Consider the following 269,214-nt stretch of genomic DNA (forward strand, 5'->3'; position numbering starts at 1 on the left):
AGTAAATATACGCCGGTACGGTAATATTCCGGGTATCTTCGTTAATAGATATCCGGGCGTATCCTCTCTTCTCCTTTCTTCTCTTCCCTTCTTCTTCGTACCGTACCCTAGGTTACCCGTCGCGTTATAGATTTCGAATAGGCGTCGCTTTTCGTATTTACGGCTAAGCCGTAATTTAAGAGAGGGGTTCGAGTTCGAGAGGGAGAGTCTTAGTTTCTCTTTATCGTAGCGAAGGTACTTACGTCGCCTACCGCGTAAAGGCGCTCTCTATAGGACAATAATTACCTCCGGTTAATAGTAGCGCGCTCTTTAGTAGCTAGGTCTCTACGTAGGATAATATTTATAGCCGTAACGTATATTAGTCTTTCGAGTACTCGCTCGACTTAAAGTAGATTGTACGGTAATAGAGCGATAAAGAGTTTTACGAGATTCTCGAAGGCCTTCGGTACTATAAGATTTTTAACGAATAGTACTAACGCCTTCTTACTCGTAATTAGTTCTATATAAATATACCGTAGTCCTATCCCTCGATATTTAATAAGGCTACTATTAGATAGGTATAGTATATATATAGAAGTTAGGATAGGTAATAGGAAACGAGAAAGGACTAATATAGTATTCGACGGTATATAGTAGAATAGCTTTTAGTTATAAAGGTATCTTATTCCCTAGGATTAGAGACGTAGTCTCTTATACCTATATAGGGGGAATCTAGATCTCTAGCCCCTACTCCTTTCCCGACGCCTTAGCGGTTTTACCTACGTTTTACTATACGACGACGATCTCTATAGTAGTCTCGTACTAACGCTATACTAGTGTCTCGACTAATATAATATACCTACCGACCTATATTCGTAATAGCTACCCGTATATACGGTCGTAAGGATAAAGTTAAGCTTTATAACTATAGACGTATACGAGATACCGGTAAGGCGATTAAGCTTCTATAGGCTAAGTATACCGGCCCTAGCGCTAAGTTAGCTACTTTTAAGTAAGGTAGAAACCTCTACGTAGTAATCCCTATATCTCTCGGTTACCGTATTATACTAGTTACTAATATCTAGGTGTTACGGGGCTATAGTAGGCGAGTATAGTAGTGGTTTATTAATAAAGTCGATAGCTAAAGAGAGAAGGTAGTTCTAAGAGAGAGAGGGCTTCTTAAGGAAAGCCGAGGTCGCGCTCGGGCCGAGCTTAGTCATCAATGTCACGTGATCACGAGTCACGTAACCCGATCCGAATCCTCTACTTACGGAGCTGCCGTGACACTAGGTTAAACGCGGCCTCGTAAACGGAGCTACGGGCTACCTCTACGATATTATATAAGAAGGGTTGGTAGAGAGCTCCACTCCGCTACGCTTACCTTTGGAGGTTCACAACCGCCAACAGCACATTTTGTTTGACGGGACCGACATTATCGTCTCTCTGGTACGCCGGGCTCAGTCTCTGTGGAAATGAGTTCGTCTCAATTCCTCAAAGCACGACGTGGACGAGGGGTCAGATCGTTACAGTCACATGCGTAGTCGATTTGCAGAGCTACGGATGAGAGTTGTGGCAGCAGGACTGTCCAGCAGCAGACCAAGGGAAATATCTGGCAAGGCTGTTGATTATACCTCTCGACTTCACGTTGATGCGCTTGCTGAACATATTCAAGGCAGAACTTCTTCGAACGCGGCTGCCCCATCAGGCTTCCAGTGGGTGACCCAGATATACTAAGCTAACCTGGACGTCTCATCTTGGTCCTTCTTTTGGATAAACGCCAACCATTAGCCAAGTTGTACGTCGGCTATCTTTGAGGTCAACGAGACCTCGACTCAAGCTGAAGTAACTACAGTCACCCTGACAGACAGTAGCGGGAACAGCACGGGGGTAGCGGCCAGCACAGCCGCAGCAACTGACACAACTGGAACCGCCCTCCCGATCGCGGTACCCGACAACGAAGACAAGTCTGCAGCTTTGGAGATTGGTCTCGGACTTGGCCTGGGGCCAGGCATTGGCATATCTTTGATCGTTATCGCGGCATGGGCAGCTCGGAACAGGTCTCAAAAACGCAAGAACTCTAACTCCACACACAGTTCGGAACCTCTAACGTCGACGCACAACCCAAGTCCATTCCTCAGTGATAAGAAGTCGCCTGCATACACCCAAGCGAGTGATGGCCCAGAGATTTTCGAGATGAACCACCGCAACCAAGCTGTTGAGCTGGAGACTGATCGCCGAATTGGTGTGAGTCGATCCGATCTGCATCGATGCTTGTATGCTAGTATGTATATGTAGGACACCATAATTCGTAAACCCTTTCGACGACTCTCGCATGTCTCATCGCGCTTGTGCTCAGTTTCTTTCATCCAGCAAGTCCTGGACATAACCCAGCCTATCCCGATCATCATCCACAATGCGAGCATATTCCAACAGCAGACGATGCACATAGATCAGCATGTCCTCCTTCCTCAGTACTTTCTCCGCCCACTCCCTTCCCTCCCTCGCAATTCTCTCACCTTCTCTATCATGTGCACACTGACCAGGATATCCCAAAAAGTACTTCATGATCTCATAAATGTTGCCGTAAGACATCTCGAGGGGTATATAATGCTTCCAAGGCATCAGTCGAGCGTCATGCCACTCTGTGAAGATGGTCGCTTTCATGACCGCACTGTTGCTACGCATAAAAGCCCGAAATCGGCCTGACAGAGTGTTGCCGTCGATGTCTGGCAGGTACTTCCATTTGTACTGGGAACTCATCTTCATAGACTTCGCGACGCTGAAGTGTTCTGCAACCGAGGTGATCTTATCGCAGAATAGCCGGGTGAAGGATGCGTTAGCATGACCAGGAAGCCATGATGTGAAGGTCGTATCCGAGTCGTAATGATTATCGATGGATGTCGCATTGAGACGAGCCACGAATCGATGCCGATGATATTTGGAGTACTCATTGATGCAATTTGCGCCTCCAGTCCCAGCTCCTCTCCAGATGAGGCCGTGGACTTTGTCCTGCCACGCGAAGCTGTTACTCCAGTCGCCCCAGAAGTCTTTGCCGGAGTGTGCTTTATTTTCGTAGTAAGCAGGATCTGGGAGCAGGATGTCATTGTTAACCCTGGTCTTGGCAGTGCTGAAGATTGGGATGGGGGAGGTAGTGAAGTTGATAGAGTCCGGACTTAAGAGGTAGCCATGACTCGTCATCAACTCTGGTTGCTCACAGAGGTCCCTCTGTGAAGTGATATTCCCTGGAAGTCCTATCGGCATGTTGCTGTGATGATCAAGCCCGGTACCGTTCTTCCTCAATGTCGACTCAGGAGGACACGCTCCCCGGATGGCCTCATGGAATTTGTCCCGCTTCGAGTTCCACCTAGCTCGTGGTTTCGGTTTGTGTCCAGGAACAGACTGCGGATTGGTTCGACTAGCTGCGAAGGTCTGCGAAAATTCCGCCAACGGTATGGCCTCCATTCGTTTGGCTTGAATCGAAGCATGATACATTGCGTTGTCCACGGTCTTCCATGAGGCTATCACGATCGGTTCGTCCAGGCCGTTCAGTGCTAGGTCCATATCTGGCAGATCTCGAGCTATGCTAGCCACCAGACCCGCCCATGATCTCGATCTTGCTCGACCTCCGGAGATTTCTGAGGCCTTGCCATTGCGAATCTGGAAGAATGGCGACCATTTGGCAATTGAGGCTCGCATGTCCGAAGCCCGAATGCCCCAGAACAGCTCGAGATCATGGTAGATCTGGTCGAAGAAATCTTCTACGAGGACGGCCCCAGCCCGGGCGGCGCGTTCGTGCCATACATCGAAGCCAGGAGGTGGATGGCGACCCCGCCGTCTTCGATATTCGGCGGCGGCTTGTGCTAGAGTTGTGGTTCGGTGCTCCAATGTTTCGTCCCAGGTTGCCGTGGCATTCGTGATAGCTTCGCTGATCTCATGGAGCTCGTTATTATGACATTCCGGTAGATCTAGTCGGCTCACTGCTGATGCTGATAGATTGTACAGGCGAGCGTGCAAGAACCAGCCGATGGTGATGATGCATGCTACAAGACCAGCAAGCCGTAGGGAAGCTCTCATGCTGCGAATGGAAAAAACATGCACACATCAGTGACCAGACTAGAATCCTGTGGTCGTTCTCAGCCTTCTGTCAGAAGCATTGTGTAGAGTCTGCTTTCAGGACGCATTGACAAAGAACAGCCATGATCAAAGACTGGAAAGCGCTAAGCGCCATGACAACAAGATGTACTTGCTCCCCGCCACTGTCGATCTGGTACACACGTGGTACAGTGGCACAGTAGTGGCTCCATTAGCCTTTTGGGAGGATCTGGTGTGGGCCTGTGCCAAGGCTGCTAACAGTCTGCTGTCATGCGAGTCAAACACTACATGTACATATTGTCGGCTGGGAAGAGGTCAATGTTGAGGGAAGTGAGATACGCAACGAAAGCGTTCAACATTGTTCTCCCTAGTGCAGACATCATGCGTCCAGACATGTCTGAACGAAGAGATTCACATGTCTGACATCATCCGCAAAGGGAATACAAATCCACAGGTCGCGAGGATTGTGCTCGATATTGCCCAGACCCGGGCAAGTTGGTTGGCCGCATTCCATCGTTCCTCGGAGGTGGTTGCGGTCGCAGTCTGAAAGCTCAGAGACCCGTGTCAGGGCGACTGACTACTGCGGGATCACACAGACTCGCGCTTCCTGAGGGACCATGAGTGACTTCTGGAGAGCCGGAGTAGCCATGCTTGAGGAGGGAACTTACGTGGTATTGGAGACGATATCAAAGGAAAGTGTATTGGAAACGTTGGCGGAGGGAAGTCGTCGGCTGGAGGTAGACTAGAGGCCGGCCGGCTTGGCAATCAACAGCCCCTGTCTACTTCTAGCGCAATCTACATACTGGCCAGTGAAAGCGAAGCACTTCTCTTACTGTACGAACAATGTTGTACTTGCAATTCTCCAACGACCTTGGCCTCGACTGCTGATATTCCACCCCATGACTTCACCTATAAGGCTGCTATGCCGATGATCACGGTTCTGATGAGCCTGATCAATGTACCGCGGCAAGTCTGGGAGTAAGTTTGAGCTCAGATACAACTCCGTCTGATCGACATACTCCTTCGTTGCTTCTTCGAAGAGCACGCCATACCCTTATACTTCTCTTCCTCCTGTCATCCAATTGCCATAATGGCTGCTATCACGATAGGAGAAGCACGAGCAAAGCTCAACACACCTAGCCCAGGGTTTTCGGAGGTACAGCTTGATCGCAGTGTTGTGGTTATCAACAGGCTCAAATCATACAGGCACTGCGGGCACGACCTTTCCCTGATCTTACTGGCGGTGATCCGAACGCCAGACGTGGCGTAGAGATTCGCCAGAATCGTAAAGATCATCTCCAACGTATCCGACACCTCTACACAATACCGGGACCCATTCCCGATCATGTCCGGGAATACGAACACCACATCACTGCGCGAGATGGCCATCGGTTACGTCTGTTGATATATGTGCCTGTCCAAAAGCCAGATGCTGGTTCTCCTCTGTTTGTGGCAAGTACACCTTCGGCCGTGCCGTAGCAGCCGTATTCAGCTGGCTCGCTAACGAACATGACGAAGACTTTCCACGAAGGTGGCTGGTCGCTCGGTGATGTATCTGATTGCAATCAGGAGTGCAGGATGTTTGCTCGTGATCTAGGCTGTGTCTGTGTGAATGTCGACTACCGGCTTGCGCCAGAGTACGCATTTCCAACAGGTGTGCTGGATGCTTGGGATGCTGTCTGTGTCAAAGGACGCAGCATGGTGACCGCGCTTACGGTAACAGGTCAAATGGGCGGCAGCAACAGCATCGCCATCGTCTGAGGTACTGCCGGCGGACCCGAAGCTTGGCTTTGTAGTCGGTGGCTCATCTGCAGGGGCCAACTTCTCGGTGCGTCTGTCCCGAGGGTTTGTAGAGATTCACTGACCCAATTATCCTTCAGGCTGTCATCGCCCTGCTATCTCGAGACGAGAATCTGAGTCCGTCCATTACTGGCCAATGGCTCTCCGTGCCAGCTCTCCTCTGGCATACAGCCACTCCAGACAAGTGGAAAGACATTCTTCAAAGCCGCTACGAAGCAAAGTCCGATCCAATTCTGAACGTGCTTGCGCAAGCGTCTGCCATCATGGAATGTCTCAAGCCAGATCTCGGCAGTCCACTGTTCAGTCCCATGCTCAACCCGAGCTTCAAGGAGCTAGCACCAGCTTACATACAAGTCGCTGGTCTCGATCCGGTGTTGGACGAAGGAATACTATACGAGCAAGAATTGAGAAAGTGGGGAGTCACGACGAAGCTAGGTTACTACGGAGGCGTTCCTCATATGTTCCACTGCAATTGGCCGGAGATGCTAGTGGCTCGGAAGTATGTGCAAGATACTCTAGAAGGCGTCCGATGGTTACTCGAAGTCGGCAGGAAACGATAGACTTAACATGTCTTGAGTCAAGCGGCCGGTCGTAAGCTGCACGCATTGCCTTGGATACATTTCAGCAGCGTGTCATAGTTTCGAGAAACGGCGCGTTTCACTGATGGCAAACAATTCAGCACAAAGGAGCACTCAGTATATATTGACGGCATCATGCTCGTCGCAGGTCTGACCATTCAAAAAAGTATTGTTCTGCACGATGTCAGCCAGTACCGCACCTGTCCAGCACCGAGCTTTGCTCATCACCTTCGAGAACTCGTACCTCACCGATGCCAAGAACCAGCTGCACAAAATCATATAGGGTCTCAATTGGAAGATCAAGGATCTTCCTCTGAGCTCAAGCGACTCTACTCAAGCCCAGCAAGACCTGGATACGGCAGTCGACAGGCTTGTCCAAGAAGTGGCAGGCAGGCCTAACGACAAGATCATCATCTACTATGGAGGCTATGCTCATAAGAAGACTGATGCCTTCAACTCTTGGACATGGCACTCGTAAGTGGAGTGCCCTTGTGGTATCTGAAGAAGGATTCTCACTAAAGCATGCTACCAGGCTACCAAACAACGAGATCATCAAGCGTGGCGACGGCACTAGGCTCGTCAAGGCTTGCAGAGAGCACATCAAGTACTCAATCGTCAGACCAGAGAAAGCGATGCTTCACCTGTTTCAAGCATGCCAAAACGACATCTTCTTCCTGTTCCACTGTCCATGGGACGCAACCGTGCTCAAGGAAGAGGATGCCATCAGCAAACTCATGAAAACTGAGAAGAAGGACAGAAGCATTCAGGCGTTGTCTCGCACAGGCAGCAAGTTCTCTGAGACCATAGAGTACACGGACGGAACTTGTGCTGAGTGTGAGCGCAATGACCTTCTGTTGATGGAGCACGACAGCGATCCAATCCGCACCTTGGAGCTCGCAGATGCTATGACAAGCGTTGGACTGATTGATTGATTGATTGTTCCATTAACGTGCTGTATGAGTCCTAGACTATGTAACACGGGGGATTGCTCCACCAATTTCGAGAGAGAGGAAAAGCCCTACGGCGGTAAAAACCTCTCCAAGTACTACTGTGACAGTTCGTTCTTCGAGATATTGCCGAGGCCTTCCCGCCTCACGAGCGCTGGCTAAAGCTCGTACTCCTTTATAGCCGTGAAGATCGGACGAACGTTATATCCGGTTGTCGTTCTTGTCTTGTTTGGTTTTGACACACTACCCCGGACGTAGTGTTCTCGCCCTAGCCGTGCGCCTTACGGTGGACTCGTTGTCTTGTTTGGTTTTCGGTATTCCGCCCTTGAATTTCCGCCAAGCTTCTAGGATCACGTGACCCACAAACACAAAAAAAAACTGCTATTCCCTTGCTCTTCCCCTACTCGTATCCCCTCCGGACAGTTAGGTACGTAGGTGCTTGTCTCTACGTGCCCCGAAACACGTAGAGGTGCCCCTATCGTCCTCTAGCCGAGATACCGAGGCTACCACGTCTCTTCTCTCGACGGGGTGCTCTAGAAACGGGTCACTACTCCGTTCTATCGCGAGTCGGGAGCCGGTTCGAGGGAGTATATAGGGAAGGGTAGTATCGCGTAGTTGTAGCTGTCGTATTGTGTTTCGTGTCTCGTAGATCTCGTAGGTCTCGTAGGTCGTTCGTAGGAGGCGCGCGCGTCTTGTCTTTATACGGCTTTCTTCCTAGCCGCCGTATAGGCTTCGTAGGGAGAGACTTAGTTTCCCTTCGCAACGAAGGTACTTACGTCGTCCGCCGCGTGAAGGCGCTCTCCATGGACGACAGCGTTGGACTGAAGGGATCAGCTACATCGGCGGAGTTCGCGTCTGAAGTTCCAAATGCCGGTGGTACTGGGGACTGGAATTTTCGCGCTGGGGTGGCGGAATTGCTAGGTACCTGGGGAACCTTCATAATCGAGAAGTTGCCACAAGATACTTCTTAAAGACCGATAACGAGGGAGAAGTTGCTAAGATGGTGTTCATAATTGTTATTCTGCCAGATCCTGGGCTCTATCTCTTGATTTTGGGAGATAAGCATTGCTGTCAGCCTTACCGACTGCTTCTCTCGTGTTCTAGGGCTGAAATGTGGTAAAGAATCGGCTTGCTCTTCAAAGGCATAGAAGATGACCGGACCGTGGGAGTGGGTTGAATGTGCTTGATGGGTTGACAAGCAAACATCTACCATAGCTCATTTTATCTTCTACGCCGTGGAGCGTCCCTCACTTCAATCCAAGCCAAGCTTCAGTATCCAAGATGACCATAGCCAGAAAGCCCATCCGGCATCGCGCCATTCTTGTGACTTTCGGCCCTTCTGAGCCTCGTAGATGTACATCGTACCTCAGAGACGTCCTCAGAGCCCTGACTGCACATGGAAGTCTAGTGGAGGGTGATGGCGAACAGGCGTCGGCAGACCGTGTCCATCACTGTATACTTAGCACTAAGAGTGCTGAAGAAGCTTCCGCACAGTCCAGCAAAACACTGCATGGCCTTACCGAGGAGATCAAAGATGCTGAGGAGAAGATCACTATTTACTACGGTGGACATGCACTGCAGCACCGCCGGTCAGGTTGGTCGTGGCATGCGTAAGTAGAGACTTGCACACGCTGTCGTTGTCCTAATGCTGACTTTGAACCTGCAGGGACGCCAAGCAACAAGCTTGTGAAGGCCACTTCCCGTCTTTCGATCCAGCCCCAGCACTACAGGAGTTCCTGAGGGAAGTCTACAACGATGTTCTCCTCATCTTCCACTGCCCCATCAACATCTATCGCCACTTACAATTCGACCTGTCGCCGTCTGTTCACTTTCCTGACAGGAGTGTCCAGCTTGTTCACCTCAATATGCCATGGTCTGCGAATACCAATACCAACACCGGCTGTGAAGTCTCTCACCGTAAGAGCGAGGCCCACCGTTGCTTCGGCGGAGTGGTCGTAAACATCCCTGAGTTCTCCGAGAGTCCGACCAGACAGTTGGCCAATCAGCTGCGCACCTACGTTCCCGGAGCAGCCACAGTTCACAACCTACTGGATGATCTCACTCACGCAGCCGGAGCCGGTCTACAAGCTCCGTATTGGAGACCCATTCTTGGCAAGCCAGAGGACTTCTTCTTGAGCAACGATGTCACCGTCGATAGCTATCAGTCGGCTCTGGAATCCGCAAGGACGACTCAGCTGAAACGAGACTTTCGTCTGCATAAAATGTGCTGTTGGCGGTTGTGAACCTCCAAAGGTAAGCGTAGCGGAGTGGAGCTCTCTACCAACCCTTCTAGACTGCAAAGTAGCGTGCGATCCACGCTACCGCTACCCGACGTACAGTGCTTATTATACGACGACATAGGCGTTAGCGACGAGTATATGTTTGCGAGTTCGCCAACAGGCACAGTGCGGTAGGTCACGTGACCCTAAAACTTGAAAGTTGACCAATCAGAGCGGGCGCCAAGGCTAGTTGAGGGCTGGTATAGAGCTTCACTCCCTCGCTGACGCCTCACCTACGTACTCGCAAGCTCGTACTCCGGTGTGGCTAGCGCTCGGTCGCTACGCTGAACAAGACCGAGAGCGTACAAAGCAGGCCAAAGCCCCTCAAGCTCGACGATCATTGCGCGAAGTGCTGAGTTTGCAGGCATGATAGGAGGTTCGAGTGAAGTAGACGGAAGCAGTGGAGCTGAGAACGCCGACAACGAGAGCGATCGGAATTATTGTGGTAGTCAGTCCTCGTCTTCGTCTTCTTCAGAAAGTGATGAAAGTGGACCTTTTGCAGATAGCGATTAAAAGTGGCTTGACCTTGTAGCATCGAGCTGGAGCGATACTTGCTGTTACTAAGAAGAGGGGCCTGAAGGTGACTTTCCCATCGACGCCACTGATCAAAAAATGGTCGATGACATGAAATATCATCGACCTTGGCACAAATTCATCCTTGGGGGATCAAGAGACTTCATTGTGAAGGAGAGAATGAAGATCAAGAGTGCGCCAGCGTCGCCGTCTGGTGGCAAGATGGCAGGAGGTGCAGGATTCGACGGCTCTCCAAGTACTCGTGCCCATGGCAGATAGCCAACACAGCTCCAGGTCATCGACGAGCGCCTTGAGCGGACCAGAAGTGCTTCGCCAACGCCGGAAACGTCGGCAGTCAACGTGGAAGACACGGTACCACAGCAGTTGATCGTTCGAGGCACTGTCTCAGAGGGTCCCGGTTACGAGTAGAGTGAGCCAACCTTGCCGACATGTGAGAGCGATTCAAGCCAGACCGGCCGTCGCTACAGCAACGCCAGTGCAATGGTGTCCAAAAAGCCGTCAGTCCTGAGCAAGCTCAATCACTTCCGCAAATCGACAAAGTCTAAGCAGCAGAAGTGAAGCAAGAGGATGGACGCTTGGCTCTGAGTCGACTACATAGAACACAGATCAAATAGCAAAGCAAGGTAACGTTCGAAAATACCTTCCTCTTACACATATCTGTGCCACTGCTGCTCGGCTTATGCCAAGTATGCCAAAGTCACCGTTTCATCGTCCAGAGAAGCAGATTCGTTCATAAGTCTCCAGAATGTGCGTGTACCCAGATGATTCCGGCGACTTGAACCCGAAGAGGAACCATAAAGAGGTCCATGGCTTTCGGCGTGTCGATCAATCCTATAGCAAACATCGTAGTCTCTTTGTGCAGCAGGTATACATACCTGAGCAGACGTGGAATCCTTTGCATCACAGCATCATCTTCGCTCTAGGATCATGTCATCAAAAGAGAACCCCATCAAGCTCCGCGCGCTCCTCCTGGCCTTGGACCAGCTACCTCAACTCTCCCGGCTATTGGATGGAGTGAATGAACTACAGCGAGCTGTTTGGGAACTCGACGGAAGAGTCTCAAAGTACAGATTGAGCGAGAAACACTCCGATCAGGCCGAGCAGGGTCTGAAGGATGCCCTGCAGGACCTGAAGAAGTCCATCCAAAACCCGCGGGAGAAGGTGATCATCTACTACGGCGGCCATGCCTGTCTCATGGGATCGTCACATCAACATCAATGGCGGTGGCTTGCATAAGTTCCTTTGTAGCTCTGGTGTCCGGTCTTCGTTGTATCTGACTTATGTTCGTAGCCCAAAAGAGACCTGCGTAGACCATGTCGTCTGGTTTGACCCGGTGCCAGTACTCTAAGGCTTCGTCAACGGCTGCGAGAACGACATTCTTTTCCTCTTCCACTGCCCACTCAACATTCACCGCTACTTCCGCATCCAGGCGTCAGCATCAGATCATCGGTCGGAGCGGAATGTCCAGCTGGTATGCTTTGCGGAAGACACTGCCAAGATCCATCACTGTGAAGAAGCCAGCGTGCGACCCGACGGCTGCAGTGTTCGTGGTTTGTTCAAGTTGCCTATCTTTTCGACACAGCCAACGTTCGATCTGGCGAACCAGCTCCTTGAATACAGCGGCCAAGGTGCAACGGTCTTCAATCTTCTGGATGACCTTGCGCAATCTGCGCGGAAGGAACGGCCAGCTCCACAGTTCAGACAGATCCTTGGCGATCCAAACGACTTCGTGCTGAGCGAGGTGAGGCCAGAGCCAAAACAAGAGCCAGATTCAGATCCCGAGGCTGAGTCCGAGCCAGAACCTGAGCCTTTGCCCAGTGGTGAGAACGAGGACGAGGGTGAGGGCGACCGAGATCATCCTCGCTTGAGCGATTCCGTTGACTCCACTCCACGCGCTCGACCTGTGTTGACCAGCCGTGATACCGACAGCGATGCACGGTCGTTTGCGTCTTGTGAAACACATCTCCAAACAGACGATACTAAGTAGCAGATCGATCCAGAGTTAGATGTGGTGATATGTGCGGAAGACACTAGAAAGAACATAGATCAGTAGCAAAGTAGAGTGGATATTGCGGCAGTACCCTCCGCTCAAACGCTTCGCCAGACCGCAACACATCAAGATGCCCCCTCCATCGCTAGCTCGCTAGCTCAATCGATGTCTCCTTGGGAGTCCAGTTGTTCCGAGCCCATAACAAAAGAATATCCCTGATTCCTCAACTGAACACAACCGCTTTCCGATCCAACGGCCTCCCATCAGCCCCGATGCCCTCCCTCCTAAACCTCTCCTCTATCCACATTCTCCTCGCCTCATCAAACACCACACCCCGTCTCTTCATGATGACATAAATCTCTCTCTTGGCTGCCTCATCCAAGCCCTGCCTACTATCGCCTGCTTCGATGTTCTCGGCGAGGTTGAAGTTCGAGGAATGGAGTCCTGCCTGCGCGTCCATATCGTTAGCACAGACCAGCCACAAGCTTGTAAGGATCGTATCCTCGCCTCCACATACCTCAGCGTCTTCCTGAAAGTTAGTCGGTACACGGGAGTACCTCCACGAATCAATGTAGTTCTGGATCCTCTCGGAGATGTCGTAGAGTGGTTCGGGGATTGTGCCGGGGGCGGTGATGTAGGGGATCGGAGGGGCGTAGGGTTTCCAGGTGTTTCGCGTGATATAGAGGGCGGTCGCTATTATGATCATGGCGAAGCTGATTGTGTAGAAGAGGAAGGCCATGGTTGCGATCGGCTCGTAGCGGGTTGGTCTGATCGATTATGGTATTGTAGTGTCGAAGTCGGGTTATGAGAAGTGAAAGGGTATTGTGAGGGCTATGGCGCCCTATGCGACCTATGGAGGCATACGTTGGCGGTGTCTTTGTGAGGAAGACGACGGCTTGTGAGGTGGTCGTCAGCAGCGTGCTCGGTCTCGGAACAGGCGGAGTCAAGTCCGCTTGAGTTTCGCGATGCAGCTTCACATTTCTTCTGGTTCACATGCGACAACTCATATCTCTCTCCCGCACCACCACTCCTCCCTCACAACTCCACGAAAATGTCTGGCGCACGGCATTGGGAACAAGACAAAGACAGCACACTCTACGTTGGCAACCTCGACGAACGCTGCACCGATGCTCTGGTCTGGGAATTGATGCTTCAAGCTGGACCTGTGATCAACGTGCACTTACCCAAAGATCGCGTGACACAATCGCACCAAGGATATGGCTTCGTGGAGTTTGGAAGTGAAGATGACGCAGATTATGCCTGCAAGATCATGAATCAGATCAGGTTATGGGGAAAACCGATTCGAGTCAACAAGGCCAGTGCAGACAAGAGGAGTGGAGAGAATGGCGGGCTGGGAGGAGGTGCGGGTGTTGGCGCGGAACTCTTCGTTGGCAATTTGGACACACTGGTGGACGAGAAAGTGCTGTACGAGACTTTCAGCCGGTTTGGTCCTCTGGTCGCTGCTCCAAAGGTCGCGAGAGACGAGAGCAACCTCAGCAAAGGATATGGTTTCGTCAGCTACGCAACCTTCGAGAGCTCAGACCAAGCCATCGAACATATGCATGGCCAGTATTTGATGAACAAGGAGATCACAGTGCAATATGCATACAAGAAGGACGGCAAGGGCGAGAGACACGGAGACGCAGCAGAACGAGCACTCGCAGCACAAGCACGGAAACATGGTGTCGAAGTCGCCATACCTGCACTCCCCGCAGCACTCGTCATGCCAAACAACACGCCCTCCGCACCAGCTGCTATGAATGGCTACCCTGTAGGAGGACCAGTCGGCGGTCTCCCTCCACCGAACGGCATGCCACCACGACCAATCTCAACACCACAAGCACCGCCTTCATATGGCGGCTACGGACATCAAGCATACGGCGCACCGCCTACACCGACAGGTTTTGGCAATCTTCCACAACCAACCATGACTGGCACAATACCAAACGGAGCCGCTCTACCAAGCAGACAACAATACAATCAATCACCACTACAAGCCCCGCCACCTGCTGCTGGCTTGCCTGCACGACCACCACCCGGCAATGGAGGTTACGGAGGACCGCAGGCGGCTCCTGGCATGCAGGCTGGATTCCAGGGCATGCACCCACCGCCTATGGGGTTCCCACCTGCGAACCTGCCTCCACCACCGGCTGGGTTTCCACCACAGCAGTTTAGACAAGCGCCACCACCGTCTGGATTTCCACCGCCACGACAGTAAGTACTTGGGGAAGTGGGAGAGATGTATTGTACGAAGTTGGGATATTACAGCATAGCGAGGCGTTCTGGCGCGCTTGGCAAAAGTCACTAAAGTCACTCGAGCTTGTGTGTTGTAGCTCGCAGAACCATGATACCCATGAGGTACAAGCATGAATACAGGCTCACAGAAAGCCTTTCAAATCATCATGAAAAACATGGTCTTGAACTGTCTTAGTCTCATCGCAGCAGCACGGCGAGCTTTTCGAAAGTGGTGTTACAGTCCTGGGCATAGTTTTTACAACCCCTGTATTTACGCTAACCCCTTCCGGCTATCCATGTCCATCTCAGAAGGTGTTGCTACCTTCAATCTCATTATCCACACACTCACACACGCGCTATCTATCGCCACTATGCCGAAGGGACGCGTCTTTACCGAATTCGAGAAGGGCGAGATGTGGTCTCTTCACAAACACGCCCACTGGCCGCTGCAGCAGATTGCAGACGCCCTTCACACTAACAAAGGCTCTGTCTCTTCAGTAATCTCATAGCTTGAAAGAGTGCCACCTTCCACACCGAAGAAGAGAGGCCTACCACCTGTAATCAACACCTCCAAGCGTTAGCGACTTGTCTATCGAGCCACCACTGATACTAACAGCCGCCGCCTACGATACGAACAGATTGCCGCGATAGAGGGCATCTTCAGCGACGTCCGGACAGTAAGAGCTGCGTTTGAGAAGGAGGGCTTCTCACGATATGTCGCAACACGCAAGCCGTTGTTAACTGAGAAATACAAGGAGGCACGGCTTCGATGGGCAAGGGCTCATATTAAATGGACAGTGGAACAGTGGGCTCAGGTCCTTTGGACAGATGAAGCTTCATTCAGGTGTGGAATATTCGGACAGGTCTATGTGACACGCAGGGCAGATGAGGCTTATCACGAACACTGTCTTACAGCACGCTTCCGCAAGTTCTCAGCCTGTATGATATGGGGCTGTATCTCTGCAGATGGACCTATGGAAGTCCATATATTCGAGAAGGGCTCTGTCGACGGTGAGGTGTATCGCAGCCAGATTGTCACTCTTATCCACACGGCAATTGAGAAGCAGCGAGTGTCAACAGGCTCGCAGGACTGCATTGTTATGCAAGACAACGCCTCAATCCACAAGGCGAAGGCAACGGTGAGTCTATTTAAGGAGAAGGGCCTACACCTTATGGAATGGCCAGCCAATTCACCAGATCTCGACCCTATTGAGAATCTATGGGCTCTTCTTAAGCATAGGGTAGGTGCTCATTTTCCTACAACACGAGATGAGGTAATAGCTGCTATCAAGATTGAATGGGCCAAGCTCACACCTGAGGACATACAACGTATATGCAAGAGTATGCGAGAGCGCTGCGAGGCAGTAATAGCCAACAATGGAGGACACACCAGGTGGTGAGCTACGCCAAGCAGTGGATACATCCTTCCTAATGAGGAAAGGTGTAAGAACAGGGGTTGTAAAAACTATGCCCAGGACTGTAATATGACCGCAGCAGCCCGGCACAAGGTGCTTGACCCGGTCTTCGAGGTCTTCGGCGTCTGCTTGGCCGCACACTGAAACAGCGCATCGATCTCAACCCTTCCGATCACTTGTCGTTGATAGTGAAGACCCTTCGTTTCCTTTTGTACACCAGCGCCTCCTTTACGCCCTGCTATGCCGTGCCTCTTCCCATCCCAGCCTCTCCTGGCTCGTTGGGTATCGCATCATCTATTGTACATCTTTACAGGTTCGCACGCGTTTCGATGGTTTGGATATCGTCTATTGCGCGAGTGGAGAGAAAAGTCTGCTGTTGATCAGTATCCTGTTCCGTTTCCCAATCCTCAACTTCGCCTACCTGATCAACGACGGCCGTGGGTTGCTTCGAGTGTATCCGAGATAGATGATGAGAGGGAGGTAGCCGCTGCGACTTCGTCAGTATGATAGAGATCGTAGTGCAATGTCGTTGTGCTCGTACTAGTGGATGGCGACTCGTGAGATGTCGATGACACGCGCGATGCGCTCCTGTATCATTGTCAGCTGCGCATCATCTCAAGTGAATATCATACACACCTTGCTCTCCTCTGACAATTGCATCCAGGCCATGTTGATATATTTCGTCGTCGTTGGTGTTTGGTCAAATGTTCCTTAAGTCATCTCAAACTTCCCATCGAAGTCCAAGCTCCTGCCAGATCGGCCGCGCCTGCCAACGGAGCCAATCCCGCTCCTGCCCGCCAAGCATCTCCCACATAATTCCAGAACGACAACGACAAGAACAACTCGACATCTCCACCCAAGACAACAGCAAAAATGGCAATCGGCGGCGAGAACATCAGCAACGACCTGATCTGGGAGATCACCCGTACGTTTTTACCTCCAACGAGTTCCGAATAGCAGAGAAGGAGGGAACGAATTGGAGTGTGAAGTGGGATAGGCATTGGGATATTGTGCTGATGGGTTATCTTCATACAGGCGGCAACAATGCCTTCCTCGTGAAGCGCAAGCAAGCCGGCGGCGTCCAGTTCTCGCGCGACCCTCTCAACTTGGTCAACAAGCACTCCCGCAAGTACGAGGGTTACGTTAACGCACAGGTACAGTCCACCTCCCACAACCCCCTCCTACATCACCTCCTAACATGATCATTACCAGGCCATCGGCATCCAACCCGACAGCAACACCATAACCCTCACAACCAAGACCTCATCCGCCAACAAGCCCGCAAAGCTCTACCAAACTTCCTCCTTCAACGCCTCAACCCCAACCCGCAAGCTCTACAAGTCCGTCGTCAACTCCACCGCCAAGAAGGGCTACCGCTCGGATCTGCGCGCCGAGGCTGTCGCTCGCGCATCCGCTGTGAGGAGCTCACAGAGGGAGAAGAAGCAGCGTTCTACTGAGACCAAGTTGAGGGGCGCTAAGGCGAGGAAGGCCGAGGAGTCGTCGTAGATTCACAACACTTGGGGAGAACGTCTTTGAGTGTGGATTATGACATGTGCCTAAGCCGAAGGAAGCGAGCATGATGTGGATATGCCGGAGACTGGCGTTGGGAAGGCTATGGCAGATGACAGATGTCAAGAGCTGGATGCTAGAGTCGGATCGCATACATAGCGAGCTGGAATGAACAAATGTGAAAGATCAAGTTGGAAAATGTCGAGGGAACTAGTGTACAAAATGCTGCGCTGAAGCTGGTACTAACGCAAACTCGAAGTCTGGACAGGGTACTCACATCTTGAAGCAGCGAGACGCACGACCGCAAACCCCGTTCGATCATGGATTGGAATTCGCAGGCGAGAAGGTGAACCCAAACTCGAAAGTAATGATTGCATGTATGGCTCTAATCAACGACCGCTTGATCTAACCACGAATCTCCAGCCAGTACCAAAACGACCGCTTCTCACCAGCTGAAAGCCTCTGATACTACTCACTACCCATCTATGCACCCTTGGTAATATCATCAATCGCTCCATCTCTATCCTTGGGCCGCCCTCTCTCCGCCCTCGCCCTCTTCGCCCTCGCAGCAATCTGCCTTGGGCTCTGGGCTCTGCTCTGTCGGCGTCTCAGAAGGCGGTGGTAGACTCGGCTTTCTGGAGGGAGTCGTGGGCGTCCGTGAAGGCTGCGGCAATCTCGCACCCTTCGACGGAATCTGGGGAGTTGACCTCTAACCACCAGCAGAGTTCCTCAACGGATGCCCACCCTTTCCTCTCACCTCTCCAGCAGCAGGACTAGCCTGCCTAGAGCCTCTCCCACCTGCAAGTTTCATAGGACTACCCAAGCGTGGACTGCGTGGCACAGAAGATTGTCGTGTCCCCATGCGGCCGCGTGTAGACTCCTTCAGGCGTGTGATTTCCTCATCGCGAAACTTGATTCCCGCCTCTCTGTCTTTGAGCCTAGATCTGAGTTGTCGGTTCTCCCGGTCAAGAGTCTTCCAGTGCATGTCTTGTGAGATCTGTTGGGCTCGGGCCATTTCGCCTGAAGCTTGCTTTTCCGCGATGGCCAAACGAGCTTGAAGGTCGTTGTTCTCTGCTTGCAACTCGCGAGCTTTGTTGGAGGAGTCTTGGTACATCGATCGAAACCACTCCATCTCGTTCTGCGCTTTCTCGACACTCTTGTCGGCTTTTGCCTTGGCAACGTGGGCTGCCTCAGCCTCGAGACGAAGTCGCTCGAAGTCTACACGTTCAGGTACTGAGTGGTCGAGGAGCTTCGCGTTAGCTGCGTCGAGCTGCTTCTGGAGCTCCGTGCGTTCTGCTTTCAGGGTGCTGTTGTTGTTCTCGGCCACATTCATGCGTTCGATCGCATTACGGACGCGAGATACCGCACCATCCCGCTCGCGTGACTTGTGGGAAAGATCAGCGCGCTGCTCTTCGTTCCGGTATTGAACCTTTTCCAGGTCCCTTACGTGGTCCTCAAGTCGCCCTTGCACGCGGTCCAGTTCTGCTTCAAGCTGCTGCTCCCGCACACTCGGTCCGGTTGGGGTGGCAAAGATCGCATTCAAACTAGGTTGCGTCGTCTTGCTGCCCAGCGAATCGCTCACGTGAGTGATCTCCATGTCCTGTGGGTTGATCGTGGTCGGCAGCTGCTGTATCTCGTCGCCCGAAAGTCGAGGTCGCTTGCTAGGATGGCCATTGGAGTCGTGGTCTGTTGATACGTCCGCATGAGAGACCTCAAGCTCTGTCTGAGTCTGGCTATCGAGATCCTGTATCGGGCTGAGCGAACCCAGTGGCCATTCAGTCGCCTCCGGGTCGTCAAGATACTCTACCAGTTTTCTTGCTGCTTCCTTGGCGTAATCTTGTCCATCGTGCTCTTTCCTACAAGCCTCGTGTTGGAGCTTTCTGGCCGTTGCAAGGAGTACCCTTGCGCGCACAGCTCGAGGCAGATCAGACGCGAGACATCGTTCGATGTGCTCTACAGTCTTGGGTACAACAAGAGTGAGTAGCATGGCCCAACTGTTAGTCCCGGTCATGCCCTTACCCTTCGTATGCCGCCTCGCAGCACGGATGATTCGATGTCGGTAGTCGGTCGTGCCGTCCATCGAGATCACAATATCAGCATCTTGTGGCATTTCAGTCTCCTTGTCGAGGTCGAGAATCGTGATGCGAACTTTGTCCTTTCCAGGCTGGCTACTGGGATGGTCTTGCCCCGATCTGCTATAAGTGTAAAACCAGCCACTGCAGAAGGTCTCGAGCATGTCGGGCACTCTATGCCCTCGTGCAGCTACTGCGACATGTGTTGTCTGGCTCAATTCTTGCAATGCGTCGAATAGCTTCTGGAGGAAGCAGAACTTGCCACTGCTGTCGACGTCCCACTGAGCCTGTCGATCTGGCTCAGAAGCCTGCGAAAGAGTCTCGTGATTCGTGAGATCCGGATGTGTTGCGAGATCGCGCAATCTCTGCAGTAGCTTCTCCGCCTCCTCAAGAAGTAGCTCTGCAGGATGTCGTTCAGCCAGTATGCGCTCAATCGCGGCGTTGTGATGATAGATGTTGTTCGAGTAAGAGTCGCGCTGAGGCCCATTGAACGGGATGGGCACAAGGTGCATATTAGCAACCTCTGGGTCTTCGTTGGGATCCTCAGGCGCCGCCATTGTCACTTCGTTGGAATTTGTCAAAGGCCTCGTTTGAGGCTCCTGGTAGTCTAAGCCGTTGCTCTGTGCTTGAGGAAGAAGAGTTTCATACCTCTCGGACGTGTTCATCTCCTCTCTTATCACTGGAGACTCGGGCTCGACCGCCGGTACGGCTGATGGTGACCGCCCGCTGTCTGGTGCAGACAGTCCGGGAGAGGCCATACGAGCCGCTGCAACTTCAGCATTCATGCTGGGAGGTAGTGAAGAGATCGGCTGTGCATTGTTGATGACCGTGGCAGGTGTCTGAGAGCGTCTTGTTTGCCTGCGGCTCTCTCGTATCGCTTTGAGCTGGCTAGAAAGCGAGGGTGTCGCTGGCTGCGACGCCGCTGAGGGGTCCATTCTTTCCGGAGATGTATTCGAGATCGATGGAGTTGGTGTCGGTAGTTTTGGCGGTGCACTTTCGCCGAGCGTCTGCAAGGGTTGTGAAGGTATAGGTGGAAAAGAAGAGGTGTCGACAGATGTGCCCAAGGTAACGCTGGGTGGTCTCGAAGCCGTGCGCTTGGGAAAAGGCGCGAAGATTGCTCGTCTCTTCGTTGCCGAACCTGGTGCTTTGGACTCGGTTTTGGGAGCGCTTGACGGTTTGGGAAGCTGAGTCGCGAACGGGAATGATGATTGAGTTGCGGTCGCTTGCTGCGAATGACCGTTGGTCTCACTCTGGGACGCTGGCGCTGTACCTGGCGGAAGTTCGACAGGTTGAGAGTTATCCTCAACACTACCTTGGAGAGCAGAGGATGATGGCGGGCGTTGTCCGCCAGGAGGTGGGCTGAATTTAGCCTGAGATAGAAATTGCGCCGAGTCGTTGGAACGGTCGTTGGACGAGTTCTGCCCGTGCTCGTTCTCAGAGCTGATGACAATGTAGTCGCGACTCTGTTCCGATGTCGAAGGCGCACCTGACTGAGTCTGTGGTGGATCTTGACGTTGCTGTGAGCGCGGCTGCTCTTCTTCTAATGAGGCCCCAGAAGCTTGGATTGTAGGCTGTTCTTCGACCACAGAAGTAATGTGGAGATCCTCGTCCGCAGCGCCTCCTTCAGATTGTTCCTCTACTGTCTGCCGAGTTGGCTCGTCCGTGGTCGTTATGTCGTGACCTGCGGCTACAGATTGGTCTGATGCCTGTACGTGCGATGCAGTAACAGCAAGCTCCTGCTCTGAATCTGATCTGATCGCTGGAGACTCGTCACTCGTGTTGGTTTTGTCCGCCAAAGGTTGGTCTGGCTTCGATACCGGTTCTTGAGAGCCGTTCGGAGCTTGCACTTCTCCTGCTATTCTCGTGGCAGGATTCTCGTCGCTTGCGCTAGTCTCGTACGCGGCAGGTTGCTCTGGCTTCGATACAGCTTCCTGGGGTTCACCTGGAGCTTGCACCTCCTCTGCTTCCTTCGTCGCAAAATTCTCCCCACTTGCACCAGCCTCGTCAGCGATAGGTGATCGTGGCTGAGGTGCGACCTCTTGCGATACAGAGTCGCCACGCACTGGCTCAACGACCGCAAGTGGAAAATTCCTCGACTGTGCTTCACCTTCCTGAGTCTCTTCAGGTTCCGGTTCCGGCTCTGCTGCTTGCGTAGGCTGCACTTGCGAAGTCGCAGGGTCCTGTGTTGACACAGCAGTCTCTAGCTCTGGCACAGGAGAGAAGACTTTGAAGCTCGAAGTCTCGTGAAAATGCTGCTGACTCTGCGAATCCGGTACCACTAGGCTGGTATTCTGATCACCGGTAGCTTGGGTCGACGATGGCTGTGGCTGTGCCTGACTAGGCACTGGCTCGTCCGCAGTGCTTCGTAACACCTCAGTAGTAATAGGTAGTGAAGTAGAAGACTTGAGCGACGAGTCGTGTCGAGAACTTGGTCTAGAACTTGGTCGAGAAGAGTCGCCGTGCTCTGAGATCCTCTGGTAAGCACCTGCACGGAATCTAGATGGTGGATCGCTCAGCTGTACTGCGAGTGGAATTCCGTTGGACAAGGGATTGTCTGCGGGCACAGATGGGAGGCTCTCGTTGTCGTTTTCGGGCTCACTCTCATCGATTTCGAGTTCTGGCTCGGTCTCCACGGGTCCGCTGTCAGATGGAGGAGGAACAACGTCGTCGTCTTCAGACTTCACAGTCTCAGCATGCGGACCAGGCGAACTGTCGATAGGCGAACTGTCGATGACCCTCCTTGATCTGCCAGGCTTCCTCGCTGGCGCAGACAAGCGCTCGGCTGCCTTCTTAGGTTTTCGACCTCGCTCCTTCGGCTGAGGAGTAGCAGATGTGCCTGCTGCGACTCTGGCCCCTTGATCTCACTGTCAGTAGGTAGTACACTTCCAGCACTTGCGAGACTTACTCTTCGTAGCCTCCCAGTCCTCAATAGCAAGCTCGTTGGCGTTCGCTTTCAGCTCCCAGGTCGGCTCGTACTTTTCGCCAGTCTCTGAGTCGTCTTCCCAGTCGATCAGGTACTTTCCGCCCTTCTCGTTAATGATAGCTCTAAGCTTGTAGTCCTTCTCGTAGTCGATAGTTCCGTGTGGATGTGGCGAAGCAGATGGTCCCGGTGCTGTGATGTGTCAACAAACGTATCACGAGACCTCACAACGGGTAGATGGGGGTGGCATTGCACGACACAATGCCAACGAGTCGTGGTGTATGACTGCGATATGATATCAGAGTAAGTGACATACCGTCAGTGGTAGGAGCGCGCTTCACCCGCTTGGACGAGGTAGATGCTTTCGAAGTTGATGTAGCGATACCGCGCTTACGTTTCGGCATTATGCCGAGTTGCACTGTGTAGAAACTGCCATCATTCAAATCAGTCGTTATCGTGTAATGATGTCGTGTTGTCTCGCAAACAAGCGCTAGATGGTCGCGAATGGGTAGGAGGTCAACTCACAACTTGGAGGATGGAGTCGCGCTGGTCTGGAGTCGCGCTGGTCTGGAGTCTTGGCGAGTCTCGCAACCCGATACCGAGAGGGCTGATGGATGTTGGCTGATGTTGATCTCGAAAGGGATACTGATGGCTGCAGCAAGAATACTTGTTTGTCAGTGTTGGGTCAAGTCGTGTGACTGTGTTGGAAACAACCAAAAGTGTCGAGCGAAGTGAGAATAAATGCGACTTGGAAGGAACAATGGTCAATTGTCATGCATGCAAGAACACGCGCATAGACAGGGTTCACGCGGCGACGTGTAGCACACACCACATTTTCAATTCACTTGCTACATTTGCGAGTGAGCACGATTTTCTGCGTGCGCGCGACGAACTCTTCGCGTCTTCATCGCTCGATGGGAACTCGACTTCTTCCCTTCCGCCAGTGCTGTTTCTGGCTCTCTCGGAAACGAACACCACAACGCCTCGCTTCTGCCAACAACATCTCTCATGCAATGCGATTGTCTAGTTACCCTCCTTGTGGGTACCCTTCTCGAACGAGCTGCGGTTCTTCTGCTCGTCGACACGGCGGCGCTCGAGGTCACGAACCATGTCTGGCGGGCTATCCTCGATGAGGTGAGAGTCCTCGCCCTCATTCAGGCCAGTCCACTTTGGCAGGCCGTCTGGAATGTCCATGACACGCTGGCTGTAGAACATGTGCATTCTGTTGTTATGTCAGTGAGCTGGGTCATCTCGAAGACAGTAAGGACAATCTCACCTTGGCTTGAAGTTCTCCTTATCCTTGTCAGACTTGAAGTGGATCAGACTTGGAAACAGCAGAATCATGTTGCGGCCCTCATCCATGATCGGGCTGTGGCAGAAGCTGCAGCGAACCTTGCAAGGCAATTGATGCTCGACAGACTTAGTCGATGGATCGTACCACTCGAGGTTGTGGTGGCCGTTCTTGAAGTTGATGTCATCCTTCTTGAAGATAGCAGCCCACTGGAATGGTGCAGCGTGCTGGGTCTGACAGGTAGTGCAGTGGCACAACTTGCTATCCAACGGCTCCTCTCTGCTCAGCTCGTACTCGACCTTGCCGCAATGGCAGCTGGCTTCATAGCGGTGCTTGAAGTGCTCGTTGCTGTCGTGGATTCTGTATGGTGCTCTCTTCTTCCACTCCTCCACACCCTCGCTGTCTCTCTCGGGTTCTGGTGCCATCTTGGTGGCTGAGAAGTTTCTTATCGTAGTGAAGGCAGGCGTGAAGTGACGATCGATCAACTGCGTGCGGGCGGTGGCTCGTGAAAGGGTTCGTGTTGCAAGGCTGGTATAGGCCGGCCTGAGAGTCTTCAAGCTCATCAATGAGGTGGAAAAATTGGGAGTGTTACGGTGGTCGTTTGAGAGTGGGATGCATTAACGGTGCAAACAAAGGGGAAAGATGCATCATACTTATCCTGCCTGCGTTCCACATATGCGCTCGCGTGCTTCAATGACCTGGTAATGACGCATGGAAACGAAACGAGGAGAGGAAGGCGCGACTGGAAAGAAGGCACGGATCACTGCACGACGCGGGGCGAAACTCAATCTTGCAGATCGTTAGACTTCGAAGATTAGGTTGTGCACCATCATCACGCGCTAGACATCAAGGACGACTTCATGATTGCTGTGATACATGTAGTAGGCTACGATACTGTGCCCTGTAGTGCTGTAGCGGCTTCTTTAGGAGACATGCCCAGGATATTGGTGAGGTATTCGAGTCTGTCAAGCATGTTAGCACTGATCATCGCATCTCCAGACCATCGACACTTACTGTGCAGCGCGAGCAATGCGCTGGCTCACGCCTTCAAACTCCTTCCCACACTTCTCCCACACAACGTCCCTCTTGTCCTGATCAACAGTCTTGATGCGCAGTCGTAGCCTTCCACTCACAGGACGATGATCGGATATCCTCAACTGATCCCACCTCTGGTAGTCCTCGAGCTTGACCTTACCAAGCCCGCGATAGAGTATCCGATCACACCATGCCGGCGCCCTTTTCTTCTCCGATGTGTCATAATCGTCAGTATGTACGTTGTATTTGTAGGTCGGCGCGAACGTGATCTGAGACTCCTGGAACGCTCGTAAGCGGAATCCGGGATTCTTCTTTCTGCTCAGTAGCAGCTGGTCACGCTCGAGCAGTTTCGCAAGGTTACCTTGTTGGACCTGCTTGATCACCGCGTCTCTCCCCATCGTATCGATCCGGTAATTAAGATCACCGTTCAAAACACATATCTCATGATCCATTATCATGCTGCCATCGCCACCGCCAGCGAAGACATCGCCATGGTCTGCTTCGCTTTGGTCGAGTGGATACGGCGGCAGCGCGTTAGCTTCCAGTATTTCCGCGATGTCGTTGTTACGATGCATTGTGTGGGTCTGTCCTGCAGCAAGATGGCAGTTGATGAAGCACAGACTGCTGTCATCCATGACCATGCGCAAGATCAGAGCTCCCTTGTTGCCGTGGTGGCCACCCATGCCTCGCTTGACCTCCGAGGTGTGCACATGTCGTATACGTGGACGGATGGAAGCTCTGACGAAGATGCAGGTGAACAGTCCTACCATACTCGCAGTGTGTAACAGGGTGTACGTCTCGCTGTTTGGCATGTGGTCGTCGAGACTCTTCGCAAGATGGTCTCGCCATGCTCGGTATTGGCGCGACATATGCTCCTGGTCAGCAGGATCTTTCTTCTTGCTCTTGAACAGCGATTTGGCGGTGACCTTCTTGTCTTCAAGGTCGACGAGCTCTTGGAACCCGAATACGAAGATGTCGGGTGCCTCGCGATACGTCATGAACTCGCGGAGGAACTCATTGTCGTCATGACTGTGGCCGAGATGCGAGGGCTTCGAAGCTCCAGCATTCCATGTCAGTACCGCCGCAGTCATCTCCCTGAAGGTGCAGAATTCTGAATCGCGACTGTGCATCTGGCTTTCAACCCAGTCGTCCTGCAGCATACCGTCCCAGATCCTCAGAAGCTGATCAGTCCCCAATGTGACAACATTGAGACGGCCCATCTTCCACATGGCCGAGGGATCCGCCTGAATTCCAAGAATAGGCTTCTCGTGGGCCTTCCAGTCCTTCTTCACAGTCCATGGACTTGTAGAAGTGTCGTATACATAGGCCATTCCCGTGCTATAGCCTGCCCAGAGGTAGTCACCGACACCTGTAAGAGAACTTATCTTATACAGGCTGACGTTGACAACTGCTTGGCATGTGTAGTTCTTGCGATTGTACACGCTCACCTTCCCGTCAGAATGGCCGAAGTAGATGAGCTCCTGTTTGCCATCCAAGGTGGCACCGCAGGTTATTTCACCGGCGGATGGCTGATTGAGAGGACTCTTTAGCACTTGAAAGTCCGTATCTGACTGGACACTAGGGTAGTACACCCTGATGTCCCTGCCTTGTGCTATCCAAAGCTGCCTGCCGGTGGCAATCGCATAGCTTTGGTTCTTTGGGACGCGCCAATTGTGGGTCTGTGAGTCCAGACTCGGCATACCCTTATGATCTGGCCGCCATACGTACAGGTCGCCTCCATCGTCCATAGTCCAGAGTTCGGAAGCATAGCGGAACATGCAAATCACTTCTCGTCTTGGGTGCGCATTGGTCTTTGTCTTCACGATACGCTCAGACGGTATGTCGACTTCGTGTATGTCACCAGAATTGGTTCCGAGCCACATCCGTTTGCCTTCGTCTTCTATTTCAGGTGAGGGCTTGAAAACGATGGAAGTGACTTTGACATTCTCCTTTTGGTTCTCCAGTTGCAGAAGCTGCGCGCCAGTCCGTATATTCCAGGCTTTCGTGATGTATCCACTCGTGCATAGATACTCGCCGCAGATCGCGAATAGCCTCGTGTCATATTCGGTTGGGATCTGCCAAGGCCTGACTTTGAACTTCGGTGCTCGTCGATTTGCTTGCGTCGCATCCGGGAAGTCTTGTGGACCTGCCACTTGATCACTATTCAAGCCGTACGGGGCAATATCCTCTTGGTCGTCACGCGAATGTCCAGCTCCATCATGCGTGGTAATCGCGGAAGCTGTAGCCGTGGGCGGTGGCGGCGGAGGACGTCGAGAGTCCATGGATCTACGTGGTGCAGGTATCGCCGGAGCTGTGGATGGAGGCTTCGCTCTTTGTAAATCTTGTGTCAACATTGACCTGGGCGCAGCTTGTACCGCGGGCGCAGAAGAAGGTATTGCTACGCCGCCAAAGCCTTGCGATAGAGCCGATTTGTGCGCAGTCTTTATGGCTGGGATCCGGGGCACACTCTCTGCCTCGGCGGCAGCAAATGGTCGCCGTAGCCCATCAGACGACTTCCTCGTTGCCAGCACATTGGAGAGCTTGCTTGGACTGGCCCTGCCCGAGCGAGCTTTGGGAGGGCTGTGACGACGAGTCTGCAATTCAGGTCTCACTGGCAGCCTCGGCCTATCTTCTTGTAGGTCTTCAGTGCTTGGAGCTTGTCGACCCTGGATTGATCGATACCGCGCAGGCATTGTTGGCGATCGCGTGAAGCCATTAGCGCGCGGATCTTTGTTCGCTGCGACTGCAGGATGAGTCGGCGCTGAGGTCCAGCTGTCCGGTAGTGAAGACGACTCCACAAATGATGCATCGGATTCACCACGCGCACGGCTAGCAAAGGACGCATCAGAATCGCCACGAAGTCGTTGTGCCCAAGAGGCATCAGAATCGTTACGAGGTCTCTGCGTCACAGGAGCAGCAGTCGTCGACTTTTGAGGAGGCTGCTTCGGTATTGGTAGACCCTTCCTGCCATCGGGCGAGCTGCCCTCGCTACTGGGTGGCGTACTAAAAGGTGAAATGCTCCGATCAGACAAGTGTGCCTCAGCCTCCGGGGCAGCGAGGTTGCTGGGCTTTTTGGCCAAGACAAGTGGTTTTGTAGGGACTCTCGGCTTCGCAGCTCGATTGATCGACGGCGCTTCTTTCTTAGGCTCCTGCTTTAAATTGAAATTCGGTGCCGGGAGTTGAGGCGCATCTTTGGCGACAGGTGAATCTGCAGATTGCAAGAACGCAGCTGCTCGAGCTTCCAGCGCGGGAGTAGCAGCCCTACTGATATTCCGCGAGTGAGACTTGGGCGATTCTGACGTTCGTTGTGGTGTTAGAGGTTGGACCGGAGTGCTGCCAAGGGATGTGGACGAGCGCATATCGATCGAGAATGTCTTCTGCGGTGATCGAGGGGAGTCCACTGTGACCAAAGGCGGAGAGTGCGGGTGTGGTGTATTGAACATGATAGAAGAGGGTCGTGGTGGAGGCGGGCCTGGCTTCAACTTTCGTGCTGTCGGTGCGATCGGTGTCGTCGGTACCACAGGAGCCCCAGCGGTACTCGATCCCGTCCCGACTGCACTGCTTTCTCCTCCAGCAGTCTTCGGTCTCGCTCCTGTATTTTGTGCGCTGAGCCATGCTGGCTTCTGCCCGACGGGCGACGGAGGTGCGGCATCGTCCTTCCCTAGGCTCTCGAACTGCGATCGCAGTGCCGAAAGTGGTCTCAAAGATGTGGTATCCGGCCCATCTCGATTCTGTGCCATATTGATGTTACTCCTCTATTGCAGCATCGGAGGTGTGTATTGGTAACAATATAGGCAGCCGTAAAGTTCGTGTCCTCAAGGCCCAGACATTGCTCTTCCCAGTCCCTCTCCATTCACTGCTGTCCATGCGCGCGTCGTGTTATTGCTATGGCAGTCGATGTAGAGAAAGTTGGACATTCATGCCGACAGGCCTCAAACCTACGAGGCCGTCATTCCGCACAGTCCCTGGCGTTCGTTGCAGCGGTTGTGGAAGTCGTGGGGAAAGGGCGATCGGCTGGCAGTTGCGACGGGCTGTGTGCTGCAGTGATTTGTAGGTGGGACTCCTTTTGCCTCTCTCGTATTCACTGGTCGTGTAGGGGTTGTTGTTGTGTGCCTGAGAACGGAGGCTTAGACTTTCATACGAGAGCGAAAGCCACGCCGCGTCACGTTGTGTGAAGAGCGCCTTCCGGATCAACGTTTCACAGCACTCGGCCGTCGGCAACTGGACCCTTGCATGTTTCCCCCCCGGAAGGCGCGTCTTAATTTCGGCGGCAAGCACGAGCGTGAAGACACAAACAACATCTGGGACTGTCGATACCATAGCGCAGCAGCCACTCTTGTAAAGACATAGCCAAGATGTGGTATGTATCGTTCGGCAGTTGTGACTACTGCACATTGTACTAACCTCTCAAAGTAAACACGTTCTCAACGCCCAAGTCTCGATCCGATCTCCCTGCTGCAAACAGTGGTTCGACTGCGCCGAGTGCCATGCCGAGACGCAAGACCATGGTCTGAAGCAGGCTATGGAGATGGTCTTCGCGTGTAAGAAGTGCAAGAAGTGCTTCAGGAAGGACATGACCGAGTACGATGAGCAAGACGAGTTCTGCCCACACTGCGACAACCACTACGTGATCGAGGCGAAGGAGCCAAAGGCACGACTCGCGGTTGAGGGAGAGGATGTCAGAAAAGATGCGCGTATGCTCAAAGATGAGCGGGTCAAGCCGAAGCTGCTACCAGAGGATCTGTCCATATTTGATGATGAGCTGGAGGCTGCCAGGCTGGGCTGAAGGAGGACGACTTTGACGGCAAACGCCACAACGAACAAGAGCACGAAGGACATCAATTTTGCAGGGAGGATGCCAGGACATGGAATGAGTCTGCCAGCGTTGCTCCGCCATACCTAAGGACATTTCCCACGCTCTGGCGATCACCTTCTTGCGCACAAAAAGACTCGGTCCCGCTACGAATCGAACGTAAGTCTTCTGTTCGCAGGAGCTTTTTCGTTGAGGCACCGAACCGTCCACGCCCAAGCGATATAAACGTGTGGCACATTGGCCTCAACTCACAATTGCCAGATGTGCTTGCCGCTGCACCACAGGACCCGAGAACTATAGGAGCTCATATTTGAGGCTGCATATGAATGCTATCAGGCTGGACGTACCTTTTCGATGTTGCAAACATCGTAGGAATGCCACTTAGCTGGAAGTAACCAGCAATCGCGACCGAGACTTGTGCGCTATGGCTTGAAGAGAGCACGAAGCGAGACTTGACATGCAATGTCACGACGAGCACAATCAGTCACTCATGAATGCCTGCAGACATCTTCATCGCCAAGAGAAATTTTCATACAAATAAGCACGACAAGCATACCCCAGCAAGCATCTATACCTTGGCTCTAGTGCTTTATCATGGTATGCGAACCACACGATGCGACTTCATCCGCCATACCCCACTTCAATGTGACGATCCTCCACCGCCAGTGTCGCTACATGCTTCTTCGGTCTTAGCTTGTGGCCTATCTCGTCTTTCCAGTGCAACATTACGACACCGAAGGAAGCGTTATCGAATGGCTGGTCGGATCGTGTGCGGCTGCCTGCCCAGGTTGAACCATGTAGAGAATCGAACTCAACTTCACTTCGCAACTCTCAACGATCATCTCTGTATGTATTCACATTGTAGACTGACGCCGGCCATGCAAAAGTCACAGCTAGCAGCAGCTCTGCTGCACATTGCTGGTGCTTATGGCACATCCGACAGCACACCTTCTCGGCTTGAATCACGACAGGCAAGACCCAGCACATATGCAGCTCACACAATCGACCAACCAGTAAGATACTTCCACAGCTGCAGTAACACAAGACAAGCGCATTCTAACGCCATACAGATTGATCATGCCCAATTTCACAACGACTGCAAGTACGAACCACACACCAACGCAACCTTCAAGCAACGCTACTTCTTCGACGACACCTACTACCAGGCAGGAGGGCCAGTCTTCCTCTACATCGGAGGCGAGACCAGTGGCGAGAGCCGCTTCTCGAACTTGGAAACCGGCATCATCCAGATCCGGATGAATGCCACCAACGGCCTCGGCATCATCCTTGAGAATCGCTACTATGGCGAGAGTTACCCGTACAACTCATCTACCACGGATGAGCTGCGTTTCTTGACTACCGATCAAACGATTGCGGACAATGAGTACTTCGCCAAACATGCCGTCTTCCCTGGCGTCAATGGCAGCTTAAGCCCAGCGGATACACCCTGGATTCTGTACGGTGGCAGTTTGGCCGGTGCTCAGACCGCGTTCTCTCTGAAGACGTACCCAGGAACTCTATGGGGTGGCATCGCATCAAGTGGCACTTCATTAGCAACTTTGGGTGCCGAGACCTGGTTTGACCCATACCAAAAGTTCGGTCCTCAAGATTGCATTGGCAGCCTCAACGCCATCGTCGACAAGATTGACGAAGTCTTCGAAAGTGGTAACGTAGCTCACATTGCACACATGAAGTCCATCTTCGGCCTCCAAGACCTCACCAATCTCGACTTCGCCCAAGCAATCGCCTATCCTCTGGGCAATCCTGGTAACTATCCCACGTCAACCTGGCAAGAACTAAACTGGCACCCAGCTTACAGCTCGGACGATATCTTCCTGTTCTGCACCAACATCACAAACGCCAACGCACCCGAAAACATCACTTCAACCGACTACACCCTCGCGCCATACACCCGCAACGAAACCTGGACGAACCTAGGCAACTACGCAAACTACATCAAATCCTACCTCACGCCCGCCACCTGCGAAGCCAACCAAACAATCATCGACTGCTACGCCATAACCCCCAACACAACCTCCTACATCGGCAGTAGCGCCAACAACGCAGGCCGCTCATATCTCTACAGCACATGTACCGAGCAAGGAGCCTATCTCGCTGCACGCCAGAACAGCACCCAGCCCTCCCTCCTATCCCGTATCGTAACACCAGCGTACCAGCAACAATGGTGCACATGGGCGTTCCCAGCAGGCACACACAACAAGATCCCATCCACCCCCGATTTGGACGCATACAACAAATTCGGTGGCAACAGCGTGATCGCAGATCGCCTGGCGCATATTGATGGAGAGCAGGATGTGTGGTTGCCGTTGTGTTATCATGCGGACAGTGCGCCGAAAAGGTTCACGAGGAATGCGACGGATGCGTATTTGCATCCGCAGCTGCTGATCACGGGTGGAGGACACCACTGGGATAGTTATGGGATTCTGGACGTCGAAGCGGAACCTTCGTTTATCAGGGAAGCTCACCACTGGGAGATCAGGGTTGTGAAGAAGTGGATTGAAATGTTCGACGATCAGAAGAAGGGGACGTAGTGAAGTGGCGCACAGGGCCAGACTGGTGCAGAAGTCGTGCTGCAGATTCAAGAGATCATGAAAGCACTGCGTGAATCTTGTAACGAGCTTCACATGACCCGAGCCACTCTAACGTCTGACCATTTTCACATGCTTGTCTATCCCAAGCCTCAACCCTTCCAGCTTTTACTTATCCTCACGCTTGCCCTCCTCTGCAATCGAGGCGCTACGCCTTTTGGTAGCCATCTGGCTGACGAGCGCTGCGCCGATCCCGTAGAGTGCTGCGAAGCGCTGTTGGCTTGTGGCTCTTGCATGAAGTGTGTCAATATCGCTTACAGATCACTGCGAGACCGAAGCTCACAAGTGGCATTGGACGGTACGTCGCGTGCTTGGTCGCGGGGCGTCAAAAGTCCATCCTCTCGAGTCGTCTATAGTCGAAGGTGGTATGCGCATGTAGTGGTGTGGAAAAGAGTAGCTTGCTGACTGTATCTTATGTGTTGTCGGGGCGATCCCCAAGTAAATTTCAGATAACAAAGTTCTTTACATCATATGCCAGTATCTGTTCACTCAGGTTGAACATTCACTCCCCCCTCCGAAAAATCTTCTCCTGACACTCCCTAACCCCACTCGCCGTCAACACGCCCCTCGAAAACCTATCCGCCGCAGCCTTCTGACTCAACGCCGCGAGCAAACTCTCAACTCTCCCCGCCTCGTCCCCCTGTAACGCAAAGGAAAGTTTCACCGACTCCATCATCCTCTCACACTGCTCGACCTCCTCCCAATAGCCAGCACGCTCAAAGTAAGCCCGTGCGAACTCGAGGTGAAATGTCCCGACGTAGGGACTTTGGGCCACTTCAGGTTGGCAGCACCAGTAGGAGGCGCGGTAGAGGTTGAGGGCGGTTGTGTAGGCTTCTGTGGAGAGGGTGGCGGAGGTGTGGGGGGATGGGAAGGAAGGGTATCGGTCCAGGAGGCGGAGGATCGAGGAGTCGAGTGTGAGGGACAGCATCCAATACGTCGTGCATTGGGAGGCGTGGCTGACGGATTTGAAGTGGTAGTATGTATCGAAAGGATCCGAAGTAGTGGTGCTGAGGTTGCTGTCGCGAGGTAGAAGTCGTGTCTCATATCCCTTCCCAAACGTCTCCATCCAATCCTGAAAATCACCCCTCAGCTGCAATTGATCCCGATAAAGACCCCCCAACAACCCCCTCACCTCCCCCTCCCCCAGCGTCGTACTCTCCATCACCGCATCAGCCCTGGCCAACAGCCTCGGCACCCGCGCCCTCAAATCGTAAAGCGCCACCCCAGGATCAATCTTCGCCCTCACCCTCGTCAGCGCCCTCCATTCCGGGCGTTCAAACATACTCGCCCGCCTTCTCGCAATATCCAAATACAACGAGCAGAACCTCACAGTCTGAAACAGCTTCCAATCATACTCCGTCTTCAACAAATCTTCAGGTCCGCAAGCTTTCATATACTGCTGCACCGCGTGGAGATGCAAATGCCAGCCGCGATCATTCTTGGTGCTGTGGGCGAGCGTATCAAATAACTCGCGGAGTCGGAGGATCATCATAGACGACACAGCAGCTCTGAACCTCGTCTTCTTGGGCGCAACGTTGAGTTCAAGGCTGAGGAGCTTGATGGCGGAGCTGTAGCGGATGCGGGCTTCGGAGAGGAGGTTGCGGTCTTGGTAGGCTGTGCCGAGACCAACGTAGCAGAGGGTGTCGAGGGCCGCCTGCACTGCGGGCGAGGAGATTTCGATGTTGGGCATGTCGCTCAGACCCGAGTTGTGGAAGAGGGCTATGCTGTCACCTTTGGAGTGCATGTGTAGCAGGTGCATGAGGAACTGTTGGCGATATAGATCTCGGGGTGAGACTGGCGTGTAGAGGGACATGTTGTCGCTGTCGCAGCCGTTGTTGGGCCAGGTGATGTCGGGTACATGTTGTTCTTGGACTTCGTAGGTCGCCTGGGAGTTTGGGCTGGTATCACGCTCTGTGGTATGCTGAACAGTTTCCAGGGCAGATCTTTCTTCTGTGTATGTCGTCTTCCGTGTGACGACAGAGTTTGGCGGTGAAGGACGATAGCTGGGCTCGTAGGCGAAGAAGATAGTTTTGGTAGGCTTCTGGTATCGAGGACACGGTTGGCCATACCGCACGCAGCGTCGACACCCAGGTCTACTCTTGTCGCACTGAACAAAGATCAGTAAACATCGTTGCATGCCCGAGTCGATAGTACAGTCCTGGGTATAGTTTTTACAACCCCTGTATTTACGCTAACCCCTTCCGGCTGTCCATGTCCATCTCAGAAGGTGTTGCTACCTTCAATCTCACTATCAAGAATGGGCCAAGCTCACACCTGAGGATATACAACGTATATGCAAGAGTATGCGAGAGCGCTGCGAGGCAGTAATAGCCAACAATGGAGGACACACCAGGTGGTGAGCTACGCCAAGCAGTGGATACATCCTTCCTAATGAGGAAAGGTGGAAGAACAGGGATTGTAAAATCTATGCCCAGGACTGTATCCTACCTTGACCTTTCTGTGGTGGCACAGTCTGCAGGCAGCAAGCTCGGTGACACCCATGTTGTCAGTATCGGTGGAAAAGGGAATAGATGATGTTGAGAGGTCGTATACGCCGAGTCTTATCTACTGTAAGCTCTTGGAACATTGCTTGGTATGATGCTCAAAGTGCTATACCTCAGCATGTGAGCTCGCGCTTGCCAAGAGTAGACAGATCTGTGCTACATCGCTTATGCTAGCTGGAGCAGCGTCGTGGTCGTATGCAGGCCGTGATTGGGCGGCGCATGCGCAAATAGCAGCTGAACAGCGGCCGGTCGCCGCATGCCTCTAAGGGTGTTGGTAATTCACGAGGTCGAAAATGGTCCTGCGGCAGCCTACAACATCCTTTTCCGCTGTTGGTATCTAGGTTCTCTTTGGATTGGTCAGGCTGAAGTAGTGAGTCGCAGCCAGTGGAAGTGCTTGTAGTGTCGGACAGAAGTCAGCATCAAATGCTCATTTGAAGTGTGTTGGCTGCATGGAGCGCTCAGCGAACGTGGACGAAGACGTCTATTGCTCCTTCCGCCCTATAAGGCGAATGAGTCCCATCAAACGTCGTTGTCTGACACGAGAATGCACACGGTGGCTCTTCCGGCGAATTTGTCGGGCAATGGTCCGGCATTCCGTGGGTTGCACAATTGCGTGGTAGGTACTCTTTGCATGCTGATTCATCGAGCACTCGTACAGGCCACGAGGCCCATAGTGAACGACGTGACTTCCATTTCTGGGACGGAGCCCTGTCGAAGCTGATTAAGTTGAGCTTTTGTGGACGCCGCAAGACGCACAGCTTGTGGTCGTCTTCGGCTCCGAACTTACCGAGGACGCGCAGTAATCGATACACCGCTAATGTCTCAAGTCGCAAAGACGTCGCCCTTAGAGGTATGCAAGGACGAGCTGGTGATGATAGTGGCTGATATATGTCCCGTGCGATAACAAATGTTGACGCCGGTACTTGAGCTGAGTTCGATCTGCAGGTGACACAACGCCTTATGCTAGATAATCTGTCATCGGAAGGAAAGGGGTATCATCTGTTGCAATCATCAATGAAACATACTAGGGCGCTCAAAATTGCCCACCGCTCTTCACGTCACCAGGACCCAACGCGCCTGCTCCCCAGACACCTGCCAAACCCCAAAAGCCGACTCGCCAGCCTCGGACGAGACCTGCAGCGCCTTGACCTCTTCGTGTCCGAAGCATTCCGTTGGCGGCTGTCGTTGTCGTCTCCCCTTCGAGGTACATGATACCGTATACTGTGGCCCAGACACCGGTGTAAGGCGCAGGATCGATGACAAGCGGTACATCTGACTGTGCCTTCTTTATTGCGTTGACTTGTGCTCTTCGCACCACGGTCTCCAGTGGTAGTCGGATGAACAGCTCGCTGAGCGAGGTCGTGAATGCCGCAAGCGACCAAAGACCCGGTGTCGTTTCTGGAGCTAGTCGCATCTGTCGCCTCAGGAAGAGTGGAGAAGCAGCCGAGAAGATGTTGGGTATTGAGTGGAACAGAGCCGTTGGCAGCCATAGGTCTGATGATGCCACCAAGGAAGGTAGGCACTTGAGGTTCGATAGCAGACCTCTTGGTGGATGAGATACCGGTGTTACTATCAGCCTCGTTCGGACCAGATCCAACGGCGCCAAAAGCAGACCGGTAATACAGCTGGCGAGGCCGACCACTATCAACGACCCTATCGCGTTGGGGCTGTCACTAAGGTCGATACCACTGAAGCCAGCGCCTCGCGAGCTCAATCCAGGTGCTAGACCGCCGTGGTCTGGACCGGGCAGATCTGGAAGTCCGAGTATGGCCAGCAATAAGCTTCTTACGAACGAGTCTGTAGTTCGCAGAAGTGTTGAGTACAGAAAAGTGGTGTTGCTGGCTCGCCATAGCCCGACGGCGCCAGACGTGTTGTATAAGGCCGATATGGCATTCATGATACTGGCTGGCTTTTTGTTTATGATCTTGTAATCATTCACATCATCCTGCTCTCTCCTGTTCCGTGGCCGAGGTGTCGGTGAAGGTGATGCATTCTGGCTTGGCGGTGTTCGTCTCCGTTTCCTTGGTGATCGACTCCGTGGTGCAGTAGAAGTGAAGTAGTCTGGGATATCGTCGCTGCGGTCGCTGTCGTAGCTGTCGTCTGATTCATCGTCGTAATGTTGGTCCTTGCCTCGCCCTCTGACGCTGCCTCCCTGTCTGCTAGACGCACGACTCCTCTTCTTCTGCGGTGTTGCTGCCGTCGCGGAAGAAGGTGGCAAGGCGACCTGCAGTATCGTTTTGGACACATCAAAGGGCTGTGCCAACAGGACTGAAGTATACCGCCATGCCAGGGTGTCGAACAAGCTCCGTGTGTGCTGCCATGCTTCGCTCGTCGTGGATTTGATGTCAATGTCGATTTCGAACAAGTCACGAGCACTGCTCCCTATCGATGCGCCTGATCTGGGAGGGCTGACTTTCGCGACATGCGGTGTTTGTGATGCTGAAGCCGAAGCAGATGTGCCAATCGAGGGCGGGATGTAGTATGGTCGCAGCGGATTCGGCTCGCGCGAGGGCGTCATGGGGAAGCGGTCTCTGTCCATCGTGTCGACTGCCTGCCGAGACCAGTATTGATGTGGAAGACGAGCAGGATGTCGGTAAAGTGCTGTGTCATTCATTACCTGATGCTGCCCGCATGCGGCTCCATCGTCACCCCCGAGATAGCGCGAATCGAGGATGTGCCCATGAATATTCCAGCTAAAATTGATTACCTCACCAAAGACATCACTTTTCTCGCCCCACAGACATACATGTAGCTTGGACAACCACATCATTTGCACATCTCGTACATACGGCAGCGATGGTCCAAATACAGTGCACAGCAGTCTCGCGGACGATGTCATCCTGCCTACGAACCGCATCGCGAGAAACACGGACTCAATGGCGGCCCATACATCACCAGAGACATCTCACCACCCAATCATCACCACAACCTCAACAACTCCTACGGACGAGGACATCGCAGCCGCACCCATCACGTATGACTCGATTGCCTCTATCGCGAACGCATGACATATCACGACCCTTCACAACAACGCCCACACGGCAACATGGCGACCTCACGCCTCCCAAGCCTGGTGAGGAAAGAAAAGTAACCTTCATCGACAAGGAGGGCCACGAACACACCTTTGTTGTATCAGACGGAGACAATCTGCTGGATATCGCTCAAGCAAACGATCTAGAGATGGAGGGCGCATGTGGAGGGAGTTGTGCGTGCAGTACATGTCATGTCATGGTAGCTGGGGATGAGATGTATGATAAGATGGTAGGTTGACCAACATACAGGCGGAATCACATTGGATCTGGGTAACATGAGCTAACGCGACTACAGGAAGAACCCTCAGACGACGAAAACGACATGCTGGACCTAGCCTTCGGTCTGACAGAAACGAGTCGACTGGGCTGTCAAGTAGAAATGCGGAAAGAGCTGGATGGGTTGGTAGTAAAGCTACCATCCATGACGAGGAATTTGCAGGCGAGTGATTTCGAGTCCAAGTAATGAGAGGGAACTACAGCACCATGCAGGAGCAGGGAGATTCATACCTCTCCGCGCAACGAAATGTACAGCATGAAAAAGCGGGAATTGCATAGCGTGGCGATTTTCATGGTACAGTAGTAGAAGCCCGTGAACGAGATGCCCATATCGGCTGGCCATAATGTATACGACTCTTCTCTTCCAGCCACCCATTCACCATGGCCCGAGCCATCATTTCACGACGATTGATCGCTGCTTGGCTACGACCGATAGAGGGTGCTCGCAGACTTGACCAACTCCTTCGTTAGCGTTCGGCGAGGAAGTATCAAAAGCGCCTCTGAGATCTTGTACCGGAACTTGGACGCAGTAGCCAGAGACACCAGCTAGATGAGCTTTTAAGGAGAACGATACGAGGGTTCGGAACACGCCAGATGTAGCAGGTGGCCCGATTGCATACTGATGCCGGGAAGGTCGTATCACTGAGCCGAGTCCAGCTGGAACAATCGCTGGTGGTGGCATGGTTTGCTCGTTTGCTCACTGGTGCCTCAGGCAGCTAGTGTTGAGGTAGTGTGCGAGCTAAACGTGTGGGACGCCAGTAACATGCTCCCTGTCAGATCTCTGCTCTTGGTTCTCGCTGACGGGTGTTTGAAGACTACATTGACAACGTCTACGAAGTTTTGAGATGATGCGATGGAGCTTGCCGTCGCCATTACGGTTTACATCTCTACGTGCAGGCCAAACCCCTTTTTTCTCGAATGTGGTCAACGAATGATACGCAAAGTGCTCTGCGTCCACCGTCTGATACACACCGTGGGATGGAGCAGTAGAAGAGCAGTCACCATATTCTCCCTCCAACCACAAATGCTTCGTCTCCTGCGATAGGCGCATGTACTGCCTTGCTGGTAAAGCAGCACCGTCCATCCCTATCTTGATCTTCCACCTCAACCTGGCCCCACAGCTCACAGCCATATATGCTGGACCCGCGTCACTACGTGGTCTACGACACGCAGCAGCGATTACAAGAGAGCAAATTGCTGCCAACGGCGTACCGCCTGGAAATCTTCCTAACCCAAACCCAATCAACATGCCATGCATCAGCGAACCGACCAAGACGAGGAGAAGCACGGGTAACACAGTGAAGCCTAGCCGTTGGCACAAGTTTCCGGTACGCGGCACCGTTATAGTACGGCTGTATACGTACCACGAAGATTGCTTGCGACGCCAGCCAGTGGAGGAATGTGCTGGCAGAGAGCAGGGGCACGCCGTACCTGTAGGGTAAAGAGGGGAAGTAGGAGGATCTCTGCGACTCGAGAGACTCCGTCGCTCGTAGTGGCTTCTTGCGTAGGTAGTACCGAGTCCACGATTGTTCATTTTGGGTCAACAGGACTGGGTCACTAGGAAAGGCGACCTGTTGTTCAAGGATTGCATGTACTTTCTGCCTATGGATGTCAACAACAATGCCGCCTGTATCCCCCCACCCTTGCTCTTCCGCCTGCCACCCAAGGGACAACTCATCAGCGCCAAGGCTCGGGGAGGCCATGCAACATGATCTAGGATAGACCGCATGTGCCTCCCGATCTGCCTCCAACATCCAGCGCCTACAGCATCAACATAGCCCTGCACGCCACTTTTGCATGTCAGGATCGCGCTGGACACAGGGATGATCCTAGAGCATCGAGAAATGGCTGAATCGCTGCTCGCCGAAGTATTGCTTACGAAGCATGCCGTTGCCAGGCTTTCAGAGGCACGTCACCCAATCAGAAGGGGACGGCCCACCGTCCCAAGTGGAAAATCAGCGGAGGGACTTTATCCGGTGTAAGGCTGATATCTCCAGATCCTGGCCTTCATGTCGCCGGAACCAGTGGCGAAGAGGTGACCCATCGGCGATGGCGCAACTGAGATAACTGCAAATTCGTTAGTGAGAGTCAAGACCATAATGCTTGAATGAGACTTACCAGAGTTCTTGTGTCCTTGCAACATAAGCTGAGCGTGGCCCGTCTCGGGATCCCAAAATTGCACTCCTCGGTCCTTAGAACCAGACATGACCCAGTGACCATCTGGTGTTAGAGCGACACTAAGCACGAAGTCTTTGTGACCATCAAAAGTGCGGATGCACTCGCCCTGCTTGGGTTGTGGTGGTGGGCCGCCAGGAATGGCGTATGTCTGTCGAGGGTTGAGTCGCCACATGCGAATCGTCTTATCCAGCGATCCAGAAACGAGGTGCTCGCCTGTTGGGCTGAAAGCAACGGAGTAGACACTGTCCTTATGACCTTGTTCGCCCTCAGTGCGCTCGACGAGCACACCAGTCTGGGTGTCCCAGATGCGCACGCTCTTGTCCAAGCTTCCGGCAGCCACAAAGCGACCGTTTGGTGACATGGCGACAGTGGTGACGCCATCCTCAATCTGGAGTGTGAGCACACACTGGCTGTCATGGAGATCCCAAAGACGGATGGTCCTGTCGCCGGAACCGGAGGCGATGTATCGCCCATCTGACGCGAAGTCAAGTGAGTAGATGTCTTGATCGTGGCCAGAGAATTGGTGTCGGATGACCTTCTGTTGGATGTCCCAGACTCGAATAATCTTGTCTTCTGCGCCAGTGGCGAGAGAGCGGCCGTCTGGGCTGAAGCAGACGCTGCGGATGTAGAGGTCGCCCTCGGAACTGGTGCTGTTGTCTTGGAGGTGGCAGACCTGCTTGCCGGAGTTGACATCGAAGATCTGAGCGGATCGGTTGCATCCGGTTGCAACGAAACGTCCATCCTGGCTGAACCTCACACAGCAGACCACGCTCTGATGCGCCAAGTTGTGCACCAAGTCGACGTCCAATCTACGTCGGACAGTAGGGTTGAAAACAGCGTGCCAGTCGTCGCCTGTACGCTTGAGGTGTGGTGGGAGCTTGTCTGGATCGTACTCAGACAGTTGATTGCCAATGTTCTCTAGCTGTGCTGGAGTGTATTGGAAGTCGGACGCGATCTGTGCGTTTGGATTTGGTGGTGGAGTAGGTCGTGCTACTTGGGGACTACCCGGGTAGGCATTCGCTGGAATTTGCTGTGGAGTGGCTGGACCACGGAGACCAGGAGGGCCACCAAGGCGAGGCTTGTTACCGCCGGGACTAGCGGTCGGCTGAGGTGGCTGCTGTGGGCCGTAGCCATTGAGGCTTGGTCCTGCCTGTGGTTGGCCATATGCGAATGGGTTGTGTGGTTGACCTGGAGGTTGATTGAGGCCCGGTGGACCTTGGCCTTGCATATGACCAGGCATACCCGGCTGACCTTGTTGCTCTTGTGGTGGAGGTGCGAGTCCAGGACCGCCTTGCCCACCTGCCATGATTCCTTGGAACAAGTTCGCTGGCCCATGACCAATGGCTGGTGGTTGTGGTGGTTGAGCAGCGGAGTGTCCGCTTCCAGATGGGCCACCTCGCTGCTCCAGTTCGTGGCGAAGTCGGGCGATCTCCTCTTCGTACCTGTCGGGTATAAGCTTGTGCCTATTTCATCACCTAAAGTCGCAATACATACTTGCTCTTCATGGCAATCTGCGTGGTTTCCAGCTGGTAGATCTTGGTCCGCACAAGCTCCATTTCCTGAATCTGAGCATGCACTATATACCACAGTCGTTCGTTAGCGCTCTGTTCCTCAGCATCTGATAGTTCGACATGATGATGGGGCCAGGGCAGGGCAGAGTGGAGATGGCTGTGGCAGATAGGTTCTCTTCTCTCACGCTCTGATATCTGCATGCAGCGCAAACACGGCTTTCGCTCGTTTGGTGTCTCATCTCGGCTGGCTGACCCCGGCTGTCGTTGGTGCAACTCACATTGGTGCTCATGCTCGGTGGACCGACCAGCTTGCGCCTCGAACTCGGCGCGCACCTGGTCCAGCAGCTCCGCCAGACGGCTGCCGGGCTGCTGCGGCCCTGGGGGCATGCCGCGATGCGCGTTGTACATGATGCTGATGTTGACGCGCCCAACCGATCCTGCTCTTTAGGCTGTATCGCAATCGCACATCAGACGGATCCGATGTTTCCTGTGGGTGATGCTGTGTTTGTGTCGATGGCGGTGGACGACGTCCGGCGGCAACGGCGGTCAGCTGAAACCACCCGTGGCGAGCTCTTCCCCAGCGAAGCTTTGTGCCCAGTCGCGATGATGCTGGCTGGCTCCGCGGCGGTGGTGCTGGCTGATGGAGGGGTGGAGAGCGGATGGGGATGGGAGGGGGGTGAGGGCAGTCGCAGTGCAGTCGTCGATGGTATGGTATGCAGAGTGCTGGTGGTGCTGGTGGTGCTGGTGCGGCGATAGGCGAAGGAGCACGACGGCGAAAAAGAGCAGCGGAGGTAGCGAGGGCGAAGCAGTGCCCAGCTTCCAGCGCTTCTAATCCGAATCCGCAGTAACGGCTGGGTAACAGCGCAAAAACACCCTGTAGGCTGTCGCAGCCGTGTGGAGCTAGTATCCACCATAAAGCATGCCAGCTACATATGTAGACTTAGTGCTCCCGCAAACTTTACCACACGACGAAGCTTGAGTCTCGGTCCTGCCAACCGTGCACCGCACCCGGCCAAGAGCCCGTATGGATTCGGCGACGTGCTGCCGCGCAAAGATCCACCACACAGTACACATAGCACAGGCGCTTGTTCGACTCTCCGATCATAGCGCTGTCATACCACATCAAAAGTCTTGTTGTTCATGTCTGAGGCTTCGTTCGCTTCAGGCAGCCCTTGCCTCCAAACCGAACCAAACCTACGCAATGGGTACACTCCACCGCACCAAAGACTGCATTAGCTTCCGAGCTATAAGATCGCACGCATCTTCTGCCGGCTCTGGGCGTGACCACTCATCGTGCAGCGCTGTCGATATACGTTGCGCCGTGGACACATCGGAAGCATCGCGTTGCCTGCGTTAGGCTTAAATAGCCGGCTTACCTCCTCTACTCTGCGACAGGCCTGCCATTCCTCCGGGACGAGCCTTCTGATCACAAGTTCCAGGTCGTTACGATGATGACGAGATGTGTATTCCTGATCATTCATGGTCTGACATTTGACAGCGTCTGTTGGGAAAAGATGGCTAGCACGACAGACACAAGTTACGCCATGGCGGCAAGTCGTGCTACTATGCGTACTATGCATCGACATGGGGCTGCGAATGTAGAGACCATGTATGTATATATCACAATGCGAGCAGGCTGCAAGTCATTGCACTTCATCACTTTCTCGCCAAGCGATCCCAGCAGCCTCAGATTCTTTGAAGCCGACAGAACAAAAGCCCTCAAACCTTCTCGGAGAACACCACAAGGATCACTCAAGCGCGCGCCCTCTTGGCGTGGCGGTACACGGCGGTATGATAGCTCGTCCTCGTCGTGAAACTCAATCTACACAACTCCGCGATGCCGCGCCAGGGTACTTCCATGTATCGAAACCTACAAATGCTGTCCATCTCACACCACTGCAGCAACGCCTGTGGGATAAAGCGTGGAGGCGCTGCATATGCATGCATCACACATGCAGCATGCAGAACTGTCTCCATCACTCACTGGCTACTGCGGATACTGGCATAATATGCTGCGAGGCATATGCATAGTCGTCGAAGCGAACCTGACACTTGCCGTGAGGTACCCTGTGACTGCTGTGCATGATGCGATGGGGGATGAGGGTGAGTTGTGTGCTGGCATATGTTTCAGGCACCGAGGTTTTGGCCCCATGTCGTAGAAGTGTAGACGACAAGGCCTTGCGTGCGAAGTGGCGTTGTTGGTAGAGACATGCGTTTCGGATCCAGCATCTGGCATTTGCAGTATTTGCGTTGTGAAGGAGGAGAGAAAAGTGTCTGCAACGCATGACTTGGGAGACTTCTCAATCGAACAAAGCCAGTGGAGCCAGGGAGTTCCGTACACTTCAAGCTAACTCCATCCGACAGCACGGAAAGTGATGTCTCAGCATAATAACTTCTGGCTTTCCGGTACCGCGATAGGCCTCATCCAATTCTCGTAGCGAAGCTTGATATATCGGTACATACGTACGAACCAGACTCTTTGACTTCATCGCCACCATCTTTGACTTCAGCAAGAACCAACACGATCAAGAACGGTTGCAACCGTTTTGCACGGGCTGAAACCAACGCCATTCGAATTAGTGCTTTCGGCGAGCGAACCGGACCGGCCTTCGTTTCTGCACAACACTGCGAGCCGAGCTTCTGGGTGGCGCCACTGCTGTGCGTGAAGGATATGGGAGCACCGCATGGGTTGGTGGGGTGCATTGTGATACAGTTCAGACGTGAACATGAGTTGTGATGTTGGGCAGATGGCAGCATGATGGGGATAGACCAAATAGAGTCGCATTCTGTGATGAAAGGTTCCACATCTGGAGGCGGACCTCTCTCCGAGTGGTTTTGGTACCTGAGTAATGCGAGTTCCCAATGTCTCATATCCATGTCGGTCTTCTTGCCGGCGAATTGTTCGAGATCTTGGAGTGATCGAGTGAGATGAGGCGGACAGCATGAGACGAGCATGTCCATGGCGTTGACTTTGAACGCCTCTCGTAGGGTGCAGCAGGCTCACTACTGGCTAGCATGTGGTTGTAGTTCAGCACAAGGTTGTAGTCATATGGTTGTAGTCGTTCAGAGTCTTCATTCGCATGACTTGTCGCCAATGTATCACGACAGAGGAGGCTGAAGTCGATCAACAGGCTCATACAGCCAGCGCTCATTGTCCAGTTTTCGCATCACTTCGTCCTTGAGGTAGAACATCATGTCTCCCACATCGCGTTCAAAGTCTGTGATCGTGAGCGCGTGCTTCAATAAATCCACAGCCTGAACAGCTTACCTGGCTCACTCTGTCTGCCCGTCCTCATTCCCAGATGCGCGCCTGACGCGAAGTACTTCCGTGCGACATTGGCATAGTATGCGTCCATGTGCTCTGTCAAACCTGTCAGTCTTCGGTGTGCTGTTGCCCAAGCTGACTGCGCATACTCATGTTGTTCGCTTCATGCTCTTCCGCCGTCTCCTCCCACTCCGGCGTCTTGCTGCCGTGCGGCGCCTTCATAAGAAAGTTGCCAGTAGCATCTCTATTCACAATATCCGCCTCTTCTACCTGTTGTTTCGGCCGCGCTCTTGCGAGTCTACCCTCCGGCGATCTATGTCTGACCCTCCGCAAAGCCTGTCGCGGTCTGTGTACTATCGGCTCCCTCTCTTGATTCTCCTCATCTGAGTCTGCTAGCACTTCATCGGCTACTCGAGGTGTCGTGCGACTCGTTGGTCGTCTCGATAGTGCGGGTGCAAAGAGCTCGCGTTGTTGTCGGGTGCGCGTGGAAGCGGCACTTGCGTTCGAGGACAGGCTTTGTTGTGAGGGTTGTGCGCGCAGAGATCTGCTTGCAGGGTGGCTTGCTGCGTTTGAGCTTGTCGTGAAAGGATCAGGTCTCGCGGAAGGCATGACGGCAAGTGAGCTGTATGCCTCGATACTATGTACGTGTGTAGGTGGTATCTAGGGAAGCGTGTATCGAGGTCGTTAAATTGGCATGATCTCGAAGTATGTACATACCCATGGTCTGTGGCCACAACTATCAACAACTCTTTCCTTCTCTACAGGCCGGCATCATCAGCACCTTCCGCAGGTCTGCACTTGATGTCTCAAGTAGAGTATGTCACCGTCGCCCACCAACGTTCTCGCTTCCGCCATCTCAATCAATCTCCTCAACAGCTTCTTCTCCAGGTCTGCGCACATGGCGCAGAATTGATGAAAAAGTGTCGCGTCACCTAGAGGCAGTGCAATACCAGGGACACTGTGCCACCGAGACATGAGCAAGCTCAGCGGCCTCGGGGCTAGTGCCAAAAATAAGAATAATCTTGAATGAGTCCATAGACTCGTTTCAGAGACTAAACTGAAAAGAACAGATACTACACCTGCAAAGTCGTTAGTTGGAGGTAGTCGAGCATAATGATGGGTATACTGACTTGATCTAAGCCAAAAGGCACTGGAGAGAATTAGCAAGTTGTCTCCAAAAGGTAGGGCGAGGGTAGAAACTCACAAGAGGAGCTGGGAAGAAGGGGAGAAGGTCGCGCATGGCAAAGTTGGACGGTTTTGTGCTTGCGGTCCTGGCCTGTGCGGGCTGCTGACCAGCATAATGACAAGCAAAGGTCGTGAGTATGGTGACAGAGTGTGCAAAATATTGATGGAGGGACGGAGCAAAGTGAATGAAATTAGTGGTCGATCCTGCTGAACTTGGTGGGGATTCCAGCTGTGCGACAAAAGTCTTAGGACGCCAGAAGCTCAGTGAGGGCAGTTCTTCGGCTGTTGCCGGCGATGGAGTGAAGACCTTGACCCTTGGAACGAGGGCTGGTGACAAAGTTGAATGCCTAGCGAGGTCCGACTGATGCATTCGAGGGTACAGCGCGGCTATGTAGGTATGCGTTCGTTCAGAAGCCGTCTAGAAGTCATGTCGACAAATACAGCGGCGGCAACATACTTTGCTTGGAGGCTGGTCAGCGGGAGTCATCTTCATGTTCCGTTACCTTCATTACTTCAACAATCCACAGCAAGAAACCGCGATATGCCAAAACAACAGATCCAGGGCGGCTTTGAGACATGCCGAGCTCGAGTACAACTCAACACAATGCCTTGCACAATCAGTGCTTTGGTATGAGAATGATGTGTGGTTGAAAATAAACATACGCTAGCCCAAACAAGCGAGATTGCCTCAGGCGACAACAATCTTCTCCACTCTTCGCGTCCATCATCCACCACCAATCCGCATGCACACACACACACACACACACACACACACACACACACACACAAAACGAAACCCGCTCATCTCTGTGCTATACAAAGAACACATGCAAGCCGGATCTAATGGATGCTCTCGCCGAACCGCACCTTATCTCAACCTCCTCCACATCCATCCAGCGCTATCATACGCGTGTGCGATAATGTCATCCCTCCGGAGGCTGTCTCCGGAGTTCCATCCACTGGATTGCTATGTGCTGGACGTGGAGAGGAATCAGCTGTTGAGGATATCCTGGACGCCATTCGCTTGAGACGTCGCGGGATGTCCATCGGCGTCCTGCGATGGTGTGCGACCGACCATCACCGAAGCCTCACTTGTTCGTCCGCGAGCCCACCAATAGCGCACTCATCGTGGTGAAGATGAAGTGGTCACTTCATATGTGCTTTCGGCAAACTTGACCCACCCACCTGGTCGCGGACAGCCCGATGCATGGACATACTGACAATCGCGGGACACTACCACACAGCCGGCGCATCGTATTATTATCGAGCCTTGGGATCCTGCTGAAGACGCCTTCTCAGCTGCATGTTTCTCCGGTTCCTGTGGGCGTCCGGAACAAGACGGCATCTTGCGATGTGGCGCCGCAGAGCGTGGCAGCCCTGAGAGCTTCGGTAGAACAGCCGCTTACTACTGTGTGGCACGCGCACGAGCTGTGTCAGGACGCTGCGGTACGCTGCTAGCAAACGCCTTGCCATGCGAGCTGTTGTCGCTCTCGGGTCAACTTAGGCGACACGATGCTGATTCGCTGTGCGCTCCACAACGGGCTCGCTTCAAAGAGATGCCGTCCAAGCAATCTTTAGCACCCCTCCTTGTGTCGGACCGCTTTGAGATCGAGAGATGGAAGGATGCGTACGCCGGAGGGGCATGACGGTGGGTGTGAAGATGAGCATGATCATCTGCTAGCATGCAATTATTGCGATAGCTCATGCTGCCCTTCCGGGCACAAATCCTCAATCTTCACGGCCAGTCACAAGAGAACCTGGGGAAGAACTGACGAGCGTGCAGCTGGTGCCAAACTCTGTTTAAGCTATCAGTATCCAATCGCACGATCGGCATTGACTCAATTTACAAGTCAAGACACTGACCGAACACAGAGCAGCAGAGGGCGTTCAGCCTCGCACATCCCGCTCGCTGCCGCTTCGGTCTGAGCTCGAAGTGGATGCGCGAGAACGGCGTCTGCAGCACATCACAACAAGAAGCTGAGTGGCAGACTACGGCCGCCTTTGTGGCTGGCAGCTACCGACCATTCGGGAATAGATCGAAGCATCGCTTCACACCTCGACAGTGCTGCGCACCAGCCCGCGAAGCCACGACCTCAAGCCGCGACTTGATCCCACATGCGAATCTCGATCTGATGTACCAGCGTACCTACCTTTGACCTCGCCGTCCCGCAGACCTCACCCTAGCTTACCTTTCTGGAGTCGAAGACCTGCATGTCGGGCTGTAGTGGGATAGAGCAGTCCCCACTGAGTTTTCGTCATCCCAGCATAGCATAGCGGACGAGCATCTCGCATTTATATCATGTTGGTAGCCGGTAGGTGCCCATGCGCTTGGTACGTACAACGAACAGGAGCTCACTCCTTACCCATATACCGTCTTGTATTCCCACTGAGTTGAGCGCCGATCCCGAAGACGTCCATAACCTCATCCAGGACCATTAGCCTTGTACAAAGCATCCTACATCAAGAAACAGCTTGAGCCAGCTACGTACCGGAGCGACTGACGATACCACAACGGGGGACGTTAAGACGCCGAACAAGCCGAGTCAGCTACTACAACGTCGACTCAGTCAAGCACAGTGCAGCCAGATGGACGTGGCAGGCGTCATGTCTTCATTCAACATGGCTTTCAGGCCGGATACATCAGTCATGCTTTCATACATGCAGTCACAAGAGCAAGAGGGAACTACAATGCACGCACCGTCGATAGCACCAAGCGAACTGTTGAACACTCAGATGAATGCAGATCTGAGTGTTGGTCTAGGAATGGATCCATCTTATGCCAACGTATATGCCATGAACCCTGGCTACAACAATGCCACCTTTGGTAACCTTGTCGCGTGGCCTGCTCCAATCAACACCAACTTCAACGCAATGCCGAGACCAGCTATGATGCAGACCGACAGTTACAGTAGCCTCGACAGCAATGAGACATACATCAAGATCGAAGACGATTCGCCAGCCCACCCATCGCAAGTTTTCTACAATGCCAATGCGTATGCATCCAGCCCAGCGTCGCGCACAGGAACAGATGAGCCTGAAGAGACGAAGCCCACTGTATTTGCAACCGACATTGATACGTTGATGCGTGCTATCCAGACAAAAACGGGCTCTGCTACAGAACAACGACAGAAGGATCAGCCACAAGTTACCATTACCGAAATCAGTCCACCGAAGCCGAAGAAGCGATACGAATGCGATGTGTCTGACTGTGGAAAGGCATTCTATCAGAAGACGCATCTCGAGATTCACACACGAGCACACACAGGCATCAAGCCATTTCTGTGCAGAGAACCGTCATGCGGACAACGATTCAGTCAGCTGGGCAACCTCAAAACACACGAACGAAGACATACCGGAGAGCGACCATACCACTGCGACATCTGCGGCAAGACGTTCGCACAGCACGGCAATGTTCGAGCGCACAAGATCGTGCACACAGCCGCCAAGCCCTTCACGTGTAAGCTGGACAGCTGCAACAAACAGTTCACGCAACTCGGAAACCTCAAATCGCACCAGAACAAGTTTCACGTGGAGACGATACGTCGTTTAAAATCACGATTTGAGAGCTTCAAGGAGGGCGATGTTGTCGACACTTGGGAGAAGGAAATGTGGGAGTATTTCGCTAGCCTCTACAATAACTGCAACCAGGGCATCAAAGGCCGCGGTAAAGATCGCAGGATCAGCAATACTGCGGCTCAAAGGAGGGACAGCATCGTTAGTATTGCTGGATCGTCAAGCGGCAGCCTGAGCGCGGGGCACAGCATGCCTCAACGATTATTCTGAACGGCGGTGCGACCTGGAGGCACCTTCTAACGAGCGACGTTTTCTGGATGTATTGCGGCGGGGTTCTGGACTTCTGCTTGTAACACTGAGCGGATTGCAAGGGGCGTTTGTCGTGATTCTGTACGAGTGATACCCCAACAGCTGATAGCTTCTGCAAATCGATTGCGGCAAAGACACGGCGACGATGCCCGTCACCGCCAGTAAAGACTACGGCTCCGCTTCCCTTCAGCACGACTGACAGCTCCATCCTTTCAATGCGCTAAAGGACGTGCGGTCTGGCAGTCATGTGCATTTCTGCCGTCTTCGCCTCGCAAACTCTCAAAGCTTTGCCCCTCACTTCCCAGAACTCTACAGGCGGGAGGCTCTGCGGCCACTGGCCGCGCCGAAGGAAAACAGGTGTTGAAGCATATTATTTGAATCAGCTTCATCCTCCTCACCAGCTTTGTGCCTTGTCCCAGCGTGAGGAGAGAGCTTCATCACCAGAGCTACAATCGCGATCAATGCGCAGCACTCACATCTGTCGGATGCCTTGTACTGTACCTATTGGCACACGAAAGCCTTACGCCGCCTTTGCCGCGGTGCAAACCTCGGTGCACGCAGATCTGCTCACTATGCACGCAATTAAATAACCACTGCAGCAGCAGGTCTGTGAGTGGTGTTGATGATGATGCAGGCGATGCACAGCGCGTAAGCACACAATCGACAGCATCGCGCAATGATCACGATAAGATCTGCAGGCACGGACTGTACCCAGTGGCGTGGACGAGTCAGACCCAAGCAACGGCCGCTATGCAAAGTTTCCTCCGCACGCACTGAGATGTCATCTGTCGATAGAGATTCTGTTGACACAAGAGGAGCATGACAGTCTAGACAGAGTGGTCTGGTCAATCAAGATTCTGAGGCCGGGAGCTGCGTTGCATACAGCTTTTTTCGAGATAAGTGCGTGGCCGTCGCCCTGATCGTTCTCAATTAGTATACGGCGTCCCTGATGGGGACGTCGACTCAGTGACATGCGTTGACAACCACAGAGACGGAGGGTTGATGCACGCTGCCAAACGCAGAAAGCCTGCACGTCAGCCATTAGAATCATATGTACATGTCGACTCTGAACACTCTATCTCTATACCATCGTTGTAAAATGCGACTCAACCATGAACCTCTCTCAAAGCTATCCACAACGCCTCGCTGATGCTCAACAAGCTCCCCTGCCGATGATCACCTGTCCACGCTACTGCACAGCACGAACGCACCTGTCGACCATCGCGATCGGCTGCTGGTTCTTGGGCTCGGCATCCTTATTGCCATAGTAGGCCTTATGCTGGCGGCCTATTGTAGCTTTTACCGCAAGCAGCTCTGGTCTCGCCTGATGTGGCTGTGAGCGTCCTTCGTCAGCAGCCGCATGTGGTATTTGTGCAGCTGTAGTAGTGTGCGGCAGCATGGAGGTATCTCGGCCGAAGAAGTGTAATACGAGAGTCGTCAACGTCGTTCAATCATCGTCGCCATCCTTGGGAAGTGCTGTCATCCTGGGTATTGTCCAGAGTGTCAATCTGACTGCCGGATGGTTGTCGTCTTCAGTCGCTCAAAGTCCAGAATCAATCTCCTTCACAACATTCTGACCCGTCCAAGTACTCCAATCCCGACACGTCTGCGCCATAACACCAGGAATTGCCATGTCTTTCTGGATATCATCCGGCCTCTCCAGGATGTTTAGATACAATCCACCTGAAACATGCCACGCAATGTGACAATGAAATGGCCAAACACCAGGGTTGTCGGCATCGAACTGCACCACAATGTACGCCGGATTATCTGGTGACTTCGAGTTCGGCAGGACCTGAACATCTCTTCGCTGTGGGTTGTTCGGGTTCACGACGGTCCCGTCCCAGGAGCCATAGCCTTCGGCGAGGATGTACATGTTGTGTCCGTGCATGTGCATAGGGTGTGCGCCTGTGGGTGCATGGTTGAAGACGATCATGCGGATGCTCTTGCTTTGGCCGAAGTTGTAGACATTGTATGAAGCTGGATAATCCGAATGGCCGAGTTTGGCTTTGAGAAGGACAGGATCGTTGAAGTTCACGCGGAAAGTGGAGTTGTTCATGTAGAAGAGCTTGTTGGTGCCGTTGCTTTGGAATGTGATATCGACATTCTGGACCGTTTCGGGATTGGCTGGTGGTGTTAAGCTGTAGTATGGGACAGTCGAGCTAAGGGGATCGTTCTGACAGGAGGTCAAGGCTGACTCTGGGACGGTCGAGTTGGTAGTCGGGGCGGCTGTCGTGTCGGCATCCTCGTAGTAGATCGCAGCGACACCGAGCGGCGACACGCCGTCGTGGATGGAGCAACCACCCTTGAAGAAGCTTGGGCCCATATCCGCGCGCATCCAGACTGCATCAGTTGGCTTCCCGGTAGCCTTGACCAGAATATCGGACCGCTGGCCGACTGCCAGTGTCAGGACGTCCGTAGTGTAGGGCACGATCGGCACGAAGTCATTCTCAATGACTGACATTTCATGCCCATCAATGCTGAACTTCATCATGGCCTCGGCGCCAGAGTTGATCACGCGCAAGCGATAGGTCTTTCCAGATTCAAAGTTGAACTTCGACACACCGGCGTTTGGCGTACACTTGTAGCCAGTTGCATTCGAGCAAGGATAATTCATCTTGCCGTTGATGAGGACGTTGTTGGAAGGCGGCGGAGGCAGCTTCTCGGTTTCCGGTGCCATGACTTGCTCGACCAGACTGAACCAGTCTTTGTGGAACCAGTCGTGGATGAGGACAGGGCCCAAGTCCTCATCATACTCGGCATTGTCGTGGGGTCCATAGATGACCAGTGGACCGAAAGCACCACCTGCATATTGAGCCGAGTAGTGGCTGTGGTACCAGGTGCTGCCGTACAAGTCTGCTCGGAAGCGATAGGTGAATGTCGAGCCTGGGGCGATTGGACATTGCTGGACTCCTGGTACACCGTCCATCCATGGCGTATCCTTCTGCAGAAGACCATGCCAGTGAATCGCAGTACCTTCCTCAAGGTGGTTGTGTACAACGACTTCGACCCAGTCTAGGAATGGTCAGCGACATGTCGACATACTAAGGTACAGCTACTGTTTGATGGTACTCACCTCCCCAGTTTGCTTCGATAGTCGGGCCAGGGAACTGGCCGTTGATGACCACAGCGTTCTTCTCCACACCATCTGGCGCGATTACCATATTGCTGACGGTGAAGTCGTAATGCCTGGTCATGCCGGTGTTTGGCGTATCGTCCAATTGGTTGGTGTCTTTGCAAGTCCTGTCACCCCAAGGCTTCCCTCCAGGCATAGGACCGCTGTGCACAAAATCTGGCAGTTTCGATGCATTCAAAGTTCCGAGCTCACAGCCGCCATTGGTCTGCGATTGCGATAGACTTGGATGCAAGCCATGTCCCGATGATATCCAAGCTGGTCCATGGTATGCTGATCCACCACTGCCACCGTAAGGGACAACAGGCACTGACAGTAGTTGAGCCTGTTCGCTGCTTGCTGGTTCGTTTCCTGTTGTGTTGACGATCGCGCTATGACTGGATGGAGGTCCTCCGTGTTGCCATTGTCCTTCTGATGAAGAGACTCCTCCAGATGAAGACGAGTTTGTGCGAGCTACGAGCCAGGGCGATGCAGAGACGGTGTTTAGCAACAACACGCTCGCCGCCAACCGAAGCATTGGAAGCATCGTAGAAGGAAACTATTACCACAGGTCAATGTACGAGATGCCCCGGAGCATCGACAGGGGGAGAGGTGACTATAAGAAGGAGATGAACCTTTCAGCTTCATACGTTAGCCCCCAATTTGGGTCAATGCTGACGTTCGACCGTGTTGTAGGATCGTTCGCCAATGATCAGGTCACTGACTGTCACCGTCAACCGTTACGAGCCTTGGCATCATGAGGCAGCCTCGTGGCTGTAGTGATACTAGTGCACGGCTCCGTTGGCGTCCCAAAGAGTCCGCGAATGAGCGGTTCACCTTGTGTCATCTGTGTCATCCTTCTTCAGTCATCGCCGGCTCGAGTGTGGTATGATGCAGTACGGCTGTGCAGCCCTAACGCCCGCAAAGGCAATACATCATGAGTCTTCAGCTTAAATTGGATAAGCTGCTGTCAGACCTGCCAATGAGCTTGAAGGTGGCAATGTGGGACCTGCATGTTGTATACTGCACGATGAGTCCAATATCCGAAGTCCGCAAAGGTTGTTCGCCCGGCGTACAAGACAACAGCATAAAGATTAGTCGTACTCCCCAGCGACCGCTTTTTCCGTGGAATTGGAAGCAGACGGCATGCTCTGCTCATTCTCATGCTGCTCTGCTGCGTTTGCGATCCTGCCGTTGTGTCCAGCGCCGCAGTAAGCGAGGGCCGTTACGGACGATCATTGTCATCTTCATGAGCTGGACCGCTCGATGGACCCAGCATGCTTGGCGCTTGAAAGGGTACAAGCTCGTTCGACGTGCTGGCAGTGCATTCATCCTTCTGCTGACTGCACAGGAGCGGATTCCCATCCCCAAGCGCGATGGAAGAATAGGCTTGCGAGGCTCGCGGCGAGAGTCGCAGTTCCCGTGGCCCAGAGGCGTTAGTGGCGTTAGTGGCGTTCCCATGTTTGGTTGTTCGCAACGTGTGATAACCACATCCGAGGCTTGCTATTTACCACTCGTCGCTGCCCAAAGTTCGAGTACTGAGCGGTGTCCAACTGTCGACGCAACAGCCCATCGGAGTCGCGGGCATTGTTTGTCGGGCATCTGCATGCATTGGGGGCCTTTACGAAAAGCATCTTCCTCGGCGGTGAGCCGACATGTAGGTTCGATAGCGTGGCCGTCCTGCCGATCCTCGCAATCACACAACGTGAGATCCGATACAACCTTCTTCAGGTGACGGCGAATTCTCTTGCGATTCGTTGTATACAGCTTCGTCGCTGTGAATGGTCAATCGAGGTGCAGTCCCCGATGTCGTGAGTAGTACCGTCGATATTAGACCGGGAATATACGACCTCTCCACTGCTCGACATGTCAGACACGATGATGGGTTGCGTCGCTTCAGCAAGAATACATCAGCCGACCACTTCACAGTGTCCGCCAGCGCATCTCGCATTGATCGTGATCCTCCACCACCCTTTGGCCTGATGCAGATGTTGCTGGTCAGAGAACACGAGGGCTGCTCGTACCACACCACTCGGGGAGGATGCTGTCAACATTCTCTTCGTGGTAATAGACAAGCTCTCAAGACCAGTCCTGTTCGCGTGTTCAGCTTCCATGGAAGTTCGCATTAAGCAGCGTAGCCCTATTCCGAGCTATTCCGAGAACATTAAACACGGGGTGTTTACGAGCGACAATGGTAGTAGGATGTTGAATCAGGTGGCTGTCTGGACTCATTGGAGGATCGAGCATTCCGTAAGCACAGCGCTGGAAGAGTTCGAGAAGGGCAGGCTTGCGATAGTGGTCGTGAAGGGCTGAAGGGCTGAGGATGACTTGGCTTGGAGACTGTGAATCCCACAACTGGATGGGCCAATATTCCTGCTCGTACACCGGTAGTTGAAGGTGGTCGATGTGCTATTCCTATACCCTAGATCTGTTTCATATGACACCTGCCAATGGAAGTAATGCCGTCCGTGCCTGACGAGTGCAAGCCAACCAGGAAAGTCATGTCGGTGATGTGCGGAACATGTCGTTCGAATTCGAGGAAGAAGATGTGAGATCAAATGCGGCATGCTGTGCTGTTATTATTGCCAACATTTGCGGTTGATTGAGCAAATATACACCATGAGCACAAGACGCTATGGCACTGGACTGACTGCAGGATCCTCTTTTTGTGATGGCTGACTGGACATGCCTGGTCGAGAACTCGCGAGATGCTGCCAACGCTGTATCTTGCTCGCTACTGCGTAAGAGATTCTGTCTTGTAGCAACTTGAAGATAGGATGGAAGTCCCACGTGTGAGAGTAGCTTCACAAATCACAATGCTTGGCCGATGATTGGGAGAGAGAGCGGCTTGGCCAATTTTAAGCTTCCCCTGCAGGTCGCGTCGGCAGTGTCAAGTCGCGTTTCTGCTTGAAACATCACCATCGCATACCATCAACACATCCCGCTTCACCACCCATTGCCGACCATATCCATCACAGTCGCCAGAATGCAGTCCTTCCGATTCCAAATGCCACGCGCAGTGCGCGCCTTCTCCACCACCGCTCCCCGCCCACTCGCCAGAATGCAGATTATCGGCCGTTTGGCTGACACCCCAGAGGTGTTCGCGACATCGAACGGAAAGGAGATTGTGAGATATGCGCTTGGTGTGCAGCAGGGGCCAAGAGATGCGGAGGGCAACAGGACGACGAGCTGGTTCAGAGTTGCGAGCTTTCAGGAGGGGCCTCAGAGGGACTTGCTGTGCAGTCTGCCAAAGGGGTAGGTGCTATCAGTCGTGCCCATCAGACATGATGGAGATCGCGCATGCACATAGCATGATCGCGGAAACAGGAAATGCTAACGACTACTCCAGCACCCAACTCTACGTGGACGCAGATGCTCGCATGGACACATACGAGGTCGACGATGGCCAGAAGAGAACAGCTCTCAACCTTTTGCAGCGTAAGTCGTTTGCACTGCGACTCATCTAGTACAGATGGCTTACATGATTACAGGCAGCTTCGAGACCCTCAGCCGACCAAAGAACCAGCAAGACGGCGCCAGCGAAGCCGCACAAGCAGCAGCAGGCCCAGAGGCCTAGTCAACTACGCTGCGATGGCGTGTCAATGAATGATAATGTATACCTGTCCAGTTGCTGTACAATACCCGAGGGAGTCGCAATGGTTTTGGCGAAAGGGTTCGAGCCAGGCGTTGTAGAGCAGGAGGCTATTATGACTGTGATCGCAGAGGCGTTGGCAGCAAGACACCACTGCGATGCCCTTTCCTATGTATGCTTGATCGAGAACGAAGAATCTCAACTCAGGACAGCCAACTCATCCCAAGTCCTCTTACATCTGATATTCTTCGGCCGACAATCGGCTACACAAGAGAAGGCAGCATCATTAAGCTCCATCCCTTTGATATTTGGTGGACAAAACTCAGCTTCTGAGTTCAGCCTCACTACACCTGTTCGAGTTCGAGGTGTAAGTTCAAGCTTATTCGAGTCCGTGCAATGCCCGTGTCACTATCAGCGCTGCGAAATGGGCCCTGCTCAAGCCCTGTCGACGCTGAAACTTTGGACAGGGTACCTTGGACTTTGCACCGAGAGTCTAGAGAAGGTGCAAGCCGTGCGCCGCGAAGGATGAACTGCTCTCCAGAGCGCAGAGCGACGTGGTCTTTGCAAAGCTCACGGAGCTTGTTGACGTGCCGGCAGCAACGACCACAGCAGTTCCAACAAGCATTTCAAGTGCAAGCTTGGCAGCGTGGATCGCGTTTCCCGGCGTGGATCTGACCAGCTCGTCACACAGTCATCTTGTATGCGCGATTTATTTCTCGCAGCCAGGCACTGCACTACAAGTACTGACGACTGATTGATGCACGGCAGCTTTACCAAATCGAATTGCGTGGCTGATGATGGTAAGCGGTGTACGGGAAAGCTGAAGCTGAAGCTGAAGCTGATCTCACACGCGCAGTCTGCGCCCAGTCGGTACTTGTAATTTAAGGTGTTGGAGTGACAGGTGAGACAGGTGGGGACGCCGAAGCTGATGGGGTTGGGCCTGTCTCGCGCGGAGTCGGACTTGGAGGTTATGTACGGGGTACTGAACGAGATTGTCTTGCCGTGAACACAGTGTTGCAGCTTGGTAGCTCAGCTACAATGCTGTACAGTGGGATACATGTCGCAGCAGCAATGCTGCGATATCCAAGGCTGTCGGTGGCAAGGAGGAGGTGAGGTCACACCTGGCGGTCTGCAAGTCTGCACCAGCGCGCGCACAAAGCAAGGGTGGCATGAAGCTGTCGCGTGCACAATTATTAAGAATGAATCGCCATGCGGCGGCCCACGGGCGTCCAACAATAAATAGCCTGCGAGGCGGAATGTACGCATCTCACACGTGCGCGTGCTGCTGAATGCCAATTTCCTCGGCCTGTGCATCAACAGAGGCCCCTCGAAACCAGCAGCAGCGCTGCAGCAGATGCATACAATAATTCCGGAAGCACATTTTAACCAGTACCGACTTTTCTCTCTCGTCTCGCACTGAACGAAGATACATAGCTCTCCCGAGTCCCTACACTTTCTCGTAATTAATCCCTCACCAAAAAGCTGCACGCCCAGTTTCGCCATTCCATTTCTGCATTACTACACACCCAGCAGCGTCCTCGTCGTCCCCTCGCGCAGCTCTGCGTCCTTCTCGCCCGGGCAGTGTGCTGCTTTGTACACTGTACACCCGACCAGCGTCATCTCCGGCCAGCCCCCATCTCCGCCGCTCTCACTGATTATTACAGTCCGATCGCCTGCTGCAACCATGCATCTGCCATAGCTAGCCGCCGGCCAGCCAGCAGTCCAAACGAGCACCTCGCTGCTAGCTTGTGCTTCGCGTCGCTTTGCGTTGCTTTGCCCTCGGCTGACATACTCCCATTCACGAGCGGGCTGCACAAGTGTGTACAAGAGCACTGCGCAGTGCCTCTCCATCCTACTTCGCTCGCCAAACGAGACCTGCCCCGTGCCAAGGGTGATCTTCCTCTCCCCAGGCCGGGTCCGCGCGTGTGCCTTTGCAAAGCTTTGGGGACTACCTCATCGCGGAATACCCGCACGCAGGAAACGCAGCAGGAACCTGAGTCGCCGTCGAGTCCGAACGAGAGCTCTGCGATAGATCGACCTGTCGCTGCAGTCGCCGCCGCCTCCGTGACTGGACACAGCCCACCACCAACGCGCACTGTCACCGTCTGAGTCTGACTGGATTCCGCTTGCTTCAAGTTGTGCTCCCGCAACATCCCTGTCGCTTGACTGACGTATTCCTGCTGCACCACCACCGGACTCTCAAGCAACACAACAAAGTATATCGACGGCCGCCATGGCCGCTGCGGCAGCTGCGTCGCCGCCGCCGGGTGAGCATATATCGCGACCGCAGATATCGCCGGCTCCGACTGCATCAACGTCGACCGCCTCGTTCACATCCAGCAAGCACGGCGACCCAGTTCTGCCACCCTCTTCGTCATCGTTCCCACCTGACGATACACCCGCATCCACAACGACAACACTCGTCAACGGCGACAAGCCTGAACGCCCCGCTGGTCCACAGAAGAAGCCGACCTTCACCTCACGGCTAAGTCGGATGTTCTCGCAAAGGGACGCCAACGCAACCGGCAGAGAGACACTGAAGCAGGAAGTTGCGGACAAGGTACCAGAGACAGCTGTGGAAGAGGACGACGGCACGTCAGTGTCCTCGAAGCCACGTCCTGACAAGCCGTCACGACAAGCATCGAAGAACGAGAAGATGGGCGCAGTCACGCGGAGCGGATCTGACTCTAAGAAGGAGAAAAGCGACGCGGCCGCTCACAACAAGCGCTTCTGGGTAGAGGAGAGTGGGGAGCATTTCCACGTGCTCAAGGGCGCAAAACGACAAGACAAGCTCTCGGTTATGTTCAAGGACCTCATGGGCAAGCGGAAAGAGCACAATGAAGACCAGCCACTATCGCTTGTATCGAACTGGGTGGAGACGTTGAAGAGTGAAAAGGACAGGATGGCTACTGAGAAGAAGAATGGACCGAACGCCACTGCAACTCTGGTGCAAAAGTACGGGAAGTGCAGCGAGGTTGTGGGACGAGGTGCATTCGGTATCGTGCGCATCGCACACAAGACGGATCCGAACGACTCGAAACACGAACAACTATACGCCGTGAAGGAGTTCCGACGGAGACCACAAGAAGACGCCAAGAAATACAGCAAGCGTCTCAACTCAGAGTTCTGCATCTCCTCGTCATTACGGCACCCGAATGTAATCCATACCTTGGACTTACTGGAAGATGCCAAGGGCGATTACTGCGAGGTCATGGAGTTTTGTGCTGGTGGCGATCTGTACTCGCTCGTGTTGGCGAACGGCAAGCTCGAAGTTGCCGAGGCAGACTGCTACTTTGCACAGCTTATGCGCGGTGTCGAGTACATCCACGAGATGGGTGTTGCGCATCGTGATCTGAAGCCGGAGAACCTCCTCCTCACCACTCACGGAGCCTTGAAGATTACTGATTTTGGCAATGGAGAGTGCTTCCGAATGGCGTGGGAAACAGAACCACACATGACTGCTGGACTTTGCGGAAGTGCTCCTTACATTGCACCAGAAGAGTATATTGACAAAGAATTCGACCCTCGTGCTGTCGACGTGTGGGCCTGTGGTGTCATCTACATGGCCATGCGAACTGGGCGGCATTTGTGGCGCGTGGCAAAGAAAGATGAAGACGAGTTTTACGATAACTACATCCGTGGGCGGAAAAGTGAGGAAGGCTATGCTCCGATTGAGACATTGCACAGGGTAAGCACGCGTCTGAAGATTATTTTAGAATCGATGCTGACTTTTAGAAAGGCACGCTGCCGCAACGTCATTTATAGCATCCTCGACCCCAACGCTAGCCGCCGGATAAGCGCCCACCAAGTCCTCAACTCAGAATGGGGCAAGGGCATAAAACTATGCAAAGCCGGCGAACAGGGCCTATGACACCAGCTATTGGGCACAGAGCGCACTGCGTCGCTTCGGCCCTAGAACGTTCACTTCCAAAACAGAACCACGACCACGACTTCAATTCACATTCTTCACGTCCCTTTCGACGGCAATTTTCCTGGCTTCACGAGCGACGAGCGAGCAAGTCTCCTTTTTAACGGTACGCCTTTGAGCTTGGAGCGGTTAGCGATTGAGCGAGATGAGATGAGAACGAAAAGAGAGCATATCCCTAACCACGGAGCAAATCCTGGGTAACGAACGAACAATTCTTTCGAAAAAATTGGGATCAGCGGCATTTTTTCTTTTTCTGATGAGCGGATGCTGATGATGAGCATTGCACTTTCGCTTTGGGGGCGAGCTACTTTTCTTCGATCATGGTCTGTTTCGTCGCATGAGATCACGGCACCTTTTGGATGACTGGGATGATCCGTGGATGAGCTATGGCACAGGGCTTGGACGTGTTTGGGTCTTTGCTCCAAGGTACGGCTGGGGCGGACTTTTCACGACGTGATGTATATAGACGGCCGGCACCAGGGTGGACAATGAGATGAATGAAGTCGCCATTCCTTTTGGTGATCTTCTTTAGCTGTTTCCAGGAGTATGCCAAGCTGAACAGCAGAGCTGATGTCGCACAGGATTCGATGCTGCCAGACTTAGCTCAACAAGGAAACTCTCGAGGTCGACTTTCAGCTCAACACGCCAGCGAACTTTGAACACAGAAACGTCATGGTATGTCGCTCCAGCTCCAGCCTCAACTCAATTAGTCAGCACACAATTCGAGGCGAACAAGATCCTTCGAGTCGAATATCTTCAATCGAAACTGCCACAGCATCGTGGCACGCCATGCTCTCCCGTCCCAACGACACGGTCAACGATGCGAAAGTCCAAGCTACACGGCGACCTTACAGTCAAAAGTCGCCTTGAATCCCGAACTATCGAGATCATCACCCACCTCAACAACCGCGACCTCGCAATGCCCTCCAATACATACGCCTCCAATGATTTTATCTTCAAATTCACACTTCCTGATGGTACGACGTTCAAGGCGAATGGTGCTTCTTTCGTGGGCCTGTTTCCGAGATGTAAGGTTCTTCAGGCTCCTTCAATGCGTATGCGAGCTTTGAATACGACGGTCGATGTCGATGAGATGGGATATGTAAGCGTGTGGGTGACGTGCGTGGTTTGATGATGAAGTGGGTGAAGTGGGGAAGGAGAGTCTTTTGGTGTACTCGTGGAGGAGGCGGGACGGGCATGATAGGGAGGAGTGGGTCTGGTGGAAGGTAGAGGTGATGATGAGTTCGGTGCCGTTTTGGAGGAGTATTTGAGGTGCTGCAAGAGTCGTAGGGTGTCGAGGTGCTGGGTATTGTTGTTTGAGTCTATGTCAGCCACTGCTCCGAATTTGGAATCGTCTGATTCACCACGACATGGAAATGGTTACAGGGCTTTAAGCTGGATTACGTTCAAAAAATTGCCTGTGCAAGCCATGCAGCGACAGACCGGACCAGTCAGACTCTGTCGTTGTCAAGCAATGTTCAAAACTTAGACAGGGCCTCCGCACTGACTTTGACCGACAAGAGTCGCAAAGGGATCGGCTGTGAATGCTTCCGGGAACCACGGAGGAACAAGCGGCCTCTTAATCCAGTCAGCACTCTAATGCCAAGTCGGCCGCGACAAAGGAGCAACGACAACATCTCATGCAAGGCCACGGCCATAGTGGACTTGATTGGTTATGCGACTTCAGTCTACGCTATGGCTCCAGGTTTCCACGATGTGGCTGGCTGATTTGGAGTGGACGGGCCAAGACGGTCACTTCTCGTCAGTGACAAGGTATGGAAGGTGCAATGGTATAAGTAGGAAAAAATCGACGGCATAGTCACAGCAATATCGAGCAACAACTTCAAGGCCACGCCATCAATCGACACATGGACAAGACAATCATCACACCATGTCTCGGTACGCAGAAGCACACAAGAAAACCGCCGGTCCTGGCGATGCTCGACCAACAGCTCTACAGATCGTTGAGGATGAAGGACTGGTTGGGAAGTTGACTGACAAAGTCTTCGTCGTTACTGGTGTATCAAGCGGCATTGGTATCGAGACGATGAGGGCTCTTTATGCTACTGGTGGCCATGTCTTTGGTACTGTGAGAGATGCTGCGAAAGGTATGTTGTCTAAGGAACGGAGTTCTTGAAGATGAGAGTGACTGATCGTTTTCAGGTCAGAAAGTCGTCGATGAGATCAAGGCCAACACCAAAGGTGGCAAGATCACACTCGTGAACATGGAGATAGACAGCTTGGCGTCGATCAAGAAGGGAGCCGAGGATATTCTGTCTCAGACGAAGACTATCAATGTTCTGATCGACAATGCTGGTGTTATGGCGACTCCAGAGGGCCGGACGAAGGATGGCTTTGAGACTCAATTTGGCACGAATCAGTAAGTGCCAAGCGCAGAAGCACTGTCTCTTAAAGACATCACGTTCGAATTCAGCTAACACTCTCCTCTCTTCCAGCATCGTCCACTTCTACCTCTTCCAACTCCTCAAAGACACCCTCCTCTCCTCCGCCACACCCTCCTTTCCCTCCCGCGTCGTCTCAGTCTCCAGCTTCGGCCACCGCAACAGCGAAGTCCGCTTCGACGACTACAACTTCGACCAACCCAACTCCTACAACCCCTGGCTCTCCTACGGCCAAGCCAAGACCGCCAACATCTACTTCTCCAACGAGATCGAGCGCCGCTACGGCGGCAAGAACCTCCACAGCACGAGTCTCCACCCCGGCGGCATTTCGACGGGATTACAGGTGCATGTCGATGCAGAAGCCGCGGCTGGCTGGAATACACCGGAGGTTCAGGCGTATATGAAGAGTCCGGAGCAGGGGGCGGCGACGAGTGTGTATGCGGCGCTGGGTGAGGAGTGGAAGAGTAAGGGTGGGAGGTATTTGAATAATTGTGTGGAGGAGAAGCCGTTTGCTCATCCCGGGAATCCGATGTTTGTGAGTGATGATGGGTATGAGACGTGGGCCTATGATGAGGCGAAGGCGGGGAGGTTGTGGAAGGATTCGTTGAGGTTGGTGGGGCTGGGGGATGATCAGTAGGCAGCCAGGCTCTTTGAGCTTGCTGTCAGTGAAGTGTCAACTATGCTCTGTTCACAATGATGTTCTGGTAAACGCTGACAGGACAAGATAGACAAACACTATCTGATCGACTTCTCGACGACCTGACTGGCATCAAGCGGCCCGTAGTACACAATCACCATAACTGTCATGACTTTGTAGATCGTCCTACAGCAAGGTCCAGCATTTATGTTTACACTGCGCGCCCATATCGAAGCTCTTATCATTACTTGATCGCAACTTCACAAAAAATGTCTCAACCACCCCATGGATCACTATACCAACTCACGGAAAGAGAACTCCTGAACAGGTGGTCAGTACTCGCGAACCTAGGAGCAAGAGACCGTCGCCCACAAAGATGGAATCAACCTCCTTTCGGGCAGCAAAGCCTACTGGTCGACCCTCACCGCCCCATCGCAGCCCCGCAGTTGTTGATTGACAATCCACTTGAGCGGCAGGAGGACTCGTGTGGCTGTCCGCAGAACTGTTCCTGCCGTAAATTCGGGACCGATGCTCAGCGAGAGTTGGCAAGGCGAATCGATGCAGCCTTGACAGATTTGCGGAATGATCTCTCCACAAGGACAGCAACATCCCTTCGAGCGACGGATTTCGAGAGGCAAACTCTGAGTACTGTGCTAGGACGCCTTGATACCATCGTAAATGCGTCGAGGGAGCTGGCTAGGGAGTTTGGTAATTGGATGTAGGCATGGCCATCTCGTGTGATATCGTTACGTAGCTTCTACTACCTCCTACGTGACTCAGAGATTGTTTGCGGGGATCGGTTGAAGTTGCTTGGGTTCCGGGTTGATCGGTGGATGGTGATTGTGGTGTTGTTCTTGCTGTGAGGCCGCACATAGCATGCAAACAAGAGATCTCTGAGATGCTGACGAGTCGGGCATGTCTGTCGTACACCCACAAGTATGAAGAGTACTCTACAGGACCAGCTGGCATGCGGGCACTACTAGCAGACTCTAAACTGGCGAGAAGCAATCTAAGTACTCACAGGGGACAGATCTCCATCACCATTCCGAGATCAGTTTTTGACAGCCTCTGTCAGATAAAATCGAAGCAGGTCGCACCTCCTCTGCCTCCACTTGCTTTTCCTCTGCAGCCAGCTTACCTCATAGCCAGAAAATGGAGGTTAGACCTCTCAAATCCGACCTAGGCTTGTCTGCACGCGATCCCAGTCCTATTCGCCTCGATTCAAACTGTTCATGCAAATACTACTGCGGTTGCCGTCAAGTTGGCACAGCAAGGCAGCGAAACATTGCTCGCGCTATCAAGAAGTGTGCCAATAGCTTGCACAACGATGTGCGAGATTGGGTCAGCAAAGTGATAGCTGCAGGCGGCATTGCAGATGGAGAAGCATTCAACTTCGTGCTCGACGTTCAGACCCGGTTGGCGGTTTTGAATACTTGGGTAAACGACCTGGCGAATGAGTTTAGTGACGATCCGGAGAATTGGCAGCCTATGCCTGATCAGTGGGGGAAGGCAGAGTAGGATCGGTATGGAGTAGTAGAGTGACGGCAGACATGTAGCGTGCTGGGACAAAGCTGTGGAGGAGTTGCCAACATTGCAAGTCCCGATCAACACCATAGACCTAAGCCTCCAGAACCCCCTTATCCATAACCACCTCCGCCCTCACCACCGGCATCTTCCCAATCCCCTCCCTCATCTGCTCAAAATGCACAGCTCCATACCTCAACAACTCCGCAAACGTCCCCACCTCACAATCATCCTCATCATGCATATCCCACAGCACTCCCAGATGAACATCCTTCGTCAAATGCTTCCCATGCGTAACCTTCTGCATGGAAGACTTCGTCAACATACGCCAAACCAGATTGTAGCTCTTCTGCCACGTCTCGTCTTTCGGACCGTCGACTTTGATCTGAAGAGCATGGTACGTGTCTTCGCCCCTGAAGCCGACAGTAGCTTCAGCAGGCCAGTCTTCCTGCAATGCGTCGAAGCAGAGGACATGGCGCTGCCAGTACTCGCTTCCATCGAAGGGATCAGCATCACTTCCCGAGATGCTGCAGAGACGTAGCCAGGCCAGGACTTGGGAGATGTACTCAAACACCTCTTGCGGTTCAATCTTGAAGTCCCAGTGGAAATCACTCGCTCTCGAACTCGAGAAGTCCAAGTTCGTCGCGAACGCCAACAACGGATTCTGTATAATCCCAACATGACTAGTTCTTTCCTGCCAGAGGTGGATGAAGAGGTCATGCCATTGTTTGATGAACTCGTCCCCTTTGCGCGCCATGACGAAGTGGTTCGCGATGACTTGGCCGTACATTAGAGGCACTGCGATGGTGTAGGGGTTGCTATCGTCTTCGAGTTCGTTCCAGCCGACCCTATCGAGATGTCGCAAGAGCAAGTTCCCTACATCCATGAAGACGCCTCCGTATGCGTACAGTAACGCTCCTCGCAGGAAATCAGCGGAGTGTGGACCAATATACGGGCCCTCCATTGTGCCGTCGACGAAGCTGGCAGGGAGGAGGGAAGGCTCTACCCACTTGAGGGCGTAGTTTGGGGACTCTGGATCCGCATCTGAGATTCGGACCGTCCAGGGATTTGAACCTGTGCCGCAGATTCGAACCCAGTCGCAGATGTCTCGCTGGGTCCAGCCGTGCATAATCTGAACGCCTTTGTCCCAGAAGGCCCAGATATTCTTCTCGGATGTGATTGGGGCATAGTGCGTGAGGGATTCTAGGATATCGGAGTTGGTGCGGGTATCTTCCACTTCCTTGTGACGGAGCTGAGACTGAAATTCGGACGGGATCGAGAATTTGGTGGCAGACATAATGATAGCCGGAGAAGTGATGGTTATTCGACTTGCTTGAGGACTTTGGTTCGCTGCAAGTATCAAGAGGGCTGCCAGATTGCAGTAGTCCATCTAGTTAATATCTGACGCGGCCATGAGCTGGAAGGATTCCCGCCGAGCGTAGGTCTCTCAGCAGCATCATTCAGCTGCCCCACGTCGGGCCTTGTGGTTGGTAAGACTCGCTTCCTTTGCTGTTGCGACTGATAGTCACAGGGCGGCTGCGTTAAGTCGTGCTGCTGCACAACATGAGCGAGCCGAATCCGGATGTGTCTCGCAGCTAAAGCTGTGCTTGCCCTAATATGTGTTCAGCCATCTGCAGAAGAGGCAGAATCGTGTTCCGCCACTCTTACAACTCAAAAGGCTACCCAACATGTCGAGGAAGTCGAGACTCAAATATGGCGCTTCTGCCTGAAGGTGCCAGATGCAAGAACACTTGACACATTAATCAATGCATTAGTCGAAGAAGAAACGCTTTTATGCTTGGGGTATCATCGTTGCTGTCACCATGCAGAGCTCGCAAAACAGGCATCCCAATGCTCGCTCATGACTTGTAGAAAGCCATCCTCTTCTTCATCTTCTTCTCCTTCCGCGCCTGGTTGAAGGCCTTGACTTCTTCCTTGGATAGCTTCTTGGATTGTCTCTCCTCCTTCAGCGATCGCCCCTCGTGAGCGTTGGCGGCAGCGTCGACATCGAAGAAAGCGTTCATCTGTCGGCCGCTTTTCGCAGCGTCGCTGTGCCGCTCGGGATTGAGCTCCTGATTCTGTACCGAGCCACTGAAGCGATTCAATGCCATCGTGGACTCATACGCTGCTGTACCCGGCGGTGGGGCGAACGGGTCTACTATCGCTGCTTGCTCCTCAGCTCGCTTCTGGTTGTGTACCTGAGCGTATGCTGCGTTCGGATCATAATTGCCATGCACTTTGGGGTTGTAACCCATCCAGTCCTCCCACTCCTCTGGTGGTACCGGTCCTGATTTCTTCTCACTAGTGGCTGGTGATCAAGTTAGCTGTGCGAAAGGGGCAACACATCTCATTCTGCGGCCTACGCTTCGTGGTGGTAGCGGGGATCTGTAGTCCGGCCGTGCCGTCTGCCTCGCCGGTCTCTACGCTGTAGATCCAGTACGGCTCTTCTGGCTCTATCCACCGGGACTCTTGGGTGTCGGCATGGACGTAGTAATATTGATCCGCTCCATAGGTCGTTGGATCAGCTGGGCACTTGAACCACCTATGCTTTGCCTTCTTGATGGGCTGTCAGTATGTGGTGACAGGTACGTAGTTCATCTAGGAGATAGCGGATGATGATGCCATGTAGGTAGCGGCCGTTGACAAGGCTGATATGAGCGCGAGATGATGCAACGTGATGGTGCCAGGGCTGTATGGTTTAGATGATGGGTCGAAATCGGAGCCTGATCATATCAGGCACGCGTGGGCCGTCTTTGGCAACAGTGTGTGGGCTTGCTTCTCACGAGCTACGACACACCCAAAGCTGCGTCGCGAAGGCAGAAGCTGCCACTGAACAGAGTCGAGCAAGTCTCGCGGGTGCGGTGCTTGTGTTGGATGTCAAGGTTGGCTGAGGAAAGAAAACAATGGCAAAGGAAATGCGCGAGCGAGATACTGGTTGCAGTACTTGCTTGCACTCACCAACTCCTCATCCGTGGGCGACTGCTTCTTAGGTTCACCAGCTTTCTGATCGTCCTTGCTCTGTTCCTAATCTACGTTAGCAAGGCCAGAGGGAGAACGCATTGACATGCCCATGGAAGGTGGCGGTCCTGGAAGAGGTGCTACAGATGGCGTGAGAGCGCGTGAAAAGGTGGTATTTTGCGCGAGAATGGACGGAATCCTCAGACGGATGTCTCTGCGTGTACTGCACATCATCGTCCAGTGTATGGACTCACCTCTTCAGCCTCTGTTGACTTCACCGAAGATTCAGCGGCGGTGTCTGCAGGCTGGTCCTCGACAGGGTTGGCAGGCGCGTCATCCACTGTTGGCTCTTCAGCTTCCTGAGCAGCGCCTTTGATGTTGATCTCGTCGTCGTGAGCCATGGTGATGTTGTGTGTCCTCGCTCGACAAGAATGTTGTGTTGTTGCAAGGGAGACGATGCGCGCGACAACCTGGAAGAAAGTAAGAGATGCGCGCCAAGAACGAACAGATTGTGAGGCAAAAGTGTTGGCCACCGTACCGTAGCACTCGATCTAGGACCGAAACACAAGGCGAACATAGCAATGCTGTGATTCACATGGTGGCAATTGTATGTGTGATTGCAATGCACACAATGCATTCTGCAGTGTGACTGCCAGCGCAACAGACGATCTCACATGCATCGCCGCTGCGTGAAAGGATGACCACATCTTTCTCACGCAACACTCAACCTTGAACCTCAGCACCTCCGCTTTCAGCTGCCCACGAGCGCCTCCGAACACAGAGATCCTGCCATGCCGCCATGGCGCAGCAGCCTGTCCTGGTAAGGGCATATACTGATAGCAGGCCTAGCACTGCACTGGCACCTGTCCCTAGAACTGCTGCTCGCACGCAAGCGCTTCCGCCCATCTCCTCCTTCGCCTTCGACGACATCTTCCGAAGCGTCGACAGCCCCGAGCTACAGAACGCGATCCAAGGCATTGCTGAGATATGCGCCAAGAACCGCATGAGTCTGGCCGATGAGTACGCCTCGCACCTTCCTCCGCTAGGCGAGATCACCGCAACGAACTCGAGGAATATGCGCTCGCATGTTATACGACCAAGCGGTGGCATTCGTCGAGCGCTCACGAGCGTGCCGGAAGGGAGCTCTGGCAGTAGCGAGGGAAGTCGCAAGAGCAAGAAAAAGGCCAGTCTGTTCAGCTTCGGGAAGCAGCAGCCTCAAGAGAGCAAGCCAATGCGCCGGATCAGGATTGGTAGCATGGGCAGGATGGTGCCTGTTGGGACCACGACCGCTATGGCTGCACATCTCGATTTGTCGCAACAGGACCATACGAGAAAGTCTTCGCAGACAACCATCACCCCAGAGACAGCTGCCCGCCCAGCTTCCCGTCCAAGATCATTGAGCGCTGCGCAGACCAGCCTCCAACGCCTGCTTGGGATTGAGCGAAACGTGCAGAATGGTTGAAGAAGATGCATTGATCGGAGACATCCATTCGTCTCCATACCCTTCACACCAAAGACATGCTACCCGCCAGCAATCGCCGTTGCTGAATAGCATCGTCCATGCCACGCAACGACCTGTCCGCCGTGCTAGCCTCAGCATTATCCATGGTCGTGTCCAATCCATATACCAAGAAGAAGATAAGGAACTTGGCACTTCGATACCGGTCCTGGTCCTCCGTCGACATGGCATCGATCTTGTCAAAGTGCTCAGCATCATGCGCGCCATTGAGCGTAAACCGCACGACGTTTCCAACATCCCTCCCAAACTGAGCTTCGCGAAGCTCATCCATGATATGCAGTTGGTGATAGAAGCCCTGAAAGACGACCTCGTCATCAATCTCCTCGTCCTGGGCTGGATCAATGTGTGGCACTTTGCGGCCTAGGGAGGGCATTTCGCAGCGGATCGTAAGGCTTCGAATCAGAGGCAAATATGAAGCCTTCGTCTTGAGCCATTGGCAGCAGAGTCCATGACTTTCGTTGTCTTCATGCTCGATCCCGAAGAAGTCGTTCACAGCATAGAACATCTGCTCCGCTTCAGCCCTGATCTGCTTGCATGTTCGCAAGATGCCGGGCTCTGTCCAGATTTCGACACCTGATGAGGAGCGGAGTGTAAATTCGTAGATGAGGTTTCGGAGCTCTGCTGGGAGGTTTCCAAGGCGTGAGTTCTCCATGGCCGATAGAGGTGTATGTATGAATGTCGATCAATCGTATGCAAGGTGGGTGGGTGCAGGTGGTCCTATGACTATAGCATTGTTTACCGATGACTTGGTAGATAGCGGGCCATAGCATTCCTGGACAGTTCGCGTCTCTCTTCTGCAAGCGTTCGAACTGAAGAACCCAGGTCACTGGTAGCCTGTCTCTGGAGCCTTTCGGAAGCTCCTGGGTAACCGACGTCAAGAATATGCCAAGAGACCGGCGGACAGGCAGTTATTAGGTTAGCAAGGTCATGTTCATCGCTCGCTCGCTCTCCGGGTGGAGGATGCGTGGTCAAGTACGAGAGGCAATGTTTACGTGAGATGCCGCGTTTCTTTGTTACAGTGGTTCGTCGTATGGTGTCCCACTTCCACCCACTCTACCAGACCAAGGGAACGTGGTGATGACGACTGCGGCTGTGCTGTGCCGCCGGCATAAAGAGGCATTTCATGATCCAACCGTTCGAGCTGAGTATGCTTGCACCGAAGAGCTCCGAACTGAGATCAAACGTCATGTATACCGGCTTTTGGAGTTTGAGGAGCTGGTTGAAGCCGGAACTTTAGGTATGCGCCCAGCCATCTGTCGGATGTAGATGGTGTTGTGCCGACGATAGGGCACGGACTGTGGTGGGTGTGTTGTTCTGTTAGCCCACGACACTTGCCTTCTCGACATCAACAATGGCCAGTCGTCCATATCTATACCGATGCATACTACGTCGCCCAGAAAGGGCAACAGACCCAGAGCTCTGCGAGAATGGAAGGTCATCGCGGTTCAGCCCACCTTCGGTTCCACCACCCCTATCATTGTTAAGCATTCCCCTCACGGTGGGTGCCCTTCAGTCGGCCTGTCAAGCCGAGTGTACAGGTCATGTATACATAACACCACAGCTATGGCTGCGAGAGAAGTATAGGTGAGGTAGATGCATTTCTTACGTTCGGCTCATCAACACCACTACAGCATAGCTCGAAACATACCATCACGATCCCCAAACAGCTCATCAGCCTCAAGATGCCCGAAGTCCAAGTCAATCCATACCACCTCAAACCCACCTCCCTAATCCCCAACTCCCCCTACCCCCTCCTCCACTACAAAGGCCTCATGTCCTCCCACATCCCCTCCAACTCCGGCAAACTCAGCTCCATCCACAACCTCTACACCTCCAATTCCTGGGTCACGCACTGGATCTTCCGCTACGGCCCCACCCAACTCTCGCACTACCACTCCCACGCGCACGAATGCATGACCGTCCTCAGCGGAACAGCGACAATCCGCTTCGGCGTCGCCGATACTTCCGAAGATATGGATGAGAATACATACAAAGGACAATGGGAAGAAGGCGGAATCGAAGTCACAGCCCACGCGGGCGATGTGTTCATCATACCAGTGGGCGTGGCGCATAAGACGTATAACCCTTCTCCCACGAGTCCGGAGGTGAAGCTGTTGACGCCGGGGACGGGGAAGGGGGTGGAAGCGGCAGATCCGGCGAAGGCACTGGATGCTATTGAGTTGGAGGGGTTTACGATGATGGGGTGTTATCCCGAGGGGCAGACGTGGGATTTTGCGGTGGGGATGGAGCCGAGAGAGTTCAAGGAGGTGTGGAGTGTGCCGAAGCCTAGGAGGGATCCGGTGCTAGGGGACGGGGAGGAGGGGTTAGTTGGGCTGTGGAGGGAGAGGGAGAGGGCGAAGTTGTGATGAAGAGGGTGTTGGGGTGGGAAAGAGATGCGATCGGTTTCGGCTTGCAGTTTTGGGGTGGTGGTAGTGGATTTGAGGCATGGTTTTTGGTGTGATCAGGGGGCAAGGAACCCGACTGACGATCGGGGGCATCAGATCGCGGGGAGCAGATGTGCATGAGTATTGCTACGACTTGATGATACCCATGAATGATAATATTTCTTCTTCGAAGCACCCGGTGTGCATGGGTCGCTTCAACTCGATCCTCCTTGTGCTCCATTGATGGCTTCATGGGTAATCGACTACCAGGCGCCCCAGGACGACGCCTTCACGGGATGGCCCGGAGCTCGGGATAGGTCATTGCACATGTTGGCCGTCGTACGAAGGCTGAAACCCCGACCGACACACCGGTGACATGCCCTCGTCGTACATGATCACATGCTGTGCGCCAGCAGACACCTCTGCGGCGACTGGCCCGATAGTGATTGGTGATTGCCTAGCGAGAGGACTGCACAGCTGCATAGCTCCGGATTTGATCCTCAACTCATGAGAAGGCCCCAGCAGGAATTTTTCTATGGCGTCGCGCCTGGACGAAGATGGTTGTCTTGCCCCCTTTAAACGTATGACTTGCCCAGCATGCCAGACTGACTTGGACTGCCACCAATGTCACGATCTACGGCCATGTATCGATGAATATGCCCGGCCATATATACCTCATTGCGACTGGGTACTTTCCCTGCGAACGAATTCGTGCCAATGCTGCCGGATCATCCTGAATGCTGTTGAGAGGATCCAACCTTCGGTGCTGGAAGACTCCGAGACGTTTCGTAGTAGAGAAATCAGGATTGAAGTGCAGCCCTATGGGCTCGTCTACATTTGCCATCGCTTCAGAAGGGCAGATAAGTGGCGGGCCCAACTGATCGCTGAGTTGCAGCTCTACTCGCCCGAAGGTAGGTGCAATCGTTGCAACACCTCCATTCTGCGCTAATGCAACAGGATTGCAGCACCAAGGATCGGTGATGCCAATGCTTTCCGAGACATTGCACGGGAACCAGGCGACCTCTCGATGTGGCAGTTTCTGCAGCAGTGCCTGTCGTGTTGTCTAGATACTCACAGTAAATGCCAGGCGAATCAGAGCTTGCAATAGGCGCCCAAACGACTGATGCTCGTTACGAGAGGCCAGACTGGACTTCAGGAAGTGCGACTGATCGAAACACGAGATCATACTGGCTTAGGGCGATACATAGCCCTGAGCTACTGCTGGGGTAACAGTCCGTCGTTGCTGGCGACAAATTCCAGCCTCACCAAGCTTCGGGATGGTGTCTGCACCTCTGAGTTGCCGGCAGTGATGAGGGACTGTACAACAGTGGCGAGCAGAGTCGGTGTCGACCTGATATGGATAGATTCGCTTTGTATCACGACTCCAAATTCATATCTGGGCGCTTGCCTGCTGATCAAGAAGAAAGGGCCGATGAAGTTTCCAAGACAATAGCCAATCAGCAACATCGCCGCGCTTGTGGCCTTCGTGGTATGGCCCGCGGTGTTTGCGGTGACGACCGATATCGACAACGACCAAGACGCCGTATAGCTGAAGGTGATCCATAGGCAGACGATTCTGTCGTAAGCATTGGTCTGAGGCAAAAGCCACATGCCCAGAACGCCGGCCAGCATTGGCACCAAGCATACTAACATGACGGTAAAGCGAGCATTCTCGTAGCTGGACGCAACGAAACAGGCAGATACACACATCACGAACTGAACGCCACCCGATGGCATTTGAATCAGCGTTGTGCGTAAGGTTGAGAATCCAGGTCCACGGATAATGAGGCCCTGGAATGTCGTGAGACCACCGTTCGGGGCATTTGCAGCCACGGCGAATAGGAACATCAGCCAATTCTTCGCATCCATCAATGCCTCCGGAATTGCAAAGGCTTCCAGTTCTTGTTCTCGACACCAGTCTCGTTCTCTTTGATGCGTTGCAGAACACACTCCTTTTCGAAGCCTGTGAGGAATTTGGCCAAAGCTGGACTGTCGGGCAACAGAATGAGGACCACGACTCCCCAGGCAATCGTGACTGTACCCTATACGATGAAGATATAGCGCCAATTGGGCAAGAGGGCATTGATGTGTCCTATTCCGAAGCTTGCGATACCGGCGATGATGTACCCAAGGCTGGCGCAGCCGATCCAGATGCCGATGCGAAGTGGTTGCTCGATGCGTTTATACCACATCGTGAAGATGACCATCGTGACTGGTTGGATAGCAGCCTCGACCACTCCCAGAAGGAACCTACAAACACAAGGTTGTTAGCCATACTCGACAAGTACGCGGCAGTGTCTTAGACTGTAGTGCAAATGGTAGAGAGAGCGCGTCGTGCAGCGCATGTCTCGCACGCTCCACTATGGTCTAAGCCACTGCCCGATGCCTGGTACCCTTCAGTAACGTACCGGGCGGCGGCATGGCAGGTGAGTACAACTCCCCAAATGATCACCTGGCAGGATCAGTAAGTGTTGGTCGACGATGTCGATTCAGTTCCCGTACCGATGATCCTAAGAACTTGCCGAGAGGAATTTTCTGGAGCAGTACTGATGTTGGCCATTCCCAGACCATGTATCCCAGATAGAAGATCGCTCCTAACCATGAGAATTCCGAACCAGCGAGGTTAGTGTCTTGCTTGAGGCCGAAGACCGCGGCATATGACAGAGTCGTCTTGTCGATTGACTGTAATGCGTATGTGAAACATCTAGTGACTGTTACATTATCTTTGTCCGGAAAGTCTTATGCTGACTACCTACAGCAACGGCATCAACCAGCAGTCGATCTTGAACTTCAGCTTCTTGTCGTTAACGTCAATCACCTCTCCAATCTGGCTCTGACTGGTCGTCAATGCCTCCGCCAACTTCTCGTCGTCGTGCCTGTCGGTTAGATGATGTTTTTTGGACATCATGGTAATCAATGGTTGCCTACAGTAGTCACAGCAGAAGACAAATTTCGCAGGCCAACTTCTGGCTGTTTATATTTCTTATACTCGCTTCAACTGATATCGTGCAGTGGTAGCCCTGCTCCTGATGGCCACCTTCCAGCTTCTGGCCGAGGCAATGCCAGCTTGAAGACCTACAAAGCACGGAATATCAAAGCATTGCGAGGAAATTAGGGGTGCGAAGGCCTCTACAAAGCCCTGTTTGCCTTGGCCGTAGCTTCTTCCGAGATAGGTAATTCTCGTGGGCGGCTCAGGTATCGCTAGTCTAGGCGAAGCGATGTGTAGGGCCTTTCCCGAAAGATAGGGAAGTTGGCCGAATTCCAGAAGTTCCCGAAGCTCTTAGAGACTGTGAATTGAAGTCGTGTAGATCAGTATCCAGATTAGAACGTCGTTCAGTAAGTCCAGCTCATTACAATCATCCTCTGCCCGCTGAACGACATATGTAGGCGATCCCACGACACGCCTAGCCCAACGAGAGTATACCTGCAAACGTGAGCTTGACTCGCCATGGCACAATCGCGTCAACGCCTCGACATCGACGAGCGAGTGAAGAGAGTCCTGCTCCACACTCCTCTTGTCGATGGCCACAACGACCTACCTCAACAACCCCGTTGCTGCTTCCAAGGCCAGATTCACAACAACCACAAATTCGACCTTAAGCAAGGCTTCGAAAGAGGCATGACGGATCTTCCCCGACTGCGAAAAGGAGCCGTCGGGCTACAGTCCTTTTCGATATGCGTGGCTCGGAAGACTTCAACCTACCCAACTACAACGACATGTGTCGCGATGCCCTTGAACAGATCGATCTCTCAGTTAGGATGATTAAGTCGTATCCGAAAGATTTCCAGTTTATCTTTGGCCCTGAGGAAGTTAGGAGCACGTATCAGTCGGACAAGATTGCGTGTTCCATTGGCTTGAAAGGGCTTCATCAAGCTGGGAACTCTATCAGCGTTATCAGGGCGTACCACCAACTCGGCGTCAGATATGTAGGTAGTCTAGCGTACGCCCAAAGTACGTAGAAAGTTGACTGATCGCATAGTGTACCATGACACACGTCGAAAACAACGCCTTCGCGGACGCATCGACGTCGAAGGTGGGACCAATACACGGAGGTTTGTCGAAAGTCGGCAGAGCCGCAGTGCAGGAAATGAACAGACTTGATATGTGCCGGTCAGCACTGGTAGAGGTCATAGTCTGTCGAAATTTCTGACCCCGAGACAGGCATGATGGTAGATCTTTCCCATGTCTCGGAAGACGCTGCTAAGCAAGCATTGAGCTGCACAGTAGCGCCAGTCATCTTCTCTCACAGCAACGCCCGGGCGCTTTTCGACTGTCCACGGAACGTGCCAGATACCGTGCTTGACCTTGTCCCTGGAAATGGAGGTATATTGATGGTCACGTTTGTGCCAGAGCACTTGTGTACCAGGCGATCTGAAGCTACGATGGATATGCTCATAGACCATCTCTTCTGCATTGCTGACCGCATTGGCTGGGAGCATGTCGGCTTGGGCTCTGACTTTGATGGTATTTATCATGACACTCAAATCGAGTTCGATTCATCTGACCATGTAGCAGGTATCGCTTCCGTGATTCCTGGACTGGAAGACTGTTCGACTTTCCCAAATTTATTGAAGGCCATATTGGACCGTGGAGCAACAGAGGCACAGCTAGCTCAAGTAGCTGGAGAGAACATCTTGCGTGTGTGGCAGGGCGTTGCTGATACCACCGCGCGGTTACAGACTGAGGGCATGGCACCTGTGGAAGAGACGTGGGACCAGAGGAAATGTTGGAGATATGACGGCTTCTAGCAAATCCCCGATCCAGACCCAGAAGACAAAGCTGGCCTAGACTGGTATGGCTGCAAGGCACCAGAGGAAGGCTGTACCATCCGAAGGAGAATCTGTAGCTCTTCCCTGGTCTGGGGTCGGTCATGTCCGAAGTGCATTCACGCTATTCACGACAGAACGTGTGACGCGCCTTTTGCGGGTCTGCATTCGTCTTCCATTCGTGCCAGCTTACGCCGTGGGATATCTCTAGAGCTATAGACAGCGCAAATCGCTTCATGAACGTACCGAAAACATGGAAGGTCAGCGCTCCTTAAACCGAGCGAGCCACGCAGTCCGCCCGCGGTGGTGACCTTGCGGGTCCTTCTAAAACTCAAATGGGTCCTCCTTTCTCCCTGCAACCAGATGGTTCTCTTTCTCCTGAGAGTCCGGTATTACCGGCTCCAACTGCTGTGATGGCTGCTCCTCGTCATCGTCTTCATCAAGATTGATGATGGTCTTTTCTTCAGCCTCCTGCTGATGATCCGATGGTGGAGCGTACGCCAAGATTCCATCAAGCAAACTGCTAGCCTGGCTCGTCTCTGGAGGTGCTGCGGATACTGTAGCTGCTGCCGGTGCAACAGGCAAATCTTGAGTAAAGACGTTCGTGGAAGGACGTTCAGAAGGAGAAGGGAATCGGAAATTCCCGGGCACCACCTCCTCGCGGTCGTCGAGCATCTCTTCGTCTTCGTCATCGAAAGGCTCGCGATCGCCCGAAGGTAGCGGATCAGACGGCTCATCACTGTCAGCTTTCGCGCCTAATGCGCGTGGTGGCGAATAGGGAAGTTCATCCTCACCTGCAGCGGTCGCGCTGGACATCTCCTGCTGCATCTGCGCAGCCACGGTTCCATCCTTCGGCATAAGCTTGTCAGAGTCGCCCATCAGAGGAGGTGGGCTTGACTTGGGAACTGGTGACTTCGCTGGTGCTGGACTCGATTTCGGAGCTGGTGACTTCGCCGCTGCAGCTTCAATCTTTCCGACGTCAGCCACCTTAGCGACCTGCGGCGCTACCCCATGCTTCGCTGCAAATTTGGCCTTCTTCCGCGCACTGCGTTCACGTTCTTGCTCTTCATGCAGCTGCAGTAACCTCTCGCGCATGTCATCCCGCTTCTTGACGGGATTGAAGTCGGCGAACAGATCCTCCTGTTCCATTTCCCTCAGTATGGCTTTGGTAATGAACGTTTGAGGATCCTTGGCGAATTCATGGATATAGCCCGCGAGATAGACGCCACAGTCCGAGAAGTTGCGCTGTACCGGAAGACCACGCGCATTCATGCCTTGCAGCTTCTGCAAATCTACCTCCATACCGCGCTTTTCTTTGGCTTCAGCGGCAATCCATTGTTTGACGACCTTCATCTCCGGCGTTCGCCCATTACCGAATGAGTCTAGAGCAATCAAAATCGGCTGTTCGGGATCAAACTTTCTCGGTCCTGGGCCTTTCTTCTTTGACTTCTTGCTGGTGGCGGTACTTGGGCGGCTGCTTTGTCTGTCTTCCTCAGGTGCTGTGAGCTGCTGCGTGTCCGTGACCTTGCCATCGTCGTCAAAAGTAAAAGTCTCTCCAGCTGGTCCATCAGTATTCTCATCTGCTGCTATAGCTTCGGCGATAGCCTGGCCATCCTCCTGACCATCCTGCGCTACAGCTGGTGGAGGGCTGACAGCCTGAACAGCTGCCGTCTCGGGAGACTGCCGAGACTGCGGATGATTGTTCTCCGACAGCGGTGAACCATTCTTCACGGCAGCAGCGTCGGAATCTACGACTTCGTCCGACGCAAAATCCTCCATCGTCACTTCCTCCTCAACGGCGGCGAACTTTCGTGGCAGGTTGTGGAGATTGCATATAACGATAACGAACCAATGTAGGTTCTCGCTAATAGGCACGACCACGTAAGGCTTGGTGAAGATGTCGATATTCTTTGTCCATCGCTTGACCGCATCGTAGTTGAAACCCCTCTTCGAACCATTCGTGGACACCGAAGTGAAGAAGAACGTATTGAAGAAGTGCACCAATTGGCGATGCTTAGGGTCCATCTGATTCTCGATGTGCTTCAGCTCGTAGTTGATGAGATTGTCGTTGAGCCATTCCTCTTCATCCAATCGCCCAAGATCGTGGAACTCGACCGTCACACGCTTCGCACCTTCTGGTGGATACAGCACAGGATGGGCCCATGGCTCGGGTTTGTGAATCTTTGTCCACTTCTCGACCATCGGAGACGGTGCACGCTCTTCGTACTGTATAGGCTTGGCTTGTCGTGTGGACCGCCTGGTTCCACTGGTGCCGCCATTTTCGAAGAATCGAGAAGTCTTGTCATTCTGATGGTCTTGCCGTACGTTGTGATACCCGTCGTTATCGAGTGCTTGCGCCAGCGTCTCAGCTTCATCAATTTGCATGCGCTCACGAGCTCCGGCAGGTCTGGAGAATTGTTTCGGAGGAGGTGCACTGGGCTCGTACACAATCTGTTCATCATCGTCCTGACGTGGTCGAGCCTGAGCCTTTCGACCCAAGTTTTGATTAGGAATGACTGGTGCTGATCGCCCCAGAGACTTTTCTCTTTCGTTCGCGATCACTTGCTCGTTGTGTTGCTTTTTGAACAACTTTTCCATAATCGTTTGAGACAGTGTTCTGACCGATAGGGCGTCGCTGTGAAGCGTGTTGAAGCAATCATGAAGTCCGTCGAGATCCTTGAAGTCCAAAACGATCGAACCAGTACTGAACGGGGTTGCTGAGCCCTTGAGATAGACTGCGGTGTCATCACGAGTATGGTTCCACTGCGAGAGCTCGCGCTGACTGATTGTGATCGGTTGATTGTCGCGCGGTGCCCGCTGTCGCTGCTTACCTGCGAGAACAAAGAACGCATTCTCGCTGTCGTCCCAAACGAGCTCGAGGCCTTTTACGTCCGAACATATCGCTTTACAGAAGATGCCCTTGATAGGAATGCGCACTCCATCGTCTGCGCCGTCTTGTAAGGACTCCACATCTGATGTCTGTGGCTGGGAGAACGCTGGAAGTGGCAGACCATTCACGTTGGATCCCTTGAAGTTCGTAGGTTTGATGTTGCTCGGCGAAAATTGCCCGGAGGAAGATTGCCCATTGGTATGCGACTGAGCCGGCGAAGGCTTCACCGGCGAAACCTGGCGTGATGCCGACCCTCGGACAGTCGGAGGGCATTCAAGCTCATCAACACTATCTTCGTGCGGAGTTTGATCAGTCCGCTTCGGTGAGGTCTGACTGCTTGTCTGCATCCTCTGAGTTGCAGTCTGTCGTTTCGACGTAGGTGCGTTCGAGTCATCGCGGATGAACTTCTTCTGCAACGACGTCGAGTCCGGAGGTCCCTGCCGCGAAGCTGGTCGGCTGTAGTGATTGGAGGACCCATCGTTCGTGTCGTGACTCTGCTCACGCGATCGTCGCGCAGTTGGCCTAGGCTGATTGTTCTTCACCGACTTCGACTTATTGCTCATTGCTGCGCTCATGATGTCGTTTACACCCTTGATGTCTGCGTCTGTACGTGGTCGAGGTGGCTGCTTGATAGGTTGCTGCTGTGGCTTCCGCAGCGCTTGCTGTCTACGATGTACCGCCGCATCAACCTCCCCAAAGCCCGCTGTCAGATCGATCGACAGTTTCTTCCGGGGATTTACCTCATTAGGTCCAGAATGTGTGCTGTCGACAGCATTACCATTGGTTTGGGCAGAATCCTCGTCGTCGATAGTGATTGCACTGCCCTCGTTGGCCTTAAGCTGAGACGAAGCCGCTTGCTGCATCTCCGACGGAGAGCGCAAGTTGGTGGCAGTCAAGGCGTTCTTCACTTCACCCGGTTTGACCTTCACGAACGAATCCACGGCCTGACGCTCGGTCGGAGCCCAAGGCGTTCGGTTCTTCGACTTCTTCGAGACGTTGGACACTTGACTCCCTCCAGACCCTCGTCTATCATATTTCTGCCGACCCAATGGGGTTGGTGTAGCATCATCGTCGTCCGTAAGATCCACAGTAGTATGTGCCTTCCCGCCCGCAATCTTTCTCTTCTTACGCGCTGACTGCTGAGACGCCGTGTCGTCCTCGATAGGGTCCTCTGCATCCTCCACCGCTGAAGATCTAGGTGCAATGCCATTCCTCGCAGATCCTGGCTGTGTCCTCGTGGTTGCCTGCTGTGGTCGTCCTGTACGCGGGTGATTTGCGGCATATTGTCCGAATATGCCCGGGTGCTTCGCTGCTTGCGGTGCACTGTCGCCCAGCGTGTTCATGTATCGCAGTCCACGACCACCTCTCACAGGTGGCATCTTCGCCGAAGCCTGACTCGCACCAGGCTTCCCACCCCAATCCGTATCCACAGGAAGTTGCCCGCCACCCGGTATTGCAATCGACCTCGCCTCCGGATGTCTCGTATAGTTCGCAGTCAAGTTATCGTCCTCCTCGCTGCCACTCTGCTTCACCTTCTTACCGCCTCTTGCCTCGCCGTCTGCTTCACGTGCTCGCTTTCCACCTAATGCCGCCTCCGCTGCCATAAATGCATCCACCGCTCGCCCTCGTGCCGCCGCCGCATTTGTGGTAGACTGGGGTGCAAAAGATGTTAGCCACATACCTCTTTGTGTCCAGGCACGTTTGTTGTCAACTTGGACGACTCGCATCTTTGCAAGGAAATTGCTCAAGTGTTACGTCGGACATGCACCAACCTGTTCAGTGTCCTTTGCGTCCGGCCAGAAGGATTCTTTGAAGTCCTTGTACCAGCCCATGAAGTGAGGTGAGCTTTCAGCGACGGTTGAGCTCACTTCTCCCTCACATCCGAAACACGCAAAACGCCGGGGGACATTATGCACATAAAGGACAAAGGCAGGAGGAAGTAAGAAGAGAGGTGTGCACGAAATCAAGGGTGCGGTGGTGCACAAGGACAAGGTATAGGGAAGTTCAAGCTTCTGGAAGTACTGTAGAACCCGTTCGCGCCTCGACCCCACCGCACGACCTGAAAGCAGGGTTCATGGCGCAGATGTGGCTTCAACAATGGACGTCTGTATACACGACATATCCGCACTTATTGGCGGAACTGCAGTCTGCTCGCGCATCAACATGCACATCGACGAGGATCACCTCAAGACCCGCGGAAAGTGAAAGCATTGACCCATATCGGGAGATCAGTTGACTTTGATCGTGCTAAGCTGCCTTCAACAGCACAGATTGAGCATTCACTATCCGCCCATGCAACAGCCTCAGCTCACCCAAGACCGTACAGTAGTGTACATTTTCGCTCTCAACAATGAATGATAGAGCGACATGTTCGAATGCCGACACAAAAACACGACACCCAATCAGTGGACCTTCAGACGTGGTTCGCCTCTCGCTCCGTACAATGCATAACGAATGCTCCCGACAACGCCCGTCGCATCACTCTGACCCGTCATGTCGGTCGAGTGCGAGATTCATCCTCTCCCACCGCTTGCGAGATTTCTGCAGAGCTGGCGACGCCACTCGCGTACAAGGAGGGCCGTCCTACTCCTCATCCTTCTTCTTGTCGCCAACAAGCGTGTTACGCCTGTTCTTGTCCTGATTCGCTTTCTCCTGGCGCGCCTTGTCGACTTCGATCCGCTGCGTGATGCTTTCGTCGTGGCTGCGCCATTGCAAGTTGGTATCCGGAGGTAATGACAGGACTCTCTTAATCGTCTCTCGTATCTTGATATTCCTGCCGCCGTCGTTCTTCGTCCAGATGGAGAACACGTCCTCCTGAATCCTGACACTGACGACCGCACCGCAGACCTCCTCACCAGCTTCTGCAAATTGGTCGCCGACCATCGCCATGAGTAAGTCCTCCCAGTACCGGTCTGCCACGCCCTTCTTCAAGCGCATTGTCCACTTGCCACCCTTCTTGTTCTCTTCATCTTCCCAAACAGGCCGTATTCCCTCCTTGAAGAAGTGGTAGTCACTCACAGTCGGCAGACCGCTGGGCCTGGTGAGGTGTACGTATACCTTCCAGAAATCCTCCACCGTACCTATCCTGCACATGGGCGTGATTGATTTCTCGTAGTCGCTGTTCTTGCTCGTCGGCTTGCGGTAGTATATTATCCAGTTGTCCTTGAGCGGGTGCAAAACTGCAGTCTCTTTCGAAGAAGACGCAGGAGGCTCGGCAGCGCCTTTTTCGATGCCAAAGTTCGATAACGACTTTCGCGCGGGCGGCCTTCTGCTGTCCTTTGCGTTGTCCTCGGATGAGTCCCTCTTGTCGAGGCTCTTTGTCAAGTCGAATGAGCCTCCTGGCGTTTTGGGGGTCTTACCCGTAGCACCGAAGCTCGCGAATGCTCCACTACCTAAGCCAAAGGCAGATGAAGCTCCAGTGCCCGTGGGTGATGCGACTGACGACGTCGATATGGGACCGATCGAGTTGAAGGGATTGTTCTTTCCGTGGCTGCTTGAACTCCCGAATCTCTTCGTCGAAGGAGTATCGTGGCTATCGCGGGTATCGTTTCGATCGTTCTTGTTGACCGAGAGTGAGAGCTTGCTGCTGCTGTTGCTCGCGTGCTCGGTTAGTGGTGTGCTAATGCGACTATTAGCGTTGGAAAGGACATACTTTGATCGCCGGGTCCACAGGTTGCTTGGGCTGTTGTCGTTGTTCGAACCCATTGGCACCTGCTAGAGGATTGTGCAGCACGGTAGGTCGCCTGTTTGGCTGTCTCGACAGTGCGTGGGAGGCGAGGATCGGGAAGCGTTACGGACTCCCGAGCACACAATGCGGCGGGACGTTGCAGTGGCTCGATTGGTGTGGAGGAAGCTCGGGATGGATGATACGATGGGTATTGGTGACGGTGGATCAGGCAGTGAGAGCGTAGTAGTGGCAAGGATAGTACAGTCGTAGCAATTGGGGATGGCGAGGTGTATGTCTGCTCTAGACGTCTTCTCTTCCTGCCCATCTAACAAGCCTCTTAGCTTGCCGAGCTTCTGCCCTGGCGGAACGTGCGCGCGCTAATCGAAGCTGGAGATCAAATTCTCCAGCCCGCCGTGCTCTCTTCCTTCCTTCAACCACGACCATGATACTCAAATCAGTGCTCCTTGCCGACTCTTGCAGTCACATTCGCATGGTGTTGGGCACTTCCGAACTTGGCCGAGACCAACGCGACTTTTAAAACCATCAACAGGAGGGTAGTCCTTCGGGATGGCGCCCATGATCCGTTGATGACCTACAAGCATCCGACAACCACAAACAATGCCTATCATGAGGCATCGAGTAGTATGGCAAAGATCCGTTCGCCTATAGCGCAAGGTAGGTGAGCACTCTCGAGCACCTTCCTTTCCGCGATGATGATCTTTGAGCATCTGGTAAACCAAATCTGCGCCAGCCGCTTTACTTACACCTGCTTCGGCAGTATGCTGGTTGGCCTTGAGGATATAAAGGCAAAGTCTGAGAGTACCTAGGTACTTCGATGATACAAATGACAGCACCAAATCTTGTTGGCGTCAGTCGCTGACATTGCCGTAGGTCAAGGAGTCCACTTCCCAATGTCTTCACAAGTCTTGCACATCCTGCCGCCGTCCTTCTCCACGATCTTTACGCGCCCGTCCGCCGGTTGCACGCAGTATGGGAATTCTGGCTGAACTTTTACCGCGATGGCTGCCTCGACGACTGCGTAGATGTGCGCGCACGCACGCGCCATGATTGAAGTCTAGTGACGCCGGCCCCCGGTCCACTCTTGCAGCGTTCCATCCGTCGAATTACCATAGTCTACCTGTGTACGACTAGGCGGCTGCGTTTGCTCTGCGCCTCAAGACGCCGACAAGGAAGTGTGTGTGTCGTTGGTGGCTGTTCGTGCCTTCCCACGATATAGACTTTCGGCTACACCCGATGAACCCTTGCTTCGTTGCCATCGTGCATCACGACAAGCCGAGCACGCCATTAGGGAGCCATGCATAAATAACGACACACTTGTCTCTGCTTCCTCAATACTTCTATGCTCTATGTTGTACAGTCTCCCATATCCATACACGCCAAAGATCATCACTCTTCCTCGTCAATCTCTGGTAACAGACGCGTCCTCTCACTCGGGACACCCGTCTTCTCCTCCTGCTTGTGGATCTTATGGTCCTGAATCCACACGAATGCCGTCAATGCCACACCAATCGCCAAGCCCAGCGAGGTCAGAACCACGTTGATTGGGATTGGGTTGTCATGGAAGACTTCGTGGTTTGCCGCATCGATGAGTGGCTGGCTCAGGTTGATCAAGCCTGAGAAGCAAACAATAGTGCCGTACACACGTCCAAAATTGGCGAAGCCGAAGACTTTGGCGGCATAGTCACTTCAAATGGTCAGTGAATTCAAGGAAAGGACGCGGAGGATAACTCACGACATGGCCGAGTAGTACAATGGGCGCAGCAGCACGAACAGCACCACGTTTGCGTACGCCGCCCAGAAGAATGGCAGTGAACCGAGGACACCGACCGCCGTGATGAGCACGACCAGTACGGTCAACATCATTGCCGTACTCACATTATCCAGCAAAAGTCCGATGAAGGGCGTTGCAGCAACACCTCCGATCTGCGAGCTGTCAGTAAAGGACCAGTCTATCGCACTGAGCCATAACTTACTGGAAGTGCCACGTCAAAGAAAGCATTGACAGCACGGCCGGCATCGATGGACCCAAGCATATACTCATACTGGCTTCTTATTGTCGCGATGAAGAAGTTCATACGCAGCATTTGCAGGACCGTGAGGAGCGTGATCAGGATGAACCACGGTGAAAGCATCTGCTCTTTTGGAGACTTGCCGTGAAGAGCGCCCCAAACATGACTTGCCGCGTGGTGCTCTCGAGTTCTTTTCTCGCGCGCTTCTCGCTCTTCAGCATCTCCAAGCAGTTCGTCGAGCTTTGCAAGGTTGCTCTCTCGGTGCTCTCGCCTGCGTTCGCGTTGTCGACGGACCTCGCCATCGCTCAAGTCGTCATCCGAATCGTGTACCTGGAAAGAGTCAGCTGGCTTGTCTCAATCACGGACTGGTCCCTGACTCACATCTCTTGTCGCATCTTCCATCTTCTCGAGCTTCTGCTCAAGCTGCGGGACGGTCTTGTATCCGTCTTTGTTCATGATTGTCACTTGAGCAATGGTGATCACTGCGGGAACAATCAGGTAGCCGTAGAAGAATTTCTCGGGGCCAAAAGCACCGCCAGTCGACTCATAAGCCAATCTGAAGAAGAGGAACACAGCAGCCTTCGAAACCAGTCAGTATTCACTTTGCTGCAATTGGGGTCTAATGTACTCACCGAAGCATCAAATGCGCCTGTCACGAGAGCGACAATGGTACCCGCATAACGAGGAAACGCATTTGCAACCTGGAACGACTGGACAAAAAGGAAGGAACCACCAAGAGACAAGAAAATGTTTCCTGCAATGTATCCATCGAACTCTGGAATGGCGAAAGCGCTAGCCATCAAGACTGCACCAATGGCAAGACACACTGCGCCAATGATGGCTGCGAAACGTGGACCATATCTGTCGAGCAATGTTCCTACTGGTAATGCAGATACATTGCTGGTCGTGGAGGCAATCGCGAAAATCAAGTTCAGCCTGGCCTCTTGTCAGCTGAAGTCAGCAACATTCTCGTGAAGTGGACATACCTGAGATCTTGCTCGTAGCATATCTCGACACCAGCATTGAGCTCATCGGCAGTACATAGGTCCCGATAAACGCCGTTGTCAACAAGCACTGGCTTCAACGCTGCAAACCCGAAAACAATGCCCGACGCGAACCAACATGATATAACGGTAACCACTATCTGCGCTACTCAAGGTCAGCATATCGTCAAATACTGACACTCGGGGTCATTGTGTGGGATTGTAGTCGTTCGGTGTAGTCTGGTCGGTCGTGGCCGAGCGAGGGCAATGTGAGGCAGACGATCGACATAATGCTGCAGCAACAGACCACGTCGAATCCTTCGGTCGAAGACAATCCGAACCTGTCCATAAACTTGTTCGCCACATCGAAACGCGGAGTCACCGCTTCCAGGATTTCGCTATTTCGACTGCCATGTCTTCAACCTGCACCTGCCACCACGGGATTACTTACCAAGTCGTTGAGCAGTCGGAACTTTGTATGGAGTCACACCACCCGTTGGCGCCGTCGCTTGAGAGTCCTCCGCAGGCTTGGGAATCGCATCGTAACTGATAACCCTGCGGAGGGACTTTGCGGTTCCGTATCCTAGCTGTTTCGCATCGACCTCTGGCGGGCGGCGGTCTTCTCCGTCGATCGAAGTAACTCGTTGAAGAAGAGACATGAAGGACCGGTCAACTCAGCCTGGCTTGACGACAAACAGAACAACCTGTTGAAGGGCTTTGTTTCAGTCGATGGAGGAGCAGGAGAGAAACAGAGGAGCCACACCGAGGAAATGATAGGAAAATCGGGCTGGTGGAGCGCGTGCGGGCTGGTGGAGCGCGTGGGGCAGGCGTGGAAGCTTCGCGCTACGCTTTCTGGGATGTGACACGAGATTGTCGTGCAAGAGCTGATCGCGACCGCGGAGGACGATTTTGGCCAGGATCGGGAGGCGGTCATCGATCACTACATTGTTGAGCTTATTCTACGACATCTTTCCATGCTTTCCCTCAGCCATTGCGACGCGAACGACTTATCGCTGAAGCAATGCTGTGGTCTGGACTATCGGCTTCGAAGCGCCGAGCGTCGCGACCTGCAGAAAGTTTAGAGCTCTAGCGCCCGGCTGTCCTAACCGATGCGGATACCAGGTCTTGCCTTCCTATTCTGGTCAGAATCAACGGAAACCAACGCCATCAGCAGGCCAAAAAGCGATCACATGCTCCACGGTCGGAACCTGCCTTCAGTGTCTGGACTGCCAATTATGCGACGTACCTGCGTGCCTGCCGTGTACAGACACTGCATGACCGTCGGTAGCATTGCAGCATAAGATAAGAGGACTTCGCACAGCTTGGATAGCGCCAGTCGCTTCTCGGCGTAGCTACACATCTGCTGGAAGTCAGCATCCTGTGCATCTTGGAATATCAGTTCCATCCCCGTAGGAACAGCCGTCACTGAGGGACCAACGATCGGCTCCCTACTGCCCACCTCATGCTGACACGGGAGCTTTTCACGATATTCGTCGAAGTAAGAGCTCGACCTTTGGTTCCAAGACAGTGGTGAGCAATAGCCATTCCATATGTAACCGCATAGCCGTCACAGCGGGAGCTCTATCTCGCCACCACACGGCATACGGGTAGAGGCAGCGGTCCGAGACGGAGAACAGCTTTGCGCTAAGGCAGCCTGCCGTGAGGATACCGCCTCACGTTGAGTCGACAGTCCGATGCTACAACATGACCAGGGAGAACACGAATCTTGGTAACCTGCAGTCAGACGGTAACCGCGATGGTGATACTGTTCGTTGCCGTGCGTTGAAGATAGGCGGTGAGTGGTCTTTTCGAGAAATTCGGCTTTCTTACTCCTTCACGGACGCATCCCAATAAAAGGCGCTGATGCCTGGACCAACAGAAAGACACGTTCCAGCCAATTCTTGTTCTCCTTGCTTCCTGTTTGCAAGATCTGCTTCCCGTCGAAACTCACCCTCCACCAGCCTAGAATACACAAACCAAGAGAAGCAGTCAGCTGAGCACAAGAAAAGCAACATAACCTTGGGACGGCAAATGATTCAGCTATATATATTCGGCCACGAAATGAAGCATGACGCGGAAGCTCCCATTGCCGTAACTCTAGCGGCACCATCACCACCTACCCCTGTCATCCCGAACACCCAACTACCGACAGCCGGCTTCCCCAAACATGGGTCCCACCCATCCACTCGCGCGAGCAGTGGAGCACATCTCAGGCTGCCACTGTCCACATCAAACGCATCATCCCGTTAGGATCACGCTGCCTGGGCTAAGATGATGTATGTATAGGCAGTCTTCCGTGTCTGGCAAAGGGACATCAGCGGGATCCTAGACTAGCTTGGGTGTTCCTTCATGGAATAGGTAATCGCCATGTCCTACTGCGACGCCAGACTGGGCGAACCGCGAGTTCCGAACATATAATATCCTTGCCATGTCTTTGGACCGGAATCCGGCCGGATTGGCCTGGTTGTCGGCGAGTGAGACCTCACGCTCATGACAGTGCGGAGTGTGCGGTGTGTGCGTGTAGTCCTCCTGTCGTCCTCTGCTGGCGGTCATTCGCCTTTAACATCCAATCCATCGACACGGCTCGCAGAATATACCACGACCGCGATGGCGATATCCAGCCCCGTCACCGCCCTCCCCAAAATACACCAACAACCACAACAACCTCACCTCGAGCCCCCACCCCTAATCCACACTCTCTACGAGGAACTCACATGCACATGGCAATACGTCGTAGCCGACCCTCTTACCCGCCACGCCGTAATCATCGACCCTCACCTCGACAACTCCCCGGCATCGACCTCAATCTCCACAATAGCAGCCGACCGCGTGCTTGCTATAGTGCGCCGAAATCGCTACTACGTCGATCGCATCTTGCACACCCATGAACCGCAGCATCACCCTTCCTCAGCATGGTATTTACGGACCCAAATATTACAGACGGAAGGCTATGCCCCGGAGGTGAACATCGGGCGCAAGATGGCGGCGGTGCAGAGAGTCTTCAAGAGGAAGTACTCGATGAACGATGGGAGCCAGTGGAAGACTGCGTTTGAGGGGACATTTTCGGACGGGGAGGTGTTTCGGATCGGGTCGATTAGTGCGCATGTGCTGCACCTGTCAGGCGGTAATCTCGCATTTGTTATCGGCCAGCACATCTTCGCCGGAACGAGCATTTTCGATTTGCAAGTGCGGAATCGACATGATGAGTTGTTGGGCGATTTGAAGAATTATCGGGTGTATACTTGTCGGGACAGTCCGCCGGCGAGGACTGCGAAGCTTGTGTCGGTGGATGAAAAGACGAGTGGTGGGAAGAAGGCTGGGAGGAAGTTGGTCATTCGGTATGAAGCGGAGTGATGGAGGTGGTGATGCCTCGTCTGGTACGGCCTTTCGGTGTCATGCGTTGCTTGAAGATACCCGGGATGTTTTGTTGGGATAGTGTTGGCAGAAGTGCGTTTGATCCACACTCTGGCGCACAATGTTAGCTTTCGAGACGCAGGATTTCCTTTGGTAACCATGCACATGTATTAGCTGCTCCGACAGCATGTTTGTAATAGGATTGAGCTCTTTAGTTGCATTTCGAAAGACCTTCAGATGCTCGTCATTTCGCCTTCAGGTAGTAGCTGATTTTGCATTCCCTCGCTGTAGAAGATGTCAAGCCACGACAGATCAGCCGGGAAAGTCGCAAAGTCGCTCGCAGACGGTCCAGGAGAGCTTGTTGGTATCGAAGCGACGGCACGGGGCTTGAAGATCTCGTTGGCAGCTCTCTTTAGCTGCTGTGTAACATGCTGTGCAATGGGCCACTGCCGGCTCAACGATTTCAGCGCGCCAATGATGAGTGCAACCCGATCTCGATTTTGTTGGGTGTCACTATGAGAGTAGGCACAGCATGCTGACAGCTGAACGATACATGCGAAGACCAGGCCACAGATGAAGAGTGGTGATTGATCGTGAGCTGGTAGCGTGGCGAGGTTGGCAAGTTCCTTAGATGCCGAGAGGGCCTTCACGGCATGCTGGGTCGATGTTGGCGAGACCTGTTCCATATGTTGCTGGGCACAAGCGACGTCTGCTGCCGGCGGCATCGTGATGGGTAACTCGGACCTTGGGAAGTGCAGGAAAATGCTGGCGCATCGAATAAATGTGAAGGCTTGGAACATGAGGTGGTCCATCTCGCCCCCATGACTGACAAGGCGGGCTTTCTCGTTGGGTAGATGTAGCTGCCATGAGGCAATAGCGTTGTCGATAGCTTGGATAGTGTCTGCTTTTGCTGCATTGTTTGTCGATACCGCAATCACTCTCGCCAAGATCCGAACAGCATCGATACGATAGCAATACGATGAGAATCGCCATTCCTCGTCCGAGAATAGTCTGTCTTCGAACATTTCGAGCGTGCTTGGGGTTATCGTAATGCGTCCTTCCGCGTATGCAGACTCTTCGCAAGGCAACAGCGTCGTAGAGGCGACTGTATTACTTCGGAAGCTTGTGTTGCGATGAAGTGCCGCGAGGTAGCCGTCGGTGATGTACAACTCCCACCAAGTCCGACGCAATGATTCTTCATACAGAGCGTCCCCTTGTGCTTGGTTCGCCGCGAACTCTGCCGTATGCATGCCCAAGCTGATCGCCATCTCTACTGCACGAGACATGCACGCCGTGGCTTCCATAGGCTCATACCGGGAGTGCAGAAGTAGGACGTAGAGTAGGAGCGTTTGGACCATCTCAGGTGATCTTGCATCACTTGCTCGGAGTGTCTCTGTCAGGATCGTCTGCAAAGGATCGCTTGCAATACCTGGGGCATAGTAGCTACCAATCAACTTGACAGTTGCTCTCAGATAGGGTGGATAGGTCTTATCAGAGCATCGACTTCGCGGCAGCAGTATCGGATGGCCTGGATGGAAGTTTGAGTAGTACAGGTTCGTTAAATGTTCATCCTCAGAGCGCAGCGATGACGTCGTAGATGATGAGCCTGGAGTCGAAGCCTCCTGCGGCCGTTGACTAAGACTTGACGCATCGCTGGTAGGAGCCGTGCCACTGTAGGGCATTGGAGGAGGTCGATGCTGCCCTCCATGTGGGAGATAGTCGGTTGGCTCAGATCCCGGCGTTGGTGGAAGAGTCGGACGAGGTGACTGTAGCCTTCGAGACCTGGCGCCACAGCCACGCCGCGAAGGAGTATAGCTGCAGGCAAGGCCTTTGTATGTACACCGAGAGCAGATCGGTACTGCTGCGTCGCACTGTCCCGCAGAAGTCGTCAGTGATGATGTAGGGGGATGTGGCAGCCACGCATTCATGCACAGCGCAGCTCTCCAGGCCACTAGACGGTCTCGGGGCTTGCGCAGTGCGTACAAGGACTTTCACGCTCACCTTGAGATGCTTCTTCCGACACTCAGTACAAGCCAGTGGCGAGGGTCTCGCAGCGGCTTTCGCGGAGTCTGTGCCGGGAGATGTCATGGCGACAACAAAGCAGCATCAACATCAGGAGGAGAAGTGGAAGCAAGACCAAGGCAGGGGCACGACGGTCGGACGCGCCATGTCTTTAGCTGCGTCAAGAACGACCTGGTGCAGGTGGTGGCTCAATACTGCTCAGCGGCATGATGTGGACGCCGGGTCGCCGACTTGGAAGACGCCGAGATCTGCTCGACCCCTGCGGGCCGAGACAGACGAACACGTTGCTCTTCCTGGTCCTCCTTCTGATCAACACCAATCAGCGACCAACAGCATGAGACCACGGCGCCGGACAGGAACACATCTCTGACTGATCACGGCCCGCGTCTTCCGACTGCGAGACCAGAGCACGGCCGTAGAGACAGCGAGCGTCGTCCTGGCCGGCGATGAGACACATCGTGAGCCCAATACTGACGCCCCTGCAACCAGCGCTCCTGTATACCGAAATACCGAAGGCAATCAACAGCTGGAAGCTGCCAGAGGGAAGTCTACCCCTTGCCGACGCCACTCGGCTTCAGAGGTGTCCCCGAGAATGGACATCTTGCCTTTCAATGGTCTCTTGCCCGGACTCAGGAACTGCATGTGCAGCCTGACAAACGCGTGAATCCCTTCTGACACCACGTGGTAGACACCATAGGTCTTCATGCCCTTGCTCCTGCACCTCCCAAGGTAGCGCCATTGGCCCACGAAGCTGTGCCTGAAGATTGGCTGCATGCCTTGAAGTCGAAGTGGCCTGTCGCGCGTGACCTTGCTGGATCAAATCTACCTTGTCGCTTAGAAGGAGAAGTCGAGGACTTGGTGAGACCTGAGCAAGATAAAATCGCGATCGATGCTAACAGTTGGAGCAGCTGGTCCTTGGCGAGATTCCCAGAGAGATTGATGGCTGCTTCTACCGCGTCATGGTCGATCCGTTCGTACCACCCACTGAAGGAAATGTGCCAATCGATGGAGACGGTATCATATTTGTATTCCAGTTCCACGATGGTAAAGTTGATCTGAAGACGAGGTACATCGACACAGAAAGGCTTAAGCTAGAGCGAAGGGCGAACAACGCAATGTTTGGCTTGTACAGGATCCTTTCACTCACCATCCTTGCGTTCGGTAAGATCACCCTTCCATATTAGCTCATATTAATGAGGGGCTCGAATACACGCATTAGTGCTGCCGTGGACAGTACCGCGAACACAAACCTGGTTCATGGGGGGGGGGCATTTACTGGCACTGAAAGAAGTCGCGCGGGTGAGTTGATATTTAGAAGCTTTGGGAAGAGACAGATTTCTGACCAGCGACGAAAGCCCTACCCAGTCGACCCGCTCACACTGGAGACGAGGTGCTACGACCCATTTGGCCAAGTGAAAGCCAAGACATTCAGCGCGCATCCAAAGTATGACCCTTACAACGATGAGCTGGTTGTGTTTGGGTACGAAGCTAAAGGCGGTCTCTGGACCATCCTCCCCAGGCCTTTCACATCGTCCTTTTTGGCTTCCTAGACACACTCATCAGCTCAGAGCCACAAGCATTGTGCTACTTAGCAGGCTTCTTGCTCGTGTATGTCGCCTCCAGGCACGGCCAATGCACGACAGTGCCCGTTCTGCCACAAAGGCTTCTCGAGACAGTGAGCAAGATGCCCTGCCGTTCCTCATGCTGAGCGTAATCGAGCTAACAGTGTGGGTCCAGAGATGCCGTGAAGAGGCACAGTGTTACATGTGATCAACGACGTAGCCGACCATTGTCACAGGTGGATGCTCCGAAAGGCAGAAGGCGTCATGCATGTCAGCGGGTAACGAGTCCACTGCGTGGTTCACTCCGGCTTAGACCAACGAACATGACAGTGCACTCAAAAGAAGCGCTTCTGCGATGGTATGAGGCCTTGCACAGCTTGTACCACAAAAGGCACCCTGTGCGAATATGGCAACAGCAAGGCCGCCAAGAGAGGCGCTCTGTCAGGCCCTCAAGACCACGCAGCAAGCCTGCGTAGACCGCGGTCCACATCCTTCTTGCTCCAAGATGACGACGAGAAGATATTCTGCCGTTTCGACTTTCCCAGACCGGTACAGGACAAGTCCAGCCAGCACATTCACGATGGCGCCGCAGTACCAGCTGACGAGTGGCATTATTGTACTGGACAATCAGGCGACCTTACATGGCCCACCATATTCGATCCAACTTTGATGATAACTTTGGGATACATCCGCTGTCAACCAACGAGAGCGACTGGGCCTTGACTACGTCAGTGGAGCAAGATACATTCGGCGCATATGCCGATGCTAGCAGATTGCATCGTCTACCTCACGATCGTCGACTCGCGAGACGTGAAGATCGGCTGGCAGACCAAGCGAGCTCACGCACTACTGACATTGCAAGAATTGTTCGAGCCTGTGCAGGTGGACAAGGCTTTACACAGCTATTTCAGAAGTTGGCATCGCATTTGCCGGATCACTCACAGACCTTCATTCAGTGTTTCCTCGATGCCACATCTCGCGTTGGTCGCGATGATCATGTTGGGCACAATGTACGCGCCGTGTGAAGAGAACCGAAAGAAGGCCACCACCGTGCTCGATTACGCAGAAGACTACATCTTCGCGCATGAACCATCGCCCCCACATCCTTCCCAGGACGATGCGAACCGCGTAGATACCGTCAAGTCCTGCTTCCTGGAGGCTTCATTCCTCATGATCGTCACCCAGTACTGGACGGGTGATTCGGAATCAAAGCGACGAGTATCGACACTGCGATTTGATCGGACAGCAGAGGTAAAGCCTGACTCACAATGCCGTCAGATTCGTCAGCTCACTGAATTGTGACGTTAGATATCTCGCGAACAGAATCTACTGCAAGCGGTCCACACAGCAGACGATCGCGCAAGCCAACAATTGTGGCTTGTGAAAGAAAGCTGGATCAGGTAAGTCATTTGCATCTGAAGTGGAGCATCTCGTCCCAGCTGGGAAAGAGAAATCCTTTGCTCATGAGCAGCACAGGTTGCGACACGCCACAATCGGAGGGGATCTCGAGCATATTGCCGTCCCAGTTGATCGCCCCGCGAAGACGTTCATCCTGCTCGGCTGCGAGCACGGCTGCAATGCCACCTAAAGAGTGTCCCGCCATGGCGACGCGGTCAGTCGGTAAAGGTCTGGGTCCACGATGGGGCAGCAACTCGGCAACCGAGGTGACGTTGCTCAGCTGGTCCAGCAGGAAGGATACATCATCGATACGTGGGTGTAGCCTTGCCAGGATATTCTCGGGACCCTGTACGGTGTCGTTGCTGATGCTTGTGTCGCCGTTGGGATAGGTGATGAAGTTTGAGTCGCCTGGGTGGTCGGTTGTGATCACCATGAAGCCTTCACTGGCGATTGCAGAGGCCATGAAGTTGTAGTAGAGACGCGGGATGCTGTAGCCAGGGGAGAAGAGGACAATGGGAAAGTCATCCGCGTTTCTGCAGCTGCTGTTACGGATTGGACAAACTGGCAGGCGAGCTTCCTTGAACAGAGGCGTTACGTTGAGAGTCGTGTTGAGGATCTGTTGGAGGAATGGTCCTTGGAAGTCGGCAGTCTTGTTGGGCAAGTACTCCACGGGCACCGTGGCCGCGCATGCCGCAGGTTCGAAGATGGAGAGCATCAATGTGCGAGGGCCTGCATTTGCAGGATTATTTTCCTTGCGAGTATGGTCGGTAAGAGGACCCGTGGTCAGAGAGACGTTGTATTTTCCGGTTGGGTGGGGGACCAGGTACGCTTCTGCTGCGCTGGCGAGCAATAGCACACCTGCTGAAGATGGTATCCACATGGCTACGTTTTGGCCAAGTTCGAGGTGTGAGAGCTGCTGAAGGCGGAAGAAATGAGTTCTCTCAGAACTGACAGACGCTGAGAGAGTTGAGTGTTCAGTGAAGCTTTGTAGAGAAGTCGAAAGACATGGTTAGCTATATACCTCCCGGCTCGTGGCCTTCACCTGGGCGTCTGGGACATGTGCTCGAGGGGATTGTTCAGCGCGAATCGTCGTGCCGCTCTATCTGCAGTGTAGCGTAGCTCGGGAATAGCAAGCCACGCTGAAGAGTACTGTACGCAGCATCTTGGCACGTTGGAACGTTGTATTGCTAGCACACAGCCGTCATGCTAGTTCAAGGCTTCCAGATAATAGTCCCGCGCTCAATCCAGCTAGCGCAGTCGAAGGACCAATCAGGGCATCGGCGAGGAGTGACTTGGCCTCTCTGAAGACATTGGAATCACCATAGGTAGCTAGACTGGCCGTGTGCTCTGAGAGAACGCACCGCGAGCATACATGTACATGTCAGAGCCAGGTGTGACGTCGACAAATAACGGGAGAGATGTCGGGAAAGAGTTTGCCAAGAGCTTTCAACCGGCCAATCACAGGCAACGCCAGAAATGGTATAGCTCCACTCCTGCCGATGACATAGCGGCTCCTTCGACATTCAACACATGCAGGAATGCCTGGCCTACATCGATCCTCATCATGCTTATGCACTGCACCCAATGTGGATGCCCCCAGCCTCTTTGGGCTCCCACGCCACAACGGCAAGACATGACTGAGCGGGCATGACTAAAGCTCTGCAACACCACACTTTGAGGTACCTGTCTGTCACTCCACGTCCAGTCACACAAGCTGGACGTCCGTATGTTCTCCACCCTCTCACTATCGAATCCCACGTCACAGACAGACGGTGACCGAGCAAGGAACAAGTACTCACGCCTCATCTGTCTTGGTTGTCAGGGAAGGCGCATCCGATGCGAACTGCCTACCAATATTGAGCCCCCGGCATCTGGACAGCTTCAGGAGGCTCAGGCCCCTTGCTATCGGTGCAGGAGACTAGGCATCCCGTGTGTCATCCGGCAACCCATTCTCGGCCGGCCAAGCGTGAGAAGTAGTGCGGCATCGGCTGCACATGTCCAGCGCAGAACAACTTACAATGACAAAGCTTTCATCTGGATCGACACTGCAAAATTACCAGCACAGTCAGCTTCTGCACAGCTTGAGCCCGCCTTCGCCCATGACCCAATCGATTCGCCACCAGGACCGCACAATCTCAATGACTTATCGCTCAATGGTCACGCCAGATACACCAACAATGGCACACTGCTACTTCACAAGCCTCAGTCGTCCGAGACATTTGTCATCATCAGCGCGATAGACACGATCTGCTGCGAGAGGGTAGAAGAAGAGTGGTTTCGCCATCTGCCAGTTCACTACGGGCACACGCAAGCTCTGGATCTGGCTGTCAAAGCTCTGGTGCAAGCATGTGCATACGCCCGTGGAGTGAATCGGCTGACATCACGAGACTGCTTCCAAGCCCTGGCGCCTGTGCTGACTGCTGTGCGAGCAAACATCAAGCAATCACAGGGGCAGTCAAGCGAAGATATGCTTGCGGCAACCGCACTACTTGCTCCCTTCGAGGGAACGGTCAAGGAAGACGGCGTTCCCTCATGGCTGCACGTGAAAGGGCTCGCTGCCATTATGGTAGCAAGGTCTGAGATGCACACTGCTACTCAGCTAGGGAGAGATATTTTCGACTGGTATGCTGCCGAAAGCTCAATCATGGCGTGCATCAAGGGTATACCTTCACCCTTCGAGAAGGTCCCTCGAGCTTATTTCGTAAGCGATACTCCGGGATGCGGCGACAGCGATCGAGTGCGTATCAAAGCTCTTGGGAACGAGCTCTTCATTGGAACTCCACGTCTTGTGATGCTGGTGCGGAAACTACGAGCTCAGTCGTTTCCGCAGCATGAGCTGCTTGTGTCCGCGCAGAGACTGTTGCAGTCGATGCTTGAGCTACAAGATCCCGATGTGGAGAGGCGACTGATGCAAGACAGCACGATTCCCTCATCGAACGACTCTGACACCATCACCGACCTCGCACTTAACAGCCTGCGCTTCGCTTCCCGCAAGGACTTCGAAGCGCTGACATGCTACTGGCAGAGCCGTTTATCTCTACTGAGGCTAGAGCGCTGCCTTTATAAGCTTGCTGTACATACAGCGGGTTCAGATGTGCCATCCTCACTTCTTGCACCAAGCTTTGGACCACATACAGACGAGATGCGCCTCCTAGCAAGAAAGATCCTGATGTCAGTTGTGCATGTTCCTGTCTTACCACTCTTCAGACAACAACACCTGCTCGCTCACGCGATGATCGTGGTTTGGGGCGCTATGAAGGATACCAGTCTGACACAAGGCACTGAATTGACGGGTTCCTTGTCTGACCTGTTGTTGCGGAGAGTCAACCGTGCACTGAATGCGAAGCCGGCATTCTGCCCCGAGGACATGGATCAGGCGGCGGAGATCTTCGTAGGAGGAGAACGAACGGGTAGACTGGCAAGCCTTTACGGCATGTAGACGTTTCGTGGACATCGTGGTTCCGGAAGAGAGGACGCGGGACGTCGAGCGTGGTCCTTCACAACAGTATTCCACCAAAGCTGCCCCCAGATGAACACCCGCCCTTGGCGAGGTACCTGTTTGTGTCGTTCAATCCTTTTCTGGCTCCACTACCTCATCCGCGACTTTCAGGCTTGCGAAATCATGCTTTACTGTTATAAAAAGCTGCGAAGTACGATGCCATGGTAGTCAGCAGCTCGCAAGGACGACCGATCTCGACGACTCGTCCATCTTCTAGAACCACGATGCGGTCAAAATCGAAGATGCTATCCAGATCGTGAGCAATAGCGATGATGGTCCGTTCTGAAAAATTTCTCGGATCATACTCGAGATGAGTCTGGAGGTTTCTCGATCGGCGCTGGATCAAGTGTCAGCATACACGCGCCAGCCTTGATGATATGTCTTACCTGCTGGTCACTTCGTCCATTAAGACGACCTTCCCAGGGTGTAAGAGGGGGCGCGCAAGACAGACCAAATGGTTTTGTCCTTGGGGTAGCCTCTCTTCTTTGAGAGCTGCATCGAGACCGCTGCTCTCAAATACCGCGTCCCACAAGCTCAAGGAACGGAGAATGTCGACAAGCTTGTCGTCTGCAGTCTGCTGAAATGGGTCGACATTCATACGCACTGAGCTTGGTATCAAAACGGGAGCTGGACACAGTGTGTTGACCTTCTGTCGTACACGAGTCTGCGGAATCCTGCTGAGGTCGACATCCCCGATGCTTAACGAGCCGGAGTCGACTTCGAGCAAGCGAAGCAGCACGTATAATACTGTTGACTTACCACTGGTCGAGCAACACGCACGGTCAGCAATCAGGATCTCTGCTTCTAGGTCGTGCCACACACCCGCCGGTACGACCGCGAAGCGCGATCTTCTCTCCAGGTCGAATCGAGAGGCTCACGTCCTTGACGCCGCCATGACCCTCATAAGATGCACAGACTTCCTTCGACTCGATGGCTCCATGCCGCGGCCATTCGCTTTTCGTGGGAAGCTCAGCTTCAGTCGCAGCTTCGGTACCGGTTTTTCGCGCGAAAGTCCGGATTCTATCCACCGCCCCAACGGCGGTTTCCATTTGCGTCCACTGCGTGATCAGATTCTCCAGTGTTATGCTGAAGGAAACAATACTGAACAGCGCTACACCCAGCAACCCTGTTCCACCCAATGGAATATAGGTTGCATCACCAACGAGGAGCACCGCGCTAGCAGCAACGAAAAGGTCTAGCACCAGGGTCAACCATCGCTGCAAACACCACATGAGGTAATATGGCCTTTGTGCGACGCTCAAATGGCTGCGCAGCTTTTCGGCATATGCTTCCGCGAGTCCATATGCGCTGATGCTTGGCAAGTTGCTGCTAGCATCAACAAATATCAACATGAGAGGTGCCCGTGCCTCGATGTCAAGCAGTCGCATCTGTCTTGAGGTGCGAAGGTAGAACATCTGAATCAACCCAACGACCAGGAAACCCAAAGGCAATACTGCTACAACGAAGCGAGAGCCCACAAAGACCAGCACCGCTGAAAACAACATGTCTAGAAACGCGAGTATAGTTGCATCAAGTGCATCTGGCAGATCATTGTCGATCAATTCGAGATCTTGACTAAATCTGTGCATCGCGATCAGCTCTTCAGCTCTTCTGGCATCGGTACGGTCCGGAGACAACTGTACCTGTTCAACAATTCTCCTACGCCGGTCAAGGAGGGTAATTGAAGATTTGCCCTGGATTTATCAGCCTTGAAAGCGCACCACCAGAGGCTACGACTCACCGCCCAACTGTTTCCAGCAAAATCGTGTGGAATCTATTTGACGTTGTTGGCACCAAGACTATGTCAGACGCAATGCCGGCAACAACGGCGATCACAGAAATGCCGGCGTATACACCGAGCCAGTATCCCAGGTCCTCATTTGGGCGGCTTTCGTTTGCTCTCACCCACCACTGTAGCCAGAGGACTGCCAATCGAATTAATGGTCGGTCGTTTCAGGGAAGTTCGCAATGTGACCTACCTGAAAAGCCAATGCCACACATGAAAGCAATACAAAGCAAGAGGTACGCGGTCGACAGGGCCCAGCCAGCCAGTTGCGCGAAGTATGCGTATGTGCGGAGGTCGCCGGTTGCGCGATATTTCTGGTCGTCCTTAGCTACCGTGCCCTCTGCTGGAGTCCTGACAGTAGTGGCCCGCACTTGGAGCCCTGCAGAGTTAGTGATTGGTTTGTGAAGTTCGTCCCCGACAGCAACGTCCTCTCTGCACACGAGAGAGCCGTCTCCCGGCAACCGCAGAAGGCGGTCTGCGAACCGCAAGTTCGTGTCTGCTTTACAATCAGCGCAGGCCATTCCTCTCACCCAACACACATACCTGAGCTTGTGGCCCAAACGACCGTAGCTTTGCTCCTTCTGATCAAGCCATCGGGGCCGAACACTTTGCGCGCGACATGATTTTCCGTCCGCATATCAAGACCACGAAGCACATCGTCCAGGACCAAGACCGGGATTTTTGAGTATAGTGCCCTTGCAAGCGCCTGGAAAGAATGGTGAGTAGACGAAGGCATCGAGCTGCAATGCACTCACCACACGTGCCTGCTGGCCACCACTCAATCTTGATCCACGAGCACCAACGTGGGTGGCGTCACCATTAGCGAGAGTCTGAATATCTGCTCCGAGTGCACGAGCGTCCACTACCGTCTGATACCAGGCCTCGTTCCACTGTGTGATGCCTAGTATGTTCTCTCTGAGCGTTGCTTCCTGTAACCATGGGCTGTGGGAACAGTGGGCAATTTGCCCGGAAGCCACGGAGAGCGATCCACCTTGGTTTTCAACCTCACCAAGGAGCAACTCTAAGAAGGCACTCTTTCCGGATCCAACAGGGCCGGCGATGATGGTGCACTGCCCACGAATGATGTCGAAATCGATTCCGCTAAAGATGTACTGGTCTTTGCCCAAGCGCCGGACAAAGAGCTGCCGGCATCGAAACACGAGGTCTTCCATAATCGACTGCGACTTCTCAATAGGTCCAATTGAATGGCAATGGCTTGTTTCTCATCCGTCGGATGTATCAAGAGGCGTTGATCGACCCAATCGTCCGTTTGGAGGTATTGCTGGACACGACGAAACGACTTGAAGACTGTGCTAAGGTCCTTGATCCCTCTCAGGAAATCCAGTATGGATGCTTCTTGGATCGAGAAGATGCTTAGTGCCGCAAATGCGGTAGGCTCGGCCAGTGTACTCCCTCGGCCACGCGCAATGAGCGCATAGGCTACGAACGCAACCACAGGCGCCATGACCGATGATGAGTACGCTATGGCAAGATGCCCTATCAGTCAAAGATCTTTTCATTTGAGAAGGTCACATCTTACAGCACACATTGATCAGCGTCTCGAGGATACGATATTTTCGAGACGCTCTGACCTCCGCCAGTCGTAGTGATGTGATTGCATTGCTCACGATATCGAGCAGACCTGTCATCTTGACGAGCTTCAAGTCCGTCAATGCCCTGCTCGTTGCATCAAGGCGTGTGCTTATAGCTTCGAGCCACGGCACTTGGGCGTTACCAGCTGCCGTGGCGAGTGGCGTACTTATGGCAAGGCATACTATTTCGACAGCCTAGCCAATGTTCTCTCAAGGACTTTCACACAGATAGACATACCCAAGGTCAAAGTCGTCGATGCTGCAATGGCTACTCCATGATAGCGATATAGCAGCCACCAGCTGATGGCGACCTCAAGGATGCTACTGTACACATCATGCATGAGCACCATGGTTAGACAGATTCGATCGGTATCGGCGCTCATCAATGTTATCGCATCCCGTTTGGCGTTGTCGGTCGCACGCAGCGAAAGAGTGTTGTCGAACACCAGCGCAATGAGGCTACCTCGGAAAAGTGTAAGCGCCCGATAGGTCTTGTGGGTGTACATGACTTTCGAGATCTGGATCGAAACCAGTCAGCGGAAATCACCAGAGCCTCGACAGATAGAAAGGGAACACTCGACCTACGGCCAGACGAACGTAGACCAAAGCGTAGGCGCCAGTGAGGCCATACGAAATAGCGCTTCGGCGCGATGACGAGGCATTCGATGTATAGTCAAGTGCTCTGTTGATGAGAAAAGGCTGGGCAAAGGTAAACCCCATGTAAGCGAGCTGAGGTAGGACTCCGGCCAGAAGGTCCCATTTGTATTCAGCTAGGAACATGCGAAGAAGCGCAACGTTGAGAGGTACTGATGGACGTACAAGCGATGCCGAGGGGCAGCAACACAAGTACGATATCTTCGAAAAGCAGCGTGAAGTCTGCGCCATTCCTGCATCGAGATGCTACCAGAGGGCCGAAGGAATCATCGCAGCTAGTATCATTGCCGCGGGATAGCATCATCTGAGATCGCTTGCTTGATGAGCAAACACAATCGGATCACCGAGAAGAAACGATCAAGAGCGGGACTGAAGGGTATCCTCGATACAAGACTACAGCAGCCACAGCGCTATGGCACCATGACTCTGTTATTGAGCGATCATCGAGCCGCCGACCAACTTTTCAATGGCGTTACGCCGTCGCTAGTGCCGATCGGTAGCTTGCACGATCGCAGCGCGGCTTTAAAGATTATATTACTCTGTGTGTTCCCCGTTGTTGCGGTCTGAATACTAAGAGTTTAGGCTTCGTATACGCATCGATCTAAGCCCATATCGGAAAATGCAGAAGATATGCAGCAAAATAACGTTGAGTCTAAGCTGTGTAAGCATTGTCGATCAGCACACGCTGCTAGCTTGACCTGTAGACGACTGTTACGAGTTCTGAGCATTTCCCCGTGCTGAATTCACTGCTTGCTTGCTGATTGTTACACATCATCACTCGACGACAAGTTGCGATAACCGCTCCTCTCATCAAGCTGTCAAACGGACTTGCGGAGCGAATCAACGCATGCGTTGCATTCCGAACATGGCAAGCGAGAAGGACCTGGACCAGATCTGGACTTGGAACGAGACAGTTCCCGTGGCTTCAGAGCGCTGCGTCCACGACATCGTCAGCGAGGTATGCAGGAAGCAGCCGTCTGCTATAGCGGTGTCGGCATGGGACGGCGACTGGTCGTATCAGCAGTTGGATCTCTACTCCTCTCGACTGGCACACAGCATACAGCGAACTGGGATTCTGCTCGAACCTAATGATGTGGTAGCCCTATGCTTTGAGAAATCAAAATGGGTTCCAATTATAGCTCTGGCAGTGATGAAGTCTGGCGCTGCATCAATTCTTCTCGACTGCAAAGTCCCACCACCATTCCTGCAAAAGATTACACAGAAGGCTAGTCCGGTCCTGCTGATTTCCTCGACCAAACATTCTCAGCTGGCGGAGCGCCTCGCAGCAGGGCGACCTACAATACAACTCAAGTCGGACTTGATTGCAGGACTAGAGAACAGTGATTTCGATCACAAGAACCTTCCTTTGGTCCATTGCCGCGATGCTCTATACGTGGTCTCCACCTCAGGAACCACAGGCATGCCGAAAGCGGTTGTCATTTCCCACACGAACTTCAGCTCCGCGATACATCATCAACAGCAGATGCATAACTTTACATCGCGGTCTCGCATCTATGATTTCTCGTCATATGGATTTGATGCATCATGGTCCAACTGTCTCCATGCCTTCACAAGCGGGGCTTGTCTATGTATACCTTCGGACTTCGAACGGGAAAACGACCTATCGGGGTCCATTCTAAAGTACAGCACCACCATCGTTGATCTGACCCCGAGCGTGGCAAGGCTTCTATCGGTAGAGGCTATCTGTAGCCTGGAAACACTGATCGTTGCTGGTGAAGCTGTGCTAGAAGCCGACGTCCTTCGTTGGCAGGCCCAAGTCAAATTGATCAACGTCTACGGTCCGTGTGAGTGCACACCGACTGCTACAATAGTTGCATTGGATCAGACACAGCGATTCGAGGGCGCTATTGGTCCTGGATATGGCGTCAACTGCTGGGTTGTGCAGCCCGATGACACGGACGTGCTCGTGCCTGTAGGTGGGACCGGCGAGCTACTTCTTGAAGGGCCTCTACTCGGACAGGGATATCTTGGAGAACCTGAGCTCACCAACTCAAGTTTTATAAAGGGTCCATCGTGGCTTTCAGATGGACACAACGGCTGCGTCGGACGTCAGACACGGCTGTACAAGACTGGCGACCTCGTACGACAAAAGGCTGACGGCAGCCTCGACTTCATCGGCCGCAAAGACACTCAAATCAAGCTCAATGGCATACGGACAGAGCTCGGCGAGATAGAACATCACATTCGACATGCGGCTCCCGAAAGCACGGGTGTAGTCGTACAAGCGGCCAAACATCAGGACGGCGACAAAGCCATCTTAACAGCGTTTGTTGAACTTGATACTATCACGATTCCCGGTCTGGAGACGTTGCTGGCACCCGCCCATGCCAGACTCATGCATCCGTCGCTGGTAAGCAAATTGCGCACAGAGCTGAACGAAAGCTTGCCGCGACACATGGTGCCGACTCGATTCGTCATGTTTCGCGCCTTCCCTCTGACGCCATCTGGCAAGATCGACAGGAAAAGGATGCTTGAGCAGTTCAAGGCTATCACGAAGCACGAATTTGTGGATCCGATGTCTCGTGGAGAGCTCTCGCAGCAGCATTGGAGCGACACAGAGCGGTCACTTCGAAACATCTGGTCCGGCATCCTGGGTGTGGCTAAATCGAGAATTTCAAAGACAGACAACTTTTTCGAACTTGGAGGCGACTCTTTGATGGCCATGGCTGTCATCAAGGCGGCGCAAGACGTCGGTCTCTACCTCGATATTACCATGATCTTCACATTTCCCGTACTGGAGAACCTAGCGAGTGAATCCACCGCCAACACGCAGCGTACCAGGAAAAGTGAAACGGAGCGCCCTACAGACAATGTTCTGGATGATAATAGAGTAAAGGAGCAAGTGGCATCGATATGCGCTACTCGACCCGAGATCATCACTGCTGTGTACCCATGCACGCCTCTTCAAGAAGGGCTACTTGCTCTGACTGGACAAGACCCAGAAGCCTACATTAATCGCGTAGCTCTACGTCTGGGCCCTGAGGTCGACAGTGAACTTGTGCAAAGAAGCTGGAACGAAGTCGTGGCAGCCACTCCTATTCTCCAGACACGCATTGTACAGCTTCCCAAATACGGATTGCTGCAGGCTGTCATCCGTGAAGAGATCCAATGGCACTTCGCCTCTAATCTCGAGGATTACTTTCAAGATGACAAGCTGAGATATATGGGACTCGGAACACCACTGCTTCATGCAGGGCTAGTGACAGTGTCCGACTCCTGCATCTACTTTGTGTACACCATGCATCACGCTCTTTACGATGGATGGTCAATTGGGCTGATCTACGAGCGTTTAACACGCGCCCTGCGTGGCAACAGTCTGGCACTGCCGCCGCCTTTCCAACTCTTCGTTGAGAACACAGTCAGTGCCACGAAGGTGGCAGCACCCGCATTCTGGGCGGGTCGCATGAAAGGCTTCGCGGGTGAGGTCTTCCCTCCTCTTCCAGGGCCAAACCATCGGGCTGCAGCAAAGCAATGCTTGCGCCAGACGGTTGAGGATCTTGGGTGGCGTAATCAGCAGTTTACCCCCACAACATACATCCGAGCTGGCTGGGCCCTGACAGTCTCAAGATACACGTGCGAGGACGACGTGGTCTTCGGGGTCATTACAAATGGTCGAAGTGCCACGGTTGAAGGAATTCGCGAGATCATAGGGCCGACCATTGCGACGATCCCCTTTCGCGTCAACACCTACAAGGGTACGAGCTCAATCCAGCAATTGCTGCAATGTATACAGGACGATGGCACGGCAATGATACGTCACGAGCAGTTTGGCTTACAGCGCATCCGACGTGTCAACAAAGACACGGAAAAGGCATGTCAGTTTCAGACCCTACTCGTGGTAGAAACATCCTCTGGTCTTCCAGAAGAAATGTTTGAGCCGAGCCTTCTACAAACTTTGGATGGAGATGAAGTCGCAGAGGAAGGAGAGACACAAGCTTTTGATACATATGGCCTGTGTCTGACTTGTACAGTTACAGGCAGCACCGTCCACCTCAGCCTCGAGTTCGACGAGGCTATGCTCGATCTGGACCAGGCAAGGCGTATGCTCGAACAGCTCGAACACGCCCTACGTCAGCTGTGTGACCAAGAAAGAAAGAGACTCCATATTCGAGACCTGCCGGTGCTGAGTGATGCCGACAAGAAATTACTCGTTGCCTGGAACTCGCAAGTACTCGGGACCTCCACAATTTGTGCGCACGATCTTGTTACGAAGACAGCATGCCTCTACCCAGACCAAACAGCTGTTTCCGCATGGGATGGCGAATGGACTTACAGTGAAATCGATCAGCTATCGACCGGTCTTGCTCGATACCTGATGCGGTGTGGAGTAGTCTACAAGTCAAAAGTCGCTTTGATGCTCGAGAAGTCGAAATGGACGCCCATTGCACAACTTGCTGTAATGAAAGCGGGAGCCGCATCACTATCGCTAGATATTGGCGCAGAGCAGAGTGCACGTACATCTGCGATACTGTCGAAGGTGCAACCCACGGCTCTGCTGACATTCGCGGCCAACCAGCTCCCGGCCCTGGATCTACCACCATCTTGCCAACACATTCCCCTTTCAGCTGCTCAGATACTTAATCCAGTGCAAACGCCAGACATTGAGCTTCCAACAGTAGGGGCCGAAGATACACTCTATATCATCTTCACATCAGGAAGCACTGGCACGCCAAAAGGTGTCGTTGTGACACATGCTAATTTCACTAGTGCCATTAAGTATCAGCAGGCCGCCCACGGCTTTCGACCTCTATGTCGTGTATTGGACTTCGCTGCGTATGCTTTTGACGTAGCATGGTCGAATCTGCTCCATACCTTCACTGTCGGCGGCTGCTTGTGCATTCCTTCCGAGACCGAGAGACGAGAGCGGCTCGAAGAATGCTTTGCTCGGTACAATATCTCTCACGCAGACCTGACACCCTCTGTTGCTAGATTGCTACCATTGTCGACTATTGCCACCCTGGACACACTTGTTCTGGGAGGTGAAGAACTGCGACCTGAAGATGCAGCACGATGGGCACCCTTGACAACCTTGATTAATCCATACGGGCCCAGCGAATGTACACCTACAGCGACAATTGCCTGTTTTGATCAGCAGATCGAGACGGACCACCAGGTCCACATCGGTAAAGGCTACGGAGTCAACACATGGTACGTTTCTGAAGGGTACCAGGCATCGAGCAGTGTCAGAGACTATGGTGTGAAAGGAGCGCGTCGTGCAGCACGCATCTCACGCGGTCCACCACTGTCTAAGATACTGCCACGTGGTTCTCGAGTATGGCTAATACCCTTCTGTTTGTAGGATCGTGAACCCTGATGATACGGCTTGTCTGATGCCAATCGGAAGTGTTGGAGAGCTCTTGCTTCAGGGGCCCATTGTTGGTGCAGGATATTTGAATGACGAGGAATTGACAAACAAAGCATGGATTCCAGCACCCTCGTGGCTTACCGAGATCTGCGCCCATCCAACAGCTGCAGCAGCTGGGAGGTCCAGGATCTACAGAACTGGGGATCTCGTTCGATACGATCCAACGAATGGCAATGTGTTATTTGTCGGGCGAAAAGACAGTCAAGCTAAGATTCATGGCCAAAGAGTTGACTTGGGCGAGATCGAAAATGCCTTGTCTAAGCAACCCTCCGTAGAACAGGTGGTGTGCGTGCTGGTTGACCAAGGCCTGTTGAGGGGCAAACTCGTGGCTATCGTCACGTTAGAAGACGTGTTTGACCATCGTCAGGCAAGCTTTCAGCTATTGGACGAAAGACATTATGAAATCGCCCGATGTCGACTTAGAGCCATGCAAGAGACAGCTAGGAATACACTGCCATTACACATGGTTCCCTCGTACTGGATTCCGCTCTACACTTTCCCCACGAACACATCCGGCAAGACTGATCGTAAAGCTCTGGCGACCTGGATCCGGGGGCTGGATAAGGCTTCGAGTACCAAGATTTTGGCCTTGATGAGAGATCATAATGTCCGCAAGCCTGTGGGGGCCAGAGAGGATTTGCTTCGAGAAGCATGTGGCCAAATATTGAACGTCTCTTCCGATGAGATTGATCTCGAAGCTTCCTTCATGGCCAATGGTGGCGACTCTATCACGGCAATGCAGCTCGTGTCGCATTGTCGGAACGTGAACATCTCGATAAAAGCACCGGACATTATGAAGTGCGAGCGCCTTTCTGATCTCAGTTTTGCTGAGCCTAGTTCAAAAAGCCAGTATCATTTGACTGTGCAAGCGACTTCCTTTGATACTTGGTATGAGCTCTCTCCCATCCAGAGATGGTACTTTGAACTTCTACCGCCAGGTAGCGTGGACCTAGCGGAGCATCACTATCATCAAGGCTTTCAGGTTACCTTGGGGCGGTCCATAAGCAATGAGTCTGTTTCTGCTGCCACAAAGCATATCGTGAAGCAGCATGAGATGTTGCGAGCGCGATTCCAGCACGTTCAAGGACAGTGGAAGCAAAAGATCCTGTCGCCAGATGAGTCAAAAGCTTATGAGTTCAAAATCTGTAAGGCTTCATCCGAGGACGACCTCCGAAAACTGAATCGAGACCAGCATCAGACACTTAGCCCGATCAACGGACCAGTGTTTTCCGTGGTTCTTGTCCTGATGCCGGAACAGAAAAGCCACATCCTCTTCCATGCACATCATCTTGTGATCGACCTAGTCTCTTGGCGAATCATACTAGCCGATCTGGAAGGCTTGCTTATGGGCTGTCATTCTTCACCGCCACCGCTGTCGTTTCTGGCTTGGAACCAGCTCCAGATTGAGAAATCGTTCACCTCTGAGCTCCATCCGAGTAGGGTGCTTCCGCCGGAACAGCACACTGCAAATTATTTGAGCTTCTGGAAGTTCGATGAGGCGAGTATGCCAAATCGAGAGGCCGACCACGAGCATCTCGAAACACACCTCAACGACAAAACTACTGCGTGGTTGTTCAATGATGCAAATGCCGCACTCAATACAGTACCTGTCGAGATTATGTTCTCTGCAATATGGCATGCATTTTTCCGCACTTTTCCGGAACGACAGGATCTCACAATCTTCAAAGAGGCTCATGGGCGTGAGACATGGAGAGCCGATATGGACCTTTCTCGGACGGTAGGGTGGTTCACCACTATGAGTCCTCTCTCTGTGTCAAGAGACAGTACTGGTAACGTCACTGCCCTCGTACGCACTGTTAAAGATAGATATCGACAACTTGCTGCAGGCGGGTGGGCTTACTGGGCGTCCCGACACCTGAACCCCGATGGCATCGAGCAATTTGGGGTTCACGGTCCGGTTCATGAAGTTGAGGTCAACTACAACGGTCGATTCCAACAGCTAGAACGTGAAGATGGCCTTTTCCAGCCGCTGGACCTCCCTCTCGGAGCGGAGACGGGCGAGAAGCTGCCAGCAGGAGCTCTGTTCCGTATCGAGATCAAGGTCGAGGGCGGAACAGCCACCTTTGAGTTTGGATGGAACCGACATCTCGCGTATCAGGACAGGATTCGCGACTGGGCGGCGAACATCGCATCGTCTATGGCTCAAATATGCTCGGAATTGGTCGAAATCGAAAAGCCATGCCTCAGTCTATGCGACTTTCCGTATCTCGGTATGAACTATGGTTCGCTGGACAGATTGTGTTCGAATCTGTTACCTGCCTTGGAACATGCCAACGACGCGGAGATCGAAGATGTGCTGCCGTGCTCTCCTTTGGTGGACGGGATCCTGATCCATCAGCTGAGATCGCCGGCAACCTACATGACTTCGGACACCTATCTCATCAGTCCTGCGCAGTCTGCCCCGAAACCGGTCAGTTTGAAACGACTCGCTGAAGCCTGGCAGCAAGTGATTGTTGCTCAACCGTCGTTGCGAAGTGTGTTCATCAATAGCGTCGACATATCTTGTGCTTTCAACCAAGTCGTCCTCAAATCCTGCAACGCCGACATCATCGTACGGTCTGCCGAAAGTCGTGCTTTAGCAGATCGCACCCTTGCTAGTATGCCAGAGCTGGTCTCTAACGGGTGCACTCCACCGCACAGACTGACGCTGTGTAGAGTCAAGGACAGCCCGGATGTCTTGTGTCGGATAGATATGAGCCATGCTATCACGGACGGTGGCTCTAGCGGCATACTCCTGGACCACTGGTCATCGACGTACAATCGTTTGGATGACCCCAAGCACGATATTGCGAAGACTTGTCCGAACTTCGCTAGCCATCTCATCCGCGTAAGAGACTCCGAGGCCAAGACCAGCTACTGGCAGGACAAGCTGCAAGGGCTACAACCTTGTCTTTTCCCGCAGCTTGAGAGCTTACAACCTCATGATGTGCAGAGATACAACACCGAGTTTGAAGCCGATCATGCTTCTGCAGTACACGATTTCTGTACAAGGCATGGCACTACCGCCGCCGGCCTCTTTCAAACTGCTTGGGCCTGCGTCTTGTCCTCGTATACCAAGTCTCACGATGTTTGCTTCGGTTATCTTGCTTCTGGTCGAGATCTGGACATTCCAGGCTTACAAGATGCCGTTGGTGCGTATACAAATATGTTAGTCTGTCGAGTTGACACCTCGGGCGCCAGAGATGCAGTCTTCGTCCGCAGCGTACATCAGCAAATGCTCAAGGACCTGGACTTTCAACATGTCTCTCTAGCTGAGGTTCAGCATTTGACCTCAGCAGGCCCCGGGCGACCTCTGTTCAACAGTATCGTCAGCTTTCAGCATGCCGCAAATGTGAGCCAGATAGTGGATCATCGATCTGCGGACTTTGAGGCGCCGGTCGAGCACGGTGCTTTAGCATTCAAGCTTCTTACTGTCAAAGATCCATCCGAGGTAAGCGTTTGTGAGAGCTGATGTTGACGGCAGCTAACATGATTCTCTCAGTTTGACCTTTGCGTGGGGATCTCCTACTCGCGGACACATGTCGGTGTTTGTCTAGAGTACCGATCGGACTGCATCTCAGAAGATGCAGCGCGTAAAGTGATAGTAGATCTGGAAGACACCGTGGTCGCGATCATGGGCGCTGTTCGTAAGTGAATTGTTGGAGCCAGCGGCCCGCCTATCTCTCCTTTAGACCGCTGCTATCGCTCGATGTTGGTATTGAAGTGAAGCCACCAAGCCGAGCTTGCGAGAGGTGCGTCGCAATCGCATTATAGGCCTCTTGTGCTAGCTAGTCAATAAGCCCGAACATGATCAAAGCTGTTCTTTGAGACGAGCTGGACCCCAGGCCCGACATCGACAGATAGTTTGATCTCCATCATGAAGGTGAAGTTGTTGAAGCACCGTGCGCTCAGATATGCGAGATGCGAGTGCTGTGAAGCTGCTGTTCTCTACGGCCAACGGACCAGTCAAAGTGTAGCGGTCTGCAATGCGATCCCTCAGCTCTGGCGAGGCAGTAGTCTGCAACTGATACCGTTAGACCATTGCGTGATGAATCGCATCGAGAGCCAGAAGGAAGATGATGTTGGGATCTTGAGGAAGCCGTGCCAAGCACGCTAAGCCAGAAGCGCTTTCGGCTAATTAGCGCCACTTCTCCTCCACAGCAAATTCGCGAAGTTTGGAAGGCACGACACTCTCTTTCCGATCTTCAGTTGCAGGAAGCAATACAGCCACGACGACAATCACAATGGCACCAAAGGACGCAGCAAAGTCCGGCAAGGGCAGTAAGTCACGGCACACGAACGCGACGCAGTTTCTCGAAGGCCTGCGACCGCACACGAGCATCTCCGATTTCCCATCTCCTCGATGCAATCGCTAACCACAGTCGCAGAGGGCGCCAGCGCAAAGAAGCCATCCGCAAAGGCATCTGCTGCTGCTAAGGCCACTCTCAAGGGTGTAAGCCACTATCCATCTTGAGGCGTGTCAGAGGAACATGATTCTGACGGCCTGTTTCTCATAACAGGTCAACTCGCACAAGACACACAAGGTCCGCAAGTCGACCACCTTCCACCTGCCAAAGACCCTCACTCTTTCGCGCGCACCGAGATACCCACGCCGATCGATCCCACGTGAGCCTCGTCTCGATGCCGGCAAGGTCATCGTCCACCCACTCAACACTGAGAGCGCGATGAAGAAGATTGAGGAGAACAACACCCTCGTCTTCATTGTCAACGTCAAGGCCAACAAGAGACAAATCAAAGAGGCTCTTAAGACCCTCTACGACGTTGACACCGTCAAGATCAACACCCTCATCCGGTATGCAATGTAGCGAAAGAGATTATGCGGCAGGACACTAATAGACGTACAGACCAGATGGCACCAAGAAGGCTTTCGCCCGCCTGACCCCGGATGTCGACGCTCTCGACATTGCCGCCACCAAGCTTGCCATCGTCTAAGCTGGAGGTCTCAAAAGTGTTTGACTCTGCATTGGCATTGGCGTTTGAGCGCGGCATCCGGCAGATGACCTGGGTCGAGGAACAGGAGTTCAGTACTGCCGCTGGTGCACGCAGGCTACGATTCGTCGCCCAAATTGGGCACGCTCTAGTATGCAGAGCGTATTCAAATGCTATACCAGCAAGTCTACACGCCTCATGACACATTTTCCATCGTTTCAGTTGTCGCCTCTATCGTCATGTTACTTTCTGGAGCCATCAACGTGCCGATTAGTGTAAAGCGTGTATTTGTCGTCGATACAAAGTAGCATGACCGTTATGTCAGCCACCGTGACTTCTCAAAGCTGCTTTGACACGTGACAGCAGTGCAGTGATGAAGCACTTGGAGTGCTACGAGTCTCATGTCCTGTCCTCTGCATCTGTCAGAGTAGTGTACATCTATCCTTTACAAGCGGAGGTTTCATCCCTCCATGCTCATCTATCGTCAAGATCTTTCATGGATGCAATCAATGCAATCAGCCACAGCGTGATCCACATGCTATTCCGCCATACTGTACAATCATTGTGCACTCCTCACGCCATGCAATACCTCCATTGTTTCCCCATCCTAAAAATGCTCAATGATCCCCATCCTGTCAACCCTGCCCCTCCTATAATTCTACAACGCCCTCATCTGCTCCAAGTGCCTGATGACAGTCATGTTTGCATCCATGAATCGATCCACGCAGTTGCGCATGCAGGGTTCTTCGCTACGGTCGAGAGTGCCGGCGGAGATTTTCGAGGTGATACATTTGCGGAAGCAGACGTCTGTTAGGCTGTGGATTGCTGAGATGGCTGTTAGTGGACGTTCGCATACAGTGTGTGATAATATGATTCACTCTGCTGGATTTGAGCTTTCTGCGACTCGTTGATGACGAACTGGTTCAATTGCTGTTTGTCTTGGGCGCTGAGGTTCTGGAGGCCTTGGGCGGTTTCGGGGGAGATGTTGAGTTGGTCCATTGTTGATGGTGGAGTTGTGGCTTGGTTGGATGGTATGCAGGATGCAGTGCTGTATGCAGTGTTGATGAGAGATAGGCGTGGATGCTTGACGTGCCTGCCAAACGTCTGTTGCAGCGCAATGCGGCACGGCGATTGGCTGAGCAGGGATTATATTAGCGCGACAGGGTCTGCCTCTTGTCGCCGTGGGCATTTTCTCTGCCCATCAACACTTGAGCTCTTCCCAACATCCTCCGAGTAGCAGCCACCACCTGCAGCACCCGAACCCCAACACCACAATACGCCCAGCTCCGTCGATCGCTACGACACTTCAACCACCGGACAGCGCCATGTCCCAAAACATCCCTCAAAAGGGCAATGCGCCCGCACCGTCAGTACCATCCCGCCGCGCTTGACCAACACCTCACCTACCTTACCTCCATCCACCCTCCCTCTCCTCCTCCACACGCTTGGCATATCACAAGCACCCACATACTGACACCATGGACACCAGAACCCCACAGAACACCCCCGCCAACAATGCACCCATCTCATCGCACGCCCAGGCACCGGGTATCAGCAGCATCAAAGAGGGTAGGTGGCAAGCAGAGTCTGCAGGAGGTGATGTTTGCTGACGGGATACTCCCAACAGAGGACCTAGACCGTGCAGCAGCAGCTAGCATCTTTGCGCAAAACCCACGCCTCGTCTCCATGATGCAGAACAAGCTGTCGAGTCTCGTCGGCAAGTCGTCGGGATATGTTGAGTCGCTACCGGCCCCAGTACGGAAGCGAGTCGCCGGCCTGAAGGGTGTGCAGAAGGAGCACTCCAAGCTCGAGGCCGAGTTCCAGGAGGCCGTCCTCGAGCTTGAGAAGAAGTTCTTCGCCAAATTCACCCCACTGTACGAGAAGCGCGCTAAGATTGTCAACGGCGAGGCCGAGCCCACCGAGGAGGAGGTCCAGGCTGGTGAGGAAGATGAGGAAGAAGACGAGGAGGCCGAGGCCGAGAAGGCTGAGGCGGACAAGAATGCTGAGGGCAAGGAGATGAAGGGTATCCCGGAGTTCTGGCTCAGCGCCATGAAGAACTCTTCGCTCGCCGAGACTATCACCGACCGTGACGAGGAGGCCCTCAAATTCCTGACCGACATCCGCATGGAGTACCTCGACAGACCCGGCTTCCGTCTCATCTTCGAGTTCACTGAGAACCCATTCTTCACCAACAAGACCATCTCGAAGACCTACTTCTACCAAGAAGAGAATGGCTATGGCGGCGACTTCATCTACGACCATGCAGAAGGTGACAAGATTGACTGGAAGGCTGGCCAGGATCTAACTGTTAAGGTTGAGAGCAAGAAGCAGAGGAACAAGAGTACGTTGAGCGCACAAGCATTGCACCATGCAACGCCTTGTGTTTCGGTTGAGTCGTGCTGAGCTGACATGTTACACAGACACCAAGCAGACCCGCATAGTCAAGAAGACTATCCCAACACCATCATTCTTCGACTTCTTCAACCCAGCTACACCGCCAGAGAATGACGATGATGAGATTGACGAGGACATCGAGGCCAAGCTTGAGCTCGACTACCAATTGGGCGAGGACATCAAGGAGAAACTGATCCCACGTGCCATTGACTGGTTCACTGGCGAGGCGCTGCAGTTCGAGCAGGGCATGGATGACTTCGACGAGGACGACTTTGAGGACGAGGATGATGAGGACGAGGACGATGACGACCGGGATGACGACGAAGAGGAGGAGGACGACGATGAGGTGAGCTCGAGATAACGATCTCACACAATTGTCTCGAGCTAACGTGCTGCAGGAGGACGGCAACCCAAAGTCGAAGCAGGAGGCTGCTGAGTGCAAGCAGAGCTAAGCGCCACTCGCCCAAGCTCATATGTGCTCAACAAAGCACATCACCACGTCCCAACCCATGCGCACCGCACCTCAAATGCACCGAAGTGCTCCTTTCGACATCTGATATCATCGAAAGTTGGGCGAGAGCGAGATAGAACTGGCATCGCTTGAGGCGAGGCGGCTTGTACATTGAACTTACTACCGCTGATGACGAGCTCTCACGTTCCTTACGACACTACACCACCCCTGCATGAAATCGGCGTTCTGTTTGTTTTACTATCATAATTATGCGAGCGCGCAGTGGCCTGACCAGCACGAGGAAGGACGGCGCACTGCACGACTGGGCGGGACCTTGAGGGCGGAGGTCTTTCGAAGCGATGGGAGGCTATATGCTCAATTGCAACATTGTTGGGAGAGGCGTGGTAGATAGGCTCAAGAAAATGGATGTTTCTGTGTATTGTGCATCTTCCGGCTTCTGTCGAGATCTGCTGAATACTCAACCTCGCCTCCCCTTCCACCTGAGTATCAAAAGGACAGAGTCTTGTCAATGGTCTAGTGATTTTGCCTTGGACCTGACTGATCGTTGTGGTTGTCGATCGAGAAGCAACCTAATCGAAGCAGAATTATCGTCCAATGTCCATCTCGCTACAACGTTCTGGAATGAGATACGCCACGACGGCGTGCAAAGAAGAACTCTCTACATCTACTGTCCCCCATGACACTCGTGCATTTCACTGTCCTCCTGCATCACCGTCGTCGCCACCACTCCCAAAAAGCCTTGGCATCCATCCCACACCAAAAAGTTCAACTTCTCAACAACATACCACAACAACACCTTCACGATGACGACGACGGCAAAAGAAATGTCGCTTCTGTGGATCGAACTAGACGCCTTGTTAGACACTATACGGCAGTGCATGTGATTATGTTGACTTACCACAGTACCTCCAGATACCGCACAGTTGCGTTGACTTGAAGTGGACTTCAGTCTGGCCTGGGATGTCGTTAGGACGGCGAAGGAAGTTGGTGTTGAGATGCAACATACGCTCTCCCAAGTGAGCTAGCAGGACGTTAGTCATGACTGGGCTGCGTTGACTGCAGTGGTGCTCACCTAAAGCGACGCTTTGTGGTCATGTGAAATGTCGGTGGTCCAATCTTGGATGTTTATAATGGTAATGTGGCGGCTCAGCCGAGAGTGCCGGAGAGATCCACTTGGTGCCTCGGGGTGGTCGAAAGCTCTCTTCGAAATCAGTGGGATGGAGGCCGACGTCATGTAGTAGTAATAGATAGTCCGGGGCTGTCATGAGTTCGGTCTTTGCAGTACTACGTGGAAGTTGTTCATGGTCCGTCCATCTCGAATCTTGGTCTTGGCAAAGTTCTGCTTCCCTGAGATCGGTATCTTTCCAAGATGCCAGAGATAGTACACCAGCTTCGCGGTCTCTTTACGGTGTAGAAGACTGTATCCGAGGCTCTCCATGATGTATCGAAGTTGATGGTCGTCGAAGTACCGCGAGTTTGTGACGCAGGGCGCCGGCAACACCAAGAATAAGGACGGCATGACCTTCGCAACTTCTGATGAAGAGAAGATACGATTCTGCAGGAAGGATGTAGTCCGTCTGAGCATCTCACCTCTACCTTTGGCTTCCGGTACAAAGTTCAAGACCAGCGAGAGTGAGATAATGTCGAACTTGTCATCTGCAGTTGCTGGAAGAGGACGAGCCATAAAGTCTTGCTGCTCAATCCCAGGTGCTTGCGAGTTCAAGTCGATATGAGTGACGTCGAAGAGTCCAGATCTTGAGCAAGCATTCTTTGTACTAAGCGCACCAACTTCGAGCATCTTCAGCTTTGGAGACTCCTTCGACGTTGCATCGCGCATGGGGTCCATCCATTTGAGCAGCACGGTCGAGGAGTCGCCACCACGATCCACGGACTGTCCTTGGATACTGGCTTGTTGATACGCCTTGATGCCTCCTAGGTTGTCGATCTGTTGCTGAATTCGTTTCGCTTGCACTTCATCTCCGTTGGACTTCGCCTTCTCCAGATCTCGGTTCAGTTGATGGAAGGTCACGATCGTCTTTTGTGTAGCTTTCGAGGAGATGCTGGCCATGGTCTTCTGCGCAGCTGGAGGTCGTCCGGACTTCAGCGACTGCTTCTTCGACGCGCGATGATTTGATCCCATTGCGAAAGATGTGCCTCTGGTGGATATGTCAACAATTTTCGAGACGATCTTCAAGGTTCTTTTCGTGTCGCGTCCGGCAGTGCATTTGATGACTGCATTCGTCGTTGCATAGTGATCAACCCAGTCAGATATGCTGGATCATGATGTCCAGCAGATGTTGTTGGCATGTCGTTAACACGAAGGCGAAAGTGGGAGTTGCGAAGAAAGATCATGAAGCCGCGGTATCATTGGCTGGCAAGAACCGGAGCCAACGGATGGCCTCCGGGCCCGCAGTTTTGGTAAGGACGTTGCGCAGTGTTGAACTTCGCCCGCTCATAGAAGTGGTGACATCTACTATATACTGCCGTAGCATCGACCTGCGATATCATTCTCAGCATGATGCGATATCCAGCTCGAACGATCTCAACATCTTCTTACTGATATCCAAGCATCAGCAGTATTGCACAGCAGCATCTCTGAGTACGAGATAGCAGCGTTGTTTGCATCGCGCATCGCAATCACAGAAGGCTATGAACCGTCTTGCTTCTCTGAGTATATGTATCGCCTGTGGTGGGATTATCAATGGATGCAGACGCCATGCATTGAGTAGCCACGCTGGGGGTGATAGTGATCTCTGGCGTGTTTATCTATGTGATCGAAATCACCACGTACAAACAAGATTCAGAATGCCTTCCTGTTCAACAAGCTCGACTGTCTTACACAGCACAATGATGAAAGATGACAAGCTAACCACAACCTTTCCCTCTTCATTCCCTGCCACGCCTGCTAGCACGGAAGCCTGCTAATGCTCGTGAGGATGTACTCGCGATCACCAAGTCCCTCCAACAGGTAACAACCAGTGCAAGCGTTCTGTGGGATCCATAGTTCGCCAGGCCTGCCGTCTGAGCCACCATCATGACGAGTGTATACCTGTCAAGCTACGTCCACAAATCTGTAAAGAGACCACGGGAGCATGATGTTAGTGCCGCACCTTGACCAATGCCAACATCGCCTGCAAAGACCAGATCTGTGGTGCTAACATCACGTACAATCCCAATTGCAAGAATCGAACTGGCGAGCTCCAGAGGCGCAGACCTTGACCTGTCCGACGACCAAATGCAGTACAACCTCCCCGTTCCACGGTTCCTGAGAGCTGTGCCAGGACTGCCATCCATCGGAGCACCCCTCCACTTCCAGCCAAAAGACCGACATAACGACGCCAGGATCGATGTCGTCGGCAAGTGCAAACACAAGTCATCTCGATCATGCAAAGAGTCTAGAAGACACTCTCCCCGCAGTGCCCGCTCACAATCAAGTTCCAATGCCAGCATTTCAGCACCGGTATCGTGCATCCACCACAATTTTGCGAACTTATCCGCAAACTCAAGCGAAATATAGTAGTAACATGGATCGTACCTCGCGAGGTTGGGTTGGGTGGCGGAAGCTGACACGACGACAGGCACTGCAGGCTTGGACGACGCGTGTTTCAGCCACGAAGTCAATGAGCTAGAGCTGCAGGCCAATGCATGAAAGAAGCACGCAAGGAGCTGGAGAGCTCGATTGCGGCATCTCTGGTCAACTTTGCTTCAGGAGCTCAATTGGACGTGAGATACGGAAGACCCATTGGCAGAAATGTTTTGGTGGTATAGTATGGCATTCTGTACGGGCAGCACTGCGAGACCAAAAGGCAAGGAAGCCGTCAACAGCACTCCTCCCAATAATCCGCAAGCGCATCGTAGTCTGCCAACAACAAAACTCTCACAACTCACAAAACTCCTAACCTTCGCCTCGCTGTGATACAATGCCTTGCCTAGCCATCCATGAAAGCGACACCTAGTCACCTTGTCCTTTGGATACCGCCTGCAATTGGACTGGAAATGCTTTCTTCATCATACAAGTCGTCATGTGGCGCTCTGCTGCTGCGCAGTGCTTGTGCAGTCTCGTCGCCTGTCGAATGGGAATGGTACTAAAAGCCGTGCGATGCAAATGTCTAACTCTGTTGTGTCGAAGTGAAGCCGGGCAACTACTGTCATGTCGTTGGTCAGTTGTAGTCGCCAGCAGTAACCATCTGGTGCGGAGCGCCCATCTCAGCAGCGTTCAGGCTGCGCAAGTCGACGTGAGTTGGCATGCCAGAGAGCTCTGTGCCAGTAGTCATGGCGATGGCAGCCTGGAAAGTCGCATCGTCGAGCTCCGGACCTTCCTCTGCCTCAGCCATGGCATCGCGTTCCTCCTCCATTTCCTCTTCCGAGGGAGCAGAGCCATCGGCACTTGTCTCGTGAGTGCGGCGATGTTGAGCCAGGTTGTCAGACCTTGAGAAAGCCTTGTTGCACAGCGTGCAAAGGTAAGGGCGCTCTTGAGTGTGGGTGCGGACATGACGCTTGAGGTGTTCTAAGCGTTTGAACAGCCGGCCGCACATCGGGATAGGACAGGAGTGGCTTTTCTGTGCATACGGGCTCATCTCACTCACGGTGGCGCTGCGAGCTCTGCGAAAGACACCATTTGCTGTGCGCTGAACGGCCTGATGCTGCAGCGATGGGTGGCGATAGTCCTGGCCAGGACTGGAGTTGTACCGTGAGAAGTCCTCCTGGTTAGTTTGTCCCATGTGCATGTGCTGGGCATGCGCGTGGTGCTGTTGGCCATCATCATATGCACCTTCCACAGCATGGGAAGGTGTGCTGTGGCGGGACAGGCTCATGAGCTCTCTGTGGTCGCCCATCATGTTTCCAGATTGGTGAGCGGCGTGCATGCTGGCTGGAGACCCGTTGTAAGATACCTCTTGTCCCTCTGGAATAGCCTGTGGGGCAACAGAACTGGACATTGAGCGTCGAAGATCGCTAGGCCTGTGCGCAGCATGTGCGTGCGTGTGAGGATGAGCGTGGGCATGTGTGACTTGACCACCTGTCGAAGTGACTGCCACGCCGATTGGTCCATTGGTCAGTGACGACCGACGTCTTCGCTGCTTGTATGTGGGAGAACCTTCAAGCACTGAGTAGACCTGCTGCGGCTGGTAGTTGCGTTGCATGTTTGACGGGTAGTGGGCGCCAGAGAGATTGGGCGGTACGGACATGAGTGGGTTGAAAGGCTGCTGCAGATGAACATCGGGCATCGCGGCGTAAAGTCCAGTTTCCTCGTTGGCGATGTATGTCGGCTCCGAAGGCATTCCAACAGAGTGCTGAGGTGGCGTCAGAGGCTCGAACGAAATGCCCCGCTGACTGTAATCTTCGCCAAGATGGGACGAAACAAAGGACGGCGCAGGGGAGTACTCCATGTATGCTGGCATTGAGCTGTGCCTGTTGGCAACTTGCGAGAGCGGCACGCCATTACGGTCAAACACTGGTCCGATCGACTGTTCGCGCGTTTTCTGTATCTGAGAAGGCATTGGCGGCATAGCCATCTGGGAGTAGGTTGGTACGTGCGACATCTGTTCGGCGTGCATGTCTGGAGGCATACTGTGTTGTGTCATTTGCTGTGGCATTGAAGTTGGTGGCATCTGTTGTTGCGGGATCATCGGAGGTGGTGGCATGGAATCTGTAGCGCGCAGTACTGGCGAGGTCGAATGTGAAGGTGGCATCGAGGGTGGCTGGGCGTTGAAGGTCGACTGGTTGTTCTGCTGCGCCTTGGTGAGCTGCTCAAACAGCGACTGCGAGGAGTCGAATTCGAATGAGAGCGCTGGCTCGCTGACTGCCACGGTTGTCGCTTCCTGGCCCATCTTTTCGCGCTTGAGATCGCGCTCCAACGCGTCCAAGAAAAGGCGGTCATGTGGCACGCTGTACCAGTAGAACACCTTTTGCTTCTTCTGCGTTCGGATGCAGTTGTTCTTGTAGAGAAAGTCGAGAAAGGGGCTCTTTGGCTCTTCTAGTGATGCATCTGTACCAGACTTGAGGTTGCGAAGGTCGGAGAAGATGCCCTCCTCGAACTTCTTCGTGTTCTTGACGGGCCTGCCGAAGGCCTGGAAGCGGAAGGATAGACATCGCACGATATCAGTACCAGAGATGTGGAAGAGATTGCTCCTGTATACTGGTCAGCGGGGACGCGCGGCATACTGCATGGTTCACACGAACCATAACACGCAAGACACATATTCGCCAGTTGGCAGGAGAAATCGTCGGATATACTGGTCTTGACTCCAGTCCACGGGGGCTGATATGAGAAAGTATTTCACTATGGTATGGTCAGTCAATGGCTGCGCGTAGGGTAGCCTCGCGGCGGGCTGCTGGCTGACATACGATTATCTACTTGCTGCAGGGCGACGACCGAGTCCTGAGGCAAGCTCTGCTGAGCGTCTTGGTCGAGCAGAAAGGTCTCCGGTGCCACTGATCGTTGCTGTGGAGGCGGCATAGGCGGATGCTGGTGCGATGGATACATGGTTGATGATGAGGCCTGCGGAGGGCGACGGACGTTCCAGGCTGGTGGTGAGAGAGTTGCGCAATACCAGGAGACAGGCGAGGTGCACCTCTATCTCAAACGCAAGAGGAATAGCCGAGCGGGTTGATGGTCGACGAGGCGGGAGGAAGTCGCGAGCGGCCTGCAACGACACCAGTTCGTATGCGCGACCGGACGTGTGTCAAGGTGGAGCGACGAACACGCTTTGCTGGGGGGGGCCTTGGGGTAAAACGAATGAAAACGACAGCTAGGTCGTCGGGTATGTAGAGGACCGGCCTCTGTTGCGCACGCAAATGGGTGGGAATGTGTGGTGGAAGTGAATTGTGAAGCGGTGGATAGGTCGAGCTCTAGCAAAAAGACGAAACGGAGGAGGGAGCTACTTGATGAAACATGGAGCGGACCTGCGAGTCTGCGACAAGCAGATTTCCAAGAGCGCTAGTGCCAGAAGCGAGCACGGACACTTGCCAGTGATTGCTCGGGAGAACCCTTGTAGCTTTTTAAGCGCTGGCTGCTGGGAAGGAGGGAAGGAGGGAAGGAGCGAGGGAGCTCTCACCCTTCTTCGTTCCTGCTTTTGCCTGCTTTTGCAGTTGTGACAGCCACCTCGCCGACCGGCATTTATCAGCCTATAGTGCAGCGACGCGCCCGTCCCGCTCTCTGGCAGGCCGCCATGCACTTCTTCACAGCCTGCCGCTGCTGGTGCTGCACCTCCACACCCACCGCGCACGCAGCCAAAGCACTGTGATAGCTGCGCGCGAAACGGACACGCCTGTCCGGCGTCCGCTCCCAGCGCCGTCGGCAAGAGTCAGGCCAGGGCAGGGCAGGCCCGGGAAGCCGATGATGCGCGGAATCGGAAAGGTTTGTGCTCGGCGATTGCACAGGGATCTGCCTGCACTCATGTCCAATATGATATTGATCTCAGGCCTAATGGCCGAGACCCAGATGCCATCCTGTTCGCTGCGCACACGACTACGAGTCACCCACAGCCTGCCGCCATCACACACAGCGCATGGCGCATTGTCAACCAGGTCTCTGTGCGACTTCGGCGGATGTCTGTAAGATTGCGCGCCCACATCCACGCGCATGTCTCGCGCATTGTGGGTGCTTGCGCCTGCCCACCCATACTGTATACAGGGCACCGGGCGCCTCCACCCAGGAAGCGGAAGCGAGGCTGCTCGTGGTGTGCTTACTGTAGTCTTGCAGCCGATCAGACATGGCGCATCTGCAGGTACAAAGCGACTCCGTGGAGTCGTCGTTTCAAGCTGCACTTCTGGAAGAACACTGCCACCACGCCATCTGCCGTCGACGGGCATCAATGCAGCATGCTACTCACCCGCTTCCAAGTCTTGAACATCTTCACTGATCTCCCACCAAGGCACTGTTTGTTGGTACTAACATGACCTCACGTGCGGTGCCGGGCCTGCCGCGCTGCCGCTCCGTTGTGGCTTTCTGCCGGGTGACGTTTATGGACGATGTTACAAGTCATGAACATCGATCCGCTTCACGAATCAGTGCTATAGTGCATGCCGCCTACTAATCAACACGCTCGACTTCTTCATCGAGGGTGCTGCGTCGACGGCAATTGCCTCATAGCCGCACGAGTCAGTTTGGGTTGATCACCTTGTCTTGCATCCGCCAGCAAACGCATTGCCTTGGCTAGACATGTCGTCAGGATCACCATTATACGAGAGCATCCCGCGTTGGGTCTGGAATGATCTGATCGAACTTGATCGAAGCACTGATCCTTCTGTCAGTCCTCAGCGCCCTGCAGCTTCGATCGACGCATGTCTATCCAGATGGAGCAACGCCACGCCATCGCCACCGAGAGATGTGTGTAACCATGAAACGCATGTCGGAGGATACTTGAAACACAGCATTGCGGCAGATAGACCTGGCCGCCCATCTTACGCCAGATGGGTTGGTCTGAGGATGCTGCTATAGCAATCATTGCCTAGGCAGAGGTCAATGGTCTGCTTGACTCTACTACCACAACAGCTCAAGTCATGTGTTACGCAGGAACACCCCCTCTGTCCTCCGTAGCTGACTCGTAAATGCCAGGCGGAGCATTCGGAGCGAAGCACATCTGCTGGCATCTCGTTGAAAATGAATGCCAACAAATATCTCGTAGATGGCCAAGCATGCGTTCAACACGCAGCTCGCCTCCACGAACCCGATCCGCTGGCCAGGCTCAAGGACAGCACCTCCTTACAAGGCACCGCGTTTCGAATCAACGACACTGTGCAAGGCTGGCTTGCGCGCAGCACATTGACCATGACACGGATCCAAACGCCATATCCTCGGGTTCCCTCTCCGCGAGTCCGCGAGGGCCTTGTTGGTCCAAGTCGTAGAAGTTCCAAGATCTGCACCGCGGAAGTATGTGTGGTGCAATCCGTACAGTGCAAATAGCAACCACTACGCTCACACTCGTGGGCCCGCTGCAGGTAAAGGTACAGGGCCACGAGTGACATGAAACACAGTTCCCTCATCTAGTAGTCAGCTTAGGGACCCTCGACTTGATCACTTTGTCTTGCGATCTGCGTCCGTGAGGTATGCTTCGGGACCACCTGGACACGATCGAAAAGAAGTCGTCGGACGAAAATATCTATTTTATCGATCCTACTGCGCTTCAGACGCGGTTCACGATGTGGATGTTGACAGCATCCATCTACTGAAAGGACAGCGCACAAATTACCCTCCACACCCACGAAAACTACACCGAGCATCATCACACTACCATCACCTGATGAGCTCCACTCGATGCGCTTCTCGACTCATCCACGGACAAGTTAAGTTGTGGTTGAGATCAAGATTCACGCCAAGTTTGCACTGGGATTGACACTCCGAGTGGCTGACTGCTCTAGGATGATGCTGTAACAACGCGGCTCGCGAATGGTCTATGCGAGGTGAATGGAGCTTACCGCCTGCACGGACCAGACCGAGCTTCTCCCAAATGCTATGGTGGCTGTGCACGATTTCTCGTCCCCACTTCATAGGTGCGGTAGCGTTCGGTTAGCTGGATCTCTACAATAATGCCTTGGACGCTGTGAGCGTAAGCAGGAATGGCGCACGATGTGTACCCACAAATCATCAGGGATTTATGAAGGGAGAGCAGGACGATTACCTTATTTCGGAGGTCTGTGATGGTCAGGCCTTACGGAGTTTGACGCACTCCGGAGTATCTGAATCATGCTCACCAGCAAGACGCGAGCAACACTGCCCACAGCCCTGAGGCCTCATTCCCAACAATCTTGTTCTGAGGGTACGGTATAAACAGTCCTTCACCTAACTGTTGAATCTACCTGTCAATGTGCCCTCTTTGGGCATTCAACAGCTGACGATACTACAGCGTCACCAACGACAAGATGAGACTATCTCAGAAGCGACAGTTCTAAGACCTCTCTTCCAGGGCCTTCCAGGGCCGAACTCGTAGAGATCGTTCACGTGAGAGAGTAATACGGCCCAGGTCTTGCAGAACCTCGCAGGACACTTCACAATCGGCAGTGGTCACAGTAGCAGAACACTTCATCATCGGCAGCAGTCACACTACCACCACAAAGCCGACGCGCTGGAACCAGGCACCGCCAGGCACAGCCGAGCTGTCAAAGTCGTGCAATCCCGTACCACGGCATGCCGGTGCCCGCCAGATCGTCCGACAACGTGAAACACATCTTCAACCAGCACCCCAGAAGACTCCGCAACTTCATCTCAAGGCCTTCTGTAAGGATTCAAGGACTCCCCACCATGTTCATTCGAGGCTCTCCTAGCAGAGGGCGTGAACTCATTCGGCACCGGGTGGTTGCTGACAAGCCGAGCAAGCTTCGCGAGTAATGCGCACTGGTCAACAGTTCCAGAGAGATTGTGTACTCCACATGGGGTGTTGGGGATGGTTGTGAGGGTTGGGGATCTGGAGTGGATTGACGGTTGAGTAGTGGTCTAGTGGTTTCATGAGGCCGAGCCAGAAGTTAGGGGCAATTTGATGGCAGATGAGGGCCTTGAGGCAGTATGCTGGGAAGGTAAGAAGCCAGACTGCGTGCTCTGTGATAACACATACCAATGAAGCCAACACCGGCCTAGATAGCTGAGCATCGACACAGGCACACAGCCTCTTCAGGACCTCGCGGGAATTTTCCCTGAATCCATGGTCTTGTAGACACAGCATGTGTTAGGCAATCGTGCCGACCAAAACCGAAAAGAATATCGAACAGTATGGCTATGAAACTTGGGTCGTTCCATCTACTTGTCGCCCCCTAGCAGCGCGATATGCACAATTCATCCGTCGACCATGGTGAGATTCCGTCAGAACCTCAACGACCACATGACCGGCTAACGTTGTCACGCTGCGCCCAAGGCCTGGCTTTGCACGTTGAGAAAGCCCGTCTCTCATTGTTGTTGTCGTTACTGCTGATGCTCCTGCGTTGCATTCATGCACCTAGCACATGCCACCATCATGAGGTGTGACCAAGATCCCGCACGGATTTCAGCACCCTACCTTCTATTGTCGAATTTGGGGATATGGTACGCGGGATCTGCGATGATGATTTGCGTGTGCTATGCTGTGCATGTAATCGTGGTTGGGTTGCGATGTTGTCGTGGGGCGAGGTCATGGGCTGGGAGTTAGAACGCTAGCATAAACACCTGGTGCACTCGGCTTTCCCGGTCCGCTGAATCGCGAGTTTTCTAAAAAAATCAGAAAATAAGATATAACTTCGTAGTATAGCTAGATACGAGAATACAAATTTCTAGAAATATAGAACTAATATAGATCTATCGATAGTTAGAGTTTCGTAATATTAAATACACTATAATTTAGTAGGAGTTATAACTTAGCTATATATACAAAAGTTTGTCGTAAATTATCGACGTTAATAAGCGCTGAGACTTTGCTATTATTTACTCTCGGGAAAATAGACTCTTAGTATATAGCATTTTAAGGTACGTATTTGATAACGTATATATAGGCGAGATATATAATACGTACATAACTATAGCGGAATCATCGATCTCTACGCCAAAATACGACACATTCGAAAGCTCTTATCAAGGCCATTCTAACGATATAAAAAGCAGGCCACTGCCCCTAGGACTGAGGGAGTTCTACCTTATTTAATCTAGACAGCTTGAAGCTCTCTTCACCCTATTTCTTCAGCTCTAAACGCCGCGGAGGTGCCTAGCTACATTAGGCAACTCCTAGGCAATAGTAGCCTAGGCTACGGTACTAACGGCGCCTACGGCCCTATAGGCGAAGCCCCCTTAAGACAACTGGCAGCAACTTATAGAGGACGTAAAAAGTATAGAAACTAACGATTAGCTCCCTTACCGGTCTCTATAGGTAATGATTACTTAGCTACGTACGGCGCTTATACTGTCGTATTACCGAGGGCAATAAGAAATGAGGACGACGTCCTAGGCGATTAGCAAGGCCACCCGGAATCAACACCCCTATAGCTAGGTATCGGTCGCGGTATCGATACTAGGCCCCCGCCTAACGTACGATACAGTTACGATCCGCATTGTAGTAAAGGAAGACTAGGCCGAAGTTACGAAGCTATCGAACAAGGAGCTCGCCTAACGAATCAACTAACTAGGGGTGGTCGTAGTGAACTAACAGTCTAACGGCACTCTATAGATCTATACTAGCTCTACTACTACTAGGAGGTACCTAGAGGCATAGCTATAGTAGGCATCTAAGGTTGCGGTATTAGCGAAGGTCTTAACGAAACAATTCACGATCCTAGTCTACGACATGCCTAAGGAGTTTGACCTAACTAACTAGGGTCACCTACGCGCTCTCTAAGAGGACAACCCGGTCACTCTTAACTCTCTAATCTAGAAGGCGACTTGGCTCTATAGGAAATGGCTAGAAGGCAAGAAGGCCTCGGCGCTAATAGTATAGCTATAAGACGCGAAAGCGGCGGATCTAGCGATAGAACAAGGCCTAGTCTAGTAATATAGCCTCAAGATAGTAGAAAAGCACTCCTTATCCTTTCGTGTCCTCTAATACTTCAAATGCTAACAGTATAGACACCAAACCTACACGTGTACAAACAAGTAGGCCTACTCGAACTGTATAGGAGACTATATGTCTAGGGACTATACATCGACTACGAGACGGTACGCGAACTGTCCGGGGCACTACCTATCGTATAGTACGGAATGCCTATAGCGGAAACTAGCGAAAAACAAGGCAATCACAAACAGAACCGTCGCCCTAAGATTCTACGGCGACCGTAAGGCTAGCCTATACCGGAACTAACTAGCGGCGGTCGGGTATAAGCGCCCTAGGGCCGAGAACGATATAAAGGATGCGTAGCCTAGGGCGTACGGGAGGCCACGTGCTCTGCTAGCTACGGCGAGGGAATCTAACTAGGCCCGGCTCCCCTTTAGTACACAGCCGATAGGCGTAGACTAGGACGTATAGGGTAGTAGGACATAGGACGATATAGAGGAAATGATTGTCGATGCCGATAACTAGCCTCGACACGCTTAGTATTATCTAGTATAACGTCAACTATAGCAAGGATATAGTCTAGAACCATTTCCTATACGAGGCGGACCCGCGCGTCTACTACGTCCTTACAATCTAGGAGCTATAGATTAACCCGCACTATAAGAGACTAACGACCTACAAGTTACTAGGCTATACGACATGCCTACGAGGCGACGGCAGACCCCGTACGTGCTTCTATATTAGTAAGGACATACTAGAATCCGACTAGGAGGTAGTGTACTACGTAGACGAAGAAGGCGGGGGCGATATTACCTCCCTCTACGTAGGTAGCACCTAGATACACAACCTATATATACAACCGCTAGCCTCGAGGTCTAGCCGCGACCTAGGGGTCTGTAGACACCTAGACAGTGCGCTTAAGAGACAAGGGTGCTACATCGTAGTAGGAGACTTCAACATATACTACCCTTCCTAGGAAAGCCTTATATAGCCGCACCCTATAGCCGACGAAGTACTCGACTTGATAGCGAGCAACGTAATTGCCCTTAATACCCCGAAGGACCTAGGCACCTAGAAGAGAGGGGGACTCTAAGGCACGATCGACCTCTCCTAGATCTTAGATAGCTACTACTACACGGTAACCTACTATAGGATCGAATATGAACTCGAGGCATCGTTAGACTACATACTAGTCAGGACCTCTATTACGATATAGATATAACGTACACTAGCGAGAACCCCTAAGCTAAACTAGGGAAAGGCCTACTAGGCCAACATCTAGGCGTACCTCGATGACTCTAAGAGGCTAGTCCAGATCGCGTAGTAGTAATACAACAGTAAAGACGAGATAGACGAAGCAGTCTAGGGGTTGACAGACGAAATAAGAAAAGCGACCTTACTTTACGTTCCGCTTACCTAACTAACGATATAGTCTAAACTATACTAGACGCCGGAGTGCACTACGGTAGTAAGAGAAGTAAGGAGAGCCCGCCGGGTGTAGACGAGCAGCTATAGCGAGGAGGCCTAGAACGTATATAGGGAGGTATACCAATAGAAGAAAGCTATAATACGGAGGGAGAAAGCAGTCGGCTAGAGGGCTATAGTAGAAGAAATCGCCGGCAAGCTAGAGAGGATGTAGAAGCTAGCGAAATAGGCCCGACAGGACCCTATACAGGGCCCCTCCTTCTCTATCCTAGCGCTACAATCGCCTAGTGGCCCGGTTAGCGACCCCGAGGCCAAGGCGCGTCTACTAGCTAGCAAGTTCTTCCCACCCCTAGTCGAGGCTAATCTAAGCGACATAAACAGCTCTACTCCCCTAGCCCCTAGCATCGCGGTCTAATAGGAGGTGTCCGAGGGAGAAGTTACCGCTATACTAAGGAAGTTGCCGGCGAAGAAAGCCCCGGGGCCGGATAGGATCCCAAACGAGCTACTAAAGAAGTGTAGAGATCAACTAGCCCTAGCAGTTATAGCGATCTTTAACGCCTGCCTATAGACCGGATACTACCCGATAGCTTTTAAACAATCGACGACAGTGGTCCTACGTAAGCCGTAGAAGGAAGACTATACGCAGGTGAAGTCGTACCGCCCAATTGCGCTCCTTAACACTCTTAGGAAGGCGCTTAAGAAGCTAGTTATAACGAGACTCTCCGAGGCGGTAGAGGAACACTCCCTACTCCCGGACACCTAGATAGGTACGCGCCTATAGCAATCGACGCTATCCGCGATAGAACTTATCACCTCTTAGGTAAAGGCCATCTAGTATAAGAATAGGGACAAGGTGGCTTCCTTACTTAGCCTAGACATATCGGGAGCCTTCGACTACGTGTTATACCCGCGGCTTCTCTATATCCTAAGGTCGAAAGGACTCCCTAAGTGGCTTATCAACTTCGTACGGTCCTACCTCCAAAACCGTAGTACGTCGATCCTAGTCGGCTAGTATAGAAGCCTATTTTAAGTAGTCTATACTAGAATCCCGTAAGGCTTAACGCTAGTACCTATTCTGTTCCTCTTCTTTATAGCGACGCTGCTCCTAGCCCTAGAATCCCAGAACACCGCTACGAGCGGCTTCGTAGACGACATAAACATCCTAGCGTAGTCTTCCTCGACTAAGGAGAACTATAGGCTACTAGAAGAGAAGCACAAGATCTACGAGGACTAGGCTAGGAGGCACGGGGCTCGGTTTGCCCTAGAAAAGTACAATCTGATATACTTTACGCGCCGGCTACGGTTCTATAATATACAAGCTTCTATCTAGATATAGGGGCACACGACTAACCCGGCAAATCAGCTTAGGATCCTCGGACTATAGGTGGACCCGGCGCTACGGTAGAGGAAGTACGTATAGGCAATATTACGGAAAGCTGAACAGAATATAGCATTATACTAGAGGCTCACTACGTCTATATAGGGGGCGGACTTCCGGTAGTCACGACTTCTATATACGGCTATTATACGGCTAGTCCTTACCTATAGCAGCTAAGTATAGTCCTTAGGCGAGAGGGCCTGCCTATCGAAGGGACTCGTCGCGCCGCTAGCGAAGATCTAAAACCAATGCCTAAGGAAGGTCACCGGGGTATATAAGTCGATACTAACGAGGATGCTTAAGTACGAGACCGCTATACCGCCGATCGACCTATACATCTAGGGACTACGGACCTCCTACTTAGGCAAGTCGGCATAGTACCTAGTATAGAAGGTCATTGCTAGTATAGTCGCAAGGGCCCGCGAATTAGTACTAGCGTATAAGGGCATTCGACCCGGAAACGAGCCGAACTACCGGGCAAGGGACGAATAGCTAGCAATATAATAGGAAGGTAAGAAATCGTTTGTAGAGCAACTATAGAAAGAGAGGTAGAACAACTAGGTTGTAGGGCATAGTAGACGCCCTTAGCTAGCGGGACAACCTAAGGAATAGTTAGCTACAAAATCCGCGGTTAAGCACCCCCCGAAGCTTATCTACTACCGCCTTACGAGGGTATAGAGTAGCATAGCAACCTAACTACGAAGCGAACACATCGGCCTCTAGGGGTACCTATTATAGAGGAAGGTTCTAGGATACACGAATACTAGCTGCCCCTACGGCTATCGCTCCTAGAACGTACGGCACGCACTCCTCGTCTATCCGAGGTGGTCGCTAGGAAGGGGGGAGTAGATAGTAAAGGCGAGGAACCGGACGATTAGGGCACTTCTTAATAACGCTAAAGACCTACGGCGTATTACGAACTAGATACTAGAGAAGGGCTGGCTAGAACAGTACCGCCTAGTAGGAGCAGTACAGGAAGAGAGGACACGACGTAGCGCGACGAGACCGGCTAGGAGCGGGGGCTAACGGGGTAGTGACATAGACTACGTACGTTTAGAGGGAAAGCTAATCTAGATAAGGAGTAGTCGGGGGCGGGAAGGGTTTTCACCTATTCGGGTTTCCCTTTGTACATAACAATAGATATATACCTATATAGGCCGGATAGGGTCCTAGAACAGGGGAATAACAAATCTATCTATCTATATATAGGCGAGCATTTTAGAATATATATTAAGTTACTATATATAAGCGCTAGTTAACGACGAGAATCACCTATACGTAGTGTCGGCTACGAACCTCTCGTCTTGCTACGAGAGAGCTAAGTATTCTTACGCTAGAGCGTCGTAGGCGCGACGGGCGCGTAACGTAGACGAAGCCGCGGCGAATAGAGGACTACTAGTAAAACGGGTATAAAAACTATCCGACGAGCGTGTACTCGTATCGGGAGCGAGTCCCTCTTCTTTCTACGTATAAGAAGGGCGCGGAACCGTGGCCTATACGCTCGATAGGACACCTCTAGTATAAGTATAGAATTTTTACCTCCGGAGACCGTAAGCCGAGCGGGCTAAGCGACGAACATTAGACGAGCGGACTATAGAATAATAACTAAGCGGACTATACGACGGCGTCGAGCAGACTACGAAACAATCTAGTGTTTACTAGCGGGCAATACGGTAGGTAGGTAGATACGCGGCGAAGCCTATAAGGGCCTATTAAATACCCGGTATAGGAACGAGGGTTTTGCCTAAGGTACTACCTATCCCGCTACATAACGTACCTAGTCTAATATAGTAGATTGCGACGAGGAAAAGACGATAGCCTAAGTAAGGAAAAGACGGCTATTAGGACGGGGAAAAGACGTATAATATAGGTAGATTAGTTCTATAATCGGGGAGGATCGAGGGTAGGGTAATAAGGAACTTTATATTAGTTAGTAGGTAGAAACGTAAGGAGTACGCTGCCCGGCGTAGTGTGTACCCCGAGCAAACCTACGAGGTATAGACGGCCGCTTTCTAGAGATAGGCTACGGTAACGCGAAGGGCGTTAAAACCTAGGGCGTAGTGTATACTAGTAGCGACGGCTAACACTATCTATATAGCCCGAGAGGACGGATACGCGTGTCGGTCAATAGAGAGCACTAAAGGGCTTAGGCCTATAGAGGTGGATATTGGCTTAAGGAGCAAACAGGGAGGGAGGGCGTAGAGGGAAGCTTTTGCTCCGGGCTAACCTCTCGAAACGAGGCTACACGGTGGTGCTAGATGAGTAGGAAAGCGCGGTTAAGACTTGTCACCTTATCTCGTAGCTAGCTTGCTAAATACGATTCCTTCCTTGTCACTGGACATATCAGGAGCCTTTGACAATGTCTTACACCAGAGGCTGATCCACATCCTGAAACAGAAGGCTATCCCTAACTGGACAGTCCAGTTCATCCAGTCCTTCCTTAGAGGCAGAACCACAAGACTAAGACTGGGCAGATACAAATCTGACAGCATGCCTACAGAGACAGGAATCCCACAGGGATCAACAATGTCTCCAATCCTGTTTCTCCTCTTTATGGCAGACCTGCCAGCAAAGCTAAACTCCAGAAACACATCAGCCTCAGGGTTTGTGGATGACACAAACATCCTAGCCTGGTTAGACAGCACAGAAGAGAACTGCAGAATCTTGCAGAAGAAACACAAGGAATGTGAGGAATGGGCCAGGAAACATGGAGCCAGATTTGCCCTAGAGAAGTATCAACTTATCCACTTTAGTAGAGCCAGAAACAGACACAATACAGTCCTGGGCATAGTTTTTACAACCCCTGTATCTACGCTAACCCCTTCCGGCTATCCATGTCCATCTCAGGAGGTGTTACTACCTTCAATCTCACTATCAAGAATGGGCCAAGCTCACACCTGAGGACATACAACGTATATGCAAGAGCATGCGAGAACGCTGCGAGGCAGTAATAGCCAACGATGGAGGACACACCAGGTGGTGAGCTACGCCAAGCAGTGGATACATCCTTCCTAATGAGGAAAGGTGGAAGAACAGGGGCTGGAAAAACTATGCCCAAGACTGTATGCAAGCCCCAATCACCATTCAGGGACACACAACAGAACCCTCAAGTGAATTAAGGGTGCTAGGAATATGGCTGGATCCAAAGCTTAGCTAGGGACCACAGGTCAAGAAAGCACAGGCAAGAGCAGACAACAACAGGCAATCAATTGACAGGCTTACAGCCTCCACATAGGGAGCCATATTTGCGAAAGCAAAGGTTATGTACAAGGCCATTGTGAAGCCAGCCATGCTATATAGAGCCCAGATCTGGTCAGCCCAAGACAAGATCCTAAAGAGAATTGTAGATCCCATCAGCAGAGCCCAAGCCTCCTGTCTGAAAAAGGTGCTTAGAGCATACAAGTCAACTCCAACAAGGGTGGTCGAAATGGAGTCTGGCTCCCCACCAGCCAAGCTCTACCTTCAAGGGTTGAGATACCAGTATGCAGGAAAGACGTCTGCATACCCAGCCCAGCTAGTAATCCAGAAGGCAGTCAACAAAATCAGGAGCCAGTGCACAAGAAGGCACAGACAAGCAAGACCCAATCCAGCCCCACAGAAGCAGCAGGACCTGCAGAAGTTCAAAGAACTAACAGAACAGCTGCACCTAGCCCAGCAGGAACAGGACAGAAGGGCTCAAGGGAGAGGATCAGCAGCCAGCCAAGGGAAGAAGCAACAGTCTCTAGCTGAAAGGATGGCAGGACTCCTCTGGAAGACTGAATAGACAAGAACCCCATAGAGGCCAGGAACCCCAAAGGCACTCCAACAGTTTAGTAGCCACAACTACCTACTGTACTCAGACCTGACCAGGTCAGAAGCAAGCATAGCAATACAAATCCGCTCTGAACACATCGGAGTCAGGGCATACCTACATCAGAGAAAAGTCCCAGGTATCGAAGACAAGAGTTGCCTATATGGCTACCTGTCCTAGAATGTCGAACATAGACTTCTAGGTTGTAAAGAATTAGTATAAGTAGGAGACTACCCGTTAAACTAGGAGTAAAAGGACCTTTATTAGGTCGCTTAGGCTAACTAGGAGCCGTATAACTCCTCTACTAGATGACTTTACCTACCTACGCAAGTTTTTAGCCGGCCTAAAGCCCGATATACTAGCTAAACTAGACAATCGTAACTTCCGAGCGACTAATACAAATATCCGCGTCTACTTCTAGTAGGCTATTATAGCCGACTAGCGACTCTATCTTAGCCGCGGAAGAGACTAGAAGCTAGCTATAATAATATTAGCCGTCGAGAAGTTCATAGACGGAGATACTAAAGCCTTTATAGCTCTCCGGAGCGACTTAGGTAGCTCGGCGCGCGGTAGAGGACGCGGTAGAGGCCGCGGCGGACGTAGACGCGGGCGAGGCAATCGTAGAGGCCCCTCCGGGCGCTTAGACAAATACTATAACTATAGTAAGATAGGCCACTTTGCGCGCGACTACTCTAAGCTAAAAAAATAGAGCCTAAGACGTCTTAATCGAGGTAGACATACTTAGGATCATTAGACGCCTCTATACCTCTACCTAGAGAATTATACTAGAATAGGACGACTCTAGCTACTAAGGGTAAGGCTTAGTAGATATAAGTAGAAGAGGATAGAGTATTGTCTTTATCTAAAGAACCCGAGTCGGAGACTAAAGAGAAGGTCGACTATACGATAGAGAGGCTAATAGCGATAGGCGGAGGGCTCTTTACTATCGATACCCGCCTAGGACCTAATTAGGTTCGGGCTAAGGTTACCCTAGACTACGTAGCCTCTAAAGTATACCTCTTAGCCCGAAAATTGAAGCAACTCTCTCGATCGCTTTTTAGGGACTTACCGCTAGTAAGGATCGTCCTCCTAAACGGTAAGGAGATCATTTCTACTTAGAGTGTCCTTCTACTATATTAGATTAGTACCTAGTAGGATATAGTCCCCGCTAGAGTTATTAATATAGAAGGATTTTGTTAAGAACATATAGGCCGTAGGTCAAGTATATAGGTATAGGTGTATTATATAACTAGATTACGTAACTAGGGTTTACTAGCCTATAGGCTAGTAAACATCCGGACACCTAGTATCTACCTATACTAATACTAGCGATACTATATATAGATACACGCTATCCTATTAGGTCCTTCTTTATCTTTCGTATAATCCGCCGTCTTCTACTACTACGTAACTCGTACCTATTTAATAGGTTATAAGCCCGGGTTAGTAACTCGGTATTTTACCCTCGATAAAGTCGTATTAGAGTTATTCCTCTTTAGAACAAAAGGAAGGTAGACTAGAGGCCGTAACCGCCTTATATAGGAAGCTATAGTCGTGCTATAGGCATATATAAGGCGTAAAAGAGCCTAGTAAGGTACTATTAGACTCTAAGTTAGGGAGTCTATACTAATACCTTAGATAAGTAGGCGAGCTTACTAAGAAGAGTCGCTCTCTAGACATCGCGTTCGTATCGACTAACTGTTTATTCTAAGAGAGCCGTAGTGTCTTAGAAACCCCCTCTACTAAGAGAGCCGTAGTGTCTTAGAAACCCCCTCTACTAAGAGAGTTATGCTATAGTGTCTTAGTACTAATACGATCCTTACCGACCGACTTTCCTTCTCTTCCCGGCGGATAGCTATCCTCTCCGCTATTAACCTCGCGTTCGGTTCATCCTATTTCGATACGATCGCGTACGACCGAATATATCCTTTTACCTAAGGGTAGCTAACCTGTCCCTTAACTTATAAGAAATAGAGAACGAGACTAGGTTCTTAAGAAAGAGAGTAGCACCTATTCTAATAAGAGAGAACTACGAAACAAAGTTCAAGCTAATAAGAATATACCTAGTATTAAAGTAGGTGAACTAGGTCCTCGAAGACATTATTACGGACATTCCCGCTATAACCCTATCTATAGTAACACCCTCTACATTATCGGAGTCATCCCTTCCTTTAGATTAAGCGATAAGGAAGGCATCGTATAGACGGTATAATATAACGGCCCTATATAAGATATATATCTATCTGTCGATAGATAACTAAGAGATAATATACGAGATCCGGTATACGAAGGAGTTATAGGAATAGGCTAAAGCTAAATATAAGAGAAGACTTCTCGCTACTAGAAGAAGTTTGCTTTAGCAATATACTAATTTCGTGATGACAGAGGACTAGTCAATAGATAACGCCTAGTAGGAGCTTAGCTTAATTATAAGGAGGGCTGTTTCAATCTCGCCTTAGTTCTAAGACATTTAGACTAAGGACAGAAAGATCTAGTAACTCTTAGTAGCTCTACTAGACTCATTTAGCTCAATTCGCTATGTAATTAATGCCTAGGTGAATCTCTTACTATAAGACATTCTTATAATTCTTAGGAAGAAGCAAGAATTTATAATTTATTAAGGGATAGCTATATTCGCTAAGAAGGGTTTCTAGGGTAAGCTTACGTACTATCCTACGATAGTAACTATTTTATAAGTAAGTGCCTATACCTTTCTATAGCTTAGTAGGCTATTAGGAACAAGGACAAACTAGCTAGGGTTACCTACTCTACTAAGAGACAATTGTTACTACCTCGTAGGAGGTTATTATTACTAAACCTTCGTGATGTCCTTAAGGTAATAACGGACCTTATAAAGTAGATAAAGGAGAGCCGTAAGCCAAAGGCCTCCTCTAGTAAGAAGCCTATAAGGGCCTATACGACCTAGGAAGACGTATTAGACTCTAAGATACTATTAGAAGATAATGATGTTGATAAGGTTACCTATTCTACTATAGAAGCTAAAGGTAAGTACCCCTCGTCCGAGTAGTTACTTAACTCTTGTGCTTCATTATATATACCTGACCAAGATTTACTATTCAGGACACTAAAGCCTCTTTAAAAGAGGAAGTAGATCAAGGTTAGGGATAGCTATCTATAAGCTATATATATAGGAAGTGTAGTAATAGGTAGTCCTTCTAGAAAGCAAATTGTCTTAGAAAATGTCTCGTTTGTTCCTAGCCTTAGAGTTAGTCTTGTTTCGTAGAATCAGTTTAGCTAATAGTTTACTATCTAACTACCTAGTTTCACCCTAAAATTCTTATCTAGTAAACCCGTTGTCTAGACTAAACTTTGAGGAGGAGTACCGTTTATCTACTCGATCTCGGAAATTCTTAAGCTATAGTATACTAGTATACTCTCTAAAGAACGTAACGGCACCGCTATAGCTAATAATAAGTCCGAAGATCAGTAGGAGCTATAGTATAGAAGTTATATACACCTTAGTAAGGGACTACTAAGAAACCTTTATAGAGTTACTAATAAGAAAGATCCTATCTCTATTCCTTCTAAATACCTAAGTTATAAGGTATACTCCCTTACTAATATAAGGAAGTTTAAGGGACCTACTATAGAGAGAAAAGGAGAAAGGCTAGCCCTTGTCTCTACTAATATCTATAGGCCTTTTTAGTACGTAGTCTCTAGGCTAGGATACAAATATTAGCTTAAGATTATAGACAACTTCTCTAGGAAGAAGTGGGCAATCCCTTTAAAGGCTAGGAGCAACGCTCCTATAGCCCTACGGGATTAGAAGGTCTAGGCAGAACAGTAGTTAAGGTGCTTTCTGTCTACGATCCGTAGTAATAGTATAAGGGTAATTCTCGCCTTACTAAAAGAGTAGGAGAAGGATTTTAGCACTTAGATAGACATAACTAATGCCTATAACTCTCTTTAAAATAGACCTATAGAAAGGTCAATTCAAGCCTCTAAGAATATAGTCCGGGCTATACTTAAAGACTCTAGTATACTAGTTAAGTTCTAGCTAGAAGCTTTATTAGTATAGACTATAATTAGAAACAGACTGCCTAATAGTCCGATCATTAATAGTATTACTCTTTTACTAGAAGAAGCCTTTACTAGCTAAGTACTGTTAGTCGACTATTTCCGCGTCTAGAGATATAAAGCTATAGTCTATATAGACCTAAGAGCCTAACCTTAAGGCTTAAGGAGAGACAAGTTAATAAACCGAGGGAAAGAAGCCGTATTTATAGGCTACTTAGAAAACACTACAAAACGATAGCTGTTCTAGGATCCCGACATAAAAGCTATAAAAGCGTATAGTTACGTCGACTAGTTTAAGAATAAGAAGGGGGGAGATATAGATCTTGGTATCACCTCTACTAACTAGCCGAGTCGAGCGCTATAGCGTAATCCTGTTAGGAGGAAGCCCTTTAGGGCGAAATTTTCCGATAGGGGATTATTAGAGACACCGTTACGAAGGCTAGGAGAAAATATTAAGGCGGTTTTAATACTATCGAAGGCCGATAGCGGTAGATCTATATAGAACCTACCTAAGTCATTAACACTATAATAACCGCTATTTATATAACTTCCCCCTCCCCTAAAGGACATTAGGGAATACTAGAAGTTTAGAGATTAGGGTACTCTAATAAAAGAAAAAGAAGATGTCGTTTAGTTCGACCTATCCGAATACCTAGCGCCACCTTAGGTTATAGGTAACAAGAGGTTAAGGGGGGACGGAGATAATAACTCTAAAGAGTATAAGGCTAAACACTATAAGGCTCTTATCGCCTAGATGTTCTATCTAGACCCTATAATAAGCTAGGTAGAGGAGATTCTTAACGACGTAGAAGAATATATATTTGCTACTATTAGGTAGGCGATAGCCTATTAGTAGGAAGTACTAATCCCAAATTCCTATAAGGTAGCCGTAGGAGACCCTAAATAGGGATATATATAGAAAGAGGTAATCGAGAACGAACTTATTACCTTAGTAAGTAATAACACCTAGGAAGTAGTTGTACCGCCAAAGGGTACGAATCTAATTACTTCTAGGTAGGTCTTTGATATAAAAAGAATAATTAGTAGAGCTATTAAGAAGTTTAAGGCAAGACTAGTTATAAGAGGGGTTTTATAGAAATATAGAGTTGACTTTGAAGAGACTTTTATACCTACTATTAGATATAATACTCTTAGAGTATTTATAGTAGTAGTATATAAGAGAGATCTCGAGATGTATCTAGTAGATATAAATAATACTTTTACCTAAAGTAGCCTTCTTAAAGACATCTATATAATCCTACCTCTAGGAGTTAAAGCACCTCTAAACATAGTGTTTAAGGTCCTACGAAGCCTTTATAGGCTTAAGCAAGTAGCTAGAGACTAGAACAAGCTCTATATTACAAAGCTAGAGAAGATTAGATTTACCTAGTCCTAGGTAGATCTATACCTATCTATCTATACGGATAGAGACCTTATAGTCCTTACCTATATAGATGACATACCTATTATAGCTCCGAAGCTATTAGATGTTTAGTAGTTTAAGGCTAAGCTTAGAAAAGTGTTTAAGATTAAAGATCTTAGTGAACCTATAAAGATCCTTAGAATAAGGATTATAAGAGACAGGTCCTAAGGCACTTTAAAGCTTAATTAAGGACACTATGTCTACGCTAACTTAGCTAAGATAAATATAGCTAGAGAGAAGGCTACGCTAACCTACTCACCTATAGAGAGCTACGAGCATTTAGTGCCTACGGCTCCTATAGATAAGAGGTATAACAAACAGGATTACTAGAGCTATAATAGCACCTAGATATAGCTAATATAATAATAAGGCTAGACTTAGTATTCCCCCTTAGAAGAATTAGCTTATATGTTACGAATCCCTCGTAGTAGTATATAAAGGCTTTAAAGAAGCTCTCTCGATACCTACGGCCGTACCTAGACCTAGGTCTTATATATAGAAAGGGAGGGGGCAATCTCTAGGGATACTCGGACTCTAACTACGCTATAGACAAAGTGGATAGAGTCTCAATTCTAGGATACGTATAGTTCCTTTATAGATCACCTATATCCTAGATAAGTAGGAAGTAGAAGTCTATTATAACATTAATAATAGAAGCTAAGTTTATAGCTATAAACGTAGCCGTAAAGCAGTTACAATTTCTTGCTACTGTCCTTAGGGAAATGGGGTGCCTAGAACTAGTAGGAAAGAGCTCTTTCTAGCCGAGTATAAGGGTAAGCAAGGGCACTATTAACGAGCTAAGGCTAGTCAAGATTATAGGTAACAACTAAGCCGCTTTAATACTTATTAACAATGCCTATATACATAAAAGGTCAAAGTATATTAATGTTATATATAACTATATTAGACATCTCTAGTAGTAGAAGAAGATTATAGTAGACTACTACTATATAAAGGACATAGCTACTAATAGGTTAATAAAGCCCCTTAATAGCTAGTAGTTCTACAACTTTGTAAGGCAGCTCTAGCTTACGTAAAGGGATTATAGGAGACTATATAGCCTAAGTAGGAGTGTTAAGAACATATAGGCCGTAGGTCAAGTATATAGGTATAGGTGTGTTATATAACTAGATTACGTAACTAGGGTTTACTAGCCTATAGGCTAGTAAACATCCGGACACCTAGTATCTACCTATACTAATACTAGCGATACTATATAGATAGATAGATTTGTTATTCCCCTGTTCTAGGACCCTATCCGGCCTATATAGGTATATATCTATTGTTATATACAAAGGGAAACCCGAATAGGTGAAAACCCTTCCCGCCCCCGACTACTCCTTATCTAGTTTAGCTTTCCCTCTAAACGTACGTAGTCTATGTCACTACCCCGTTAGCCCCCGCTCCTAGCCGGTCTCGTCGCGCTACGTCGTGTCCTCTCTTCCTACACTACTCCTACTAGGCGGTACTATTCTAGCTAGCCCTTCTCTAGTATCTAGTTCGTAATACGCCGTAGGTCCTTAGCGTTGTTAAGAAGTACCCTAATCGTCCGGTTCCTCGCCTTTGCTATCTACTCCCCCCTTCCTAGCGACTACCTCGGATAGACGAGGAGTACGTACCGTACGCTCTAGGAGCGATAGCCGTAGGGGCAGCTAGTATTCGTATATCCTAGAACCTTCCTCTATAATAGGTACCCCTAGAGGCCGATATGTTCGCTTCGTAGTTAGGTTACTATGCTACTCTATACCCTCGTAAGGCGGTAGTAGATAAGCTTCGGGGGGTGCTTAACCGCGGATTTTGTAGCTAACTATTCCTTAGGTTGTCCCGCTAGCTAAGGGCGTCTACTATACCCTACAACCTAGTTATTCCACCTCTCTTTCTATAGTTGCTCTATAAACGATTTCTTACCTTCCTATTATATTGCTAGCTATTCGTCCCTTGCCCGGTAGTTCGGCTCGTTTCCGGGTCGAATGCCCCTATACGCTAGTACTGATTCGCGGGCCCTTACGACTATACTAGCGATGACCTTCTATACTAGGTACTGTACCGACTTGCCTAAGTAGGAGGTCCGTAGTCCCTAGATATATAGGTCGATCGGCGGTATAGCGGTCTCGTGCTTAAGTATCCTCGTTAGTATCGACTTATATACCCCGGTGACCTTCCTTAGGCATTAGTTTTAGATCTTCGCTAGCGGCGCGACGAGTCCCTTCGATAGGTAGGCCCTCTCGCCTAAGGACTACACTTAGATACTATAGGTAAGGACTGGCCGTATAATAGCCGTATATAGAAGTCGTGACTACCGGAAGTCCGCCCCCTATATAGACGTAGTGAGCCTCTAGTATAATGCTATATTCTGTTTAGCTTTCCGTAATATTACCTATACGTACTTCCTCTACCGTAGCGCCGGGTCCACCTATAGTCCGAGGATCCTAAGCTAATTTACCGGGTTAGTCGTGTGCCCCTATATCTAGATAGAAGCTTATATATTGTAGAACCGTAGCCGGCGCGTAAAGTGTATTAGATTGTACTTTTCTAGGGCAAACCGAGCCCCGTGCCTCCTAGCCTAGTCCTCGTAGATCTTGTGCTTCTCTTCTAGTAGCCTACAGTTCTCCTTAGTCGAGGAAGACTACGCTAGGATGTTTGTGTCGTCTACGAAGCCGCTCGCAGCGGTGTTCTGGGATTCTAGGGCTAGGAGCAGCGTCGCTATAAAGAAGAGGAACAGAATAGGTACTAGCGTTAAGCCTTACGGGATTCTAGTATAGACTGCTTAAAATAGGCTTCTATACTAGCCGACTAGGATCGACGTACTACGGTTTTGGAGGTAGGACCGTACGAAGTTGACAAGCTACTTAGGGAGTCCTTTCGACCTTAGGATATAGAGTAGCCGCGGGTATAATACGTAGTCGAAGGCTCCCGATATATCTAGGCTAAGTAAGGAAGCTACCTTGTCCCTATTCTTATACTAGATAGCCTTTACCTAAGAGGTGATAAGTTCTATTACGGATAGCGTCGATCGCTATAGGCGCGTACCTATCTAGGTATCCGGGAGTAGGGAGTGTTCCTCTACCGCCTCGGAGAGTCTCGTTATAACTAGCTTCTTAAGCGCCTTCCTAAGAGTATTAAGGAGCGCAATTAGGCGGTACGACTTTACCTACGTATAGTCTTCCTTCTACGGCTTACGTAGGACTACTGTCGTCGATTATTTAAAAGCTATCGGGTGGTACCCGGTCTATAGGTAGGCGTTGAAGATCGCTATAACTACTGTCATGGTCTCCCCACAGAGTGTACAGAAGGTGGGGACAGAAGAGCCTCAGAGCGCTCAGAAGTCGTCAAGAAGTGACAGTCCAGCTTGGTGTGTGAGCGCCAAGAATCACATGCCCCGCAACATTCACTACGGGACCCAGCCCTCCAAATTCACCCCTCTACCAAACTTTGAAGCACGTGGAAGACTCGGAACGTAGGGCAGGTTGGAATAAGGTTTTGAGCAAAGCTGCTGAGCGCGGCTTCGCACGGGTTAGCCCTGTTGATGCGGGGACACGCACTCGCGAGGGTCGCGTATAAATATCTGGCCTTCCCCAGGCCTCTCTTGCTTTCTTCGTCTTTTGTTTTGTGTAGCAATCATACTATACCCTTTTGCATCTGCACTTCGCACCTGCATTCTCGCTTTCACCCTTGCATCTCACAGGCCAGGCTCTCGCCCTGACATCACAAAAGACCAACAAACCGTCAACCACTCGAGTCATCCTCATGGGTGACCACGCCACCGATAGAGGTGTCAACCTCGACAACCAAGACACTCCATTCCACTTCAGTGAGTGGACTGACATCCCCTTCTCGAACGCCGCTGCCTTCGGTGCCTAGGCAAACGCCAACCCCGACACCGCCTACGCTCTCATCAACCGCACCGTCTCCTCTTTCCGCGAGACCGCCCAGCAGGTCGAGCAAGCAAACAACCAAGCAACATACCTTCAAGGTATTGTGAACACCTTCTAGAACCTCGCCCCGCACGCCGACGACAACCGCCGCTAGCACTTCTCCAAGAAGGTCAACGACCCAGACGAGTTCGACGGCAACAAGAGCAAGTTTGAGGCATTTGAGACACAGCTCACCATCAAGCTGTTGGCTAATGCCGACCACTTTCCGCAAGAGAAGGACAAAGTCACGTACGTCTTCTCCCTCCTTCGGGGAGACGCCGCGGCTCAGGTACAACACTACATCGACAACGCTACGCAGACTATCGGCTGCCCGGACGTCCTCACCTTGATGCAGGACCTCCGTGCTGCCTTTGGTGATCCAGACCGTAGAGCCACCGCCCAGAACGCCATCCATAACCTCCTCCAGAAGAACAAGAGCTTCGCCGAGTACCTCGCGGCCTTCAACCGCGACATCGGGTTCACCGGCTACAACGAAGAGACCAAGAAGAGCACTCTCCGCCGTGGTTTGTCAGCAGAGCTTCTTCGAGCCCTCGAGGACAAGGACGTCGGTGCTATGAGCTTCCGTGAGCTCGTCGAGACCTGCCAGCGCCTCGACTCCAACATGAAACACACCGCCTCTCTCCTCGCTTCCCGTTCTCAAGGTCGTCAGCCTCGTGGTCCCGGAAGCCACTTCGCTGCTCCACTAGGCGCCGCCGCTCCTACGGCTCTCCCTCCCGTCTCTATAGGTGACGCTATAGATCTCAGCGCTGGTGCCGCCGTCCCTCGAGTCCAGGGCCTCGTCAACGGTAAGCTCACTCCCGAAGAGAAGCTTCGCCGTCGCCAGGCCGGACTCTGCACCTACTGCGGCGGTCCAGGCCACATCGCAGCTAACTGTCCGTAGCTCGCTGCCCGTAACGCCCGCAACCCGGTTCGCGGCGCTGTCGGCGCTATCGAGCCTGCTCCTGCTGCTCCCGCTGAGCAGGAAAAAGCCTAGGTCTTCCTCATCGACGCGATGAAGACCAAGAACAACGTTTACCGAAAGTGAAGAGAGGAAAGAAGTTGAGGATCAATACAGCACAGCTAGACCTGTACGACGAGACGGGCAAGGACCACGCTTGCAAACCGTTCGTCACGAATGTAAATATCGGCTCAAAGAAACTCTCTTCTTCCAATCTCACTCTCATGGACACTGGCGCACTAGGCGAGTCTTTTATGGACTATAAACTCGCGACCTCTCTCAACCTCGAACCCCAGGAACTGAAGTACCCTCGCACCCTTGAACTCTTTGACGGCACGGAGACTACCACTGGTAAGATTACTCATGTTGTACACACGTCAATCACCCTCGGAGGCAAGCGTATGTCGATCACCAGCTTCCTTACGTCCCTACCGCATCAGAAGTTTATCCTCGGCCTCCCCTGGTTCAGACGACACCGACCTATCATCGACTGGACTTCCCTTACTGTCAGCTTCCCTCCAGAAGTTCCTCCGGCACCTCCGCCTTCTCCGCCGCCTCAGCGCGGTCCTGAGTATACCAAGATCTTCCAGGTGAACGCCGCTGCCTTCACCACTGCTGCTAAGCAGCCCAAAGCTCAAGTCTTCGCCGCCTCTCTCCGCGATATCGACATCGCCCTCGAGAAGCTCGACAAGAAGCGTACACCTACCGACCCTGCTACGAAGGTCCCTCCTTGGGCACACCACATCCTCCACGTATTCGATGCTAAAGCCGCAGACGAGCTGCCTCCTCATCGCCCTCACGACCACAAGATTGAGCTAGAAGAAGGTGCAGAGACACCGTTCGGACCGTTATATTCCATGTCCCGAGAAGAGCTTATCGTCCTCAAGAGATACCTCGAAGAGAACCTAAAGAAGGGGTTCATTCGAGCGAGCCGTTCCAGCGCTAGCAGTCCCGTCATGTTCGTCAAGAAGCCCGGCGGTGGTCTACGCTTCTGCGTAGACTACCGAGGCTTGAACGCTGTTACAAAGAAGAACCGCTACCCAATACCGTTGATTCAGGAGACGCTCGAGCGCCTCTCTAAGGCCAAGTACTTCACCAAGCTCGATGTCATCGCTGCGTTCAACAAGTTACGAATGGCAGAAGGACACGAGTATCTCACAGCCTTCCGTACTCGCTACGGGCTGTTCGAGTCGCTCGTTATGCCCTTCGGCGTTTGTAACGGGCCTAGTACCTTCCAGAACTTCATTAACGACATCCTTTAGGAGTTCCTCGATCAGTTCTGCACTGCCTACATCGACGACATCCTAGTCTATAGCGAGACCAAGGAGGAGCACCGCGAGCACGTCTGTAAGGTCCTTCAGAAGCTCGCAGACGCCGGCTTGCAGCTCGACATCGACAAGTGCGAGTTTGAGAAGACCGAAGTCAAGTTCCTTGGTTTGATCATTACCGCAGACGGCATCAAGATGGACCAAGAGAAGATCGACGCTATCGTCGAATGGGATGCTCCTACGAACGTCAAAGAGGTCCAGGGTTTCCTAGGCTTTGCCAACTTCTACCGCCGCTTCATCCACGCATTTTCGGGCGTGGTACGCCCTTTGACGAAGCTCACGCGCAAGGGTGAGAAGTTCGCCTAGACCGACGAATGCCAGGAGGCTTTTGACTTGCTCAAAGCGAAGTTTGTTAAGAACCCGCTTCTACGGCACTTCGATTTCGAACTGGAGACCCGTGTAGAGACCGACGCATCCGACGGCGTAGTGGGCGGTGTCCTGCTACAACGCCGCTCGCCTGAATCCCCCTGGTTACCTGTCGCCTTCCTCTCTAAGAAGATGACCGCTACGGAGTGTAACTACGAGATCTACGACAAGGAGCTTCTCGCCATCGTCAAAGCTTTCGAAGAGTGGCGCCCCGAGCTCGAAGGCTCTGCTATGCCCGTCCAAGTAAGCTCCGACCATAAGAACCTCGTCTACTTTATGAAGAGCAAGCTGCTCAATCGTCGCCAGGCCCGCTGGAGCGAGTTCCTCTCCCGGTTCAACTTCGTGATCTCGTACACGCCCGGTAAGGCCAACTCGATGGCCGACGCCCTTACCCGCCGCCCTGGTGACTCTCCAGTTGATCGAAGAGGGGGCCGGCAAATCGCAGGGCAACAAGTCATCAAAGAGCACAACCTCTCTTCCGAGCTTCGAGAGTACCTATCGAACGGCCAGCCTACGCTCGCCGCTTCCTTTGCTACTCTCGTGCTCGCTCCTGCCTACCTTGACGAGAGTGACGATGAATCCGAGCCTGAAGAATACGCCTCGGACGCTGAGGACTTGAACGACGATGAAGAGGGCTCAGTAACGACCGACGGCTCATCCGAATCAGACTTTGAGGGGTTTGATAATGAGGAGCAGCCCGAAGGCATTATGGCACGAGTACGAACAGCGTACGATGCCGACATAGACGCCTAAGAGTTAGTTCAGGCCCTTAGATCTGGCGCGAGGACATTCCCGGGCTTCTCGCTGTCCGAGTGCGAGCTCTAGGAAGGTGTCGTCTACTTCCGTAAGAAGCTTTACGTACCGCAGCCCGAAGGCTCTAATATCCGAGCTGAGATTCTTCAAATCATCCACGACTCCGCCTCTAGGGGTCACCTAGGCGTAGCCAAGACCCACAAGCTCCTCGCTAGGTGTTACTGGTGGCCGCATTCCTGGAAGGACGTCCGCCGCTACGTGCTGAACTGCGCTACTTGCCGAAGAGCCAAAGCTAACCGCCACCGTCCCCACGGTCTCTTGCACCCTCTCCCGGCTCCTGATCGTCCGTGGAAGCACATCACTATGGACTTTATCACCGATCTTCCTCACGGCAAGACCTTTAGCGGCGTGAAAGCAAAGGCCCTTCTAGTGATCGTGGACCGTCACTCCAAGGACCGGTACATGATCCCGTGCTGGAGTATGACCGCAAAGGAGACTGCTCGCTTGTTCTACGAATTCGTCTGGCGCTTTCAAGGCCTCCCGGATAGCATCACCTCTGACAGAGGCACCCAGTTCATCTCGCACTTCTGGAAGCGTCTGTGTGCTATCCTAGGCATCAAGCATAACCTCTCGACCAGTTTTCAGCCACAGACCGACGGCCAGACCGAAATTACGAACGCTATCCTCGAGCAGGTCCTTCGTTGCTTCGTCGACTACCACCAGAAGGATTGGCCTCAGCATATCCCTGCGGTGGAGTTCGCTACTCGTAACTGGGACTCGGAGACTACTGGCTACTCTCCCTTCTATACTACGAGAGGTTACCACCCTCGTACAGGCATGGAACCAGAAGAACCTCTCCCGCCTACCGAAGACGCAAACGAGCAAGCAGCAGACGCGTTCGCTACTATGCTCTCACAGATCTATGAAGAAGTTCACGACGAGATGGTGTACGCACAAGCAATCTACGAGGATCAAGCCAATCGTCGTCGCCAGCCAGCTCCCGACTACCAAGTAGGCGATATGGTCTACCTCAACTCTAAGAACATCAAGACGGACCGCCCCTCCAAGAAGCTGAACTGGAAGAACCTAGGTCCTTTTGAGATCACCGAGCGTATCAGTTCACACGCCTACCGTCTAGCTCTTCCTGCGAACATGAAGATCCACGACGTCTTCCATCCCGTACGCCTTCGGCCGTCGGCTGAGGACCCATTCCCGAACCAAAACCAAGACATGCTAGGTCCTCCCGATGAAGTAGAAGTCGACGAGCCTATTAACCTACCTTCTGACGACTATGCCGTCCGCAAGATCCGGGGAATCCGCGCAGAGCCTAACGACGTTGAAGGACTACCGCCGATCAAGTATGAAGTCGAATGGCAAGGTTGCCCTGAGTGGGATACCTCATGGGAACCTATCCAACATATCATCTTCAATCGTCAAGCAATCGAAGAATACCACGCCCGCGCAGACGGCCCAGAAGTCAACATCGGCAGGCTCTTCGAATCTGAGCTCTTCGACGGGGCTTACCAATGGTGTATCGACCATGACATCAGGCCTAGGCCTGGTACTGAAGCTGAACATCCTCGATATGTGGAACTACTACGGCTTCGTAGGAACTCAGCTTTGTTCGGGGGGGCTACTGTCATGGTCTCCCCACAGAGTGTACAGAAGGTGGGGACAGAAGAGCCTCAGAGCGCTCAGAAGTCGTCAAGAAGTGACAGTCCAGCTTGGTGTGTGAGCGCCAAGAATCACATGCCCCGCAACATTCACTACGGGACCCAGCCCTCCAAATTCACCCCTCTACCAAACTTTGAAGCACGTGGAAGACTCGGAACGTAGGGCAGGTTGGAATAAGGTTTTGAGCAAAGCTGCTGAGCGCGGCTTCGCACGGGTTAGCCCTGTTGATGCGGGGACACGCACTCGCGAGGGTCGCGTATAGATATCTGGCCTTCCCCAGGCCTCTCTTGCTTTCTTCGTCTTTTGTTTTGTGTAGCAATCATACCATACCCTTTTGCATCTGCACTTCGCACCTACATTCTCGCTTTCACCCTTACATCTCACAGGCTAGGCTCTCGCCCTGACAACTACTAGGGCTAGTTGATCTCTACACTTCTTTAGTAGCTCGTTTAGGATCCTATCCGGCCCCGGGGCTTTCTTCGCCGGCAACTTCCTTAGTATAGCGGCAACTTCTCCCTCGGACACCTCCTATTAGACCGCGATACTAGGGGCTAGGGGAGTAGAGCTGTTTATATTGCTTAGATTAGCCTCGACTAGGGGCGGGAAGAACTTGCTAGCTAGTAGACGCGCCTTAGCCTCGGGGTCGCTAACCGGGCCACTAGGCGATTATAGCGCTAGGATAGAGAAGGAGGGGCCCTATATAGGGTCCTATCGGGCCCATTTCGCTAGCTTCTACATCCTCTCTAGCTTGCCGGCGATTTCTTCTACTATAGCCCTCTAGCCGACTACTTTCTCCCTTCGTATTATAGCTTTCTTCTGTTAGTATGCCTCCCTATATACGTTCTAGGCCTCCTCGCTATAGCTGCTCGTCCACACCCGGCGGGCTCTCCTTACTTCTCTTACTACCGTAGTGCACTCCGGCGTCTAGTATAGTTTAGACTATGTCGTTAGTTAGGTAAGCGGAAGGTAAAGTAAGGTCGCTTTTCTTATTTCGTCTATTAACCCCTAGACTGCTTTGTCTATCTCGTCTTTACTATTGTATTGCTACTACGCGATCTAGACTAGCCTCTTAGAGTTATCGAGGTACGCCTAGATATTAGCCTAGTAGGCCTTTCCCTAGTTTGGCTTAGGGGTTCTCGCTAGTATACGTTATATCTATATCGTAATAGAGGTCCTAACTAGTATATAGTCTAACGACGCCTCGAGTTTATATTCGATCCTATAGTAGGTTACCGTATAGTAGTAGCTATCTAAGATCTAGGAGAGGTCGATCGTGCCTTAGAGTCCCCCTCTCTTCTAGGTGCCTAGGTCCTTCGGGGTATTAAGGGCAATTACGTTGCTCGCTATTAAGTCGAGTACTTCGTCGGCTATAGGGTGCGGCTACATAAGGCTTTCCTAGGAAGGGTAGTATATATTGAAGTCTCCTACTACGATGTAGCACCCTTGTCTCTTAAGCGTACTGTCTAGGTATCTATAGACCCCTAGGTCGCGGCTAGACCTCGAGGCTAGCGGTTGTATATATAGGTTGTGTATCTAGGTGCTACCTACGTAGAGGGAGGTAATATCGCCCCCGCCTTCTTCGTCTACGTAGTACACTACCTCCTAGTCGGATTCTAGTATGTCCTTACTGATATAGAAGTACGTACGGGGTCTGCCGTCGCCTCGTAGGCATGTCGTGTAGCCTAGTAACTTATAGGTCGTTAGTCTCTTATAGTACGGGTTAATCTATAGCTCCTCGATTATAAGGACGTAGTAGACGCGCGGGTCCGCCTCGTATAGGAAATGGTTCTAGACTATATCCTTGCTATAGTTAACGTTATACTAGATGATACTAAGCGTGTCGAGGCTAGTTATCGGTATCGATAATCATTTCCTCTATATCGTCCTATGTCCTACTACCCTATACGTCCTAGTCTACGCCTATCGGCTATATACTAAAGGGGAGCCGGGCCTAGTTAGATTCCCTCGCCGTAGCTAGCAGAGTACGTGGCCTCCCGTACGCCCTAGGTTACGTATCCTTTACATCGTTCTCGGCCCTAGGGCGCTTATACCCGACCGCCGCTAGTTAGTTCCGGTATAGGCTAGCCTTACGGTCGCCGTAGAATCTTAGGGCGACGGTTCTGTTTGTGATTGCCTTATTTTTCGCTAGTTTCCGCTATAGGCATTCCGTACTATACGATAGGTAGTGCCCCGGACAGTTCGCGTACCGTCTCGTAGTCGATATATAGTCCCTAGATATATAGTCTCCTATATAGTTCGAGCAGGCCTACTTGTTTGTATACGTATAGGTTTAGTATCTATACTATTAGCATTTGAAGCATTAGAGGACACGAAAGGATAAGGAGTGCTTTTCTACTATCTTAAGGCTATATTACTAGACTAGGCCTTGTTCTATCGCTAGATCCGCCGCTTTCGCGTCTTATAGCTATACTATTAGCGCCGAGGCCTTCTTGCCTTCTAGCCATTTCCTATAGAGCCAAGTCGCCTTCTAGATTAGAGAGTTAAGAGTGACCGGGTTGTCCTCTTAGAGAGCGCGTAGGTGACCCTAGTTAGTTAGGTTAAACTCCTTAGGTATGTCGTAGACTAGGATCGTAAATTGTTTCGTTAAGACCTTCGCTAATGCCGTAACCTTAGATACCTACTATAGCTATGCCTCTAGGTGCCTCCTAGTAGTAGTAGAGCTAGTATAGATCTATAGAGTGCCGTTAGACTGTTAGTTCACTACGACTACCCCTAGTTAGTTGATTCGTTAGGCGAGCTCCTTATTCGATAGCTTCGTAACTTAGGCCTAGTCTTCCTTTGCTATAATGCGGATCGTAACTACATCGTACGTTAGGCGGGGGCCTAGTATCGATACCGCGACCGATACCTAGCTATAGGGGTGTTGATTCCGGGTGGCCTTACTAATCGCCTAGGACGTCGTCCTCATTTCTTATTACCCTCGGTAATACGATAGTATAAGCGCCGTACGTAGCTAAGTGATTATTACCTATAGAGACCGGTAAGGGAGCTAATCGTTAGTTTCTGTTAAGATGTAGCATCTCAAAGGGAGTCAACAATCAGGAAGTGATCTGGCAGCCTGAGGCATCCACAATGACTCAGCTTGTAGGGAGATACCTTCTCTCCCCTTTAGCTTAGATAGACATCTAACACAATCAACATATTGGTTCCTGATATATTGCTGCATGCTCGTGCTATTAGTCAGTTGAAGATTGATCTCTTACTCCACTCCGCTGCCATCCACCCGTACCTGTTTTAACAGGTTATGAGCCCGGGTTTGTGCAGGAATAAGAGCAACCTATATCAGTACAGGTTACTTGTATCCCTTGCTATCGTAGCAGAAAACATCTGGGAATCAGAAGTCTACCCCGTCTATCCTATCAAGGAGCTTAGTTCGATACTAAGTGATAGGTAACCCAGACAAGGACTCTGTGCGGCTTACTCAAAGCCAATACCTTGAAGATACTCTGTAGGCAGAACTGCATCGAGATACTATCAAGAAGGACTTCAAGTAAGTCATTTGAAGCTCTGCTAGGAGAGACAGACCTGTGTCCTAGCCCCGAGACCTCACACCGCTCCTTCTTTACTTTACCAAGCAGGCCTTGGTATCCACACCTACGAACTTTCCCATTCTACACCAGAAGCCTCAGCAGGATCTGAGCCACCACCTTGGAACATACACACCTTGTTTCATTACATCCAATTTATTATGGATTCATACCAAGAGAAGACAGAGGAGAAGGGAGGCAAAATCCCAATTCTTGGGAGGGACAATTGGAAGAGATGGTTCAACCTTCAGAGATACAAGATGGAGAGCCAATCAGCATTCTTTGCAATTGATGACCTAATGGAAGTGTCTTTTGACAACATCAAGGGCAAGACTCTGAAACTCCAAGAAGAGGCTACAACCAAAGAGATCCTCAATACGCCAACATGGACAAGACACAATGCAGTATGCAACTTCAGTATCCTTAGTAGGATCACAGAAGAAGATGAATTTGAGCTTGAGGGCTCATGTGAATCTGGAAGAGCTGCTGAGAAGTGGGTGTATCTCTGGAACAAGTATAGCCAGGTGCTACCAACCCATGCACATGAGCTCACAAAGCAATTTGTGACCTTTGAGATGAGTGAAGAGTTCACCATCAGATCTGCATGGACACACCTGGTTTCTCTTGGAAAAAGGATTGCTGATGTTGACCCAGAGGGTCAGCATTACAGGAAAGCTGATGTGAGGATGACCCAGCTCTTAAGCTCACTGCCACCTGACTACCATGTAGCCAGGGATACTATCATGGCTCAGCCAAAGATGGATCATGAAAGGACCTTAAAGATCCTTGAAGCTCAAGAAGCCAGGTTGGATCCCTCTAAGGCTGAGTATGGCATGGCAGCCACCTGGGTCAAGCCCTCAGGTCTAGCAAGACCACTCTCCTGCCTTCTCTGTGAGAAGGATCATCTGATCAAGGACTGCCCTAGTTTGCCTGAGGCAAGAAAGGTCCTTAGATCTCATTCCCAACCACCATCTTCCCAGAATACAACACATGTCAAGAAGAAGAGAACTCCACCACCCACTTCAAGGAGGACACCAAGAGAGAAGTCCTCTATGGAAGAACTTAAGAAAATGGTGAAGAAACTCAGCTCTGACATGCTGTCACTCCAGAAGAACCAGGCCCAGTCTTATACCTCTAAAGCAAAGAAGACTGGAAAAGGTTTCTCCGCCCAAGAGTCACCATGCAGCTCATCCCCAGAGACAATGTCTGATGATGATGAGTATGATGGAGTGGCTCACTCAACTGCAGAAGTCCAAGGCAAGTTCCCCTCGTCAGAGTGGTTACTTGACTCCTGTGCTTCATCCCATATGACTGACCAAAGCTGCCTCTTTAGATCTATGACTCCCTTGACAAGGAAGAAATGGATCAAAGTGGGAGGTGGGTTTTTATTGGCCACTCATATTGGGAATGCAGAGATGAGTGGGAGAGCTGGCAGAAAAGTTGTTTTGGAAGATGTCCTGCTTGTACCCAAGCTAGGAGTGAACCTGGTTTCATGGAACCAGTTTAGCAAGCAGTTTGGTGTGCAACCTCCATCATTTTCTCTTGTTTCCCCCTCTGGTGAGACTGTTGTCCAGACAAAGCTCCTTGGGGGGGTTCCATTCATTGATGAGATTTCTCCTCTCCTACAAGAACGGGCACATTACTCATCATGTGCACCACCAATGGAGAATGCCTTTGTGACTGCTCAATCAGAGACCGACCTGAAGCAGTGGGAGCTTTGGCATAGAAGATTTGCACACTTTGGGAAGAATTTGCTCCAGAATCTTCACAAGGTAACAGACTTGAAAGAACCCATTCCTATCCCTAAGGATGGCTTTCACCAGTGCAGAGTATGCTCAATAGCAAAGATGAAGAAGTACAAAGGCAAAGTTACAGAGAGAAGACCTGAAAGACTTGCCCTTGTATCTATTGACATATGTGGCCCACTACCAATCTCAAGACTAGGATTCAAATACTGGCTTGAGATTGTTGACAACTTCTCTAGGAAGAAGTGGACCTTTCCTCTTAGGAAAAGAGAAGATGCTCCAGTTGCTCTCCAGAACTGGAAGATCAAAGCAGAGAGGAAATCATCAGCGCAGCTGAAAGCAGTAAGACTTGACAATGCAAAAGAACTTATTGCATTAGTGAAGCAGTGGGAGAAGGATTTGGGGATTGGGCTCGAGCCGACTGAGGCATACAACTCTCTACAGAATGGACCAGTTGAGAGGTCAATACAAACCTCAGAGGACTCTATAAGGGCAATGCTTGAAGAGGCTAAAATGCCGGTTGAATTTTGGCCTGAAGCACTAGAGGCCCAAACTTATATGAGGAACAAACTGCCAAATGGCCCAGATTACGATGGGTTCAAGGTTTCACCAGATGAGGCTTTTGATGGTATCAAACCGACCATCAACCATTTGAAAGTTTGGGGATGCAAAGCTGTTGTCTATATGGACACAAGATCCCAACCTCAATGGGCAAGAAGTGACAAGCTAATGAATAGGGGTAAAGAAGCAGTGTTTATTGGGTATGTTGAAAACACAGCTAAAGCCTGGCTCTTTTGGGAACCAGACATGAGAGCTGTTAAACAACACACACATGCAGACTTCTTTGAGGACCAGCCTGGAGGTGATATGGGTCTCAATGTTCCAACATTGAATCTACCAAGCAGTGCACCAGCTAGGAAGCCCTTAGGAAGGCCGAGGAAGAACGTATCCTTAGGACAATCTACCCACCATTCAGGCGTCTATCAGAGCCCCCCCGAAATAGATCAGCCAATTGAGAGCCCTAAAGTCGCTCAGCCGAGAAAGCTGTTTGTGCAACTTCCCCAGCCTCCGGAGAACGTAGGGGAATTTCAGAAAATCGATCAGCCAATTGAGAGAAGCTCCCTAGATCCCCAGGAAATAGACGTTACTAGGTCACAAGTGACGGTCCCTAAATCATCCCTTGGAAAGAGAAAGGCTGACTATGATGTTGAGGGCTATGACATGAAACAGAAAGCCCCAAGATCCATGGTCCCTAAGCCCGAACTAACCACTGAAGTGGGAGAAGCAATGGACCTCTCAGAGAACCTTGCTGCTTTTCACCAAGCTTTCTTTGCAGCCATGCAATCAGTGGACAGTTCAATACCATGGGATAGCGAATTCCTGGAAGAAGTTGAGGAAATGGCCTTTGCAGCAACTGTAGAAGCCATTGCATACAAGCAAGAGGTCCCAATTCCAAAATCCTACAAGGATGCTGTGAATGACAAGAAATGGGGACATCTTTGGAAGGAAGCAATCCAAAAGGAACTAGATGCTCTACAGAGTAACAACACCTGGGAAAATTCTGTTCCACCAAAAGGAGCAAATCTGGTTACATCAAGATGGGTCTTTGATATTAAGAGAAGCATTAGTGGAGCTATTGAAAAGTTCAAGGCTAGACTAGTTGCAAGGGGCTTCTCACAGAAGTTTGGTGTTGACTTTATGGAGACATTTGCACCTACAGTAAGACAGGACACCCTTAGGGTGTTTATGGCTATTGTGTGTAAGAAGGATCTTCATCTTCACCAAGTGGATGTGAACAATGCATTCACAGAAAGCACCCTCCATGAAGACATCTTCATGTTACCACCACCAGGAGTTGAGCTTCCACCAAACATGGTGTTCAAAATCCTCAAAAGCTTGTATGGACTTAAGCAAGCAGCTAGAGATTGGAATCAACTCTGTGTGTCAAAGCTCAGAGAGATTGGATTCACACAGTCAGAAGTGGATCCATGCCTACTTATCCATAAGAAGAGGGAGATCATAATCCTTATACATGTGGATGACATTCCAATTGCTGCACCAAAGTTGACAGATGTTCTCTGGTTCAAAAGAGAACTTGGCAAGATCTTCAAGATCAAAGATCTAGGTGAACCTGAAAAGATCCTTGGCATGAGAGTCACAAGGGACAGGAAGAGAGGAATCCTGAAACTTGACCAAGGACACTTTGTTAGGGACAGCCTAGCCAAGATGGGAATGAACCATGAGAAGGCAGCACCTACACACTCACCCATGGACAGCTATGAGGCCCTCAAACCTTCAAGCCACATGGATGAGAGGTGTGACAAGGCAGAGTACCAGAGTATTAATGGTACTTGGATGTGGCCAGCAACAATCACAAGGCCAGACATTGCTTTTGCCCTAGGAAGGATGAGCTCATTTGTGAGTGACCCATCCACCTACCACATGAAGGCTTTGAAGAAGATCACTAGGTACCTAAGATCATACCCTGATCTAGGACTTCAGTTCTCAAAGTCTGGAAAAGGACACCTTATTGGATACTGTGATTCTGATTATGCAATGGACAAAGCAGACAGAGTCTCAATCCTTGGGTATGTCTTCTTCCTCTGTGGGGCACCAGTTTCTTGGATGAGCAAGAAGCAAAAGTCTGTAGCAACATCCACAATGGAGGCTGAATACATGGCTATGAATGCATGTGCGAAGCAGTCCCAATTCCTAGCTTCACTGCTGAGGGAAATGGATTGTCCAGAGTTAGTGGGAGACTGTTCCCATCAACCAAGAATCACTGGAAACCAGGAGACTGTATCAAATTTGAGACCAGTCCAATTAAGAGGTGACAATCAAGCTGCCCTCACCCTAGTGAAAGATGCACATGTTCATGACAAGTCGAAGCACATTGACATTGCCTATAACGCTGTTAGGAAACTTTGGTGGAGGAGGCTTATTGCTGTTGAGTACACCCCAACCTCTGAGATGGTTGCAGACGGGTTTACAAAACCAAAGACTGGTCCACACTTCCAGAGGTTTGTAAGCCAGCTGAACCTGTCATAAAAAGGTCCAAGTACTATTGACAGGAAGTGAGCAGACTGTAACCTCCCATACGAGATGAGTGGGAGTGTTAAGATGTAGCATCTCAAAGGGAGTCAACAATCAGGAAGTGATCTGGCAGCCTGAGGCATCCACAATGACTCAGCTTGTAGGGAGATACCTTCTCTCCCCTTTAGCTTAGATAGACATCTAACACAATCAACATATTGGTTCCTGATATATTGCTGCATGCTCGTGCTATTAGTCAGTTGAAGATTGATCTCTTACTCCACTCCGCTGCCATCCACCCGTACCTGTTTTAACAGTTTCTATACTTTTTACGTCCTCTATAAGTTGCTACTAGTTGTCTTAGGGGGGCTTCGCCTATAGAGCCGTAGGCGCCGTTAGTGCCGTAGCCTAGGCTACTATTACCTAGGAGTTGCCTAATGTAGCTAGGCACCTCCGCGGCGTTTAGAGCTAAAGAAATAGGGTGAAGAGGGCTTTAAGCTATCTAGATTGAATGAGGTAGAACTCCCTTAGTCCTAGGGGTAGTGGCTTGCTTTATATATCGTTAGAATGGCCTTAATAAGAGCTTTCGAATGTGTCTTGTTTTGGCGTAGAGATCGATAAGCGTTAGCAAGATATATAATAGTACTTAATAGTTTTAGCGATACTATATATAGATATACGCTATCCTATTAGGTCCTTCTTCGTCTTTCGTATAATCCGCCGTCTTCTACTACTACGTAACTCGTACCTATTTAATAGATAGATAGATAGATATTTTATTAAGCTGTTATAGTACCCTTTGGCCTATATAGCTATACTATCTTATTTTCGTATATATAGAGGGGAAACCGTGTTAGTAAAAACCCCTCCTCCTTCCCGCCTATCTTTTCCCCCTCGTTATCGTCTTAGATTTCCCTTATTAAGGGTACGCTAGTATTATAGGCCTGCCCTAATAACTACCCTATCTACAACCCCCCTAGCTTCCGCCTCTTGTCTATCTACTCCTCCGTCTCGCTAGTAAGGCTAAACTACTAGAGGTATCCCTACTATAGTATCTACCGAGAGATTTGGCGAATATTACCTTTGTCCCTAATAATTGACTTATAGTCTCTCCTTCCCGCTTAGTGCCTCCAATTTCCCCTACCTCTCGCCTACTACGGGCATCGTAGTAGTATATATTCTAGGTTTTACGATAGGTAGCTATACTAGTAGGCTAGGCTTTAGATATCTAGTACGCGTCTCCTAAATAGGTAGGCCCTTAATCTTATATATTCGGACCTAATTTAGATCGCTATACTTACTTCGGCCCTTATTAGGTCCCTATATAGCTAGTAATTATGTCTCTAGAAGGCTCGGAGTACTATCGGGCCTATTGTCTTAGGGGGCTTCCTTTTCTAGTCCTACTCCTATAGGTAGCTCGCTATCTATTCCGCTAGACTTTAGGTCTTAGCCTTGCTCCCGCCGGCCTAGCGAGTCCTACGCTCCTCCTCTTTTCGTACTAGCTATTCGGTGCTTGTCTATACGGCCGTAAAGGTAGTAAGGTCATCCTCTTTTTAGCTTGTCCTATATCCGGCCCCTCTCCGGTAGCGGCTTTCTATCTTATTTTTTACCTCCTAGATCGTAGTTTATACTAGGTAATCTGTCGTCTTTACCGCGTATTAAATTCTTATTCCCCGGATATATTAGCCGATTAGTAGTGTTCCCGTCTCTATTTCTACCGTACTTATTAACGTTATCTTATATACGCCTAGTATCCTACGTAGGTTACCTACCTATATCCTATTTAGGGGTTACTCTATCCGTTTTAGGATCGGCTTACCTACGCCTCCTATTTCCTAAATCTATACCCCGTATAGTATAGCTAGTCTAACAATCGCCTTATATATTACTCTTACCTTATCGAATAATACTTCCTATATAGACGCCGTAAGCCTCTTTATCGAGGCTCCGTTAACTTACGCTCGACTCTAGGCTTTCTTAATCTATACATTCTAGCTTAGCTTCGGGTCGAGCTAGATCCCTAGTACTAGTAGCTCCGCTAATAGCTTAGTCTCGTAGCCTTAGATTCTTACCGCCGCCTTTATATTATAGTATATTCTCGCTTTACTAAAGTGTATAAGTTAGTACTTTTTAGGGGCGAACCGGGCACTATACTTCTTTACCTACTCCTCGTATTTCTTATACCTATCTTTAAGGAGGCGATAGTTCTCCTCTATCGATGTTAGGGCAAGAGCCTAGCCTATAAGATATAAGAGTAAAAGCGAGAATATAAGTACGAAGTATAGATGTAAAGGGTATAGTATAATTGCTATATAAAACGAAAGAGGAAGAAAGTAAGAGAGGCCTAGGAAAGGCCGGATACTTATACGCGACCCTCGCGAGTACGTGTCCCCGTATTAATAGGGCTAGACCCTCGCGAGTACGTGTCCCCGTATTAATAGGGCTAACCTATACGAAGCCGCGCTTAGTAGCTTTGCTCAAAACCTTATTCTAACCTACCCTACGTTCCGAGTCTTCTACGTACTTCTTCTAGGGTCTAGCGTAGTCGCGGGTACTTGCGGGAGTGCCGTAAGTTATATAGCTACGAGCCGAAGTAAATCTGTTAAGGTTTAGTAGAGTAGTAAATTTAGAGGGCTAGGTCCCGTAGTGAATATTACGGGGTATATAATTCTTAGCGCTTATATACTAAGCTAGACTTTCACTTCTTAACAACTTCTAAGCACTCTAAGGCTCTTCTATCACTACCTTCTATATACTCTATAGGGAGACTATAATAGTAGTCCCCCCGAACAAAGCTAAGTTCCTACGAAGCCGTAGTAGTTCTATATATCGAGGATGTTTAGCTTTAGTACTAGGCTTAGGCCTAATATTATAGTCGATATACTATTAGTAAGCCCCGTCGAAGAGCTTAGATTCGAAAAGCCTACCGATATTAACCTCTAGGCCGTCTACGCGGGCGTAGTATTCTTCGATTACTTAACGATTAAAGATAATATATTAGATAGGTTCCTATAAGGTATCCTACTTAGGGTAGCCTTACTATTCGACTTTATACTTAATCGGCGGTAGCCCTTTAATATCGTTAGGCTCTACGCGGATTCCCCGGATCTTACGGACGGTATAGTCGTTAGAAGGTAGGTTAACCGGCTCGTCGACTTCTACTTTATCGGGAGGACCTAGTACGTCTTAGTTTTAGTTTAGGAATAGGTCCTTAGCCGACGGCTAAAGGCGTACGGGATAGAAGACGTCGTAGATCTTTATGTTCGTAGGAAGAGCTAGACGGTAGGCGTATAAACTAATACGCTCGGTAATCTTAAAAGGACCTAGGTTCTTCTAGCTTAGCTTCTTAGAGGGGCGGTCCGTCTTAATATTCTTAGAGTTAAGGTATACTATATCGCCTACTTAGGCTTATCGATCTCTACGCCAAAACAAGACATATTCGAAAGCTCTTATTAAGGCTATTCTAACGATATATAAAGCAGGCCACTGCCCCTAGGACTAAGGGAGTTCTACCTTATTTAATCTGGACAGCTTGAAGCTCTCTTCACCCTATTTCTTCAGCTCTAAACGCCGCGGAGGTGCCTAGCTACATTAGGCAACTCCTAGGCAATAGTAGCCTAGGCTACGGTACTAACGGCGCCTACGGCCCTATAGGCGAAGCCCCCTTAAGACAACTAGCAGCAACTTATAGAGGACGTAAAAAGCATAGAAACTAACGATTAGCTCCCTTACCGGTCTCTATAGGTAATGATTACTTAGCTACGTACGGCGCTTATACTGTCGTATTACCGAGGGTAATAAGAAATAAGGACGACGTCCTAGGCGATTAGCAAGGCCACCCGGAATTAACACCCCTATAGCTAGGTATCGGTCGCGGTATCGATACTAGGCCCCCGCCTAACGCACGATATAGTTACGATCCGTATTATAGCAAAGGAAGACTAGGCCGAAGTTACGAAGCTATCGAATAAGGAGCTCGCCTAACGAATCAACTAACTAGGGGTAGTCGTAGTGAACTAACAGTCTAACGGCACTCTATAGATCTATACTAGCTCTACTACTACTAGGAGGCACCTAGAGGCATAGCTATAGTAGGCATCTAAGGTTGCGGCATTAGCGAAGGTCTTAACGAAACAATTCACGATCCTAGTCTACGATATGCCTAAGGAGTTTGACCTAACTAACTAGGGTTACCTACGCGCTCTCTAAGAGGACAACCCGGTCACTCTTAACTCTCTAATCTAGAAGGCGACTTGGCTCTATAGGAAATGGCTAGAAGGCAAGAAGGCCTCGGCGCTAATAGTATAGCTATAAGACGCGAAAGCGGCGGATCTAGCGATAGAACAAGGCCTAGTCTAGTAATATAGCCTTAAGATAGTAGAAAAGCACTCCTTATCCTTTCGTGTCCTCTAATGCTTCAAATGCTAATAGTATAGATACTAAACCTATACGTGTACAAACAAGTAGGCCTGCTCGAACTATATAGGAGACTATATGTCTAGGGACTATATATCGACTACGAGACGGTACGCGAACTGTCCGGGGCACTACCTATCGTATAGTACGGAATGCCTATAGCGGAAACTAGCGAAAAATAAGGCAATCACAAACAGAACCGTCGCCCTAAGATTCTACGGCGACCGTAAGGCTAGCCTATACCGGAACTAACTAGCGGCGGTCGGGTATAAGCGCCCTAGGGCCGAGAACGATGTAAAGGATACGTAACCTAGGGCGTACGGGAGGCCACGTACTCTACTAGCTACGGCGAGGGAATCTAACTAGGCCCGGCTCCCCTTTAGTATATAGCCGATAGGCGTAGACTAGGACGTATAGGGTAGTAGGACATAGGACGATATAGAGGAAATGATTATCGATACCGATAACTAGCCTCGACACGCTTAGTATCATCTAGTATAACGTTAACTATAGCAAGGATATAGTCTAGAACCATTTCCTATACGAGGCGGACCCGCGCGTCTACTACGTCCTTATAATCGAGGAGCTATAGATTAACCCGTACTATAAGAGACTAACGACCTATAAGTTACTAGGCTATACGACATGCCTACGAGGCGACGGCAGACCCCGTACGTGCTTCTATATTAGTAAGGACATACTAGAATCCGACTAGGAGGTAGTGTACTACGTAGACGAAGAAGGTGGGGGCGATATTACCTCCCTCTACGTAGGTAGCACCTAGATACACAACCTATATATATAACCGCTAGCCTCGAGGTCTAGCCGCGACCTAGGGGTCTATAGATACCTAGACAGTACGCTTAAGAGATAAGGGTGCTACATCGTAGTAGGAGACTTCAATATATACTACCCTTCCTAGGAAAGCCTTATGTAGCCGCACCCTATAGCCGACGAAGTACTCGACTTAATAGCGAGCAACGTAATTGCCCTTAATACCCCGAAGGACCTAGGCACCTAGAAGAGAGGGGGACTCTAAGGCACGATCGACCTCTCCTAGATCTTAGATAGCTACTACTATACGGTAACCTACTATAGGATCGAATATAAACTCGAGGCGTCGTTAGACTATATACTAGTTAGGACCTCTATTACGATATAGATATAACGTATACTAGCGAGAACCCCTAAGCCAAACTAGGGAAAGGCCTACTAGGCTAATATCTAGGCGTACCTCGATAACTCTAAGAGGCTAGTCTAGATCGCGTAGCAGCAATACAATAGTAAAGACGAGATAGACAAAGCAGTCTAGGGGTTAATAGACGAAATAAGAAAAGCGACCTTACTTTACCTTCCGCTTACCTAACTAACGACATAGTCTAAACTATACTAGACGCCGGAGTGTACTACGGTAGTAAGAGAAGTAAGGAGAGCCCGCCGGGTGTAGACGAGCAGCTATAGCGAGGAGGCCTAGAACGTATATAGGGAGGCATACTAACAGAAGAAAGCTATAATACGAAGGGAGAAAGTAGTCGGCTAGAGGGCTATAGTAGAAGAAATCGCCGGTAAGCTAGAGAGGATGTAGAAGCTAGCGAAATGGGCCCGATAGGACCCTATATAGGGCCCCTCCTTCTCTATCCTAGCGCTATAATCGCCTAGTGGCCCGGTTAGCGACCCCGAGGCTAAGGCGCGTCTACTAGCTAGCAAGTTCTTCCCGCCCCTAGTCGAGGCTAATCTAAGCGATATAAACAGCTCTACTCCCCTAGCCCCTAGTATCGCGGTCTAATAGGAGGTGTCCGAGGGAGAAGTTGCCGCTATACTAAGGAAGTTGCCGGCGAAGAAAGCCCCGGGGCCGGATAGGATCCTAAACGAGCTACTAAAGAAGTGTAGAGATTGACTAGCCCTAGTAGTTATAGCGATCTTTAACGCCTACCTATAGACCGGGTACCACCCGATAGCTTTTAAACAATCGACGACAGTAGTCCTACGTAAGCCGTAGAAGGAAGACTATACGTAGGTGAAGTCGTACCGCCTAATTGCGCTCCTTAACACTCTTAGGAAGGCGCTTAAGAAGCTAGTTATAACGAGACTCTCCGAGGCGGTAGAGGAACACTCCCTACTCCCGGATACCTAGATAGGTACGCGCCTATAGCGATCGACGCTATCCGTAATAGAACTTATTACCTCTTAGGTAAAGGCTATCTAGTATAAGAATAGGGACAAGGTAGCTTCCTTACTTAGCCTAGATATATTAGGAGCCTTCGACTACGTATTATACCCGCGGCTACTCTATATCCTAAGGTCGAAAGGACTCCCTAAGTGGCTTATTAACTTCGTACGGTCCTACCTCTAAAACCGTAGTACGTCGATCCTAGTCGGCTAGTATAGAAGCCTATTTTAAGTAGTCTATACTAGAATCCCGTAAGGCTTAACGCTAGTACCTATTCTATTCCTCTTCTTTATAGCGACGCTGCTCCTAGCCCTAGAATCCTAGAACACCGCTACGAGCGGCTTCGTAGACGACATAAACATCCTAGCGTAGTCTTCCTCGACTAAGGAGAACTGTAGGCTACTAGAAGAGAAGCACAAGATCTACGAGGACTAGGCTAGGAGGTACGGGGCTCGGTTTGCCCTAGAAAAGTACAATCTGATACACTTTACGCGCCGGCCACGGTTCTATAATATACAAGCTTCTATCTAGATATAGGGGCACACGACTAACCCGGCAAATCAGCTTAGGATCCTCGGACTATAGGTGGACCCGGCGCTACGGTAGAGGAAGTACGTATAGGCAATATTACGGAAAGCTGAACAGAATATAGCATTATGCTAGAGGCTCACTACGTCTATATAGGGGGCGGACTTCCGGTAGTCACGACTTCTATATACGGCTATTATACGGCCAGTCCTTACCTATAGTAGCTAAGTATAGTCCTTAGGCGAGAGGGCCTACCTATCGAAGGGACTCGTCGCGCCGCTAGCGAAGATCTAAAACTAATGCCTAAGGAAGGTCACCGGGGTATATAAGTCGATACTAACGAGGATACTTAAGCACGAGACCGCTATACCGCCGATCGACCTATATATCTAGGGACTACGGACCTCCTACTTAGGCAAGTCGGCACAGTACCTAGTATAGAAGGTCATCGCTAGTATAGTCGTAAGGGCCCGCGAATCAGTACTAGCGTATAGGGGCATTCGACCCGGAAACGAGCCGAACTACCGGGCAAGGGACGAATAGCTAGTAATATAATAGGAAGGTAAGAAATCGTTTATAGAGCAACTATAGAAAGAGAGGTAGAACAACCAGGTTGTAGGGTATAGTGGACGCCCTTAGCTAGCGGGATAACCTAAGGAATAGTCAGCTATAAAATCCGCGGTTAAGTACCCCCCGAAGCTTATCTACTACCGCCTTACGAGGGCATAGAGTAGTATAGTAACCTAACTACGAAGCGAACATATCGGCCTCTAGGGGTACCTATTATAGAGGAAGGTTCTAGGATACACGAATACTAGCTACCCCTACGGCTATCGCTCCTAGAACGTACGGTACGTACTCCTCGTCTATCCGAGGTAGTCGCTAGGAAGGGGGGAGTAGATAGCAAAGGCGAGGAACCGGACGATTAGGGCACTTCTTAATAACGCTAAGGACCTACGGCGCATTACGAACTAGATACTAGAGAAGGGCTGGCTAGAATAGTACCGCCTAGTAGGAATAGTATAGGAAGAGAGGACACGACGTAGCGCGACGAGACCGGCTAGGAGCGGGGGCTAACGGGGTAGTAACATAGACTACGTACGTTTAGAGGGAAAGCTAAACTAGATAAGGAGTAGTCGGAGGCGGGAAGGGTTTTCACCTATTCGGGTTTCCCTTTGTATATAACAATAGATATATACCTATATAGGCCGGATAGGGTCCTAGAACAGGGGAATAACAAATCTATCTATCTATATCGCCTACTTAGTAGTCGGGAGCTAGCTAGCGACGACGATTAGCTTAATCCTCGTAGATTACTTATACGTATACTATCTCGTTATAGACTTCTTTATAGATCTATAAGAGTATAGTAGCGAACTCGTCTACTACTTACTCGTTTACGTCTTCGGTAGGCGGGAGAGGCTCTCCTAGTTCTATACCTATACGAGGGTAGTAACCTCTCGTAGTATAGAAGGGAGAGTAGCTAGTAGTCTCCGAGTCCTAGTTACGAGTAGCGAACTCTACCGTAGGGATATACTAAGGCCTATCCTTCTAGTAGTAGTCGACGAAGTAACGAAGGACCTATTCGAGGATAGCGTTCGTAATTTCGGTCTAGCCGTCGGTCTATAGCTAAAAACTAGTCGAGAGGTTATGCTTAATACCTAGGATAGTATATAGACGCTTCTAGAAGTACGAGATGAACTAGGAGCCTCTATTAGAGGTAATGCTATCCGGGAGGCCTTAAAAGCGCTAGACGAATTCGTAGAATAAGCGAGTAGTCTCCTTCACGGTTATACTCTAGTACGGGATTATATACCGGTCCTTAGAGTAACGGTCTACGATCACTAGAAGGGCCTTTGCCTTTACGCCGCTAAAGGTCTTACCGTAAGGAAGATCGGTAATAAAGTCTATAGTAATGTGCTTCTACGGACGATTAGGAGCCGGGAGAGGGTATAAGAGACCGTAGGGGCGGTAGCGGTTAGCTTTAGCTCTTCGATAAGTAGCGTAGTTTAGTACGTAGCGGCGGACGTCCTTCTAGGAATACGGCTACTAGTAATACCTTACGAGGAGCTTATAGGTCTTAGCTACGCCTAGGTGACCCCTAGAGGCGGAGTCGTAGACGATTTAAAGAATCTTAGCCCGGATATTAGAGCCTTCGGGCTACGGTACGTAAAGCTTTTTACGGAAGTAGACGACACCTTCCTAGAGCTCGTACTTAGATAGCGAGAAGCCCGGGAATGTCCTCGCGCTAGATTTAAGGGCCTAAACTAACTCTTAGGCGTCTAGGTCGGTATCGTACGCTATTCGTACTCGTACTATAATGCCCTTAGGTTACTCCTTATTATTAAACCCCTTAAAGTCTAATCCGGATAAGCCGTCGGTTATTATTAAGCCCTCTTTATTGTCGTTCAAGTCCTTAGCGTCCGAGGCGTATTCTTTAGGCTCGGATTCATTGTCACTCTTATTAAGGTAGGTAGGAGCGAGTACGAGAGTAGTAAAGGAAGCGGCGAGCGTAGGCTAGCCGTTCGATAGGTACTCTCGAAGCTCGGAAGAGAGGTTGTACTCTTTAATGACTTATTGCTCTACGATTTGCTAGCCCCCTCTTTGATTAACTAGAGAGTCGCTAGGGCGGCGGGTAAGGGCGTCGGCTATCGAGTTGGCCTTACCGGGCGTATACGAGATTATAAAGTTAAACCGGGAGAGGAACTCGCTCTAGCGGGCCTAGCGACGATTAAGTAGCTTGCTCTTTATAAAGTAGACGAGGTTCTTATAGTCGGAGCTTACTTAGACGGGTATAGTAGAGCCTTCGAGCTCGGGGCGCTACTCTTTAAAAGCTTTAACGATAGCGAGAAGCTCCTTATTATAGATCTCGTAGTTATACTCCGTAGCGGTTATCTTCTTAGAGAGGAAGGCGACAGGTAGCTAGGGAGATTTAGGCGAGCGGCGTTATAGTAGGATACCGCCTACTACGCCGTCGGATACGTTAGTCTCTATACGGGTCTCTAGTTCGAAATCGAAGTACTATAGAAGCGGGTTCTTAATAAACTTCGCTTTAAGTAAGTCAAAAGCTTCCTAGTAGTCGTTAGTCTAGGCAAACTTCTTACCCTTACGCGTAAGCTTTGTTAAAGGGCGTACTACGCCCGAGAATACGTAGATAAAGCGGCGGTAGAAGTTAGTAAAGCCTAGAAAACCCTAGACCTCCTTAACGTTCGTAGGAGTATCCTATTCGACGATAGCGTCGATCTTCTCTTAGTCTATCTTAATGCCGTCTACAGTAATAATTAAACTAAGGAACTTGACTTCGGTCTTCTTAAACTCGTACTTATCGATATCGAGCTATAAGCCGGCGTCTACGAGCTTCTAAAGGACCTTATAGACGTACTCGCGGTGCTCCTCTTTAGTCTCGCTATAGACTAGGATGTCGTCGATGTAGGTAGTGTAGAACTGATCGAGGAACTCCTAAAGAATGTTATTAATAAAGTTCTAGAAGGTACTAGGCCCGTTATAAACGCCGAAGGGTATAACGAGCGACTCGAATAGCCCGTAGCAAGTACGGAAGGCTATAAGATACTCGTATCCTTCTACTATTCGTAACTTGTTAAACGTAGCGATGACATCGAGCTTAGTAAAGTACTTGGCCTTAGAGAGGCGTTCGAGCGTCTCCTAAATTAACGGTATTAGGTAGCGGTTCTTCTTTATAATAGCGTTTAAGCCTCGGTAGTCTACGTAGAAGCGTAGGCTACCGCCGGGCTTCTTAACGAATATAACGGGACTACTAGCGCTAGAACGGCTCGCTCGAATAAACCCCTTCTTTAGGTTTTCTTCGAGGTATCTCTTAAGGACGATAAGCTCTTCTCGGGACATAGAATATAGCGGTCCTAACGGTGCCTCTACACCTTCTTCTAGCTTAATCTTATAGTCGTAAGGGCGATAAGGAGGCAGCTCGTCTACGGCTTTAGTATCGAATACGTAGAGGATGTAGTGTGCCTAAGGAGGGACCTTCGTAGTAGGGTCGGTAGGTATACGCTTCTTATCGAGCTTCTCGAGGGCGATGTCGATATCGCGGAGGGAGGCGGCGAAGACTTAAGCTTTAGGCTACTTAGTAGTAGTAGTAAAGGTAGCGGCGTTTACCTAGAAGATCTTAGTATACTTAGGACCGCGCTAAGGCGGCGGAGAAGGCGGAGGCGCCGGAGGAGCTTCTAGAGGGAAACTAATAGTAAGGGAAGTCTAGTCAATAATAGGCTAGTATCGTCTAAACTAGGGGAGGCCGAGGATAAACTTCTAATACGGTAGGGACGTAAGGAAGCTAGTAATCGATATACGCTTTCCTCCGAGAGTAATTAATATGTATATAATATAAGTAATCTTACTAGTAGTAGTCTCCGTGCCGTTAAAGAGTTTAAGGGTACGAGGGTACTTTAGTTCCTAGGGTTCGAGGTTAAGAGAGGTCGCGAGTTTATAGTCTATAAAAGACTCGCCTAGTACGCTAGTGTCTATAAGAGTAAGATTAGAAGAAGAGAGTTTCTTTAAGCCGATATTTATATTCGTGACGAACGGTTTATAAGCGTAGTCCTTGCCCGTCTCGTCGTATAGGTCTAGCTATACTATATTAATCCTTAACTTCTTTCCTCTCTTTACTTTCGGTAAACGTTATTCTTAGTCTTTACCGCGTCGATAAGGAAGACCTAGGCTTTTCCCTACTTAGCGGGAGTAGTAGGAGTAGGCTCGATAGCGCCGATAGCGCCGCGAACCGGGTTACGGGCGTTACGGGTAGCGAGCTACGGATAGTTAACTACGATATAGCCTAGACCGCCGTAGTAGGTATAGAGTCCGGCCTAGCGACGGCGAAGCTTCTCTTTAGGAGTAAGCTTACCGTTAACGAGGCCCTAGACTCGAGGGACGGCGGCACTAGCGCTAAGATCTATAGCATTACCTATAGAGACGGGAGGGAGGGCCGTAGGAGCGGCGGCGCCTAGTAGAGTAGTAAAGTAGCTTCCGGGACTACGAGGCTAACGACCTTAAGAACGGGAAGCGAGGAGAGAGGCGGTGTGTTTTATATTAGAGTCGAGGCGCTAGTAGGTCTCGACGAGCTTACGGAAGCTTATAGTACCGACGTCCTTATCCTCGAGGGCTCGAAGAAGCTCTACTAATAAGCTACGGCGGAGAGTACTCTTCTTAGTCTCTTCGTTATAGCCGGTAAACCCGGTATCGCGGTTAAAGGCCGCGAGGTACTCGGCGAAGCTCTTGTTCTTCTAGAGGAGGTTATAGATAGCGTTCTAGGCGGTAGCTCTACGGTCTAGATCACTAAAGGCAGTACGGAGGTCCTATATTAAGGTAAGGACGTCCCGGTAGCCGATAGTCTACGTAGCGTTATCGATATAGTACTATACCTAAGCCGCGGCGTCTTATCGAAGGAGGGAGAAGACGTACGTAACCTTGTCCTTCTCTTACGGAAAGTGGTCGGCATTAGCTAATAGCTTGATAGTAAGCTATATCTTAAATGCCTCGAACTTACTCTTATTACCGTCGAACTCGTCTAGGTTATTAACCTTCTTAGAGGAGTACTAGCGGCGGTTGTCGTCGGCGTACGGTACGAGGTTCTAGAAGGTGTTTATAATACCTTAAAGGTATATTACTTAGTTGTTTACTTACTCGACCTACTAGGCGGTCTCGCGGAAAGAGGAGACGGTACGGTTAATAAGAGCGTAGGCGGTATCGGGGTTAGCGTTTACCTAGATACCGAAGGTAGCGGCGTTCGAGAAGGGGATATTAGCCTACTTACTAAAGTGGAATAGGGTGTCTTAGTTATCGAGGTTAATACCTTTATCGGTAGCGTAGTTACCTATAAGGATAACTCGAGTAGTTAATAGTTTGTTAGTCTTTCGTAATGTTAGGGCGAGAGCCTAGCCTATAAGATATAAGAATAAAAGTAAGAATATAGGTACGAAGTGTAGATACAAAGGGTATAGTATAATTGCTATATAAAACGAAAGACGAAGAAAGTAAGAGAGGCCTAGGGAAGGCCGGATACTTATACGCGACCCTCGCGAGTACGTGTCCCCGTATTAATAGGGCTAGACCCTCGCGAGTACGTGTCCCCGTATTAATAGGGCTAACCTATACAAAGCCGCGCTTAGTAGCTTTGCTCAAAACCTTATTCTAACCTACCCTACGTTCCGAGTCTTCTACGTACTTCTTCTAGGGTCTAGCGTAGTCGCGGGTACTCGCGGGAGTGCCGTAAGTTATATAGCTACGAGCCGAAGTAAATCTGTTAAGGTTTAGTAGAGTAGTAAATTTGGAGGGCTAGGTCCCGTAGTAAATATTACGGGGTATATAATTCTTAGCGCTTATATAGATAGATAGATAGATGATTCATTTACCCGTTGTGGTGCCCTCCGGCCCATACGGGTTTATGTCTATATATGTTACTGCATAAGGTAGGAAACCTATTCCTAGGTAAAAACCTCCTCTCCTTCTCTAATAGCTTCCTTGCCATGAGTTCTCAGTTTTCCTTCCATTAGGGTGCACTAGTGTCATGGTGGTTAGCCTCTGACTACCTTGTCTGCAACCCTAGAGTTGTCCCCCTCTTCCTGCTCTCCTCCTCCTTCTTTCTCTCCTCAATCCATCTCTCTGTTTCCCTAGTAAGAGAGAACTGCTCCAAAAATCCTTGGTGGATGATCCACCTTGTAATTCTCTGGAGGTCTCCCTTATTGCTGATCATGGCTTGGAAGTTTCTGTTCCTTGCCCTTGCCCTCCATTCACCTCTCCCTGTACTCCATTCTTTGCAAACCAGAAGTCTATGTTCGACATTCTGGGACAGGTAGCCGCATGGGCAACTCTTGTCTTCGATACCTGGGACTTTTCTCTGATGCAGGTATGCCCTGACTCCGATGTGTTCAGAGCGGATTTGTATTGCTATGCTTGCTTCTGACCTGGTCAGGTCTGAGTACAGTAGGTAGTTGTGGCTACCAAACTGTTGGAGTGCCTTTGGGGTTCCTGGCCTCTGTGGGGTTCTTGTCCATTCAGTCTTCCAGAGGAGTCCTGCCATCCTTTCAGCTAGAGACTGTTGCTTCTTCCCTAGGCTGGCTGCTGATCCTCTCCCTTGAGCCCTTCTGTCCTGTTCCTGCTGGGCTAGGTGCAGCTGTTCTGTTAGTTCTTTGAACTTCTGCAGGTCCTGCTGCTTCTGTGGGGCTGGATTGGGTCTTGCTTGTCTGTGCCTTCTTGTGCACTGGCTCCTGATTTTGTTGACTGCCTTCTGGATTACTAGCTGGGCTGGGTATGCAGACGTCTTTCCTGCATACTGGTATCTCAACCCTTGAAGGTAGAGCTTGGCTGGTGGGGAGCCAGACTCCATTTCGACCACCCTTGTTGGAGTTGACTTGTATGCTCCAAGCACCTTTTTCAGACAGGAGGCTTGGGCTCTGCTGATGGGATCTGCAATTCTCTTTGGGATCTTGTCTTGGGCTGACCAGATCTGGGCTCCATATAGCATGGCTGGCTTCACAATGGCCTTGTACATAACCTTTGCTTTCGCAAATGTGGCTCCCCATGTGGAGGCTGTAAGCCTGTCAATTGATTGCCTGTTGTTGTCTGCTCTTGCCTGTGCTTTCTTGACCTGTGGTCCCCAGCTGAGCTTTGGATCCATCCATATTCCTAGCACCCTTAATTCACTTGAGGGTTCTGTTGTGTGTCCCTGAATAGTGATTGGGGCTTGCATATTGTGTCTGTTTCTGGCTCTACTGAAGTGGATGAGTTGATACTTCTCTGGGGCAAATCTGGCTCCATGTTTCCTGGCCCATTCCTCACATTCCTTGTGTTTCTTCTGCAAGATTCTGCAGTTCTCTTCTGTGCTGTCTGACCAGGCTAGGATGTTTGTGTCATCTACAAACCCTGAGGCTGATGTGTTTCTGGAGTTTAGCTTTGCTGGCAGGTCTGCCATAAAGAGGAGAAACAGGATTGGAGACATTGTTGATCCCTGTGGGATTCCTGTCTCTGTAGGCATGCTGTCAGATTTGTATCTGGCCAGTCTTAGTCTTGTGGTTCTGCCTCTGAGGAAGGACTGGATAAACTGGACTGTCCAGTTAGGGATAGCCTTCTGTTTCAGGATGTGGATCAGCCTCTGGTGTGAGACATTGTCAAAGGCTCCTGATATGTCTAGTGAGAGGAGTGTGGCTGCTTTGTTGTTCCCAAAGTGCCATAGGGTCTTGATCTGCTCTGTGATAAGTTCCACAGCTGTTAGTGTTGATCTTTGTTTCCTGCCTCCCATCTGTTCTTCAGGAAGGATTCCATGTTCTTCAGCTAGGTTTGTCAGCCTTTCTGCTATGATCTTTTCCAGGAGTTTGCCTAGTGTGTTGAGCAAGGCAATAGGTCTGTATGCCTTTAGCTTTGTGTAGTCCTCTTTCTGTGGTTTTCTCAAGACCACAGTCAGTGACTCCTTGAAGTGTTTAGGGCAGTGTCCTTGGGCCATGCACTGTGAAAAGATGTTTGACAGTGCAGGGGAGATCTGGTCCTTGCATGTCTTAATGAACAAGTTTGGAATCCCATCTGGTCCTGGGGCCTTGTTTCCTGAGAGTGTCTTAATGATGCTCTTGATCTCTCCCTCTCCCACTGTGCAGGATTGCTCTAGTGGTGTTGGATACACACTGCCCTCCAGATCCTGCAGGTCAGCTTCTACCTGTGTGCCAAAGAAATGTTTCCCCAATGCCTGTGACTTTCCTGGGAGAGTGTGTTGGATTACTCCTTCCTGGTCTTCAATGTTTGGAAACTGGGGCAGCATGTTTCTGTCCTGTGTGGGTTGTCTTGCCCACTTTGCTAGTTTCCACATCTTCTCAGGATTCTGGGTAATGGATCCAACTGTTGACCTCCACTCCAGCATCTTGTCCCTCTTGATCTGGGCCTTCTTGTCTCTGGTTGCCTGGTTGTATCTGTCCCATGCTTCCTGGGAGTGGCTCTGGGTAAGGGCTCTCCTGGCCTGCCTGGCTGCCTTGACCTTCTCTGAGCATTCCTTTGTCCAGAATGGCTTCTGGTACAGTGACTGTTTCTTTTCTCTGGTGTGGGCTGCCGCAGTTTCCTGCATTGTTCTAGCCAGTTCTGCCACTGCTTGGTCTATGTCTAAGGCTGTTTCCAGTCTCCTGGTCTCTAGTCCAGCTAGCTTCTGTTCCAGGTCTTGTCTGATCTGTTCCCAGTTGGCTGCCTTCCAGGCCAGCTGAGGTTCTAGGTCTCCTTCCTGCTGTGTCTGTGTTTCAAACTCCACCTGAATTGGGAGGTGATCTGATGAGGACTCCAAGTCCTGGTTAACCCAGCATCTGGTGACCTTCTGCTGCAGGTCATGTGATGCAAAGCACAGGTCAATGGTGCTTGAGCTTGCTCTCTGTGACCAGGTAGTTAGGCCCTTTGGGGTAACTAGGTGCATGTTGTTGCTTTGGGTAGTGGAGAGGAGTCTGTTAGCTAGGAAGTGATGGGCAGGTGCAAAGTCTGATCCCCATGTAGGATGGTGCAAGTTGAAGTCTCCCAGCACGATGTGTTGGGAGTCACTCTGCAGGATGTCTGGCAGCTGTTGTAGTGTGCCCAGCTGGGTGCTGCTTCTGGAGCTGGGGGGTGGGTTGTATACACTGTGGATGTGGATGCTGCCTTGGTTGGTGTTGAGTCTGACTGAGGTGATGTCTCCCCCTTCCTGTTGGATTTGTTCCCAGCTGTCTGTTGCCATCTCTTTGCTGATGTACATGCATGTTCTAGGGGTGCCTTGTTTGGCTAGGAGTGTGTGATACCTTGGGTCGTTAGCAGTAGATGGTCTGTTAGATTTGCTGTTGATCCAAGGTTCCTAGACTGCAATAACTAGGTGTTTCTTTGGGTCCAGTGCTTGGAGAAAGCTTCTCTGGACCTTGTGCTGGCTTTTGTTGACGTTGTACTGGATAGTGGTAAGATTAGGTGTCTCAATCATGACTCATCCATGCTGGTCTCCTGCTGGTCTTCTCGTGCTTCCTGCTGCTGGCTGCTATTTGGGATTGTGGTAAGGTTGAGCCTGCTTTGTGACGGGTCTCTTCCTGCAACCACAATTGATTTTGGTCTACCCATAGCAGGGTGGCCTTGGGCCTGTGTGGTCTCTTCTGTTCTGCCTCTTTTCAGAGGGTTGTAGACAGTCCTTAGGGGTTCTTGGGTGATTGTCCCTGTCTGGAATCTGATAGGGGTGTTGATCCTGGCTTCTCTTGCCCTCCTCTTTGCCTCAATCCTAGCTGTGCAGTCTTGGGACCAGGAAGGGTGTTTCTTTCCACAGCATGCACATCTGGCTTCACTCTTTGGGGCTGTGCAATTCTGTACTTTGTGGCTACCAGCACAGTGGGAACAAGTGTCCTTTTGGCTTGGGCATCTAGTAGAGATATGACCATACTGTTGGCACTTGAAGCATTGCAGTAGTCTGTGGGTGCTTCTATGGATTTCTGTGTCCATTCTTTCACATTCCCAGAAGATGCCCTTGTCAAGCACGGTGTTTGCCTGTTCTGCAGTGCCTATCCAGAGCACTAGAGAAGACTCTCTCTTTGTGTCCTTTGTCTTTCTGTTGACCCATGCTGCTTTTGTGATCTGTAGCCCTGGGCATACAGCCTGGTTCTGGTCCTGCAGCCTCTTAAGGTCTCCTTCAATGTCAAACTTTGTGGTCATTCCATGGGCAATAACCATATTTTGTTGGTGTGAGACCTTAGCCGTCTTGCCTAGTTTGACTGTCCACTCCTTCTGTGTCTCTAGCCTCTTCCTGTCTTGCTCCTGTGCTGTGAACAGCTTAAGGACACCTCCCTTCTCTTTCCTGGCTCCAATGATGCCTTGTATCCCAATCTTCTGTATGATCTCCTTGCCTGACAGGCCCTCAATCTCTTTCTGCTCTTGCTGGTCGGAAATGTAGACCTTGATAGCTGTTTTCTGGGGGGGAGGGTTTTGGGATGCAACTGCTGCCCAGGTTGGTTGGCTTAGTTTCTGGCCTTCCTGTGTCCTCTTCTTTGCTGCTGCTGCTACTGTCCTGTTAATGATCTGTCCTGTTTGGCTCCTTAGTGCCTTTAGCCCTCCAAGGAGCTCCAAAATCATCCCCTTAAGTGCTCTTTCTGGGTGCTTGCCATCTCCTGCCATTGCCATTGTTTCTGCCTTCCTGCAGACCTCCTTCCACTCGTTACTCTCCTGCTCCTGGTCGTTTCCTGCGATCGCTATCATCGTGTCACTTATAACGTATCCTCCTAGTAATATCGGTTGTATATATAGGTTATGTATCTAGGTGCTCAACACCCGGTATAGGAACGAGGGTTTTGCCTAAGGCACTGCCTATCCCGCTACACTTAGCGCTTATATACTAAGCTAGACTTTCACTTCTTAACGACTTCTAAGTACTCTAAGGCTCTTCTATCCCTACCTTCTGTACACTCTACAGGGAGACTATGACATAGATGTTCTATCTAAGGGAGGCGCGGAGGGCGCGAGAGTTATATACGGGCGCCAAGCCGCTAGTCGGATTAGTCAGCGGACGCGAGGTCTAGGCACGTGCCCGCGGGTTCAAGTGAATGTACGCCGGTACGGTGACAATATGTCGGCTTTGTTACTCACGGCGTCGATCTCGATAGTCGGCGCGAACAGATCTTTAGTATATAGTACGGTTACAAGCACACTGCCAGTTTCAACTTGCTACGAGTCTATATTGTGGTGTAGTGAGGTCGTGAAGTTGATGCTTAGAGGTTGAGATAGACGCGTCGGAATTGAGGAAAACTAAAGCGAGAAAGCACGTGACCGTCGTTACGTGATCCGATTGGCTTGGAGATAGGTCCGCACTTCCTAGAATTCCACCTTCTTAGATCGACATGACCTTGAATATCATTAACAACACCTTGTAAAACGACACAGACATGCTCACAAGGCTTGTAAACGAAGGAGAAAACACCGCTTGATTGTTTGAAAATACTGACTAAGCTATAGGCTTCCAACTTGCTTGCTTGTGACAAGGCTTGATTGCAAACCTTGGAGAATGACTTGCTTGTTGATCAGACTGCACAGTGTCCTCCTCGCGTACAGACGCCATATCTTTCACCACGTCATGCCATATATCGGACAGTTCGGCGTTCGCGGCGACGATCCTAGCTGGGCCATATTCATTGCCCCAACCGAATTGAGCGGTCAAAGCGTACATATGACTCTGTGCTACCAAATGGTCTGAGCGGCTGCGCGGGCTTCGAGAAAAGCATAGGCCAAAGGCCGACGCTGGAAATGCACTTGGTGATTTTGTCGTCCCCATCAATAAACTTTCGAGCATAAGCAACGTCCAGACGATCTCGAGTCGGCGATGTAGCAAGACATCATCAAACTTCTTCTCAAAATCAGCCGGTAGAAGATCTGTGAGCTGAGTGAGGCGCAGCCCAAGAGTTAGCTGCGCCTGTGCACGATGAACGTTGCCATCTGGACTTTTGTGTCGGCTTGTCCGGGACCATCACCGAAACCGGACATCCATACCGGCGAAGTCCAGCTGGACCATCAGACAAAGACCTTGAAAGTAAGCCTCGTCGAAGCTGAAGCTGGAATAGGCCTCGACCAGGTGATACCAAGCACTCTCGGACAGGAGCTGCTTGGTCTCACGATCAACCGAAGGTACAAGATCTTTCATGATCCGGAAGCTCAAAGCGAGCATCGGATAGAGCACGATGTCAGGAGGGCGCTCGCTACTGGCCCAAGGTTGTAGGTCTGGCCGGGAGAAGAGCGTGTATGGCTGATGACTGAAGTGCTCATAGTAGCAGTTCACGCCGGCGTCAACGAGTCCTGTAGAGAGGCGAATCTCAGATCTAGTCACTGTTCTCAGCTTGTTCGTCATGAAATCAGGTTCGACATGACACTCACCCCTGATGGCTACGTAAATCGGACTGTCGTCTGCCGGGGCTATTGTAGTCTTGGTATGCTGCGTTGCAGCTGTAGCCAAACCGTGGGGCCCGACTCACCGCGGGACTCGGGACTACTGGAGACTCATCATAAGCACCATCTTGAGGCCGCTCCGGTGTAAGTCGGGATCTCGTGGAAGACCTGTTCCATGTCAATAAGATTGATTCATGCCAGTGATAGAAACTCGCTCACTCGAGCCGCGAAAGTCGTTCCTCGATTGTGTGTAGACGAGAACTCTTCAACAACTGTCAGCCGCATTGACACTGATCTCATCATTCTTAGTTGTTCACACTTCGCCAGTTCCAGACAGGACAAGATCAGGCATTGATGGAAAGCTCGGCCCCTGTACGTTCGGTGGGGCTTGCACGTGACTCGAAGCTTCGCCTAGCGGGAAGTTGAAGGTGTCGGTAGCTCCTCCGTGTACCAACTGGAGGCCGTAGAGCACGCGCGCGACAACGAACAATTCACTTCTTCTCTGGTCGCTCGCACTACTCTTGTCATTGCCTTGCACACGCCTTTCGCTACACACCCACCGCTTTTGCCGCATCTGAACCGAACCCCTCCTGAGGCCACATCCCAGCTCCTTCCTACCACATCGGCCACCGCTCCTGACTCGAGGAAACATTGTTTCAATGCGGACATACACCAGAACGACGTTATCGTGACCATAGAACAAGACCCACAGGCCGGCGATGGCTTTCCAGCAGCAGGCCGGCCTGGGCAACGGCGCTGGCGGGGGAAACGGAGAACACCATGGTCCGCAGGGGACAGAGTATACGCTGCAAGGTACGATCGATGCTGAATGAACATATGGCCGAAATACCGCGCTGTATGTGATCATCAGCGAGTGTTATGCTGACACATCGAGACAGGTGTGATGCGCTTCCTGCAAATCGAATGGCACAACCACGAACGAGCGCGAAATGCTTGGGACATAGAACGAGCCGAGATGAGGGCCAAGATCGCAAAGCAAGAGGGCGAGAACAAGCAGGGCAAGCGCATCAACGAGCAGCTTGAGCGCCAAGTACGCATGCTGGAGATGGCGCTGAAGAATGAGCGGGCTAAGAGCAAGGGCGCCAATGGTGTCGCATCTACGACTGAGCAGAAAGCTGGCGGTGCGGAGGCACAGCACGACGTCAAGAGCAAGCAGGGCGCAGACGAGGCCAAGAATGGTGAGAACAAGGCAAAGCGTGCGCAAGCATCTGGTGCGGCGTGGGACATCGGGGATGTGCTAATCCGCGATGCAGCTCCCTACGTACCGCACAACTCTTTCTTGGACACTGCCGAGCAGGAAACGAGCGACAGGGAGCGCGAGCAATACCTGAATAACACTACAAAATACCTAAAGAACTGCATGAAGGAGATACAGTACCTGCTGACACCTCCGCAACATCCACCTCCACCGCAAATGCTCCCCAATGGCAATTACTCTGGACTTCCGGAACCTCCACTGGTTGAAGATATCTATGCTAGACAACAGCCACGGAGCCAACGTCACCAGGGTTTGCCGCAACAACAGGCCATGCCAAACCATCAGCCTCCACCCGTGCCGAATAGTCTTCCACAAGTGCAAGATGGTGGCCAGCGTGATTTGCGATATGCAGAGTACCAGAACTCTCAGCAACAGCCGACGGAGATCCTGCAATCATCTGGCCAGCATATCCCTGCTCCATACGAGGAGCAAGTCGAGAACGTGACGCACACTTTTGATAACAGAGGCAGACCAGTGTTGGAGCAGGAACAGGAACAGGTTCGTCCGGTTCGGCAGCAGGCTGATACCGATGGCTGGACTTTTGACGAAGAAACGCCAATGCATCCCGACAACCCTCCTCCGGATGCACCGCCGCCACGAAGACCTGACACAGATCTGTTTCCTTCTGCCGCAAGCGTTACTGCACTACCTGCCAAATCTCCACCTAGGACGGCAGCGAACCCGCGTAGACGGAAAAGCTCGGGCGCGAAGAGCATGGAGCGCCGGAAGAGTTCGCAAGGAAGAAATGAGGGTCATGAAAGTATCGCCAATGCGATGAGCGAAGATCCTACACAGTTCAAAGTCAAGTTTGCGCTGCGGGGTCACCTAGATGTCGTACGGAGCGTGATCTTCAGTGGCGGAGGCAGTCCCAGCGAACCAGAAGTCTGCACTGCTGGCGATGATGGTACGATCAAGCGGTGGATTGTGCCTGCGACTTACCAGAACTTCACACCTGGTAACAACAGCTCGGATCTGGACATTTCTGCATACTTCACACATCGTGGCCATGATGGAACAGTGACCTCATTAGCTGCACCTCCAGCAAGCACGGGCTTCAGCACTGGCGGCCGGAACAATGGTGAAGGCTGGATCTTCTCTGGAGGCCAAGACCACAATATATGTGTGTGGGAGCGCGGACGGGTGGATCCGAAGGCCGTTATCGAGGGCCACACTGATGCAGTTTGGGCAGTCTGTGTCCTACCTGCATCGGTAGGTGTCGTCTTTGGTCCCCATAGCGGCAACTTTGGCGGACCTGATAGACTCCTGCTCGTCTCTGGCTCATCAGATGGAACTGTCAAGGTCTGGGCTGTAAGCTCGCCACCTCAGAGCTCATCGCCAGCGACCGGAAGCAGACGTGGAGTCGGCGGTAGTCGAAGACACAGTGTCACAAGTGGCAGCAACTATCCGACAAGCCCGCAGCCCAGTGTGGCAAGCCCAACCCCTTTCAGCTACACTTTGGTGCACTCCATCGAACGACCTGGAGACAACAAGGTCAGCCCGACGAGCATATGTCCATTATCAGCCTCGGGTGAGAACTTCGTGGTCAGCTATGCGGATTCCACAGCACTCATATACGACACACGAACCGGTGAAGAAGTTATCGGTATGGCCAGCAACGAAACGTATGACGGAACGATGAACACGAGTATAAACGCTGTCGTCGCAGCGAGTACAGCCATGGAAAGCAACGACGCCACCCGAGGCATGGAAGCAGAAGAGGTCGGTGGCGGCGCTACTGGTAGTCGAGAGGGCATCGAGGGTGTTGTCATAACAGGGCACGAAGATCGCTTCATCCGCTTCTTCGATGCCAACAGTGGTAAGTCTTGCAGCCACTTGGGATCACTTCACAAGCTAACCTTTGCCAGGTCAATGCACATACAATATGGTCGCCCACTCAGGCGCTATCTCAGCCCTCTCATTGTCGAAAGACGGCAGGGAAGCTGTCTCGGCTGGCCACGACGCTAGTATCCGCTTCTGGTCTCTCGAAAAGCGAATCTGCACACAAGACATCATCTCGCACCGAGCCATGCGCGGCGAAGGTGTTTGCGACATCTGCTGGAGTTCGGATGGTAGACTTGTCGTCAGCGCTGGCGGCGATGGCGTTGTCAAGGTCTTTGCGAGGTGACATCAGATCGAGGAGCTGCATCGCTTTGTCGGTGAGCTCTTCTTATGATGGAAAGGGGGGTTGCAGTTTGGACCGATTGCACAGTCTGCATTGGTGCCACAGGCTTGTTTGTATATGTATATATGACACAGTGGTCTTGGTCTGAGCACTGAGTAGATGGGCTATGGATATGGACGGATGAGCGCGAGGGCAAGCGAAGCATAGGAGGCATTGCGAGCATTTGCGGGTGTTGTTACTCGAACTTCTACAGATTCTATTCAATGCTTCTTTATTTGTCGGTCGCCTCTCTGGCATCTTCATGACTACTTCGAGGGTTGTCACCGTCGTCAATTAAGTCTTCAAGTCTTAGCGATCGCCGCGAGAGACCACGAACATCATCTGACTGCTCCACATGGCGGAAGGAGTCACGAACCCATCAGGCAGAAGCGAAATCTCGCCGTTAGAAGCCCCGTGAGCAGCCGGCTGTTCGAATTGAGGTGCTATTGGGAGCAGAATCTGCAGATTTGCTGCCATTGTCGCTCACTTCTGATGGTCAACTTCACAAGATGCGAAAATAGCCTTTTTCACCTGAGAGACGCCTATTTTTACAGTTCTTCTGCACTACTCCTTCCTCTCTCCTTCCCGAATCCATACCAGCAACCACGGCATCTCGACAACCACAACACTCACAATTTTCCACACTACCAACCAACCCACCCACCCACCACACCCAACCACAATGGCCTACAACTACACCATCGCCAAAGAGGCCCTCAACGACAACGACAAGAACCGCCTCATGTGCCTCTACCTCAACTGCGAGACTACCGCCGTACATCTCCCTCCTCCCTTCCCGTACCTTCTATCTCCGTGCTCCCTCCACGTGCTAATCTTGCCAACAGGTCAACCAACTCATTGACTGGGAGAAAGCCGCCAAGGACTTTGGCTGTGCTTCCGTCGATAGCGTGAAAGTCATGACTCGCACCGCGCTCAAGAAGGTTGCGGATAAGGGTGGCAAGGAGGGTGTGGAGGCTAAGACTAAGGCTGCCCCGAAGGAGAAGGGTGCGACTAAGAAGCGTGAGGCTAAGGGTGAGGGTGAGGAGGTGCCGAAGAAGAGGGGTCGGATGGCGAAGAAGGTGGAGAGTCCTGTGGTTGATGGTGAGTGACAGATGAGATGTGGCGAAGGGGAGGTTGGGGTTTGCTAATCAGTTTGATAGATGAGGAGGGAGAGCAGAGTGAGGAGGTCGTGAAGGAGGAGCTGGCGGAGGAGGGTGATGAGCTTTGACCTGAGATCGCTCGAATGTGATGGTGAAGCTGCAGAGCCTCAAAGTGCGTCCAGTAGCTTAGAGCAGGTCGGTGAAATGGTGTCACTCAAATGCATGAAGCGCAAATGCATGAAGCGAAGAATTTTCACCCGGGGCGCTTCAGGCACCCCAGGACAAGACGCTTTCATTCAGTAGAGAGGCAGTCTCGCCGCATGGCATAGCCGCTATCGTATGAGTACATCAAGCATTGCGCGAAGCGCTCAAACCAACTCCTCCTCCGCCTCCTCCTCCTCCTCCTCCTCGGTCTTCTCCTCCACTTTCACATCGGCCTCCTTCTTGGCCTTGCGGCCACGCTTCTCGCGGACTGGCTTCTCCGCATCTGGAGGGGGCGTTAGTAAAGCTCTGATCGTATGCATAACGTGGGGATGGGTGAAGCGCTTACCCTCACCAGCAGCCTTCTTCGGGGCAGCCTTCTTCTTGGACGGGCCGGCCTTGCTAACACCACCGGCTGAGGCGGCGTTGTTGATCTTGGTGCGTGCGATGGTATTCCAGCGGGCGCGTGCTGTCTTGCCGTTCTTTAGGCCGAGTTGAGCGGCCACGGCATCGTAGTCGAACTGAGAGGGTTGTCAGGAGGCATGTTGCTTGGGGGATGGATGGAGGGGAAGCGATGGAAGACTTACCTTGAGAGTTCCACCCTCGGCATGCTGGAGAGCGGCGAGGACGAACTTGACCTCAGCGGCGGTGAAGTGAGAATTGCCAGCGTCGGCGGAGGTGTTGGAGGTGTCGTTCTCAGAAGACATGGTGGTTATTGTGGGTGGAGATAGAGGTATAGTGGTGTGGTATGCTTGCGCGTGATGGAGAGTGGAGTCTTGTCGGTCTCGGATGTTGATGTTATGGTTTGGATGAAGAAGAAGAAAGAAGAAGGAAACGGAGGCGAACTTAAGAAAACTGTGGCGAGTGAGCTGCGTGAGCAAGCCGCGTTTCGGATTGTTCCACACAGTTCGCGTGCACCAATCAGAGGACAGCTCGAGCTCAATGAATGCATGCAGTGCAGCTATTGTTCTGTTGAGCACAGGAGCATTGGTTGCCTTAGGTTTGTGGACAAAACGTGAGGGAGCATGGTCTGACTTCAGGAATACTACAAGTCATAGCTCGGAGGAGAGACATATGATACTATACATCAAGAACGCATTATCGAAGATTGTCTAGGAGCAGATATCCGGTAGAGGGTCGGGTTTCAGCGATACTGTACCGTCCCGTAATGCATGCACGATTTCTCGTCCGGCGCTGCGGAGCGGTGTCTGGGACTCCCGTTCTGCCGCCGGGAGCTCGAGAGCGCTCTTTGGGATCATAGAAATTGTATGTGTATCCTTACTGCGCGCGTACTTCACTTTCTTTGTGTTGACCGCCTCAGATGCGAAAATCGGCGGCTGCCAAGACTTCACGTGTTTGTTGTGATCGACCCCTTTTTGGAAGCTCGAATTCGCGCTTCCGCTCCCGAACAAAACCGAAACACACGAAATACCACACCACCAATAACCACTCTAGCTCTTCCAACCAAAATCCTTCGACTGATATCATGGCTCCAGTCACCAACGAGCTGTTCCTCCTCTCCTGCATCAACCACGCCACCAATGGCAAAATCGACTTCAAGGCCGTCGCTGTAGAGTGCGGCATGAACACCCAGGGTGCCGCGTAAGTTCTGTCCCTATTTTTATGACAATGTTTATTCCACTGACAGTCCCTCCAGCGCCATGCGCTTCCGCCGCTTCAAGGAGAAGCACGACACCTCCCTCCTCAACTCCGCCTCGTCTCTCACTGCCGCAAAGAATGGCGAGGGTGACGATGGAGACTCTGAGGTTCCAGCCAAGAAGACTTCTCCAAAGAAGAAGCCGACTCCCAAGAAGCGCAAGATCGACGAGGTGGCCGTCAAGGACGAGCCAGAGGACGATGAAGATCTGGTAAGAATCTCTACCGCGCGCCATCCCCCAAGCCCATTACTGACGCTCGATAGGTCTAAAGCATGAAAGCATGGCTTGGATGGTGTGAGATGATTGGAGGCATAAGGCGCGATTGATACTACAAGCTAGATAGTATCACCCGAATGGATCTGTGCCTGCCTCCTGAACGTGAAAGCGCCTTCCCCGATATGGTATCCCTGTCCGTGACCTTCCCCCACGTCCCAAACTCCCTATTGCGTCTTTTTCTATCTGTTTCTGCTGCTCTTATCATCGTCGTTGCCGTCTGGAAGTGCTGCTTGATGCCATGGTATGTGTCTGGGTAGGGGATCATCGTTGCGCTGCGACGCTCTGCGTCAGTACGTACTTATCCCTGTTCTCCTGTGTATGTTCTGACCTACCTCCTAGGCCATTTCGAGGCTTCTACGGTCCCGCATGAAGGCTCTTATCCTCCCATTGCTCTTTCATCGGCGTGGGTGGTAGCGGGTGCCGCGGACGATCGGCATCCAGCGAACATCGCTGCGGGAGAGTGCCTCGAGGCGGAGGCTGCGCGGCTGTGGGAGGGATGACGAGACTGTGAGGAGGGTGACGAAGGTATTGCGAAGTCCGTTGATGTCGAGGCAGTGGGAGAAGAGCTGCGGTGCGTGCAGCTGCACGGGGCGAACGACCGGCTTTGAGGAGGAGGATTGGCGGCGAGGCATCGTGTATGTCGTCTCAGTAGGTCGGCGAGGGTAATGAGGAGTTTGTGATTGGTATGAAGATGCTTGCGGTGTTGATATTATGTCGATCGCGAAGCGTGTTTGCTCTCCACGGAAGAGATGGGCTGGAGCAAGCAGACTGGAAACTGTACGGCCGGATTGCTTGCTACCACGATTCTTTCAGCCCTCTACGTGACGCAAATAGTTTCAGAGGCAGTGTCAAGAGGCCTGTCGTCGAGTGTTGACCGCTATTGACCGTCAATTCTGATGTGACAGCTTGCAGGTCCTAATATCGCTACCATATCGCCACCACGATCTCCTCGATTCTGCCAACATACAGATCCTACAGCATCCAAGCCCATCGCATACCTCCGAATGAGACTGAAGCACGTCCTTCGCTACCCCTTTGCCCTCCCTGAAGCCTCCCGAGCCTCCTGTAGTTCCGCGAGCCGCGAGGATATCAGCATTACCACGATCTTCCGCCCTCCTCGCGATAACACAGGACGAGCGCGTCCACAGATAACATCCTCATGAGTAGCTAGCCCTCTCCGCAGCGCCTCGGTGGTGCTCTCGAAGCCCTGTCAGCACGAGGCGGGAGAAACTCCACCGGGAGTGCTTAGAGTCGGCAGGACATCACGACACAACGAAGTACGCCACAGGGGCCTGCAGAACAAGAGGAGGATCAGGGAGAGTAGGAGAAGATCCTTGCATGGGTGGATGAGCAAAACAGCATCTGGTACAGTGGCGCTGACCGCATGAGCATAGACGCCTGGGGACAACATGTTGCAGCGACATGACGGGGCGCGATACCGGGGGCCGCAAAGTAGGAGGAGGATCGGAAATAGTACAAAAAGAGCCTCAGGGGTGATACGAAGGGCAGTAGCCAACATTACAGTGGCGCTGACTGCTTGAGGCTGCACGCTCAGGGGCAACATGATACAGCGACTCGGTGGGACACGATGACATAGCCTGCGACGCAAGATGAGGATAAGAAAGAGTAAGAAAAGAGCCTAGTAAGTTGGAAGAAGCGCAATAGCTTGTATATCAGTGGCACTGACTGCTTGAAGCTGGACGCCTGGGGACAACATGATACAGCTACACGGAGGGACGGGATACCACAACCTACGAAGCAAGAGGAGGACTAGGATTAGTATAAGAAGAGCCTCGTAGGTCACAATATGCGTGAGAGCTGGCACATCAGTGGCGCTGTCTACTTGAAGCTGGAATGTCAGAGGCAACACGCCATGGCCACATGAAGGGACACCATAACGCAAGCCGGGAGGCAAGAGGATTATTAGAAAGAGGATCTCAACCGCATATAGTGCGTGTAGTAGCATGGTAATGCTTTGTAGACGTGGCGCTGTCTGGTCAGGGGTACGCCTCCACGGGCAACACGATGTCACGACATTACAAAGGACGGCACGAGAGCTTAGGAAGCGGGAGAGTCATCAGAAAGAGCACGATATTGACCTCTGATACTTGGAAAGGCATCATATTCAGCGAGAGGGTGGCGCTGACTGCTAGGGGCTGGCATGGCTGCAAGGCTTGGTGGCAACCTGACACCGGCCAACACAGCTGCAATGCCGCGAGAGCGCACGGAGGAGCAAGACAAGGATACATAAAGAAAGAATACTGTTGCTGCAATCTTGCAGTCTGTGAAGAGGCGATGAGTGTAGAGATTCCACAGGCATAGTTAGCTGCTGCAAAGCGAAGCCGCTCCCCCTACTGCATCATGGTTGTTATGAAGACGGACAATCCGTGGGCCTGAACCTCGAAAGATACCCAGAAGATGGAGCGCAAAGTATGCGAGACGTAAGACGTCCAATGGATAAGCACACTAGGCCGCAGAACAAATGGTATGCCAGAGCTGAATGCTTGCAGGCTTGGCCATGTCATGGCAATGCAAGAGAAGCCATATTCCCTCGTAGATTTGTGATAGCGTAACGTAGCCTCCGATAGCCTCCTTTAACACCAGTATAGCCACCAGTATCGTGCTCACCGCCATTTGGACCTCGTCGTCGCCAGAGGGCCCACGGACCACCTTGCCGCCGCCGCTGCGCGCGAGCATTGGCCCCTCAGGCGACCATTGTGACCCCTCTACCCATGTCGCGAGGGTCTCGTAGGCCAATAAGGATGCGTAGAGCTCAACAATTGGTGCACGGTCCGCTCGCGCTTTGCTGCAGGTCCGCACGGCAGCATAAAAGCCTGTTCGTGTGAGCAACTTCTTCCAACACACCAACCACCTTTCTTGACCAACAACCATCTTCGCTCAAGCATTCCATCCACCACAGCATCGCAGACAACATCATAAGGTTCGTATGCAACACCACCAACTCCTATGCACGCCACCAAGCACGCATAGCGGCGGGTCTGCTGTCATAGCATTCTCCGCCATATGCGGTGCGGCATCCAAGTCCACCCACTGACATCCTACCTCAACCACCAGCAGATCTTGCATCTAACCATGAACTTCTTCTCAGCTTCGCCGTCTTTGGACGGAGACGACGGAGATTCCACCTACACGCCAGAGTCCGCCAGCACACCCAACGACACCCCTCGCGGGAAGTCGAAGCGTAAGAGTAACAAGGGACGCATCCTCCAGCGCTGGGATCGTGAGTACTCACAACACCCACCTGCATGTCTTTTCTCCGCGCTAACCTTCCAATAGCTTCCAAGGACCAGTACGTCTTGCTCTGTGTCGAGCAGTACGTTGCCTCGAAGAGCATCCCATTCTTCGATTGGAACGAGATCGCAAAGCTCATTGCACCGACCGTCACCGGAGAAGCCATCAAGCAGCATCTCGCCAAGCTGCGCAAGGCTCGTGAGGAGGCCGGCCAGCCGATTCCACCTTCCATTGGCAAAGATCACGGCTCTGGTCTTCGCAAAAACAATCTCATCGCCTCAACACAGACCCCACGTCTTTCTCAAGCTTCCGCCGAGGAGTTCGATCCATTCGCCAACGACCAGATCCAAGGCACTAAGCGTGACAGTCTTGATATCCAGAAGAACGAGGCCACAGACCCAAAGCTCGCAAGCCTGATTTTCCAGAAGAAAAAGCCCGTCAAGACCCGCACTCCAGTCTCCAAGAAGCGCAAGACCGCCACCGACGACTCTACTCCCACGTACAACCCGCGTAACAAGAAGAACAAGACCATAGGGAGCAACTTCGCGAACGGCCACGAGACTGATCACGTTCTTGCTCTATACAACGACAAGATGGGCTATGCCATCAAGCGGGACGCTCTCCTATCTCCAGAAGCTCGCGATGCCATCGACAGGCGTCGTCGCATGCTGAAGATACGCGACGCTGTTGCGATGGGAGAAGATGTCAACGTGAACATCAACAACGCTTCCGCCAATCTCGCCGCCCAGCTCTACTACGGCAAGGCTGGTGATGGCGCCAATGAGAACTTCAACGGTATCTCCGCCGCCAACACAGTTGGCCAGACCAACAAGCCACGGCTCCAGACCATGCCGCAGTACAACGATGCTGACACCGGTGATGACGCCAACCTCTGCGCTAACGACTTCAATACCAACAAGTTCGGCCAGATCAACGACCTGAAGCTCCAGAACAAGCCGCAGGCCCACTTCGCCGAAGCTGCTACCGGCGATCTCAGCAACGTCATCCCGTTCAACGGCCCTCCAAGCCCTGCTGGCATGATCCACGACTGCGCCGACGACTTCTCCTTCTGCAGTATCCATGCCAATGCACATGGCTTCCAGTTCAACCCTGGCAACCCGGCCTCTTACGGCCAGCCAGCGCCAGCAATGAAGTCACCGAAGGCTCCAAGCGCCTACGTCGATGACATCAGCAACTTGCCTGAGGACCGCAATGGCAGTGCCGATCTCGAGGGGATCGACAGCGACCTCTTCACCCAGGAGTTCGGCATGCCTGGAGAGCAGGTGGGCTCCTTCGGTGGCTTCGACTTCGATTATTGAGAAACATAGCTTGGCGATTACTTTGTGGGTGAGCTGAGCTCACCCAGGCTTGATGCGATGTCATACAACTAGTAGCATAGCCGAAGAATGAAAATGTGGAGAGAAATGTTCCCTGTGCGTGCCAGTAATACCATCTGTGATATTATGTCGTTGCGGCTGGTTAGCCTACCATCCGATTTGTCGATATGGGTCCTGTGTTAGTATCAGCCCTATGCATGACGCGATATACCTGTGGATACCGCGCCGTCGCTTCGAGTCATCTCCAGATATCTGCGCAGCTGATTCGGGTTCGTCCTCACTCACAGTTATCCTGTGCACCGTATTAGCATCCCTATACACGACGCGATGCACCCACAGCATAGCGCGATTGCTTCCCCCCATCTCCAGTAGTCTTCGCAGTCGATTCGCATCTGTCGTACCTCAAACGCATCCTGTGCTCCGTATTAGCAGGTTGTGCACGAGGCGCTTTACAGTGATACTTCATTCAAAATGGCCATTTGTACACTAATGGGCTGTCTAAAATACAGCCTATCCATCTACCTCTGCTCGAGAACCTTTCCAGTGACACTCTGAAGCTTCGAGTCCGAGCCAGTCTTTCCTCCCAGTTCAGCCATTTGAGATGCGGGGATCTCCGCTGCGTTGCTTTGTGGCTCCAGCGGGTATGATGTGTGGGGCAGGCTTTGAAGGTGCTTGCGGTGGTGCTCGTGGGCCTGGAGTGAAGGTTAGGAAGGGTATGGATGGGTGGGGAGAGTGGGTTGGGATGGGATGGGTCTTACGAATGGCAGACCACAATATGTGCAGAAGCAAATCTGCGGCTTGTCTACGTTGATGAAGATTCTGGGGTGGCCGAGAGGACCGCCTCCTCCGTCGCAGGACACAACGCGTTGCTTGGTCCAGTTTACGGGTTGTTGGTGGATCAGCTCGATGGCTGCCAGTGGGCGTGGCTATCATTTTGTCAGCCACTAGCTTCCCACCTCATATGCTCTTCCCACATTGGGCGGGTTCTGTATCATGTCCATACCTGATCTTCCATGATCGTCTGCTCAAATCTCGGTCCAACCATGGCCTTTGCCCTCTCCCGCTGGCTCCTGCTCCATGTCGTCGCCCTGTTCGGTGCCTGCTGTACACGCTTGTCTTCACCCTCTGCCGCAGTCTCCATCAATGCCGCATCTCTGCTTCCCATCGACACAGTCGGGAGGTTCTTGGTGCCGGATATGGGAGGGTTGCGCTCTTTCGCGTTGGGGTCGTTTGCGGGGATTGGGTTGTCTGGCGGTGTGCTGTATTGGCGGACAGCGACTGTCCGGCGACTGAGCGCGGGCACAAGCCTGCGAGCGCTTCTTTGCAGCATTGTGGCGATATCGTGGAATGCTCAATGGCAGGACGGAGTGGGAGCTTCGATGAGGTCGGCGATGCGGACGGAGCCAAGCAAATGGTCAGCGCTTCGGATGTTGCCGATTGGACGTGGCGGAAACATCAACACGGTTACACGACGACGCGACATTCTCCCGCTCTCTCGACAACATCACCAGCAAGTTGCACATGCTACGCCTCCCATGAGACAATATTGAGACTGCGGTACATGTGATCGAGGGAAGGCGCTGCGGGACCACGATACAGTCTGCTCGAAAATGCATGCAATGTCTACTGGATTACCTTACATGTACTCCACGAACGTTATCTCGGCACCTCATCATTCATCCATCCGCGATGGGAAAGTCATCCGTCTAGCCTCACGCCACTCCAGGTTGGCCAGAGATTTGGGCCGCCACTCAATGGCTCTCCATCGCAGGAGCCGGTCCCTCTACAGCGCGAAAGCAGCCATCAAGAAACCACCGGCAGCGCCATAGAATGGTAGTGCATTCTTGGCTGCAGCACCATCGTACACATTCAGACCACCCGCATTGTCAGGTGCGACTGTCTGTCGGGCACCATCTGGACCAACGCCAACGAGCGCAGTCTGCTGATACACCTGGCCATTCTGAGTGGTCTGGTAGTACTCGGTACTCCACGAGGTCGAGCTACCATAGTAGGCACCTGTAGCACCTGGCTGATTGTTACATTCAGTGGAAGTGGCGAGGTAAGTGTTGCCGAAGTTGTTGTTGTTGTTGTTGTTGTTGTTGTTGTTGTTGTTGTTGTTGTTGTTGTTGTTGTTGTTGTTCTGGGAAGATGTCAGCAGGTATGTGTGGATCAATTCCTGACGCTACTCACGTTTCCATTGTTGTTGTAGGTCGAGGTATAGACCCAGGTTCGGCAGTTCGTGCTGTAGAAGCTATTCGTGACAAACGGCGTGGTTGCTGGAGTTGGGAGGATGACTCCGTTCGTGGTGGTGCCGACATTGTTCTGCTGCTGGAAGCCACAGAACTGCATCCATCTTTGGACTTCTGGAGGTGTGTCAGTCATCTCAACTTAGATCGATCGAAGCTGACTGATGCTCACCATTGCCTCGCATGTTCCCACCATTCTGGCTGTTCACCGGGTACTGGCGTACGCAGCCGTCGCAATTGGCAAAATCCGAGTTTGCATTCGACCCTTGGCACATGCACTGTCGGAATTGCGAGTTGTTACTCCAATTATTCCAGTTCCAGTTGCCGTTGTCGTCATTGTTGTTGTCATTCTGGTCATCGCACTGGTTGAACAAATTCCTTGCCGCATCGCAAGTTGACTGGCATGCCTGTGGGAAGTCGCTGTCTTGAAGGTCCCGCACAGCAACTGCTGTAGCCACCAGGGCTGTCAGTACAAGCTGTTTGGAGTGCATCGGAGCGACGGTGACTGGAAGGGGCTGATCAGGCTAGCTGCACTACTGGTGCAGACGAAGCCTTGGGGACAGGAGTCTGCTGTTCGGACGTCAAGACCTTATACCTGCTCCCTGGCCTTACCCACAACGCGGCTTGTCGGGCGACAGATGAATATTTAGGTTCCCCTTTGAACTCCGGACTTTTCAGCGTCGTCGTTAACTCGTAGGAGCCACATTTCACGCGTCATCAAGCATATCCGGGCAACACCAGCTTCACATAACCTGCCTGAGTGATCTCCAAGACCAGGGAAGCGACTCGTTTCAGATGCTGCGAGCGGTCGACCGCTATTTGCTCATCACGCAGCATCCTCTGGAATCGCACACTTCGCTCAGATACAGCCCGTTGCTCACAAAATCGGCTGCAGCTTATCTATTCTCTAACTATAACGAAGAAGGGCTGCCGCATCACGATACAGACCAAAGTGCTATGTTGTCAAAACAGGTCGGGCGGCTCGAAGCACAGGTCATGCAACATCGAGCGCAAACTCGTTGAGCAGTTGCAGACACGCACGTACTGACTTTCATACCGGACTGTGGTCGGCTCCGACGGCATGCAGATGCTGTCTGTATTCTTGGCAGCCTGCCGCGAGAGCTCTGCGCACATCTTTGGCATGGCATCCCTGCTCGGATCTCATGAAACTTTGTCCTTTGCCAAGACTACAGCTCACATCTGCAGCAATGGAACACCACTTCAATGCCGCTCGGACAGTGATCAAGCGGCTCCAAATCAACAGAAACACATCGCGAGTGGATCAACGTTTGTCCCCTGAGTACTGCACCGCTCAGGTTTCGGACTTGCCCAGCTGTCGCGCGTAGAGGTTCAGATTCGGGCCCAAGAACACCACCTGCTATACCAACGCAAGGTTGAGCAGAGAAGACACTTCTCATTCTGTCGCTAATTCCATGGTCGAAATATCGCAGCAAATTCTTCGTTATGCAAGCAGCACCGGCAACAAACCTCCAACCTGGAACAAACATCGGCCGTTACAGCATCGCTCTGGGTTTCCAGACACAGACATCATCAGTCCTCCGCCGTATCACCCGTCATCATCATACCGAACTCAGCTTTCATGAGTGTACCACGGCGGCTCTATCCCATCACAGCGCCAACAGCACCGCCACCGAGACTCCTGCCAGGCCACCCAACATGGGGAAGGTGTTGGCACCAGCAGCATTGCGATAGCCATCCGGACCATCTCCATCTCCATCTCCATCTGGACCATCATCATTATTGTCGTTGCCATCGCCGTTGCGAATCGCCGTCGACTTGAGCGACACTGGCATATGGAGTATTGTCGAGATTGTCCGATTGCTGGCCTGTTTCGCCGTTGGTGTTGTACGATGGCACAGCAGTGTTTCCGTCTTCGAGATGGCCTGGCAGGTTGTTGCCATCCCCGTTTTGATCTTCGCCATCTTCTCGTCATCCTCGAGATGCTCTGGCAAAGTGTCTCCGTCACCATTTCGATCGACGTCGTTTTCGCGGTGTTCATCATCGTCACGGTGTTCATCATCTTCGAGATGTGCTGGTAAAGTGTTGCCGTCTCCATTGCGATCGATATCGTCCCGGTGCTCATCATCATCAAGATGCTTCGGGCCAGGACCACCTTTCTCGTATCAGCAGCGACTACCAGGACTGAGATGCGGAAGGAGGATATCATACTGACCATCTGCCAGGTGTGGTGGCGGTGGATTACCACCACCTTCAAGGCCTTCCACGTCCCTTACATTATGCATTGGAAAGCGCATCGCCTGCGCAAAGGTTGAAGCGGCCACGAGGGCTGTCAGAGAGTTTTGGATCTTCATGTTGTGTTTTGAGTTTCTGTTCCGAATCGGATTCTTGCGGCTGTCTACTGATGATCGGCAGGTATAGTCTGACGCTCTTATACCGCCATCAGCATCTCGTCTAGCCAGCAAGCAGAGATCTAAGCCATCGCTATACGACTCTTGTTCGTCGCGTCAAGACGCAGTCTAACACGAGAATAGCGACTTTTCCAACACTCTGGCGTTCGCAAAGATGGTATACGCCGTCTTTAAAGGTCTGTATGGATCTTTGATGTTGGCTCTGCCACACCTTTAAGCCAGATGTCGCAAATCTTCCCATCACAACCACATCTTAAAAAACCTACAACAAGCCATCCCCAGCTCTTCGCCCAAACAGGCCAGAACACTGCCACAAAGAGCTTCTATCATGACCACATCGCCAAGCGACATCGAGGCGCAAACGTTTCAGCGGCATGAACAGCACCAAGTCTTTGGCATAGTAAGCTTGCTATCACGGGACAAGCCGCTAGCACTGCCAGTGTCGTCTCGTCAGACCTTGCTAATTGCTTGATGTGTAAGGCCGTCAATGGATAGCACTTACACATGCCAAGTGTGGAGGTGTTGCAGACGTGCAGCAAGACACACGCACGCGTTGATGATCGAGAGCGCTTGGCTGCTTGACAAGCATGGCTGATCTTGCGGATGATCAACATATCCTGGCACGGATTGTCACGTGAAGCATCTCAAGCTTCTGGTCGGGGCTTTCACATGTCCTTGTACAGCTGAGCGGTTGCTTGGCGTGTGAAGGCGAGGCGCAGTCTCACTTGCTGGTGGCATCAATGATGGCGACCCTGAGAGACATTCTGCTCAGGCAGCGGTCACCCACTACGTCCCACGAGCCAAGTCAAATGCAGGTAAAGTCAAACCAGCCAGATGCGGATCACTGGCCCCTAGCTCCGCCACATACCAGCGACGAAGTCAGTCGTAAACCGTCAGCGCCATCTTGTAAAGTGAATGCTCCCCGTCTGCCGCGATGAAGAAAGTGCGCAATGCCTTCGTCCACATTCGCAGCACCAGTTTGGGGCGATAGCCCCTGGCACCAACCGAGCGAAAGGTCCGAACAAAGAGTAGATGAAGTCGGGCATGGTATCCGGGAATTTGTGAGTGCATCACTTCATACGTCAGCTGTGAACAGCCCTGTTCGCAGCAAATCACATCACTGTATGTAGTCCAATAACCTCATCAAGGAAGAGTCCCGATGACGCTGGCGACCTTGTCACTCACATGTGCAACCTTCAGTAAGAAATTTCCCTCGCTGCGAGGCGCGTCAACAGAGACAGCAACAACAAATGTGCTAGAAATGGTCAGGTGTTGATCCTTCTATACCTGGTCTACTCCTCGTCATAGATTGTTATCCTTCTTAAACTTATCCCACGCTTCATTCAGCGTGCTGAAGACAGACGCACTGACCATGCGCTGCTCAGTCGTAGCATCTTGTGGTATCTGCAATGGCAACCATCAGTAACGTATCCCACAAACATGATAATTTTCTGAACTGGACTCACCTTATCTGGATGCACCTTCGCAATCGCCTTCATATAAACAATCTTCACCTTATTCGGCATGACCAGATCACTCATCCCGACCTTCTTCCACCCGGCAGCCTCCCAGAGAACACTATCCAGACTCTGCAGTAACGCTCGGAGATTATCCGCTTTGCCCCCCTTCCAAGCTGTAAGTTTCGCGTCGACCTGATCGCTCAAGGCGAACTTCTCATCATCAGCCTTGTCGGCCGCTGCATTCGCTGCACGCAGCTTCTTCACAGCTTCAGCTGACTGCGCGCCTGAAAGTGCAGGTCGATTGAGACTGTTACCCATACTCTTAGCTGGAGCCGGTCGGCCTGGTCCCGGTGCTGTGCTGTGGACAGGCGCTGGTTTAGTGGCTGGTTTCGGTGCTGCGGCCTTTTCGCAGCGATCCCTGCCCTTCAAGCTCACAGCTCCGCCAACGCCAGCTGCGACTGCAGTCTTCCAAGCGGCGGCAGCGTCGCTCCATTTCTCGAGATGCTCTAATGCTTCTGCCTTTCGCATGATCGCTTTGCCGTAAAACTCACGCATGTCTTTGACGCCCTCGCCGCTGCCGAGATCGATGGTCTCGCCGATACCTTGACTCTGGCCGATGACGCCGAGTGCTTGGTCTGCGTCTGAGACGGCAGTCTTTGCGTCACCAGTCTTGATGCCCGTCAAGGCGCGGTTGGTGTACAGAATGATCGCGACCGGGTGGGTAGCAGGTAGTGGTGTCAATGCAGCTGTGTATGCTTCGTGAGCTGTGGCATAATCACCGCGCTTGAACGCCTCGCCACCAGCCTTCCGCTTGGCTCCAGATGACGAAAGCGCCGCTGGCGAAACGCTAGGTATAGTACGGGGCGGTGCCTTTGGTCTTGGTGGCGTTGGCGCTCGTGCTGGGCGCGGTATGCTTGCCGCAGGCGCAGGTCTCGATGTTTGTACAGGCTGCGAAGGAGGAGCTGAAGAAAACAGATCTACCTCTGGTTCAGGTTGAGGTTCGGGCTTCGGCGCCGCTTTCTTCCTCCTCGCTGGACTAACGTATGCCTGAGCAGTCTGATCTTCCACGTCCTGCCTGCTGAGCTTCGTAGTTGGTCTCTTATCGAGTGGTGGCTGTGCTTGCTGCATAAACCTGGGTTGCGCAGCAGGTCTGTGAGGTAGAGGCTCAGCTGGCGCACGCTCTCGAGTAGGCTGCTGTGTAACACGGCCAGGGTCTGATCTTGTCGGCTTTTGTGGCCGATCGCGTGGAGCATCCAGCATTGCAGCCTCATCGGTAACGTCAACTTCGGGCTTTGCTACAGGACGTGGCCGTTCCTCGAGTCTCCTCTGGCTGCTCGATCTGCTATTATCGGCACTAGAGTCATGCATCCACTTAGGCTGGCTTGATTCCGGTCCCTGCTGGAACTCTGCCATGGTCTTGGCCATCTGCTTCTGACTTGCTTTCCACAGCGACGTTGCGCCTTTAAAAAGCTTGTTGCCATACTCTTGCGCCACCTGCGCTGCGTCCTTGTCACCATTCGCCGGCGACCTGCTGTCATGACGCCGCCCTGCTGAGCTGGATCGAGCTTCATCTCGCATCCATGCTGGCATTGCATCTTGTTCCCCTCGTGGTCGACGCTGCGGGCTTCGGCTTCCTGTCACTGGGCTTCGTCGCCTTTCCGCACTTTCACCCTTTGCTTTCTGTCGTGACTCTTCGTGAGCTTGCTGCAACAGCCAGCCTACCGCGGCTTGCACCTCGCCGCCAGACTCTGCCAAAGCAATTTTCGCCTTGTCTGCTGGGAAGCCCATTTCTACCAGCTCTGCCAGGGCGCGATCTTTCGGCATATCGCCTTCTTCCAGCTCTCCACCTCCAGGAATGAAGTCGTTCTCAGGTTCAGGTATAGGTCTTGGCACAGGCTGCTTGGGTGGTGGCTTTTCCGCGACCGGTCGTGCAAGATCACCGAGTATATCATGGTCGTCATTCGGTTGTGCTTTTGCCACAGGCGCCGCGTGACCATTCGCCTGCTTCGGTAACGAGCCCAACCCAAATGGATCATCGTCCTCGTCAAATCCTCCATTCCCAGCAGTCACAGGCGTAGGAGCTTGTGCCGCAGCTGGCGTACTCCTCCCACTCGCAGCTCCCGAAGCAGGCGGAGGAAAGTGACTCGCTTTATCGACGGGCGCACGCCTGTTGAAGGCAGCCAATATATCATCCTCATCCTGCTCCGCAGGCTTCGACAGAGCAGGCGAGGGTCCTCTCACTTCTGGCGTCCCTCTTCCACTACCCAACGTATCCCACAACGCTCCCTGCTGCTCTTGCTGGCGCCTTTTCTCCTCAATCAATTGCCTCTGCCGCTCCTGGATCGAGATATTGGTGTTGGCCGACTTTTGCGACTTCAAGGATAACAAGTTGCCGAACTGGTCGCCGGTTGCTGCAGGCTTGGCGGCGCCATTGAGAGTGCTTGACGGGCGGGAGATGTTGTGTGGTGATGCTGTGCCTGATTGGGGGATCGCGGGGCTCGCTCGTAAGCTTGCATACTGAGATGCGAAGTTGGTCGGGTTCAAGGGAGCTGTGGTCGTTGTCGTTGAAGGCTTAGCTGGCTTCTGCCAGTCCTCGCCAAGCAGGTCATCCATCGTGGTTGCAGTCGGAATGCATCAGATTGTGAGAGTCGAGGTTATCGGAAGTTGTACATGGCAAACATGGAAGGTAGTGTGACGGTAGTGGAGAATGACACTGTGCATGTGCTAGTGCTACTGTTGACGTCGGCAGACCCCACCCCATACTGAGCTAAGCTCAAGATGAGCACACTGGAGGGTCTGAAGCGCGGGATGGACGACATGTACAGTAGCTTGCTGGACTTCAGATGAGCCTGTTAACAACACGTTCACACTCCCACCTTGTGATCAATACACCACCATCCTTCATGCTCCGTCTTCCCTGCAACTTTCCAAAATGTTGCGCATTAATGACATCTGCATGCCTAGTCCAACGAGTTCCACCGGTCCGCCTCTTTGATTTCCTTTGCTGACACGTCTGTAAACGACGTGGTATGAGAGAAAGTTGCAATTGAGCGGGTGCATGCGTTGTGTGCGTTGTAAGGCGTGACCAGACGCCATCGAATTTGTCCCGGCTTCGAACATCGTCTCCATGGTGATGTCAATCCAGACAGCACAACAATATATCCCAATGGTGCAATGATCCCCTCGAGGTCAACCATATATGCTCCCAGCCAGCGAAAGCTCGATCAATCTATGCATCCGCGGGCGGTGGGTCCAGCCTCGTGATTCCAGCAGGAAACTCAACAGAGTCCAGTGTCGCAGCATGATACGCATAACCCACAGCATTCGACCACGTCCTCGCGCGCATCACTCCGCCATACCTATTATCATCACCCCGCAGAAAGTTCTCCAGCACCCCTGCGGCATCATGAAGCATTCGGCTCCCTCCCTGAACACCTTGCGGCAGCGCTTGCGCGATCCGATCTGAGCCGCGTACGACTTTGAAGAGGTAGCCGATAATGTATGGGAGCTGTGACTCATCTTCGATGTACGACTCGGTGAAGTACTTGACCAGGTCCGCGTGAAGGTGTGTCTGGAGTGTGCGTAGAAGCTTCAAGCCGCGCTGGTGAAAGCCGAAGTAGTCGAAGAGGAAGTGGAATTCTTCTGCTGCGACGCCTTCGCGGACGATTTGGAGGAGCTGCAATGGTGTGTATTGGCGCTGCACTATCATCTCGCGTGTGAAAGCTTGAAGGTCGACTGCAGGGACACTTGTGCGCTCCGCTTTGCTTGCGACGGAGAGCATTGCAACCATGTTCGGCGTGGTCAGTGCGACGGGCTCGCCGTAGAGGTAGTGCGCTCGCCAGATGTCTTTGACGGGAGATGTGGACTTCAAGCCACGTGGGCCTTTCTTTGATTCCACGATCAGAGCTGGACCGCCTGGACGGCGGTTGCGTGCGAAGTTGCTCGCACTGGCGCCGAGAGCGAGCAGGAAGCGCTTCTGGTATTCGGCAGCGTCGGTCGGTGGAGCACCAACAAATATGCGTTGAGCGCCGTGGACAGATATCAGATAGTCCATGTCTTTCCACTCTGCATCGAGCCCAGCGCTGTGCTTCGCTGCGTTGTACAAGTGTGCTGGGTAGATGACTGAACCCCAGGCAGTGCACAAGTTGATACCACCTGCAAGTCGTCAGTTGAATGGTCCATTGTAAACGGGCTGCGTTGAACATACCATCTTGTAGCATCATGTTGAGTCGGAATACAATCAAGCCGGCCAGAATGGGATTCATGGTGAGCAGCCAGTAAGGCTTTGACCGCACACCTTGATCACGGAATGATCTCGAGAGAGCTTGACCAAGGTCCTGCATGACATCTTTCTGTGTGCAGTCTTTCGCGTAGCGCTGCACTTCCTTGAAGACTTGGTCATTCTGTGCCGGCCAATTGGAGATGTGCCTACTGCGGGAGAAGCGAAAGTAGTCATCAATGGTCTGGGCGACACGGTTACCAGTGGCTTTCAGCTCTTCGAATGCTCTGCTGGCATCTTCTCGCAGCACATGGTGTATGTCGAGGAAGACTTGAGTGGCGAAGATGCCGTACATGGGCATCGCCTCCAGGTCGTTGGCATCCATCATGATTCGAAGGCAAGTTGTGAGACCGTCTTCAGCTGGTATCTCTACCTGGCCGCGGGACAATTTGGTGAACTCTGGCAGAAGTTCCATGAGCACGATGAGATCATCTTTGTGTTGCTGCTCCTCCGATTGCTTGAACCAGTCTTTGCCTCGAGGATCGTAAACGCCGAAATGTCCGTACTTCATGGCAGGTACTGAATTCGGTGCGAGTACATCTGCATATTCGGCGAGCAGGGTACACGCTCTCGCGCAGACAAAGTCGCCGAACTTGTCGCCGTTACCACCCAGGCTTTCCATTTCCACGTAGTTGCTGAGATAGAGGACCAGGCTAGGATAGTTGGCTTCCATTGGCAGTGCCTCGAAGAGATCATCAGAGCTGCGTTTCAAGATGCCATAAGCAGTGTCAGTCGTGACTGCCGCACTCATCAAGTTCAGCTTGCCATTACGACAATCCTTCCAGACAGTCATGACGTGGTCCCGAATATCGTTGACGTCTTTGAAGAATGTAAGGATGGCAAAGACATGATGCATGTCATTCTCTTCGAGCTCGTCCTCGGTACCCTCCGATTGCTTTGGCTGAGACTTTGACGCAGGAGCGCTATCGTCGGTGGCAGCATCATCTACTGTCAGAGCTGCACACATGTTCTGAAGGTTGCTTGAGACTGGTGCGGCCGCCTCGTCAGGCTGCAGTATCGCAAGGATCTCCTCCACAGCCGAGATGAAGTATTTGTGGCCAGCGTCTGCAGCTTTCGTGGCCTCATCCTTCTTAGCCTTGGTGAGCTCCGCAAAGTATTGATTGGCTCCTTTGCGCAGACTGATGATGGTTCTTGTGACGGTGACAATGCTCTGCGGGATTCTGATCTTTGGCTCAGAAGAAGCAGCAATCTTGCGAGCAAGAGACGTCAATTCCTGGACCGTGACTCGATACTTGGCCGAGCTGCCCTTCTTCAGTCTCTCTTTGCTGTCAGCGCTGGACAGGAAGCTGAGATCGGCACCGCAGCGTCGTGCATTGTCGATCAGCCATGTGGTGAGTTTCTTGGTGCCCTGCTTGTAAGGCTTGTACGTGCTTGTGTTTGCAGTGCCCTCCCAGGATGCAAGTTAAGCTCACGTGGCTCAGCAGCGTCTCCGCACTGTGCCGCAAGGAGTCTGGCGTCAGGCACGTGCGGGACAATCTTCGGAAGCGTGACTCTGCCGCAGCTTGCGCATTCTGGCCTACATAAGCCTGTGTATGAGCTGCACCAAGGCGTAGACTCTTCACCTTTCACACCTCACCCCTCGACCACCACCACAATGCCGACCGCCGCCCAAGACATTCCCGTCCGCAACGGCAGCTCCAGAGACGCGCTCGCCAGATCCGTGTCCAACTCCTTCAACGCCGCCGAAGCCTCTCTGTCGCGCAGCCCAGAGCTCAGCTTCCACAGCCCCAACCAGAGCTACTCCGGCCCACCGAAAGTGTCAGCAAAGCAGCTGCGACCCTTCCAGACACAGGATGTCAAGGTCCTGCTGCTGGAGAATGTCAACCTGACCGGCCAGTCGATCCTCACAAAGCAAGGCTACCAGGTCGAGGCACTCAAGAGCTCACTGCCAGAGGACCAGCTCATTGAGAAGATCCAACATGTTCACGTCCTTGGTATCCGATCGAAGACACAGCTCACTGCCAATGTGCTCAAGCATGCTAAGAACTTGATTGTGGTTGGCTGCTTCTGCATTGGCACGAATCAGCTCGATCTCAAATTCGCCGCAGAGAATGGTGTTGCCGTCTTCAACTCGCCCTTCAGCAACTCGCGTTCGGTGGCAGAGCAGATGATTGGCTGCATCATATCGCTCGCACGACAGATCGGTGATCGCAACGTGGAAATGCACAAGCGCGTCTGGAACAAGGTCTCTGCTGGCTGCTGGGAAGTAAGAGGAAAGACTTTGGGTATCGTTGGATATGGACACGTCGGTGCACAACTTTCAGTGCTGGCAGAGTCGATGGGCATGAAGGTCATCTACTACGACGTCGTCAACCTCATGAACCTGGGCAGCGCAACGCAGGTACACTCCCTCGATGAACTCCTCCAAGGCGCAGACTTCGTGACACTGCATGTCCCCGAAATCGAAGACACGAAGAACATGATCAGCGGCCCACAACTCGAGAAGATGCGAAACGGCGCATACCTTCTCAACGCCTCGCGAGGAAGCGTGGTCGACATCCCAGCCCTCGTCAAGGCGCTCCAAGACGGCAAGCTCGCCGGCGCAGCAATCGACGTCTTCCCCAACGAGCCAGGCAGCAACGGCGAACACTTCAACACCCAACTCAACGACTGGTCCGACGAGCTCCTCAAGCAAAAGAACGTCATCCTCACCCCCCACATCGGCGGCTCAACAGAAGAAGCACAAGCCGCGATCGGCGTAGAAGTCGCAGACGCTCTCGTCAACTACGTCAACTTCGGCACCACAATCGGTGCCGTCAATATGCCTGAGGTGACCCTCCGCTCCCTCACCCTGGACGAGCCCAACCACGCCCGTGTCGTCTACATCCACAAGAACGTCCCCGGTGTGCTACGCAAAGTCAACGAGATCCTCGGCGACCACAATGTCGACAAGCAGATGACGGATAGCAGGGGAGATGTGGCTTACTTGATGGCTGATATTAGTAATGTCAACGTCTCGGAGATCAAGAACTTGTACCAGAGCTTGGAGGATCTTGGTAGCAGAATCAGGACGCGAGTCTTGTATTAGATGCGTGCAGATACGTCACGGGCGGAACGGCTATAAAAAAACATGGGAGCAAAATGGGCGTCACAAGATCGCAGCGCATGGGGTTTGGCGTTCAACAACGATAGAGTAGCATGATACCACATGGCATTCAACATTGGCGCTTGATCGCCTAAGTTTCAACCATCACCATCGAACCACTGACTTCCAGACCTTCACATCCTCGCACATCGCACCGCAATATTAGACCTCCACTAAACTTCCGCACAACCCTCCACACTCCTCCCTCAACCCTCTCCTGGGCACATGGCTCTTCGCCGCCACCGCACCCCACGCCAGCGGTCTCTCACCAAAGATTGTCGGAAACGGAAAGCTCACCCCAAGAGCCTTCGCCTCCCGCTTCATCCTCCCTTGTTCATCACGAGCGACGCCCGGAGTGAGTTGAGACTGTGCCGACAGCAGCACTCTTCTAGAATACCTCTGGCACCGGAGGACCCCAAACCGAGAGCGCTTCTGGCCCCGCTTGCACTTTTGCAATAGGCGTGTCTCGATTCACCAAGTCTCCATCGGCGTAATGTTCGAGGATGAATTCGTTAGGGTCGAACCAGTAATCGGACTGAGGAGAGTGTAAGTACGGACACTGTGAAGCACAGAAGTGGAGATGTTCACTCACCACCTGACTCCCAAGCACATGTCTCCCCACGCCCCAACACAACTCATACCCCTTCCTCGTCAAATGCTGATGCCCCAGCTGCTGCACATCAAAATCATGCACCTCAAACGCCGCATGCGCCACCGACGGCCGATCCCCCGGCTTCACCATCTTGAAGAAGAAAGCGTGGTGGTCGGTATACTCTTTCCCCCCGATCAACATGGAAGAAACACGTCACGGATTTTTCACCGCGGTAGACAATATCGGATGGTGCCAGGGAGATTACGGTGGTATACCATGAGTACATCTGCTCGTACAAGCCCTCGGGGTACGTCACGCCGTAGTGGCCCCATCGAAACACGGGCGCGGGACCTGGTTCGAAGCGCTGGAATTTTCCTTTTCGGGGTTTGTCGTCTTCGAAGTTGATGATGAGTTTTTGGAGGTGTGGTGGCGAGGCGGTGGTTTCTTGCCAGCCGTGGATAAGGTGCACGGCATGGCCTGCGGGATCTCGAAGAGTTACTGCACGACCGCCGGCTGGGCCTTCGAGGTTTCGGATAGGTCCTTCTGCGTCTTTGAGCTGTGCTGCGCGTTCTAGTTCCGATTCGCCTTCAACCACGTATGCCGCACCACCGAAGGAGGATGAGCCGTTGGGTGATGGCCGGGCAATGTAGATGAATGGTTCCGTTCCGTAGCCCTTGAAGAAGGTTGTGCCGTCTGGGTTTTCGTGCGCAACGTCCAGTCCGAAGTCGCGGAGGAAGTCTTTTACTTTTGGCAGGTTGGCATGGTGGTAATCAACGAAGGCCGTCTTCAAGAGCTTTATTGGGCCAGGCGAGTCTGCCATCGAAGCTGTGCGTGTATACGGTTGTCTTTGATATGACAGTGTGGCCGCGATCCAACTGCGGTTCGGATCCAATATGTGTCCATGCACCTTCAGACGTACTGGCGTAAGTCACCGCCGGTGACTTGGTCCGTGGGACTGCGTACCGGATACTGTGGTACTTCTCAAGCTTGCCTCCGGATCGGGTCTTGCGAATGGGCGAATGTGGTACAGCTTCTGCAAATGGCTGATGTGGTACGAGTCCACTGCGGCAATGATCGTCTGAACATTGTCTGCAAGGTTGATGTCTGCATTGTCGTGAAAGCTGTGTCGCCGAATGCAGGAGCTACAAAATCATATCAACCCTCACTGCTCGTTGTCTTGGGTTGCACTAGACACACCATGTCGACTGGAGACCTCGTGCCCTGGAACCGACTGGTACGATTCGTATCAGCAACGGACGGCCAAAAGAAGTTTGGCGAGCCCATCGTCAGCTCGCCAGATGCCGATATTGCAGCACTGGCTCGGAGTGGGAGTCTAGAGGTTGTGGTTCTCCATGGCGACGACCCGCTGTCTGCTCAGCCTACCGACAAGCGAGACAAGGTCCAGAAGTTGCTGGGTCCGCTGAGAGTCAGCGATGTACCCATCATCCGGTGCATCGGCCTGAACTACAAGACACACATAAAAGAGACCAGAAGAGCGCTACCAGAAGTTCCAACAGTCTTCACCAAGCCCGCACCCAGCATCGCAGACCACGATGCAGCTATACCAATTCCGAAAATCGCCCAGCAGCAGTGCGACTACGAGGGCGAACTGACAGTGCTGATCGGGCGGGATGCCAAAGACGTCAGCGTGGCGGACGCGCTCTCGGTCGTGGCCGCTTACACCGTCGGCAATGATGTCTCGGCGAGGGACTGGCAGCGCGAGCCAGGCAAAGCCGGTGTCGTGCCACAGTGGTCGTTCAGCAAGTCCTTCGACAAGTACGCGCCGCTGGGTCCAGTGCTCGTTGCGCAGAAGTTGCTGGGTGCGGCAGACCAGCAGGAGTTGACGACGAGGGTCAACGGGGCGGTACGACAGTCAGGGAGTACTGGAGATCTTTGCCACGGGGTGCAAGAGCTCGTTGCGTTCTGCTCGCAAGGCCAGACGCTGCAGAGAGGTAGCCTTATCATGACGGGAACTCCTGGCGGTGTGGGCTTGTTCATGAAGCCCCCGACTTTCCTTCAGGATGGTGATGAGGTAGAGGTCGAGGTCTCAGGCATTGGCAAGCTGCGGAATACGATGACGTTCCTGTAGTGTGATGATCATAAGCAGCCAGTGAATATAGATCTTGTGATGGTCCGGCGTTCATCTTTGCATTCACGTAGTCCATATCTCCAGCGTCTTAAGGTCTTATCACCCTTGTCGACGCGTAAGTGCCATAGATGACTGATACGGAGGCCATGGGAAGCTCAAAGATCAGATATGTAAGGTAGCGTGTGGAAAGAGATGTTTAGTGAAGAGGACTTGTTGACTCGACGAAGACTGTGTGTTCTGCTCGCGCGTTCACGTGATGTCGCGCACGAACTCAACTCCTCGACATCCTTCTTTTCCATTCATTGCCCTTCATCTTGCACTACTTTGGTCTCCCCCCTCCATGAACACCCCCCGACGACGAGCACATGTCCAGTCAGATAGTTAGTCTGCGGACGAGCCGTCACATATGGAATCACGTGGCGGGTCCTGCCTTCCACCGATGACACTACGCGGTCCACAATGCATGAATGCCCTATCTGCCATCGAACCTATCAGGCTCGCACGCCGCTGTCCCGTCATATCCACAATCACTCCCCAGACCATCTAGGGCGCCGGCACGCCTGTGAAACCTGTGGGGTGAGTTTCGCTCGCCGGGATCTGCTTAGTCGCCACCAGAACAACAATCACTCAGGGTATATGTCCTCTCGACGACGGACACATACTGCATGTGACCAGTGCCGTAAGGCGCGCATGCGTTGCGATGGGCAAATGCCTTGTTCGGCTTGTCAGGAGCGTTCCAAGTCTTGTCGCTACACCGATGGCCGGTCACGACTGAGCAAAGCCGCTCCTCGCATCCGTCTCGATTCCATGCCCTCCAGCATATCCTCACCTCGCCTTCTACAAACTCAAGACGAGCGGCAGCATGATGGTGATTCTCAACAGCAACCGCTTGATGGACATGCAGGACCTTTGCTCAACGAGACTCAAGAGCAACCTCTCGACGGCCTGGAGGGTTTATTGGGGCAAGACCAAACAGAACCCCATCAGATCTACACTCTCGGCTTGCCGATGGATCTCGACGGTATTCCTTGGCCATGGCTTCATGAAACCTCGTTCCTCCAAGATGACCCCGGGCTTGGAGACTTTGGAACCGTGGCAACGCATGATTATTCCGCCATGCTTCCAGCACCCGAGAGCCATGACCTCTGTGGAGACTTCAGAGAGAATGACACGGTGCCTGACGGTCAAAGTCACGTAGCAGCGTCATCATCGCATCCCGTTCTCGAAGATGCCCGTCCACTGGAGGCAGCTGAGGTTGATAAACTCGTACACCTTGCGTCTCAGCCCGCCAGCGGACCTGGCGCCAATGCTGGTGGTGAAGATTGCTTTTGGGATCATGTGTTGTTCGTCGCAACTTTCATACGTGGCATAGCAACAAGTGCAGAGCAACCTCTCTCAGCCGGCGACGTGTTCCGTGAACATCTCCAGGCCTACTCTACCAATTTCAATCGTCTGTGGCCAATGTTCGTCGACAGCGACATTCAGGCCGGTCGACTGCACCCAATTCTCTACCTGGTCCAGTTGTCCATCGGTTGCATGTATGGGTCGCCATCTGCGAAGCACTTCGGGACTCTTCTGCACAAAAGTTTGCGCCAACTACTAACGAGCTTCTTGGCTGTCGAAAGTTTTGACGGTGATATCATATGGCTCGCTCATGCTCGGCTACTAACTCAAGTTCACGGTCTATACTTTGGCCAGCCACAAGGCTTCTCTTACGCGCAGGTACGCAGCTTATCGAGTGAGATGACTATAACGCCTCTAACACTCATCCCTGCAGCATCTAGGTGCCGTCCTTGTCGCTCAAGCAAAACGCCTGGGCCTTTTTCAGCCCACCCGGCAGCCTGGCGCGGACTTGCATGGGGACTATTCGGGATGGAAGTATGCTGAAACCCGCAAAAGGCTGGCTCTCGGTGTCTTCCGAGCCGATGTCTTTACAAGTGTGCTGCTGAACACAGCGCCTTTGCTGTCTTTTGAAGAAGTATCAGTCACTCTACCGTGCTCGGATGATCTGTGGCACAACAAGCATGGACTACTCGCAGAAGCTTTGAGCGTCATGATCAATGCAGAGGCCCGCCAGCGCCTTGCTTATGGTCTGTCGGACTTAAGCAGGATCCTACTCGATCAGTCTGAGAAGATGCCTGAACTCGATGTTAGCGGTTACGAGCTGGCACCTTTCACTCTCCAGTCACCGATTTGGAAATTCTCTCATGATCCGGCACTCTTTCCTCGGCTCACTGGCAGACACTGGAAGCCCGTATCTCATGCTTTTGGAGTAGCTTCGCAAGCGCAAGTTACGGCGCCGCTCGACGGCCTTTTCTCAACCACAGTATACCGCCGGTCGAGTTACACTGATGCCCTACCCGACACCCCACATGACGCGCTGGGACCTATCCACCGGCACATGCACGACCTTGTCAACGATCGAGCTCGTATAAAGCATGCGTTAGACGCCTGGCATTGCAGCTTTACTGCTGCCCGTCAGATGCCTGCTTCCATGGATGATCGAGATACATTAATGAGCAGCTTACTGCTTTGGCACACATTGAACATACAATTGGACGCGCCTTTGAAGCAACTGCATGACATCACTTATCGAGCTGCAGCGCAGCGAGCGGTCGACAAAAGCACTGTTCAGCTTGTCCGTGACTGGATACCGACAGAGAGTGCCATGATCGCCGTGAAAGCAGCCTGCGTGATCTGCGAAATCATTGACAGCGAGCTTACGCGGTCTCCGGGTCAACGTGCTTGCTTCAATTTCCTAGCATTCAGCAGCCTTCATCATGCCGCGGTGATCCTCTGGACTACGACGCAGAGCGCGGAGTTTGGGTCGTTTGGGACAGTCGAGGACATCAATCATTCCAGCCTCAGACGAAGGTCGTGGCACGGGACACCTCTGCTCTGCTGCAGGCGTGCGCGCGGCTTTTCCGTGGCCTCAGTCCGCTCGGTGGTGAGTCATTTGGGCTTGCCGCAGAACGCTTGATGGACTGTCCATTCCCAACTGCATGACAGCTTTCCGTGAGCAGTTGAGAACGCAGCAACAGTATTCGAGAGCAACAGCAATCGAGGTGCGGCCTTCTTCACCAGCTCACCTAATCTTCACAACGCATTAATGACTCTTGGCTTTTGCTCACTTCTCAATACGCTTGGCAATATGTACAGGAAACTACATGCAAGAGAGCAGGACTACACGCTGGGATCTTCAAATTCCCTACGCGGGAATCTGCTTCGCTTCTCTGAAACGGTCAAAAGCGCCCACAATTGACTTATACGAATTCCTATAGCCGGTAAATCCGTACTCTCGCGCTTTGTTGAACGCAATGGTAGCACTCCAAGCCCTGTGGAACACCCAGTCCTGGTACTGCCAAGTTCCAGCGTCCCAGGTAGCCTTTGCCTCGGGCCTCCCGAGTCTGTCGCACAAGCCGTCCCACACAGGGCGCTTGTCTGCCGCCCACTCTGCGAGGCTGAACTCCTGTTGGACCGAACCTTCCTGTGGAATGGGCTTCTGGAACTTAGGATTAGAAGACGCCGTGGCGCCTAGGTAGCTGGCAATGCGAGGCCACATATATCGCCACTGGAAGTAGTCCCCATTCACGACATTGAAGGCTTCATTGGCGCATTTGGGGTTGGTGGAAGCCCAGACGCTGAAATGGGCGATGAGTCCTGAGTCGCTACAGTCATCCGCGCCGTTCCTGTAAATCTGATTCGTGGGCATTGGTGCCTCGCGTCCAAGCTCCCGGCAAACGAGGAAGTAAAGGGCATATGTGAGCGCGGAGTTCATGCCATTAGGCTTGCCCGTATGCCCAATGATTGCCTCCGGCCGGATAACATTCCAGCTCCAATTCTGACCGGCCTGCTTCGCTGCTAGGAAGTCCTCTTGGGAATAATAGAAATTGTCTTCCGTCCGACCAATGCGTGGATCCTCTTCCCTAGCTGGAGATGCGACGGCCTGGAGGTGCACATTATAGTACTTTCCACCAGTCTGCAGTGTACAGTTCTCCAGCTTGGGCGCGACTTGCAGGAGCGCTGCGAGGAAATTTTCGAATAAGGCTTGGTTTGCAGTGTTGAGCTCTGCGAAGTCGTCCTTGTGCACATACGATGAGAAGTAGGCATGGGTGACGGCGGCGCATGAATCCTTCATGAGATCTGCGAGAGACTTGGGCTCTTTGGTGAAGTCCAGGGCCACGAACTTGATTCTAGGATCCGAGACCGTCGTCTGGAATCGTGATCGCGAAGTTACGACAATCTGGCTCCATTCCTCTGCAGTTGTCTGCGTCGCCAGGTATTCGATGATTGCTGAGCCCGTGATACCGTTTCCGCCGGTGATCAACGCAACTTTGGCCATGATGTCGTGCAAATCAACGCAACGCTGATGTGCTGTGGATGCAAGGTTATGGGAGATTTGTTCAACGACTTGGGCACCCCTGCGTCCTTTTACCACATGATGCGCCAAACTACATACCTTCCCGTGCACGATGGCGTTGCCTGAGATGGTGGCACACCCGCAATGCGGAGAAGTAGGAGTGCGGGTATGGTGGTATCGCAGCCTTCAGAGCCTCCCATGGGGTGGCGTCATCGGAAGCTCAGAGGTACGCGGAGATACTGACGATGAGCTGTACACAGGTACCGTCCGCTAATTGCTGGAGGGAAAACCATGGCATTGAAGTCCTGATCTATTTGCACTACCGAGGCACTTTGGCCAGCACCTGGTCCAAGGCTCGCTGTAGCAAAGTCTTGGCTTCAGCAGACGAAGTAGGGTATCTCCAAGCCACAAAGTGGTCTGGTCGAACTAAGACGACACCCTCTTCCTCGACAGTCCGCACACGCTCTCAATCTCTGTAGCAGTCCATGTAGTCGCACCGGAATCCTATACTATGCGCAACAATCGGAGGGTTACCGGCTTGTCCACTCAGCTGAGTCGCTGCATTGATCCAACGTTCTCCACCGCGGCCAGTGAACAGAGCAAACTGTCCGCGGCCGCAGAGATCCAGGATAGAAACCCTCGGGCTCTGTCCGCTTGCGCAAACCCAGACGTGCGGCAGATGATATCCTGGATACGTCGATATGATCACTTCTTTGAGGCGATTCATGCCTGTCTCGTCAGGAGGCTGATCATCTTCATTAACCGCGGTTGCTGAGGACCCAAGATAAACCTGATTCATCTGGATACCGAGAGCTTGGAGCTCATCGTCTGTACTCTCGAAAGCTTTCGAAAGCTCTTTCCGTGCCCTCGTGCCTTCGACATCGTTCCTCTCCAGCTTGAGCATGGCTTGTTGCCGAGCATCCGCAGTCAGTCCTAGCACGGCCCAAAGGTTTCGATGCGCCTCCATTCCCTCATTGGCTCGACGCACAACGCCGTCGCCTACCGGCTTCCGCTCTGTAGTTAATGTGGCCAGCAACGATGGTGCGGCATACCGCTTCAGCACATAGGCAAGTTTCCATGCCAGGTTGAAAGCGTCAGATATACAGGTGTTGCTTCCCAATCCGTTGATAGGTGGATGCCGGTGCACAGCATCTCCAATGCAAAGGACACGATCCTTCTGCCAGGTGTTGGCAACGAGGTCATTGATAGTCCACCGAAAGCTGGAAAGAATCTTGATGGGTACTGTGTTGTTCCCGATCATCTGGTGCAACCGGCGCAGGATTTGTTCCGGCGAGGGATCGAAGGACTTGCCATCTTTGGTGGATGGATGCATCGACACAACCCACTCAGTCCAAGGACGAACCATTCGGAAGTTCCCTGCTGCGGACCAGTCGGGTGCGTCTGTATTGAGCACCCAGTTGAGACTACCTGGCCGATTGACCATATACTTGGACGGGTCGGCTTCAATGTGGACGTTGAAAGCGTCGTTGATGGTTCTTCCGGTACAAGGTATGTTCACGGCCTCTATCACAGGGCTACGGGCTCCGTCCGCGCCAACAAGATACTGACAATTGACCTGATAGCGTCGGTCGTCGTTTCTGTCCTTCAATGTAACGGACACTCCCTCGGCGTTCTGCTCCAGAGAGACAAATTCATGACCAAACCGTACCTCCGCACCCGCTTTTACAGCTTCGTCCACCAAGATTGGCTCCATATAGCTCTGCGGAAGATCGAACATTTGGCAAGGGCTTGCAGTATCATAGCGACCCCTTTCTGTTGGCTTGTTGCCCCACGACAACATCCGACCGTACTCCCCGCCGGACAGAGTGTTGGACCAGGAGGTGTGCTCCATGTGGCGAGAGGGACTCGCTACTCCTTTCATGCGAGACTCGAGCCCGGCGTCTCTCAATACCTCCATGGCCCGCTGGTTGAAGATGTGTGCTCGTGGTGTATTTGCGGCGCCGCGGTGTCGGGATACGAAGATGGTCTTGATACCTAGTTGTCCCAGCAGGAGAGCCAGCGTTGCTCCTGCTGGGCCGGCGCCGATGATCAGGATCGGTATTTGCTCCATTCTTCTTGTTGAGGGTTGTGATATGCTGGAGCTTTTCCGATGTTGTGCTCTCGGAGCTAATCTATGCTGGGCTTTCAGAAAAGGTCAACACAATTACTGGTCTGAAGTACGCCATGATCTTTGGGCACGGATCGCTCTGCAAGAGGTTACATGAATAATCAGCACTAGTCTTTGGTCAGATCGCAAGACAGCCGAACTCATGCTCCGCGGTGTTACCAGCGACAAGGTGTGCGTTGGTCAACGCTAAACGGATGTACCACCTTAGCCGATTAGCACCATGCGATTGCTGATGTGCCGCAGATCTGGGGTCGCACTGGGACGACCCGTGAAGCGTCGATGAGCATCACGCCTGGAGCATATGGCAGCCGTTGTTGCCACAGCTGCTACTTTCTACAGGCAAGAGCACTTTGGTGTAAAAAGCCTTCCACCGAAGATCCAACATTCTGTCGTTCAACAGCATGGACGGGGCGCTTTTCCAGAGAGGTGCGATCAGCCTCAAATTGCTTGGGATTCTGGCCCTGTTGTACATCGTGCAGATTGTAAGATCATCCCACAGAGTCTAAGCACATTGCCGCTAACAATATCAGTTCGTGTACGCCTTTCTGATATCTCCAGTGCGGCATATACCTGGACCATGGTGGGCCCGAGTCTCGAAAACACCATTGCTGTATGCCACCTACTAGCGACGAAGGAGCAGCTATGCAAGCGCCCTCTTGGCGACGTATGGACACGTCGTGGTCATTGCTCCCAACCAGGTCCACACCAACGATGAAGAGGCCATGAAAATCATCTACAACCGGAAGTCTCTGAAGACCCCGTTCTACGCAAGCATGGGTTCCTGGAAGGGCGTAACCTCAACGCTAGGTTTCGTCGACTATGCCAGCGCTGCTCCGACACGCAACAATCTGATCCAATGTTTCCAGAACAAGAATCTGGCAACTTTAGTCGAAAACATCTCCTCGCACATTTCGGAATTTTGCGAGCTGTTGCGCCGGACGACGAAGGGCAATGGGGATGTCGACGGTGTTGTCATTTTTCGCCTCCTCGCGCTCGATATCGTCACAGACGTCCTCTGGGGAGAGCAGAAGACGTTACTCTCCAGCCTGTCTGACACCACACCTGAATTTCTGCGACGCTTCCATGCCTTCAGCTCGTACAACGCAATGAAGAGTTTCTTCCCGGGCTTTGACACCTACGTACGCTACTTTGGGACTCCCAAATGGCGCCAACTACGCCAGGACTGCAGTGACATGGACCTGACGGCGAAAGATGCGCTCAGCAGATGGCATTCTGAGGGTGGACATCGAGACAAAGACGTCTTGGGGATGCTGTTATCGATGCATGAAGCCGTCGACGAGCGAAAGAGGGTTCCCAAGGATCACATACCCGCATACATGGTGGAGATGATGGCAGCCGGAAGCTCGACAACTTCGCACACAGCAACATTCACTTGTCATCAGCTGGCGTACCATCCGGAGATTCAATACAAGCTTCGAAAGGAGTTGAAGACTGCCTTTCCAGACAGTGCCAACATTGACGAGAAGGAGATGATGGACTTGCCTATGTTGGATGCTGTACTTCGTGAGACGATGCGATCGATGCCGATGATTCCTGGTCTGTCGCTCCCAGCTAACCATCGCACATGTCTGCTAACATTTGTTCAGGTCCACTAGAACGACTTTTAGGCGAGGCAGTGACAGTAGACAGACTTCAGGTATGGACGGAAACTTCCTCTCACATGATCGCCCAGCTAAACCACCATCGTAGATTCCTAGTGGAGTCATAGCATCTACTGCAGCCTACGATCAGTGCCGATTACCTTCTGTCTTTCCAGATCCAGAAAGTTGGCATCCGGAAAGGTGGTTCGAGGCCAGCGACGCCATGCATCTCAACTGGATCCCCTTTGGCTACGGCAGCAGAAGTTGTCCGGGGTCGAATCTCGCCATGACTGAGCTGAAGTACATGATCGGTACCACATTCCGTCTGTTCCAAGTTGGGCCTCCGGAGAATCACGCGCAAGAGCCTCTTGAGCTGAGAGATGTGTTTGTATCGGCGCAGAAGAGCGGACAGTGTTGGCTGAGGTTCAAGGAGGACGCTTAGTTGAGGGGAAGGTGTCTATATCGTTGACTGCTCGACGCTTCTTCAACCACATGCCTCAAGGAACATCGACGTGCATCCGCCACCAACGCTGCTCACATGAGCTGCTTTTGACATGTTGCCTCATGGCTCGAAGCTAACAGTCTCGGTCTCCGCCAAGCAGAGCCCACATTAATACACACCGAACTAGACTCGTTTGCACGCTCAGGTCCAGAGGGGCCGGGATCGTTCACCCAGATGCTGACACCCTCGATCACTTTCAAGAATCGCTAGTCATTTCCCACACCACACCTCCTCAACACCCTAACCCCCAACATTCCTCCTCCACTCCCTCACCTCCCTAACAAACTTCTCCGGCTGCTCCCAGGCAGCAAAACGCCCACCCTTCCCCACCTCATTCCGAATAACAATCTTGTCCCAATGCCGCTCACACCACTCCCTCGGCGCATAAGCTGTATCACCCTGAAACCAACTCACGCCCACCGCTATATCCGCTCCGATCGCCCACGCAGTTGTGTCGGGTTTATTCTCCCAATCATACCGCGCCGACGAAGTCCCGGAGTTGGAGAGCCAGTATAGCATAATCGTATCAAGCATTTCGTCTTTGCTAAAGATGGTCCCGACGTCGCCATTGTGATGAGACCAGTCACGGAATTTCTCGTAGATCCAGGCCGCTTGCGCGACGGGAGAGTCTGCGAGTGCGTAGTCGAGAGTTTGGGGACGGATAGACTGTTGGAGGGAGTAGCCGCGGTAGCCAGTAGTGTCTCGAAGATGGTCTAGATCCATGGCTCGTCCCTCGCCAGCTTTGTCTTTAGCTGGTATTTGGATTTCCTTCTGTGGCTCGAAGTAGACGGAGTTCATATGGACTGCTTTCAACCCCTTGGGTGCTTGGTGGCCTAGGCTGACGGTGACGTGGGCGCCCCAGTCGCCGCCTTGAGCGACCCAGCCGCTGTCTGTGTAGCCTAGGCGGTCCATAAAGACAGCCCAGGCTCGTGCGGTGAGTTGGTAGTTCCAGCCTGTCTCTGTGGGTTTGCTGGAGAAGGCGTAGCCCGGCAGTGCTGGGATGACGAGATGAAAGGCATCTCTAGGAGTGCCACCGTCAGCTTCCGGGTCGATGAGTCTGTCGATGACATGTCTGAATTCCAGTATCGACCCTGGCCAGCCATGTGTAAGTACCATGGGAAGAGCGTCTCCATGCTTGGATCGGAAGTGCAGGAAGTAGACCTCCACACCGTCAATGGTGGTCGTGAATTGGGGAAAGGAGTTGAGTAGCTCTTCACATCTTCGCCAATTGTATCGTGTCTGCCAGTACTCGCAAAGCTCTTGTATCGCTGCGAGCGGCACGCCCTGAGACCAATCCATGACTGTCTCTTTGTCCGGCCAGCGGGTCAGCCAAAGTCGTAGCTGTAGATCGTCGAGAACAGCCTGCTCAATGGAAAGGGTAAACGGGGAGATGGATTCAGATGCCGACATAGTCGTGGTCAGTGTCGAACATTGATTGTGCTGCTCTAGACATTCGAGCTTCATATATCCCTTCGTAACGTTGGGGGCGTCTCATTGATTACTAATAGGCCTAGCGTACCAGACCAGCATACATCGCTGTACCCCGTGAAGGAACATCACTTCTTCGGATCCCGTATCCCATCCAAAATCTTCGTCAACTCCTTCAGCCTCACCGGTTTCGTCAAGAAGAGATCCACTCCCGAGCTAAAAGCCTCCTGCTGTGCACTTGCACTGCCAAGACCAGTCAGGGCAATGATGGTTGCTGGCTCAAGACTCTTTTGCTTCTCAAAGCCACGAATCTGTCGCGTTGCTTCGAAGCCGTTGAGGATGGGCATGTTGATGTCCATCAGAACGACTTGAGGCTTCACTAGTGCATCCTCGTTGGGCTTCTTTGGTGACTCCGTTTCCTCGCCCGTTGGAGTTACAGCGTCTGAGCAAGCGTTCTTGTATGCCTCGACTGCTTGTAGACCATCTGTGGCTACTTGCTTACGGTGGCCGAACTTGTCGGCATAAGTAACTAGAAGCTGGAGGTTGATTGGCTAAGAAAGCAGGTCAGTTTGTAGTTTCAAGCAGTACCTGAGACAACTTACATTATCATCGACCAGCAAGAGCGAGACGCCAGCGCCTCTCTTCTTCTCGGACGGATCCTTCGAAGTCTGTGTCGACTTGTGTGTCGAAGTCTTCCTCTCAGGCCTCGAGCCATTCAACGAAGGCGTAGGCACACGAGGGAACTTGTAATCAGACGCCAGACCACGCTCGAGCTTAGCCACTCGCAACTGCTCCGACTCTTCATTGCCGGCGTCGGCTTTCGTTCGGTCCTTCGCAAAAGAGTCAGCGTCTGGGCTACCCAAGCAGGTATCCTTTCGCTCTCTTACAGGGAGATTCTGGGGACTCGTGCTCCCAGGTGGCTGTTCACTCACGCCAGGCGTGATAGCACCAGCGAGGGAGAAAGGATCGTTGGTCATACTCCTGTTACGAACGCATTGTACCATCGCCTTGGCCAATCGATCCGGTCCTGCTGGTTGGGCAATGAGCTCGACATATCCAGTGGCGATGTTGCCGAAGCCGGGAGCTCGTATTTTCCTGGCACTGAGTGTGCTGTCGCAGAGGACAATGAAAGGTTTGTTGCTGAGTGCGCTTGGCGACATCACAGTGTCTGCGCAGCCCATGTCTTGCCGTCGCTTCAGCTCCTCTCCCAGCTCGCCCTCGGTCACGATGTACATATCAGCGCCGTCGTCGCCAGCCCATGTGCAAGGGAATGCATTCACGCCGACTTGATTGAGAGTCTTGTGTACGCTTGACAGGAGCAAGCTTTTGGCGGTCTCATCCGGAACTTGACCAGTCGAACTGGCTAAAGGTGTAGAGCTACTGTCAACAACGCCAACCGACACTCCGGAGATGATCCGTTCTAGCGATCGCAGAGAACTCTTCGAACCTGTGTCCTTACTGCTGCGGGTCTGCTCCAGAGGTAGAGTGATCGCAAAAGTGGTGCCGACGCCTCTTTCGCTCTGAACTTCAATTCTGCCTTCGAGGCTCTTCACAATCTTCGCCACTAGATTCATACCTAGTCCAGTCCCCTCCACAAGACTGTCTTCTTGTGCAAAGGCGCGGAACAAGTGGTTCTCGAGGAAGTCCCTGGACATCCCGCGTCCGGTGTCGCTCACGGCGAACGTAACATTGAACCGCTTGCGCTTGTCCGGTATTGGCGATGCTTTGAGCGACACCCGGATATGTCCTTTACTTGTATACTTCAAAGCGTTGCTCACGAGGTTGATGCAGATTCGCTTCCAGGCCCCTAACGCGACGAAGACGTGCCAATTGATGTCTGCAGTACGGTCGATGTCCAGAATGACAGCGACTTTGCGGTTCAGAACAGTATCTGCATCTCTACTGCAGCAGAACGAGTACACTGCAGTTTCGACAACCTCTTCTGTCACCTGGTCCAGGGCTACGTTGGCATCCAGTGCCATCACGCCTCCCATTCGAGTGCGTTTCGTCGAGCCAGAGGTCAGTCTGCCAGCTTGTGCGTCTTTGTTTCGAGTCTTGGCTTGATGGTTGATCTTGCTAAAGTCTAGAAGGTGATCGATGATGTCCAGTAAAGTCCTTCCGCATATCTCGACCTGGGAGATCAGATCGGTGCTGAAGGAGTCTGTCGGCTGCTCTTGCAGACATTCGACGCTGCCCAGGATGCCGTGCAATGGAGACCTCAACTCGTGTGAGATGGTCGAGATGAAGTCAGACTTTGCCTTGTCAGAGTCCTGAGCCTCCAGGCGGTGCAACTCAGCCAGAATCACATCACAGAAAGCGGTCATGTACTTCACTTCGGACTCCTCGGAGAATAGCCTGAGAGGTGAGTAAGACCAGAACATGCACGCCGCATACCACCGTTGGCGAGTGTGATCCCACATGCCGACCAAACCAACACTCCGGACACCCGGGAAAAGCTTGACTATCTCTCTACCATCGTCTCGCCGGCCTCTCTTGCGCCGTTTCGAGCAGTTTGCGCTGTGGTTCTTCACCTCGTGGGACATGCTGCCTGCCGAGCAGCGGCAAGAACTTCCATCAGTATTACCTTCCGAAGAGTCATCATCAGACGAAGCATCGCCGTACTCGTTGAAGCTCCATATCTTCCCACGGGGATAGCGTCTGAGCAGAGATCGAAGGAACTTTTCCGTCATATCCTGGGGTTCTTCGTAGGGCTCTGTCCGTTTCTCCAGCAGGAACTCATCCAAAGGTTGCGGTATGCTTGATGATGCAAGCACGTGGCAGTGTTTTGGTACTTGATCACTGCTATCGGACTTCTTCGTCATTCTCTCGTCTGCACTTGTTCCGGTCGTGGCGCCATCGGCAGTGCTTCCATGACAGTCAGAGCTGTGCTCGGTGTGACTTGACTCTGCTGGAGAAGTCTCCACTAGACCTCCAAACGTGCCGACCGCCGCATCGAGGAACATGACACCATCGATGCACATAGCCTCACGCACCAGATTACTAGCGCGTTCGAAAGTTCTTTGCACAGTAGGTTGTCCAGCGTCAGCCACATTCTCGTGACTCTTTCTGATTTGCAGTGTCGCGGCGGTAGGTTTTGGGTTCAAGGGGCTTGATGAGCCGCTGCCAGAGATCGTCGCAGTCCTTGATCTGTTCCGTTTTGGTGACGAGCTTGTCACTGCTGGATTGATGTTTGAACGCCGTTCCTCCTCAAGATGTTCGCTCACTTGTACGGCTGCTTGAGCCACAGCCGAGACATTCGCGGTCATAGGCTGTACACCAAGAGGATGGTACAGATTTGGATCTTCGTCCACGCCCCAGTCTCCTTTTTGCGCCGCCCAGTCGCGGAAGCCTGATGCACCGTCGATGAAAGCACCGAGACCTGCAATCATCTGAGTTCCGATCTTGTGCTCACCAGTAGCACGAACCATCTCCAGATGTGTCATGACAGTGGCAGCCATATCCCGCATAAAGTTGATAGCATCACCATCTAGGCCGTCACGCTTCTGGTCGTCTAGCACGCAGTAAGCTCCGATGTTAATGCCTTTAGGGGTGGTTATTGGTACTCCAGCGTAGAATCTGGCTTGAGGTCCTCCCGTCACGAATGGCCGGTCACAGAACCTGGTATCGTGACTCAAGTCATTCACAATGTGCACAAGGCCAGAGTTTAGGTCGCCTTTGTTCGTGCCTTGGTTGGCTGGTAGCATCACCGTATGCTCACAAACAGAGTAGCCTCGTGGAATCTTGGTGTGACCAAGCCACAAGTCATCCTCGTCATCGTGGACGGAATCGTCCTGGAGGCTCAAGGTCTTTGTACTTTCTGCAAGCACGTATGCATACTGCGAATCGAAGAAAAAGAGCATCGCCCGGCGCGTGCCTAATCTCACTGCTCCAAGCTGGCAGAAGGCCGTGAGCGCACGGTCCGGCGACGAGAATGGCCTATGGGCCTTGACAGAATCCGGGTTGCCAACATCGCAGAGCGGCGGTCCAGCCTTGGTGAGCTCCCGTATAGGCTGGTAGTATCTTTCACGCAAATATCAGTCATGAAGCACGGCGTGGGGTGGCGACAGCCTCGTAAGCGCAAGCACACCTGTAAAACTCGCGCTCCCGCTTGCTCTCGAACAGCAGCCTCCTTCGCTCGCTCTTCAGAGTCTCAACAGCCTGGGACGGCATCTTGACGCCCTCAGCGCCGATTCTGCTGCTCTCAATTTCGCATTGTTCGTCGATGGACATGGAGGAGGAGGAGGAGTCGCGGCCTCCTCTCCGACCGTTCGGCCAGGGATCCTGTCGATCCGAAGATCCAGCGAGCCCAAGCGCGCAGCGTCAATCGGCAGTCTCACGGATCTGGAGAATGGGATGTACCGATAGGTTACAGCTTTCGGTTCATGCAGAAATCAGGGTCCAGCGCAATAAATGTTCAAACGGCGAACGTCTTTTGTGGTATCTCGTGAGAAGGCGTTGTTGGGTTCGAGACCCACAGCCTGCGCAAGAAAGTTGTTCTGGATTCGTGTAGACGGGCCCATTGTTCGTGCCGTGGTGCGTTGGGCTACGCCACAGCCATCGCGATGCTCATCGTCGATGGGTAATTCTGCAAACAAGTTTTCGTTTAGCCACGGGGAAGAGCCACCGCCGAAGTCCAAGCCCCGTTTTGGTGCTGGATGGCCCCTTCCAAGAATTCGGTCGTCGTTAGCTGTGTCGATCGCAAGAGTGAAGTGAATGAATATGAGAATGTGCATGTATTGCGTACAACGATCCTCACTGGTCGAGTGCAAGCTGCAGGACATTTCTTCAGCGTGCTCCGAGCAACATCGACCAGTTTACACATTGTGGCGCACGCCTTCACGATCTTCGATTCCCTCGGGTGCAGCGAGGCTTAAGATCACTGTCAAAGATATGCTGGGTGGATCGCGGGGAATTGATAGATACATGGCCCGAAGTGCTACCATTCTGTTGGCATCTCCACAGTAGCAGAAGTTGTGATCCGCAATAAGACGAATCGCTCGATTTTGGCGATCTCGTCATTGCTCGACATCGAGGTCTCCGCTCACCGATAGCTTCCACACAGCACATCACGGTCGCTTTGAATGAGCAACGGGTTGCAGCAACACTCCACAATCTTGAACGAAACGCCGACTAAACATCGCACTTTTGCATTGCGTCTAGGACATGAGAGTCTTGGCTTTCTCCATTCGCTTGCTCAGATCAGCCTTTCGTCTGCGAACAAGCCTCTTCAAGCTATTCGGGACTCCTTCTTCAAGATCTTGCATCTGCGCCATGACATCGTCCAGAGGCATCGCACACCCGACTGTCGTATGTTGTGATAGCGCTGACAAAGCGAACGACGCAGAGAACTGTGCCATCTCTCCTGCCGGGCCACGCGCGATAGCGTCTTCCAGCAATAGGAGAAAGAACAAGTCGATGATGATGTCGTGGACATTATCGACAGTCCAAAAGCTAGCAATCTTCGGCTCGTTGATGTATCTTCGGACGCCGGGGTCAATGGTACCAAGTATGAGATCGATAATCATTCGGAGGCGAATATGGAACACTTCGGCTTTGGCGATGGTCGGCTGGCGGCGTTTGTACTTTGCTCGTCGAGAGCGGGAAGCTGCGATGAATTCCAAATCGTTGATTTCTCGTCTACGCCAGATGTTCCAGCATTCCGTCGGTCTGAGTGCAGCCTCCAGGCTCATGAACCAAGCTTCGAAGTTCTCCAGTCCTGTCAGAGTGGTGACATTGTTGCATGGGAGAAGTGGTGAGCCAGAGTCCAGCGTCAAGCTTGTTCGTACAGACGAAGCCTCCCCAGCTGGGTAGGACGGGCTCCGCGACGACTGCGAGAGGCTGCTGTGCGGCGTATGTTGTGCCAAGAGTGCCATGGTGGAAGAGTTTCGCGGAAGTTGCTAGTCTTTTGTGGTGTGTTTGAAGGAAGGCAGCCAGCTCAAGTCCCAAAGTGATGCAGGAAAGAGCTGCATCTTGTTGGAGCTCCGCTCCGTGAGGCTCTTTTCGCACGTCCTCGTGGCACCAAGGAAGTTTCATGAAGAGCAAAGTACAAACATGGTCGAGGCATGTCAGTAATCTCACGGCAGGGATTTTGACCGAAGACGAGGCGGCTGACAGCCTTGAGGCTTCTCCGCGCAGGACTTATCCAAACGACATGCTCCGTCAGGGTAGTAGACACGAGGAACGTGTCGAGCAGCTGTCGAAGCGGTCAGCGGCACAATCGAGGACTGCATGGTAGAGATGATGGCCGTCCATGTGATAGGTTGCAGCAACCCACAGCACCTAGCGACGGCACTACCCTCGCTTCCCCAAGGGTCAACCCGTCAGAGATGATGTTAAAGATTAGAAAAGAACGTGGAGGTTCAGGGTTGTTCAATGTTGGAGAAAGTAGGGGACGAAGGTGGCGCCATAGATCTACCGTTTTCGGCTCTTGCCGATCATTTTGGGGAGGGGGTAGCTGTTTGCAGAGCTCCACCCAGGTGAAGTCTCCCGAGCAGTGCCAAGCTCTCCATGTCCCTTTCACACCACTCTCAGGCCTCGACCAATCCATAACACAACCATGGCAACTACCACACGAGCAATCAGACCTCAATGGCTCTCCAAAGCAGCCCTCCGCCGCGTCCCATCCATATCCCGAAGCACCTCATCCTTTGCCCACCTCCAAGACGAACTACCCAAACGAGAAATCCAGCCCACCTTCGAAGACCTCTCTCCCCAGTCCTCCTACCGACTGGACACAACCCTCGCCGACTTCCTCCCAGACACAAACCCCCCACCGCTCCTCCCTCCAACACACGCAACCAACATCCTCCCCATACCCCACCACATAGTCTACTTCGAACCCAGCAGACGCAGCAGCGAGATGCTTCCCGATGGCACGAACCCCGACCACGCACCCGGTGATCCATTCCCGAGGCGAATGTGGGCAGGCGGTAGGGTTCGTTATAATCAAGATAACCCCCTCCTACTGGACGGCAGTAGAGGCGTCATGGCTGAATTCATTCGCAACGTCACAATAAAAGGAAAAGAAGGCGACGAGAAAGTCTTCGTAATCATCGAACGCCGCATGGCAAAAGCTACACTGGACGAAGTGGAACGCTTAACGACCTCATCCCAACGCATCGACACCGCGGACTCGAAACAGGCAAAAACAGACCTCCACCACCGCGTCCGACAGCGTCTCTGGCGCCATAACGATGAAGACTTCGGCCCCGCGTCAATTCTGGAAACACGCAACATCGTCTTCATGCGCAACCGCTCAAAAGCCCAAGCAGCCACCGAAGCCTCCAAGACTGCAACGACCAAAATCCTCAAACCAACCCATAAACCAGACTACACCCACACCATAACCCCAGATAACAAACTCCTCTTCCGCTTTTCGGCTTTAACTTTCAACGCACATGCAATCCACCTGGACCCAGATTACAGTCGGAACGTAGAAGGTCATCGGAATCTCCTCTTCCACGGGCCGTTGAGCTATACCTTCCTCCTCACACTGCTGCGGCAGCAATTAGGCAAGAGGGGGAACGAGGTGATAAAGTCAATTGAGTACAGGAACGTTGCGCCGCTGTATTGTCATGAGGAGGTGACGTTCTGTGGGACGCAGACGGGGGAGCATAAGTGGGAAGTCTGGGCGCAGGGGCCGGAGGGAGGGGTGGCGGTTAAGGGGAGTGTGGTGACGGAGCAGGGGAGGATTGATAAGACGAATTTGGGGATATGATGATGTATGAGGCATGTATGAGGCAAGCATGATGAAGTGGATGTGTATAGTGTACAGTCAGTGTCCACCAGATTCGACGATGATACCCATGATGTTATGCTTCTTCATCGATCGATGGCGTTCGTTTCAATTGAAGATTCGCTATGCTCGTATGCTATACAACATGCACAACCACTAATGCCAACAACGCCATGCGTATTTGCTTGCTCGCTCGCTTCCCAACATCAACAATCAACAATCATGCAGTCTTGTCCATCCCACCCTACTCCCTCAAGCCATACACTGTGTACTATGCTGTAGGCAGTTCAATCCATCCCCAAAACCTCCTTAGGCACAAAATTAAACCCCGTACTAACAATCGCTAAAACACTGCTGACAACAATCAACGACCAATCCACCACCTTCTGCCTGTAAGACAGCTCTTTCCCGAACAGCTTCAAATGGAAAGCGCAGGGAAGAATCAAGCAAATCGTAAAACAAGCCACCGCACCCAGCAAGCTCATGATCGTGTCGAACTGCGGGATCAGGATGGCCAAGAGGACGAAGATGACCACACACAGCACCCGCACAGTAATCTTCAAAACCCCTCGCGTGAGTCCGCTCATTCCATGCATAGCTCCCGCATCCCCCATCGCCCTCGCATCAAGGCCCAGGAAAAGTTCCAGCGTGGAGACAATAGGGCGGGCGTTTAGGGGTACTTTGGTGAGCGGTATGATGGCCACGCAGACGACGATGAAGACGCTGAGGAATGGCGGGTATCCTGCCTCCAGCATGAGAATGTTCTTAGTGACCTCGTCCTTCACGCCGTCGCCGAACATCAGCAATCCCACCACAGCCATGAGAAGGTCGAGGCCGAAGGTGAAGATGTAGGTGATGTTGACGCCGCGGCGGTATTTGTAGGGGTGACGCATGTCGCGGTAGATGTTGGGGAAGACGGAGTGGCCGCCCCAGGGCGACATGAGGATGCCGAAGGCGATGGGGAGCGTCATCCAGTTGGAGGGGAAGAGGTATGTTGTTGCCGGTTCGCGGAGGGAGCCGGGGGTGGAAGGTTTGATGAGGCCGTCGATGATTACGGCCAGGACGATTCCGAAGCAGGAGAGGATTCCGAGGATGCTGGTGAAGGATAGGAGGCGGAGGGGGAGGAAGCTGAGTGGGATGAGGATTATGCCGCAGACAATCTTCCATTCGACTACGCCCCAGGATCCTTCGGTGAGGGCGTCGAGGGAGTCGGCGAAGAGGACGACAAGGGCGACGCAGGCGGCTATGAGTTCGAGGCTGAAGAGGATGGAGGTGCCGATCCGGGCCCATGGTCCGAAGGAAACATAGGCGAGGTCGGCGAAGGTGATGAGACTGGTGTCGACGTCGGCGCATTTGGCTAGGAGTTTGGCGGTGTAGCAGGTTGAGGCGCCGGCGAAGAAGAAGAAGATGAGTCCGGGGATCCAGCCAGCGTACTTCATGGCTAGAGGTAGTGCGAGAAGACCTACGCCGATTAGGACGTTCACGCTGTTGAAGATGGTTTGTGGTAGTGTAGATTGTCCGACCACGATATTGACCACTTTCCCGCCATTGTCCTCGATCTGCTTCACGATCAATGGCTCGCGTTCCTTATCTGGGGCCACAACACCCTGAGTCTGCTGCTGGCGGAAGAGCCGTCCTGCATGCCGCATCGAGGACTCGTTCACACGGGAAGATAGTGATGCCCATGTTGTGCCGTAGCTTCCTCCAAATGGCGATGCCAGTGAAGGCTCTATCTGGAAGATGCTATCACCCTGCTGAGTCCTCGATGTTGTCTTGGAAAGTAGTGGATCCTGCTCCCGAAACGAATCGCTCAATTGCTGGTCCTGATCTCGCGTCCGTTGTCGCGATAGCTTCGTTGGGGTGGCATCATCCTCTACCGCGCTGTCCGGCGAGGTCTGTTCTTGTGCCGCTAACTGCTCTCTAAGCAATGATCGCTGTGCCTCGGGCGTGGTTTCTGTGCTCTCTTCGTCTTCCACACCTTCCAGACTGTCATCCTCCGCGTACCTGAAGCTCTTACGCACAGGCGTGACCTCGTGAAAGCCAACGGCACGCTGCCACGATCTTGCAAAGTTGCCCAAGCTGTTCACCCCACCTGCTTGTGTAATAGCATCAATGGCCATGCCCATTGACGATCTTCTATGCCGCAGTCCATGATGTCCTTCTCCTTCTTGGTACGCGTACGGGTTGACGTGGGATTCGGAGGGCCGCTGATGCTGTTCGCTTTGCTCGTCGAATTGCACGCCGCCGCTGGCATTGGACTCTGCCGTATCTGCTCGGTCTCGCCAGCTGTTGGGCAATTGCCCTCTTGCTGAAGGCATTGCTCGGTCTCGCAACGGCTGCAGTATGTTCTTCTAGCAATGCAGCTTGTGCTAGGCGGGTGGGGTTGGTTCTCGTTAGCAGATCCCGATGTACTCCCACTAGAGCTCCCACACTACCAAGCTGTGGAAGGAGGCCGTCTGCGCTGAGGAAGCTGCAAGACTCGACGAAGCTTTCACACGGAAAGCAGACAGCATACATGTATGTTACACGAGCATATGGGCCAGACGTCCGATAAAGCAAATTTGAGGTCCACAAGGATCACGAAAACAGTAGACAGCAAGCGGAGGGGAGGCTTATCTGGGTATTAGTGTGAAGCAGATAGAAGTGCTGGGTTGTGACGATAGTAAGTGGCAGCCAGGTGCAAGTGGAGTGGTTGAGGCGCCTCTCAGGTGACTTGCTATCTGTCCCGCAGAGGCATCTTCGTGGTAGATGCGCGAACCTTATTTAACGCTTGCACATGTGATGCGTATCAGATGTGCTGAGGAATGATCGGTGTGATATGTAGTGAGCGAGGATGGGCGTGTATAGAGATGTGCATGTACATGTACATAGCCGGCATAGCGGCGTTCATGATGGTTTGTACAGTCATCGACCTGCGTAACAAGACTCTCCTCCCGAGACGGCCCAGACGGGCGGTGTGGGGATTGGCCGGTGTACCGTGTTGGATGGTGGTGGGGGCGGCGGTGCACAGGTAGGCCTAATCAAAGTGACGTTGAATTTCGACCGAGTGCACCCATCGACATTATTCGATATTACTCGGAGCGCTTGCGAACACACAGAGTCTGCGAGAGCTACTCTGCCACCACAGTGTGTCCCCGTTTTGCCGCTGTCTCTGCAGTCACGGTGAGTCGTCGCGCCTTCTCCTCAGCCGCAGCCTGCCGAATTCGAATCCCTGAAAGACAACGATTGTCTGCGCCACAGAATTTTGTCCCTTTCCGCGTGCTGTGCTTTCTTCTGACTCTCACTGACACCTACACCCGACACAGTAGCGAGCGAGCCCCGCTCAGACAACCGCAACCATGTCGGCTCCTCCCCAAGCAGGCGACGCCGAGAAGAACATCGAGATATGGAAAGTCAAGAAGCTCATCAAGCGCCTCGAACAGGCGCGAGGAAACGGTACCTCCATGATCAGCTTGATCATTCCGCCCAAGGATCAGGTCTCGCGTGCGGCCAAGATGTTGGCAGAAGAGTTTGGAACTGCTAGTAACATCAAATCTCGTGTCAACCGTCTTTCGGTCCTGTCCGCCATCACCTCGACCCAGCAGCGTCTGAAGCTGTACTCGAAAGTTCCACCGAATGGCCTGGTCGTATACTGTGGTGAAATCATCACCAGCGAAGGGAAAGAGCGGAAGATCAACATCGACTTCGAACCATTCAAGCCCATCAACACATCCTTATACCTTTGTGACAACAAGTTCCACACGGAAGCATTGAGCGAGCTGCTGGAGTCGGACCAGAAATTCGGCTTCATCATCATGGATGGTAATGGAGCACTCTTCGGCACCCTCTCCGGAAACACAAGAGATGTCGTTGCCAAGTTCAGCGTTGATCTACCAAAGAAGCACGGTCGTGGTGGTCAGTCTGCGCTGCGTTTCGCACGTCTGAGAGAAGAGAAGCGCCACAACTACGTTCGAAAGGTCGCAGAAATGGCGGTTCAGAACTTCATCACAGCCGACAAGGTCAATGTGGCCGGAATCATCCTTGCTGGAAGTGCAGACTTCAAGAACGACTTGAACCAGTCCGACCTGTTCGACCAACGTCTTCAGACCAAGGTCATCAAGGTCGTAGATGTTAGTTATGGAGGCGAGAACGGGTTCAACCAGGCCATCGAACTTTCTGCCGAGACGCTCTCGAACGTCAAGTTTATCCAGGAAAAGAAGCTTATCAACACCTACTTCGACCACATCAGCCAGGACAGTGGGAAGGTCTGCTATGGTATCGGTGATACCTTAAAGGCTCTCGAGGCCGGTGCTGCCGAGACGTTGATTGTCTTCGAGAACTTGGAGATGACCCGCTGGCAGCTCAAGAGCGGCGAGGGCGGCGAGATCATCCTCCACACGACGAAGCAGCAAGAGCAGGACCGTACTCTGTTCATGGACAAGGAGACTGGCCAGGAGATGGAAGTCATCGACTCCATGCCATTCCTTGAGTGGCTAGCTGAGAAGTACCGTGACTTCGGTGCTCAGCTGGAGTTTGTCTCCGACCGTTCTTCAGAGGGCAACCAATTCGTTCGTGGATTCGGTGGTATCGGCGCTATTCTACGCTACGCTCTCAACTTTGAGCAACTTATTGACGAGGAGGACGGTGATGATGAGTTCTACGACGATTGACCAGTGGACAACCTCGTAGACGAGGCGCCAAAAGACAAATCACCAGCACTAATTGAAAGTGCCAAGGCGCCCGTCGTGCAGCACATCGAGGAGGCTGCAACTGCTACTGTCCCAGCAGAGATTGAGACAGACAAGGATCTGGAAGTGGCGAAGAAGTTGAACAGTCACAGCAAAGCCAAGCTGTTCGCCAAGAAGCTACTCGACAGACAGGATCCAGCGACGAAGATGATGAGAATCAGCCACCGACCGAAGGTAAATCAGGTGTTTTCCGCGTGGTTGTGGGCGTTTGCTGACTTTCGACGACACAGGTCTCTTCGCCACTGAGAGCCGGCATCACAACCTAGGAGATGGACGGCGCCCGGTCGCGGGTATACTCAGGCACTCTGGCACAATATCAAGACACGCGGGAGCACGCCTTCACCTTCAACACCCATGATTAGACGCGAGCGGAAGTGGAGGACGGGTGAGATCTTCTCACGACATGCTGCTTTCTTACCTGAAAGCACAATCTACGCACATGCTATGGTCGGATCGGCAAGAATGCTTTACTTTGGAATTGCGTATGGCTTAACTAGATACTGTCTCTACCTCTCAAGTAGCGTTGCAGTCCAAGGTATATATCATGGCAATTGTCTCGTGACCTCGTCTCCGCTGGTCGTCTTTGAGGCGGCAGGAGCAACTCTCTTCACGTTCTTCCTGCAGGGATTCATCATCTTGCTGTTTCGATATATTCAACCCACTGCCTTGTTTGAGGTCAAATCAACGCGGCCGCGGCCGCGATCGACTCGCTCTCGCCATATGTGGACGCCATTATGTCATCTATCCTCGCGGTTCTGAGTTGGAACCTCGAAAGCCAATGCTTCGTGTCTACCAGCGAGACGTGTTTTGATCCTGGTGAGCACGCGACAACGCCCAACCCAATACCAACATGCCGGGACATAGCTAGCTGTTCTGCACTCCTGAAGCTTGACTCCTTCATGGCATCAACGTGATAATAAGACTATTTACACGCGCAAAGAAGTGCGCTTTGCTCTCAGCCATGGGTGGAAAACCAGCGGTTGCCTTCCTTGGCCCAAAGGCTTCGTACACTCATCAAGTAAGTCGTTTGTTCAGCTGCAGACTTTCTATAGACACTTGTATGCTTCACAAAGAGCTGCTAGCTCACAGTGCAGTTGCGAGGGAAGTGTCACGGCAGGTCAGTCACGAATGCAGAGACTTTCCACTCCCCATTGCAGCACACACTGTCACCTCACAACATCGTTACAAAGACAACACATCACTAACACACCCTCCAGGCCACCGTAAGCCAATTCTCCGAATCCAAATACAACCTCCAACCCCAAATCTCCATTGAAGACGTCTTCTCCGCCGTCCAAACAGGCACCGCCTCCCACGGCGTCGTCCCCTTCGAAAACTCCTCCAACGGCTCCGTCGTCTTCACCCTCGACCTCTTCGCCGACCTCAACGGCCGCTACCCGGACATTCTCGTCGAAGGCGAAATCTATATCCCCGTACGCCACTGCTTACTCGGCCACTTCCCCCGCAAAACCCGCACAGCATCAGAATCCAGCCAAGAACGACGAAGGACCGACCTTCCATGGCGGAAACTCCAGACTCAGGACTCGCCAAATGCGTCTGGGAACGTTACGCCAACGCAGGCGGTACCACAGCCTGGGATGCCGAGGGTGAAGCCGGGGTGTGATTTGAAGCATGTGAGGAAATTGTATTCGCATCCGCAGGCTTGGGGGCAGTGTAAGCTGTTTCTATCGACGTATTTGAAAGGGGTGGAGAGGCAGGATGTGTCGTCGACGAGTAAAGCTGCAGAGTTCGTGGCTCAAGACAGCACCGGAACGTCCGCGGCTATCTCCTCGAAGATCGCGGCGGAGATGAATGGGCTGGACGTGCTGGCTGAAGGAATCGAAGACAACGAGGGCAACTCCACGCGCTTCTTCATACTACGACGGACAAGCTCTACACCACCGACACCTACAGCAAGTCTCGACGAAAAGACGGAGATGGAGCAGTACAAATCCCTCATCTCTTTCACAATCTCGCACGAGGCGCCGGGTGCGCTGGCGGATTCATTGGCGGTGTTCAAGAGGCATGATTTGAACTTGACGAGTATTAATACACGGCCTAGTGGGGAGCTGCCTTGGCATTATATTTTCTTCGTGGAGTTGAAGGGGAAGAAGAGGGATGGTGGGGAGGATGGGGCTGTGAATAGGGCGTTGGGGGATTTGGGGAGGGTGGCGACGAATTGGAGGTGGTTGGGGAGTTGGGAGAATCAGTTGAGGGTGAAGGGGTGAGGGCAGGTGGTGATGGGATGCCGTTGTTGTATGTCCTAAGTCGATCTGGCGTACCTAGGGCTCCAGACAAAGCATGTGGCCGCGGTGCTTCGAAGTGCGATAGCGATTACAGCCTCCACGAAACGCTCTGGCTGCCATTGGCCTAAGCAGAATTTAAGAGATGCGCGTCGTGTAACGCCTACGCTCCTACGTTCCTAGCAGACGCTACGCCCCGGTATTGCTACCATCTTGATCAAAAGATACTCGGATTCTCGTACGGGCGGCCACCTCTTCCTCCTTGTACTGCCTCAGAAACAGAAAGTCGAAGCAGTTTCTTGACGTACTATTGGCTATTGTCTCGATGCGTGCAAAACCCTTGAACAGCTTGCTCCTACCCCGCCAACCCACCAAAGATAGATTTGGTGTTTCAATGCTCCTGCCAAACAAACAGTCACGCTCTTACTCATACCACTTGATTGAATACTCCACGACCTCACCACCATCACAATTCTTCCTGACCGAACACCGCGACCATGTTGGACGTCAACGACTTCATCAAGGAGCGCGGCGGTAACCCAGAAAAGATCAGAGAATCGCAACGCAGACGCCATGCACCGGTAGAGGTTGTAGACGAGGTGATAGAAATGTTCGAAGATCACAGAAAGACACAGTATGCTGCAGGCACAGAGATGGGCGCGAAGCTCAACAAGGTGCAAAAAGACATGGGCTTGAACAAGAAGAACAAGGGCGATCCAGCAGAGTTCGAGAAGCTGAAGCAGGAGAAGGATGACTTGACCAAGGAGAAGAAGAGACTGGAGGAGGTCGCTGAGGAGAAGTACGCAGCACTTCTGAAGAAGGTGAAGAGCATAGGCAACTACGTGCACGACACAGTACCACTCTCAGACAACGAGGACAACAACCGGCTCGAACGAGACTGGGCACCCGAAGGCACAACCCCAGAGAAGAAGGACTGCTTGTCCCACCACGAAGTCCTCACACGACTAGACGGCTACGACGCAGAGCGCGGTGTGAAGATTGTCGGACACAGAGGTTACTTCCTCACCGACTACGGCTGGTTCCTCAACCAAGCTCTCATCAACTATGGCATGCAATTCCTCTTCAAGAGAGGCTATCGACCCAACCAACCACCCTTCTTCATGCTCCGTGAAGCCATGGCGAAGACCGCACAGCTCGAGCAGTTCCACGAGGAGCTATACAAGGTGACGGAGAAGGACAATGACCCGGCCAGCGACAAGTACCTCATCGCTACCTCGGAACAGCCTATCTCAGCTATGCACGAGGGCGAGTGGATGAACGACAAGGACCTCCCGATCAAGTATGGTGGTTACTCGACCAACTTCCGGAAGGAGGCAGGTTCGCATGGAAAGGACGCGTGGGGTCTATTCCGGATTCACCAGTTTGAGAAGATTGAGCAGTTCATCTTTTGCAAGCCGGATGATAGCTGGATGCACTTTGACGCAATGATGAACACTTCAGAGGAGTTCTACAAGTCGTTGAAGCTCCCGTACCGAGTGGTGGCGATCGTCTCTGGTGCGCTGAATAACGCTGCGGCGAAGAAGTACGATCTGGAGGCGTGGTTTCCATTCCAGGGCGAGTACAAGGAGCTGGTGTCATGCTCGAACTGCACTGACTACCAGACTCGTGAGCTTGAAGTTCGGTTAGTCGCTCTATTCTCCTCTGCCCTTCGTGATCAAACACTAACCATTCTTCTCCCAGCTTCGGCCAAAAGAAGCAGACCGACGCCTCATTCCAAAAGACCTACGTCCACGCCCTCAACTCGACTCTCTGCGCGACCGAACGTGCCCTCTGCTGCGTGCTCGAGAACTACCAGACAGAAGAGGGTCTCGTTGTCCCAGAGGTCCTGCGGGATTTCATGCCTAACAAGGAGGAGTTCCTGCCATTCGTGAAGGAGCTGCCGAAGGACTCGACTAGCTTGAAGGCGAAGGATAAGGCGGAGCAGAACAGGGGTGGTGGCAAGCCGAAGTTACCGCAGGAGGGTCAGGTCGTTGAGAGACCGAAGGCCGTGGCGGAGGAGAAGAGATCGTAGGGAATGGAGGGAGCGTGGTATCCCGAAAGGATGAGGAGTTGCTGAACCATTGAAGGAACGCATTTGGTGGCAAAAGGCGTGTGGCATATAGAGATACCCGACCTCAAAGGATACAGGTTGCTCATGCGCGCAGACGTCCCCGCTGTGAAATCGGCTTTCCAGATTCACGATACGTTGCTCCCCATCGAGTATCGTCTAGGAATATTTGCCCAAAGTTCTGAGACCCAGGCACACCGAAGGCCATGAACCAAAGAGTTGCCCGCCACGCGCTCGAAGAAAGACAGTGACATTCAGCGCTGCGAGGCAATCCCAGTGACTGCGACCCTGTCAACGCGCTCGAAGCAAGACACACTGCCAAGAGGCGATCTGCTCGCACGTTCCGATGCAAAGCAAACACTCAAGATCACCACTTGCCACGATGATGGTGATGCTGATCGATTCTCCGATCGATCGATCATACCATATCATTAAGAGTCCATATTTACTATCGTGAAGGTATGCTATTGACCCCTTCACCATGCCTCTGCATCATCATGCAACAGTATAGCACCAGCGAAGCCTGCCACCAGGGCCATATAATATCCCATGTTCTACCTACCTCTTTCCCATCATCCTACACACCACCTCTCTCACGACTACCACGAAGCCACATCTTGACACCAAGTTCCGAACACAAATCACAGCCCCGTTCGATAATGTCTACCCTTATCCAGCGGCCGATCGAGCCAAACTATCCCATTCCGGATACTGGCCCAAGTCAACCACCGCCAGTCTACGATCCAACGCTTTCTAGCTTTGGTCCAGACCCTCTGGGCCCCTGGGGCCCGTTACCTGGCCCAACGCCGGGTCCGCAGCCAGATGGCCCGGATTTTGGGCCATTGCCTCCAGTCTACACTTAGGTGAAGATTGTCGGACTATCTCTCCCATTGCTGCTCGCTGTCTGGGGTGAGCACGACGCGTTTTATGATTTATTGATCGTTTGATCGACATGATGGGGATGCTGTGTACGTAGTTTGTCCATAGCACAATCGCATCGGCATCATCTCCAAATCTGAAGCCACATCTTCCCCTTCCCTCACTACCTGCACCACACCCTCCTACCTACCTCCTTTACTCACCTTAAACACTCCCCCAATCCCACCCGCTCCCTTCTCCTTCCCGAACCTCCACGCAATGACCGGCGCCAGCGCACATATCAAGGCAATGAATATCGTCGTCGCGCTGAAGCCAGGGACATACTGCGGTGCATCGCTGCTCGGCCATAGGAAAACTCCGTAGATACTCGACAGATTTCCGAGAGCATTTACCAAGGCAATCGACACAGCTCTCTTCTCGGCGGGCGTGTCGATGACGTTGGGGACCCACATGAGGATTAGGGGGGCGATGCCGTAGATTGGGCCGAAGGCGAAGATTGTGAAGATGTCTATGGAGAGGTTAGTGAAGTGGGCAGAGGGGAGGGGAGGAGAAGGGGGTGATTGGACATACAGCGGATGGTGTGGTTCGTGGTTGCAGCGACGATGATGAACATGACCGTATCGAAAGCTGCGAAGATCATGATGAAGAGGGGTTTGTTCTGGTAGTGGTCCGAGATCCACGAGAAAGCCAGCGTGCAGCAGAGGGCGAAGGCGTAGGGTGGGATGGTATAGTCTGGCAGATATCAGTGTCACTCTCTGGTCCAGGAACCGTCTTTGGCAAGGACTTACACTGTCCCTCCCACCCAGTCCAGCCAAATGCACTAACCAGCGTCGGGATGAAGTACTGCATCGTTTGCGATCCAGTGATAAGAGCATATATCAACGTCAATGCCCACACTTTCCAGTCGCGTACTGTCATCTTCAGCGCCGCCCACTCTTTGATCTGTTCATCCGTGCCTTGCGTCGCTCCAATACCATCGTGAGCCATTCGCTGTGCTGCGAGTGTACGTTCGGCGGGTGTGAGCCAGCGGGTTGTAGAGGGATAGTCGGCCATGAAGAACCATACCACCATACCCACTCCAGAGGATCCGACGCCTTCGATGATCTAGGCAGTGTGTCAGTAGGCTGGCACTAGGTCATGAGGTGGGAAGTCATACGAAAAGCCACCTCCATCCAGCGATTCCATGCACACCATCGAGATTCTGAGTAATCAACCCGGCTAGGAGACCCGAGATAGCCCCTGCACCAGCGACGGCGGTGTAGTACCAAGAGTATCTTCGAGCAAGTTCGTAGCGCTTGTACCAGCAGGAGAGATAGAACGCAATACCCGGCGCGAAACCTGCCTCGATGATTCCGAGGGCGAAGCGTACACCCGCTAGCTGACTCCAATTGTTCGTAGCGGCCATGACGGCTGCAAGGCCGCCCCAGAGTACGGCTAGGCCGGAGAGGTAGAGGGATGGACGGACTCTGGTAAGTAGCTAGACGAGTGTCAGCTGGGAAACTTGACAGGCAGGAGATTGCAGATGACTGACCATATTCGACGGGATCTCGAAGATAACATAACTAACGAAGAACACCAACAGAATAACTGAGTATTGATTCGACGTCAAGTGAAAATCAGCTTCGAGGCCACCGGTCTTGGCGTTGCTATATAAGTTGTCAGTCCTAATCATCGCCCTCACTATGGTCGTAGAGGCCCTACCCTATGTTCGCGCGATCGAGGTAGCCAAGGAGGTAGAGGATCCAGCAGCAAGGGATGATCCTCATATCCAGCTTCCTCAGCAACTTCTTCTCAGCCTCTGAGCCAGGGACGTAAGGCTCTGCATTGTCGAGGTCGCTGCTTGGTGCCATCTCAATCCATTGCTCATCTTGCTTTGTCTTCTCGAGCTTGCCGGCGGAGACGCTGGAATGGCGAGACATGGTGTCTGTGTGGCCACGGTCGGGGGGGGGGAGCTCTTCTCCACGATATGAGATTGTCTAGCAGTCGCAAAGAAGGCCGTTCTTGCCCGTCGATAGTGAAGAGGAGAAGGTGCTATTGAGTAGTCCGAGATATCAAGGTGAGCATAGAAGTAAGTAACCTCGTCACGGCGTCAATGCAACAAGCTCATCGGATATGCACAAGCAGATCACGGCGCGCGCGCAAGGAGCATGGCGTCCACGTTTGGCGATGAGGTTTGGAGCGATCCAGGATCTTGTCTGTTAGTCAGGTGGAGGAAGACAGGCTGCCATGCGCTCTTCCTTGTACTGCTCGTAACGAGGTTGCCAAGGCAGATGGACAGCATAGAATCATAGCAGAAGGTTACACTAGGAGTACAAGGTGGTATGCATCCCGAAGCGGGGAAAGATGGAGTAGTGCAGCCCGAAGGATGCGGAGTTTGACGGTGTCGGCAATGCCACCGGCGGCACACACATGGGCTCGCATCGAGCGGGAGGATCCTACGCGAACGACTGGTGATGTTGTGTGCGTCGCCGGGTACTTCATGCGATCAAAAGGCACTGAATACTCGTCAGCTTTGTCTGTCGGAACGCTGTAGCATTTCCGCATTTGCATGATTTGGCTCCGATCAGTCTATGCTGCGCCTCGTAACCTGCTACTGTACTATCGTGCAGTCTCCCCGTAATGCCTCGTAGCGACGCCGGCTTGTGCTACTGCTAAGCCTTTGTGGACGTTGGCTTTGGTGGGCTCTGCAGCAGGCAACTATGGCGAGTGCATCGAATTGCCTCCATCCGCAGCCTGCTCGCTTACCATAACCGAGGCTCGTTGCGGAGAGTGGCTATCCTAGCCACAGTTTCCATAGCCGTCCAGGAGTATGCGCGGCATAGTCGATGCTTGAGGTATCTAGCACTGGGTTGGCTTCCTCTTCCTCTTTTGTCATGAAACACAACTGCCTTCGCCGTCTCTCAACACCACCTCAAGCCTTGTTCAACGCCGTCTCGAGGTCCCTCGCCAGCGTCTCCAATTCCCCAACAGCTTGCTTCTCCGGCCCAGCTCGTTCAAACTCCAACCCAACCTTAACCCACTCACTCGCCTCCTCCAACCTCCCCATCTCCCTCAAACACTGTCCTCTTCTCCACCAACACTTGACATTGCCCACCTTCTTCATCTCCGTCGCAATCTCCGCATCCGTCGCAGCTTCCGCCCACCTCTGCTGCGCCATAAGCGCTTGGCTGCGGTTGCCGTACAATGTGCTCAGCTCCTCTCTGACCAAACCACTCGCTTCCCACCCAGGTCGATCCACTGCCATGCGGATCGCGAGGTCGTACATCTTGACAGCTTCGGCGTATTGTCCCTTCTTGTATGACCCGTTGCCGGATTCTTTGAGCTTGGTGATCTGGACGCTGCGCTTTGGGTTGACTGGAGCGGGTGGAGGCGGGATCTGGTTCGGTACATCCAGGGCGACAAACGCGCGGTTCATCTTGTTGAGCTCTTCTATTTCGTTGAGGAGTGTGCTGTCGGAGGTGGATATGGCTTTGGTTTCAGGATCGATCGTGAGAGGAAGCTCCCTAAAGACTTCGGTGGAGTCCATGGTGACTGTGGGCGGTCTATGCTACCGGCGATATAGTCTGTACGTGTGCGCTCGTTGGTGCAGGTAGTGTAGTAGTGAGGTCGAAGTATTTAGTCAGATTGGATTTGTTGTGACATGTGTTCATCCAAGGAAGACACATGGCCACACTGTCATCCGCTAGCGCGAAAGCTCGGATCTTGCCGATTGAACTCAAATAAGAGACCCGTCGGACACACTCTTTCCATCACATTCTGTTTCTCTCATCACCCTACACATCCCGTCATCCTGAGGCCGCAGCCTTCTACGTCATGTCGTCGAGAAACCAACCATGATGGTTGATCACGACATATGTAGCCTCGCGCCATGCTTCCTACTTCAGTACACGAAATCGCCCAAACAACTACGATCTTCTCACAGCGAATGAGCACGCACAACGGAAAGCGCTGTACGGAACTGTGTTCGAGACGTAGGTACGTTACGATCACCTCGGACTGAGAGGGTCGAAGCAAAAATGCTTGGCCAGGCTCTTTGGTGAACAGTGCGGCTGAAACACGGGTACTGTATTGACTTGACATTCTTCATTCTCGCTCTCTACTGCTCGGCAATGCGAGTCAAGGCTAAAAGACGACTACCTCGCTGCTGGTTGTGTCGGCCTGCAGGCGTGTTCCCTGCGACTACCATAAATCATGGGCGAGCGCGACTACGCTTCCACCCCAGCCATGCTTATCTTCGTGGTACAAGGCAAGACTGGTGTCCAGTGTCGCCCAAGCTGGGCTCACAGACTCATCGGGCTACTGTGTTAGCATGAACATTACTCCCACGTGTTCTGTGGTTCCCCTCGGAGCCTGGAAGCTAACGCGCCAGACTTGTAGATATCACACTGGACCTCAACCTTCTTCGAAAACGATTGTGCAGCTGCGCATGCGGTGCGTAGTCTACTTCCTAGCGACGACACGTGCGAGATGTGTTGCTGTACCATTCGACCATTCCTCATCGCCAAGCTGCACCTGGGATGTATCTCAAACTACACAGTATACTCACCATGTGCCATGACGGCATTCAGGCACATGGCGCTGGCATGTGCCGTGCTTCATACAGCACCGAGACCTTAACCAGCACTTCGAGGCCTGAAGTGTTCGGTAGCGACCCGAATTGTGCTTCGTGGAAACCCTGGAGTCTCTTTGGGCCACCGTGAACCTCCGAACATGTGGCACTTGAGCAGATGCCAAGAGTCCGTGCACCGACTTCACATGCTAGTCGTCGTACATCCCGCACAGCTTCGTCCCGATATCAGCACAAGCTCCTGGTAGTGCCTCGAGAGGCTCGCCGGACGATGTGCACATTTCCACAGACGACTAGCCATGCGAGCCCCAGCTCTGCGCTAGGATCGTGATTGAGATGGTCTTGCGTTCTTTCAAGTGGACCCGAGATAGCTGGTACAGAGACCCGACAGACTAGCGGTGAGTTGACGCCTGCTCGTTACACGTACTGGTACCTTGATAGCCCCTCTACCACATGAAGCCAGTGGCTGCGCCAGTCAAGAGCGCCAAGGGACCTGCTATACTCACTCATTAAGCTGGCGACATTACCGTTGCGTATGGAGTACTATACTCTCTTAACCAGTACTCGAGCTCGATGCGGCATGTGGCTTGACAAAGTCGTCTTTCGTGGAATTCCTGTAGCATCCGAATTCTGCTATCGCGCGCTGGACTAGCACCTCTCACAGCATATTGACCTTAAGCTATCGCTTACATACCACGCCGCTCACAGCCACAATATGCACGCATGTGCTGAGTAGCATTCTTTTGTTGGCGACTCGCTGCATGGTAGGACGTTCTGGCACGACACATGGCTTTCGGATACTTGCATGGGACCTTCCTTGGCGAGGATTGCAAGCCACGATGGCCATTGTGAGCTCGGTATGCTGAGCTCCAGCAAATGTTAGGAACGCCATCGGGAATATAGGGCTCGATGCTGTGCATGAAACCAGAGATGAGATGGCCTCGAACTCCCACGTGGCAGGGCATGCTACTGTCGAAGCCTGACCTGAAGGGGCATATAAAGCCTACCGATCTTTCCACGATCCTGTTAGTACTATCATCTTCGATTAATCATTCCACCACAACAATCCAATTTCAGCAGCATGGCCTTTTCCAAGTTCGTTGTCGTCGCGGCAGCTCTAGCTGGTTCTACCCTCGCTCAATCCGGCACTACGGAGCCTCAATTCGACGTCGCCGCAATCGCTGCAGCAGGTCCTCCGCCAGAGCCGAGTATTGCCATCAATGTCCCTTCCCAAACTATCCACTTTGATGCTGTTGCAGTCGAGCAGTCTGCTGCCGCAGAGCAGAGTGCAGCCGCCCAGGACCCCAGCGGCACCAAAGTCAAGCGCGCTGCTTGTGATCCTCAGATCTTGGGGAAGGGTCCTGTCCCGAGTCCAGACACTGATCAGGCTTTCGTGTCGTACTCGGCTTTCGCCAGTGCGGCTTTAGCGGCTCCTACTCCTGTTGGATACACCAATACTTTCAAGAGCCTCAAGGCTATGAATAATGCTCTTGGATACATGGGGTACACTCTCTTGGACAGTTATTATGTGCCGCTTTGCTCGAAGAAGTGCGACGAGATCAATGGTTGCTCTGCGTTCAACGTCGGTGAGTATCAAGACAATCTGATTTTCTCTTCAGCTCTCACTGACAATACTTAGCCTTCGAACGCTCTCCATTCAAGGATCCATCGCCAAAGGGTGGTGCTTGTGATCAGCCAGATACCACGACTCTCATCAAGTGTGTCTTCTGGGCGGCCCAGTCAACACAGCCAACGCCGTGAACGACGGCCAGTAGCGTAGTCGTGTAAGCACCATCTCCCCCAATCACCGTGATCATCCATAACTGACATCTTCCACCATCGCCGGCAGCAACGGCTACGTCAACCAAACCGTCGACTACGCCGAAGGCTACAAAGCTCCCACCTACCTCAACTCCCGCGCCATCAACGCTCCAAACGACTGCAATGGCCAAAGCTCCTACATCGGCAACCAATACTGGAGCGACGGCAAACCCTTCGACAGCCGTCGCTGCGCAGCCGCCTGTACCGCCCAGACCAACGCCAACCCGGGCACACCCTGCCGCTGCTTCAACACTTACGTGATCAGCAAGGACGGCAAATCGTTCGGGCAGTACTGTGCTATGTATAAGCAAGAATGGGACGCTTCTTACGCTACTGTTGATAAGGTTACTTACAACGGCGCGCCCTACTCGGTGTCGTACTCGTACGCTTTCTCCAACAGCGCGAACAACGGCCTGCCATGCGTTAAGAGCCAGATCACCGCTTGTGGGAGCAAGGTCGCTGGACGGTGTGGCACGTACCAGCAGTGTAACCCTGGTCAGAACTGCCATTGTGGGTCTGATGTCAATGGCAACACAGCCTGCTTCCAGGATCACTCTTGCGGTTCGCAGACTTGCACTACTAATGCGCAGTGTGGCAGTGGCAGTATTTGCCTGAACTCGAACAGCTGCTGTGGTTTTAGCATTTGTGTGCAGAATACTGTTTGTGCTAATGGCTCGAATGCTAGGCATATCTTCAGGAAGAGGCAGGGTGCTGATGTTAAGACGGCGGTGCATTTTCCCGGTGATGATAGCACTGTTCCCGCGGATCAGACTGAGGCTGCTACGCCTGATGCTTGAAGGGGGTCTGATGGTAGACGAGGGTATGAGTTGGCGTTCGAGGGTCGAGTGATGAGATGGTTTGGCTAATGACGGACTGCTCTGCTTGCGATCAATTTCGGGATAAACTAGTTCATGTAATTTGTTACACCACATAAATCGATTAGAGCTACGTTTCGGATGGACAGGGTTCGAGCATTCGAAAAGCGTCCATGATCCAGTCCTATCGGCCAACATTCTTGCAGCGGGCACTCAAGTTGGGTTCAGACCTCATTGCACGTAACAATTGTAGTGCTCAGAGAGCTAGCTGGCGTTTGAGGTCTCATGAGATGCACCTTCTTTTGCCACGGATAAGACAGCAGCACCCGTATGGCCCACCAAGGCAAACGAGCCACAATCAGGAGTCGTGGTTGGCATCTTCAGTCGCTCTGCCGGCGCTCTCGATGGCAGTGCAAGCGACAGCACGTCTCGAGGGTGTAAATGCACTCTGATGGAAGAGGCACGAGCTGGACATATCTCATCGTGACAACACCGTCCCCTTCCGAGATGAGTTCGATCACCTCCCTTGACTGGTGTGGCCTGTCCGACAAGCTCGTACCGACCCGGCTGAGTCGATGATGCTCGAAAGATAAGGTTCCAGGTCCATGCCATTGGTCCGGCGAACGGGGTTAGGAGAATGTCGCCTGGTTGAGTATTCTCCGTCGTTATCAGAGCTGGTGTAGACCCATCGCAGATGGTCTTCCACATTTTGCTTGGAAGCCCATCTGATGCAGAGCCGAAACCCATGGCGCGTAGGCGAGTGGCTACATCAGCTGGAAGATCCTCAATGCTGCGTAGGACAAAGCGGTCAGCGCCATCTGTCATACATATCCCTCTGAACTCTTGGAATCCGTGAGTACTTGCACTTTCCGTAGGTTTGGAAGGGTTTGGAAGTGGGCGAGTTGAGGGCTCTGCCGCCTCATCGAGCCTTTTCATGAAGAAGAACTGGACCTCAGGATGGGTCAATTCTAAGCCAAAAGATTTCACGAGCTTCATCAAGCACACCATTAGGTCCGAGACTGAAGAAGCACTCTCACCATACTGGACACTGGTGAGCTCGTATATATCCTTGATCAAGTCAGTTAGAGCTGCGATTAACGTCTGATCGTAATTCGGCACAAGCTTCGGTACTTGGCTTCCACGCAGGGCCATGGGTATAAGAGCATATACCTTGTCGCGCGGCTCGCCACACTTCAGGTCGTCGTGCTTGATCAAGTATCGGAAGACGTCGGAGACGTTGCGCGCGTGCTGATGGATGCCCTTCGCTCGCCTCTGTTCCTGAGCCACGTCATTAAGCAGACGATGTACTTTCTTGAAGCTATCGGAAGGTGCCGAAGATCTGCGGCTTTCATCGTCAGCAAGCGTCTCAAGATCGTCCAGGAACAGCCATACGTTGCGGTTGCCTGATTTCAACAGAATGCGAACTGCTTTGGCGACCACAACCTCTTGTACAGTCCAAATCCTGGTGAAAAATGGATCATCGAGGAGTGATTAGCATGAATCGATGCCGATAAGGTACATCTTGCAGGTAGCCTTGGGCCAAGCTGATGTCCATATCGGTTATCGGACTCTCGTCGATGTCAAGACTGTGCTGAAGGATCACTGCTACCCACTGTGCTTCCGCAAAAAATGGGCGGTTGTTGAGATACACCCGTTTTCTGTCGTAATTTGAACCCCATGTGTACGATATAGCGACAAAGGCCGGAGCTTGCGAAATCTCGTATGCTCTGATATCACAATGGATCCCGTTGGCCGTAGAGAAGACCTCAAGTAGCCGTACTTGGGTCCGTGGGGCGGTCAATGGAACTAGCCTTTCAGATCAATGTGAGGAGAGAGTGGTGAGACAAAACGCGAGAGAGTTTCGAGGAGCATGGAAGGCTGAGGATCTCTGCTGCGAAAGAGGACAACGGTGGAACTGGAAGGGGGACCCTTGACCCCTGTCGCGCCAACACGTGAGTACGCGTCAAAGCCCCTCCCCCAAGCGAACATGCATGACGTCCCTTCCTCCTTCAGCATCCTGCTCCGGCGCCATCTCATCATTGGGAAAAGTTGCTACGCCGCATACAGCAGGTCATCATACCGCCTTAGCCTATCGCTGCAGGTACATCTAGCACGAGGCTATCAGCTCATGCAGGCACGGCACAAAGTCTTCGCTCCCCAAGCACGCGACTTGCTACAGCACATTCGACATCCCATGCTACGGACCAGAATACAATGCGGACTAGAATACAAGCAGCACGAGGATGTTGTCGACTTCTTCGAGACCACGATTAGGTATTACAACAGGTTCCCAACAGACCAGTGGTTGTCCAAGCACGGCATACAGCAAGAGTGTGATTGAGGATGCGTTGACGCAGGAGAGCGGTGCTGTGCCATATATTGGTTGCAGTGGCCCAAGGTACAACGAGATCGAGGCAGGAAGAGCTGCGAACACAACGGATACTGGCAGGACAGTGGTCAGCGAGGTGTGGTATTTCATGCACGCCTACCGCCGCCCACAGGATCACCACACCATGCTTGTCGACTCTACTACTCTCAGTGGATGCACAAATGCCACCAATGCTGTGCGATACTACGAGACTACTGTACAGGATGCCGCACAGCCAGGTAACTACACTTCCTGAACGAGTGGGAATGACTGTATATAGACGAGTTGCGACTGTAGAATAGACTGACGACAGCAAAAGACACACAGTTTCTGATACAACCACTTCAATATTCAAGCGAGCCGTTACTGGTCCGCGATGACCAGAAGTATGCCGAAGCTCGGCCCAGCTTGGGCCCCTGAAAGAAGGAAGGAGCAAGCCAGAGATACTTCTTCTTCTATGATCTCAACACAGTACCATCAAGCTCAGTAAGACCAGGAAAAGTTCTTTGTCGAGGCCCTCGAACTTTTAGCACATTGCAGACAAAGGCGATCTTCACGAAGACAAGACGTGGTCCGCATCCGGTGCAACAAAGCCATGGTGCCAGATGTCACACTTCGTCCTCGACGGAACCTGCAGGATGGTCCTAGAAACATTTGATTTTACTAGTGTATCGTACATCTCATCATGGAAACAGCAGCAGACTTGTTCACAGCTAAGCTGATCTCTCAGCACTGCAAAAGTATCCTCGACCGCAAAGACCACGTCAACACCCTCGACCTGCACCACCGCGTGGAGGTTCAGTATCCAGCTCTCGACCTGCTGAGACATGGCGACGAGGTAGTGATTCTGCCAGCCACCAACATGGAACACCGCTACGACCCTGTACCTCCTCTAGTGCCCGATGAAGCCGTCACGATTCACTCCGATCTGACCGATAGGAACAACGTTGCCTCTTCCACGGTATACCCGATCGAATACAACGCCAGAGCTCCGAGGAGTCCTAAGTCTTCCGTATTTGCTTCACTAGGCGACGACATCCAGCAGTGTCGACAATATGCAGGCAATACAGTGCTCAGGGCCGTGCTTTACGACCGTAGTACGGAATTCTATGCAACAGAGAATAACATCCGTATACGAGTAGAACGGACCACTACCTTTCCACATGGAATCGCAAGTACTGAGACCATGGGAACGCAACCAAGGACGTCACAACGCACGTACGATTGGCCATTGCGAGAACTGCGCCACACTTTCAAGTATCATCCCACGCCATGGGATGCTCAGATCCTCGAATTAGTCGACAGATCGACCGACAAAGCTGTCCGACACGTTGCTTCGTTGTGCAGAGCACACGACAAAGCTTTCTTCGAAGAGCTACGTGAAGATGAACGTGACGAGTGGCGTGGGAAACGTGAATTCGACTACGGCGCTGTACTGGACAGCAAGGCGAAAGTCATTCGCAGGAACGACCCTCGGGTGAAGGATCAGAGCTGTGCGGTCTGTACGGAAGCCTTCGGTCCCAACACAGTACCCGTCGAACTGACTTGCCACGCCGGCCATGTGCTATGTCGAGGCTGTCTCCTGTACCTCTGCATGAGCGCAGAAACCTGGCTCGAGAAAATCAAGTGCCCACAATGCAGAGAGCCAGCTTTATCGTGGGAAGAGATGGAGGCAGTCAAGTATGGCGTAATCAACGGAGACTTCTACTACCAAGAACAATACACCGAATGGGAGAACTTCCAACGCTCCTGCGCAGATCTCGACAAGGAAGACATCACGAACAAAACCCACACCGTCACCCTAAACGAAACCAACCGCTTCATCATCTTCGACAGCTGGCTCTACCTCTTCCTCGAAGACCTCCAAGGAATCCAAGGCCCCACCCTCGAAGACCGCGAAGTAATGCTCGCCGTCAAAGACCACCTCAACACCCTGTCAGGCTACAGCATCCCAGCCAACGACCTCTTCGAGCAATTGCATTGGGCCGTCTATAAACGCCTCCTATCCGCCTACGAGTCCCACGGCTGGTTCAAATACCTCGCCCCCCCCCCCCACCACATCGCCCGCTTCACAGAAGAGCCCGCCTGGAAGTACCTCGAAGACTACCTCCTACGCCCCGGCTACTCCGGCCTTATCACCCGCTCCCTCAAACGCGCGTTACGGTTCGTATCACTACGGGAATGCGATCGCCGCGGTCCGGGCCATGAGGGGACGAGACATTTCCACGGAGGAAGGGCGTTTTTCGATCTTAATAGTTATGTCGTGAAGCTGAGGGGCGATGTGCCGAGGTTGGAGCGCTGGGAGAGGGACTTTGAGAGGGAGGATTGGGGAGGGGGCTTATAGGAAGGGCGTGGAGAGGGAGAAGGGGGCGGGGAGGAGTTTGAGGAGTTCGTTTAAGGTTGGGAAGAGGCCGGGTATGGGGAATGCTGGTCCTTCGAGGAAACGGAGGTCGAGGGAGAAGAGGTCGAGTACGGGGAGGATGGTTATTGATTGAATTTGGTTGAGGTGGGGGGCTAGATGAGGGTGATGGAGCTGTTCTCTTCCCAAGTCACGTCTTGGGCGATAGTCTTGTGATCCAGCGTAAATGTTCCAAAACGTCGGAATGTACCGTCGTCGGTACGTGCGAGCATCAGTCCATGCTTCCAGACCCGTCCAGTGAGATCTCCAGAATGACCGAGCTTGACGGGTAACAAGAAGATCTCTTCCTGCGCCAGCACCGCGAAGCCTTCGCCTGTTGACACGGTCCCGTCGCTTTCTGCTGCTCCATCTCTCGCTACCGGCTTCTCATCATCGGTATCAAGCCTCATTGTCCTTCCCTCGGGCTGCTTCGCCTCGAACTTCCCCTTCAAGGCCCTCTCCCTTCTAGTCTCGACTTGCGTGATCCCTAGCAGTCCCTCAACTCTTCCATCGCCGATCCTACACAAGAACCTCGTCGTCCTCCCTAGTGTCACCTTCAGAGTCAATTTCCCATTCCTAACTTCTCCATACTTCGCCCCTTGGTCCAGAAGCGTACAGTCATACCCCTTAAATTCACACAGATACTTCATGTGGTAGTCAACATAATACCTCACACCACCCAGCACACTGATCCAACTCCGACTGGGTCCAGGGCATCGCTTCGCGGTCGTAGAGTCCAACACATCCCACATTAACCACTGCGGTAGATGTTCCTGCCATAGTCCCGCAAGATATAACTGCTCCCTTGTGTCAACCTCAGTCGCAAGACCTGCATAGCGCTCCGCCACTCCCGCAATTCCCAACAGCCTCAGGCCTCCTCCAGTCTCCTGTGTCGGCATAGCACTCCAATCTCTCACAATACTCATCCACAAATTCAACCGATCCGTCAACAATTTCGGCGCGACGAGGGGCATAGGCCATGTTGTAACGCCGTGGTATTCGAGGTTCTGTGTCCAGACGTCTCCGGTGCAGGTATCGAGAGCCGGCCCATTGTGGCAGTGGAAGGAGATACAGCGGCCGAAGGATACCATTCGGGGGGAAAGGAGGCGGTGAGAGTAGGTTGTGGGATCCTTGGAGATGGGGCCTTGGGAGAGGCTTGGATCGTTGGAGATGAGCCGACGGAGTTTGAGGACGGCGGATGTGGGGTTGTTGATATGGTTGGAGGAGGAAGTGGTGGTGTTGGGCGGAGTAGTGATTTCGATGTAACAGGGTGTGTCGTGGGGTTGAGATGTTGTGCTGTTGTAGCCTTGGGTTGCGAAGGAGATCTGGTTCCTTGAGAGGAAGCTGGAGTTGACGTCTGAGACTCGACTTGCAGAAATGTTGAGGTATGAATTGGAGAAGACCTCGTTTGTTGATAGATGTCGTTGCGAGCTGGACCGACCTGTAGATCGAATGGTATTAGCTACAACCAAGGAGCATGCAGCATGTATCTCAGCAGCTGGTCGGAGCACGGAGAGGCACGTATAGGCCGACCAGTGACTTATGCTTCTTGTTCACATACCTCCGCCTATGTTGGCGCACAGCCCTTCGATCCATAGATACCGGACGCCAAAATTCCTTGTCAGTTCAATGGCGTCCTGAAAGGTTGCTGGCAGAGCTGACACCTTTAGAGATTCGGGACCATCCTGATGGGCGAGGTGGAGCGGTACGCCGCTCGAAGGATAGCTGAGAGTGAGGTAGCGTCCACTACACCCTCCAGAGTCTATCACACGAGCTTGACCAGCTTCCTCGTTGCTCGGCACCTCGATGACTCTCGCAGGCAGTCTAGGTGTCATGCGGTAGCAAGCATGGTTCGTATCACACTCCTCAAGCCAAGACTTGATCTGCGATAGTGCACGCTCAGATCTGTAGTTTCGATCTAGGCTTCGAGCTCGCGGGAGGTCAATCGGCACCAAACCTGCCGTTCATGAGCACAGTCGACAGTGACCCGATCTCGAGCCACACTCAACGCCTCAACCCAGATCATGACCCCCTCCTCCTCATCAATCCTGATTGAATACTTGAATCTAAACTGCAACACATTCTTCCGCCGATGCTCACTGTTGATGAACACCTTCAAAGCCACTTTCGGCGTCTGGCCCAGACCAGGGGCCTCATCCTCCCGGAGCGCAACATCCATAGCATACCTCGCAGCAAGCCCCAAACACTTCGCACAGTAATGATCGGCATCAGCATGTCCCGGTGGCCAAGGAACATATCCCAGGCATGTCGCACAGTACAACTCCCCAGTCACTTCCCCCACCTCAAGCCTACAGATATAACAATGTGGCCGCTTCGACTCTCCACGCTTCCACGCTGCGTCCCGGCATCTCGCCGCTCCAGGTTGATGTGGGATGCCTAGAGTTGTGGCGAGCTCGACCCTGTCCAGCAGGCTATGGGCTCTGAGATCATCGCGATCGTACTCGACTTCGTTGATCCAGGGCTGTATGATCAGATTGTGAATGTAACGACAGAAGGAGCAGCCGTGCTTGTTGGAGAGAGCAAGGGCGCCGAAGTCCAGGAGCCAGGTTCATGGTTGGAAGTGGTAGACTGGTTCTGAGAGGATTTGGAAGAGGTTGGAGCTGACGGTTGTGCACGAGGCGCAGCTTGACGGGGACCGGGTGGTGGTGGTAGTGGTTGGAGACACGTGTGAGGCAGGGTTCTTTGGGCGGTGCCTGCGGGTCTTGACAGATGTCTTCATGATCTGTCTGCACTCCAGCATGATTTCGTCGATGATGACCTGACGCTCAGTAGGGTAGGACTGTCACACTAGAACATGTATTGATCAAGACGTGGTTCTTGTTGAGGGGACAGGTCGGTTCAGTGCACTGGGCGCCTTAGCGCGTCAGTTTCACGTTGCTAGATTCGCGACCTTCTCGGAACTCCCCGATGTCATATCCTCGCAACACTTCACCACCGTACGGTAGTCGACAAAGCCTTCGCCACCTGAGTTTATATGGAGTTCGCCTGTCAATCTGTCCAGCGGAGCGGATACAATGGTCTTCAGGCTGGACGGGGTGGCTCAGACCATTCAGCATGCACTCACGTCGCACAGAAACGACTGATTCAGTAGGTACTACACCATGGAGGAAACTGATTCGCTGAGAACTGCCTGTAATTGCATGTGATCGAGCTGAGAGCGCCACCCTGCTGCTTCGGGGGCCAGCATTCCTTGCGCAGTGCCTTCCCTAGCGACGACGCCGTCTCAGCCTCACGAAGATATGTACATGGATGGTTCGCACGCAGTGCGTGCGATACTTACAACTAGCCTCACAGCAGAGCAGTGTCTACACCTCCGTTGAGACTTAGACACCAACACCGGCCGCATCCCTCCGCCAGCAGCATCGTATTCTAATCATTCATATGGCGGCCCAACAAGCTCAGTGCTCACCCCCACCTTCCTCACGCGATGAGTTCGACATCGCCATCATATGCACTCTTCCCGAGGAGAAAGACACAGTCCAGGCTTTGATGACGAGAGATTTCAGAGCCGAAAGAGGACAGGGCTACGGGAAAGTACCTGGCGACGACAACGTCTAATCGGCACAATGTGCGGCTTGTCGTTGCACGATGATGCGGAGGCACTCTACGGCGTCAAGGATCAGCTCGCAGGCTCGGGTAGGCAGGTGTTGCTGATATTGGATAACTGCGATGACACGAGAACAGATTACAGCCGATATATACCCAACAGGACTATAGTGACCTTGATAATGACGACAAGGCTGTCAGATGCCAAGAAGTATGCATCCATGGACTTCCGGGACAACAAGCTCTTCTTTCAACTGAAAGGCCTGGACGCAAAGTCGGCAGTAGATCTAATCATCGATGCGTCGGATACTCAGCAGCGTGGCCACCAGGCAGAGCATCAAGCGGAACAAATCGCCACTGCGCTCGACTTTCAACCTCTAGCGATCAACGTCGCAAGCTCATTGATTCAAGGTGGGGTGTACTTGCTTGCGGAATATGCAGATGCTCTGGAGAAACGACTGGCGCAAAAAAGAACTCCTTGACACGTTTTCAGAGCAAGCGAGGTACCGGAAAGTCAACGCGACGTTCGAGGTATCGGCGGAATCGCTCCAAAGATTGGCATCGGACGATCCATCGGTCAAGGCTGCTCCAACGCTGCTGGACATTCTGGCCTTCGTGGATCGCCAAGATGTGCCCGAGGAGATGTTTCTGCGAGCATGGAAGTACGAGGAAGAGGTCTTGAGCGAGTTTGAGGTTGATGACGGGCCAGAGAAAGGATTCATTGAGGATCTCACGCCTTGGCACGTAGCTCACTGTCGGAGCGCTTTCCCTTATTTGCCACTCAATGAAAGGACGCAATTGTTTCGCAAAGCCCGAGCACACCTCCACCGGCTGTCACTTGTAAGCTTCGACCAAGATGAGAAGTCCATGTCAGTCCACTCCTTGGTGCACGCGTGGGCAAGGGGGCGTGTCCCGCGACCAGGCGAAGCATGGCTCGCCGTTGCTTCCCTTCTGGCGCTGTCCGTCGAGGGAAGCTGGTCCTGGCAGCAGTTCACCTCTCGGCTTGTGCGGCATCACGAAACCAGCTTTTCCATTTGGCAAGACATGGGAAGTGTGGCATTGCACCAGTACGGGTTGTGCAAGATATGGTGTGTTTACGCGTGGCAGTTGTACCGCGCTAGTAGTGTTCGCACGATAGAGATGTGCTTGCAATTTTTGGAACACGCACAGGGGCTAACGTACCAGCAATCTGACCAGCTGCCCGTCACAGAGGCGCAGTATCTAATGGGAGCTGCATACCAGCAAAATGGACAGATCCCGGAGGCGGTGGACATGCTAGAGCACGTAGTGAAGGTGCGGGAGAAGCTCGAGGAAGAGGATCCTGTTCGACTAGCATCTCAGCGTGCGCTCGCGGGAGCACGCCAGACCAACGGACAGATCACCGAAGCGGTCGAGATGCTAGAGCATGTAGTAAAGCTGAAAGAGAAGCTCGAGGAGGATGATCCTTCTCGGCTAGCATCTCAGCATGATCTCGCGGCAGTATACATGGACAACGGACAAATAGCGAACGCAACAGCGCTGCTAGAACATGTACTCAAGGTAAATGAGAAGCTGGAGGAGAATCATCCTTCTCGGCTATCGTCTCAGCATGAGCTCGCGCGTGCATATATAGCCAACGGACAGATCCTGAAAGCAGTCAAGCTACTAGAGCACGTAGTAAAGGTTGGGGAGACGACGCTAAGGGAGAACCATCCTTCTCGGCCAGCATCTCAGCATGCGCTCGCGAGTGCATACCTGACCAACGGACGGGTCCCGGAAGCAGTAAAGCTACTAGAGCATGTAGTAAAGGTCGAAGGGACGACGCTACATAAGCACCACCCTCGCCGGCTATCATCTCAGCATGAGCTGGCGTGTGCATATGATGCCGACGGACAGACCTCAGCTTCCATTGAGCTTTTGAAGCGCGTCGTTGATATCCGACAGAGGACGCTACGCAAAGACCACCCTGATCGGATCGTGTCGGAGAAAGTTCTTGCAGACATTTTGGAGGAGGAGCAACGATTGTCAGAAGATGAGCCTGGTGACATGGCCTCAGCTGGGCCCATCGCGAGCGGCGGGCTTGCGTCAACGAGAAGGTCCAGGCTGGCACTGCGGTTGCAGGAGAAAGTCCGGGGCAGCGTGAGACGGCTTATGTGTAGGTATGTCTGAGGAGTGGGTAGTGATGGGCAGATGTGAAGGCAGACAGATGGCAGAATGAACACTGCACATATCGATGGGTTTCATTCTGTCAGATATGGGGTCAGTAGATGGAATCGAGCCTCGTCAATGTCGATACATATCAATGTCGTACAAAAGAGAAAGTGATGTCAAGACAGACGTGACAGTTGGCGTCTGCGCGCGTCACTTTCGCGTCGATAGTTTCGTGAACATTTCGGAACTTCATCTTTCTAACGACAACGCCAAGACGCTGACATGATCATCACCACCCCCATCGACGGCCCACATAGCCGCGCATGCCACCTGCCAGTGCTATAGGAGAGACATTTGTCGCTCATACCGACCATGAGCTGTCCACGATAGCCTACGTGGCAGCCACGGCTTGCTTGATCTGGTATTGCATCGTTGCGGTCGTGTGTACCATTGGATGCTCCCAGATATGGCGACACTATTCCGCTCCGAAGCCTAAGTCGAGCCTCAAGCCTGCAGACTCACCTCATGTCGCCATCATCAGACCAGTCAAAGGCCTTGAGCCGCAGCTGTACGACTGCTTGGCATCCACCTTCCGCCAGGACTACCCACCCGAACGGCTTCACATTCGCTTCTGTATATCAGACAAGAGCGACCCGTGTCTACCAGTCCTGGACCGACTGATTGACGACTATCCTGCATACGACGCGCAGCTACTCCTGCAAGATGAAGACGAACAACTGCACAATGGACAACTCAACCTGGGACCGAACCCGAAGATCCGCAACATGAGTCGAGCGTACAGAGAAGCTATGGGAGACATTATATGGGTCATCGACTGTAATGTATGGGTCGCAAGAGGCGTCTGTGGTAGGATGGTCACCAGGCTTGAAGGGCACGATGGAAAGCACAGGAACAAGCTCGTACATCAGATCCCGCTCGTGGTCGACATCCCAGGCTCTACGGTCGGACAAGAGACGCATGGACTGCTCGATGGAACCAATGGAGATGCGCAGATCAGGACAACTAGCTCGGCCAGCACAAGCACACAAACCAACGCCGATCGCACCGCCCTCACGATCGGTGGAGGTCGTCTCGAAGAGTCCTTCATGTCATCAGCACATCCAAAGTTCTACGCAGCAATCAACACCGTCGCAGTCGCTCCATGTATCGTTGGCAAGAGCACAATGTTCCGCAAAAGTCATCTCGACAGCGTGACCGACAACCGCGGCATCGACTACTTCAGCGAGAACATCTGCGAAGATCACTTGATTGGCGACAGGTTATGGAAGCACAAAGTCCCAGAAGAGCGTCAAGGCGAGACTCTCGGCAAACATGCATTCTGCTTTGGCGACTTGGCGATCCAGCCTATGGCCAATATGAGTCTTGCGGAATACTGGAGCCGGAGAATACGATGGCTCCGCGTGCGGAAGTTTACGGTGACGCTCGCTACTTTCGTCGAGCCCGGGACTGAGAGCTTCCTCTGTAGCGTCTACGGTGCCTTCGCTTTCTCGACCTTACCCTACCTCCACCGCATATTTGGCATACCGCCGACATGGACGGCCTTCGCTCTGCTCTGGCTCCTCAGTGTCAGCATCTGGTGTCTCACGGATTGGGCACTATACCTCAAGCTCCAATCTGGCGCATCGATCGAGGTGGATGAGGAGACGCCGTTCTTCGCACGGCCACCTAAGAGCAGTACGAAGCGGCCATTCGGAGAATGGCTGCTTGCGTGGCTTGGACGTGAAGCTCTGGCCCTGCCGATATGGATCTGGGCGTTCTGGGGAGGTACGAGGGTAGAATGGCGTGGGAAACAATTCTGGGTTGGGCTGGACATGAAAGTGCATGAGATAAAATCGAGCAGGCAGGAGGATGCTGCGAGTAGTGCGACTACGCCGAACGGCAAGGCGCGGCGAGATTAGGATGCAATATCTTTCACATACGCACAGCAACCTTCTCCACTCGAGTCGGTGCGCTTCTTGCAAGCAACCCACGTGCCAAGCTTCAGCACATGTTCTTCGTGATGCTCGTGAAGTCAGCTCGCCATACAGCTGCCCATCATTTGGAAGAGGTCCTCACTATGCAGCAATTTAACAATACCACAAGCCTCTTCGAACCTTCGCGAATCCAATCGATCAAGTAACAACCTCCCATACCCTCACCCGCCACCATGAACACAGACCAAAAACGCTCTCTGCGCCTCCACAACGAAGGCACCCCACCCCCTCAGTCACAATCCATCCCTAATGCTAACAAGTCCTAGCACGAAAATCCGCCAACATCACTCCTCTCACATGGTCCTGGCGCCTCGCAGACGAGGCTCAGGAGTGGGCCGACTACCTCACAGGCAAAGAGGTCAGCGAAGCCATGGCCCAGATCCTTTGTGATGTTCATCGGGAGGATCCTGTATGGGTTTTGGAGCATCCGCGAGTGCGGCCGTTGAGTTATGCCACGGGGCTGGGTGAGGGGGAGAGGTGGTGTCGAGGGGGTGGGCAGGTACGTTTTTAGTATGGTAGTAGTGGTAGGTCGGTGGTGCGTGGTTGCTGTTAGATGCCGTAGATGTTGTGCAAGGAGAACGCGGAAATGGGTATGGGGACTGCTAGGAGTGATGATGGGAAAGTTTTTGTTGTTGGGAGGTATTGGTCGAAGGGATGAGGACAAAGATAGGCTCACGTGAAATGATTCCAGCGGACGGGTTCGTATGTACACCAGGAGTGGAACGCAATACTTAGATACCCAAGCTACGCTACACAACCTGATAGATACGCAGTCCTCGCATACAACTCTCTCAAGCAATTACAACGCCATAATGCTACCCAAGCAAATCGTAAGAGATGGCAAAGCCAATGGTATTCGACCTCACAGCCAGCCTTAGATCTTCAACGGCGGCAACGGACCCGCCACCGGATCCTCGACCTCGCCACCAATGCCACGGGTGTCTGGGACACCCGGAGGCGGTGTGGGTGGTGGGGTGGGTGGTGCAAGGGGATCGTAATGCACGATGAGCCCACTACGTGTGTCGGGCACACCTGGGGGTGGGGTGGGTGGTGGGGTGGGTGGTGCAAGGGGATCGTAATGCACGATGAACCCACCACGCGTGTCGGGCACACTTGGGGGTGGCGTGGGTGGTGGGGAGGGGGGTCTAATGGGCTGCGGCATCCTGGTGAAGGGATACGGCTCGGGAGCCGGGTTGGTAGGGGGCGTCTGTGGCATGGGCTTGACCGGTAGTGGGAAGCCGCGCTGAACGTGTGGTGGGATTCCGCCCGGCGGTGGGGTTGGAAGTGGAGTTGGGTATTGGCCGCTGAAAGCCAGGGGGCAGAAAGGTGTCATTGTTAGGACAGACATCTTCGGGTAGTATGTTGGGTTGTTGCTGTCGAAAGTGTTGTTGCTCGAAGTGATCCGTGGACTCAGGGTGGTGGAGGATGGTTCAGGAAGTATGTTGATGAGGAGGAAGAAGGAGAGAGAAACCCGCGAGGGCATATATGTCTGACGGCTGCTGAAAGTGTCATTCTTCACGATCGCTATACTGCCCTCGGGTGAGGTGGCGAGGTCGTCAATGTTGTATAGAGTTTGGCGGTATGAAGCCTTCACGAACTGAAGCTGAGCAGTCTGTCGTCACCTGCAGCGGAACGTTATGTGTCGCAGCATACATGATCGCAGATCGATCGCCCGGAAGTGTTGTTCACGATCACGATATCATAGGTTTGCACCGGGCAAGCAAGCAGAATCCCGTCTTGGTACAACCCGGTAGCTCGTTGTTCTACAGAGAGCTTGTTAGCGCAACGACGTGGTCGTGAATATAGCTCGTGAAGATGTGGTACCACTCGGCCGTTCTAGAAGCTGGCGTCCCGATTAGGGTTTTCTCCAGTCAGATCGATGCCTGCTGAACACCCGTGCCATCTTTCTCACCGTGCTTCTCTCCAAGTGTGTGATGATTGAACACCTCACTACCACTCCTCTGGATCACCGGCGCATGTCCGTCGATAACTTCAGCCACCTCACCGCCATGCATCAAATGATCAAGATTAACCTTCGGCCCCTTGAACCACTTCCGCGCAGCTGCAAAGCCATTGATTAGCCTCAAACATCTTCTAAAAGTCGTCTGTAACACTCACAAACCATCCACCAAACCGTGATAAGCATCATAGGCCCACCATAAACCACAGCAGTCCAATTCATCAAATCCGGCGTCAAATTCTTCCCCGTCACACTCGGCAAACAAAGAATCGGCACCATCAATGCCACAAATCCGCTAGCGACGGCTCCGATGGGGATACTGAAACGTCCCAGATTCCAAGGCCCAGCGCGAAATCTTCGCCCCACGAAGAAGACGCGAATGAAGATCGGGATAGTGAATGCCACGAATGCGGCACAGGCGCCTATGCTGAAGATTGCGCCGATGGTGTACTCGCCACCGAAGATGAGGAGAAGTAGAAGATTGCCCAGGCCGCAGTTCAGCCAGACGGCGTTGACGGGGGTGCGGGTATGGGGGTTGACGCGTTTCCAGATTGAAGAAAGAGGGAAGACGTCGTCGCGGGCCTAGGCGAAGGTGACGCTGTGAATACATTAGCATATCTTTGATGGATAGATAGCAGATGTGCACACACCGAGACGCAGCGATCATGCACCCCTGCCCCATCGCGAAGCCCGCCACGATCGTCAGAGATAGCACTGCCAGCACAGCTTTCTGCGGTAGGACTTGGGTGAGGTATGCAGCGAAGGGCTGTCCCAGATCCGATTCGAGGACCGACGAGATATCGACGACGGTGTAAGCTACCACGAGTTGCAGGAACCAGCCAGCGGTACCGCCCACCGCCGAGGTCAGGAAGATAGCTCGCGGCGAAGCAATGTTAGCATTGCTGCATTCCTCCGCAAGATGGAAGGGAGCATCGTAGCCAGACATGGTCCAGATCACGCCAATGAAGGACATCAGCACTGCTACGCCATCGGAGTAGTCCGTTCCATTGAATACCGTGCCCCAGACATCCTTCGACGACTTGAAGCGTGGTAGTCCTTGCGCTTCTCGTTCCGTGCCTCCAGCAGGAATCAGGATGATCACAACGACCAGCGCTATAATGTTAAAAGTACTGCCAACATTATTGATCCTCGCCAACCACCTCGTCGATGCACTCGCCATACATGAATGCACGATCATCAAGAAGACCGTCAGCAGGAAAGTCTGGTAGTCCGTTGGCACATAGCTCGGGTTCTGAATGCTCGCCGCAGCCAGAACCATCGCAGCAGTGCCGTAATTGACAGAAGGTGCGCCGGTGATGCCGCCCATCCAGTTCGACCAGCCAGTCAACCACGCTGCAAATGGTCCCCAACCAGGAGGCGCGAGCACAGCAGCAGCGTAGTACAGTCCTCCGGAAGTTGGCATGGAGCTACATAGCTCTGCCATACTCGCAGCGACGGACTGGATCCCGATCATAGCGATAAGCCAGCCCCATGTCATGCCCGCTGTGCCGGCGTAGCCCATGCCATAGTATAGCGTTGACGCGAAAGATAGCAGAAGGCCGAGCACTGCGAAGCTGACACAGAAGGTCGTCCAGAGGTTGAACTCGCGCTTGAACTCTGGCTTGTAACCTAGAGCCGCCAATACTTCTTCATCAGCATCCCATGCTGCTTCGCCGTCGTTGATTGGAATATCACCGTCTTCCAGGACAGAGGTGACAGGTTCCTCGGCGACGCTGCGTTGCCTTGCTGTGGTGGTGGACGTGACGCTTGCGATGCGCTTCTCCGACATCGTTCGAAGCTGCTAGGCCGATGATCCACAGCCGCTCTGTGAGGAAGATTAGCTGTCAAAGGCTGTAAAGAGGCGAAAGCACAGACTGAACTCAAGGACGACGGCCCTAAGTAGCGACAACAGCTGCAACTCAAGCCTTTTGCCCAGCGCTATCATCGTTCATGCTGTAGCTATCGTAGGCTCTGCAATGTGAAGGTGCATTGCGCGTTTTGGGAACGCATGTGTGAGGCTCACTGACCAACCAGATCCTCTCACTGCAACCACCGAACTCAAACTCGCGTGCACAGCCCGGCACAGATGAGGGGTTCAGATAGGCCAGACTTCTTAGCCATCTATAGCATTGGGCATAGATAGCTTATCTTGATGTACAGCTGCAGCTTGGCAACATCCTTGCGAATCGTTTCAGGCCTCGAAGGCGTGCAGTCGCGACCGAGACATGTGGATAAATTTTGCTGAGGAAACATTGCCGGTCAGTAGTATACATGTTGAAGCGCCAGTGACGGCCAAGAAGAACAAGCAGCTTCGCATTGCACATTATCTGTGGACATAGAACATCGTGCGGCCCTCGAGCCGTCTTACTCCGCCACCCAAACTATCGTACTCCTTCGCTAAAGTGCAGCAATAACATCATGTCTATCGTTCCGTACAGTCGTCAACTTCAGTACCATCCATAGTATCCCTACTTGCTATACTGGAAGTTCCCGAAGCCAGCGCCGTAGTGAGGCCCCGGTGTCTGATTGTTGAGCCCGGCGTGCTGGGTGGTCGGCGTTGATGGGTTATTGGGTGTAAGAGTATTGACACCCCCTAAGCCAGCCAGGCCGCCAGTACCATTCACTTGTCCTGGTGTGCTTTGCGCTGCGAAGAACTCCTCCCGGTACTGCTGACTCGCAGGAGCCGCGACGCCATGGAGACCGTAAATCTGATCGGCCAGGGTCTCGTCAAGCTGTCCACCGAAGATCTTGCTCTTCATCGCCCAAAATACCTGACCAGTCAACCAGGCGTCGGAGCCTGCTGTGTGTGCTTGTCCGATTCGGGTACAGCCCAGCTCCTCTGCAAGATCTGTAAGACCAGACTTCTGACCAAGAGCATCCACCACAGACGCAGCTTGCTCGGAGAGTCGTTGGGTACTACGCACTCGCTGAGCGTGTCGCAGGAGGAACTTGATGTCCCACAGCTTGGGGAAGTAGATCTTCACCAGGTTGAAGAACTCGGTCTGGTCCATGGGTAACGCGTCGTTGGAGAGCAGCTTGATGAGATAGCCAAAATCGTATCCGGAATGGAAGCTGAGCCAGTGTACATCAGGATTGAAGGCTAGGCCAGACGTTGTGAGCAGTGAACCAAAGGTTTCGGGTGACATGCCATGCTCGAGATGCCGCCCGAAGTCAACACCACTCGACTTGAGCAGCTCAATAGATGAATCAGACGACATGTCCTCGTCGATATTGAACTGGAAGTTGAAGACCCATGTGCAAGGGATGTTCTGTCCGAGTAGATTGTTGCCGTACGTTTGCCTGCCATTCATCGAAGAAGAGACACTTGAGTCTTGCGTGGGTGGAAGTTCGCCTTCCGGTGTCCATAGAGTGATGCCAACCTGGATAGGCTTCAGAATGTCGACGTTACATCGTAAAGTCTGATAGTGGTATTCCGCCTTGCTGCCTTGGAAGTTGCCAATGGGTCGCGCAACGATACCTGGAAACTCGGCATCCATCGAAACGTAGGGGTACTTTTGCACCAGCTGTCGCAGTAGGTGCATCTCAGATTCTAGATTGTGTCGCCAGACCTCTCGTATCCTTGCTGCTGCGCCAGTCTTGATAGCCATTCCCGATGCTTCCATCTGATGTCCATGTTCTTGCATCGCTGCACCTCTTGCGAAGCCGGCTTGCGCTGCGGCCGACCCTAGTCCCTGTCCTTGCCCGCCCATCATACCGCCGTTGAAGGTAGAAGTGCCTCCGCCAGCACTGAATGCAGATGTACCGTACGGAGAGCTTGGGTTGAAAGGTGAAATGCCGCCATTCAATGCGCTGTTACCAAATGCGTGGTGCGAGTTGATGGTGCTCGGTAAGTGCGATGTTTGCGATTGGTAGTGAGAGGTCTGCGGTATCGAATGTTGTGGATTGAGGTGCGCGAAAGGGTTCGACATGTGCGAGGGATGCATCCTGCCCACAGCTGGAGGCATGGTTGGTGTCGCGACGCTGGGAGACGGAGAAAGTTGTGTTTGGTCCTCTGATTCCGATGAACCAGACTCGGCGATTAACTCTTGAGCGCTTCTGTTGCTTACTCTTCCGTGGTGGCCGTGGCCGCGCCCTGCTTGCCGCTTCGTCCTTTTTCTTCGAGCCTGCCTCGTTAGATTTCGGGGCTCGAAATCACCGCTGTCTTCCCGTGGCAGTGTCCGTGCGGTGGTCGAGCTGGAGGGAGACGGTGAAGGTCGTGAAGGAGATGGTGGATGTCCACCGAGTCTTGTTACTTCTTGTAGCTGTGCCTGGAACGGTCCTGCGTCCGGGCGCTGCTGACCGTGATCTGGCGGAGGGGTGTGATTGTTGTGTTGGAAGGTCTGTGTAGGAAGATGCGGGGCTGGACTGTGAGTCTGCGATGGTTGCGCTACTACTGGCTGTGCAGTATGATCTGCACTATCTCCAGATGTTTCTGTTCGTGACCGCCGTTCCTGGTCCTGATCTCGGATGGGGGTGTTTGAAGTATTCACTGGCAGTCACACTCGGTTAGCAGGCTAGCAAGATGGGCACGTGAAGGTGTCTTCTTGGGTACTAGTCGCTATCGCTGCCGAGATGTGAAGTTCGTGATGAGGTTGTGGAGTTCCGGTTCGGATAGTCTCGATGGTTCGATGTGTAGTGTTGATGGTGTGCTGTATGGCTGGGTATAGCATAGAACCACATTGATGTTGCTTGCTCCCGTATGCGGAGGGAAGCCGCGGACATGGATTGCATCTCTTGGCGTGGAGGAGCTTCCCGCCGGCGACATCACATCAACACAACTTCCTCCTAGCGACAGCCATTGCGCGCCGGATAACATCTCGCCGTACCACGAACTCTCTCACAATGTACCGAACACTCATCAGGATGGCGCCCAAGCCAAACGTCACCGGCTTCGACCCACAGAAGTTCGCAGCAGCGGCAGGACAACCGAAGAATGACCCATGGGCACGAGCGTAAGCATCATGAGCTACTGCAGATCGCATGGCGGTGTCTAACACATCTACAGTGAGGCATGGAGATATACTGGCCCTTTCACACGATGGAACCGCTTCAAGGGCTCTTTCCCGGGACTCGGCATTGCGACAGTGGCATTCGCCGGCTACCTTGTATACGAACAAGTCTTCCTTGGCGGCGATGTACACCACGCGACTTCAGTGGATGAAGTCAAGACGAGCTAGAGGGAAGGTGGTGGATATGTGTACAGATGCGGCATTGGCATGGCGTTCGAGGAGCATGGGAATGAGATTATACCAGTACAGGAAGATGAGCAGAGGATGAGGTGGGGAGGCTTCGTGCGAAGAGGAGGGTAGAGACCTCCACTGCTGCGAACTGCTAAAGAGCGTCCAACGATACTGCGGGTCACGAGAGGGCATGGGAAGAGCAGACAGATAAGGAAGGCACACCACACAAAGTCGGCTCTGATCATTGATTACATGTACTCACGATGCTCAAGCCTCGAACACGTCACAATGCAAGTGCAAGACCCGTCATACATTCAAGATCTAGCCGGACGGGTTGGGCCTCGCAGCCAGGCATTACGGGTATGAGCAACAAGTACCACTTGCATTTCATCGGTGCCCCTTGTGCCAGTCTCGCTTTCGAGTAGGGTCGCCTCCGCTGTTCATAGATCAAGCTTACCTGCGGCTTAGTGCGTGAAGAAAGTAGTGAGAGCGCGCCACGCGCTCACTGCCGCTCTGTTCACACCTCCCTAGCGCGCAAAGCGTGGGCCCCTCTTCTATTTCTACCTTGCCTGCACTTCTTCTCTTCCAGCTCACCTTCAGACAGTCGGAACCGCTTCCAAGCATCGCGCATTACGACACTCTTGCAATACGCGACTGCCAATCATCAACGCACCAAATCCATCTCCAGTCCAGCATCAGCCACTGTGCTACCCATCAGCAGAATGCCCTCACCAAATAACAACCCGGCTAACATCGCTAATACCAACATGAGCACCGACACGTTCAAGACCGACAAGGACTTTGCCGACATTGAGCTCGGTCCAAACCCCCTCATGGCCGACACCTACTACACCAACGGCCGCGCTGCTTGGGACACCGGCTTGCCCAGTCCTCCCGAGTACACCGGCCCAGGCATCATCCAACCACGCACCGCCACCAAAGGCAAACTCCGCACCCGCCTCGCCAACTACACCACCAAGGCAAAGCGACTCCTTCCTCTTCTCGCCTACATCACCTCCGCCGCCTTCGCCCTCCCCGGCCTCATCTTCCTCGGCCGCGACTTCCACAACAACGGCGTGTGCGGCAGCACCGACATGGAGCAGGTGCCACTTCCGCAATTCCATTGGATCGTGTACACCCTGTTGTGGATGGTTCTGATGATGGTGGAATGTATCAATCGTCTCTACACAAGCAAGAAGGGAGAGCACGTCAAGGAGGCGGTGAGGGTTATGATGGGACCGTTGTTTTTGGGGGTCTGTATTTTGGCGGCGGCGGCGATCGCTTGTGCTGCTAAGGGAAGGTGTGGTGAGGGAGAGCAGGCGTAGTTTGGGGTTCGAGTGAGACTTGGAAGGCGGTGCTGCTGACGAGATGGGTGGAAGCATGGGGACGACAGTAGGGATCGAGTGTGCGTGTGGAGTGCATGTGCATGTGCTTCGAGAGCGGTGATGAGGTCAGAAGCATTGAGAGAGATTTCTGCGTCTTGAAAGCAAGGCGCGAACTCGAGATACGGAAGCAAAAGTTGACACGAGATGTTGGATGCTGCTTGCCACCTCCAAGCCACTGAAAGGCCGCTCGGCGCCTGCAAAGTGTCACATAGTTTGGAGACACGGCAAACACAAATGACATGGCATACAAGATCCCATATCCACTTCTACTCCTCGTCCCCATGCTCTTCAACCCACCTCTCCATCCTCTCCACATCCTTCACCACCCTCTCCAGCGCCTTTTGATTCTTCTCAATCTCCTCTCGTACCGTCTCCTTCGCTCTCACGGCCCCTTCAGGCAACTGCTCCTCCCACTTCTCGACCTTTTCCACCTCCTTACCACTAAATTCAACCCAAAAAGTTTCCGTCTCAATCCTCTCCCTTATCCCCGGGCCACCTAGTCTCTTCCTCCCGGTCGCCTCTGCGAACGTCCTGCCCGGACAAAGGCGAGCGGCGTCTGCTTGCGCAGCCTCGAGGGCTTTGGCGTGGATTGTGGCCTTGTTCCTATCCAGACGTTGGCGGGCGAGGAATGCATCTTCGGACTCGCCTTGCCGGCGTTCGGGATCGATGCGAGGGCGCTGGACACGAAGCCATTCTCGTTCCCAGAGTGGTAAATCGCCTTCTTTCTGACATACCCCACCAGGACAGAGATGATCAGCCTTCTCCCGTCGTTCTTTCAAATCCTCAAGGTTGCGGAGCTTTCTCTGCTCGACGACCCAGAGATTAAAGCGGGCAAGCCATTCTTCATCAACATCCTTGGCATCAGCAAGTTCCTGCTGATGACGCTCGACATCTTGGGCACAGTATTTTGTCCAGCCTTCATAACATTCTACTTGTCGTAGTGGGTCCTCAGCGTCATACTTAGCGCGCTCGGCGGCGTAGGCACGGTGCTGGTCAATTTCGAAGGCTTCGCCGTTGAAAATAGTGGGCCAGCCGTGTTTGAGGTATAAAGATACGAGGACTTCCTTCGGCAGACGCCATTCTCCGCCGTTGTATTCGCCCTGCGCGGGCATGATCTTGAGCTCGCGGTAATAGCGATTGATGTCTCTGAGGACGTCTCCGGCGTGCCTGGAGTCAATGTGTTCGAAGCTGTTGGTGTTTTGGCTTACGTCTGCTTCCTTGGCTTCACGGCTTTCTTCGTCGTTGAGGATCTCGAAACCTTCGTCGAAGTCGACACCTTCGGTCTCTTCTTGACGTAGTTGTTCCAGCTCGTTGACACCTTCTTCATCCTCTTCCTCGTCATCGCTCCAGAACTCGCTGCTGCCATGGCTGCTACTGTCATCGTCATCAGAGCCCTCCTCGTCGTCCACATACCCACACTCGCTACTGTCATTGCCCCAGTCACTCTTCTCGCTCTCGTCCCCGATGTGTTTCCTGTACTCCGCTCTCAACCCTGGATCTGTAGTCCCCCATCCCTCCTGGTCCACAATCCAAATCCTGTGCAATCTCGCATCGTACACTATAACACTCTGATGATTCCCCATGTTACTCAACGGCGTGAACCAAGGCCTCATGTATGGTCCATTCTCTGCTTCATAGTCCTCGCCTTGGGGACTCGCGTAGAATGGATCACGACCTTGCTCAATATCTCCGGATTCAGTAGGGTTGAAGAAGGCTCCACCATGGAAGAAGTCGCGAGCTTCGGTTTGGGTGGGGTCGATGTAGGGAAGGAGGGTGTAGAGGTGACGGATAGATGGGTCGAGACCATGTCTATCGTAGGTCTCTTGCAGGTGGACAAGTTCGTGGGGACCCCGTACGATGCTCTCGGGGTCGACGTAGCGGAGCTCTGCCAATGTTTCGTAGATCTGGAGGAGTAAGTCGGCCACTTCTTGGAGTTGTGTTCGTTGTTGGGCGGAGAGGTCTGTTAAGATTGAGGACATGTTGTCATGTGCTGTTCTCAGTGCACTGTAAGGGTATCGCAGGACAGGTGCTGTGCTTGAAGAGAAGACGAGAGCTTGCGATCAAGAGATGCGGTTGCCGGTGTTTGTGGTATGTACAAATGTGGAACGCCCACGCGTCTTACCGTCTCAAGCGTGGGCAGACGTAGGCAGAAGTGCCAATGGGAGTGATAGCCGCTAGTCGAATGTTGCTTGCAGCCTTGCGTAGCGAGGTACTGTAAGTGTTCACAATGTTCTGCGTGTGATGCCAAGGATTGCGCGCATGTGAAAGATGTGGTGGTGGGTGTTGAGGTGCTCCATGTGTCTCGGCTGTCGCAGGCCCGCGCGATGTTCCAATTCAGGATAGTTCCGTCTCAGCCGATTTATCCCAATCCATCTTGCCGTTCACCTTCACTTCCATTTCTCCGTCACGTCTCGTCCGGATGCTAGCACCCCACCTGCCCACCACGTGCCCACCCACCTGCAGTGCACTGCATTGTAGCGGCACGCCTGACCTCGGCGCTTCGCCTCTCCTCGTATTCATGACTCTGTGGCGCGCTCAATACAACAACAGCCAATACTCGCCGTTGATGCCCTGGCGTCTTTGCGCGAACGCAAACTCCATACTGGACACCACGGAAGGCGGCGCCTCACAATGTTGGCCCTTCGAACGGAAGTCATGCAAGGCAATCTATTGTCCCCCAGCCACTGCGAGTCTGCGAGGCGTTCGCCCGGGCCGGCAGTCTTGCTTCGTGACTTAGGAGGTACAGTATCTCGGCAGCCAGCCACAACATCACCTGTCGGCTCGCCTCCTGCATGGCTACAAACTCTATGTCCGCGAACGTGATGACCTATTCCAGCTAGGGGCGCTGATCAGCGAGAGTCTGCACCAGATCTTCGTGTCCCTGCTCTGACCTAATAAGCAACCAAGAGAGCTGGGCTTTGTGCTTTCTCCGCATTGAGTACTTCTCCAACACGATGTCTTCGGCCTGAGGGCGGCAGCTTTCGAACACGTTCTCCTTCTTCTTTGTTTCTGACCTGCTTCGAGCTGTGCTTGAGGCATGAGGGTCTTCTGGTTGTGCATTCCAGCTGGCCTGTTGTGTCAGGGAAGACAGGTACTGCCGAGTCCGATCCAGAGGGCTTCTGTCCAACAAGTCACTTCGAATACCGCGCAAGGACTGGCTGCCTGCACCCAAACATGTCTGGAACAATACCCTGGCCCACTCGTCTGTACGCACAAAGCTCTGTTCGACTCCGACATCACCAAATGCGTGCAGACGACCTGCCCTCTTCTGACAGACCTGCTCACATGGGAGAACCGCTATGCTGAAGAGTGCGGACTGGAAGCTAGAGATGATGGCGCTAGAGAGCTTGTCATCGCATATGTCTTCTTTGGGATCTCGACTCTATCTGCAGCAGCTCGCCTGCTTTCGCGCTCTCGCTGGCTCGAGGGCCCTGGATTCTGGTGGGACGATTGGATCATGCTGGCCATGTGGTTCATTACCATCGAGATGGCAGTCTGTCCATTTTTCTCTCGCACATATTGGAGCGGACGGGATGTCATTGGCTTCGTCACTGTCCACGACATTGAGCGAGTACTTATGTGGACCTATGTCAGCGAGCCGTTCTATCTAATCGGCACATTCGGCACGAAGCTGGTGTGGGTGTTCCTGTACCTTCGGATGTGGGAGGCTAATACTATGTTTCGAAAGCTTTGCTGGGTTACCGTGGGCCTTTTGGCCGTAGTCATGGTAGGGTACCCCATCGGCGCAATCGTTACTCTCTGGCCGCATCGCTACTATATCGGCGAATCAGCCATCGTCCGACAGAACTTCTGGGGAATCGATCTCATCCCTGCGGTAATAGCGATCGGCGTACAGATTGTCCTTTTCGACTTCTGGACACTTTTACTTCCCATACCCAAGCTCATCAGACTGACTGGCGTTTCAAAGCAACGACGCACAGCAATCTGTGCAGTCATTCTGCTCGGCTTCGTGGTCACGGGTTGCAGTATCGTTCGCCTCACCGTCATCCTGCCTCTACAGGATTCACGAAACCCGAACTGGGACTTTGGGCACTTCGGCACCTGGAGCGAAATCGAGCTGCATCTGTCCATGATCAGCTGTAACCTTCCGGCGATAGCAGGTCTTGTGCATCGTATGATGTTACGACGCCGACGAATGACGAGTATTGGATTCGAAGACGAGCTCGAGGACTCCGATGGGCGGTCGAAGTCGAGAACACTCACTACTAAGACGGGCCAATCGATTGACATTGAAGAGGGAAGCACTTTCGAGGCCGAACTGGTGGAAGACGAGAGTGGCAAGATCGTGATGCGGAAGAAGAAGCGCGAACAACCGGGATGAAGCTACCCACGAACTTGGACAACCACCCATGCCACACAGGCTGACATGGATTCGAAGCGTTGAAGAATGCATCTCACGATTTTCCGCCATCGGAGATCATACAATCTTGCAATGTCCCATAACCGAGTGTCACTGTGCGCAGGACTAGCTCGATCGTCGTTTGGACACGAATACGTTCGAGGTTGCGCACCAATACAGTCACCAGGACGAGCTCCACCGCTGGTCACACTGTGTTGTAAATGCCTACTGCTTCAAGCAGTCGCCCGTGTCTCGGCCTTCCTCGACACTGGATTTACGGTCGGTACATGGAGCACACCACGGCGGCCCAAGCTATCAACACGTGTCCGAAGGATGCAGATCTGCGGGACATTGCTTCGGGGAAGGTGGCCAGGGCAGTAGACCAAGATGAAACTTTGGTGCTCAAGGCCGTCGAAAAGAGCATGCAAGGTTCCCCTTTTCCTGGGCTGAATCAAAGCTCATTGCTTGAAGGGCGCAAGATGCTCGACACGACGAAGGAGGATGCACAGTTCCAATGACAGATTCGCTTAGACAAGTCGCACTTCTCTACCAGAATCGACATTATTGTATGTAGATTGTTGTCAAGCATGTCAGTGCTGACATATCAGATGAACCAGTAACAGCTTAATATTAACTTGACCACGAATACATCTTTGCACTCAACAACAGGGCGCCATCATGACCCACGCCCTCTTTCTCTTCCCGTTCCCACACCTCATCGCAACTCAAACTCTCACAGCCCGATCCTACGGCATCAATAGCACGATATCCGTGAGGCTGGTTTCAATATCAGTCTGTTATCGCTGCCAGAATACGGCAGAAAAGCAGGCAGCATAGAGGGCAGACTAGTGCGATCGACATGATTTCACCAAACAATACTCAGTTACACATTGTTTCGCAATGTCTCTCTCCTCGACGACTCTTTGCCTCGAATGGTGCAGTCAATAAGGTCTCTGGCATGACTTTGAGACTGTAGCTGAGCTCGGACGTGGTCGGCAAAGGACCCAAGTTACCGCCCTTGGACATTCTCATCGGTCTTCGGTTGCACTTCCAGGCTGCTGGGAGATCATCTTTTCGCATTCGCTGCCGACTGATGTTTCGACTTTTGCCGTTTTCAACGTGTTGGAGATATGTGCCAAGTTTTCATGTGCCTGGGGATGGGAAAGTGGTCTCTACATCTTCTCGCAGACGCAAATTCCACCTAGATATGCACCCTATGACGGAGCAGTCTTGACCATCTTGCTGTCTTGAGTGGCGCAGTCGATGCTTAGAGCTGCTTGGCTGATGTACGGCCATGCTGAAGAACCTCTAGAAGTCAGGGCTTCCGAGAGGTCCATCGGGAGCTCCGTCGCTGTTCGAGTCAGGAGGACTGTGCTCTTTGCATCTTCTTCTCTTATCATATCGCAGATAGCCGGTCTGGAGATGCTCGAACAGTAAGAGATTCGAGTGAGAGCACTGATCCAACAGTCTTTGCCCTCTTTTCGTCCACCACAAGGCCATGCCATCACTGTGCTCCGGCGTATGTTACCGCTATACTTCCGTTGGATTCCTGGGCCCTCGAGGATCTTCTTGCCTCACGTAGCGCCATCAACATGATCACCATCATGGTCGAACGATACACGCGAAGATCAGCTATCTAATGAAAGGGTGGTAAGTCTTGAACTTGTGAGCAATCTCATCGCTGGTCGTTCGAGCCACGGGGATCGTCTTTTTGCTCGTCTTCATACATAGCAGTGGTTTCAGTAGTGTACTTAGCCTTTTGTCCAGATCCAGTGCAAGTCTAGCTTTCTACGCGTCTGTTCCGTCGAGGAATGGATATGAGCTTGCACGAGATGTCTGCCTTCGACGACTTCCACGGCTTGGATGGCGCAGTCAAAGCCAATCACTACGGCTTGACAGCGGCCTGTCACATGAGCGTTATGTACACGAGTTGCACTCTTCACCTTTCGCTCCTGGACTGGTATCCATCCGAGCCATGGCAATCGTTCTCTTTGCGTAGTGTCAGACACTGTTATTTCTTCGATCAGCTGCCAAGTATGTTGCTTACATCTACCTCCTGACGGTACCACTCCTTGACGAGATCCTTGTCCCGAATGGTGCAGTCGTGAAATTGTCCAAGATGACACTTCGACTGATGCTTCTCCGGGCAAGTCCGTCGGAGGCTTTTCTGGGTCTTATCGCGGGCTTTTTTGGTGAAGATGACCTTTCGAGGCAAGGGGGTCGTTTTTTCGCTTACGACTTTACTTTTGTGCTTCTGTTTTGCCTACGAGGGCATCCATCAGGGGCGTCGTAAGTAAACACTGTGCATCAGTCTCAAGCTGTATAGATACCCGACAAACACTAACCGTCGACGACTATCATGGCTTCAATAGCGCAATCGGAAGACTAACATCTGTCTCTCTGGGGCTAGGACATGACACTAACGCGCAGAGCGCTCTAGCGCTTGCTCTCACGCTTGGTGAGCTCCTCTTAGAGCTGTTCGAGCCATGGTGGTCGTCCTTTTTGCATCTTGCTTTTTGCATCTTGAGCCATAGTGGTCGTCCTTTTTGCGTCTTGCTTTTTGCATCTTGCTTTTTGTATCTTGCTTTTTGCCCCGTATTAGGACTTCTCTTTTAACTAGTCTCGGCATCTTGCCTAGATCTACACCCCAAATTCACTGCATCTTGCTTTTTGCATCTTGCTTTTTGCCCCGTGTTAGGACTCCTCCTTTAACCAGACTCGGCATCTTATCTAAACATACATGTACGTCCGAAATTCATACTCCTCGACAACAAGCTTGTCCTGAATGGCGCAATCGGTGCGCAGCATTCTTCGCTGGCTGTATTCGAGTGCATCAACCTGAGCTCGCGAGACCTTCGTAGCTCTCCCCATGAGAGCTCCGGGATTCTTGATGGTGGTCAATGCCATTCGGGACAAGGTGGTTGTTCATTTTGCTTTGTTTTGCCGCTTCTGCAGATAACAAGTTCTCGTTAAACACAGAATGGATCGGTGTTGTGGTGTACATGAGCCGGCGCATTCATCCTCTTATTGTACCGTCTCTGTAAGTCACTTTTACAACAGAAGCCCCCATCTTACCTGTATAACCAATTTCATATTCTTGTACCGTGTCAATCATTCCGGGTCGAATGGCTCACTCGTCAGCGCGCACACCGGTGCTGGACGGCAAGATGATGGTGCCGGGATGGGCAACACGCAAATTCTTACTTTGTTTTCCCCATTCCAGGCGTCGTCAGGCTATTCGAAGCAGGGTGTGTGATCTTTTTGCAACATGTCATGCGCTATAACCTCATACTTGCAGATTATCTCCTTCTCCCTGCGTATACGCAGCTGAAGACACATAAGGCCTCTGCAAATGGTATCCGTCGACAATAGCTCTGGTCCAAGTGGGTTAGTCAGTAGAGCGTCGGCTCGACCCATGTCTGCAGCAGAGGTTGCGTGCGCTGTGGTTTGGACTGTCCCAAATCCGGCTCTCGCGCTTTGGGGTTCATCAAACAGGAACAGGCACTTGGGCCATTGCAGTTGTCCTTTTTGCTTCGAAATGCGACTTGTTCTACGAGATGAGATCTATTGTCAATCCATAGTCTGACGTCTAGGATTTGGTCAGCAGAATGTGTGCATTGGTCTTTGGGAGCTCGTGTTCTTGATCATCAACCATGCGCTGTGCATCTATGCATATATCGTAGCAGAGCCAGCGCGGCTCCAGCGATCTTCGCCCGAAGTAGTGGTATAGTACATGCTCATTCTTGCACCGCCTGAAGCGCCCTGTGGCGTGCTCTTCGTGTTATGCTCATCTTTCCCACTTTCCCAGCATCTTACTCCCGTGGACCACTTCCCTCACCGGCTGGGCGACTAGCCAAAACCTGCTCGGGCCCCTGTGCACTCGCTGCCGCATCACCAGCTGCGGCTCCACCTGCTCTCGCACCTCCTCTCCTGTTGGCATTTGCCTCTGCTGCTGCGTCCTTCTCTGTGTTGATCTTCTCCACGATCTTCTCGATGTCGTCTGATGGCAGCATCTCCACGTTCTTGCCGGGTGCCATGATGGCGATCTCGATGTTCTTTGCGCCAGTCTGCACAACCTCGAGGAGGGACTTGATGGTGAGCTCAATCGTTTCGGCGCGGGTCATGCTGTCTTTATGGTTGCGTTCGAGGAACTCGCGGACTGTCTTGGACGAGCGACCGATGGCGTTTGCTTTCCTGTGAACATGAATTGTGAGTGGTGGACTGTAGTGCCTGTCTGATGGATGATAACATACCAGGCTGTGTAGATACCGGATGGCTCTGTCTGGTATAGTCGCGGTTCCTTGCTGCCTGGGTCATATCCGACAATGAGTGTCGAGATACCAAACGGTCTCACACCTCCGGACTGTGTGTATCGCTGCTGCACACCAGCCACGTACTTGGTGATGTACTCGATGCTGACTGGGTCCTCGACA

General features: G+C 52.4%; 90 protein-coding genes across 90 annotated transcripts in view; 45 read left to right on the plus strand and 45 right to left on the minus strand.

The window, feature by feature from the left end:
* Window positions 1-2,331: 2,331 nt before the first annotated feature.
* On the minus strand, window positions 2,332-4,053 carry CLAFUR5_07395 (Beta-1,2-xylosyltransferase 1; the record flags this gene model as incomplete). Its single annotated transcript, XM_047906543.1, has 1 exon — window positions 2,332-4,053. The coding sequence occupies one exon, from the start codon at window positions 4,051-4,053 to the stop codon at window positions 2,332-2,334; it is 1,722 nt and encodes a 573-aa protein (XP_047763134.1).
* Window positions 4,054-5,161: 1,108 nt separating this feature from the next.
* CLAFUR5_07396 (AB hydrolase superfamily protein) lies at window positions 5,162-6,431 on the plus strand (the record flags this gene model as incomplete). The annotated part of the gene is made up of 5 exons (XM_047906544.1): window positions 5,162-5,227; window positions 5,278-5,520; window positions 5,590-5,748; window positions 5,795-5,899; window positions 5,952-6,431. The coding sequence occupies 5 exons, from the start codon at window positions 5,162-5,164 to the stop codon at window positions 6,429-6,431; spliced, it is 1,053 nt and encodes a 350-aa protein (XP_047763133.1).
* A 2,246-nt stretch (window positions 6,432-8,677) lies between these two features.
* On the plus strand, window positions 8,678-9,639 carry CLAFUR5_07397 (uncharacterized protein; the record flags this gene model as incomplete). Its single annotated transcript, XM_047906545.1, has 2 exons — window positions 8,678-9,006; window positions 9,063-9,639. 2 exons carry the CDS (start codon window positions 8,678-8,680, stop codon window positions 9,637-9,639), a joined length of 906 nt encoding a protein of 301 aa, XP_047763132.1.
* Window positions 9,640-11,136: 1,497 nt separating this feature from the next.
* On the plus strand, window positions 11,137-11,445 carry CLAFUR5_07398 (uncharacterized protein; the record flags this gene model as incomplete). The annotated part of the gene is made up of 1 exon (XM_047906546.1): window positions 11,137-11,445. One exon carries the CDS (start codon window positions 11,137-11,139, stop codon window positions 11,443-11,445), a length of 309 nt encoding a protein of 102 aa, XP_047763131.1.
* A 977-nt stretch (window positions 11,446-12,422) lies between these two features.
* CLAFUR5_07399 (UPF0357 protein) lies at window positions 12,423-12,938 on the minus strand (the record flags this gene model as incomplete). Its single annotated transcript, XM_047906547.1, has 2 exons — window positions 12,423-12,647; window positions 12,717-12,938. 2 exons carry the CDS (start codon window positions 12,936-12,938, stop codon window positions 12,423-12,425), a joined length of 447 nt encoding a protein of 148 aa, XP_047763130.1.
* A 312-nt stretch (window positions 12,939-13,250) lies between these two features.
* Window positions 13,251-14,417, plus strand: CLAFUR5_07400 (Spliceosome-associated protein 49; the record flags this gene model as incomplete). Its single annotated transcript, XM_047906548.1, has 1 exon — window positions 13,251-14,417. One exon carries the CDS (start codon window positions 13,251-13,253, stop codon window positions 14,415-14,417), a length of 1,167 nt encoding a protein of 388 aa, XP_047763567.1.
* A 1,777-nt stretch (window positions 14,418-16,194) lies between these two features.
* CLAFUR5_07401 (Mitochondrial import receptor subunit tom7) lies at window positions 16,195-16,518 on the minus strand (the record flags this gene model as incomplete). Its single annotated transcript, XM_047906549.1, has 4 exons — window positions 16,195-16,219; window positions 16,271-16,336; window positions 16,391-16,437; window positions 16,486-16,518. The coding sequence occupies 4 exons, from the start codon at window positions 16,516-16,518 to the stop codon at window positions 16,195-16,197; spliced, it is 171 nt and encodes a 56-aa protein (XP_047763444.1).
* A 204-nt stretch (window positions 16,519-16,722) lies between these two features.
* CLAFUR5_07402 (putative 60S ribosomal protein L28e) lies at window positions 16,723-17,355 on the plus strand (the record flags this gene model as incomplete). Its single annotated transcript, XM_047906550.1, has 3 exons — window positions 16,723-16,774; window positions 16,885-17,003; window positions 17,062-17,355. The coding sequence occupies 3 exons, from the start codon at window positions 16,723-16,725 to the stop codon at window positions 17,353-17,355; spliced, it is 465 nt and encodes a 154-aa protein (XP_047763564.1).
* Window positions 17,356-18,067: 712 nt separating this feature from the next.
* On the minus strand, window positions 18,068-22,754 carry CLAFUR5_07403 (uncharacterized protein; the record flags this gene model as incomplete). Its single annotated transcript, XM_047906551.1, has 3 exons — window positions 18,068-22,284; window positions 22,336-22,542; window positions 22,667-22,754. The coding sequence occupies 3 exons, from the start codon at window positions 22,752-22,754 to the stop codon at window positions 18,068-18,070; spliced, it is 4,512 nt and encodes a 1,503-aa protein (XP_047763421.1).
* Window positions 22,755-23,373: 619 nt separating this feature from the next.
* CLAFUR5_07404 (uncharacterized protein) lies at window positions 23,374-24,204 on the minus strand (the record flags this gene model as incomplete). Its single annotated transcript, XM_047906552.1, has 2 exons — window positions 23,374-23,572; window positions 23,627-24,204. 2 exons carry the CDS (start codon window positions 24,202-24,204, stop codon window positions 23,374-23,376), a joined length of 777 nt encoding a protein of 258 aa, XP_047763410.1.
* Window positions 24,205-24,527: 323 nt separating this feature from the next.
* On the minus strand, window positions 24,528-28,416 carry CLAFUR5_07405 (putative inositol polyphosphate 5-phosphatase; the record flags this gene model as incomplete). The annotated part of the gene is made up of 2 exons (XM_047906553.1): window positions 24,528-24,603; window positions 24,656-28,416. 2 exons carry the CDS (start codon window positions 28,414-28,416, stop codon window positions 24,528-24,530), a joined length of 3,837 nt encoding a protein of 1,278 aa, XP_047763563.1.
* Window positions 28,417-29,031: 615 nt separating this feature from the next.
* CLAFUR5_07406 (uncharacterized protein) lies at window positions 29,032-29,462 on the plus strand (the record flags this gene model as incomplete). Its single annotated transcript, XM_047906554.1, has 2 exons — window positions 29,032-29,036; window positions 29,090-29,462. The coding sequence occupies 2 exons, from the start codon at window positions 29,032-29,034 to the stop codon at window positions 29,460-29,462; spliced, it is 378 nt and encodes a 125-aa protein (XP_047763562.1).
* A 521-nt stretch (window positions 29,463-29,983) lies between these two features.
* Window positions 29,984-32,041, plus strand: CLAFUR5_07407 (putative extracellular serine carboxypeptidase; the record flags this gene model as incomplete). The annotated part of the gene is made up of 2 exons (XM_047906555.1): window positions 29,984-30,502; window positions 30,560-32,041. The coding sequence occupies 2 exons, from the start codon at window positions 29,984-29,986 to the stop codon at window positions 32,039-32,041; spliced, it is 2,001 nt and encodes a 666-aa protein (XP_047763407.1).
* Window positions 32,042-32,600: 559 nt separating this feature from the next.
* On the minus strand, window positions 32,601-33,911 carry CLAFUR5_07408 (uncharacterized protein; the record flags this gene model as incomplete). Its single annotated transcript, XM_047906556.1, has 1 exon — window positions 32,601-33,911. One exon carries the CDS (start codon window positions 33,909-33,911, stop codon window positions 32,601-32,603), a length of 1,311 nt encoding a protein of 436 aa, XP_047763096.1.
* Window positions 33,912-35,635: 1,724 nt separating this feature from the next.
* On the minus strand, window positions 35,636-37,141 carry CLAFUR5_07409 (Mitochondrial fusion and transport protein UGO1; the record flags this gene model as incomplete). Its single annotated transcript, XM_047906557.1, has 1 exon — window positions 35,636-37,141. The coding sequence occupies one exon, from the start codon at window positions 37,139-37,141 to the stop codon at window positions 35,636-35,638; it is 1,506 nt and encodes a 501-aa protein (XP_047763095.1).
* A 257-nt stretch (window positions 37,142-37,398) lies between these two features.
* CLAFUR5_07410 (Adrenodoxin, mitochondrial) lies at window positions 37,399-38,097 on the plus strand (the record flags this gene model as incomplete). The annotated part of the gene is made up of 2 exons (XM_047906558.1): window positions 37,399-37,863; window positions 37,930-38,097. The coding sequence occupies 2 exons, from the start codon at window positions 37,399-37,401 to the stop codon at window positions 38,095-38,097; spliced, it is 633 nt and encodes a 210-aa protein (XP_047762809.1).
* A 1,782-nt stretch (window positions 38,098-39,879) lies between these two features.
* CLAFUR5_07411 (Transcriptional repressor rco-1) lies at window positions 39,880-42,007 on the minus strand (the record flags this gene model as incomplete). The annotated part of the gene is made up of 4 exons (XM_047906559.1): window positions 39,880-39,977; window positions 40,029-41,530; window positions 41,583-41,664; window positions 41,878-42,007. The coding sequence occupies 4 exons, from the start codon at window positions 42,005-42,007 to the stop codon at window positions 39,880-39,882; spliced, it is 1,812 nt and encodes a 603-aa protein (XP_047763012.1).
* A 2,691-nt stretch (window positions 42,008-44,698) lies between these two features.
* Window positions 44,699-45,473, minus strand: CLAFUR5_07412 (uncharacterized protein; the record flags this gene model as incomplete). The annotated part of the gene is made up of 3 exons (XM_047906560.1): window positions 44,699-44,817; window positions 44,868-44,960; window positions 45,014-45,473. 3 exons carry the CDS (start codon window positions 45,471-45,473, stop codon window positions 44,699-44,701), a joined length of 672 nt encoding a protein of 223 aa, XP_047763013.1.
* Window positions 45,474-48,635: 3,162 nt separating this feature from the next.
* On the plus strand, window positions 48,636-49,832 carry CLAFUR5_07413 (Asparagine-rich zinc finger protein AZF1; the record flags this gene model as incomplete). Its single annotated transcript, XM_047906561.1, has 1 exon — window positions 48,636-49,832. The coding sequence occupies one exon, from the start codon at window positions 48,636-48,638 to the stop codon at window positions 49,830-49,832; it is 1,197 nt and encodes a 398-aa protein (XP_047763014.1).
* Window positions 49,833-51,411: 1,579 nt separating this feature from the next.
* On the minus strand, window positions 51,412-53,530 carry CLAFUR5_07414 (oxidoreductase ptaK; the record flags this gene model as incomplete). Its single annotated transcript, XM_047906562.1, has 2 exons — window positions 51,412-52,886; window positions 52,948-53,530. The coding sequence occupies 2 exons, from the start codon at window positions 53,528-53,530 to the stop codon at window positions 51,412-51,414; spliced, it is 2,058 nt and encodes a 685-aa protein (XP_047763015.1).
* A 2,439-nt stretch (window positions 53,531-55,969) lies between these two features.
* CLAFUR5_07415 (Single-stranded DNA-binding protein RIM1, mitochondrial) lies at window positions 55,970-56,560 on the plus strand (the record flags this gene model as incomplete). The annotated part of the gene is made up of 3 exons (XM_047906563.1): window positions 55,970-56,238; window positions 56,333-56,421; window positions 56,475-56,560. The coding sequence occupies 3 exons, from the start codon at window positions 55,970-55,972 to the stop codon at window positions 56,558-56,560; spliced, it is 444 nt and encodes a 147-aa protein (XP_047763016.1).
* Window positions 56,561-58,808: 2,248 nt separating this feature from the next.
* Window positions 58,809-60,446, plus strand: CLAFUR5_07416 (Serine/threonine-protein kinase hal4; the record flags this gene model as incomplete). Its single annotated transcript, XM_047906564.1, has 2 exons — window positions 58,809-60,263; window positions 60,315-60,446. 2 exons carry the CDS (start codon window positions 58,809-58,811, stop codon window positions 60,444-60,446), a joined length of 1,587 nt encoding a protein of 528 aa, XP_047763017.1.
* A 1,948-nt stretch (window positions 60,447-62,394) lies between these two features.
* CLAFUR5_07417 (Short-chain dehydrogenase/reductase prx1) lies at window positions 62,395-63,542 on the plus strand (the record flags this gene model as incomplete). The annotated part of the gene is made up of 3 exons (XM_047906565.1): window positions 62,395-62,611; window positions 62,667-62,883; window positions 62,960-63,542. 3 exons carry the CDS (start codon window positions 62,395-62,397, stop codon window positions 63,540-63,542), a joined length of 1,017 nt encoding a protein of 338 aa, XP_047763018.1.
* Window positions 63,543-64,694: 1,152 nt separating this feature from the next.
* On the plus strand, window positions 64,695-65,060 carry CLAFUR5_07418 (uncharacterized protein; the record flags this gene model as incomplete). The annotated part of the gene is made up of 1 exon (XM_047906566.1): window positions 64,695-65,060. One exon carries the CDS (start codon window positions 64,695-64,697, stop codon window positions 65,058-65,060), a length of 366 nt encoding a protein of 121 aa, XP_047763643.1.
* A 100-nt stretch (window positions 65,061-65,160) lies between these two features.
* On the minus strand, window positions 65,161-66,363 carry CLAFUR5_20237 (uncharacterized protein; the record flags this gene model as incomplete). The annotated part of the gene is made up of 1 exon (XM_059463073.1): window positions 65,161-66,363. The coding sequence occupies one exon, from the start codon at window positions 66,361-66,363 to the stop codon at window positions 65,161-65,163; it is 1,203 nt and encodes a 400-aa protein (XP_059319047.1).
* Window positions 66,364-66,925: 562 nt separating this feature from the next.
* Window positions 66,926-68,661, minus strand: CLAFUR5_07419 (uncharacterized protein; the record flags this gene model as incomplete). The annotated part of the gene is made up of 5 exons (XM_047906567.1): window positions 66,926-67,374; window positions 67,430-67,631; window positions 68,025-68,090; window positions 68,279-68,494; window positions 68,563-68,661. 5 exons carry the CDS (start codon window positions 68,659-68,661, stop codon window positions 66,926-66,928), a joined length of 1,032 nt encoding a protein of 343 aa, XP_047763644.1.
* Window positions 68,662-68,823: 162 nt separating this feature from the next.
* On the plus strand, window positions 68,824-69,486 carry CLAFUR5_07420 (uncharacterized protein; the record flags this gene model as incomplete). Its single annotated transcript, XM_047906568.1, has 1 exon — window positions 68,824-69,486. The coding sequence occupies one exon, from the start codon at window positions 68,824-68,826 to the stop codon at window positions 69,484-69,486; it is 663 nt and encodes a 220-aa protein (XP_047763055.1).
* Window positions 69,487-69,529: 43 nt separating this feature from the next.
* CLAFUR5_07421 (uncharacterized protein) lies at window positions 69,530-70,195 on the minus strand (the record flags this gene model as incomplete). Its single annotated transcript, XM_047906569.1, has 1 exon — window positions 69,530-70,195. One exon carries the CDS (start codon window positions 70,193-70,195, stop codon window positions 69,530-69,532), a length of 666 nt encoding a protein of 221 aa, XP_047763054.1.
* A 1,030-nt stretch (window positions 70,196-71,225) lies between these two features.
* Window positions 71,226-71,909, plus strand: CLAFUR5_07422 (uncharacterized protein; the record flags this gene model as incomplete). The annotated part of the gene is made up of 1 exon (XM_047906570.1): window positions 71,226-71,909. The coding sequence occupies one exon, from the start codon at window positions 71,226-71,228 to the stop codon at window positions 71,907-71,909; it is 684 nt and encodes a 227-aa protein (XP_047763057.1).
* A 1,886-nt stretch (window positions 71,910-73,795) lies between these two features.
* On the minus strand, window positions 73,796-74,832 carry CLAFUR5_07423 (uncharacterized protein; the record flags this gene model as incomplete). Its single annotated transcript, XM_047906571.1, has 3 exons — window positions 73,796-73,969; window positions 74,430-74,631; window positions 74,684-74,832. The coding sequence occupies 3 exons, from the start codon at window positions 74,830-74,832 to the stop codon at window positions 73,796-73,798; spliced, it is 525 nt and encodes a 174-aa protein (XP_047763056.1).
* Window positions 74,833-75,602: 770 nt separating this feature from the next.
* On the plus strand, window positions 75,603-76,676 carry CLAFUR5_07424 (Putative dipeptidase; the record flags this gene model as incomplete). Its single annotated transcript, XM_047906572.1, has 3 exons — window positions 75,603-75,854; window positions 75,908-75,961; window positions 76,062-76,676. 3 exons carry the CDS (start codon window positions 75,603-75,605, stop codon window positions 76,674-76,676), a joined length of 921 nt encoding a protein of 306 aa, XP_047763059.1.
* A 342-nt stretch (window positions 76,677-77,018) lies between these two features.
* CLAFUR5_07425 (Sentrin-specific protease 7) lies at window positions 77,019-81,416 on the minus strand (the record flags this gene model as incomplete). Its single annotated transcript, XM_047906573.1, has 2 exons — window positions 77,019-81,236; window positions 81,357-81,416. The coding sequence occupies 2 exons, from the start codon at window positions 81,414-81,416 to the stop codon at window positions 77,019-77,021; spliced, it is 4,278 nt and encodes a 1,425-aa protein (XP_047763058.1).
* A 751-nt stretch (window positions 81,417-82,167) lies between these two features.
* Window positions 82,168-83,289, minus strand: CLAFUR5_07426 (Eukaryotic translation initiation factor 4E type 2; the record flags this gene model as incomplete). Its single annotated transcript, XM_047906574.1, has 2 exons — window positions 82,168-83,173; window positions 83,237-83,289. 2 exons carry the CDS (start codon window positions 83,287-83,289, stop codon window positions 82,168-82,170), a joined length of 1,059 nt encoding a protein of 352 aa, XP_047763061.1.
* Window positions 83,290-84,658: 1,369 nt separating this feature from the next.
* On the minus strand, window positions 84,659-86,923 carry CLAFUR5_07427 (uncharacterized protein; the record flags this gene model as incomplete). Its single annotated transcript, XM_047906575.1, has 7 exons — window positions 84,659-84,956; window positions 85,005-85,195; window positions 85,246-85,611; window positions 85,663-85,860; window positions 85,914-86,217; window positions 86,268-86,430; window positions 86,716-86,923. The coding sequence occupies 7 exons, from the start codon at window positions 86,921-86,923 to the stop codon at window positions 84,659-84,661; spliced, it is 1,728 nt and encodes a 575-aa protein (XP_047763060.1).
* Window positions 86,924-87,366: 443 nt separating this feature from the next.
* CLAFUR5_07428 (uncharacterized protein) lies at window positions 87,367-87,669 on the minus strand (the record flags this gene model as incomplete). The annotated part of the gene is made up of 2 exons (XM_047906576.1): window positions 87,367-87,402; window positions 87,511-87,669. 2 exons carry the CDS (start codon window positions 87,667-87,669, stop codon window positions 87,367-87,369), a joined length of 195 nt encoding a protein of 64 aa, XP_047763063.1.
* A 1,085-nt stretch (window positions 87,670-88,754) lies between these two features.
* On the plus strand, window positions 88,755-89,618 carry CLAFUR5_07429 (Beta-lactamase hydrolase-like protein; the record flags this gene model as incomplete). Its single annotated transcript, XM_047906577.1, has 1 exon — window positions 88,755-89,618. The coding sequence occupies one exon, from the start codon at window positions 88,755-88,757 to the stop codon at window positions 89,616-89,618; it is 864 nt and encodes a 287-aa protein (XP_047763062.1).
* A 233-nt stretch (window positions 89,619-89,851) lies between these two features.
* Window positions 89,852-91,706, minus strand: CLAFUR5_07430 (C6 finger domain transcription factor iacK; the record flags this gene model as incomplete). Its single annotated transcript, XM_047906578.1, has 2 exons — window positions 89,852-91,489; window positions 91,620-91,706. The coding sequence occupies 2 exons, from the start codon at window positions 91,704-91,706 to the stop codon at window positions 89,852-89,854; spliced, it is 1,725 nt and encodes a 574-aa protein (XP_047763604.1).
* A 1,191-nt stretch (window positions 91,707-92,897) lies between these two features.
* Window positions 92,898-93,190, plus strand: CLAFUR5_07431 (uncharacterized protein; the record flags this gene model as incomplete). The annotated part of the gene is made up of 2 exons (XM_047906579.1): window positions 92,898-92,939; window positions 92,996-93,190. 2 exons carry the CDS (start codon window positions 92,898-92,900, stop codon window positions 93,188-93,190), a joined length of 237 nt encoding a protein of 78 aa, XP_047763605.1.
* A 252-nt stretch (window positions 93,191-93,442) lies between these two features.
* CLAFUR5_07432 (uncharacterized protein) lies at window positions 93,443-93,925 on the plus strand (the record flags this gene model as incomplete). Its single annotated transcript, XM_047906580.1, has 2 exons — window positions 93,443-93,472; window positions 93,533-93,925. The coding sequence occupies 2 exons, from the start codon at window positions 93,443-93,445 to the stop codon at window positions 93,923-93,925; spliced, it is 423 nt and encodes a 140-aa protein (XP_047763602.1).
* A 33-nt stretch (window positions 93,926-93,958) lies between these two features.
* CLAFUR5_07433 (uncharacterized protein) lies at window positions 93,959-94,790 on the plus strand (the record flags this gene model as incomplete). Its single annotated transcript, XM_047906581.1, has 3 exons — window positions 93,959-94,453; window positions 94,511-94,602; window positions 94,679-94,790. The coding sequence occupies 3 exons, from the start codon at window positions 93,959-93,961 to the stop codon at window positions 94,788-94,790; spliced, it is 699 nt and encodes a 232-aa protein (XP_047763603.1).
* On the minus strand, window positions 94,608-95,480 carry CLAFUR5_07434 (putative 1-alkyl-2-acetylglycerophosphocholine esterase; the record flags this gene model as incomplete). Its single annotated transcript, XM_047906582.1, has 1 exon — window positions 94,608-95,480. One exon carries the CDS (start codon window positions 95,478-95,480, stop codon window positions 94,608-94,610), a length of 873 nt encoding a protein of 290 aa, XP_047763608.1.
* Window positions 95,481-96,326: 846 nt separating this feature from the next.
* On the plus strand, window positions 96,327-98,039 carry CLAFUR5_20238 (uncharacterized protein; the record flags this gene model as incomplete). Its single annotated transcript, XM_059463074.1, has 1 exon — window positions 96,327-98,039. One exon carries the CDS (start codon window positions 96,327-96,329, stop codon window positions 98,037-98,039), a length of 1,713 nt encoding a protein of 570 aa, XP_059319048.1.
* Window positions 98,040-98,312: 273 nt separating this feature from the next.
* Window positions 98,313-101,057, minus strand: CLAFUR5_07435 (ABC transporter gloK; the record flags this gene model as incomplete). The annotated part of the gene is made up of 8 exons (XM_047906583.1): window positions 98,313-98,436; window positions 98,486-98,860; window positions 98,922-99,680; window positions 99,743-99,793; window positions 99,841-100,024; window positions 100,079-100,381; window positions 100,429-100,591; window positions 100,641-101,057. The coding sequence occupies 8 exons, from the start codon at window positions 101,055-101,057 to the stop codon at window positions 98,313-98,315; spliced, it is 2,376 nt and encodes a 791-aa protein (XP_047763609.1).
* Window positions 101,058-102,978: 1,921 nt separating this feature from the next.
* On the plus strand, window positions 102,979-111,172 carry CLAFUR5_07436 (Nonribosomal peptide synthetase dtxS1; the record flags this gene model as incomplete). The annotated part of the gene is made up of 3 exons (XM_047906584.1): window positions 102,979-107,300; window positions 107,452-110,968; window positions 111,020-111,172. The coding sequence occupies 3 exons, from the start codon at window positions 102,979-102,981 to the stop codon at window positions 111,170-111,172; spliced, it is 7,992 nt and encodes a 2,663-aa protein (XP_047763606.1).
* Window positions 111,173-111,761: 589 nt separating this feature from the next.
* CLAFUR5_07437 (60S ribosomal protein L25) lies at window positions 111,762-112,470 on the plus strand (the record flags this gene model as incomplete). Its single annotated transcript, XM_047906585.1, has 4 exons — window positions 111,762-111,798; window positions 111,906-111,970; window positions 112,038-112,330; window positions 112,383-112,470. 4 exons carry the CDS (start codon window positions 111,762-111,764, stop codon window positions 112,468-112,470), a joined length of 483 nt encoding a protein of 160 aa, XP_047763607.1.
* A 655-nt stretch (window positions 112,471-113,125) lies between these two features.
* On the minus strand, window positions 113,126-113,466 carry CLAFUR5_07438 (Mitochondrial import inner membrane translocase subunit TIM8; the record flags this gene model as incomplete). Its single annotated transcript, XM_047906586.1, has 2 exons — window positions 113,126-113,292; window positions 113,346-113,466. The coding sequence occupies 2 exons, from the start codon at window positions 113,464-113,466 to the stop codon at window positions 113,126-113,128; spliced, it is 288 nt and encodes a 95-aa protein (XP_047763610.1).
* Window positions 113,467-113,792: 326 nt separating this feature from the next.
* CLAFUR5_07439 (Putative nucleosome assembly protein) lies at window positions 113,793-115,313 on the plus strand (the record flags this gene model as incomplete). The annotated part of the gene is made up of 5 exons (XM_047906587.1): window positions 113,793-113,833; window positions 113,957-114,036; window positions 114,095-114,808; window positions 114,888-115,207; window positions 115,260-115,313. The coding sequence occupies 5 exons, from the start codon at window positions 113,793-113,795 to the stop codon at window positions 115,311-115,313; spliced, it is 1,209 nt and encodes a 402-aa protein (XP_047763611.1).
* A 1,281-nt stretch (window positions 115,314-116,594) lies between these two features.
* Window positions 116,595-117,473, minus strand: CLAFUR5_07440 (25S rRNA (adenine(2142)-N(1))-methyltransferase; the record flags this gene model as incomplete). The annotated part of the gene is made up of 1 exon (XM_047906588.1): window positions 116,595-117,473. The coding sequence occupies one exon, from the start codon at window positions 117,471-117,473 to the stop codon at window positions 116,595-116,597; it is 879 nt and encodes a 292-aa protein (XP_047763007.1).
* Window positions 117,474-119,493: 2,020 nt separating this feature from the next.
* Window positions 119,494-121,817, minus strand: CLAFUR5_07441 (Transcription factor steA; the record flags this gene model as incomplete). Its single annotated transcript, XM_047906589.1, has 3 exons — window positions 119,494-121,462; window positions 121,514-121,613; window positions 121,679-121,817. 3 exons carry the CDS (start codon window positions 121,815-121,817, stop codon window positions 119,494-119,496), a joined length of 2,208 nt encoding a protein of 735 aa, XP_047763006.1.
* A 54,861-nt stretch (window positions 121,818-176,678) lies between these two features.
* CLAFUR5_07442 (uncharacterized protein) lies at window positions 176,679-176,972 on the plus strand (the record flags this gene model as incomplete). The annotated part of the gene is made up of 1 exon (XM_047906590.1): window positions 176,679-176,972. The coding sequence occupies one exon, from the start codon at window positions 176,679-176,681 to the stop codon at window positions 176,970-176,972; it is 294 nt and encodes a 97-aa protein (XP_047763005.1).
* An 886-nt stretch (window positions 176,973-177,858) lies between these two features.
* CLAFUR5_07443 (Striatin Pro11) lies at window positions 177,859-180,543 on the plus strand (the record flags this gene model as incomplete). Its single annotated transcript, XM_047906591.1, has 4 exons — window positions 177,859-177,952; window positions 178,039-178,356; window positions 178,414-180,234; window positions 180,284-180,543. The coding sequence occupies 4 exons, from the start codon at window positions 177,859-177,861 to the stop codon at window positions 180,541-180,543; spliced, it is 2,493 nt and encodes an 830-aa protein (XP_047763004.1).
* A 718-nt stretch (window positions 180,544-181,261) lies between these two features.
* On the plus strand, window positions 181,262-181,807 carry CLAFUR5_07444 (uncharacterized protein; the record flags this gene model as incomplete). Its single annotated transcript, XM_047906592.1, has 3 exons — window positions 181,262-181,354; window positions 181,425-181,680; window positions 181,740-181,807. The coding sequence occupies 3 exons, from the start codon at window positions 181,262-181,264 to the stop codon at window positions 181,805-181,807; spliced, it is 417 nt and encodes a 138-aa protein (XP_047763011.1).
* A 371-nt stretch (window positions 181,808-182,178) lies between these two features.
* On the minus strand, window positions 182,179-182,587 carry CLAFUR5_07445 (uncharacterized protein; the record flags this gene model as incomplete). The annotated part of the gene is made up of 3 exons (XM_047906593.1): window positions 182,179-182,189; window positions 182,230-182,401; window positions 182,468-182,587. 3 exons carry the CDS (start codon window positions 182,585-182,587, stop codon window positions 182,179-182,181), a joined length of 303 nt encoding a protein of 100 aa, XP_047763010.1.
* Window positions 182,588-183,366: 779 nt separating this feature from the next.
* On the plus strand, window positions 183,367-183,807 carry CLAFUR5_07446 (uncharacterized protein; the record flags this gene model as incomplete). The annotated part of the gene is made up of 3 exons (XM_047906594.1): window positions 183,367-183,482; window positions 183,529-183,748; window positions 183,802-183,807. 3 exons carry the CDS (start codon window positions 183,367-183,369, stop codon window positions 183,805-183,807), a joined length of 342 nt encoding a protein of 113 aa, XP_047763009.1.
* Window positions 183,808-186,907: 3,100 nt separating this feature from the next.
* On the plus strand, window positions 186,908-188,385 carry CLAFUR5_07447 (uncharacterized protein; the record flags this gene model as incomplete). Its single annotated transcript, XM_047906595.1, has 2 exons — window positions 186,908-187,055; window positions 187,112-188,385. 2 exons carry the CDS (start codon window positions 186,908-186,910, stop codon window positions 188,383-188,385), a joined length of 1,422 nt encoding a protein of 473 aa, XP_047763008.1.
* Window positions 188,386-188,921: 536 nt separating this feature from the next.
* Window positions 188,922-189,733, minus strand: CLAFUR5_07448 (Lactobacillus shifted protein; the record flags this gene model as incomplete). The annotated part of the gene is made up of 3 exons (XM_047906596.1): window positions 188,922-189,095; window positions 189,162-189,329; window positions 189,407-189,733. 3 exons carry the CDS (start codon window positions 189,731-189,733, stop codon window positions 188,922-188,924), a joined length of 669 nt encoding a protein of 222 aa, XP_047763003.1.
* Window positions 189,734-190,186: 453 nt separating this feature from the next.
* On the minus strand, window positions 190,187-191,140 carry CLAFUR5_07449 (uncharacterized protein; the record flags this gene model as incomplete). Its single annotated transcript, XM_047906597.1, has 3 exons — window positions 190,187-190,543; window positions 190,594-190,766; window positions 190,822-191,140. The coding sequence occupies 3 exons, from the start codon at window positions 191,138-191,140 to the stop codon at window positions 190,187-190,189; spliced, it is 849 nt and encodes a 282-aa protein (XP_047763002.1).
* Window positions 191,141-192,277: 1,137 nt separating this feature from the next.
* CLAFUR5_07450 (uncharacterized protein) lies at window positions 192,278-192,982 on the minus strand (the record flags this gene model as incomplete). Its single annotated transcript, XM_047906598.1, has 2 exons — window positions 192,278-192,783; window positions 192,844-192,982. The coding sequence occupies 2 exons, from the start codon at window positions 192,980-192,982 to the stop codon at window positions 192,278-192,280; spliced, it is 645 nt and encodes a 214-aa protein (XP_047763292.1).
* A 1,359-nt stretch (window positions 192,983-194,341) lies between these two features.
* Window positions 194,342-197,112, minus strand: CLAFUR5_07451 (UBA domain-containing protein 7; the record flags this gene model as incomplete). The annotated part of the gene is made up of 2 exons (XM_047906599.1): window positions 194,342-194,443; window positions 194,506-197,112. The coding sequence occupies 2 exons, from the start codon at window positions 197,110-197,112 to the stop codon at window positions 194,342-194,344; spliced, it is 2,709 nt and encodes a 902-aa protein (XP_047763557.1).
* Window positions 197,113-197,728: 616 nt separating this feature from the next.
* CLAFUR5_07452 (uncharacterized protein) lies at window positions 197,729-200,192 on the minus strand (the record flags this gene model as incomplete). The annotated part of the gene is made up of 2 exons (XM_047906600.1): window positions 197,729-198,654; window positions 198,707-200,192. Coding segments are annotated over 2 exons (2,412 nt in total), but the record flags the coding sequence as incomplete, so codon positions are not given.
* A 201-nt stretch (window positions 200,193-200,393) lies between these two features.
* CLAFUR5_07453 (D-3-phosphoglycerate dehydrogenase 2) lies at window positions 200,394-201,827 on the plus strand (the record flags this gene model as incomplete). Its single annotated transcript, XM_047906601.1, has 1 exon — window positions 200,394-201,827. The coding sequence occupies one exon, from the start codon at window positions 200,394-200,396 to the stop codon at window positions 201,825-201,827; it is 1,434 nt and encodes a 477-aa protein (XP_047763559.1).
* Window positions 201,828-202,272: 445 nt separating this feature from the next.
* Window positions 202,273-203,296, minus strand: CLAFUR5_07454 (uncharacterized protein; the record flags this gene model as incomplete). The annotated part of the gene is given in 3 exon segments (XM_047906602.1): window positions 202,273-202,419; window positions 202,477-202,656; window positions 202,676-203,296. 3 exon segments carry the CDS (start codon window positions 203,294-203,296, stop codon window positions 202,273-202,275), a joined length of 948 nt encoding a protein of 315 aa, XP_047763553.1.
* Window positions 203,297-203,674: 378 nt separating this feature from the next.
* Window positions 203,675-204,565, plus strand: CLAFUR5_07455 (Fumarylacetoacetate hydrolase domain-containing protein 2A; the record flags this gene model as incomplete). Its single annotated transcript, XM_047906603.1, has 1 exon — window positions 203,675-204,565. One exon carries the CDS (start codon window positions 203,675-203,677, stop codon window positions 204,563-204,565), a length of 891 nt encoding a protein of 296 aa, XP_047763554.1.
* A 459-nt stretch (window positions 204,566-205,024) lies between these two features.
* CLAFUR5_07456 (uncharacterized protein) lies at window positions 205,025-207,571 on the plus strand (the record flags this gene model as incomplete). The annotated part of the gene is made up of 3 exons (XM_047906604.1): window positions 205,025-206,287; window positions 206,343-207,404; window positions 207,440-207,571. The coding sequence occupies 3 exons, from the start codon at window positions 205,025-205,027 to the stop codon at window positions 207,569-207,571; spliced, it is 2,457 nt and encodes an 818-aa protein (XP_047763555.1).
* Window positions 207,572-207,773: 202 nt separating this feature from the next.
* Window positions 207,774-208,907, minus strand: CLAFUR5_07457 (Short chain dehydrogenase gsfE; the record flags this gene model as incomplete). The annotated part of the gene is made up of 1 exon (XM_047906605.1): window positions 207,774-208,907. The coding sequence occupies one exon, from the start codon at window positions 208,905-208,907 to the stop codon at window positions 207,774-207,776; it is 1,134 nt and encodes a 377-aa protein (XP_047763556.1).
* Window positions 208,908-209,244: 337 nt separating this feature from the next.
* Window positions 209,245-210,996, minus strand: CLAFUR5_07458 (2,4-dichlorophenol 6-monooxygenase; the record flags this gene model as incomplete). The annotated part of the gene is made up of 2 exons (XM_047906606.1): window positions 209,245-209,390; window positions 209,436-210,996. The coding sequence occupies 2 exons, from the start codon at window positions 210,994-210,996 to the stop codon at window positions 209,245-209,247; spliced, it is 1,707 nt and encodes a 568-aa protein (XP_047763560.1).
* A 779-nt stretch (window positions 210,997-211,775) lies between these two features.
* On the plus strand, window positions 211,776-213,096 carry CLAFUR5_07459 (Cholesterol side-chain cleavage enzyme, mitochondrial; the record flags this gene model as incomplete). Its single annotated transcript, XM_047906607.1, has 3 exons — window positions 211,776-212,610; window positions 212,661-212,710; window positions 212,764-213,096. 3 exons carry the CDS (start codon window positions 211,776-211,778, stop codon window positions 213,094-213,096), a joined length of 1,218 nt encoding a protein of 405 aa, XP_047763561.1.
* A 300-nt stretch (window positions 213,097-213,396) lies between these two features.
* Window positions 213,397-214,566, minus strand: CLAFUR5_07460 (Putative epoxide hydrolase; the record flags this gene model as incomplete). The annotated part of the gene is made up of 1 exon (XM_047906608.1): window positions 213,397-214,566. The coding sequence occupies one exon, from the start codon at window positions 214,564-214,566 to the stop codon at window positions 213,397-213,399; it is 1,170 nt and encodes a 389-aa protein (XP_047762916.1).
* A 146-nt stretch (window positions 214,567-214,712) lies between these two features.
* Window positions 214,713-218,814, minus strand: CLAFUR5_07461 (Hybrid signal transduction histidine kinase B; the record flags this gene model as incomplete). Its single annotated transcript, XM_047906609.1, has 3 exons — window positions 214,713-215,135; window positions 215,187-218,604; window positions 218,672-218,814. The coding sequence occupies 3 exons, from the start codon at window positions 218,812-218,814 to the stop codon at window positions 214,713-214,715; spliced, it is 3,984 nt and encodes a 1,327-aa protein (XP_047762915.1).
* A 926-nt stretch (window positions 218,815-219,740) lies between these two features.
* CLAFUR5_07462 (uncharacterized protein) lies at window positions 219,741-220,457 on the minus strand (the record flags this gene model as incomplete). Its single annotated transcript, XM_047906610.1, has 1 exon — window positions 219,741-220,457. One exon carries the CDS (start codon window positions 220,455-220,457, stop codon window positions 219,741-219,743), a length of 717 nt encoding a protein of 238 aa, XP_047762918.1.
* Window positions 220,458-221,140: 683 nt separating this feature from the next.
* Window positions 221,141-222,301, plus strand: CLAFUR5_07463 (Mesaconyl-C(4)-CoA hydratase; the record flags this gene model as incomplete). Its single annotated transcript, XM_047906611.1, has 1 exon — window positions 221,141-222,301. The coding sequence occupies one exon, from the start codon at window positions 221,141-221,143 to the stop codon at window positions 222,299-222,301; it is 1,161 nt and encodes a 386-aa protein (XP_047762917.1).
* A 305-nt stretch (window positions 222,302-222,606) lies between these two features.
* CLAFUR5_07464 (Vacuolar amino acid transporter 1) lies at window positions 222,607-224,637 on the minus strand (the record flags this gene model as incomplete). The annotated part of the gene is made up of 1 exon (XM_047906612.1): window positions 222,607-224,637. The coding sequence occupies one exon, from the start codon at window positions 224,635-224,637 to the stop codon at window positions 222,607-222,609; it is 2,031 nt and encodes a 676-aa protein (XP_047762912.1).
* Window positions 224,638-225,657: 1,020 nt separating this feature from the next.
* CLAFUR5_07465 (Eukaryotic peptide chain release factor subunit 1) lies at window positions 225,658-227,312 on the plus strand (the record flags this gene model as incomplete). Its single annotated transcript, XM_047906613.1, has 3 exons — window positions 225,658-226,942; window positions 226,973-227,220; window positions 227,277-227,312. 3 exons carry the CDS (start codon window positions 225,658-225,660, stop codon window positions 227,310-227,312), a joined length of 1,569 nt encoding a protein of 522 aa, XP_047762911.1.
* Window positions 227,313-228,007: 695 nt separating this feature from the next.
* Window positions 228,008-229,274, plus strand: CLAFUR5_07466 (Bifunctional chorismate mutase/prephenate dehydratase; the record flags this gene model as incomplete). Its single annotated transcript, XM_047906614.1, has 2 exons — window positions 228,008-228,064; window positions 228,264-229,274. 2 exons carry the CDS (start codon window positions 228,008-228,010, stop codon window positions 229,272-229,274), a joined length of 1,068 nt encoding a protein of 355 aa, XP_047762914.1.
* Window positions 229,275-229,786: 512 nt separating this feature from the next.
* CLAFUR5_07467 (Serine--tRNA ligase, cytoplasmic) lies at window positions 229,787-231,321 on the plus strand (the record flags this gene model as incomplete). The annotated part of the gene is made up of 2 exons (XM_047906615.1): window positions 229,787-230,931; window positions 230,991-231,321. The coding sequence occupies 2 exons, from the start codon at window positions 229,787-229,789 to the stop codon at window positions 231,319-231,321; spliced, it is 1,476 nt and encodes a 491-aa protein (XP_047762913.1).
* Window positions 231,322-232,016: 695 nt separating this feature from the next.
* CLAFUR5_07468 (uncharacterized protein) lies at window positions 232,017-232,220 on the plus strand (the record flags this gene model as incomplete). The annotated part of the gene is made up of 1 exon (XM_047906616.1): window positions 232,017-232,220. One exon carries the CDS (start codon window positions 232,017-232,019, stop codon window positions 232,218-232,220), a length of 204 nt encoding a protein of 67 aa, XP_047762963.1.
* A 219-nt stretch (window positions 232,221-232,439) lies between these two features.
* CLAFUR5_07469 (MFS transporter prlL) lies at window positions 232,440-234,155 on the minus strand (the record flags this gene model as incomplete). Its single annotated transcript, XM_047906617.1, has 6 exons — window positions 232,440-232,744; window positions 232,807-232,968; window positions 233,025-233,340; window positions 233,393-233,713; window positions 233,768-233,882; window positions 233,938-234,155. Coding segments are annotated over 6 exons (1,437 nt in total), but the record flags the coding sequence as incomplete, so codon positions are not given.
* Window positions 234,156-235,147: 992 nt separating this feature from the next.
* Window positions 235,148-235,762, minus strand: CLAFUR5_07470 (Translocation protein sec72; the record flags this gene model as incomplete). The annotated part of the gene is made up of 1 exon (XM_047906618.1): window positions 235,148-235,762. The coding sequence occupies one exon, from the start codon at window positions 235,760-235,762 to the stop codon at window positions 235,148-235,150; it is 615 nt and encodes a 204-aa protein (XP_047763509.1).
* A 2,122-nt stretch (window positions 235,763-237,884) lies between these two features.
* CLAFUR5_07471 (uncharacterized protein) lies at window positions 237,885-239,421 on the plus strand (the record flags this gene model as incomplete). The annotated part of the gene is made up of 3 exons (XM_047906619.1): window positions 237,885-238,389; window positions 238,443-238,560; window positions 238,653-239,421. 3 exons carry the CDS (start codon window positions 237,885-237,887, stop codon window positions 239,419-239,421), a joined length of 1,392 nt encoding a protein of 463 aa, XP_047763510.1.
* Window positions 239,422-240,133: 712 nt separating this feature from the next.
* CLAFUR5_07472 (uncharacterized protein) lies at window positions 240,134-242,063 on the plus strand (the record flags this gene model as incomplete). Its single annotated transcript, XM_047906620.1, has 4 exons — window positions 240,134-240,291; window positions 240,826-240,892; window positions 241,557-241,655; window positions 241,737-242,063. 4 exons carry the CDS (start codon window positions 240,134-240,136, stop codon window positions 242,061-242,063), a joined length of 651 nt encoding a protein of 216 aa, XP_047763507.1.
* Window positions 242,064-242,492: 429 nt separating this feature from the next.
* Window positions 242,493-244,151, plus strand: CLAFUR5_07473 (uncharacterized protein; the record flags this gene model as incomplete). The annotated part of the gene is made up of 1 exon (XM_047906621.1): window positions 242,493-244,151. One exon carries the CDS (start codon window positions 242,493-242,495, stop codon window positions 244,149-244,151), a length of 1,659 nt encoding a protein of 552 aa, XP_047763508.1.
* Window positions 244,152-244,321: 170 nt separating this feature from the next.
* CLAFUR5_07474 (uncharacterized protein) lies at window positions 244,322-246,040 on the minus strand (the record flags this gene model as incomplete). The annotated part of the gene is made up of 2 exons (XM_047906622.1): window positions 244,322-245,646; window positions 245,767-246,040. 2 exons carry the CDS (start codon window positions 246,038-246,040, stop codon window positions 244,322-244,324), a joined length of 1,599 nt encoding a protein of 532 aa, XP_047763505.1.
* A 1,752-nt stretch (window positions 246,041-247,792) lies between these two features.
* CLAFUR5_07475 (Ceramide glucosyltransferase) lies at window positions 247,793-251,821 on the plus strand (the record flags this gene model as incomplete). Its single annotated transcript, XM_047906623.1, has 4 exons — window positions 247,793-248,183; window positions 248,266-248,516; window positions 248,958-249,890; window positions 250,220-251,821. The coding sequence occupies 4 exons, from the start codon at window positions 247,793-247,795 to the stop codon at window positions 251,819-251,821; spliced, it is 3,177 nt and encodes a 1,058-aa protein (XP_047763506.1).
* A 1,946-nt stretch (window positions 251,822-253,767) lies between these two features.
* Window positions 253,768-255,645, minus strand: CLAFUR5_07476 (uncharacterized protein; the record flags this gene model as incomplete). Its single annotated transcript, XM_047906624.1, has 3 exons — window positions 253,768-253,958; window positions 254,015-254,283; window positions 254,507-255,645. 3 exons carry the CDS (start codon window positions 255,643-255,645, stop codon window positions 253,768-253,770), a joined length of 1,599 nt encoding a protein of 532 aa, XP_047763503.1.
* A 679-nt stretch (window positions 255,646-256,324) lies between these two features.
* On the minus strand, window positions 256,325-257,821 carry CLAFUR5_07477 (CCR4-NOT transcription complex subunit 7; the record flags this gene model as incomplete). Its single annotated transcript, XM_047906625.1, has 1 exon — window positions 256,325-257,821. One exon carries the CDS (start codon window positions 257,819-257,821, stop codon window positions 256,325-256,327), a length of 1,497 nt encoding a protein of 498 aa, XP_047763504.1.
* Window positions 257,822-258,698: 877 nt separating this feature from the next.
* On the plus strand, window positions 258,699-259,033 carry CLAFUR5_07478 (uncharacterized protein; the record flags this gene model as incomplete). The annotated part of the gene is made up of 2 exons (XM_047906626.1): window positions 258,699-258,808; window positions 258,862-259,033. The coding sequence occupies 2 exons, from the start codon at window positions 258,699-258,701 to the stop codon at window positions 259,031-259,033; spliced, it is 282 nt and encodes a 93-aa protein (XP_047763501.1).
* Window positions 259,034-259,758: 725 nt separating this feature from the next.
* Window positions 259,759-260,361, plus strand: CLAFUR5_07479 (uncharacterized protein; the record flags this gene model as incomplete). The annotated part of the gene is made up of 1 exon (XM_047906627.1): window positions 259,759-260,361. The coding sequence occupies one exon, from the start codon at window positions 259,759-259,761 to the stop codon at window positions 260,359-260,361; it is 603 nt and encodes a 200-aa protein (XP_047763502.1).
* A 326-nt stretch (window positions 260,362-260,687) lies between these two features.
* On the minus strand, window positions 260,688-262,400 carry CLAFUR5_07480 (uncharacterized protein; the record flags this gene model as incomplete). The annotated part of the gene is made up of 1 exon (XM_047906628.1): window positions 260,688-262,400. The coding sequence occupies one exon, from the start codon at window positions 262,398-262,400 to the stop codon at window positions 260,688-260,690; it is 1,713 nt and encodes a 570-aa protein (XP_047763290.1).
* Window positions 262,401-263,458: 1,058 nt separating this feature from the next.
* CLAFUR5_07481 (uncharacterized protein) lies at window positions 263,459-264,763 on the plus strand (the record flags this gene model as incomplete). Its single annotated transcript, XM_047906629.1, has 1 exon — window positions 263,459-264,763. One exon carries the CDS (start codon window positions 263,459-263,461, stop codon window positions 264,761-264,763), a length of 1,305 nt encoding a protein of 434 aa, XP_047763289.1.
* Window positions 264,764-268,593: 3,830 nt separating this feature from the next.
* Window positions 268,594-269,214, minus strand: part of CLAFUR5_07482 (Proteasome subunit alpha type-4) — a gene marked incomplete at both ends in the record, with an annotated part of 929 nt that continues 308 nt past the window's right edge. Inside the window, 2 exons of the mRNA XM_047906630.1 lie at window positions 268,594-268,975; window positions 269,035-269,214. The exon at window positions 269,035-269,214 is cut by the window's right edge and continues 308 nt beyond it. Coding sequence (XP_047763288.1) covers window positions 268,594-268,975; window positions 269,035-269,214 — 562 coding nt within the window. The remainder of the gene's footprint in view (window positions 268,976-269,034) is intronic.

The sequence above is a fragment of the Fulvia fulva genome, chromosome 6 (assembly GCF_020509005.1).
Source record: "Fulvia fulva chromosome 6, complete sequence".
NCBI lineage: Eukaryota > Fungi > Ascomycota > Dothideomycetes > Mycosphaerellales > Mycosphaerellaceae > Fulvia > Fulvia fulva.